This window comes from Leptinotarsa decemlineata, unplaced genomic scaffold, assembly GCF_025532065.1.
Source record: "Leptinotarsa decemlineata unplaced genomic scaffold, Ldec_3_MD MMD2_tig00078422_RagTag_RagTag, whole genome shotgun sequence".
NCBI lineage: Eukaryota > Metazoa > Arthropoda > Insecta > Coleoptera > Chrysomelidae > Leptinotarsa > Leptinotarsa decemlineata.
This window is the reverse complement of record NW_027412747.1, coordinates 21,007,523-21,295,880: the sequence shown is the minus strand read 5'-3', so window position 1 is coordinate 21,295,880 and position 288,358 is coordinate 21,007,523. Positions and strand designations below refer to the sequence as shown.

General features: G+C 35.8%; 10 protein-coding genes and 1 long non-coding RNA gene across 23 annotated transcripts; 6 read left to right on the top strand and 5 right to left on the bottom strand.

Annotated features, from left to right (window-relative positions):
• The first annotated feature begins 153,940 nt into the window (after positions 1-153,940).
• LOC141487386 (uncharacterized) lies at positions 153,941-154,270 on the top strand. Its single transcript, XM_074186348.1, has one exon. It carries the CDS (start codon positions 153,941-153,943, stop codon positions 154,268-154,270), a length of 330 nt encoding a protein of 109 aa, XP_074042449.1.
• A 6,333-nt stretch (positions 154,271-160,603) lies between these two features.
• LOC111509924 (alpha-1-inhibitor 3) lies at positions 160,604-207,983 on the top strand. Of its 2 annotated transcripts, XM_074186475.1 has the most exons (25): positions 160,681-160,889; positions 160,952-161,130; positions 163,818-164,065; positions 166,519-166,635; positions 166,742-166,975; positions 169,425-169,853; positions 171,057-171,254; positions 172,221-172,490; positions 175,924-176,164; positions 176,911-177,017; positions 177,074-177,131; positions 179,436-179,462; positions 179,513-179,615; positions 179,882-180,104; positions 182,449-182,660; positions 183,944-184,026; positions 185,401-185,516; positions 188,568-188,718; positions 189,141-189,373; positions 193,013-193,280; positions 195,624-195,778; positions 197,221-197,433; positions 199,399-199,636; positions 205,248-205,484; positions 207,829-207,983. In XM_074186475.1, exons 1-25 carry the CDS (start codon positions 160,801-160,803, stop codon positions 207,894-207,896), a joined length of 4,497 nt encoding a protein of 1,498 aa, XP_074042576.1. In that variant the 5' UTR covers positions 160,681-160,800; the 3' UTR covers positions 207,897-207,983. The 2 variants fall into 2 exon arrangements, with proteins under 2 accessions (XP_074042577.1, XP_074042576.1); XM_074186476.1 differs by lacking the exons at positions 205,248-205,484; positions 207,829-207,983 and having other exon boundaries at positions 160,604-160,889; positions 197,221-197,437; positions 199,399-199,567.
• A 4,941-nt stretch (positions 207,984-212,924) lies between these two features.
• Positions 212,925-214,681, bottom strand: LOC111509921 (uncharacterized). Its single transcript, XR_012468367.1, has 3 exons — positions 214,516-214,681; positions 213,756-213,813; positions 212,925-213,216 (listed from the first exon to the last, which is right to left on the bottom strand). It is a non-coding gene; the product is annotated as an uncharacterized lncRNA (long non-coding RNA).
• Positions 214,682-216,686: 2,005 nt separating this feature from the next.
• On the top strand, positions 216,687-225,661 carry LOC111509919 (uncharacterized). Of its 5 annotated transcripts, none has more exons than XM_074186469.1 (8): positions 216,687-216,842; positions 216,899-217,030; positions 218,872-219,187; positions 219,242-219,373; positions 221,764-223,081; positions 223,308-223,676; positions 223,765-224,010; positions 224,195-225,661. In XM_074186469.1, the coding sequence occupies exons 1-5, from the start codon at positions 216,737-216,739 to the stop codon at positions 221,861-221,863; spliced, it is 786 nt and encodes a 261-aa protein (XP_074042570.1). In that variant the 5' UTR covers positions 216,687-216,736; the 3' UTR covers positions 221,864-223,081; positions 223,308-223,676; positions 223,765-224,010; positions 224,195-225,661. The 5 variants fall into 5 exon arrangements, with proteins under 5 accessions (XP_074042570.1, XP_074042567.1, XP_074042569.1 ...); XM_074186466.1 differs by having other exon boundaries at positions 223,765-224,120; XM_074186468.1 differs by having other exon boundaries at positions 223,765-224,124.
• LOC111509920 (ATP synthase subunit s, mitochondrial) lies at positions 224,896-225,480 on the bottom strand. Its single transcript, XM_074186470.1, has one exon. The coding sequence runs from the start codon at positions 225,478-225,480 to the stop codon at positions 224,908-224,910; it is 573 nt and encodes a 190-aa protein (XP_074042571.1). The 3' UTR covers positions 224,896-224,907.
• HSPC300 (Haematopoietic stem/progenitor cell protein 300) lies at positions 225,379-225,998 on the bottom strand. Its single transcript, XM_023165782.2, has 3 exons — positions 225,717-225,998; positions 225,578-225,660; positions 225,379-225,520 (listed from the first exon to the last, which is right to left on the bottom strand). The coding sequence occupies exons 1-3, from the start codon at positions 225,838-225,840 to the stop codon at positions 225,494-225,496; spliced, it is 234 nt and encodes a 77-aa protein (XP_023021550.1). The 5' UTR covers positions 225,841-225,998; the 3' UTR covers positions 225,379-225,493.
• A 1,035-nt stretch (positions 225,999-227,033) lies between these two features.
• LOC111509927 (aprataxin and PNK-like factor) lies at positions 227,034-232,228 on the top strand. Its single transcript, XM_023165785.2, has 4 exons — positions 227,034-227,273; positions 228,053-228,124; positions 228,442-229,388; positions 231,785-232,228. The coding sequence occupies exons 1-4, from the start codon at positions 227,169-227,171 to the stop codon at positions 232,074-232,076; spliced, it is 1,416 nt and encodes a 471-aa protein (XP_023021553.2). The 5' UTR covers positions 227,034-227,168; the 3' UTR covers positions 232,077-232,228.
• A 3,104-nt stretch (positions 232,229-235,332) lies between these two features.
• l(1)G0007 (ATP-dependent RNA helicase l(1)G0007) lies at positions 235,333-248,005 on the bottom strand. 2 transcript variants are annotated; one of them, XM_074186353.1, is made up of 6 exons: positions 246,429-248,005; positions 245,466-245,744; positions 241,075-241,781; positions 240,430-240,733; positions 238,921-239,349; positions 235,333-235,798 (listed from the first exon to the last, which is right to left on the bottom strand). In XM_074186353.1, exons 1-6 carry the CDS (start codon positions 247,897-247,899, stop codon positions 235,395-235,397), a joined length of 3,594 nt encoding a protein of 1,197 aa, XP_074042454.1. In that variant the 5' UTR covers positions 247,900-248,005; the 3' UTR covers positions 235,333-235,394. The 2 variants fall into 2 exon arrangements, with proteins under 2 accessions (XP_074042454.1, XP_074042455.1); XM_074186354.1 differs by lacking the exon at positions 246,429-248,005 and having other exon boundaries at positions 245,494-245,634.
• An 849-nt stretch (positions 248,006-248,854) lies between these two features.
• Positions 248,855-250,515, top strand: mRpS18A (mitochondrial ribosomal protein S18A). Its single transcript, XM_023168551.2, has 3 exons — positions 248,855-249,063; positions 249,351-249,614; positions 250,352-250,515. Exons 1-3 carry the CDS (start codon positions 248,970-248,972, stop codon positions 250,459-250,461), a joined length of 468 nt encoding a protein of 155 aa, XP_023024319.1. The 5' UTR covers positions 248,855-248,969; the 3' UTR covers positions 250,462-250,515.
• Positions 250,516-251,440: 925 nt separating this feature from the next.
• On the bottom strand, positions 251,441-259,213 carry mtTFB2 (mitochondrial transcription factor B2). Of its 2 annotated transcripts, none has more exons than XM_074186355.1 (7): positions 258,657-259,213; positions 257,421-257,568; positions 253,863-254,002; positions 253,667-253,810; positions 252,316-252,464; positions 252,132-252,260; positions 251,441-251,716 (listed from the first exon to the last, which is right to left on the bottom strand). In XM_074186355.1, the coding sequence occupies exons 1-7, from the start codon at positions 259,029-259,031 to the stop codon at positions 251,563-251,565; spliced, it is 1,239 nt and encodes a 412-aa protein (XP_074042456.1). In that variant the 5' UTR covers positions 259,032-259,213; the 3' UTR covers positions 251,441-251,562. The 2 variants fall into 2 exon arrangements, with proteins under 2 accessions (XP_074042456.1, XP_074042457.1); XM_074186356.1 differs by lacking the exon at positions 258,657-259,213 and adding an exon at positions 257,919-258,591.
• A 1,425-nt stretch (positions 259,214-260,638) lies between these two features.
• Positions 260,639-287,900, top strand: Eps-15 (Epidermal growth factor receptor pathway substrate 15). Of its 6 annotated transcripts, XR_012468361.1 has the most exons (18): positions 260,639-260,793; positions 261,158-261,198; positions 263,235-263,468; positions 263,677-263,850; positions 268,696-268,806; positions 268,881-269,245; positions 269,327-269,492; positions 270,828-271,070; positions 273,356-273,418; positions 275,788-275,985; positions 276,270-276,455; positions 278,891-278,969; positions 279,056-279,102; positions 279,181-279,297; positions 280,077-280,337; positions 280,388-280,492; positions 284,173-286,305; positions 286,383-287,900. XR_012468361.1 is itself a non-coding variant. In XM_074186409.1 (17 exons), exons 1-17 carry the CDS (start codon positions 260,763-260,765, stop codon positions 284,599-284,601), a joined length of 2,850 nt encoding a protein of 949 aa, XP_074042510.1. In that variant the 5' UTR covers positions 260,639-260,762; the 3' UTR covers positions 284,602-287,900. The 6 variants fall into 6 exon arrangements, 5 of the variants coding, with proteins under 5 accessions (XP_074042510.1, XP_074042512.1, XP_074042515.1 ...); XM_074186409.1 differs by having other exon boundaries at positions 284,173-287,900; XM_074186411.1 differs by lacking the exon at positions 273,356-273,418 and having other exon boundaries at positions 284,173-287,900.
• The last annotated feature ends 458 nt before the right edge of the window (positions 287,901-288,358 follow it).

Genomic DNA, 288,358 nt, shown 5'->3' with positions numbered 1-288,358 from the left:
ACGTCTTGAGGATTTTCCTGTAGTTCTTTCTTCTGCCCTTGGAAAAAGAAATATTCATCTACAAATGAGATGATGTAGGTGCCTTCTCCAAAAGAATTTTCGGCTACAGCTGATTTGTCAGTTTTCCCGAATCGATCATTTCTCAGGGAGACGGTAACCTGAATTCCTTTTTGTGTTTTTAATTTAGATCGACCAGAATAGATGAAAAAGTTAATTCAATGCAAATAAGCAGAATTGACAGCAACACAATCGAATCAAACGATAAGAGGTGTGGACAGAACAGTGAACAAGAAAAACACCACTCCAATTGGACATTTACATTTTATAGCTAATTAGGAAAATCAAGTATATGCGACCTGACGAAGAGGTAGATTTGCCTTCGTAATTCCCATCCATACGAATTGCTCCTGAATCTTCAATGAACAATTACCCGTTTTCTCTATTGACTTCTCCAAATTCACTGACATGAAAGTTTCGTATACATTACCAATGAATTCCAAATCGATGAAGCCTATCCTGCTCTATCAATTCCGAGAACGGAACGAAGCGATCAATCAAACTTGCCTCACGTGGGTATGAATTTTTCACTGAACAAGCAATCATCGAATATGAGCTCGATAATTCATTCCATGGGAGGCCATGCAACAGGAAATCACCTTCCAATAATAAGACAGTTCTTATCGTTCCACATGCAAGAGTTTAGAACACGCATACTGTTTCAAACGGCTTCATTCGGAATATAATATCTTCAAAGATTGAGGGAAAGTTATATTCTGGTTGAGAGTTTGAGAAGAATTACTTCAAAATTTTCATGAATCTAGGTTAGGTTAGGTCAGGTTCAAAGTGAGTGGGTCTATTCGAAACTCCACCGCAACCCGCAAGGGTTCATTGTGGCTCACACCTATTCACACTCGGCCAAATAGACCCAGCTTTTCAACGAAGCCGATTGGTTTGTATGGTGAGTAGTCTTTTAGGTCAGATGGTAGGGCAGAGCCGTACTCTTAAAACCTGATTCGTTCCCCAGCGGGGCAGGCACAAAGTATATGCTCTACTGTTTCATCGTTCAGAGAGTCGAAATGGATATCGCAGTGATCACAGATTTTATTAAAGCTACTGCACATAAAATTCAATAGTGATCGTAGCATAATATTTGTGCGTGATGCTTCGCAATAGAATTTCTGATTGTGTCGACCTTCACTTCTTGGTACTAAGAAATTGATCTGGGGTAAAAGAACCGTTCTGTAAATATTGTTGTTGAGTAATTCATGCAGGAATTTTATACCAAGGATAACTCTCCTATTTTCCAAAGATGTCAAATCAAATCGTGTCAACAAAATGTTATGATCGATGCTTCTTGTGGGGTATTGACCATAAACTTTTAGACATAAGTATTTTAGGAACTTCCTTTGCACGCTCTCAATTGATGTTTTTTGGTAGTCGTAAGCCGGATTCCATAACAAAGATCCATAATCTAAGTTCGATCTGGCATACGCAAAATATAGCAATTTTAAGGTGGCAATACTTTTGAAGTTCTTGCCATTTCTGTAAATGAATCCAAGCATCCTATTGACATCAGCAGTCATATTCCTTATATGTGTTGTAAATGTTAATTTACTGTCGTATGTTATACCAAGATCTTTTATCTCATGTACGCGTTTGATTGTAGATTTGTTGATTGAATAATCGTACATTAAAGTTCGCTTTTTTGTTGTTAATGATATTATTTAACATTTGGATACATTCAGTTGTAGACAAATAGTAGGCTAGGAATATTCAAAGAGGTTGCCAAGTCATTAATAAAGATTAAAATTAAAAGAGGTCCAAGATTAGAACCTTGTGGTACGCCAGATGTAACTACGTACTGGGCTGATTTGAAAGATTCATATTCGATGAATTGTTTTCTGTTAACTGGATATGATTCAATTAGAGTAAGCAGTTGGTTAGAGAGTCCCAATTTTGTCCCAATCGTGAAGCATTGTCAACCACTTCCTTCATCTAGTATCTAGTAGAATGTTCCAAATCGATTCACATGTTTCCACAATGTTTGCTATTGATCTACTGGATCAGGACACTGACCATATCATTTATATGACATATCACATAGATTATCGACCAAAAATATCAGTGAACAAAAAGTACGTTATTGATAGGTGTCAATACGAACAAATTGTTGTCGTTTATGTCATCTACGGTTGCCTGGCGTTGACAAATTTTCTTTTCCATTTTTATGAGAAATGATTTGAACATTCATCGTGCTACATATATTTCTTATGAGAGGAATAATATCTTACAATAGAAATACATCTGATGCCTCGTGCTCCTCCATTCGTTTCCGTTTACAATTACAGCATGGATAACGATCGTTACTTGTACCACGCTAGAGAAGTTTCTTACTTACACCCGGGGAACTGTTCTTCTTGTTTTTGAAGGGCTTTAGGGATTTGACTCATTTCGTGGAAGATGATTCATGTTTTCATCAGATTCAGTAACAATACAAATCTATTATTCTGGTCCAAATTTTCACTCCCCATAATACAACCATTTCAAGGACAAACATCGAAATACTTGGGACAACTTAAATCACACAGGCAGACCAACTAATTAGTTTCGACGTGGAAAGCCTTTATACCAACGTTCCGGAAGAAGAAGCAGTCCAAATCATACAGAGGAAGCTATCCGAAGACGAGGACCTGAAAAATAGAACTAATTTACCTATAGAAGTGATTATGAAATTACTAGGATGCTGTTTACGAAACTGTTATTTCCAACTGAAGGACGAATTCTTTAGACGAGATGAGAGACTGCCAATGGGATCGCCACTTTCACCAGTCATAGCCAATAGATATATGGAGTGATTTGAAACTCTGGCCATTGAAGAAGCCCACCAGAAACCTCGTGAATGGTTGGGATACATTGATGACACCTTCATAATATGGAACCATGGAAATACTGAACTAGACGCCTTCCTGAAACACATCAAAAGCATGAGACCTTCCATCACTTTCACAATGGAAAAGGAAGTTCACAACGAATTGCCATTCTTGGACGTGTTGGTGAAGAGAATCGACACTTAGTGTGAAAGATCTGTAACCGAAAACCGATTCATACGGGACAGTATCTGAACCACGAATCCAATTACCATCAATCAACTAAAAGAGGATTGATCAAGACTCTATTAGACCGTGCTTTCGGGCTCTGTAACACGAAGGAATATCTCGAGAAATAACTAGACTCCATCAAAAATGATCTTCAACCAAATGGCTCCTCCAAATAGACTTCGGCACTTCCCTAGATCAGAGTACTATCAGAAAGGATAAACTACTGGTTTATTCCACAGCTGACCCAGTAAAACTCCAGTTACTACACTGTATGAAGGATGAAATTTGGAAAGGACCATTTCTGTACCTGGCTTCAGATTTCTACCTGGCAAAATAATCATAAGAAGGCAAAATCATCAGAATAGAAAGCTTACAAACAATAAAAGCATGCAAGCATAAAAACACAAAAATATCAAGGTATAAGAACCATTGATAGCATAAAAACTGGATTGAATTGGACATCTTAGACGTGTCTGGCTGAGAGTTATCAATGAATCATTATATCTGTAAAATACTTAATCAAATTAAAAACGAATTCAAACAATTTCGCCTTTAATGATTTTTCTTGACAGTTCTCATTTTTTCTCATCTGTCTAATTCTCAAACAACCTATGATATTTATCAAACAACTTATACATAGTGATGAACAATTAACTGATATAAAAAAATACAAATAAAATAAGTAACATTCTCCACCCCCAAGCAGACTTTGCAAGGTGAGTATATCAACTCTTGACTGGAAGAATACACACTTTGGTGACAGGTCTCACATATGTTCCATGCTTATTCCTAATTCGAACAACTCTGATGACTCCGTCTTTACCGGAAAACGTTTCTTCTATTTTTCCTATGGTCCACTGATTTCTAGGTGCCTTCTCGTCCACAATCAAAACTATGTCGCCAATTCTAATAGGATTAGTTTTGTCATGCCATTTTCGTCTCTGAAGAAGTGTTGGTCTATATTCAATTACCCATCGTTTCCAGTACGTATCTGCCAATGCTTGTGCAATTCTCCATTACTTTCTGCTAGAAAGCTCCACATTGCCGAATGATCTGACATCACCTGGTCGCAGTAGCAGAAAATGGTTCGGAGTGATAGCTTCTGGCTCGTTTGGATCGACTGATATGTGTGTCAAGGGCCTTGAATTAATAATATATTCAATTTCACTCATCAAGGTTACCAAAACCTCTTCTTTTGGATTGATGGACTTCAAACTGATCTTCAGAGCTGTTTCAATAGATCTTTTCATCCTTTCCCAGATTCCACCCATGTGTGGAGCTCCGGGAGGGTTAAATTTCCAAATTATATTTTTAGATGCGACTTCTTCTGAAAGCTTTTTCTGGTCTAAGGTTTGGAACCATTTCTTAAGTTCACGTTCTGCTCCGACAAAATTGGTCCCGTTATCTGTTACTATCTCCTTTGGTTGACCTCTTCTACACATAAAACGTCGGATAGCAAGTATAGCAGAACTTGTGTCCAAAGATGCCGCGAGTTCAATATGGATTGCATGGAGGGTGAGACAGGTAAAGAGTACGCCGTATCGTTTTTCTACTCTTCTTCCTAGAGTTATCAATGAATCATTATATCAATCAATTTATTCAATTCAGATATATATTCTTATTTATGATGGATGTAAGCATATCTTCAATAATAATTACAGTGAATAAAAACCAAGTAAATGAATAACAATAAATGAGTGGTGGTATTCAATTCTTGGAAAACGCCTTAGCAAAGCTTGTATTTTCCCAGATATGGACAAAACCGTAAATTTATGTGAGAAAAAAATACTGTTCATTTCTTCCAGTGAGAAATTATGATTCATAATCAAAACAAATTAATAGAAAGCAATGATCAATCCGCAGGAGGATTGGACCAGACTATCAGGCGAAAGGGAGACAGGTCCAAGTGAGATAAAAAATATTTCAGACATGATTCAGTGAGTTGATTCAAATTTTTCTTTTAAGAAATCAAAGTTATGATCAGAGAAGGATCTAATTGTTTTCTTGCATTCATTAATATTTTTTATATGTCTTAGTTCAATAGGAACTTGATTGACAAGTTTCGGTCCAAAGTAAGTAACAAACCTTTGGATATATACTTTTACAAGAAGGAGCACTAATTGTTCTCTCGGATCTGGCTCGGGTGTCATGTATATGTGTCAGATATGTGAGAGACGAGTTCAACGATCATAATATACAGTGATAGGTGTATTATTTTCCAATATTGAATTAACTAGCCTCCTTATACAATCTCTCAGTTAGATGTCTTCTATTTTTCTTCAGTACTATTTTGAGCAATTTGTTTTGTATTACTTGATATGCGATAATTCAGTATTTCAAGGTTGACGATTCCAAACCCTGTCAAGACTGCCAATAAACCGTTTCACTTGTACAGTACAGTATTTATAGAAATTTCTGTAGATGGTGTCCGAATAAGGGCTTTCAATTCGTTAACCCTCTCCAGGAAGTTCCGCGGGATCTTGAGGATGGCGCTTGCAGAGTCCCTGTGGATTCGAAGAACTTTGCTGACAAATAACGAGCTTTTCATAGACATCCTGTGAATATCCATGTGAAGCCCCTGCGGATTTGGAGAACTTTGCTTTCCGTGGACATCCTGTGGATTTGCTTTTGCATAAGGACTAAAATGTTACGTCTAATGGATGTCCAATGGATATCCTTTGTTTCATGGATTCAAAACAGAATTTATCCCCCACTTCGATCACTATTTTTTGAGGTATTACAGGCTAACTCAACCGTCACCCTTCCCTATCCTCATTGCAAGGCAGCAGCACATTTATTACTATCATCATAAGCAATTCAGTGGATCCGTTTGATTCCTGATTACAAATACAACACGTAACATCGAAACTGAAGGGCAAAAAAACAAATACGAATAGGTTCAGTTCAATTCTAATTCCCGAAAACGGGCCTGATACAAATGGGCACTGTTTATGTACCCGGCGGGTCGAAGCCGAATATAAATTGTTCATTGCTGTGTAAATTGGGAGGTTCTATTTCATCCCTTCCCTTGAATATCACACTTCATCCTGACCGCCGTTACCCCGAACAATCATCAATTTTTTATTTTGATTACACATTCGTTATCCGACGATACCGCATTTGTTTGCCGCGCCGGGTTTCAAATATTCAACGATTTATTTATTTACGAGACCTCTGTACCGATATTATGGCCATCGTGTCATTCGCCTCATTGTGAATGTCGATGTATCTGGCTTTTTGAAGATTTTCATTTTTTATGAAGCGATAGTCGTGTAGTTCAAAAAAACGGATCATAAATATTTACAAATGAATACATCTATAATTGGCTCCCAAATACATGAGTCTGCCATTTGTGATGTTGAATCAGTTGATAATTGAATGCATTTTCAATAACAAGCTTTTATTTACATGCTCTAGAAATGAAAAATAGTATATTATGCAACAATCATGTAATGATGGTTATTAAGACACGAACATTAACCGGGATATAAAACGAGCCGAAGGCGAGTTTTGTATAGTATATGCGAGTGTAATAATAACCATTACATGAGAGTTGTATACGCTATTTTTTCTAAATCCGATAAATAATGAAAAACTATAAATATTATATTTGTATTGAACACATTTACAGTAATTAACCCATATTTTAAAAAAAAAAACACAAACCTAATGGCATTATCATGGATATATGAAAACTATAAAGATTCTAATTATATTTATATTGAATATAACAACTGTAATTAATCTGATCTTTTAAAAATATTGGAGTGGATGGTATTCCTTCTATATCGCTGTTTTCAGACATTTTGATAATATAGGTAGGTAATATGAAAACTGATTTTGACAAATAAAGCAATCAGTTACTTAGATTAGAATCTAGGACAAACAAAGAAAAAGGATTCTTGATTGAAAAATTATGGGTTTCTATTGGTTGATAATCTGTATCGTTATGAAAAATCTGTATCATAATGGATATCATTATGAAATGGATTATGGTCATATAAGTGTATTGTTAGAGTATGGGTGTAGAAAAAGAACTTTTACCTGAATAAAACCCATCAATTAACTATAATAATTCATATGATATGAAAGTTGGTCACGAGATATGCCAATTCCAAATAAAAATCACTATTGAGTGAAATCAAATTACATATTCTTGTTTATCTATACGCAGAGTAATTCACTAATCTATACGGGGAATCCACAGGGGATCCACATGGACTATCACACATGGATCATTTCCACATGGATCCTACCCAGAGCAAATAAAACAATAAAACAACAAAACTATTTTTTCTTTTAAATAAGGATGTTCAATATATCACCTAACGAGATCCAGGTTATGAATTCCTTAAAATTGTGGAAAAATTATAACTAAAGAGATCAAAGTGGAGCCAATTCAATTCAGTGAATCATCCGTTACTAAATCTCTTTTCAAATGTGGAAACTGGTACATAAGATCAGGTAATTCATTTCATTACAAACTCAGGTACACATGAAACATCGAATGACCAGCTGAAACTCAGGTACTTGAACTGTAGGTACTTCAAATTGTGAAATTAGGTATATAAAGCATTGAATATGTAGAGTATAGTTAGTAAAGACACACCTGAAGAAGCCTTTGTGTGGCGAAACACGTGTTGTATTTTTTGAATACGTAAATAAATCATCATGGAGCAGCACCCTCTTCAACTGCTTCTGAGATTTCTGAATAATTCGAAAAACAAGTATGACGAATTTCAAAAGGTTTGTTTATAGGACTGATACCATTTTGTGAAAATCCGTGTAATTCCTGTGATTCCAGTTCAATTTTCACCACTCAATATTAAGGATGTAATAGTTTATCTCTTTTCTTGTGCTATTGCATTGTCATCATGAAATAAATAATGCCTTGGCCAAGAACTAGATGGCGCACCAAACCTCATCTGTTTAACTTCTGTTAAACCAACCTTCCAACCATCTGGACTCCAATGGCATCCCCGCGGAACATCCTTCCAGGGGTGAGTTAGCAAGATTAATAGAACCTGAAACAAATTTCCATTGCTGATCATGGGATCTTCCTATCAAGACGTCCAGAAATTCCTTCGATATCTTTCAGAAGGTTTACATGAGGATCTCAATGTCCTGTCTGAGATACTTGAACATGAACAACTCTAAGATTGTACACAATTTCGTTGGTAAATTAAAATCTACTATGAAGTGCATACACTGTGGATTATCATCAGTAACCTGTGATCCCTTCTGGGATTTTTCTCTCCCTGTACCACAAAGAACTGGCCAATTGAGTTTGTCACATTGCTTGCATTTCATCACAAAGGAGAAAACCCTGGATGGAGGTGAAAAACCAACCTGTTCGAGGTGCAAGGAAAGAAGGAAAAGTCCCTATCAATGCTTAAGTTTCCCCGTAGTTTAGTAATTGATTTGAAAAGATTCTCTCCAACAGAAAGATTCGGAGGCAAATTGAATATTGCCATTGAGTTTTCTCCAGAAGGATTGAATATGAGCAATTATGCAGCAGACAATGTGGCTCTTTGTAGTAACAATCTATATGCACTTTCGAATCACAGTGGGACTACTTACAACAAGCATTACGCATCATATTGCAGACACCCGTATCATGGCACGTGGACTCAATACAACGATTCACACGTGTCCACAATTTCACCAAAATCGCTTGGGAGTGAGGAGGCATATGCCCTCTTTAATGAACAGGAGGAAACAAAGCAGCACTTTTGAGGTGTTTTTTTCCTTCTCTTTTTTAATAAGCTGAATTCTGTTAATTCATTTATAGTCCATGATTCTTCGAGTCGAGCCACACTAAACCCTTGCGGATTTGACCTAGCCTAACCCAATCAACCCTTTTGAAATTGCCACTGAAGTGACAAATTGATGCCATTCCCAATCATTTTCAAATCTGTGGATATTTTACACCCAGTAAAATTTTCAGTGTATTGTTAGCGTAGTGTTTTTTCAATAATTTCTAAGGACACAGAATCTCTCATATCCGTTGTAAAATACATTATAGACTAATTCATCCAAGTTCGTTGGAGGCTTCATCCCATTCCATATTTGTTAACAGAACCGATTCAAGAAATACTCGCAAACCCATTTCCATTAGACCAATTTTCTTTAGGCAGTACAAGCGTAGCATATCAAACCGGAAGATCAAACGGTTTTGCTTTATTTTCCCAGAATCAAACATAAACAGAGAATTGATTGTTCTGAAAAGATAACCAATGCTTTGTTGTCAGTTGTGTATTCAATGGATAGGAAAGCCCCACAACGTTGAACAGTTGGTTAAATGAAGGATCAAAGGGAATATAGAAATTATTATTCCACCAAAATTATCAAATAGGCTGTTCGAGATATCACAAGAATGTTGAGAATTGTTTGAGTTCAATCATTCTACAGATACTTGTTTTACAGAAAGTTTCAAGGATGGCTGAATTTATTTTTCGTTTTGCCAGTTTGAGGAAGTGAGAAAATGAGTTGATTGTTGTTCATAAAATGATATCTATTGCTAGAAAATGATATTAATGAAAAGGATTTATTCTTTACTATAATATAAAATATTCTTCGGTAGATCAGACAACGAGTTTAAAAAATAAATTATGCTAGGTCTTAAAACCAATGGGCTTGTTCCATGATTTTTGGTTTATAGTCCACTTGATAGAAATTTCAAATTAAAAATAGTGCACTTTGTTTCATCTCTCTAAATGCCGTAGTTTTCGCGTGATTAATTATTAAAATTCGAATGTGATAGGTTGGTAACATCACGACCCTATTACCGCTTCTTGTTCGATTGACCAATAGGAACAATAGAAACAACCAACATTGCCAAATCGTAAAATTCACGAAGCCTATAATTATCAATTCAATTATGGAAGTGTATATGAACCCGTTAACGTTTCAATTAATGAAAAATTCCCACATGAAATAAAATGTACACGATCATGTTTGGGAATAAGTTCTATATCTAAAATCAATACACAAAGATTACAAAATATTTACCTAAACTATGATTTTATGCGTTATTTGATAACAAACAGTTATGAAAAGCAAAAAATATAGCAAACTGGATTAAAGAATCATTTCTAATATTCAATTTATTCTACAATCCTCAATCTGTACAAGTGCAATTCATTACAAAAAAAAACGATTCCTACATACATACCTCTTTCTAATATAGCTTCTAAATTCAAGCGTTATAGGCTTGCTTGGGTATTCTGTTGAATCTTCCAAAACTTGAGAGGAAGGTTGAATGAGGTGAAGTGTAGACAGAATTGATTGTACCAGAACTAATCCAACAAAAACTTCCGAGGTACCATTACTTATATGATAAAATTCAATGAAGTAAAGTGTATTATACTTTTAACGACAGGATTAACTGCAGATATAACTAAGATATTTCAATTCAAATTACTTATGTAAACGGACCAAATTTTTGAAACAATCGAATATTTCGATGACGCATTCGTTTCAAATGCTACTTGAACTTCTTCAAATAATCAAATAGCATTTGAACTTTCATAGTTGAAATAGATGAAAACTTCAAATTCTGGATTCTCATAGATTCTCTAACAGCAGAAATTTCTCATGTATTCGTCGTTTTACCGTCTCAATACAGTCAAGCAAAGATTCAACCTAATCAATTGAACAATACATTTCCAAAAATATCCCGGAACTCAAAGGAACACAACTTCCCGTAGTGAAAGATATTTACCCTGTGAGCGGAGAAACTTTTGAAACATCTGGAAATTGCCGAGCCAAAAATCAACAAGCTTGAATTGAAAATTATCGTTCATACATTGAAATCACAATTCTGCTGGAAATATTGATTAGTTTGATTGGAATACGATACTGTTTGGCAAACAAATGGTTATAACCTATGAAAAAAATATGAGAGGTACATTCATTCTGTGCCAATAGAAATTGAAATCGGTTCGATTTCCCTGTACTGGAAAAACCAAGATTTTATTTTGTTGTCTAGCCAGAAAGCAACGCGGCGCGAACAATTGAATATTCCCTTCGGTGGTGAATGCTTGGAATTGATTCCATATGCTCTCTCCGATTTTATCGTTTTGTCGGTTTAGGATTCTTGAATACGCCATCTATTCCTCATCTTGAGGCACTATTGAAATGATGTCGCGTAGCAAAAAGTTCAACTGATATTTGCGATGCGAATTGCAAACGTTACCGTTGGTTTGAATATTTGGTGGAAAATGATAAAAGGATGTAGCTCCGTCGGGAGAATTGATTTCAGAAACAGTGATTATACCAAGTGTATATCCCAGTGACATTTAAAAAATTTCATTTGGGTTCAAAAACATTTGTTCTACCAGCACTTACCTGGTACTCTGTAAGCTTGGTCTTCAGTTTTTGATTCTTTCCAGCAATATATTTTGTATTTTCCTATTTTTGATTCATAAGAAAATCGATTTTCTGAAGTACAAATCTACTAAATCAAAAATTCAACCGAAGCTAAATCAACTTACCAGCTTTTTGGTAGCAGAAGAACCTCAGACCTAATATATTACTTTCAGCCGAATCAACTAAACAGTTCTTTTTTTGTATTTCATCAGTTCGGACTTTCAGTGTCTAATATAATATGAATTGATTCGAAATCTCTGAAAAAAAATAAAAAGATTAACCGAAAATAACAATTTTATCAAAACAAAAAACTGGAATCACAAGGAAATAGCATACAAGCTACAACCAGCAAATAAAAAATTGAAATATCAATAAGAGCTGACAATTAAAAAATATTGTTAACAAAAATCAAGAATAAAAATCAAAATTAAAAGATTCCAAACCAAGTTACGTCACGACGTTTCGATTGTTAGTATCCACAATCGTCTTCGGGTGATAACTGGACTCATTCCCCCGAGATCTGACTATTTATAGGTCATTCAGGTGCTTTCACCTTCCACCTATCCCCTCATTCCTCTTTCCGTTCCATTGGTTTCAGCGGGAGATGACCGTTTGGCGGGAGTTGGTCGTTTTTCGCTTGATAAGAGGTTTCCATATGTTACGTATCTCTACGCTAGCTTGACTAAATGCCTTGTTGAACACCACCTTCAAAAAAGTTCTTTTTTTATTTTTTCAACAGCATAATAGTTATGAAATACATTAGACTTTTTGGAAAGAGGGATGACACAGATAAAGACAATGGTCACACTTTTTTTATACCTCTTTTTGGAAGTTATTCGATGGAGAATAGTTTCAGAAGAGAAAAACTTGAATGAAACTTTCTAATTCGTAGATTTCCTTCAACATATACAAATATGATTTTCACAATGACTTTTACACTTTCATCAAATTTCAAATAGAGATTTTGTGTCATCCAAAAGGTAGGGTTTTTTGAAATTTTGGACTCGACATACGAACAAACAGAGTAACAGAAAGATAAGAGTCAGGTGTAACAAAAAAAAATCAAAACATTGTGCCCAAAGTAAGTATTGGTCTATTTTATTAAAATCAGGATGATATGATAGCATAATTAGCATATTTACTATATTACTCTCTGTAATCATTATTACCATTCACCATATTATTACCTACATCACTTTCGGAAAGACTTACTATGAATAAGTCAGTTTTGAAGGTTACAACTCTGACTGCTGAAAAAAAAATGATACATATCATTCAAACAATCACTTCTCCCAAATTCTCATTCAATATTATTCATTTATAATAGTTCTTAGTGGAGGTTTCAGACTAACTATGAAAATGACTGAACTATATTAACTATATCATTACTATATCCACTTTATCATTCATTATGTAAGTGGAATATCACTTCTTCCATTCACTATTTTGTGTAGGAATTCTGTAAATGATATCTGATTCAATTCCGTAATGAATATTTGGAATACAAACTGAGTAGAGAAAACTGTTTTTTGTATAATTCAGTGTTCATATAAAAATATTTTTTTCGACAGATTTTTTTTCCTGTAATTCAATTTTACTTTCCATTCACGATAGTTTTCGATGGAGGTTGAGGACTATGTCGATTCAACTTTGTCAGGATCAGGTTTCCAATCATCCTCATCGAAATAATAAATTCGACAGCTCTTGCTGTCTTCTAGCTGAAACCTGTTCCACTATCACTTTGGAGTAACCATTCGGTTGAAGGTCATTTTTGATGATGCCCAGTTCCTTTTTGAGACCTTTCTTCATATTACTAGACCGTGCTTTCGGGCTCTGTAATACAAAGGAAGGTCTCGAAAAGGAACTAGGCATCATCAAAAATGACCTTCAACGGAATGGTTACTCGATAGTGATAGTGAAAGAGGCTTCAGTTAGAAGACAGCAAGAGCTCTAGAAGGAAGAGGAACCGTCACAACCAGTACTTGTACTTTCCTACATCAGAGGATTGTCTCAGAGAATAAGAAGGATTGGTCCTAGTATAACATCAAAAACTATTTCAGATCTGGGAACACTATCTGTAGTCTCACAAAAACCAGGTCACCAAACGCTGACTGCGATTCCAAGAATTGCATTAACCCTGCGAGTGCGGAGAATCATACATCGATGAAACTGAGAGGTCATTGAAAGTGCGCATTGCTGAGCACAAGAAACACACAGCGAAGAGAAACCAGCAAATCTACAATAGCAGAGCATTTTTGGACTCATCAACATTAAGTGTGCTCAAGCTGAATTCATCCACAAGGAGGAACACTGGTTCAGGAGAAAATGCAAAGAAGCCCGATATATGTTGTCCAACAACGCATTTAGCCAAGCTAGCGTAGAGATACGCAACATATGGAAACCTCTAATCAAGCGGAACACGACCAACTCCCGCCAAACGGTCAGCTTCCGCTGAAACAATGAAGCAGAGAGAGGGAAAAGGAGATAGATGAAAGCACTCGAATGACCTATAAATAGTCAGATCTCTGAGGAATAAGTTCAGTTAGCACCCGAAGACGATTGTGGATATTAACAATCGAAACGTCGTGAAGTAACTTGGTTTGGAATGTTTTTAATTTTCATTTCTTGTTGATAATTTTTGATTTTCAGCTCGTGATTATTATTATTATTTATTATTACATATAAATGAAGGCTTGTGACTTGTCTGTGCGAAGAAAAAGAGTGTTAATAGTTCTATCTTTTTATTTTTTGTTTGTTGCTTGTATATTATTTCATTGTAATTTCATTTTTTTGCTTAATAAAATTGTTATTTTTCAGCCAATCTTTTCAATTCTTCACCTATTCTTTTGGGGATTTCAAATCAATTCATATCATATTAGACAATGGAAGTCCGAACTGTCAAAACAGAGTTATTATATGAAGATGGTTGACAATGTTTCGTGGTGTATTTCATCAGTTCGGACTTCCATTGTCTAATATAATATAAATTGATTTGAAATCCCTGAAAAAAATACAGAGTTATTATAATTGACATAGTCATTCTTTTCAATAGTTAGTCTTAACCACCACTGAAGCTATAAGAAATAAAAAATAATGAAATAGTGAAAAAGCTCGTTATTTGAATGATAAATATCATTTTGTTCAGAGAGGAAAGTTTGAACTTCCAAAACGTATTAATCAAAATCCTTTTACGTTTGAGGAGCTGTGTCAACTTCCCTAATACGCCCCTGGTTCTACGCACTGTATGTCTTCCTTAATATCTTCACCAACTCAAATTACTTATTCAGGCAACCTCAAACGAAAATGACGTCTTGAGAATTTCCGTCTGAGGTTCAAGGGACGTCCAGTTTAATAACTAAGCAGAAACTTGGGGATGAGATGCATGCGCTGCGGCACTGAAGGGTGGGAAATGTGCTCCAGTCAATATGCATAAATGGACCCTTTAATACTGAATGTCTCAATAATTTATGAACGGATGATTTCACTCCACACTTAGAGTTGCAGGCTTTGAAGTAATTAACGACACGCGATGATGTGTATGAACAGGGCGGTAACACTGTTTTGACATTTCATCAGTTGGGACTTCAATTTTCTAATATAATATAAATTGATTTGAAATTCATGAAGAAATATTGAAAAGATTGACAGAAAATAACAATTTTATTTGAATAAAAAAACTGAAATTACAAAGAAATAACACAAAACCAAACAACAACCAAAAAAATAAAAATTGAAATATGAATAAAAGCAGAAAATTAAAAATTATCATTAACAGAAAATGTTTGGTCATCTTGTTTTCAGGCGAGTTTGGATATTGAATCCCTGACTCTTTCATCGTGATTTATTGTATTTGTTGTGTTTATTGTATATATACAGGGTGTCCCTGGACTTCCTCTTTTCCTCTCGGGAATGTATAGATGGGGTCAAAATATCACCAGTACTTCATATAACTTTTTTTCCTAAAAGTCTTCGTAACCAAGTTACGGGCCCTCGAAGTTACAAAATGAAAAATGTTTTTCTTTGATAACTTTTCAAGTGAATATTCAAAATCATCCAAATTTTGGTAATTGACTAAACAAATGAATTCCTTCGATGAGCTTTCATGCAGGAGTCAGTTGTTTTGCTACAAAGTCAGGAACGGACTACCCCCGATGGTCCACACCCCAAAACTTTGAAATGACAGATATTTTTCAATATTTTTCAACAAATTAAGGTTACTTGGACAATTTTATGAATAAAAGTACTCGTGTGGAAAGTCGATCGGAGCAACGAGTCTTGATAAAAATGTAGTTTCACTCGACGACATCAAACCCGCTCGTCCACCATTATTTGAAATGAATAATTATCAAAGCAGAAATAATAATGATAACGTTAATTCAACAACATTTATCCTGAGATGTCTACCATTATTCGAAAATATTAGTTTTTAAGGAAAATGTAAATGATAGGTAAAATGTTCATAACGAATTTTTATAATGCAAACACGTTTAACTAACGAAACTCAAGAGCCTCAAGAGCAAACAGAAATGAAAAATCCGCTACAGAAACTGCTCGATATGACCACCTTCTCTCTCTATACATTTTCTTAGTCTGCGAAGGCACCCTCTATGTACTTGAAATAGCATTCCAGGGTCGTTTCGTATGGCTTCACAATGTAATGTTATTCTATTCAACAATGCATCTCTTGTGTGAATAGGTGTAGCGTAAACAAGGCTTTTTAGATGCCCCCACAGAAAGAAATCCAATGGATTTAAATCCGGAGACCGCGATGGCCATGAATATTGCCCACCTCTACCAATCCATCTACTGTGGAAAATATGGTACAGATGGTCACGCACAATCAAACTAAAATGAGGAGGAGCGCCATCATGCATAAACCACATATCTCTTCGGGTTTGCAATGGAACATGTTCCGAAAGTCCATTCAAATCGTTCTGAATGAACTCCAAATAACGTTCTCCATTCAATCGGTCCTGTAGAACGAATGGTCCTATAAGATGGTTTCCTATGATACCAGCCCAAACATTCACGTTGAATTTCCCTTGGTGTTTGGTTTACAATATCCCATGGGGATTTTCTTCGGCCCATATATGGAGATTATGAGAGTTGATAACTCCATCTCTACTGAAATCTGCTTCATCAGTGAATAAAACTCGATTAATAAAAGTCATATCCTCTCTTTGCCTATCCATGAACCAATTGGCATATTCCAGTCGTGCTGGAAAATCTTGAGGTGTCATGGCATGTACCTTCTGGATGTGAAATGGGTGGAGCAGTTGTTCCCTAATTATTCTATGAATAGTGGACTTGGATGTATGGAACTGTTCTGATAGATTTCTGATGCTCATTGAAGGATCATCAGCGACGGCTTCCAAAATATTTTCCTCCAATACAACAGTACATACAGTCCTAGGAGCGCCCTCACCACCTCGTTTTGGCAAAACTGTACCTACAATAATATCGAAATAAAACAACGTGCTCAAATTAATTATCAATTATTACATACCTGTCTCCCTCAAGCTGCGATCGACACGCTCGAATGTTTCTCTTGACGGTACCGTTCGATTGGGAAAATGCTCGGAATACAGACGACGAGCTTCTGCAGCATTACAAAATGCTCGTCCATAAAATACATGCATATCTGCATATTCATTGAATGTAAACTGTTCGGCCATATCAAAAAAATTCAAAATATCCTATAGAATATTGACAATACAATGATAGTCATATGACAACGCACCACTCAACAAAACAAAATCGCATTCCAGTTTCTCATTTTTTATCAAAACTTTCTGAAAGGTTTTTTTGTCAACATCTGTGAAAGAAATATTATTCCCTGGATATTTTTCACCTGATCATGTGCAGCCGTCTTTGTAGTTCATTCGTTTGCTTTTTATTAGTATAGTAAATATTTTTTCCGATGTACGTTTTTTCAGCTAAATTTAGATTCGTGTTAAAAGAATTTCTCCCATAAAATTATAATTATCAGTGAAACTCCTCAACACTTTAGCTGTGAAGAAGAATTTGAAACATTCGAATGTTGAGTTTCATGAGATTCAGATAACTGATCAACACGAAACGTGATTATTCCACACGTATTATGTACATACAAAATATGGAATGAATTCGATATTTCATAGTAGAGTAGCTTGTTAGTTTAAAAACACCACGAATCTACAGAACTTGATATTTCTTTTGAAAAAATATCTGCTATCACAATTGTGACTTAAACTTCCATATAGGTACTGTACTTTTTGTTGACGATTTCATTTTAGCATACTTTGTATTATTCCTGTTATAAATGTTGTTGAATTAACGTTATCATTATTATTTCTGCTTTGATAATTATTCATTTCAAATAATGGTGGACGAGCGGGTTTGATGTCGTCGAGTAGAACTACATTTTTATCAAGACTCGTTGCTCCGATCGACTTTCCACACGAGTACTTTTATTCATAAAATTGTCCAAGTAACCTTATTTTGTTGAAAAATATTGAAAAATATCTGTCATTTCAAAGTTTTGGGGTGTGGACCATCGGGGGTAGTCCGTTCCTGACTTTGTAGCAAAACAACTGACTCCTGCATGAAAGCTCATCGACGGAATTCATTTGTTTAGTCAATTACCAAAATTTGGATGATTTTGAATATTCACTTGAAAAGTTATCAAAGAAAAACATTTTTCATTTTGTAACTTCGAGGGCCCGTAACTTGGTTACGAAGACTTTTAGGAAAAAAAATTATATGAAGTACTGGTGATATTTTGACCCCATCTATACATTCCCGAGAGGAAAAGAGGAAGTCCAGGGACACCCTGTATATATATATATATATATATATATATATATATATATATATATATATATATATATATATATATATATATATATATATATATTGATCTGTACGTTGTTTTTGGAGCGTGGCCGAGATTTCTCCTGCCGCCTGGGGTATCTCTCTTGACAGGATACTTTTCTTTGTGAATGGTATTCACGTGGCCTCGAGATTACTATAATCTCACCCCGTGGCGAGGCCTTTGAGGTGTTCAGCTTGTCTTGGCTGGGGTGTTGACCGTCAACATGGTTTGTAGAACGGGGAAACTCGTCAACAGGGCCCGTAGCTTGTCAAAGCTACAGCGGTAGCACTGCCCCACTGTTTTTCACGGTCTCTGAGGCTCGCACTTCACTCTAACATTCAGAATTTCCCTGACGTCGTATGAATGGTTCTGTTTTCTGGAGACTAGAACCAATACGAGCGAAGGTGGTTTTTTATTTTGTTTCTTTATCCTGGCTACCGATATACTGAACTCATTCCTCCGAAATACGACTATTAATAGGCCATTCAAGTGCTTTCACCTATCCCCTCTTCTCTCTCTGCTTCATTGGTTTTAGCGGGAGAAGACCGTTTGGCGGGAGTTGTTCGTTTTCCGGTTGATTGAAGGTTTCCATATGTTGCGTATCTCTACGCTAGCTTGGCTAAATGCGTTGTTGGACAACATATATGCGGCTTCTATGAATTTTCTCCTAAACCAGTGTTCCTTCTTGTAGATGATTTCAGCTTGAGACCATTTGATGTTATGTTGATGAGTCCAAACATGATCTGCTATTCCTGATTTGCTGGTTTCTCCTCGCTGTGTGCGTTTCTTGTGCCCAGCAATGCGAACTTTCAATAGCCTCTTAGTTTCACCGATGTGAGAGAGAAGAGGTGATAGGTGGTGGCACTCGAATGGCCTATTAATAATCGTATCTCAGTGGAATGAGTTCACCCGGAGACGATTGTGGATACTAACAATCGAAACGTCGTGACATAACTTGGTTTGGAATCTTTTCATTTTTTTTCATTTTCTGTTAATAATGATTTTTCAATTTTTATTTTTTTGGTTGTTGTTTGGTTTTATGTTATTTCTTCGCTATTTTAGTTTTTTTGTTCAAATAAAATTGTTATTTTCGGTTATTCTTTTTAATATTTTTTCAGGAATTTCAAATCAGTTTATATTATATTAGACAATGAAAGTCCGAACTGATGAGATACACTACGAAACATTGTCAACCACCTTCAAACAAACTGTTTGACATATGTTTTCACTCTGTTCTATGAATGCTCCCGCAGGGTCGAGTTCACGAACTGATGAAATAAGTATTGGTGATAATATCCACAACATACTGAAATAAATATTTAGGAAACAGTGTTGGTTCCTTAATGTTTGTTTTGTTCATATCAATGTTTCATTACTTTTGCCCTGAAAACCAAATGTTTCTATTGAGGAACAAACAATTTACAAAATTGAAGAGGAACCTGAAATCCGAAACCTTGTTCATAAATCGACACCAGTCATTTCTCAGAGTTTTCATCTACGACTGAGTTAGGTTAGGTCCAAAGTGAGTGGGTCTGTTCTACCCCCCACCGCAACCCTCGAAGGTTTATTGTGGCTCACACTTTTTCACACTCGAACAAATAAATTCAGCTTCCCAACGGAGCCGATTAGTTTGTATGGTGAGTGGTCTTTTAGATCAGTACCATCTGATCGAATGAAGCTGGTTCCGGTACCTTCCTTCGCAAGAAAGACAGCAGCCCCATTGCCTTCCAGGCCAGTATGGCCATGAATCCAGACTACATGCAATCCTTTCAGTCTTCCTGTCGAAGAGAGTCGTTTTTGGCAATTTGATACCAATTAATACATTGCTTGGTAGAAGGCAAGAGCTCCCAACGCCGCTTGACACTCCAAGAATATTTTGATCAACTTGTGTTTGCGGTTGGATTCTTCCAATCTCTTCCCACACAATTCAATAACGTAAATTTCCGCTTGAAATAAAGTCGCATAGGCTCTCAGGCAGGTTGATATATCTTTCCTGGGTCTGCGACTGGAAACACCTGCACCAAAACTGGAAGATATTTCAAATCCATCTGTGAACCAACAACTATCTGCTCTTAATATTTCCTTCTCCCGGAAGATCCAGTCCTCTCTACTCGGGAACAGTACTCAATAAGGCAGTTCGTAATTGACAGTTGTAAGCATAAACTCGGAGGTTATTTCCAGAGTACTGTAACTTCCAGTGTCAATCTGTTGCACTCTACATTAAATTGATTCGTGCAATTGGTAATGTGCACAAGTCTATAAACAGTTCATCTAGCCTCTCTCCCCAGAAAAATGTAGACAGAAGATAGATCTAGAAGGATCTCCATAGCCGCTGACGGTGTGGTACTGATGGCACCACTGATGGTCAGATAAGCCTGTGTCTGTAAGCCAGAGAGCTTTGGCTTCTGTACCAGTCAATTGCACTATAAGTGATCATTGGTGTGACAATCATCTAATGAATTCAATGGATTTGTTTGAGACCTAAACCCCAAGTTTTACCAGAAATCCTTCGACATGTTCATTGGGTTAGTCTGGATGTGTGTAAAACTTTTCCCAAGTGAGCATGTCAGCTGAGTTTTCCATCAAGGACAAGGCCAAGATATTTCACCTCCGTTCCAAATGGAATGACTTCACCATTGAGGAAAAGTGGCGTTAGATCGTCCAGTTTTCCCCTTCTGGTGAAGGGCATTATCACAGTTTTGCTGGGATTAACAGACATCTGCTCCCTCAGGCACCAACTGTGAACAACGTCCATCGTGCTTTCGAAGATATTACAAGCTATCCTTGCCGTTCCTTGACGTTGTCAAAATGACAAGGTCATCTGCATAATCTTGCAGATCTACTTTCCTTCTGTCAAGGGCATCAAGCAGACTATCCACCAGGAGCGACCACAGAAGGGGAGATAGTTCCACACCTTGAGAGCAGCCCCTGGTGATCCTGAACCTAATGGCCTTGCCTTGAAGAGTCGTAGTTGCAGTTTTGTTTACTAGCATGGCATAGATCCAGCCAGTTATGGTAGATTCTATACCTTTCCTAGCTAGAGACGATCCTATAGATTTAGGTAGTGCATTGTCAAATGCTCCCTCATTATCCAGAAATACAGCAACCGCAATGACTGGGACATCTGAAAATAGCAAAAAAGTGTATGTTATATAAAATGAATGATGAGATATTATGTTTTGAGACAACAAAGTTTCAAAAGCAAAAATAATTTCGAACAAATACATATACTCCAACAATAATTTTAGCACTTTCATGCTAAACTTTGAAATATTTATATTCATATAAACACAATATGGACATGATGATTATTGTATGTTATTGAAATAAGTGTGTAAAATGATTGTGTGGTGGTAAAACTCAGAAACCTCATCCATGAAGAAGCTTTCCATTTTCACTTGAAGAAAGTGCTTTTGAAGATATCAGGCTGGATGTTTCACCCTTTGGGAAGTTTAAGATGGGTTCAGAATTAGAGTATTCGATAGCATTATACAATATTTCAAAGCATCCAGGAATATTCCGGAATAATAATATTGATAATAATAATAATATGGTCTTTATTATTCTCAAAAATAGTTTTCAAGCAAATTATTCGGGTACAATTTGACTGTTATATGAAGACAAAAGGCGAAGTTCAATTTGCATGATGACAAGTCATCAGTCAATTGCTCTTCCACGTTCGGGAAGAATCTTCCTGAGCAAAATCTTCAGTCAGTGGAATGATAAAAGTTGATCAAACTACAATAATTTCTGAAAATATCCTCATTGGATTACTGACAAAGAAATCGTCCTATGGAGTATGCTCATGTCGCGGTTCACCCTATAAAGACAAAAAGTCGATAGACGTGAACAATTTGAATACAAATGTCCGCGGTAGTGAAATTTCAAGTATCTTCGCGTGCGTTTATGAGTTTCTGAAATGTTAACGAATCGTCAAATTGCTGACATTTCCAAAGGGTTTCAAACTGTTTTATTGTCTTTACGACTTGGGTTTGTTAACCGTTATATACGGGATGTTCAATGTTCGTGTTCAGCTTCGATTGTGAGTTTGATTCTGTTGAGTTGATGGTCTCGAATTGAAAATGCATCTATCTACAGATTGCATATCAAAAATCTTGATGGCCAGTCATTCTTGAGAGAAATTAGTTAACGAAAACGATAAAGTGTTTCCTCAGTGGGAAAAAAAGGAGTAGGTGGGAAAAGTTCAACGTAAACAGTATCGAATAATATAAACTGAAGAGTAACAAATGAATACGAAGACGGTCCCAGAAATATGCGGCCTAACATAGAGATGGCGGTAGTTGTTTAGAAAATATCACTGTATTAGGAAGCTTTTTTTATTACAAAAAACGTATCAAGCAAATTGGTTATTAGCGTGGTTATTAGCTCGTCAAAGAGGAGACAATCAGTAAAGAGATGCTTCAGAGTCAGATTCACGTGGCACGCTTTGCATGTTGGTTCATTCTAGTAATAGGGGAGCCCAAGCGGGGATTTCGGGATTTACTGAAGCGCGGCAGATTAATATACATGGGGATACCTTGTACCTCCATCAAATATGTGCCCCATTTATAGGCCGCCCGTCAAGGATGAAGGATCAGATTAGTAATAAAAAATTGATCATCAGAAATTCTAGAGCGCGTCAGATTAAGGTAGGGTGATTTAATTACATGCTGAAAAGTGTATATTCCAGTAATCTGACAATTTGAGAGTGACGTAAAGGAAGCAGAGGGCAGCAAAGTTGTAAAAAAAACGTCATCTTGATATTCTCGAGCGTAGCTATTTTTTTTTTCATTTCGAAGAAAATAATTCAAGGATATCGAAAAATATATAATCTGACGATTTCCGCAAGCCGAAATAGCAAAAATTCGTCGAGAAAGTTTAATGCGTGCAGCTGCGTAATGCCTATATTTTCCTCTCCGCGTTTCTATTCCTTTTTCTCTTTTTCTCTATCTGTTACCCTCTCACTCCGTCCCCACTCTGAATTCTGTTGCCATGACGCCATCACAACTGATCACAGAGACTCGTTCGTGATGAAGATGATAATTGATTAAATCAATTAATTGATGTATGTAGCCGTTACTACGTGGTGGGAAATCATAATGAAGAAATGAGAAATTAAACTTTCTATGTTTTTCACCACTTTTATTTGTAACTAACACCTTCTATGTTTTTTATCACTTTCATTTATAACTAACGTTACTGCAGTTTCGTCCTATAAGGACATATTAAAACTTTTATATTGTATAAGTAACTGCAGTAACGTTAGATACAAATAAAAGTGGTGAAAAATAAAGAAAGTTTCATTTCTCTTTTTTTCATCAATAAATCAATTGAACTTTTTTGAGCATTTTTTTCAAATTATTTTTTTATAAATACAAGTATTCTACTTAAAAAACATACACTCATTTATTTGTGTGCTATTTCCTGAGCTTTTCAATTAATTAAGTTCAATGATCGAAAAAAAAAATTAAAAAAATATTTTTTGTCAGATGAGGCAAATCCCTCTAGATAATCGTCAGATTATGAGCACGTCTAAAACATAAATATGAACCATATATATATACAGGGTGTCCCTGGACTTCCTCTTTTCCTCTCGGGAATGTATAGATGGGGTCAAAATATCACCAGTACTTCATATAACTTTTTTTCCTGAAAGTCTTCGTAACCAAGTTACGGGCCCTCGAAGTTACAAAATGAAAAATGTTTTTCTTTGATAACTTTTCAAGTGAATATTCAAAATCATCCAAATTTTGGTAATTGACTAAACAAATGAATTCCGTCGATGAGCTTTCATGCAGGAGTCAGTTGTTTTGCTACACAGTCAGGAACGGACTACCCCCGATGGTCCACACCCCAAAACTTTGAAATGACAGATATTTTTCAATATTTTTCAACAAAATAAGGTTACTTGGACAATTTTATGAATAAAAGTACTCGTGTGGAAAGTCGATCGGAGCAACGAGTCTTGATAAAAATGTAGTTCTACTCGACGACATCAAACCCGCTCGTCCACCATTATTTGAAATGAATAATTATCAAAGCAGAAATAATAATGATAACGTTAATTCAACAACATTTATAACAGGAATAATACAAAGTATGCTAAAATGAAGTCGTAAACAAAAAGTACAGTACCTATATGGAAGTTTAAGTCACAATTGTGATAGCAGATATTTTTTCAAAAGAAATATCAAGTTCTGTAGATTCGTGGTGTTTTTAAACTAACAAGCTACTCTACTATGAAATATCGAATTCATTCCATATTTTGTATGTACATAATACGTGTGGAATAATCACGTTTCGTGTTGATCAGTTATCTGAATCTCATGAAACTAAACATTCGAATGTTTCAAATTCTTCTTCACAGCTAAACTGTTGAGGAGTTTCACTGATAATTATAATTTCATGGGAGAAACTCTTCAACACGAATCTAAATTTAGCTGAAAAAACGCACATCGGAAAAAATATTTACTATACTAATAAAAAGCAAACGAATGAACTACAAAAACGGCTGCACATGATCAGGTGAAAAATATCCAGGGAATAATTATGTTCCATTTCTTTCACAGATGTTGACAAAAAAACCTTTTAGAAAGTTTTGATAAAAAATGAGAAACTGGAATGCGATTTTGTTTTGTTGAGTGGTGCGTTGTCATATGACTATCATTGTATTGTCAATATTCTATAGGATATTTTGAATTTTTTTGATATGGCCGAACAGTTTACATTCAATGAATATGCAGATATGCATGTATTTTATGGACAAGCATTTTGTAATGCTGCAGAAGCTCGTCGTCTGTATTCCGAGCATTTTCCCAATCGAACGGTACCGTCAAGAGAAACATTCGAGCGTGTCGATCGCAGCTTGAGGGAGACAGGTATGTAATAATTGATAATTAATTTGAGCACGTTGTTTTATTTTGATATTATTGTAGGTACAGTTTTGCCAAAACGAGGTGGTGAGGGCGCTCCTAGGACTGTACGTACCGTTGTATTGGAGGAAAATATTTTGGAAGCCGTCGCTGATGATTCTTCAATGAGCATCAGAAATCTATCAGAACAGTTCCATACATCCAAGTCCACTATTCATAGAATAATTAGGGAACAACTGTTCCACCCATTTCACATCCAGAAGGTACATGCTATGACACCTCAAGATTTTCCAGCACGACTGGAATATGCCAATCGGTTCATGGATAGGCAAAGAGAGGATATGACTTTTATTAATCGAGTTTTATTCACTGATGAAGCAGGTTTCAGTAGAGATGGAGTTATCAACTCTCATAATCTCCATATATGGGCCGAAGAAAATCCCCATGGGATATTGCAAACCAAACACCAACGGAAATTCAACGTGAATATTTGGGCTGGTATCATAGGAAACCATCTTATAGGACCATTCGTTCTACAGGACCGATTGAATGGAGAACGTTATTTGGAGTTCATTCAGAACGATTTGAATGGACTTTTGGAACATGTTCCATTGCGAACCCGAAGAGATATGTGGTTTATGCATGATGGCGCTCCTCCTCATTTTAGTTTGATTGTGCGTGACCATCTGAACCATATTTTCCACAATAGATGGATTGGTAGAGGTGGGCCATATTCATGGCCATCGCGGTCTCCGGATTTAAATCCATTGGATTTCTTTCTGTGGGGGCATCTAAAAGCCTTATTTACGCTACACCTATTCACACAAGAGATGCATTGTTGAATAGAATAACATTACATTGTGAAGCCATACGAAACGACCCTGGAATGCTATTTCAAGTACAGAGAGGGTGTCTTCGCAGACTAAGAAAATGTATAGAGAGAGAAGGTGGTCATATCGAGCAGTTTCTGTAGCGGATTTTTCATTTCTGTTTGCTCTTGAGGCTCTTGAGTTTCGTTAGTTAAACGTGTTTGCATTATAAAAATTCGTTATGAACATTTTACCTATCATTTCCATTTTTCTTAAAAACTAATATTTTTGAATAATGGTAGACATCTCAGGATAAATGTTGTTGAATTAACGTTATCATTATTATTTCTGCTTTGATAATTATTCATTTCAAATAATGGTGGACGAGCGGGTTTGATGTCGTCGAGTAGAACTACATTTTTATCAAGACTCGTTGCTCCGATCGACTTTCCACACGAGTACTTTTATTCATAAAATTGTCCAAGTAACCTCAATTTGTTGAAAAATATCTGTCATTTCAAAGTTTTGGGGTGTGGACCATCGGGGGTAGTCCGTTCCTGACTTTGTAGCAAAACAACTGACTCCTGCATGAAAGCTCATCGAAGGAATTTATTTGTTTAATCAATTACCAAAATTTGGATGATTTTGAATATTCACTTGAGAAGTTATCAAAGAAAAACATTTTTCATTTTGTAACTTTTCGAGGGCCCGTTACTTGGTAACGAAGGATTTTAGGAAAAAAAGTTATATGAAGTACTGGTGATATTTTGTCCCCATCTATACATTTCCGAGAGGAAAAGAGGAAGTCCAGGGACACCCTGTATATATATATATATATATATATATATATATATATATATATATATATATATAGATATATATATATATATATATATATATATATATATATATATATATATATATATATATATATATATATATATATATATATAGGACATTGAGGGTATGTCCATGCAACAGTTTTTTACATCTTTAATAATCTATTGCCGCTTTTCCCACCGATGAAAAGGTATACAGTGTGTCCACTTGTCATGGAAACACCCCCGTATCTTCCGTAATATTCGAGGTAGAACGATGAAACTCTCTCGACTGTTGGACACGCTCAAAATGCACCTACCACCTGAATGGGGTTGGCCAAAGTGATATACACTGTCCGCCACTGAGCTCTTTATATTCATTTTTAATGTGTTCAACTATTACCCTTTCGCGTAGCCAATCTATGTTGCGGAGGTTTTTTCTGTTTTGAGTCAGATTTTCTGAAAATTGATTTTTTTTATTAATCATTGATTTATTTTCTACTACATGCGTTTTTCCCACGAATGAACAGTAGAAATACCACAAGTAGTTTTCCAATAAGCTATCGAACATAATATCTATATCTTCTGAAAAGTCCATGTTGAAATCTGAGTGGGAGAGATGGAATTTGAATTCGTTCAGAGAATTTTCTGTGATTTTCATTTAGGTGTGTCGTATTAGTACAATTGGTTCCTCTTCACTTAAGGTGAGCTCACACACTGCTATTCGTTCGTAGTGATCTAAGAGACCACGGTCAAAATTTTTGATTTTTATAAGTTTAGGCACGTTTGAAACTCCATAGTCTATGGAATTATAGCTGGAATGTTTTTGTTGTAAATATACGGGTATAATCTGTAATTAACGAGGACATTCGTTATGGAGTTGACACAGATATCATTCGTAACAACGCTACACAACGAAATAATACTTTAGCGGCTTGGAAATAGTGATTTTTCTATTACGGCATTCAATTGTGGAACGATAAGTGTATTTTTTATTGTCGTTGCAATACTTTCCAAAAACCAAGTTGTCTTCTTCAAGTTATGAAGTAAACTCTCAATCTCAGATTCAAATGTCGATCAATTGCTGATAATTGAGTTTGTAAATATTGAACATTACGTTGACTGTCCAAAAATTGGTTTGTATGTAATTCCATACTGAAAAATAAAGTGTTTCTCAACGGCTTCAATATCAGAAAATAACGTGAACAGTTTCAATTCCCTGATAATAAGAGACGTGAACCTAGCCACAAGTTCACTATTGACTCTTTCAACAACACAGAGCCATATTCACATTTTGCTTCATGTCATTAATCATAGTTTTGCTTGGTTCATTGGTGGATGTTGGGATATCGATTACATTTTTTATATACCTCCCTTGAAATACTATTGTTTTCACACTGTTGCGAAATTTTTTTGGTGCTTTCATGATGTGGTAGAGTATCATTTTGCAGTGTTGTCGAAATCGATAACGTATTTTATATACATAAAAGAGGGAAATTTTGTGATATGTCAAATTGTAAAGGCGTGTTCTACAGAAGTATCAAAATGATCTGATATCAACTGAATGAGAAGAATCATTGTTACTGATGAGTTTATTGGAAATTCATTATTCAAATCATGTTGAAGTTCGTATAGAACTGAAAAACAATTTTATTTATTTCTATCAACAAGGGATTGTCTCTTGAAAATCACAGATTTTCATAGCTGAAATTCATATATTGATTATCAAAACAATCAGGAGAATTAAAACTTCAAAGTAGATGTATGATCAATATCAAATTGGTGAATAACAGAGTAAAATTCAATAAATTCATTTTCTGATGACAAATTTCAATTTTTCATGCAAAAACTTTTCAAATGAATCTCAATCCCAACCTTGTCAGTCCAAAAATCAGGTTGATTTTCATTTTTCTCAAAAAATATCCATTCATTCATCAATTTATGATTAGTTTTCTTGAAACTAGTGTCTTGGAAACAGAAAAATTTGCAGGGAGGCAAATCTGGTAATTACGTTGGCCGTGGCATGATTACGGTGTAGTTTTTTGCCAAAAGATTACGAACAAGCAATGACAGGTGAGCATAACCTCAAAATAATACTCCTTATTGACCATACGTCCGTGTGGCAAGAACTGGTGTTCTATACTACGGTAATCGAAAAAAGCAGTGAGCAAAACCTTCTCTTTATCAATCCTTCTTTATCAATCTTCATCAACTCCTGATCCAATAACTGAACCTAAAAAACAGGTTTGCTGGTGCAGCCAGCAGTGTTTCAATTAGAAAGGGAAATGTGCAAAATATCGACGGAATCGCAGGAAACCTTGAGTTATTTTAGTACTAGCAAGATTTTGAATTATATAAATGCTCTGAACTTATCTAACAAAATATAATGTTTCAATCAATATAGTTACTGCTTGTTAATATCTTTTCCGCCGCTAATAACCATAAGGTTGATGCTGTTATTTTCAAATAAAAAAAAATTAATTATATCCTCATTGGGAAAAAATCAATTTTTCCGTGAAAAAATTACCCATTATTCTTCAAATTGATAGATGTAGCCGTTGTTACTACGCGGTAGGAGATCATAAAAACACAGAAGTAAAACTTTGTATGTTTTTCAAACACCACTTGTATTTGCAACTAACTTTACTGCAGTTTCGTCCAACGAGAATATTTTTAAACGAATACAATGAGTTTATTGTATTTGTTTGAATTGTTTTTCGAACGAATTCAATAAGTTTATCGAGTAGTTTGGTGTAGTAATAAATAATACTGGAGTTTTTTTCCCAACAGCAAACCGTTATTCTCAACACCTCGACACGTGTTTTGATCACCAAGTGATCATCCTCATCTTCCTAAAAAGATACAGTTAAAAAATTCGTCTCAGACCTCAAAATTCTCAAAAAAATTGATGATTGAAACCCTTTGTTATGGGCACTGACTTCTGTTTATTTTTTTCCATTCTGGTTTAACAGATGTAGCATATTCAATCGCTGTAAAACGCTGTGCAAGTTTTCAAGCGTTCATCTTCTTCAACATTCCTTTTCATCCAAGGAATTTATCTCTTTGAATGTTTTCATGAATTGATCAAATAATAGCTCATAGAAGGTAACAAATGATCCCACCGAGTAAAACTTTCTTTCACAGAGTATATCAAACGTCCAAACATTCATTATCTGAAAAAAAGCTTTCATTGTATTCAATAGTCGACATTATCCAATCGATAAACCTCTTTCATGTTGGAACTTTCACACATTCAACCGTATCGTTCACATTTGTGAAATTGAAATCGGCGCCTTTGATTACTTCTGTTATGAGCTGTGAATGGAATTTGATAGGACAGCAATTGAAAATCGCAACATGACTAAATTCAGTCTTTACATTGACAATTGGTTTATGGTTTGATCAGTTGTGAAAAAATGGCCACTGTGTTGATCAAAAATTGGTTTTTGTGAACTTGCTGTTGAAAAAATGGAAGTTCATGTCTTGAGGAGAATAAATAAAATCTCAGATATTTATAATAGTCAGTTAGTTTGACGCATGTTTGGCAATACAGTCGATCATCACCTGTTAAAAGTTCAATTTTCAGAAGATTCAACAATAAGCTCTGCACGGACTGGGTATTAGTCATATTAGGAAACGCTAGTTGAAGTTCCAGAAATTCACATACGTTTTTGCTAGCTACCTCTTGAACATTCACTACAAAGTGAAGTAGAACAATTGAGCATTTTTACAGCAAAAGATTTACAAACACAAGACGAGATAGGCTCTGCAGAATCATTCAATCCAGAGTGATCAGGAGTATTGATTCTGCAATTGTTTCACTCACGAAGAGTATTCAACAAGAACCCCAAGAATTCAGAACAATCCTCTTGTTGTCCTAACGAGCATTTGGTGGATTTCAAAGACTCCAGGAAATTGGTTGGAGGGACAGACGACACATTCTTACGAAACTGCAGCTGCATGAACGGGTGTTTGAGTTTTTTGAATAGGTAGGAAACATTCTCGTTCTCATTCATCATTAAAACCTCGTTTTTGAATTTCTTCGTCATGAACAACACTTGTAAAATGCTATCCATGTAGCGAGTGTTTCCTAAATTATCTAATCCAATTTTCTTCTCAAGCTTTTCAGGACAACTCTCCACTGATTTGTAAAGAAGAACGTGTTTCACATAATCTGCATAAGAACCATTTCTCAAGCTGCAGTCCATCCTTCCAAATGATGAAGGGTTTCGTAGAGGGATCGATTCGGCTTTTACTTCATGAAGCTTTTCCACTGAAAAGGAACCGGAGCCACGAGGACTGCAACTCATATTTGGGGGACAAGAATGACCAAAGTCCATTGACCGCCCGGAAAAAGAAAAAGGTGGATCAATCACTTGCGAAGTAACCTTGATAGGAGACTGATAAATATCGACATATCTCGGCTTGTTTCGAAGAGATTTTAGTTCCGTACTGAAATGAGGGCAATGCATGATTTCATAAAAATTATGTGAAGGAGAAATTCCAACGACCGAAGAAGCATCATCACGTTGAATAGCAATACTGATTCTTTCTATCAAAAAAGATGTGGAATGGTGATATTTCGTTGCTTGACCTATTCTTCTTCCGAATTCATGAACGAATAACAGAGATCCAGGTCATAAACACCAAAAGTTTCAACCGCTACTGGATGAAACAAATAGTTGTACCGAATATATTTCGTATTCTTCATTTCATAGATGGCAAATATTTCAGATTAAAGTATTTGCTTCATATTTGTAGACTCATGAAATGTTATTTTTCATTTTATTTTACCTTAGTCAGCCGTTCCCCCTCTAGATGTGACAAAAATCCAATATGTTTTCACTGCTGAAGTCAGGTGGATGTTTGTGTGATACTATGTCAAGTATTATACACATTCACATCCCTGGGATGGGAGATAGATATTAAACATTCCCGGAGATGGTAGCCATAAAATGAACCTACTACAAGCGTAAAAGTCGTTACAACTTACTGCTACTACTGGAAAGTCGTTACCAATAACAGTAAAGAAAATAACCATTTTCACGTGTACTCTGTATTCAGTCACCTTGCGGAGAGATATGTTGAAATATTGCACATTATAGCGAATACGAAATGGAATTTACAAGCGAATGGAGTTGGCCTTCAATTAAATGATTAGGATCACAGACAGTTTATTTTCTGATCAGAATTTTGTGAGTGATTTCGATCCTTCAGTACTTAGATAGATAGTACCAAATGAAAGTTATGTTATACATTTTCTCTTTTGCTTTGCTTATTTTTGATGACAGCGGAAACACAAGGATAAGCCAATGCATGGGGTCTTCTTCAATAAAATTGGAGACATTGGCTTATCAAAGCGCCTGACCTTCGCTTTTCTCAGGTCGAGTGGGCTGAAGTCGGAAACTGAGGGGTTCATCATGGCTTGCCAGGATGGTGTCTTCAACACCTTAATCTACCGCAGTCGCGTGAAGGGTGTGGAGGTTCCTGACATAAGGTGCATGGCCTGCCGCAAGGCGCCCGAGACCCTAATGCACTTGCTATCTCGGCCTATATCCATCGACATAACGCGGCCCTGAGAGTGCTATATTACCATCTACGACACTCTTACGGTATTGACGAGACACCGGTATTGCCCTATGCTCCGGGGGATATTGAATCCGTTGTAGGGAACGAGGAGTGCCGAATTTATTGAAACTATTCCTTCTCCACCCTCATGTGGTCCTTCTCGACCACCAGAGCAAAACGATATTTGTCGTGGAGTTTTCAGCTCCTGGCGGAACGAATATCGTCAAAAAAGCATATTCAAATATTTTTAACTGGGACATAGAAAGTGTAATTGGTCTGTTATTAGACATTTCATTAATGTCTTTGTTTTTATAGAAAGGTATAACTTTACCAACCTTATTTTTCCTTTTGCTGCGTATCACTTTCGAAAATGACAGTAGGATAAAAAAGTCTTGCAAACAACAATGTTCTATGAACGAGATGACTTATTTTCTATTCTATTCATTCACCATACTGATAAACTTCAGAATTATGAGGTTTGATACGGGGTATGATACGACCTCCCAAAGTTTGAACTCGTGATCTAGTAGTTATAGAGTATCGGATGGTACTCGAATATTCCACCATCTCATAGGTCAGTATGTTTTGAAGATGTAAGTGCAGCGGAAAATAACAACAGAAATTTCCACAAATTTACAATCAACCTTCAGTTTATCTCCTCATATTCATCCATTTCACCTTCAGTTTCCAAATCATTCCACCTGTTAACAAAGGCTTACTTTCACACAAATAAACTCTCGAATGGTTCATTCTCAATTGTTCATCGGTTCATTTCCCAGGTAAAGTTTATATATACATAAATATATGTTTTCTTCCCATTACATTCTTCGAGATTATGTCTTCCACATTGAACATAACAAGATTCTCTGATCAGAAATATCAAAGACAACATAGTCCCTTGAAACATCAAACGAAACAGTTGCATCCAGAGTTCTGAATAGAGAATCTGCCGTGCTTTACGTAAAGCGCTTCAACGTCTGGAAAATATGCTCAGTTTCAAACAACACACATGCAAAACACAAAAGAGATTGTGAGGTATGATTCTACTCGTCAGACTCTCAAAGAAGAGTTTCTCCTCCGTTCATTTTCCAAGAATAGAATAAGATGATTGAGTGTATTTTTCTTCGGCTCAAGCTGCTTTTCATCCGTCTAGGAAAACACAAATAGTTTTTTTCCTCGGAAAATTTACACTGAAAAATTCTTAACGATTGCGCTTGGCATAAAATGCATTAGGTTGCGAGTTACTCTCAGAAGTTTGAGGCGAAGGAAAATGTTTAGTGTAAGATTTTAGATACCTACCGATGCATTAAGTTTCGAAATTTTGCACCAACATATAGGGTGAGGAATTAGTGGCATGGAAGTGATATTTCCACCAAACAATTTTGAACTCATTCGAAAGTTTTTGGGATTATAATTACAAGAACAACATGGGTATATCAGAAACGGTAAGTGATATGGGATCGATTGAATTAGAGAAAAGCAGCGCATTTATGTGCCTAATAATACGCCATATGGGAAGTTTCAATATTGCGAGCAGTTTCGGAGATATCCGAGGAAAACTGAAATTAGAGAATTTTGTTTTTATTTTCTCCTAGCTTTGTTTTTTAAGGTCGCTTTCCAGGTCAGTGGATTGGTACTCATCCTGGCCTGCAAGGTCTTCCGACCTAGCACCTCTAGTTTTTTTCTTTGGGGATGTATGAAGAATCAAGTGCACTATCATAATTTTTTAAAATTTGTTACTACATCCTATAACAATATTGTTCTGAATATGTCAACTCAAGTTTTAAATTCGTCTGTGAGACGCACGGTTTATTCGAACACTTTATTTGAAGAGTAAAGTTAAATAAGAAAGTTCTAGTTGAAGCCAGATACCGCCATACAGGGTGAGCATAGGATTATATCACCAAAAATGATTTCTACCTTAAGATAAAGAGCTTGAACATCAACCATAGATGCCGGCACTTAAGAAGACAGAAGGACGGGGATAGAAAACTCTTTGTTTCTTTCAATTTTTTGTATTCTCATTCTCTGTTGAAAGATTTTTGAATAATTGTTTGCCAAACTCATCAGTACCTGTATAACTTTCTGAAAATATATAGAGTATTAGATAGTTCCTACATGAGTTAATTCATTTTGCTCGTTTGCTTGGTTCATTTCGAAAACTTACTACTTCAAGATAATTCGCCATCCAAACCCCAATCACATTGATGTAAACCATCCTTTATAGACTGAAATCGATGAAACTGCAGTTCTCTTTGAGTTATACGTATATAATTGAATTCCAGTTCAAAAACTATTCCACAAAGTGATACATTATTACATAAATGAAATACTATAATCAAAGAGATGCAAACAGAACAGCGAAATTCCAGTTAACGATGCGGGCCTCAAAGCGTAATGCCGGGCTATTATTATAATGAAACTACTAGTACCTATATGATTCTGTAACATCAGTTTGATTGTCACATTCTGTGAAGGCTTTTACTGAATTGATATGGAGAACGGAAATACTTTCCTGAAGTTTTTTCTGAATCAATTGAGGGAACAATGAACAGATGCGGTGAAGACGGTTGGAATTCTGATTCGGTATCTTCTTCTACTTCTGTGATTTCCAGGAATATAAAGAACAGTAATCAAAAGTGAAAACTATCGAGGAGAATTATATACGTATAAGGTAATAAATATTCATAGATTATGTAATGATAACACTTCCAAAATACAAATCATGAAATTATAAAACAACAACAAAAATTAATTTGCCCTCCGGGCGACTTCATTGATTCCAGTGGCGCATTTGCTTTTTCAGCTGCAGGAAAACCCGGAAAAATCTGCAGCACCACATTATCTGAAGATCTTGATCTGCCAATGACCTTTCTCTCATAAAACAAGATGTAGGGTGCTCCAGAGGCTCCAATAAATTCGATACATCGCCAGAACACTTAATGACATGACTATCGTCAAACTTCAACCAGTCCGTTTCGTCTTTGACCAATGCGTTGTAATGACCAGATTCAACGCCAGGACCATAGAGAACAATGACTGTATGAAGAATATAATAGTGGTCTGCTAGATTCAAGTGTTCATCTATTTCGAAACTTCGTAAGAGTTTAGTGCTTCCGTCAGAGGTCGGGCCATGTTTGAAGATCATCAGTGCTATTATTAGATTGACTGGTGCCTCAGCTATACATGTTTTTTTATAACAGTCAGTTAGTTTGGCACATGTTTGGCAATACAGTCGATCATCACCTGTTGAGAATTCCATTTAAATGAGCTTTGCACTGGTTATTAGGAAACGCTAGTTGAAGTTCCATAAATTCGCTACCTCTTGAACATTTACTACAAAGTAAACAAGTGAAGATTTTTCCAGCAGAAAAATGTACAAACATAAGTCGAGATAAACTGTACGGAATCATTCAATCTAGACCGGTCAGGAGTATTGATTCTGCTATTGTTTTGCTCAAGAAGTATTCAACAACAATTCTCTTGTTGTTCTAACGAGTATCTAGTGGACTTCAAACACTCCAGGAAATTGGTTGGAGGGAAAAATGATACATTTTTACGAAACTACAGCTGCATGAACAGGTGTTTGAGTTTGGAGAATGGGTAGGAAACGTTTTTGTTCTCGTTCGTCATTAAAACTTGAAATTCATCATCATGAACAACACTTGTAAAATGATATTCATGTAACAAATTTTCAGGACAACTCTCCACTGATTCCTTAAGAAGAACATGTTTTACAGAATCTGCATCAGAACCATTTCTCAAGCTGCAGTCGATCTTTTCAAATGATGAAGGGTTTCGTAGACGGGTCGATTCGGCTCTTACTTCATGAAGCTCTTTCACTGAAAGGGAACCAGAACCACGAGGACTGCAACTCATATTTGGAGGGGCAAGAATGACCTTAGTCCATTGACCGCACTGAAAAAGAAGAAGGTGAATCAATCACTTGAGAATTAACCTTGATAGGAGACTCATGAATATCCACATATTTCGGCTCGTTTCGAAGAGATTTCAGTTCCGTACTGAAATAAGGACAATGCATGATCTCATCAAAATTATGTGAAGTAGGAATAGTTCCAAGGACCGAAGCAGCATTATCACGTTGAATAGCAATACTAATTCTTTCTATCAAAAAAAAGAGGTAGAACGGTAATCTTTCGTTGCCTGGCCTAATCTCCTTCTGAGTTTACGAAGGAATATCGGAGACTCCGGGCCATAACACCAAAAGTTTCAACCGCTACTAGATGGAACAGAAAGTTGTTACCAAGATTTTTGTATTTTTTTCGTTTCAATTTTTCGCCAGACAATGTTGCGGTTACAGCAGACTTCGACCTTTCGGCTAGATGGAAAGCCGCGACCGTATCAACGCAAGTGAAGCCTCATACCACATGTTTACCGTATTTCCATGGTATAAGAGGTATACCAGAAACCATACGTTAACCAGAAATATTATTCTCTCCCACCTATCTACACAGTAGGGTGTGATAAACGTCTGTCGAAAAACAACTACTTCTCCGGCTAATACCACGCTGGATATTGAATTATATCCGACAGATATTATGCAAGATTCCTCATAGAGGCTAGTCTCGCACATGTTTCTTGTTCAACTAGCAGCAGGATCATGCTGAAATTATTCAAGTAGATCACCTGCAGACCGCGGTTTCCACGTATTACCCCTCGTCACTACAGGACGATTAATTTCAACCCGGCTTCGATACATAAATGAAACTTTTGTCTGCAAAGTAACCACGATATTGTTTGCAGTAAACTATATGCAATGGGTTTCAGAGGTATCTTTCTACAGTGGCTCAGGTCATACTTGTCTCAAAGGAAAATACATGTTGAAATTGATAACTATTACTCTCAATCGTATAGCATAAACCTAGAAGTTCCTCAAGGCTCTATTTTGGGACCACTAATTTTTTTACTCTATATCAATGATATGCCGAATTATATAAGCACAAATTGTATTGTCTTATATGCGGATGATACAACTTCAGCAATTGATGCTGATACCTCCGAGGAACGTCAAGAAAAGCTCAACGTATTGTCGTTTGAACTCACAACCTGGTGCAGAAAAAATTCATTAGTTGTGAATTCAAGCAAAACTGTGGTATTGCAATTTTAATATAGAACTATTAAAAAATTAGACCACTTGTGGTCGGGGTTGGAAAAGAGATTATTGCATCATCAGACAAAACCAAATTTTTTGGTACGGTCATAGATAGCAACATGTCGTGGGAGTCAAGTATAGCTCCAAGTGAATAAAAAAGTCAATTCGGGGTACTATGCTATTAGACAATTGAGATCGGTATTCAACAGAAAACAACTCCTAAATGTTTATTTTGCCCTCATTTACTGTCACATCTCATATAATATCGCTGTGTGGGGTTGCTCCTCCAAGCTTCATAGAATTTTTGTGTCCCAGAAAAGGGTTATACGACTAATATTCAAATTAGAGTGCAGAGAGTCTTGCAAAAAACTTTTGTTGAAAATGGAATTATGTGTGTACCATGTATATATATTTACAAGTGCATATTAATATTCAAGAATTATTCACGAGACATGGTAATTTGATAAGCCTTCAAAAACACTCTACATCGTTTTTTGAAAAGTGTCCATCTTTCATAGGTGCAAAATGTTTCAATAATCTTCCTGTGAATATAAGAAATGAAAAAAAAATTAATATTTTCAAAGTCAAACTGAAAGAGTTCTTGATTAACGGATGCTTTTACGGTACAGCAGAATATTTGAGTCAATATTAGGACTGATAATATAAGAGTTGATAATGAAATATGCTTTGTGAAATATTCTATCTGTATGTTTGTAAGTCATATATATGTAAATGTGGGTTTGTGCATATATGTATGTATTTTATTTTCCATGTGACGTATCCTATATCGTTTTGAGATCTTGAAAGATTTAATAAACATTATTATTATTGTTTGAAGGTGATTGACAATGTTTTATGATGAATTTCACTAGTTCGGACTTCCATTGTCTACTATATAAAATGATTTGAAATCCCTGAAACAACTAAAAAAGAAGAATTAAAAATGAATAGCTGAAAATAAGAATTATATTAACCAAAATAAACCTGAAATGAAATAATAGTAAAATAAAATACAAGTAAAAATAGAACAATTGAATAAATAAAAATTAAGAAAAGAAAATAAAAATAAAAAGTGGAGAGATTCCAAGTCACGTTAGTTCGCGACGTTTCGACTGTTAGTATCTACAATCGTCTTCGGATGATGACTGACACCATTTAAAAATTGGGGGATGTACCTGTCATTCGAAGGGGTATTGAAGGGAGGGGAGGGGTGTTTCGGTTTTTTTTTTAATATATACAGTAACCGAAATAGTGAACTCATTCCATTTGGCATTCACACTCTGTATAACCACATAAAACCCCGAAATATTCCTTTTCAGCTTCTTCGACCAAAAATTCGAAATATCTGGTATGCAGCAAAACCCCCAATATATCGCAGGCCCGAAAACACTTCAATGGCTTCTCACGTCTTTTACATCTTTGAGAATCCTTATTTCACGAGTATGATGAGATAGGAAATTCTTTACGAGGCTTTAAAATTTTAATGGAAGTTTTATCGATTCTCCGTTCTGCCAACTTTATTTTTGTTTTCGTTTTATACGACATGGAGTTGAAATAAAGTGCCCGTTGAAAAATTTATTTCTAATATCGAGAGTGAAAATTTGATTTTTTTTTAATTCAGATGAGAATTAGGTTCATTCGAGGAAAGCTTTTAAATGCACGCAATTTGTTAAGGAATTTCAAAAACTGTGAAGCAGTGTGTTATTTCAGGAGCAGTTGAAGAAATAATGATAGTGTGGTGTGTTGAAAAATGGGGTAAACATCCATTTTAATCAGAAAATAATCATGGGTTCATCAATTTTTATTTTGTTTCCTTCAAAGTAGTCCCTTTAGATATGATACATTTATGCCAGAGATTTATCTCTTCAATCGTCCCAAAACATCGTTTTTTTCCAATTCGAAGAGAAGAAGATAAAAGTTTGAATTGAAGGGGTTATATTTTTAGGATTGATTGATTTTTGGGAAAGAATTTTTTGATTTTCTACTACTCCATCTTGATTCAAAAAAAGGGATGAGGGAATCTTACAAAGAAAGGAAGGAAGTAATCAATTTAAAAATAAGTAACTCTATACATGGATGTGTATAGAGTTATACCCTGCCTCTCCCAAGTTTTCTGGAAAGTAATCAAGATGACTGTTCAAGAAGTGGACTTTCAGGCTCATCAAACATCCTAGTTTCTTAAAATTCTTCAACATGTTAGCTACGATGGTACGGCATTATGGGTTTTTCGCATTTCCTAAGAATTTTGTAACAACTTGCTTGAATGATGCCCATGTTTCTTCCTCATGTATTGTCATAGTGGTTTCAAAGTTTACGTCGAACATCATTTTTCGAATTTCGGGTCCTACAATGACGCCTACAAGGTCCTACAAGGTTCAGCCTTTGAAAGGTATGGAAATTTCTGACAGAAATACTTGAAACAAGGTCCATCTTTAGGCAGTGCCTTTACGAACTGTTTCATGAGGCCTAATTTAATATGTAGAGGTGGTGAGAGAATGTTTCTATGATCTACAAGGTTTTTGCGGAAAATGTTCTTCTCGCCGGGTTTTAAAGACTCCTTCACAGGCCAGTTCTTTCTGCACCAATGTTGATCCATTGCTATACTGTCCCATTTACACAAAAAACATGGAAATTTGGTGAAATCGCCTTGCTGACCAAGAAGCATGCATGTTACTTTCAAATCACCACATATCATCCAACCATGAGCTGAATAGCCAATTTTATTCAACACTATTTCTAGGTTTTCATAGGTCTGTTTCATATGGACAGAATGGCCAACAGGTATTACTATTATGTGAAAATACAGCTTCTCAACTAGTTTTGGAAGAATCAACAAACAACCTCCAGTCTTCTTTTTGTATTCAACACCAAACTCTTTGATCAGATCTGGAATGTCTGAGCGGTACACTAAATCACCTTCTTCAAAAATTTTCGAAAACTGCTGCTCTCTCTTCTCATACACATATATGCTAGTTCCAACTGCCAATAAATTCTCTTCTTTCAGTCTAGAACCAAGCAATTCAGCTTTTTCTTTTGTTAACCCAAGATCCCTAAGTCGTTAAGCCCAATCTGAGTAAACAGTTTAGGCTTTATATTTGCTGCAGCACATTGGCACTCTTCATCATCTTGCTCATCTATATCTGACAGTACATCAGAAAGCATTTCAGTTTTAACAGAATTCGAATCATCTTGAGGTTGTAGGACCGGCAAATCTACACGGATGGCAAAAATTAGGTTAGGGTAGCTTATTACCTTCTTGTTTTTCGAGTTGTGGCCAGTAATATCAACACTACAAAAGTAGCAATCATCAGTGTGGTTTCTAGGTTCCTTCCATACCATAGGAACAGCGTATTCAAAGGCTTTTTTCTTCTTTTTTGACCATTTTCTAAGATCTTCAACACAAACATAACACACCTTATGCGGGGCCAAAGATTTATCCTGATCACCAAGTTTAATTCCAAAATATGAAAAATAAACCTCTTTCACGAAGTCTGTAATGTTTCATTGATGTTTTTCAATAACAAACTCACCACAAATATAACAAAAATTGTCAGCAGAGTTCTTACAACGGCGATTAAACATTTTAATGAGCACATGTACTGGAAACCAGAAAGTAAGGTTGGGTTAACAGTAAACAAAACATAAGCTGTGAACAGAACAATATAACTCCCCTTTTTCTGGACAGTGAATGTGTTTTGGCAGTGCTGCTAACTCTTCTACATCCAGCAAAAATTATTTTACAATTTTATTTGTAGTATATGAAAGCTGTCAAATTCTGTAATGAATCAAAAAATTCAATAAATTGATGTGCAAATATGAAAATATGGTAGGTGATACGGCATAATAAGTGTCATATTTGGATTTAGCACCCTAAAAAACAGAATAATAAGGTGTTTTAACTAAAAAAGTTCTTTCATCGTTAGCCTGTGTAATCAGTATATAGATCTCTTATCAAATTATTGTGAAAACAACCTCCATTGTAAACAGGCCAGTAGAATATTTTCGTGCAACTCAACTCTCAATAAATCTCAACTTATGATTTTTCTTTTCACAGTATTCATGTAAATATTATCGTGACGAAGAATATTTTCTGAACTATCAACACGAGATGCAAATTGAAAATCATTAACAAGAAATGGAAAATAAAAATTAAAAGATTCCAGCCAAGTTACTCCACTTCGATTCGATTTTTATTAACCACAATAGTCTTCGGGTGATAACTGGACTCATTCCTCCGAGATCTGACTGTTTATAGGTCATCGGTTTTTGCGGGAGCTGACCGTTTGGCGGAAGTTGGTCGTTTTCCGCTTGAATGAAGGTTTCCTTATGTTGCGTATCTCTACACTAGCTTGGCTAAATGCGTTGTTGAACAACATATATGCGGCTTCTATGAATTTTCTCCTAAGCCAGTGGATGATTTCAGCTTGAGACCATTTGATGTTATGTTGCTGGTTTATCCTCGCTGTGTGCGTTTCTTGTGCTCGGTAATGCGAACTTTCAATGACCTCTTAGTCTAATATACTTTTTTTTGTAACATTGAAAAAAAATTTTTAAAAATAATTTGTTTAAAACAGTTTTTTTTAAATAAACAATTAAAAAAAGAATAAAAAAAGTTTCTCCAAAACCTTAAAGAATAATAGAATTTATGATTAAAAAAAGTGGTTTCTAAATTTTGATATTTAGTTGCAAAAAACGAGTGTTAATTAACAAACGCATTTTTCAGCAACAAAGAATTTTTTTTTTAAATAATTTTTTTACTAAAAATCATGATTTTTTTCAATTAACATAATGAAAAAAAAAATTCGAATTGCTTATAAACAATGTATTTGTTTATAATAAATTTATTATTATTAATTGGTTTTTAGCCATGAGACATTGGAACAATAAAAAATAAAAAAAATTGTAATGTATTTTTCATAAAATTACAATTTTCAATTGTCAATTAAAAAATATAAAATGACAATTTTTTTTTATTTTGGCAACGGTCATCTTTATTTTTGCCTATTGAAGATAACTTCACTGAAGGAAAAAATGCCAGGGTTTTAGTTTAATAATCATAGGGAAATTTTATATTAACTTTCAATTCAGAAAAAGTTATTTATTAACAAATTTATAATTAACGTTAAAATTGGGATAAAAATTTTTTCACTGTGGATTATTGTTTATTGATGTATCCCAACATAACATGAATTTTTTCATTCCTTAATATTCACAGTTGATATGTTTGAATATTTTTTTTTTGTTTTTATGTCAGACTGACGAAAGGCGCGCGGAAGCCAGACTACCCGTTTTTGGCTCCATTTTCAGGTCTCTGTAAAAATTATAAATAATCGAGATACAGTTTCGGGAGTCGAGACTTTTTTTACGCAAATTCATTGATCTTTTCAAATCTTCTTTGAAATTTCCAAAATTTTGAGAATTTTCCGAGATATTAAAAAAAACTAAAGCCCAATTTTTTTCACTTAATTGTTTATAACTTTTGTAATTTTCATTTTTTTTTTCTAGACAAAAATACGAATCGAATGACATCTTGGTCGTAATTTTTGGATAGGGCTGAAAAATGTCACCAAAAAGAGCTAAATCGAGTACATGTGAACCAGACCAATGTATGATTCTCCGCAGTCGCAGGGTATCCGGTAAATGCAATTCTTGGATTCGCAGTTCGCGTTTGGTGGTCTGGTTTTTGTTCCCAGTGTTCCCAGATCGGAAGCAGGCTCTGTTGTTATACTTAGACCCAATTCTCCTTATCCTTTTTGACAATTCCCTGAGGTAGGGAAGTACAAGTACTGATTGTTGCGGCTTCTCTTCTTTGTGAGGCTCTAGCTGTCTTCTAGACAAAGTCTGTTTCACCATCATTTTGGAGTAACCATTCCGTTGAAGGTCATTTTTGATGATGCCTGGTCCCTTTTCGAGACTTTCCTCCGTACTACAAAGCCTGAAAGCACGTTCTACTAGAGTCTTGATGAATCCTCTTAGTGATTGAAGGACTTACGTTGTTGATGTGCTTCAGGAAAGTGTCTAGTTATGTATCCCCATGGTTCCATATTATGAAGATGTCGTCCACGTATCGCAAACAGACTCGGGGCTTCTTGTGGGCTTCTTCAATGGCCAGCGTTTTGAACCACTCTATTTATGTGTTGGCTATAAAGGGTGAAAGTGGCGATTCCATTGACAGTCCCTAATCTTGCGTAAAGAATTCGTCCTAGACACTCTCCACGTCGAAACTGATCAGTTGATCCTGCTCTCTGACTTCGATTGCCCCTAGCGGTTCGATAAAATGCATTGAATTCTCCACAAAAGATGATGTTTTTCCTTGCAGTGGTTTTATGATTGGTAGTAGAAATCTGGACAAGTTTCTTTTCAGCTAATCTTTTCATTTCTTCAAAGATACTTTCAGGGATTTCAAATCAATTTACATTGTAGGAGACAATGGAAGTCAAAACAAATGAAGTACATCACGAAACATTGTCAACCACCTCGAAACAAATAGCCTCTATTACTTTCTACAACTTTCGGGACACCTTGTATATCAGCATCATCAATATATCTGATTGATTTGCATCGAAGGAACGCCCGGGATATATTTTTATTCATGAATATTTATTATCAGGTTGAATCTTTTTTAATTATCGAATATCATTTTGTCATCTTGATGATTGCATAAATCAAAAAATTCGAGACAATTCGAAGCAAGACAAATTCCTAACGAGATTCAAGACTTTTCCGTGTCAAACATTTCCAACTGTTCACAAATCAAATTAAATTTCCCAAAATGAGGAGTCCGCAACGAACGCCATCGGATTAGAACTCGGCAATTCAGTTTAACAAGTTATTGCAGAAGTTAACGAAACAAAAAAGAGCAAATTATTGTTCAGAAACAATATTTAAACTTTACGCTCGGCGTTTATTAATGTTCACTTCGGAAATTTCCAGCAAGGCTTCTTCAGTGCATTGCGTAACCATTCGATGGAAAATAGGAGTGAGTTCTAAGTATGAAGAGGTACACAAAGGCCCTGAACGAAAGTATATAAGCAAGCACTTTGAAATTTGATCAATTCGCAATTATGAGACCAAGGCTGTATGAACTTTCGATTGAAATTAATGTCCAGCTTCATTACGGGATTCCATATCTATATTGAAATGACACCATTTCATTGGGTCCTTATTACATCATACGAAACACCGAATATTACTGGAGATTTTTCCTACACTTAACCATTATTTTAACACCTCGACACGTGTTTCGATCACTTACATAGTTATCGCTATTTATGAAATAGATACCTGTTCTAGGTATCTGCTTCTTCAGTGTCTTGAATCAATTTCACAGAATTGTCTTATCTACTCGTCTTAAATCTATTTTACAATATGCCATACACAAAAAAGATCTGACATGCCACAGCATCGAAATTTATCCAGCCACGATCAGAGGCCTTAGAAATATCAAGCGCAACAGCTCTTGACTCTCCATGTTTCTCGATTGCGTTATTTCAAATATGAGGAAACAGGAGAACTCTGAAAATAGTAACACTGCTCATAAAATAGCCAAGAGGAGTGTTGAAGATTAAATACGTCAGAAAAAATGAATCATTTCATGAAAAAAGTTCAGGATTCTACCAGTGAAACCAAAACTCTCTGGAATATTATAAAACAACCACATGAAAATAATGAAAACAAATGTAAAGTACTAAGTCATAATGATGAAGTAATCAGTAGCGGAGAAGAAATAGTAACATTCGGAGAGTATTTCTCGACAATAATTGACGAGAAAATTAGGACACATTTTCCAGGGAAAAATTCAGAAAATTATACCACAATGCCAAATGTTTATGCAACCATGTTTTTTGAACTAGTCACTACGGATGAAGTAAAAAAGTTAGACAATAAGAAAAGAACAGGACATAATCAAAGAATGCGTGGATATATTATCTAAAACTATAGAATATATTTTAAACTTATGTATTTCCTTTGGAGAATATCCTGACCTGATCAAAATTGAGGTCCTTATCCATATACTTAAAAATGGCTCGATAGAAACTGCAACATTCAACTTTGTACAAGAAGTACATGATTTAATGGATAAAAAACATTGTGATAGGTTTATTTTCTTATTTGATTGAATTCGTATCAGATAAACTATTTAAGATTGATATTCGAGGAAACATAAATCAGCTTGAAATGTCTTTCCTAACAAATAGATATTTCCAGGTGAAACATAATGCTACAATATCCGATAAATTCCTTGCAACAAATGGGACACCTCAAGGCAGTGTACTCGGTCCACTAATTTTTTGTTATATATGAATGACCTACCTAATAATGTAAGGTATATAAGGCGATATACCTTTACGGAGACAACACTTCCATTATTCTTTCAAGTAAAACAACGAAAGAAATGCATAACCTTGTAAACTCAGTCCTACACGAATTTGATGACTGGTGTTACAGGAATAAACTTATAGTTAACCTGAGAAAAACTGTCTGAATGGAATTTGCAGATTCATCTTGAAGCCTACATGATTTCAATACCATTTTCTGGAAAGAATCCTTGACATTAACAAGCTCAACAAGGTTCTTAGGAACAATAATGGATTCACATTTCACTTAGCGAGACTTCACATCCAAGAAATGCAATGAATCGTATTATCTCATTAAATCCCTCAAGAATGAATTGGATACTGCCAATCATTCAGCCCATCATTCACAACAACAAGGCTGTCTCGGGTTCAGCAACTGAGGTGGACAGAAGTTTCATAAAACAGAAATCATTACTGAGACTAATTTCCAATCTAGATTACAGAACATGTAGAGAGATTTTTCGTCAAAATAATATACTAACTGTTGTCTGTTCATTCTATAAACATTGACGTATATCCATGAAAATATAGAACCTCCATAATTATCATAATAGGAATAACCATATGCCCATCACCCAAAAACACCATCACGCAAAGTATAAAAAGTCTCCTGTGCCATGTGTGAAGTTTTCTACATAATAGATGAATTTATACTTGAAGTTGGTATAGTCAGATCACTGTCATTGTGACGTAAATATCGTAACATGTTGTTTATTTATCTATTTTTATCTTCTACTTATATATTAATATGTATGTGTTTGTTTTACAATGTGTTTCACATTATTTTTTCATTCAGATGACATCTTAAAATGTTACACATTTTCATTATACATGAGAAATATGACATCTCCCATTTACATAAACGTCATGAAACTAATGAAAAACTATTCATAGTTGTTTTATATAGATCACCGGGAAGTGATGAAATAGTGTTCATAGAAAAATTGCAACAATTGCTTTACAGAATCTATGTAAATGATGCTTTCTATTTTTTCTGTGGAGACATAAATGTAAATATGTTATCTGACAGTAATATTTCCAAGCAGGTTAACAACTTTCAAAAAGAATTTAATATGGTTAATGAAGAATGGAAACAAGAATACAGGGCACATCACAAACACTAATAGATGTTCTGTTCACAGATGTAAATACAGAGAAAGTATGGGTGAAAGATTCTTATATGTCTGATCATACATTTCAGGTATGTAGCATCCTAGTTGGTAATGCTAAGCAAAATACAACAGACAGTCCAATATTCAAACGAATCATCAATGATAATAACATTCATTCATTCATTACCGCGCTATGGAAAGAAACATGGGTGGATATGAAAACAGCCTCAGGTCTCGATAATAAGTTTCAGGAATTCTATGACACTCTCATGTTTCACTTCAATAGTGCATTTCCCCATGAAACAATAAAAACAAAAACTGAAAAGAAGTCTTGGTACACAAAGGAACTAGGAGAATTACATAACACCTTATGTGAAATATCTCGGCTGGCAAAATCCACTGATAATGTTATAATCAAAAAAAGATATAAGAGTCAAAAAATTATATATAATCAATTTGAAAATGAAACGAAATACACATACAATAATATCAGCTTAGCCACTAGCACAAACATTGTGAAGGAAAGTTGGAAGATAGTGAAATGAAACATGGAAATAAGACACAGGGAAAATAAATGTTCCTGATACCATCATCTACAATGGACAGGAGATATCAGTTATATCAAATATTGTAAATGCATTCAACAAGTCTCTCACTAATTTTCCACATAACAAACCAAATTATACTAACATCAAACTTCCACCTCGTAAATACAAAACTTTCTTTTTTTCTCCCAGTCACTACTGATGAAATTGAATTACTATTAAAAAAAGCTTCGCTGAAACCCTGCCCTGGAATTGATGAAATTTGTGGAAAAGTGCAGAGTGCATCTGCTCATGCTCTCAATGAACCACTGACTTATCTCGTCAATGAATCTTTCTTATGTGGACAATACCCCAGCATACTGAAGTTGTCGAAATCAATACCGATCTATAAAAATAAAGGAACAAAAAATGACACTAAGAACTATAGAAACATCTATCTGCAAAGTCAACTAGCCAAAGTATTTGATATTTGCTGCTATTTCAGACTGGTAGATTTTCTTGAGTCAAATTTTCTGATACAGAACTTCCAACACGGGTTCAGGAGGAAAAAATCTACAACTACTGCTATAGCTCAACTTACTTCTTTTATCTATGACACATGGAATGAAAAAGAAACTCCTATTGCACTCTATTTTGATTAAAGTAGGGCGTTCGACATGTTAGATCATAAACTACTCTTTGATAAACTGGAGTATCTGGAAATTAGAGGAATAGGCAACGACTGGCTGCGCTCCTATCTTGACGGAAGAAGACAAACTGTAGTACTGAATAATAACGTATCTGATAAACAATTTGTCACACCGGGGGTATCACAGGGTTCAGTACTTGGCCCACTGTTGTTCATAGTGTTTATGAATGACCTGACTCACTCAGTCAGACAAGCAGTTTTAGAAATTGTATATGTAGACGACACAAACTTCTGCTTGAGGAACTCAACAGCTCAAGAGTGTTCTGCCAGAGCTGATGTAAGTGCACAGGCATTTTATAATTACTGTCACAATAACGGATTATCTGTTAATGCAGAAAAAATTCACTTTATGATATTCTTACCCAAGAATGGCAGCTTTGATGATACTCTAACAATAACAATGAACCACCAAACAATCCAACAAGCTGAATCGATAAAATTCCTAGGAGTTACATTGGAACATAAGATGACCTGGAAAGAACATATTGATAATGTGGTAGCCAAACTGAGCAGTATCTGCTTCTTAATGAGGCAATTACGTAACACAGTCAGTTTTGATGTCTTGAAAATGATATATTTTGCACATGCAGAAAGCATACTGTCATATGGTCTCATTTTTTTGGGGTCATCTAGTAATCTGAATGATGCATTTATTATACAGAAACAAATAATGAGATGCATGATGGGAACGTCACCTGCTGCATTCTGTGAAGAATTGTTCAGGAAAACAAGAATCTTAACCCTACCCATATTCAAACTAATTATAGATTTCACACAACAAAAACAGAATATTCCCAAGAATCGAGACATCCACGACTATTATACAAGAAATATGAACAAAATCTATCAACCACTTTCTAGATTGACTATTGGACAGAAATATCATAAATACCAACAAATAAAATGCTTCAACAAATACTTGGAGTTGTGCTCGGAACCAAACAAGACGGGTAAATTTAAGACTGAGCTACATTCATTTCTCTGTAACGGCGCATTCTTTTCTCTGAATGAATACCTGGCGGCATGATTATTGTAACCTATACATTATATGTGTGTATAAGTGTATATATATCGTAGAGTTTTCTTCTTTTATAATGTTTTATATTTATAATTGGGATTCGTCTGAATTTTTAACCTTAGTTTTAAGATTTTTACTAGTCTAATAAGTATATATATATATATATATATATATATATATATATATATATATATATATATATATATATATATATATATATATATATATATATATATATATATATATGTTCACCAGCAGGCTGAATTGTGTATATGTTTTAATGATGAATAAAGCTACTAACTTACTTACTTACTTACATAATGTAGCACAAAGGACTGATAAATATATCTATCTATCTATAAAAGGATAGAAGATCGCTTGTTGATCTTTGTTTCTGAAAGTCATATTGATGATGGCTCAAGATGTTAGAGCCTTCCAAATATTCAAAGATATGGTGGTTTATGGCTTTCTCCATGATTTTTGATATCACTGATAGCAAAGTGACTGGTCTGTAGTTATCCTTTGAACAAGACAGGTTGAATACAGGTTGAAAAGTCTGCAAAATACTGGAACGAGTTCATTTGTGCATTTTTTAAGTACGATGAAGTATGGAGCTACGAAAACATTTAATAGTCAAATAGTAACCAATTCTAAAATAGTATTTTGAAAAATACTAAAACTAGAGAATGGGGCAATATTTCTGAAAATTAAGTGTTCCCTGTTGATTATTGCGACAGTTTTCAGAAAACTTTCTGGCAGACTTGCCCGGTGACTTGCATTCACAATATCTCATAATTATTGGCTGACTCTTGGAGTATTATTCAGAATATTTTGCATTCGTTCAATTCCATATTTCCATAATAACATGTTTATATCAAAACAAAGCAACCATGAATAATTCATCTACACTAATGGATGGAAAAGAGAATTCGAGTTCTTGAAGGGACGGACCGAATTTCATTTTCTCTGATTATGACAAGAATGCTCTGCTAGGTAGGCACAAACGTTAAGCATAATTCCCGTGTGGTATTCGACAATCATCTTGCGAATTATCTCGGCAATCAAGTCAGCTACGTGACTTTCATCCCGAAAAAAACATCCTGCCATCCGTTTTACAAACAGCACACGTTTTATCCCAGGAGAGATTATTTTACAACCTAATTAGGTGTTACTGAAAAATTGTCAGAAAGGTAATTCTGGTGTAATCAAATGGTAATCAGTCGAATGAGGACCGTGGCAGATTATTTCAAACAACTTTTGAAGTCCATATCAAAATGGGAATACCGTCCTATTCTGAATGAAACATTTTTTTGTTATAATAGTTTTTTTTCGTTTATTTGTCATCAAAATATATATAAAATAATAATAACAATTATTCAATCTAATTCAGCAAATAGATCAGTTTGTTGCTCATAAAAGGTATAACCTTGTGCATAAGCAAACTAACTAATCAATCAACGTTGTGGAGTTGGAGATATAAAATGTGAAATCTAAACATGAAAATTTGTGAAGATGTGAAATCTAAAATGTATAAACGTGAAATAGTAATTTTGAAAGTGATCGTCTTCGGGTTTCTAGATTTCATATCATTTCTAGAAACATATGGATTCGATTTCCGATGGCATTTCAGGTTAGCTTCCCAAATTTCTACTACCGCAGTTGTCGGTTGATTGGTCAAACCACCAACACTGACATAAAAACTTGGCAAGTTGACTTGGGTGTCACACCAATAGGTGGTTCCACTTATGTCTCGCTTGCGTTTACACAGTTACTTTTATTAGGTACTTTTCTTGGTTATTCACATATATTGTGGTTCTTGAATTGAAATCAATATGGGAATGATCAGAATGGTAATTAATTATTCATCTGACTGACACTGACATAAAAACTTGGCAAGTTGACTTGGGTGTCACACCAATAGATGGTTCCACTTATGTTTCGCTTGCGTTTACGCAGCTATTTTTATCAAGTACTTTCTTGGTTTTTCTCATTTTGTCTTCAATCGAGGACTGCCTGCCCGGTACTGACGATGCCCAATAGGCTGAAACAGCTGTCTACCAGTGGCTCTTAAATTGAAATCAATATGAGAATGATCAAAAAAGGACTTATCTATTTATTTTTTTTATTTTCATGGAATTATTTTCCAGCAGCTTGACTGCATTAACCTTTTTAGATTATATATACAGTGTGCCTCACTTCTCATGAAAACACCCCCGTATCTTCCGTAATATTCGAGATAGAACGATGAAACTCTCTGGACTGATGGAAATGCTCAAAATGCACCTACCACCTGAATGGAGTTGGCCAAAGTGATATACACTGTCCGCCACTCGCGATGGAACACCCCATTTTTACGGTAAAACATATATCTGTCAATGGTATATAGACCAAAGCGTTTTTATTCATTTCATCAAAGCTGAATTATACAAAAAACACTTTTCTCTATTCTGTTTGTGTTCCAAACATTCGTAATGGAATCGACTCAGATACTATTTACAGGATTCCTACACAATATTATGAATGAAAGAAGTAAAACTCCATGCACTTACATGGAACATTGTCGTCCTCACTGAAAGACATCCGATATTTTACTGTAAGACACTGAAGAACTGAAGAGCCTTATCGGCACTTCAGTTCCAAATACCAATATGCATATTATGCATATTGTTCAAATAACGTAAGTAATTCTGTCCTCGCTTCGAAAGTGTATTTTTCTGAATAAGATAAAAAAACTAAATTGAAAAAATCATAACTGTCTTTAGGGACAAAGGTTGCTTGTTTTAATACGGTTTTAAAACCTATCGAGAAAATGGGGTGATATGCAATCCGTGTCAGAGAGCTTTTCATCACCATGCCGTTTCAGTTTTGTTTATAAATACTGCACTATGGTGATTGCAACATTGTACGTTATTTCATGCGGCTGGAAATACGTCTAATTCGTATCATTCGCCCAGCCAAACGTCGCATGCAAACATTCATCTGACGGGGTCATTATGAGCCAGATTGTGTCAGCACACACGCACGCATTGTACACCAAATTTATTTACACTACGAGGAGCCGTAAGGTGATTCTACAGAGCGTTAATTCCTGCTGCAGAACGTCAGTGTCCACTCTGCGTAGCAATAAAATCCCAATATCCGCACTAATTATTTCTCAAAAAAAAGTTGACATTAACGAAAGTGGATCAAAACAGACTGCTAGGCAATTGCTCGCAGCAGCGGCCAATCCGATTGATACAAATTTTTGGCATTTGTTTGAAAGTGAAAAAAGAATTATAAAACAGCTGGAAATAACAATTATATTAAGCAAAAAAACCTGGAATTAAATAACAGTGAAATGAAATACAAGGAAAAATAGAGCAATTGAAGAAAATATCGAAAATAAAAAAAGTTGAGAGATTCCAAACCAAGTTACTTCACGACGTTTCGATTCTTTGTATTCACAATCATCTTCGGGTGATGACTGGACTGATTCCTCCGAGAGTTGACAATTTTTTGGTTATTCGAGTACTTTTATTTATCTCCACACCAGTTTAGTGGGAGATGACCGTTTGACGGGAGTTGGCCATTTTTCACTCATTTATGGGTTTCCATATGATGCGTATCTCTACGCTAACTTGGCTGAATACATTGTTGTACAACATGTATGCGGCTTCTTTGAATTTCCTCCTAAACCAATGTTCCTTCTTGTATATGATCTCAGCTTGGGACCACTCGATGTTATGTTGATAGGTCCAAACATGCTCTGATATTTCTCATTTGCTGGTTTCCGCTCTCTGTGTGTGTTTCTTGTGCTCGGCAATGCGAACATTCAATGGCCTCTTTCTCAGTTTCACCGACATAGGATTTTCCGCACTCACAGGCTATCCGGTAAATGCAATTCTTGAAATCGCAGTCCGCGTTTTTTTGGCCTGGTTTTCTTGAGGCTGCTACAGATACACTATCCGTAGCAGCCTCAAGAAAACCTGAAGCAGGTTCCGATGTTGTACTTGGATTCAATTCTTCTTATCCTTTCTGATAATCCTCTGATGTAGGGAAGTGCAAGCACTGGTTGTGACGGCTTCTCTTCCTTGCGAGGCTCCTGCTGTGTGTTAGCCAAAGTCTGTTCCACCATCGCTTTGGCCATTCCGTTGAAGATAGTTTTTGATGATGTCTGGTTCCTTCTCGAACCCTTCCTTTGTATTACAGATCCCAGAAGCACCAAGCACCATTTAATAGATTCTTGACGATTCCTCTTTCAGTCGATTGATGATGATTGAATATGTGGTTCAGATACTGTCCCGTGTGAGTAGGTTTTCGAAATACAGGTGTTTCCCACTCAGTGTCGGTCCTCTTCACCAGTACCTCTAAGAAAGGCAATTCGTTGTGGAATTCCTTCTCCATTGTGAAAGTAATGGAAGGTCTTACGCTGTGGATGTGTTTCAGAACGGCGTCTAGTTCAGTATTCCTATGTTTCCATATCATAAAGATATCGTGGACGTATCTCAACCAGACACGCGGTTTCTTGTGGGATTCTTCAATGGCCAGAGTTTCAAGCCACTCCATATATATGTTGGAGTCCTTCAGTTGACAATAACAGATTCGTACACGGCATCCTAGTAATTCCATGATTACTTCTATAGGTAAATTTGTTCTATCTTCCAGGTCGCCGTCTTCGGATAGCTTTCTGTGGAGTGCTTCTTCGACTGGAACGTTGGTGTAAAGGCTCTCCACGTCGACATTCAACTAAAATACACTGAAAATGTACTTACCATATAGCTTCTCAGGCTCTGGACCAGAAACTCCTATCCATTAGGACCGAAGCTTCCAGTCTATCTGGTCTGGTCATCAACCAATGACTACTTTGTACAACCGTGGGATGAGTGTTCATTGGGTTCATGTGCCCTGAGAAGACGTAGCGTCCAATGATGATCTTCTGTATTTTTCCTGCCATGTGGCAAGCCGGAATGAAACCCTGAGCAAATGATTCACAATAAATGAAGAGCAAACATCGCCTGAATATCACATTGATTTTTCTGGCATCCAGTCAATTGTTTCTGTTTTTCACGCTTTTAGTGCCCGAAATTGGATGCTGGATATATTCTGAAAAGTCATTACGAGCCTCAACGGCTTTATATCTGCATATCTTCGAAACGACCCTTGCTTTCACGGAGCTGCAATTTTATGTGTATTTTATGTCCTATAAATTCCGAAATACAATACAGACGTATATTCTGCTCGTCTGTCGAAGAATTATATCGATTGAACTCAAATCCTTGCTCTTATTTTACGATTACCCAGACAATGGACCTTCTCAGAATTTTTATCAAACTTATGATACTGTAATGCAGATAATTGTGGACCGATATTTCTTACATTCTTCGGAGTGGTCCGAGAATTGTGCCTGAGCAGACGTAATGAGAATGATGAAATGGCAAGTCGCCAAACTATCACAGGCCAATTTAAATAATGTGTAATGTGCCTTGTAAAATTTGTTTCACCTGACGATCTTACCCAATCCCTTCAGAATAGTTATTATATACATCTTGGCAAATCTAACTGTGTCCCTGAATATTGGATGTGCAGTAGATAAGCCGGCGGAGTGGGGCGAAAGTTCAACATCGAGGAACTCGTGTAGTGACCTTCGTTTCAGTAGAGTAGGTGGAGAAATTATTCTGTGTAGTGGGTTATTTGTTGTCTTAGAGGAATGAATACAGGGTTCTCAGTAAACAAAGCAGAAAAATTGTGAACGAATTAAGGTTTATGCAATCGGAATCAACGGCAGATGGCATGAGAATTTCTCTTGCTGAGGTGAGAGGTGGTAGTAATAATGGAAACAGTTTTCACTGAAATTGTATTTTAACTGTGACGATTCGAAAACGAGTAGCTGAGGCTACAGGGTTTGCATAAGAACTATACGGAAATGACGAAAAAATAAAAAATGATGAAAAAAAACTTCAAACTCCATATGTTTTGGATATCATTAAATTGTGATGGATTGTGCTAATGTGGCAATTTTACGCAGATGCATGGTCAATTTCCATATCGAAAGTTTCTACGCTTGAAGAAATTAAAACTATCATCTGTTATATTAACAATTAGGATAGCAAGCAGTATCTGCTAAGAAAAGGTCTATTTAAAAAAAAACTGTTCAAAATCTGTTTTTCCATTAATCAACTGTCGCCCCCACACGAACGACAACTCTCAGAAGAAATTCATAAACTTCGATTTCAATGGGGAAAGGTGAAGAGTGAAAGGGAAATATTGATGAAAAACCAGATTTTTCGACTGCTCAGAATAAAATTCTTGAAGAAATTGCGGGCCTTCAAAAGAATTTTGACCTATTATCTATATGAATGGAACATATATACACGCTACACACACACACACACCAAAATGGTTGAAGTCATCATAGCATGGATAAAGATATTAGTCTATCTGGAATCGAAACGATTCCTGATAAGAACCAGAGATCAATGGTAGCCGACAAATCATAATATAACCTGTGGGCAACTAATCTTGGAAACCTTGTCAAAAATATGGGAAGTGAATAAAGGTTATTCATTGGTCAAACACAAAACACAACCTCAAAGTCACCTTGCCTGAGTCGTGTAACTTATGTCAAGGTCGTTCAAGGTCAAACTCAAAACACTTCCTCAAAGTCACCTTGTCTTCGTTGTGTGACGTATGAACAGGTTATTGTTCCGAAATCAGCTCAAACCAACTACTAACTACCAACATAAGTCTCCATTGAGATTTTCCGACCACAAACTCATTTCAAAGTGAATCACCGATAAATGTTGCTGCTGAGTGTGAGAATTTCCAAGACCATTTCTGAAATTCCCCCTGAGTAGATGCTTGTTTCAACTCTAATGATCCATCAACATCAATGATGTGAATAAAGGTTATTCATTGGTCAAACACAAATCACAACCTCAAAGTCACCTTACCTGAGTCGCGTAACTTAGGTCAAGGTCGTTCAAGGTCAACCTCAAAACACCTCCTCAAAGTCACCTTGTCTTCGTTGTGTGACGTATGAACAGGTTATTGTTCCGAAATCACCTCAAACCAACTACTAACTACCAACATAAGTCTTCATTGAGATTTTCTGATCACAAACTTATTTCAGTGTTATGTGAATTACCGATAAATGTTGCTGCTGAGTGTGAGAATTTCCAAGACCATTTCCGAAATTCCCCCTGAGTAGATGCTTGTTTCAACTCTAATGATCCATCAACATCAATAAATTCAATCTGCAGCGATTCGAATCCAATGTGAATCGATACTTTCGCACAGGTACCACTCTCTGAGCGCCGTAGTGCTTGCTTTTTTGTCCATATAAAAAAGCATTGAGGAAACTTTTACCGCATACTTTGTATGAACCAAAATTGAGAAACAATGCGAAGCAGTTTCAGAGATATGACTTAGGGGAGGAATGATTTGTTTGTAAAATTGCAACACCCGCTCATAAATGAAGCGGATGCATACCTATGTCAATATGAAGAGTTTCTTTTTTATGATTCACCCTCTACAAGGGATTCCATTGATTGAACCTCTTTGGTTCCAGGTATGACCTCTAGTATGATCTGTCAACAAATTCCTCTCTGAAGTTATTTCCAATTATAAAATATGGATTCACGCAGTGAAATACTACACACAATCGTAGCCCAACTCTAACAATTCACAAAATGAATCTAGTGGTTCAATCCATTTCAAAACATCGATATTTATATTTCATTGAGACGTTGATGCGATTTGATAGGCAATCCGTGCGGTGTTCCCGTTGCGTTCAATTTTCAGATGGATTGAATGTGCCAGAATTTGAAACTGACACAAAATTTGTTCGAATCGATAAAACTATGACAATCGAATTATCTCAGATTATAAGGATGATGGATAGAATGAGAAATGTAATGATGAAATAATTCAGCTTGGCAAATCTAGCTGTGTCTATGAGATGCGTGAATGATAAAGAGAGATGGTAATTATCCACTACCATCTTTTATCAGGAAGTACAATTGGGAATAGAACTAGACATGACAACTAGACATGAGAATAGTGAATAAATAAAAGAAGACCCACAAAAGTAAAACTTGTGCGTGGGCAGAATAGTGAAATGTAGAAAATATAACAATAATAATGATGTATATAAAGACACCCCTAAGTTGGACAATATAATATTAACAATGAAATAGTATTAGTTTACATATATGTTAAAATTACTATCCCTTTCATCTTCTCCATTCTTATCTCTCCCTTTCTGTTTTATTCTGTATTCGACTCAGTATCTGAAAAAAAAAGATATCAACTCATACAACCAACTTGGTTAATATGAGGTTCCCATGCATATGGTTTGTTATTCGATTAAACTATAGCTACCCGTTCCTTAATAAACATATTATTATTAGTAAGTGCAATAATGAATATCAGTTTCATATATTGTTGCCACTAATAAACAGGGAGACCCACAGAAACGTAGGTTGTGCATGGGTATTTTATCATATTTTCAATATTGTAGTTAACAGGGGGGTAACAACCCTGTCATTTTCATTGTTCTGTACTCATAGTATATCGTGAATTACTTTTCTGTATAGTTTTTATGTGTATGATTTTAGTCAAGGGACAGCACACTACCGATACACTTTTGAATCCATAATTAATAACAGTTATCACCAAATTTATGGAAAAGCTTCTAGTGTTCATATATGGTCTACTCGAATATGACGTCACAAGCGACACCATAACGATTTGAAATGTTTTCGTCCGATTTTTCAAACTCATAAATTATTGTAAATTCATTTTATATTAAACTTGCAGAAATGTTTATTTATTTATTTATTTATAAAATGGTTACCTCAATACAGTTAAGAAATAACATATATATTGCGACGTTTAACTCATGCACTAAATCACATGGAAATCACATCAGAATACAGAAATATAATAATATCTGAAATATATAAATATGAAATAATAATAAAATTTCAATTTCACAACATTATCACTAATCATAAAATCATAAATAGAAATGAATTGAACAACAATCTAGCTATTTGTTTTTTAAAAATCTTTGGATTTTCGCAGAAGAAATCAACATTATGACAATATGTATTTCCCAATCTTATCATATTTGAGATGGGTGTATAAAAACCATAGTTAGTTGAGTGATGTGGTACAACAAATAATTTTTTTTGTCTGGTTTGTCTATTTGGAACATTGAATGGTATAATAGAGAGAACTTCCGGACAATCGATTATGCCAGGATTATTTTGAAAAGATAAACCAACGATATCATAATCCTGCGATCACTTAGACTAGGTAGACTCATCAAGCTCATTACTTCATTGTAGTTATATTCACCAACAACTAGACCTAGTTTGTATGCTATGATTTTCAGAAATTTTCTTTGTACATTTTCTATTTGATGGATATACTTGTCATAGTAGGATTCCAAATTCAACAATGGATCTGACTAGAGAGCAGTATAAAACTTTTATAGTAGAAGGGGAAAAATTTGTTGATGACCTCGCAATAAAAGCAATCATTTTGAGACATTGTTCACATGGTTATTAAAACAAAGCTGGTTGTCTTATAATATTCCCAAATCTTTACATTCTTGTTTTTATCTAACATATTATCTTCTAATTGGTGATCAAATCGAATTGCTGATTGTGATCTACTAAACACCATTGAGGAACATTTCTTATTATTAAGATAAAGACAATTTGCGTAACACCATTCTGCTATATTATTGAGATCTATTTGGAGAAGATTAGCAGCATACATATTTTTCACTGCTCAGAAGATCTTCAGATCATCAGCGAAAAGGAGAAAATCAGAATACTGAATTTTAGTCTTAATGTCATTGATGAGAAGGCAAAACAGCAAGGGACCACAATGGGATCCCTGAGGTACTCCTGATTTTACTGCATAAGGTTCAGAGATTATACGATTCAACCTCACTGATTGAAAACGACCTATCAAATAACTGCTTATCCAATCCAACATCCTACCACCTAACCCAATGGTATACAGTTTTTTAATCAATGAATCATGAGAGACCCGATCGAAGGCTTTAGAAAAGTCTGTATAGATAACATTAACCTGTGCAGATCCCTCGAGTGTTTTTGTTATGTTGTGCTGGTAATAAATTAGGTTGGATACTGTCGATCTACCATTTGTGAACCCATGCTGCTCTGGTATAATTAATGATCTACAAATATTAGTTAACACTTTGCTGACTAATCCATCCAAAAGTTTAGGTATAGCTGATTGTATACATATTCCTCGATAGTTGGATACATCCTCTATGTTTCCATAAATCAGGAAATATACCACTAGCTAGGGATTTGTTGTATAAAAGAAAAAGAGGCTATGATGATGAGTAAACACATTGTTCCAACAAGCATGAAGAAACTCCGTCTGGGACACTAGATAATGTAGATTTCATCATACGAATGGCTTCAAAAACACTAGACAGAAAGCACAAATAGATATATGATATACTAGTTGTTGTCCTCGGCTTCACCAGCATAAAATTTGGTTTGTCACATTGAGGTTCGTACCAGACCATTCCAAACAAATAGTTACAATATTTTTTATCTACCCAAAACTTCAGGTTTCCATCTTCAAAACTGACGAAATTAAATACAATCTTCAAACTCCTATGTTTTCCCCTTGGGGGTGGAAATTCCTAATTTCCTTTCCGGATGTTCACTAACGAAATATAAAGAACCCACCTGCATATTTCCAAGATATAGCATCAGCAAAAAACTGAAAGAATCAGAATGAAATACATTGGTTATCCCACTAATCCTACACCTACTAATATTATAAATACGTAAAGTTTGTGGGGATAAATTAATGTAATGTATATATTCACGTTTCTTACTTTATCACTCCTGAACAGCTCAATAGATTCAAATGTCAGTTGGTATATAGATAGATAGATCATGATCTGGAATAACACTTAGGGTAGGTTCCCACCGTAACGCATGTACAACAGCAGGGAACAGCTATTATTGTATAAATAAGTACCCATTGATTGACTGACACTCTTATATTTAGAACAGCCAAAGTTACTGAACCTAGAATTGTTAAATATGCATGTAAGTTCTTTGTATAGCGTAAATAAGCATCAAGAAAGGAGAACAGGAATTTCCAGTCCAAGGAGAAAAAATAGAGATTCAAAAATTGTATGGAATTTCTTCAGTTTTGAAATTGAAAACCTGAAATTCAAGGTGGATAAAAAAATATTCCAACTATTTGAATAAATTCTGCAAAACTAACACAACCTTCAACGTCTGCCTCCACGCATCTGCCCGCGTTCTCGGCGATGGCGCTTCTTTGCTTAAACTACCCCTCTATCACCACGCATCGTCCCCCGTCATCTTACAGTAGACGCGATGCGTAATGGCTACGATTCGTCCAAATTACCTACTGTAAAAGGAGGTTAATTTATATTAAATACTCAAAACGCAAATTGAATCAATTTTCAAAAGAATTTGACAAATATTGTAAAATGTGCATTAAAAAAACAAACATACATACAGACATATTCAGAAACTTTCACATTTATAATATTATTGAAGATGTTGTATTTATAATATATTTTCCAACATCAAAGATTTGTAGGTATTTCAAAATGTGTTCCTGATCTCTCTGTAACTCTATGAATAATAGAATTGGTGATTCTCATAAAAAAGGAATCATTAGGTATAGAAGAGACAATTACAGTTGTTGATAATAGATACAATATTATTTTCGGCATAATTCTTAAGGAATATTCTTTTCCACGTCTCTAAGATTCATGTCTATTAATTTTTCTTCACTAATTGAACAAGTAGTGTTGTGAAGTTTTCATTTTTCTCCGTTGAACTCCTGTGGAACATATTTTCCATGTTTCTTTATAACGACTCATCATAAATTACTCTGTATTGTTTAATGAAATGATAACAATGAAAACAATCCATTTTAATGTTTCTCCCGAGAAATTTGGAATAAAAGATGTAAGTGCTTGGGAAAACTTCATGAAACGAACAGGTGAAGAAAGACGTGAAACGAAATTATTAATAATAGTAATGATGATGATAATGAGTAATGTTTTGGTTTTGCCTCGACGTGTAGGAGGGATTCGTGTGGTACACAAAATAGATCAAACTCATGAATGAGCGGTTCGAGAGATCTAATACTTTTGTTGAATGGGTTAACATTTCTCAGTATCAACAACATAACCTCACTAGTTACCAAACATTCCAGGTTATGTTAGGTCAGGTTAGGTCCAAAGGTTTATTCGACTCTCCACCGCAACCCACAAGGGTTTATTGTGGCTCACACCTCTTCACACTCGACCAAATAAACTCGGCTTCGTTAGGAAGCTGAGTTTACTACTGTAGTCCAACAATTGTTTGGAGTGAGCCAATCCTGGAAGATTCTGCCAGAAGTCTATGAATCTTTTTGCCATGCAGGTGTTCAATCTTTGTTTGACAAAGCCCAAAGCGATGCCAATGACAGGTTCTGATTCGAGTCAGCAGCCTGATTGCCTTCCAGGTCAATATGGCCAGGAATCCAGACTAGAAACAATCTGTCTAGTCTTCTTATCAAGTAGTGTCGTTTTTGGCAATTTGCTACCAATTTAGACGTTGCTCAGTAGGAGCCAAGAGCTTCCAACGTCGCTTAACTGTCCGAGAATATTTTTATTGACTTGTGTATGAGGTTGGATTATTCTAATCCGAACAATTAGATGCATAGAAAGAGAAGGTGGACATACAGAGAAACGAGAGTGCTGATATTTATGCCTGAGAAGCGATCGACAACCCAAATCAGGGAACAGCCCTCATTTTACCAAGCATCCAGCAATGAAATGAACATTTACCGTGTGATGTGATACTTTCTAGACCTTCATCCAATACCAATAATATCAGTGAGTATCCAGTTGCATTACAACGAGCAAAACCGTTCAGAGAATTGGATTTGACCTAATTATTTCAACCAAATTCGGAATCCTTCGAGAAATAAACTGGGAAGGATATACGGAATCCCTTGAGGCCGTGCAACAAGGGAAATGCAAGGAGTTTATCCGGCAAGGAAAGAGTTGAACAAGGCAATTATAAAATATATTTACCAGAAGCTGATCCCGAAGGGTAGAACTGGGCAGCTGTTACAAATCCTGATGTACAAACAATTCAGGGAGATTTTGGACTTCCGGAATGGATGGTTTAATTAGTATGAGAAATGATGAATTAAACGCTTTCTGTTTGAGCGAAATCTGAATTTGGAAAAGGCTCTTTGGAAGTCTTGATAGATTCGAAAGCTACAGGCTATGTGAGAGAGATGAAATGAAGTACAATTTGAGAGAAATCGTGGAAGAAAATAGAGTAAACACGTTAGAAATCTCTATTATGAGTACACTACTGAAGAAATGTATGATCCCAGTGAGTTCAGATAAATACTGATAATAATCTAATCTAATCAGAAATACACAACTACAATTCAGACACAGGCAACACAGAGTTGAATAACGTCGCCAAAACAACATATCGATGGCTCCTAAATTGATATCAATCGAATTTCGGATGGTATAAGTGCTCGTCTATCAATCTTTCACTTTTAATTCCGATACTTTTCTTTATTGTGTCATCTTTAACAACATATGTATATTCGGTTACTGGTGGCACTCTTAGAGAGCTTTCTATATTTTCCATTCCGTAGGTATGTCATATTTCCTCTTTCTGTCATGTTTCTTCATCCTGTCAAATTCAAATTTATTTTATCATATTCCTACATTCTGTCATATTCCTTCATGCTGCCATCCTTCTTCATTCTATTGTTCATTTTACAAATCCCACTTCTGACACCATTTGTAACAAATTGAAGAATTAACTGTCTTCGTATGACTTTCAAAATTTAAATCTACATCGATTATCAGGTCTGAATATTTATGTTGTTCAACTTGGGTGATTAATTTGTTCTCATGTTTGAGATTTAGTTTTACATTGTTTGTATTTTTTTTGCTCGAAAATCATCAAAACTGTCTTTTCTAAGTTGATTATTAAATTGAGGACATTTAATCATTTTTCTACCTTTCGTAACGAATTAATGACTTAACTGTCTTAAACAAATTTATTTCTAATAATATTTCACTAATCACAAACTAATTTATTTACAACACTAAGCAATTAACGCTAAAATTATTTTCACTATTCCTATTCCTTATTCCTTATTTAACCGCTCGATTCACTTTCTGAACTACCTGCTGAGCACAGACGATATCCAACAGGTTGAAACAGATGAATACTGCTCCTACATTAAAAACAAATTTCAGATGGTCACAAGCGCTCATCTATTTATTTTTCTATTTTCATTCTGGAATGCATTACCCTTTCTTCATTTTGTCATTTGGTTTCTGATAGTACTTCTATAGAACTTTCTATATTTCTCTTTTCGTTATGTGTTCATTGTGCTATATTTCTTCATTCCGGCATATGTATTTATTCTTTTCTATTTCTCTAATCTTTCATATTCCTACCTTCATTCTGCCATATTTCTTTATTTTATCATATTTCTCAATTGTGCCTTCCTTCTTCATTCTGTCATTTCATATTTATTCATTTTGTTTATTTCTAGAAACATGACTCGCTTGCGTTCAACAGTAATTTTAATGAATTAACAAAGTAATTTTTTTAATTCTTCGCAATTTGTCTTCAATTTGAGATTACCTTTAATCTAAGATCATCTGCTGAACGCAGACAATGTCCAACAGGATGAAACAGGTGCATACTGATGGCTCTCACATTGAGGAAACAAATTCGTATCATGCCACCAATGGACATTACCAGAACACACAGGGCACTCCACATAATTAGGCCTCTGGAACCACAAGAACTAGCTTGTATGGATTCAGAAGTTCATAGTGTTTTACAGAATAAGCTGATATCTGGCGAATTCAACACCTACTTGTACGTGTACAGCATCGTTCAGTCGTTTCCGAATCGGAAGAACGAAATCACGACCTTGCGATTCAGAAGATTGAATGTGTGATGAATTATAGGGCGGCCAAGAGGCCTTGCATACCCGCAGTGTGATGAATAGCCACCAGATTGCGACGTATCCATCATACTTTCAGACGAGGCGTGGTGCTGACCACCAAACAGCACTGTTTTGATAGGATCCGTCAAAGTACTTGGAAATTTGCTGCTCTAGGCCCAGATGAGCTGAACACTTATTAGCGGAGAAAACTACCAAGCATCTACCGCCACCTGGACAGAGTCTTCAACTAGTGGCTGGATGGAGGGCCGCCGATTCTTGATTGGTTTGTCGAGGGGCGAACCATTTTCATCCCCAGAAGCGAAGATTTGTCGATTCCTTGCATCTCATCCACACGAATACTCATCGCAGGGTCGAAAAAAAGAATCACTGGATGTGAACGCAGGACTCGATACAGTATAAGCGTTTTGTCAATTTAGTGATGAATCACAATGTTTTATAATGGAGATGAGCTACTGAAAGCAACAAAATATTCAATAGTCGAATCATGAACTTGTTTTTTTTTTCGTCCTTCCTTCAGAAGTTTACATTTTTTCCATAAAGATGGAGTAGTGAAAAGCCAAAAAGTTTTATATTAAATCAATCTCTCCTGGGAGATATAGCTGTTTGAATTCAAACCAAAAAAGTTATTTTCGAAAAAATCTTCCCAATATCTCCAAGAAGTTGACTCGTTTGTTTCAAAATAACATCTATAACCCGCTCTACATCGATGAGTGCTCTGAGACATGAAGTCTCTGAGGCAACATGACCCAGATATCATTCACCCTGGAGACGGTGGTATTATGTACTCTTGATGAATGTTACCATCCCGCCCTCTTGTATTAGCAGAGCACGGAGAATGGGATTGTTCTGCGAAACAGGCAGTGATGAATTGTATAAAACTCGCCAATCATGCAGGTTACATTAAGTGGTATTAAACAGAATACTGTATTCATTGAAGTGGTAACGTAAACGAGGAATTAGGTGCTGTTATTATACCTCCATTTAACGTAATGAATTACGTATTCAATAGTTGTGTATTTTGAATTCAAACAAAATGTGGAGTTCACTAATTACCCCGCAATTATTGGAAACAGAGAGGTGTATACATCGATGGTTCAATACGGGCAATATACAAATATCATCATACGGCATGTCCAAGATAAGGAAGACCAACATGGAAAAGTCGGTGAACATGAGAAATAAAAAATTGGTGGAATCAGAAAAAGTCGCCTACTTCAGAGCAGAGCGAGACCAATTTGGAAAACTTCCTTATATCAATATTTTTCTCAACATTCTATGATCTAAAGCTATACAAAGTAATTGACAATTATGAAGACTGTTTAATATTACAAAATGAAATCGATTTAGTATTCGACTGGTGTTCCAAGAACCATTTACGTTTGAACATATCGAAATGTTACATTTTATCATTTTCTAGAAAAAATAATTTTATAGAATTTTCTTATGTTATTGACAGCATTCCAGTTAGTCGAGTGGATGAGATGACAGATCTTGGAATCACTTTTGATTATAAATTCACTTTCACTCCCCACATAGACCAGGCCGTTTCATCAGCGAATCGAATGTTGGGCTTTATTATAAGGAATACCAGAGAATTCAAGAATATTAATACTATTATAACACTGTTTAATGCCTATGTGAGGTCTAAACTAGAATACGGCGTGTTAATATGGTATTCAATTCACAATCGCCACATACATCATATCGATGCTGTTCAAAAAAAAATTTTAAGATATCTGTCTTTCAAGGTCACAGGAATATATCCTCAGAGGGGAACCGACTATTGTATCCTTCTGAATCAATTTAATGTAATATCTCTGAATATGCGACGACTTTTTGTTACAATCTCCTTTCTTCACAAACTGCTAAACAATAAGATCTCGTGTGCCTCTCTTTTACAAATGATCAACTTCCGCACCCCACGCCTCAATTCCAGATACCAAACGACATTTCACTGTGATCTTGTCAGAACAAATAACAGTTTGAAGCACCAGTGTCAATACTTTATAACAACTATAATTCAATATGTGATATGTGCGATATTAATCACAGTTTAACTGTGATCACTTTTTCTTTTCGCTTCTTGTGATATATTTCTATTTCTACTTATTTTTCTTTTAGTTGTAGCAATCTTTTTTTTTAACTAATTATACTGTTTTGCATATATTTCCATCAACACCTTTGTACATTTCTTGTAATTGGGTGAATGCCTGTTGGAAATAAAGCGCTATCAATCAATCAATCAATGTACTTCTCAACATTGAATGAACACTCCATAACGTAGGACATTCAATAGTAAATGATAACACTCTTTTATTCTACAATAATAATAAATTGAACGCTCCTATGAACTTTTCCCTGACCGATATATGTCATGATGATATTTTGACTGCTATCAAAGAAATAAAATCTAATGCTTCAGGTATTGACAATGTAAATATCAAGATGTTTTCTTCAGATAAACCACACTGTATTGATGAAGTTCAACATATTTTCAACGAGTCCTTCAGACAGGGCATTCTTCCAGATGTTTGGAAGGTTGCTAATATAAATCCAATTCCGAAAAAGAATGCACCTACCACGTTCAGTGATAGGAACACAGACTGCCCTCTTGAAAGTAATCAATAATCTTGCGAGATTCAGAGATCAATCAAAAGTCACCATTTCAGTACTGCTTGATCAATGTTAAAGCTTCTGATTTAGTTATTTTGAATTTACTCATCAGCAAGCTCAAGTTCATAGGATTCAATGACATTTCTCTTGAATGAATGACCAGCTATCTCACATGCCGATCACAGAGGGTCAAACTGGTTTATTACTAATGGTCCTCCCAAAATAAACAATCTCAGGTGTACCGCAGGGAAGTATTTTAGGACCTTTGATGTTTTCAGTATTTATTTTCGATTACCCCACTTTCTTATCACATTGTCAAGTACATCTGTACGCGGATGATATATAGTTATATTTGTCTTCTCATAACACCGATACAGAAAGTTGCATGGCCAATATAAACACAGATTTGTACAAACCATTCCTATACTCGGAGAATCATGGCCTGAAAATCAATTCAAATAAAACTTTGGCCTTATGCATAGGGTCTCAAAGACAAATAGTAGAAACTCAGTGTAACTTTAGGCTCACTCTCGATAACGCAGACGTTGATCGGGTACATAGTTCTAAAACTTTTGGCGTAACCATAGATAGCTTTTTGTTTTTCCGTGAACATGTGACAAACATTTTCAAAGTATCATTCTTCAAACTCTAATCTAATATAATGAAAATGGATGTTTGTTGGTTGGTTGGTTGGTTGGTTGGTAAGTGATAATTTTCTACATCGCCCAACCGATCGTGATAAAACTTGACATGTATGAGTAATGTTTCATGAAGAAGGTTTTTAGGCTATCAATTTTTCTGTGAATCGCCACTAGGTGGCGCTATAGAACAATATTTTTGAAAGCACTGTTCTATAACGCTGCGCACGCCTAAGTTCGTTGATTCTGATTCTGTCAAAACATTAGAACAGCAGCGATACAGTAACACAGTACATAGTACATAGCAAATGTAATCTTATATATGGAAATGGATGTTTGTTGATTGGTTGGTTGGTTGGTAAGTGATAAACTTCTACATCGCTCCACCAATCGTGATGAAACTGGACATGTATAAGTAATTTTTCATAAAGAAGGTTTTTATACTATCAATTTTTCTGTAAATCGCCACTAGATGGCGCTATAGAACAATTTTTTTGAAAGCACCGTTCTATAACGCTGCGCACGCCTAAGTTCGTTGATTCTGATTCTGTTAAAACATTGGAACAGCAGCTATGTACATAGTACATAGCAAATGTTATTTTTTATATAACGTAGTCAATAAACATCTATCTATCTATCTATCTATCTATCTACCTATCTATCTATCTATCTGATCGAGCTTGCTAGAAATGTATCCTCAAAAGTTATAAATTCAGCAAATACTGTGCATGTCAAGTATTGAAAATCATGAAATTAGTTTGAATTGCAATGTTGAAAATATAATAATGTCTGTGGTGTCAGAGAAAGTCATCACAATCTGAATGAATTTAATCCAATAAAAAACAGGGATTTCCTCATGTAGGTTTTTAAGATTCAATCACAATATTTCCTTGAATAGTATTCTCATACCGTTTTGAATATTCAAATAACCGTCATCATATTATTATTTTCGAATGACCTGCAATACATATTTCTACTTCCTCGGTTAAATATCGGTCAGTGGTCCGGAATGGCTATTATGCCTTCGAACAATAAAATTTAAGAATTTCTGTTCTTTGCAGAAATATGTTTTGTCTGATTGATTTATCTGGCTCACAGATATCTAAGATATGATTCCCTCAACTCAGATTTCACAAACTCTAGGGGTTCGATATTGACAATAAAACAACTGTTTTACGTTTAGGGTACGTTTAGGGTAGGAGTTGATCTTAGTTGTTAAAAATGAAGAAGTTGGTGAGGTACAGAGTCCAATATTTGATAAAAAAATATTTTCTATAAGTTGCTTTAAACTAAAACACCTACATATTCATATAGTTTATTAAGCAGGCATTCTGACATACACATGGTGAATTTGAGAATTAACTCCTTCAACAAACCTAAGCACCGTAATTCCAAATTTCAAGGATGTTTTTTCTATATAGCCCCTTCTTATCTGAATGAAATTTTACCCCTTTTAAAATTCATCAATTTAAGAAAGAAATAAAATCACAGATGCTTACTGCTCAATGCTAGTTTAAAAAATTTCAAATCCAATGTATGGTAGTGCAATGAAATTGTTAAATTGACCAAAATAATGTTAAGAATATTAAAAGTGATTAGCAACTATATGATCTCTATTTTCTCTATCATTGTTATGATAGTAAATTAGTATTTTTATAATTATTTTTTTACACTCACTGTATAACTTTTGGATGGGGTGGAAGACAGGTCATATGTTTTCTCATATACTAATTTGGATTTGGCCGGTATCATATTAGATACTATTGCATTTGCTTTCTCAGATATATCTAATGGAGTTTCACTACTACTTTTATAATCAACATCCATCTTCTTGAAAATAACTTGAAATTCAAGCGACTACGAGCAAACAGTCAAACACGCGGCATGTCAACAAACCGTTTGTACAGTAACGACACAGAAAGACCACTGGATGCTATGAAATTGTATTAGAAGTAATAGTAAAATCAAAAATAACTGCGCAACCTCTGCTGCAGGCAACAAGTGATGCAATTGAACGCAAGTTCCTGTTTAATGAACCCTACAAAATACAAATTAAGCAGAACACAGAGTCAGATGCTACAAATGCAATACAGATTTATACAGACGACTCAAAAACCAAAGAAGGCTCGGGATGTGGAATATACTCCAGGTCACTAAGCCTAAGGATTAAGTGGGGAATGGGAAGAAATACCAGCGTGGTCCAAACAGAACTGACTGGTATCTCAATCGCCACAAAAGAAATAACCAAGAAAGGAATTTCTGGCAAAAACATAACAATCTGCACTGATAGCAGACAAGCACTATTAGCCTTGAACAGACAGCGTGTTACCTCAGGGCTAGTACTAGAGTGCCACCAAGATTCAGCCAAAGCCTCGGTAGATAATAACATTATCCTGAGGTGGGTTAAAGGGCACGACAGGAGTAAAGGTAATCGCATTGCCGACTCTTCAGCCAAGGAAGCGGCTGGACTAAGAATTTTAGGACCCAGTGGCACCCATGGCCTGATGACTTCGACAATTGCGGAACTAGTCAAATGTTACACCCATGCTCAATCCTTAAAAAGATGGGATGAAATCAAAGGATGTAATCTTACTAGGATCACCTTGGGCGACCCTGGGAAGCTGGCGCCGAAGAAATATCTGACGATGACCAGGAAAAATCTACGCCTTACGGTAGGATTTCTGACTGGCCACTGTCAACTAAGGAAACACCTCCATAATATGGGGCTAGTAGACACACCTCTATGCAGGATGTGTGAACAGGAAGATAAGACTGTCAGGCATGTCCTGTGCAAGTGCCCGGAGTTATCGTCAATGAGAGAGAGTGTGTGTTTGGCAAGTTTTGGCCTACACCTGCCGATATAAAGGAGATGTCTCCCAGCGACCTGTCCACCTTCCTGGAAAGGACCGGATCAACGATGACCTAGGAGGACAACTCCTCGGGAGAATGTACAATGGGTCACATGTGGCCTAAGTGCGTGGGCTTACACTCACCCTCCCTACTCTACAGACAGAACATCAAGGATAAAATGTATGAAGAACAGAAGAATCATTGAGTTATTTTGGACTTATTTTTTTCAGACAGGAACATTTTTTGAATACAATTCAACCAAAAACATTGAGTAGTATTTTCAAAATGACTGTTTTTTAAAAGCGATAACTTATCGGCATAAAAAACCACGTCAAGATGTATTGGTAGTAATAATCCTCAATATATTCCAGTCGGTGTGAATTCAAATTCACGGTTATACAAAAAATGTTGTTATAATTCGTGTATAAATTCGTGATTTCACGCACTCAATAACTATTTTCAAATATCTTTGCGATGCTGGAGGGAATGGAGATATGTTTGTTTTCAAACTTTCATTGATTAGATATCCCAAAATTGAATCTAAGGTGTCAGTGATATTTTTCAGGATAACTGAATTCAATTATTCTACTTTGCGATCTTTCTACTTCCAAACATTCTTTAAGTCATTTGACAGGGGGTTCTATTTTATGCAAAACTCGCATGAGTGGATATTCGTGTATTTGTTCCAAATCGCTGTAGTTTCACTAGATTGTCTCCGAAAGTTTCCTTTTCTTTTCTGAAAGGTGTACCTTTCCTTTAAATTGAAAGAGTTCCAGGCGACGATCGACCTTTTTTATACGCCAGGGAGCGATTTCGCAAAAACTTATGTTTAGCGCCCTAGGAAGAATAATGTTCCGTCTTTCAATTAGCTCTTGAGCTCGAATAGCCTGCAGACCCGCTGAAGTGGGTCGAAAACTATTTATAGTGGGTCCCTCTCTCATTGAAACACTCGATCTTAACAGAATTTTCACACTGAGTTCATTTGAATCTGAAATATTTCATAAAACAAATGATATCATTAGATTTAGAAAAAGTCAAACAATGGTGTAATTCTACTTTACTCTTCTTCAACGTAGATAAGACCAAAATTGTAAACTTCAAATTTAGCTATGACAACTCGCTATTAGATAGTAAGAAGATAAAAGAAACAACTTGCACTGAATTTCTTGGTCTGCATATTGACAATAAGTTGAAATTGAAATAACATATCACATCTTTATGCACAAAATTGGCTTCAGGATCATTTGCTGTCAGAATTGTCTCCAATGAACTTGATACATTCACTGCTAGATCGACTCACTTCGTCCTAGTAGAGTCTCATCTAAGGTATGGCATTGCATTTTGGGGATTCTGTAGTAAACCACAGAGATCTTTGCGGTTTTTATGTGAAGCAAACCATAGGGATAGCTGTAGACAACTTTCCGTTAAATACCGAATCCTCACTCTATTCGGCATCTTCATTCTCCAAATTGTTTGCCTGATTCATAAATTATACAACACTTATTCTCCAGATACACATAGAATCCACAACACAAGACAGAACAGGAGTATTAATATCCATCTGCCAATACCCAGATCAACTCTAACAAAACACTCTAATATGTGCGAAGGGAAAAAAATGTTCAACCATTCACCACAGGTAATGTCAGGGATATAATAGAGCAGAGACTGCTCATGAAAGCTTATTATAGCCTGCAGGAATATTATGATGTCCAATTGTAAATAGTCTCAGTGTTTTGCCAAGATAAGCTCAACAATACTATGTATTAACGATCATTTTTTATCATTATTATTATTATGCATATATACTTGTTTTATTCCACAATAATATGTGTACTCGTATGTGTTAATTGAATTGTGATACAATTGCATTCATAATGAACATGCAAGGTTTGTTTTTTTGACAAATATGTTTTACATACTCTTTAACTTATTGTTTTACTTATTTATATTCATATAACTTTTTTTCGTCAATTTATATGTTCAATTCATTATTTTTACTCATTTTTACTGCTCTGAAGAAGCTTTCCACTAGAAGCGAAAGCTTGGCAAAGTAAAGCAGAGTTTGAACATATGTAAAATCATCAATATAAAATGTCTAAAAATACTGTACCGTGCTTTGGTCAAAAGTCTTATCTCCTATGGAGTAATTACATGGGAAGGAGCCTTAAAAACACTTATCAATAATGTACAGAAAATTCAAAAGTGCATTCTCGAAATGATATATCAAAAACCGCGAGAATATCCGTCCTGTAGCCTGTATCGAGAAATGACGATAATGAATGAGGGTCAGATATTTGTTTTTGCGATCCTCTTGGGGCAGTATAGATATAAATCGTCGTTGGTACTACACATCTTTGTATAGAGTTATTACTTTTGAAATTGATTATAGAAATCGAAGTAGTAGAAAGCCAAGCACTTCCTGTTCAAAAAATGTATCTTTATATTCGCCCAAGCAACTGATCTAGTACACAGTATTTCATATTTCCACGATAACCAAATCTCACTTCAATATAAATCTATTAGCTGCATGTCAACCTGTTACATGGTCAATTTCAACACAAGAGCTGTTATTACAAACATTTTTGGTTGTAGCTGAGATAGAATCTGAATTTACATTGGATTAACATCGACATATTTGTTGGAGTCTTGTTTTATCCGCTCTGTTTGTTTATCCAGGCATAACATGGAATGATGGCATGAAATTCGCCCCCTGAAATCACTAATGAAAATAAATTCAGAACGTCGACAGGATGATAATATAAGCTTCATTTATCACAACGTTGAAATACTAATCCTGTTTTGTTTTAATGAAGGCAACTCACTTATTATCTATAAACCATTTTACTATCGAATTATTTTTTACTCAAATTACTAGTCAGTCAGAACTGTTTGTGATGTACTGTTTGGAACCTTTGGTGTAGTGATGAATATTACTGGAGTTTTTTCCCAACACCAAATCGTTATTCTTACACCTCGGCACGTGTTTCGATCACCAAGTGATCATCTTCAAGAGGAAGATAAAACTAAAAACTACTCAAAACTAAAGCTACTTATACTAATCATGTACATCATACAGGTAGGTAATCAGTAATACCACCCATACAAGTGTACTGCGATGCAAAATATTATGGACAGACAAAAAGATCTATCAAAGTGAGATATAAGGAACACATAGTACACTTAAAATATGGAAGACCTGAAAAATCAGCAGTCGCCCATCATATTTTGCAACAAAACCAAGTTAACAACAACAGGCAGCTAGATGCCTATGAGAGTGTAGAAATAAGTAAACATAATAATATTATAAATAACGATAACGGACCAATACCAAATAGCATACTATATAGCTTGTTGAAATAATATTGTTGGGTTTACTGATTACTACAAAAAGACACATTGTAAATATATTTAGATAGGCAATATTGTGAAACTAATTTTATATAGCTGAAAATTGTTCTATATATATCTGTAACATTTAAACATACATAAGGACATATTGTAAACTAATAGAAAAGCCAATTGTAAAATTAATTAGGGTGGTACACTCGTATAGGTGGTATTACTGATTACCTATCTGTATGATATACCTGATTAGCATAAGTAGCTTTAGTTTTGAATAGTTTTTAGTTTTATCTTCCTCTTGCAGATGATCACTTGGTGATCGAAACACGTGTCGAGGTGTAAAAATAACGATTTGGTGTTGGGAAAAAACTCCAGTAATATTCATTCAGAACTGTTACTATAACCGTCACCTTTTAAATGCTAGAAATCGCACGTTGATAGGCAAGACTTCGGTAATCCTCAGCCTGCTAAGTTTCGACTCCTGAGGGTTATCGTTTCTAGAGGGGCTACAGCTGGTTAACAATAATATAGGATTCCAAGTTATTTTCACCACAGTTCATTTTCTTGGACGAGTGTGAACGTCAAAAAAAGTAAATATGAATCCTATTTTTCACAGTTGAACCCGTTGATGTCCATTCAAATTCAAATTCAAATTTTATTGCATCCATTTCCTATTAACAAGAAATAGATCGGATTAGTCCAAGTTCACAAATTAAATTGTGTCTGATGAATATCTACAATTAAAATGACAAACATAAATAATGATTTAAAAAAAAAAGATTACATTCTTGAATGAAACATCGAGTCAAAAATCGAATTTGATTCGGGTATTTCAGTGATGCATACTTCACCGCCTGTGAAAAATCATAAGACCATCACAAAGATAAATCAAAATATGAAGAAGCATGAGAAGGTCAGTACTGAAAGTCACTAACGACAAAAAATTCGAATTCACGGAGGGAGTAAAAGCATCCTTCAGCCAGTACTTTCTTTGATTTGCGTTTGAAGATATCTGGACATCTGCTCTCTCTCAATTCGAGGGGCAGAATGTTGAATAGACAAGTTCTAGTATTCAGTGGAGCTTTTTTTTGCATGGAGTGACGAATTTTCTTCGGTGGAATATTTCTTTTGTTTGTTTAGGTTCTTGAAAATGTGAGTCAACAGTTTTAATAAATAAATACATGACACCGTGAGAATTTCATTGTTTTTGAAGGTGTCTCTGCATGATGTTCTATAATATAAGCAGAAAATACGTCTAATAATACGTTTTTGCAACACAAACACTCTTTGTAGTTCGGACGCTTGACCCCAGACAACGATACTATATGAAATAGCGGAGTACCCAGGGCATAGAAAACTTCAAGCAGACATTCTCGTTCCAGCATGTTTTGGAGTGTGGTGACCACATAAAATTATTTGTTCAGCTTGCCACAAACTTCATCGACATGCAAGTTCCATGATAGGTTGCAGTCGAATTGTGTTCCTAAGAACTTCACCATTATAGATGGCTCAATTGACACTCCTTCAAATGAGAGGTGTACTACGTTTGCTACAAAACTCTATATATTCCGTCTTATTCTAATTAATCATAAGTTTATTTTTAAAGCACCAGTCCTTGAACTCTCTTAGGATTGTGTTGACCTTTTCAGATAGTCTTACAAATGAAGTATCTTACACAGTAATGCAAGTATCATCTGCATACATAAGAACCTTTCCTTGAGATATGTGAATAGGAAGGTCATTAATGAAAATGAGGAAAATTAAAGGACCAAGTACGCTTCCCTGGGGTACCAATATCTGTTTTAAATTCTTCCGAGATGACATCATCAATTTCAACACTGAACTTTCTTCGTTCGAGAAAGGACACCATCCACTCATTGATTGGGCCGCGGACACCAAAGTTATTCAATTTATCAGATATGAAAGAATTATCGACCGAGTCGAAAGCTCTAGTAAGATCGAAGAAAATTGAGATCACAAATTCGCCAGAGTCCATTTTGTTGTTGACATATTGAACAAATTCAATCGTGCCTGTTTCAATTGATAAGCCATTACGGAACCCATGCTGTTCGTCACATAAAACCTAATATGTGTTTAGGAAAAATGCTTGGTGAAGCGATTGGTCTATAATTCTCGATATAACTGGGCTCGCCTTTTTTAAAAATAAGAATCAAAGAGGCTAATTTGAGGCTAGAGGGAAATTGGCCCTGCAATATGGACAGATTGATAATATGCTCGAAAACTGGTGCAATTATATCAGTGGTGTCTTTAATTAATGAAATAGGAATTTCGTCAGGACCTGTAAAATTGAATTAGAGATCAAGTCATGATTTTTTACCAATGCTTTTCATCTCCCACAGTTTCATGCAGATCACCTTGAGGAGACAACCTTGGGAAGAGAACCTGAGGAAAGAAAATATTACGCTTCCTTCAATTTATAGCTTGGTGACAAATATACAATGGTATATTGAAAATCCACTGTGGAATGAGGCAAAACATGTGGCGGTTTTTTTTTATTTTTTGTCACTTTTCACCATATTACTATATGATGTCGTTGAGCGATTTCCAGCCAATTCATCTGTACGAATTGAAATTGTGCTGCAGAAACAGCTCGAAAAATTAGCCAGTCACTTGACAATGGTAGTGTTAATAAACACAGTGTTCGACGTTGGTTTGCTAAATTTTGTTCCGGAGAATTCAGCTCCGAAAATGAGGCACGAAGTGGTCGACTTACAGTAATCCTGGACGAGGTAATATATCACTTTCGCTCTTCCAATTTTCATCGACTCTTTCACGGTTAATTTTAAAACCGGCAACGCTACATTGCCCTATAAACAAAGATTTATTTTACAACCGACAACACCTGCTGCGCTAGGAACGTAAAACCTCGATATCATCTTCATCTCTCTTTGCCTCGATTACGTCACACGCGTCTCTCGCTCTTACACACACAAACACACTTTCCCAAATTTAGGTATACTTTCCTCACTTACTTACTTTACTTACGCTATAAATACCCATCATTCGCAGTTAATTCCAATATCTTACGTTAGTTTAGAGGCAAAGGACAATGTCTACCACGTGGACGACTCGGGTTCGATTCTCATAACTAAAAACTTTTTTTAATTAGAATCACGTGACTGGAACGTGACAAGGGGGCCGAGGGTAGGCGGAGTCCCAAGGGGAGTCGACCGGTGATGCGGAGTACTAAGGGGGCCGAGGTGCAAGGGGGCCCACGCTTGAATCGCTACGATACTCATTCCATCCTGCGTCGATGACGTCACACGTTCTTCCCCACTCCTGTACGAACCAAAAATTGCAAAAAGTTCAGCGCCATAAGAAAATACATGGGATTTTGGGCCAGAATCAATGTTATTCATCTACTGGATTTGAATTTCCCGCTGTATGTGCGGTAGCTTCTGATTTGTCGACTGCATGACGGCAAAACTGGAGAAGTGGGGGTGATCTGAAGTGGGCTTTGAAGGCTAAGGCTCAGTTAACACATAATGGACGTCTGGCAGAGACAAGGCGCTGACCTTCGCCCCTTCCGTGTAAAGTGGGCCTGAGGTCCAAAAAGGTCCAGAATCTAGCTCCGTACTAAAATACGTGGGATTTTGGCTTAGAAAGGGTGCGTGTGTTGGCAAAAGAACTGGGCGGTAGCTCCTTTGCGGTTTTTGATGGTTCAAAACGTAAGCTACTCAAAAAGTGGAGCGCCAGCATTTTAAAGATCAACAGAAAGTGTCACGTTTCAAAGTCTGTTCCTTTTTACTCTTACATTTGCCCAACCTATTGGATCCGATCGTTACGTGTGATGAAGTGGATCCACTACTACAACAGGAGATGTCCAGAATCGTGGTTGGACATCCAGATACTCAAGAAAAAACTCGCCAAAAAAGTCCATGGTTTCTGTATGGTGGTCAGTGACTGGTGTGATTCACTATAACTTTCTGCAACCAGGTCAAAAACCGTGCCCACTAATACATGGTGAGCAAGGTGTCGTCTATGACGATCAAGAGGAAGCGGAGGCATTTGCTGACAATTTCGAAAGACGATGTTGGGAAAGTGGTGAATCCATTACAGCCGAGATGGAAAACGTGGCGCAACTAGTCGAACAAACCGTGCGCAGAATGGGACAACAGAAAAAAGACGACGCTCAACCGCTGAATCAAACATTCCCTGGGAAAGTAAAAGGCTTCATAAGAGGCCTCGCTGCATGTAAAGCTCCAGGCCCGGATCAAATCCCATACCAGCCGCAGAAAACCCTATCCAGTAAAGGTATAGTGGAAATGACGAACACCATTATCACTATACTAGGCCTACAACACTTTTTTCCCTGTTCAAAGAGGCAACGGTCACTATGATCCCGAAGCCCAACAATTGCAAGATGGCAAAACGCGTCACACTTAGAAGACTTGAGGATCAGACTGACGAACTAAGAATCCTACCTGATGAACAGTTCGGTTTTAGGTCAGAATACTCTAAGGAACTTCAAGTCCTGAGGGTGGTTGAGTACGAGATCGAAAGTTTCAACCTGGGCAAAGGTCACCACACCGGAGCGATATACTTTAACATCTCCAAGGCATTCGATCGAGTCTGGCACGACGGACTCATGGCGAGAATGATAAATTTCGGCTACTCGGAACCATTAGTAGGACCAATCGATAGCTGACTGACGATACCCAGGCAGAGAGGGACAAGAATTCTACACCAGATGACTTCTGGAAGCAGGAATCTCACAGTCCTCACAACTCACGTCGGTGTATACAGTAGACGTGCCTAAGCCAGAGAACAACTTCAACAAGTTGGTACTCCAGGCGGACAACAGAGTTCTACTAATCTCTAGCGTTAGTTACAGAATACCTGCAACAACAAGCGGGCAGACTAAAAGAGTGAGCCAACCTCTAGGAGATTAGTATCAACCGTGATAAGAATCAAGCGACACTCTTCACCTGAAGGAAGGTACATCCGGAAGAACACACTATCTTCAACGAACAGGAGATTTCGTGGACAAACCGAGCAAGATATCTGGGAGTCACCCTCTACAGGTAACTAACATTCAGGTCCCACATCCAAAAAAGGTTAGGGCTGACAATAGCCGTTCAACATAACATCTACCATATCATTGGACCTAACATGGATCTCCAGGTGAAACTGCTCCTAATCCCACTCCTCATGATTCTGTATGCCTCCACTGCCTTTGGCCAGTTCGCAGAAACTTACAGACGCCAAATCCAAACATTTATGAACACCTGCTTGCGGGCAGCCGTAAACGCTCTCAGATACATACCCAACCGATTCATCTACCGGGACCTGGATCTTTACACCGAGTACGTGGATACACTCATGAGAAACCACGCTGAAAGCGTATCCGGATACACCCAAACCCAATGTTGCGTGATCTTCACGACGCATTGAACAGATACGACTCCAGATACCGCGAGAGGAACAGCAATATGGGGCTGACAAAGCAAAACCAGAGACCATTTTCGAGAGCTGCAGTCCTAGACTCCGGTGAGTACATTTTTTTACAACTTTCACAAACATGTTCGGGTTCTGAAACACACACATCAGTCCGCGACACAAAACTCTCGTATCCAGTTAGGTACATGGGACCACCATGCGCACACTACACACAGTAGAATCAGGTTGAACAAATAATCATATGAGGGAGTGAACGCATTGAAGGCCGACTTCCGACCAAAAGAGGTCAGATTTTGAGTCTTGTTGAAGTACCAAGCGGCAGGTTGATGGTCACTCGAAAGTGAGTGGAGGTGGACTAATGAGATTTGAAGTTCTGGACAAAGAAACGTTGTGAGGAAGATTTCCTCTCAGGGCACTCAAACCCGGGGGCATGGTGGATGCAAGTATGGTTTAGCCTAACAGCACTGGCAGGTCGAAACAGTGCTGTCGGGTATAGTATCATAAATGTGTTGTGTTTGGGCTCTGGTTTCAAACAAGTTACCTTACAGTTAGAACTGAAGTGAATACCATTTCTGATGAAGTGTCAAAGAAAGGGTGATAGAATGATGTTTTGATATGTATTTCTGAAAACAAAAGTATATGTGGCTGAGTATTACTTTTTATTTCCACATGCAAAGTCGTAATCTTTACTGGACTGTTTTTGACATGCCATGCCATATAATTGGAACACAATTCTACATTTTTCCAGATACATTTTTATTCATGTATGCATTTCATACTGTTGCTCTACGCTCTTCGCCTAACCCGTGGTCAATACTACCCCTGAGAAGATTCTAATCACATTACACTCAGAGTTGTTGCAGTGGCGAGATAATCCAAAAATAAAAATTCGTTCCACAGTGTATTCCACAATATCATCAATTACAGATTCTGAATATATTATGAGTTGCGGAATAACCGACACGGATCGGAATTCTAAATTGACCCAGATACTTTTTCGGCTTCATGAACTTTTTCGCACTGTCCCTAGAATTCATTGCGGAAGAGTGTGAATTCGATTTTTATGGGTATAATGAGTGACAACGGAATTATCGTGAGCGACGGCCTCACAATTGATTCTGGGGTAAGAAATTTCATATCCAGAACGGAAGTATAGTTCATTGGAGAAGATATTTTCGAAGAAAAATCAATTGGAAAGCTATCTTATAAAACACGTAGTATCTTCGGTATTTTTTGTAGTACACAAGGTACATTTGAAGGATATAGTTGAATAAGCAAGTTGAATAAGAAAGTATCACTTTCAACTGAGATTTTGGAGGAGAGTGGAGTTCAAAAAGTAATTGAAAAAATTAATGGTGAAAATTTTAAATTTCTCAAATTTGTTTCAAACATAGAGCAAAAAGCATCTCTTGTGCCACAGTAGATTGAGAAACAACAGCCCAATGATTTTATTGCTGGCAGGTAAACTATTAAATGGAAGATATCATAAATTGATTATGAATAAAGTAAAGAATATTACTGGAGATTTTTATCGACACCAAACTGTTATTTCAACACCTCGACACGTGTTTCGTTCACCTAGTGATTATCTTCAAGAGAAAGATCAAACTAATCCTATTTACGAAGTTTTCCTCATTTATACCATAGGTACCTCTTCTAGGTACCGGGTCTAGAGTGTCCTAAATTGATTTCACAATATTGCCTTATCTACTAGTCTTAAATTGATTTTACAATGAGTCCTTATGTGATAGTCAGATGAATCTAATGAATGAAATATTATTTTGTCAAGCTATATAGTATACTACTAGGTATTGGTCCACCATTGTTATTCATAATATTATTATGTTCTCTTATTTCTACACTCTCATAGGCATCTAGATGACTGTTGTTCTCAATTGGTCTTACTAATCTAAATGAACTGAAGTCTATGGATTGGTTTTGTTACAAAATATGTTAGGCGACTGCTGATTTTTCAGATCTTCAATAGATGTATAGATGTTTTCCTTTCTGATGGTGTGTCGATTTTTTTTTTATTTGAGTGTTGTGATGAAACCGTTCAGGTATTTTGCCGTTCCGGAAGTAGAATCTTCATTGGTTGTGGAATGTACAGTTGCATTATTTACATTGTAGGTCATTTGATATTGATATAATTGGGCTCTTCCGCATCTTGTCTTGATTGTTCAGACCAACATTCCCCATATCACTGAAGGAGAACAAAAGGTAGCAGCTGATGGACTGTATAATCACCAGATTTGTCGTTCATTGATTTTTGAGGAGGTTTCTAGAATGGGAAATATATAAAATAAAAAATCCGTTGTCTTCAAAATGAATTATTTTGAATGTCCAAATTGTATGAATGCGAATCACAATAAGTTTGAACAATACAACCAAATAAGTTCATGGTGAATGAGCATATAAGCAATTTTCAATTCGAGAGAAAAGTGTTTTCCACAATACTATTTGGCGAGAAATTTACTAGTTTTTTATAGTTTCAATAGAAATTCAGAAATTCAAAATGACTTCCATTCCACCTTTATTTCTACAGTTTCTTGAGAGTCAGTACCATCTGAGTGGGTAGCTATAATGTAAATTTCTCTCCGTACTGTATATTCTAACTCCCACAGAATGTTCCATTTTTGACCAATCTGTATAGTAGTTGTGCATAAGTTATCAAAGGTTCAACCACCATGGTATGGAGCCTATAGAACATTCATGGTTTCAGCCCCCATGTTTATCTGCTTCTCACCAGCATCCGTGTTACCTCACCTTTTATCGTTACTATTTCTAGACATTGGTTCCAGGTCGGCCTGTAAACTAGTTTCAGTATCAGATATTCAACTTTGCTCGACAGGTGCCTCCAATTTTCAGAGGTTCTAGGCTTTTTGTCTTGGTCCTCTTAATGAATGCTACTTTGGTCGATTCCGTTGACTCTTTCTCCTCGTTTCATCTTGTTTTAATAATCAGGGCTTGGACTGGGCCTGACCTGGGCCTTGGACTACGCTGATTATGATGTCTGCATAGTCAGTATAGTTCATGAAATTTAGTGACTGGTCCATTACAAGTTTTCATAATAGTGAGGAAATCCCTCCCTCTACTGCCACCTTTGCCACTACTATTTCTCCAATATAGGTTGGCTTCAACAATGTTCCTCTAAGAATGACGATTATTCATTGGTAGCTAGTATCGTCGATTCATCTTCGCCACGATGCCTAGATGATTCTGGAGACGTCCTATATATCTTGTGAGTGTATTCTGCATTTTCTGTATTTCTTTTGACCTCCAGTTAAATAATTACTCTAATATTCTCGTTACGAATGACTCCACATTTGATGCCATTGAAATATTTTGAGCTAACTCCTAACCTGGCTTTAGGGTGAAAGTGTTGGAAAAAGTATCCCCGTTCTATTTTGTTTGTTCACCCTGTAGTTGGATCGTTCTTGGCATGCTTCTCCCCAACAAAAAATCACTTGACGTCAATCGCACGGCTGCTACATTTTTTTCACCCCCGAACTCTACTGTTTGTGAAATAAGAAAATCTAGTATCAGCATTTAGTTCCAAAAAATAAACAGAAGGATTAATAATATTGCCTTGCCAGTAGGATTTTTTCTCTCCAACGGAAAACAAACAGTCTGCCGAAGAACTGGTAACATGTGTCACTTATTTGACCCTTTGTCCGAGATAGAGTGAAAGATTGCCGAGCAGCGAACTACGATTATGCCGTTCATCCCCTTGAATAGCTTTGGGCGGAGATGGTCACAAAGGAATATTCGCGGAGAAATCTATGTAGAAGTGATTCAGCACTTTTGTGCCTTTTAAAATTGGAATTTCCTCAAAATAAATTGATATTTTGTTCCATTTTACAAAAAAGCAGAAAAACTTGCAATATATGTAGTACCGTCTTTGTGGGGGTTATTTGTAAATGAGTAAATGACAGGATTGACAAAATGGTTCAGACTTTCGCGGCTGAGGTTTTCAATGTCACTGTTTTTCGAGTTCGAAAGCCGTGGATTTTTGGAAATTCTTCCTGACGTTTCGCTGGCGCGAGTGGTTAGCTTCTTCAGAGGTTTAACCATCATAGCTTGCTGTCCGATGACTAACTTTTGGTTAGCCGACGGATATTCTGGTCAGCTTCGATGTGGTGTCCTTGTTAACCAATGTCCCACTGGAAGACTCTGTGAGGGGGTTAGCCCACGTGTTCCCGAAGGTCGAACTCTTTAGAGCATGTCTCACAGGAAGTTACTTTCAATGGAGGGGAAACTTCTATGAGCAACTAGATGGCGTTGCGATTAGATGGCGTTGTGATGGAGACTCCACTCAGCTCAGTGATAGCAAATTATTTCATGGAACGGTTTGAAGGAGAAGCGATAGACACTTTTGAATTGAAGCCGACCTTGTGGCTACGTTACGTGGATGACACCTTCGTCATCTGGAAACATGGAAGAGACGCCCTGAACCGTTTCCTAAACCACTTAAACGCCCAACACCCGAGCATAAAATTCACCATGAAGATTGAGCGGGACCAACGGATAGCTTCCCTGGATGTACTAGTAGAACGATGTGTCACGAGACTAACCCACAAAGTGTATCGAAAACCCACACACACAGATAGATACTTGCACGCACAATCAAACCACCATCCTAGCCAAAAGAGAGGAGTTATCTCCACTCTTACGGAACGGGCTCGGAGAATATATGAACCAGAACATATGGAGAGGGAACTAAAATACCTTGAAGTGACCTTGAGATCGAATGGTTACAGTGTCTCCGAAATCAGGAAAGCCATGAAACCGAAGAACGCCACGGTTCAAAAAGCGAAGAAGGATCGAATGGTTGCACGCGCATATCTACCATTTACCCCTAGGGTCACGGACAGAATTGGAAAACTATTGGATAAACACGACATCGAAACAGTCTTCAAACCCACGAGGAAGATACAACAAAGCCTCAGGTCAGCTAAAGACAAATAAGACCCATTATCAGCAGCAGGGGTCTATCGCAACCTGCCTATTGGATAAACACGACATCGAAACAGTCTTCAAACCCACGAGGAAGATACAACAAAGCCTCAGGTCAGCTAAAGACAAATAAGACCCATTATCAGCAGCAGGGGTCTATCGCATACCGTGCATTTGTGGAAAGGTATATATCGGAACCACCAAATGATCCATGGGAACAAGACTGAAGGAGCATAAAAGGAACTGCAGACTAAGCCAAGCAGACAAGTCAGCTGTGGCAGAACACGCACTTAGTGAAAGAGACCACATAATTTTGTTTGAGAACACAGAACTAATTGCCCCCAACCAAGGATACCATAGCCGACTGGTACGGGAGGCAATAGAGATCCACAAACACACGGATAATTTCAACAAAAAAGAAGAAGCGGTGAACCTCAATCGAATAGGGAACCCCATTTCAAGGAATTCAAGAATAACGAACAGAATGACAACAGGCAGCAAGATTGTTAATGTTCTAGGTTCAAGTACAGGTGAAATGGGGTTCCATATTTGATTGAGCTTCACCGCTTTTTCTTTTCTGTTGAAATTATCCGTGTGTTTGTGGATCTCTATTGCCTCCCGTACCAGTCGACTATGGTATCCCTGGTTGGGGGCAATAAGTTATGTGTACTCAAACAAAATTCTGTGGTCTACTTCACTCAGTGCGTGTTCTGCCACCGCTGACTTGTCTGTTTGACCTAGTCTGCAGTTTTTTTTATGCTCTTTTAGTCTTGTTCCCATGGATCGTTTAGTGGTTCCGATAGATACATTTCCACAAGTGCACGGAATGCGATAGACCCCTGCTGCTGATAACGGGTTTCTTTTGTCTTTAGCCGACCTGAGGCTTTGTTATATCTTTCTCGTGGGTTTGTAGACTGTTTCGATATCGTGTTTGCCCAATAGTTTTCCAATTCTTTCCGTGACCCTAGGGACAAACGGTAGATATGAACGTCTTATTTATTAGCAATTTGCCAAAAACGACTCTCTCGATAGGAAGACTTAACAGATTGTCCCTGGTCTGGATTCCTGGCCTCACTGGTCTGGAAGGCAATGAGGCTGCTGATTCTCTTGCAAAGGAGGGTGCTGCAAGCAGCTTCCAGAACCTGTCATTGGCATTGCTTCAAGCTTTGCCAAACAAAGGCAAGAAGATTTATGGACTTCTGGCAAAATCTTCCAGGATTGGCTCACTTCAAGGCGTTTATTCATCTTTCAAAGCTTGATACCAAACAGTTGCCGGACAACAGTAGGGATGAAATACGATGTCTAACAGGCCTTCCTAGAGATCACTGTCATTTGAAACATCATATGCAGAGATCGGACTGTCGGAAGACAATATTTGTCGCCTCTGTTTGGAAAATGATGAAACAACGCACATACTTTGTGCCTGCCCTGCTGGGGACCGAATCAGGTTTTTAGAGTTCGGCAGAGCCGTACTCTTAGCATTCGACCTGAAAGACCACCAGCTTCGTTAAGAAGCTGGGTTTATTTGGTCGAGTGTCAATAGATGTGAGCCACAATGAACCCTTGCGGGTTGCAGTGGAGGGTCGAATTAACCCACTCACTTTGGACCTAACCTAACTCAACCTGACAACATACCTCTACGGTGAATTTGATTTTATCGTGTGAACTAATGAGGAATTTCAAGTAATGAGTGATTTGTTTGTCTCGTTGAACCATCGAAGCTTACTACCACGCCTAATGAAAGACCCCTTATAACTTCCACTATAAATTTCCAATTATAATAGTTGTAACTATTCAAAACTTCTTTATTATTCTTTTGTCTTCTGTAGATTCAATAGATGCCTTATTAATTCATTTATTTATTCATTTTTTCATTTATTGATTTATTTATACATTTATGTATTCATTCATTTATTTATTTATTCGTTCATTTATTTATTTATTCATTATTTATTCATTCCATGCACTATTCTGCAGGATGAACCCAATTACAGAATAGGGAGTAACAGTGGCATTTACAAATATGTACCTCCATAATATAATTTGTGAATCTATATGAAAAAAAATAAAAACAGAACTGTCAGTTAGCTAAGAAATGTCTTTTGATTTGTATAATCTGGCAGTTGAATATATCTAGACGTGACTAACAGAATTAGAGGTATCGCACATTGTATAAAATGAAGATTTTTTCATTATATTTGTACGCGGAGTGTTGAGATAAAATGTAACACTATTCCTAGATGACCGTCTAGGAACCCAAAAATTCAACATATGTAACAGTTGAGAGCAGGTGATGATTTTGTTTATGACCTTGAATAAAAAAAGAAATGAATAATATTCACGCCTTACCTCGAGACTACAAAAATTTTGAGTTACAAGCAATTCATGATAAGGTATTCCTAAATGTAGGATACGTACCTTCAAGTTCAAAAGACGCATATTTCAGGAAGCGCCTTTGTAGGACTTCTAGTTGATTTATATGAACCTGATAATAGGGACTCCACCCGACAGATGCATATTCCAGCCTAGATCGACCAAAAGTGGAATAAAGTAATTTCAATGTTGAAGCTTTTTCGAAGTCTTTTGTATTTCTAACTAAGAATCCATACATGCGATAAGCTGCTGTTAGAGTAGTGTCAATATTTTTATTGAAAGAGAGGGATGAATCAAAAGTAACACCTAGATCAGTGAGTGTGTCAGGACGCTCCAGAACTTGATTGTTTATGACGTAGTTGTGTAAATTCAGGTTGGTTTTCAGTGAGTAAGACATTCCATTACATTTGGATATGTTGAAAGATAGATTATTCTTTCGACACCAAGTAGCAACGCGATTTAAATTCAGGGCGAGACGTTCGCAATCATTAGAAAATGACTTCTTTATAAGAGGAAACTACACTCGTACCACTTCAACTTTTATTGGACAGATTATGAATATAGTATAACGTGATAGCATGTCATCCATCCGTCTCGTTATTAAAGTTGATTTCTACTACGTATATAAATTTTCCCGGAATATCCCCCACACGTCCAAAAGCGTAAGAGAACACGGTCCGAAGAAATATACCCTGCGAAACATATTATGTCAAAACATTCTCCAAATGACGGAGTTATGTTCGTACAACTTATTCAATTTGAAGCGACGTGAAAAATCTCATTCCAAGTTCTCTTTTCTTGTTTGTCCGCCGTGACAGGAGAACATTTGCACATTTTTCTCCCTGTTGCATATCAAAATACAAAAACTCCGGGAACAAAATAGGTTTTCATCGCGTTTTCGCTTCGGTTCCTTGTTTTTCTAAATGTGGCTATTTTTAAAAGTCAAGTTATGCCATTTTTATTCAGAAAGTGGTTGATGTATCTCCTTTTTCCTGAAAACGTATTATGAATACGCCCCGTCTGTGAACATCGACCAAAGTGGAGCAATATATTTGCGAGAAATCCTGTCATTTTTTCGAGAAATATAAAGATAGATATGTTTCATATGTATGCCTGAATGGAATATTGGTCGGAGTGACAGAAATGATCTGTTGGAAGCGGTTTTGTTGAGACTGGCTTGGGTATTATATTTCGCGGAATTCAGTATTTTATATGTAAAGTTGGTAATGCGAAAAACCCATGAGAATAAAGTTATTGGGAGTTTGGAACGATACTTCAAATAATCTTCATTCAATATTTCAATCCTATCAATTTTTTCGATTCGATTCCATCGGATTTTAGTTAGAATTACACATTTTTTTAGATAAAAATACAAATTGTCATATTCTATACTACTTTTAGAAAATTTTGAAGTTATGAATGAAGCGTGGTCTGGTAAGTTTCCGACATCAACATGAAGATAGCCGCACTCGATAATAGAAACTAGTGAAATAACAGTGAAGTAGAATGCAAGTAGAAATAAAACAATTAAACAAAAAAAATTGGGAGATTCCAAGCCAAGTTACTTCACAACGTTTCGATTGTTAGTATCCACAATCGTCTTCTGATGATGACTGGACTAATTCCTCCGAGAGATGGCTATTTATGGGTCATTCGATTACTTTCACTTATCTCCTTTTTCCACTCACCGATTTAGAGGGAGATGACCGTTTGACGTAAATTGGCCATTTTTCGCTTGATTATGGGTTTCCATATGATATGATATGATACTATGTTTATTCATCAATAACATTGAGTTAGTACAGCTTATAACAGAAACCATAAGTGAAGGAATAAACACAAGAACAGCCATAAGGAAATATATCCGCCCATGGCTATAGTTCTGGCTATAACTCCTAGTGATGTATATTACAATCGCAGGACAAAGAAATATATAAAGGGCAATATATTTTTTTTTCATTTTCTTTTTTTTTTTAAATAAACGGTAAAAGTTTATTCATTCAAACATCCAACGGGTGTAATTCTCTGATTTTTAGAATGTAAGGGAAATAAAGTTTTGGTTCATAAACTAGTTAACTTATAGTACCTAGGTTGATATAAAGTGAGATTACTCTAGCAATATTGACCATGCTGTAGCAGTTATAAAGAAGGGAATTGGATTTCGTGTCCCTATGTTGCGTATCTCTACGCTATATGTTGCGTATCTCTACGCTAGCTTGGCTGAATACATTGTTGGACAAAATATGAATGCGGATTCTTTGAATTTTTTCTGATATTCCTGATTTGCTGGTTTTTCCTCGCTGTGTGTGTTGCTTGTGCTCAGCAATGCGAATTCTCAATGGCCTCTTAGTTTCACTGATATAGGATTTTCCGCAGTCACAGGGTATCTGGTGAATGCCATTCTTGGAATCGCAGTACGCGTTTGGTGGCTTGATTTTCGTGAAGCTGCTACGGATAGTGTTTCCGCATCTGAAGCAGGTTCTGATGTTCTACTTGGAACCAATTCTTTCCATCCTTTCCGATAATCCTCTGATGAAGGGAAGTGCAAGCACTGATTGTGAAGGCTTCCCTTCCTTCCGAGGCTTTTGCCTGCTGTTTTTTCAGCCAAAGTCTGTTCCACCATTGCTTTGGGGTAGCCATTCTGTTGAAAATCATTTTTAATGATGTCTAGTTCCTTCTCGAGACCTACCTTCGTATCACAGAGCCTTAAAGCACGGTCTAATAGAGTTTTGATGATTTTTCTTTCAGTCGATTGATGGTGGTTGGATTCGTGGTTCAGATACTTTCCCGTCTGAGTGAGTGTTTGGTATACAGATGTTTTCCACTTAGTGTCAGTCCTCTCCACCAATGCGTCTGAGAATGGAAATACGTTGTGGACTTCCTTCTTCATTGTGGAGGTGGTGGAAGGCCTTACGCTGTTGATGTGTATCAGGGAAGTGTCTAATTTAGTATCCCCATGGTTCCGTATCATGAAGGTATCATCAACCAGACTTGGGGTTCCTTGTGGGCTTCTTCAATGGCCAGAGTTTCAAACCACATCATGTATATGTTGGCTATGACTGGTGAAAATGGCGATTCCATTGGCAATCCCTCATCTTTTGTAAAGAATTTGTCCTTCAGTTGGAAATAACAGTTTCGTACACAGCATCATAATAATTCCATAATTACTTCTAGAGGTAAGTTCGTTTTATCTTCCAGGTCCTCGTCTTCGGATAGCTGAGATTTGGAGTCTTTCTTCGACCGGAACGTTGATGTGAAGGCTTTTCACGTCGAAACTGATTAGTTGATCTTGCTCTGTGACTTCGATTGCCCCTAATAGTTCTACAAAATGCCTTGAATTTTTCACAAAAGATTATGTTTTCCTGGTAATGGTTGTATTATTGAAAGTGAAAATCTAGTTTTTAGTAGCCGAATCTCTGGAGGTGATGATCGGTCTGAGCGGAACATCTTTTTTGTGGATTTTGAGTAGTCCATACAAGTGAGGGGGCTAACTGTGGTGCGGTGTTAGCGATGATATCTCCTTTTCCGAAAAATAGACTTGGTGTTTTTTAAAGTCTGGTACAACTTCCTTTCAATTGATGCAATTGGGCCGTACGATCTTCGTGTATTGTTCCTTCTAAAGAACCTCTTCGATTTATGTTCGTAGAGAACGGTATTCATCACCACAGTAGCGTTTTCTTCATCTGCAGGTAGGATCTTCATGGTGTTCTCTCTACGCAGGACACTCAGAGCTCTACGTTCTTCGTTGCGGATGTTATATGTTGGAACTGGTTCTTGATCCAGCTGTTCTCTGATATCCATCTGAATTCTTCCAACTCGGTCTGGCCAATAAGGGATTTGGTGGATTCCACTGCAGTTATTATCTCCAAAGTGGACACAAATGTTGACGCAATGGCGAAATTTAAATCTTTTCTCAGTTTAGGCCCAATTAATCCGAGTTTTGGTGTCGAATAATTTTTGTCGATGAAATTTGGGTACATCATGATATGCCCGAAATAATAATATACCCCAAACAATGGACTGCAAAGGGAAATCCGGTTCCAAAAAAACAAAAACTGTTTTTTTTCGACTGAGAAAGTGATGCCGACTGTTTTTTGTGATATGTATAGAGTTATTCCAATCGATAATCTGCAAAAAAAGAAAAACCATCACAGAAAAACCATCATTAATCGACAAGCTGAAGGCAAAACTCGCGGAAAAACTGCCACATTTGCAGAAAAAGAGAATCCTGTTTCACCAAGACAACGCACCGTTCCATATCTCAACAGTTGTCATGGCGGAAACCTACGAATTACGGTTTGAACTGCTTGACCAACCACCTCACTCACCAGACCTAGCCACAAGGGACTTTTTTTGTTCCCTCATCTGAAAATTGCTCTCAGAGGACAGATATTTTCGTCGAATCAAGACTTCAGACTAGAGTTGGCAGCGCTTAAATTTCTATAACAAATCAGCTTTGTTCATTGCATTATTTATATTTAAGATATTGTTAACTAATGTTGTTCAAGTTGTTTAGTCTTGCATTATTCTCAGGGGTTCCCTAATCTGGGTATTCCAGTTGGTCTCCTTGTATGTATGTATGGATGGGTCTTTTATAATCCACTTATCCTCATGAAAATCAATATCCACGAATATCTTCACGCAAGCAGCTCGTATATTTAGACCAATTCCCATGTAAATATTGTAAACTACAAACAGCTAAGTTTTCAGTTCCCTTATTGTTTCTCGTGTTCCTTACCCGCTATTATGACCTTTTCCCATCTATAGTTATTCTGTTCATATTTCCTCTCCCTATAATGACCAATCTGGCCGGCCCCCTCTCTAACTAGCTAGGCAGAATATTGTATTGTAAAATTATATTCAATACTTTTTTGGGAAAAAAAGTGTTTGGCTTTCTACTACTTCATCTGATACAAAAAAAATAAATGGATGAGAGAATCTTCCAAAGAAAGGAAGGAAGTAATCAATTTGAAAATAAGTAACTCTATACATGGATGTGTATGATATTTTCAAATTGATTACTTCCTTCCTATCTTTGGAAGTTTCTCTCATCCCTTTTTTTTGTATCAAGATGGAGTAGTAGAAAGCCAAAAACTTTCTTTCCCAAAAATCAATCACTCCTAAAAATATAACCCTCTCAATTCATATATTCAATACATTTTGAACGATACGATAATGAAATAGTAATTCTCAAATTGAATCAAATTCATTTCCTGAATAATTAGAAACTTCAAATAAGGTGATACTTCGGTTCATCATTGAAAAACTTCTCCAGATTGTTTTCACTCCTCTCTGCCAAATGATCCGTATTTGGAATTTGAATGAGGAATGAGTTTTTCCGTTCCAAAGACCTTTCATGTTGTTCCGCTATTACTGAATCCTTTTTTCGTTTTCTTCGCGACAAACGGAAATATTGGATATCGTCCTGCCGCTGACCCTTATTAAATGTCATCCTGGGGGCCCACAAACATACTGAGAATTTGAATATTGAGTCAGACCTGCAATGAAATCGAGAACGACTCTAAACAAATACACATATCGCCGAATGAAAATTCAAAATATTCATGATATTCATTGAATTCCGGTATTACGATTGATTTTCAAATGACAAAGTTAAAACGCGTAAACTGATATGTACATTCATTTATTCTAACTCACGCTCTGATTGCATGAAATTTTGTGATTCCACCACAGCTCATACCCATGTTAAAATTAGCTTCATGACAACTCACCAATGTTGATGTACGTTACGAATAATATAATTCCCTTTGTCACATACCTACTACGTGACTTTGATGTTGTATTCTGATTTATTTTCAACTAAAACATTTTTCCATAGAACGGAAGTGTAACACTTTTTTGGCTAGCGTTTCACACACCATTCATTGGAGGAATAATAATAATGAAAACGGTTTTTTGACATAGGCCTACACTTGTTGACAAAAGTTGAAGACGCGTATTTCATCAGTTCAGACTTCCATTGTCTAATATAACATAAATTGATTTGAAAACCCTGAAAAACAATTTAAAAAAAATTAATAAGATTAACCGAAAATAACAATTTTATTAAAACAAAAGCTGAAATTACAAAGAAATAACATACAAGCAACAACCAAAAAATTAAAATATTGAAATATTAATAAAAGCTGAAAAATAACAAAAAAATTAAAAAACATTATCAACAAAAAATTGAAAATAAAAATTATACGATTTCAGACCAAGTTACGTCACGACGTTTCGATTGTTAGTATCCACAATCGTCTTCGGGTGATAACTGGACTTATTCCTCCGAGATCTGACTATTTATAGGTCATTCGAGAGCTTCCACCTATCCCCTCTTCACTCTTTCCGTTTCATTGGTTTCAGCGGGAGATAATAATAATACATTTAATACCCATCAAAAAAAAACAGAAGAATATACAGTAGTGGTGGTGCTATTAAATGATATTCTGATGAATAAATGGCTGGACTTGGTTCAGATAACAGTTGAAAACCGTTTCTGTTCTTCCACCAATGCCAAAGAGATATTTACAGTTTTAACAGAGAGCAATACATTAACGAAACTAAATGAGTAAAGATAAGTAAATAAAGAGAAGGAGAGGAAAGGAAAGCATAAGAAGGTAAGGGTTAGAGAGAGAGAGCAGAGCAATTTTTGAGAACTTCACTGAGTACTAAGTAAGTAGTTTTTGAATTTGTATTTGAATACCAACGGCGATAGTTATAGGTATGATCCATCCAGTTTATGCAAATTATGATCGTTTGGATTTCTTCGCTTGATTAGAGGTTTCCATATGTTACGTATCCCTACGCTGGCTTGACTAAATGCGTTGTTGGAAAACATATACGCGGCTTCTTTGAATTTTCTCCTAAACCAGTGTTCCTCTTTGTGGATGATTTCAGCTTGAGCCCACTTGATGTTATGTTGATGAATCCAAACATGCTCTACTGTTCCGGATTTGATGGTTTCTCCTCGCTGTGTGTGTTTCTTATGCTCAGCAATACGAACTTTCAAAGGCCTCATAGTTTCACCGATGTATGATTCTCTGTACTCGCAGGGTATCCGGTAAATGCAATTCTTGGAATCGCAGTCCGTGTTTGGTGGCCTGGTTTTCGTGAGGCTGCTACGGATAGTGTTCCCAGATCTGAGGCAGATCCTGATGTTATACTTGGATCCAATCATTCTTATCCTTTCCGATAATCCTCTGATGTAGGGAAGTACAAGTACTGGTTGTGGCGGCTTCTCTTCCTTTTGAAGTTCTTGCTGTCTTCTAATTAAGGCCTGTTCTGCCATCACTCTGGAGGTACCATTCCGTTGTAGGTCATTTTTGATGATACCTAGACATGCAGAACTAGACATTCTTCCTTCATTAATTTTGAATTCCGATCTATCAACTTTGGCTTCTTTAATAACGATGAGATTGGAACCTTTGGTGTGAAAGTTGAATAACATTTTTCGAGATCAATTGTCCTAACACCAAACTGATATTTTTGCACTCGACGCGACAAAGTTAGCATCCTCTCCTAAGGATGCTAACTTTATTGGCGAAACGCGCGTCGAGTGCAAAAATATCAGGGCAATTGATCTCGAAAAAAGTTATTTGGCTTCTTTATCGAAGAAATTCTGTTTGACGATAAATCTAAAGCATTGCTTTTTGGTCGCAAAGGAGTGCGAGAAAGAAACACAATTCAACCCTATTTCTAGACAATTTGCCATTAATATTTTCCAGTTGTGAGAGAGAAACTTGAACGTTTAAAGTTCATTTCTTTAGATTTGTTTACTCCCAGTCTTCAAGCATAGCCCACTGACTAATAAGAAAGTTTTTCTACCTTATTTAGAGGAATTGGGCAAATTTAGGATATGCAGTTGGTTACTACCTCGTCCACTAGAAGGAGTGACATTCTGTTGTTCGCTCCAACTTAGGAAGAGGAATGGAATACTCTGAAAGGATTCCGATTTTCAATCATGGAATATCATTGACTTCAGGTCAATGATGGTCACTCTCTTGACGAGTGGCTAATGAGCCCGAAACCGGTCTGCAAGTGTGCCCGTTCCAAAATTGAAGGTCGACTCTTTCAGCTGTATTGCCAATTGCATATGCAGGAAATTTTCTGTGAAGATTCCTGCACTGACGCTTGTCGGATATAATCCAACGCCCTTCGTGCTATTAGCCAATGGAGTAGTTGTTTTTTGATAGGCGTCAGTCAATTCAACCTACTGTGTGGGTATATCCGAGACTGGCTCGAACGTTTAAAGTTTATTTCTTTAGATTTGTTTACTGCCAGTCTTGAAGCATATCCCACTGACTAATAAGAAAATCATGGATAGTATCAATGTGAATCAATTTTCATTAACGACGTTATTTTCAACTTACAGGTAATATGTTTTTATCAGGCAGCGGATAACGCAAACTGCCCTTCCCAGCATTTTACAGACAGTCATATTTCTCCAAAAACCACGTCAGAATTTTCAGCTACGTATGCTAAACAAAGTTCTCGACTTGACGTTTCCTATAAGAGACGCCATTATTTAGCGAAACTTTAGCCATTCCGAAATTCTGAAGCTTGTTCGGCACCTGACACCATCCTGTGATATTTATGAAAACATCCAGAATGGCTTTGAAAACTCTCCTGAATACTATGGCTGTTATTTACCGCACGACAATGGAAGGTGAGAGAATAGTGCATAGGGCGAACTTTTCTTTCTACTTCGACGAGGGAATTTCGTTAGCACGACAATAGATTCATCCTATGAAATTTTATCACAGGTTTCCGCTTGTGAGAGAAAATATAGTGAGCTGAAATTGATCAGCAGGAAATTATATTTCCGCTAGACAGGGTGCTAATATATTGTCGGAATTTTTGGGTTTTTACTAGATGGGCTGAAAAGTCTCGGGACTAACACATAGATGACGCTAGTGTTATTGCATTTACCGCATTAGTACTGACCTTCAACAGAGAGCTGTTGAAATTTCATAACAAACTCCTCATAAGTTTGTGGGTTATTGTGCTAAGAGTGACACCAATTTTATCATTTTTGAAACAATGGATCGAAAAAAAATCGTGTTTTAATTTTGCATTGCTTCTTAATGTGAAGAAATGCCGTTCAAGCGAAGCAATGGCTTGAAAAGTGTAATAAGGCTCCGCTCCATTAGAAACAACAATTAAACGTTGGTTTACTGACTTCAAACGTAGTCGTAGAGACACCGATGATGGATACAAATGAGGCAGTTACACCAGAAACGATTAAAAAAATCTACAAAATCATTTTGAATGATCGAAGAGTGAAGTTGTGTGAGTTAGCTGACATCGTGAAGATATTGTAACATATTAAAGAATTAACTGTCTTGGACAAATTTATTTGTAACAATATTTCACTATCACAAACTAATTTATATTTAACATTAAGTACTAACGCCTAATTTATTTCCACTATTGTTCAACCCTCGATTCACTTTCTGAACTCAACTGCCCTCTTTGGAGGAGAGCCGGCCTTATACAATGTGTCCAAGATAAGGATCCTAAGCATGGGAATCTCAGTGCCTGTTGGAGATACAGCTTAGGTTAAATTAGGAAAAAGTTGTGTTCTTTAAAGCTTATTTACATGCCGTTTAGAAACTTGAAGAATTTTCATGGCCTGCTGAGATATTTGGGAAAAACGAGAATTTGACAATATCAATTTTATTTTTTTCTGACTTTATTTGAAAAGATATCAAAAAACGAATAACACTTTTCCATTGGCACTTTTAAGGTACTACACGATGGTATTTTTAGATTTTATATCCGACGTTTCGTTTTCGAGAAACCATCATCAACTTTATTTTTTTATATGACCCGAAACAAAAGTACACCCTGTAACTCATTCCATTTTTTATTACAAATTCAACGATGTATCACATGCCATTGTTTTCTTTTTAGTTTAAAGGAAAATTACATTTTTTCTATTTTTAAAAAAATCTTTAAGTAGGCGTTGCAAACAAATGCTTTGACGTAAATACCTGTCACCGAGCCTGTCAAATATTATTTAATGGCACGATAAAATAGTAGTTGTCGTTGTTGTTAGCCTGTTTGTCGAGTTGTTGTTTTTAGAGTTATTGTTACTGTTGTCGTTATTATTGTTCATTGTTGAATAGATAATATTGTGTTATTATCGTCGAATATGCCGGGTGAGCATTATAGCTATGAAGAAAAGTTTGACATGCTAACGTGCTACATTTTGTGCCACAAAAATACTGTAAATACAGCAGCAATGTATCTTAATACATATCCAGAAAGAAAGCAGCCATGTAAGTCCATTTTCTTAGAGCTGGCTCGAAATTTAAAAGAATATGGTTCATTTAAAAAGCTGGTTTTATCTCGAAAAAAGGAATCTTCAGAAGAAGCCCAAAATAATGTTTTACAAGCAGTTGTTGAGAACCCTGAAATATCAACTAGGCAAATCGAAAATAATGTAGGAGTAGCCAAATCCACAGCTCAATTTATTTTGCGTAAAAATAGATATCACCCTTATAAATTTAGGATTTGCCAAGGACTTAAACCAGGGGATTTCGAACGGCGCCGAAATTTTTGCGAATGGTATACACGCGCGTGTGAAGAAGATTATAATTTCCCTTCAAAAATAATATGGTCCGACGAAAGTATGGTCACTAATAATGGTATCTTCAACCGCCGCAATACGCATTACTGGGCTCAGCAAAATCCGCGTGTTAAGAAAATATCAAGACATCAAGAACGTTTTGGATTTAATATGTGGTGTGCAATTTTAGGAACTAAAATACTAGGTCCATTTTCTTACTATAATTCTTTGACCGCCGAACGATACCATCATTTATTGCAAAACTATGTAGAAGACTGTTTAGATAATTTACCTCTGGCACAGGTCAATAACTGTTGGTTTCAACAAGACGGTGCTCCTGCACATAATTCTAGACAAGTTCGAGAGTATCTTTCGCAGCGATTTCCTGGAAGGTGGATTGGAACCTTTAGTGAAGTGTCTTGGCCAGCGCGATCCCCTGACTTAACTCCTCTGGACTTCTTCATATGGGGTTTTGTTAAAAACCGGGTTCACCAACATTCTTTTGAAACTGAACAGCAGTTACGAGAATGTGTAACTGTCGCATTTAACAGTATTACACCAGAGATGTTACGTGATGTTTTAAGTTCTACAGTTAAAAGATCATACTTATGTTTGGAAAATAACGGAAACCTGTTTGAACACCTCCTTTGAATCAAATAAAAAATGCGTTAATTTCTTTGTTGTTTTCATTACTTTAAAAAAATCATTATTAACCTACTTAAAAATACATTTTGAAAATAGAAAAAATGCAATTTTACCTTAAACTAAAAAGAAAACAATGGCATGTGTTACATCGTTGAATTCGTAATAAAAAATGGAATCAGATACAGGGTGTACTTTTTTTTCGGGCTATTTAAAAAAATAAAGTTGATAATGGTTTTTTGAAAACGAAACGTCGGATATAAAAACTAAAAATACCACCGTGTAGTACCTTGAAAGTGCCAATGAAAAAGTGTTATTCGTTTTTTGATATCTTTTCAAATAAAGTCAGAAAAAAATAAAATTGATATTGTCAAATTCTCGTTTTTCCCAAATATCTCAGCAGGCCATGAAAATTCTTCAAGTTTCTAAACGGCATGTAAACAAGCTTTAAAGAACACAACTTTTTCCTAATTGAACCTAAGCTGTATCTCCAACAGGTACTGAGATTCCCATGCTTAGGATCCTTATCTTGGACACACTGTATATCGGTAAAGGTCCATTGTAGAATTCTGTAGTCTGTTCGGTACTCGCCTAGAATTTTCCCGGCGGTTTCAGACTGCATTCTTTCGCGGTGAGTCATGTATTTATTCGAAGAATCAGCTGGTGTATAGGTCAGGGACTGCTTCAGATGCATTACAATATCAAAAGAACGTGTTGGCTTCATATTGCATGAGCATTTGGCTATGAGATAGCTCTGTTTAGAGTGGGTGCCGCGCGAGCACACTGTCGACCAAAAACAAGAACGTCTTGATGATTCTGAGCAGTATTTGGCCATGTTTAAACATATCAAACCGCATTAGTTTCGTCGTTTCAGAAAATTTTGATGAAATTATTTTTTCTTCTATTATAGAAAGCAGACGAAGTGTCGTATCCAGTGAATGCATGAGAGTAAAAAATATAATTTGTTGTAATATTAGAATACTTCAACATGGTTTTTATTAATAAAATCCTTGTAATTTTTGACTGGTTGGAATACAATTATTCATCATCAGGTGGCTACAACTATATCATGGAAGTTTTTATCTAAGGGTGATCGAACAACTGAATGATCATTTTCTGCTTGGCTCTAGAGATTATTATTATTATGGACCAGTATCTGCAGAGAAAACTCGTAAGCCTATTATCATTTTTGTCGTTTCCTAAAGATGATTCTTTGGTAGTATTCACATGGAAATTCGATCATATTTCAACTTATATAAACACGATTTTATAGCTCCATCACGAGGCCTTCAAAGGTTGTGTTCTGCCAGTACTATGTACCCAATTCTTTGTATGAATTCTGGAAAGCTTGCGAGTCTTTATGGTTTTCAAAAAACCAGGCATAGTATTGAAAATTTGCTAGAAACTCCAAAGAACGTTGTCCAATAGTTTTTCCTCCATTTGGTGCATTTATATGATTCCTTCTCGTTCTAGTGTCATGATTGTACTTGTGATGTAAAGTCACTTGATAAACTGGGAACTATTTTGACAAATTGAAATTTAGTATCTTGAATACATGTCAAATTTTTAGTTCAAAAAATACGAATGACTTTGTCCCCGCTCTCAAGTTTTATGAAAAGACAAAATTAAAAATAAAGGTCAATATCGAGGCTTCCGACAAAAGACTTCGTCGATTCGACTGTAACTAAAACGTTAATTCAGAAAATGAAAGCAGTTTTTCGTAGATGGATCAGGTTGAGGAGTAACCGCGTTTTCAATACCTTGTCGACTTATTTCGCATACACTAATCGATAACTCATGAGTAATCTTTCATTGCCCCAAATGTATCCATTTCAGAGAAGACTCCACGTCATCCCAAAATGAATATCCTACTGCAATAAATCGCTTGTTCCCGGCATATCAAATGTTGATTGCCTTTAAAATGTCTACCTCTCGAGAAGCTATTATCTTTATGATTTCTCGACGTGACAGATAAATAACTCGGCTTGACGTCTCTATAGCGAGTTCCGTGAATACGTTGCTGAGGCTGTCGTTAATGGTCGATATTACACCAATTCCATAAAATTCACAAAAGGCGTTCATTTTCACGGAGAGCGGAGTGAGAGGCAGACAAATTCAACTGCAGTTCATTTGCAGAATATAGTTATGGCGCTACACAGCGATGCCTTTCTTCTCCGACCGGAGACAAAAGATGATTAAATAAGATGGGAATGTTATTCGAGAGAGACTGCCATTTTGCTGTAGCACAAAATATTACTGAATTCCAACAAATGATGATGAATAATAGAGATTCTTCATTTTGTTGTCAATTATTTCTGACGTTATTTTTTTTTAGTTGAAAGAAGTTTTTAATCACGAGCTTGCATTCGTAGAGTAACAAACGGAAACGCTTCAGACTTCCCAGAGAATGAAATAGTCCCCAATTTATAGCTTCCTTATAAATTCTCCTATAAGTTTTAATGAACCCTTCTGGAAGACTGCGTTATTTATGTAGTAAAAATTCATAAATGTTCGCAAATATGTATAGTCCGTTCATAATTTGTTGATAGCTCACTGCAAGTTTGACCCTCATTAGAGAACTGAAATACAGAGAGGACAGCTAATATGATATAATAACAAAAACCAAACTAAAACTGGCAGTTTAAGATGTTTTCGACTAACCCACCTTGTATCTGAAGAAATACAATACAGCTATAAAACTTTTAATCCGATTATGTAGGTATTTTGAGTGGAAATGAGTGACCAGTTTCGTAGAGTATATGATTAAAACATTAGTTACTTTAAATAAATAAATATATTAATATTCCTAAACTGTAGGTACTGTAAACTGTATTTTCATTTTGAAAAAATTTCTTTATTTTATTCAAAAATAATAAGTTACTTGCAATTTGTAAAAGATACATTTATTTAATTAATACCTATTTTTAAATGATATAAACTACGATTACTTACAAAACTATTCAAATTCAAAATAAACAGGATCATCTTCGGAATCCGAGTCGTCTTGCAGGTTAATAATTAGCGGTTGTGTCTCTACAGTCGCATCAATTATATTGTCAAGATCCCACATTTTTTGTTCTTCTTCTATTGCATGTCTTACTGCATCTCGCCAATTTTGTTCTGTAATATGTTGTAAAGACGCATATAACAATTCACGTACAGCTTGTATTTTATATGACGTATTTTTTCTAGCCACATAGCTTTTCATTTGTGCCCAAATGAGTTCAATTGGATTTAATTCGCAGTGGTAGGGTGGAAGTCTAAGGACTGTGATGTTTCGTCTTTCCGCCATTTTGTCAACTACGTATTTCTTGAACTTAGATTTGTGTTGCCGGGCAATTTTTAAAAGTTCTGCTTTAACCATTCCATCTACGTAAGGCAGGGACTTATTCCGCAGCCAGTCAATGATATCCTGTTTCTTCCACGCAGTCGTTGGAAGTCTTTCAACTAGTCGTGAATGATAAGGTGCATTATGTAATACTATAATTGAGTTTGGTGGTATATGTTCAATCATCTGCTCAAAATACTCTTCGAAAACATCAGCTGTCATCTCCTCGTGATAGTCTTTTGTGCTTTTGGATTCAAATTCCAACAAACCATGCTTAGCAAATCTTTTTTCACTGCCAATGTGAGAAACTATTAATCTACTGCCTTTACCAGAGGGTGGGGAAATACCAGTAGACCAACCTTCCATAAAGGCTTGCCCGGAGCTTGATATATTTTTATCTGTCCAAATTTTTGTGAGAGTATGACCTGCGTTTACCCACGTTTCGTCCTGATAGTAAATTGGCCTTCCTTCAGCCCGAAATTTTCGTATAGATCTTAGATACTTTCTTCTCCAACATATTATCTCTTCCCGGTCAATCAAAAGTGATTTTCGGTCTGATTTCTCCCACCCGAAATTTAATTCTTTTAAAACTTGCCACAATTTGGTTCGTCCGACATGAGGCAAATCCGGATCGTCTCTAACTTCTTGTAAAATTTTGTTCAAGTTGGGTATTTCTTTTTTGTAAAAAAATTCGTGAATTTTCCTTCGAATACCATTTTTGGCCAATTCATCAATTTCAATAGGTTTTCTCCCCCTCTTTGAGTATTCGTTTGTATTCAGGTTAGCTATACCTTTTTTTTTCTTTCTGATAGGAACCTATATATTGTTGACTCCCCTAAGCCCGTCATGTTGGCACAACTCTTGATTATGTTCTGAACAGTGTTTGTGGGATTCTGAGAAACCAGAGCATCGTGAACGTTCAGAACAATAGTCTTCTCTCTTGGTGAATAGACAGACTTACTGACTGTACGCAACAGTACCGGTGTAAAACTTGATGATGTTGATGATGATGACGAAGCCATCGCAAGCAATCAAACAAAACAAGCAGGAACGAAAGGTACGTATATGTTTGTAGGAATATGAAAAAAAGTTATTCACGCACTGCACAAAATTCGCAAAATAAATATTAGAGACGTTAATTACTGCCGTAGACGCCGAAACACCAACGAGCCGTAAATTAAATGCGATTAAAAAATGTACTAAACCAAAAATTATTTTTGTTCGTAACAACTTCACCCTTTCAAGCCAAGTTTCGAATATAAACTGAAGCTTTATATTTAATGAATAAACACCTCAGGAACCTCCGCCTATGATTTTACGAGTTTTACGACCGTTTTATGACTTGGGCCCTCATTTTGTGCTATCGACAAATTATGAACGGACTATAGATATTATAATCTATATTATAGTTCAGAAGCTCAGTACTGAATCAGTTTCAATTGTCCGTTCCTTAGACGTACATGGTCGGTTAAAAAGTGAATAATGTATATACAGTACATTTCTTTAGTGTCCCTCCCGCCTTTTATTTTTTGAATGGGTCAACTCAAAAAATTAAAATTTGGGATAATGAAATTAATACGTGAATACTTTATTTTGAAGTGAAATTGACAGATAAAACTTTCAAGATGACGACTGGGCACCATTTGAGAAAAAAATAAAATGGAACGTGAATAATTTCGTGAAGACACTAACCCTTTGGAGTCTGATTAATTTTTCTTATACTTGTGATATATCTGAGGTCAAATTTTATGTAAATGTGGATACTATATCAAGAAATGTTAGTTTTATGAATGAAGGTTACGCCCTTTTTACGCTAAGGGCCGGGACATATGTGTCCCATTGGACATTTTAGGTGGGACATATTAAGCCCAGTAGTCTCGAAAAAAAAATTATTTCCATTCAAATTATATTGGACAACATATAGGACATTATTGCAGATGATAAGGGGTGAAGCAATTTTTGCACAGAGGTTTATTGCACATTTGACACAATGTTTTTGTTCTTACTTTTTTTGCATCTGTGCGCATCTGCAGCAGCGACGTCTTGTGGGGCCCTCAATAGGTAAATGGTCGCCCTAAAGATGTTGCTGATTTTCTCTTCACACTTGCCCCACTTCGTCCCAACGCAATCAAATCTTCTGCTATTGTAATTAGGAATGACAGGAATGAAGTTTTTGTGCGTCTTACATCATCGTAGAGAATATGAGCATTTCTTGCAGCTATCATAAGGAGTTTGAAAAAAACTTGTTTCCACCACTTATTTGATCTCCTGGCGAAGTCGTATAAGCCCGCATATTGATCGGTTAGATCTACTCCTCCCATATGGTCATTATAAAACTTCTGGAGAATTCTTTCTTGGTGCCATCTTTCATAGTTCGTGTTACTAGAGTAGTTTCATCAGAGAAGCAGTTACTGATCGCCAACACTTCTTTTGTGTATTGCCATCTGCAAACTATTGTACCGTTTTCATTGAACATAAATTGATTTTCTCCTCGATTCAAGTTTCCAGAAAATTTGGGAACATTTTTACGATTTCTCATCAGAGTTCCGACAGCAGGAAACTTGATAGTATCAAGTCAGTTCACAGAAGAGAAAAATCTATCAAATGTCAATACGACATTCGTAAATTTGATACTGCGTCAGATTAAGGTAGGGTGAGTTAATTACATTCTAAAAGGTGTATATTCTAGTAATCTGACAATTTGAGAGTTCAATGCGTGCAGCTGTGTGATACCTATATTTCCCTCTCCAAGTTTTTATTCCTCTTTCCCTTTTTCTCTATCTATTACTCTCTCGCTCCTCTCACAGCTGATCACAGAGACTCGTTCGTGATGAAGATGAAGATAGTGATCGATTGATCAATTGATTATCGAAATTAAATTTTTTTGAGCATTTTTTCTTATTATTTTCTTTTAAATACATGTATTCTACTTAAAAAACGTACACTTATTTATTTGCATGCTATTTCCTGAGCTATTCAATTAGGTTCAATGATCAAAATTAAAAAAAATATTTTTTTTTCGTCAGATTAGGCGAATCCCTTATAATAATCGTCAGATTATGAGGCAGCACCTCTAGAACATAAAGATGAACCATATATATCTTAATCTGACGCGCTTGTGTATTTGAAAATGACGAATTTTTTTTGCACATCATAATAATGGCCGCGAGTTTGTGTCAGATCGAAATCGTCAGATTATTGAATGAGAGTTTTTTTGTTGCACTCAACACCCCCTTAGAAAATCTGACGCGCTCGATTGATTTTTTTTTCTTTTCACTTTTAACCCTTACGTACAACCACCCCCATCATGCAAACTATCAAATTAACATACGAACGTTGTTAAAAATACGTAGGACGTTGATGCTATCAATATCTGACGCGCTCGAGTATGTCCATGCAACAGTATTTTTTTACATATTTAAAAATCTATAGCCGCTTTCCCCACCGATGAAAAGGAATATATCATATAACATTTTTTCCTTCTTATCATCTAAGCTTTGCAACCTAATATGTCTCTGTGACACTCGATTAAATCCTCATTTTGCATCGTGGGTTCCCCTATTATTAATTGTTGCCGTGTCACAACAACTTTCACATTTCTGAACATATAGTGGAGTGATGAAAGTTTGGGAATCAGGAGCTTGCAATGTTCTTTCCAATCTAAATGTGAGTCAACGAATAGTCCTAAAAATTTACAGCTGTTATTTATAAGTAGAGGTGTGTTATTTAAAATCATATCTATATCTACCAATTCCCTCTGATGACTATGGAATTTCACAAGGTTAGTTTCGTCTTCATTAAAGTAAAGAGTGATTCGATTGAACCAAGAAGTTAGTTGGCTTGGAGCAGTTTTACAGGTTTCTTTCAGTTCTACTTGATTTTTGTTGGAAATTGATAGAAAAGTGTCGTCTGCATGAATAGTCATCTCAATATTGGGAAAGTAATTTGCGATTTCATTCATGTATAAAATAAAATAAACTGGGCCCAACATAGATCCTTGTGGAACACCTATATTGATATCGGTATGGGCAGATGTAACATTACGAGTTATATCATTTTGATGATGTTTAAGACACATCAACACAAACACACAGTACCCATCTTCTACTCCAACAAGGGGAAAGGTCCAGATGAATAATCAGATTTTGCATCTCATCAATATATTTCGCTAGTTCAACTCGTGATTGAAAATGATGCGGTACTATTTCCAGAGCCCTCAACAGAAGTGGTGTGATTATTCCGAATATAATACCTAAGACATTGTAATACTTTATTGAAAGAGATAAGAACTTTCTAGGGTACGTAATGAAAAGTTTTATGTCTCAAGGCGAGTGTTCTTACGACGTAATAGAGGCCTGAAAGTTCACTTGAGTTATATTGAGGTCACAGGTGTGAGAATTCTCCTGTTCATGTTCCTTTCCGTGAAAACTCGTCAAAACTGATTTCATTTTCAATTATTTCTCAAAATGTCACCACCTTATTCAAGAAATGTCTTAAGTGTGAGTAAATAAAGTGGCTCTAATGATGCTGATGTCGACCTAGCTGACCTCGTTGTTAACGAAGGCAACAGAAATATTTGTGTCATGTTCAGTCACGTCCCCACTACATTACTATATTTCTTTATCTTGGCATTTCCTCGTTATGCTTTCTTCGTTGCATTATAGCTGCCATCCATTTCGTGGTAAATATTCAAGGTTTCGATATAGTTTACGTTAGGTTAGTTCCAAAAACCGAATCAGGTTTTTAGAGTTCGGCAGAGCCGTACTTTAATCATCTGACCTGAAAGACTACTCACCATACAAACTGATTGGCTTCGTTAAGATGCTAGGTTCATTTGGTCGAGTGTAATAGTTGTGAGCCACAATAAACCCTTGCGGGTTGCGGTGGAGGGTCGAATAGACCCACTCAAATGCTAATATTATTTTGCATTTTGTCTGTTAAAACTTTCAAAACCTACTTCAAACTCACATTTCAATGTAACCCTCTAGAGAAATCTCTTACGATATTCGAATCAATAGTAATTTTTGACAAAAATTATTCACATTCATTCATTCAAAAAATCATTTCAGGGACGTCAAAACCAAAGATTACAGAAAACAGCAACAGCGTTAATTCATGAATTTGTCAAATTATTCGGTTATAATTCTTATGAAAACTATTATACTTCACTTCTGCATTGAATCGAAAATCCCAATAGGTTCGTAGATGAAGCAGATGTCCGATGAATATCTCTTTTATATTTTTTATAGCATTATTTTAAAGAAAATAGATTCAGTTCATTGGGACCACTTACTTGCCTTACAGTTATTGTGTATGTACTTTCAATTTTAATTTCACTTTTCCTGAAAACCAAAGCTGCAAGAAAGTTTTCGCACTCCTGTTGATACATGTGATCATAATCTCATCAAAGAAAAGTGAAACTGATACACTATCTTAGAATTTCGAAAGCATATCAAGACAAACAACAACTTCTGAAACTTGGGCGCCTACTTTACAAGAAGAAACTTGCCAAAGTTCGAAACTATAGTTTGCTGGTGAAAAGTTATATTATGTGGTAATGCATTAACAACATAGACCAGTTCAGAAGCCTGTTGAGAAAGCAAAAAAGAAAAAGTAATAACAGCGTGAAAATTATTAGAAATAGTAGAAACTAGTGGGCTAAAAACAGGAAAAATCAGTGTTGGATTTGTTTCTCCCTCAGCCAGTTGTCGCCTTCTCACAAACGACCACCCGCAGAAGTAAAAACGTGTGCTAGCCTAGCAATGATGATGCAAAATAACTGCAGAAGGACCAACCTTAACAAAGCCGAACAATCAGTTGTAGGCGATATAAAGATCTAAACTTCTGCATGGACAATTTTTTCATTTAAAAATTTCAAAAAACCATTTTTTCCTTGTTGATTATTTTCTCCTAGACGATATCAAGTGGAAACTCACATTTTCTGTTTCTGAATATGTTTTTTTGATGTTGTATTTTGATGTAAAACCTAAAAATTCACCATCGCAAGAAAACAAAAGGATTTCCATTTTTTAAGAACTGTGTTCTGAATATAATGTAATTCTTTTGAATTACATTTCATTTCGATTTCAAACAAAAACTTTTATCCTCAACCTGAAATACTCACTGTCAGAAAATATTTCAAACAAAAGAATATACTTTCGTTGTGTTCTTCAGTAACTGTTGAACATTTCATTTGGATATTGAACCTGAACAGATATACCTTATTTTCAACCTGAAATACCCATTGCCAGAAAATGTTGGAAAAGAAAAAATTCACTTCAAAAATGAGTTTTTGAGTAACTTGGGTCACTAAGTATTGTTAATTTCCTTTCACATATCTGAAAGTAGAAATTTCAGCACAAAAATAGGACTGTCAATTCTGGAACAACTGTTCCCAGCACTATTACACTGTTACAGACTGAAAATGATGTATTTTTCAGAAATACAATCTTACATCAACTATTTCGATTGAAAAACTCAGAGCATATTCAGAAGAAGAAAACATTTTCCATCCAGTATCGTAAAAATTAAACTATATGAAAAATTAATAACAGAACAATCGGCATTCCCAATGTTTTTGGAAAAATTTCAAGGTATGTGAAAAAATAATTCATACAAAATTTGCAAACTTTCATATTCCCAACAACTTTCGTAATCAACTTATTGGCGTGAAATCATCTGCTGGGTTTATTTGGTCGAGTGGGAATAGATATGAGCCACAATAAACCTTTGCGGGTTGCGGTGGAGGGTCGAATAGACTCACTCACTTTGGATCTAACCCAACCTAACCACGGTCTTTGTCTGGTGGATTTTCGCCTTTGGGAAGTTGACTAAGTGTCTCATCGGTGTCCAACCACTGTCCTAAAAGTCTGCTGTCATCGTAGAAGATCTGCTTTTCATCACACGTGACGATTCGATCCAAAAAATTAACGTTCTGGTTGCGCAGAAGCGAAGAATAACAGTCTTCAGAAACTGACAATTTCTGTGGATCGGTCAAATTATGGAACACCAACTTCTCGAGCTATTTAAGCTTCCCAATACGTTTTGAACTATTAAAAACCGCCTGGGTGCCGACGCCCAGTTCATTATCACTATCATTACCAACTGCAAGCCAAATAATCTGAAGAAACAATTCATTCAGTTTTCTTCCTTATACAAGGAATTGGTCAAATTTCGGATATGCAGTCGGTTACCTCGTTCACAGGCAAATGGAGCGATGACAAATCGGTTGTTTGTTGTCCGCTTCAGCCTAGTTCGTGGAATGATACTCTGAAGGAATTCGATTTTCAAATTATCGTAAATCATCGACTTTATGTTGATGATATACACTACCTTGCACTGACGAGTGGTCAAACAGCACGAAACCGGTCTGTGAGTGTGTTGAGAATCTATTTCGGCAGTTGTATCGCCAACAGCATATGCAGAAATAGCTTCAGTGAAGAATCCTACATTGACATATGTCGGATATAATCCAACGCCTTTCGTGGTATTAGCCAGGGGAGTAGTTGTTTTCTGATAGGTGTCAGTCCATTAACCTACTGTATAGGAAGATGAGATTGGCCTGAACGAATTGTTCAAAATCAAAATCAAAAAATCTTTATTTCCGTAGACCTAGGGAAGGCATGGAAAAATTCACATAACTCAGTACAATTACAATGAGGTCACAATCATAAAACAACATATTTATAAGACATATTATATAACATTTAGACCATAAAAGGGATACAAAAATTAAAATTTAAAATTCCAAATCAGTCTGAAAAAATTCATCAAGCGAATAAAATACCTTTCCACATAATAGTTTCCGAACTTTTTGTTTAAAGAGCTTTACACTAGTTATTTTTTTAATGGATATTGGGAGCTTGTTGTAGGAATTAAAATGTTATATTTTTTTCTCAGGGTGAAGCCCAAAAGAAGACATGTATCATCTCTGTTCTGAAACTTGGAGCAATTTGATTTAACGTAGATTACGCAATTAAGAATATACATGCAAGTAAAAGTTAATATATTCAACTTTGCAAATAGTGGTTTACAGGAATCGAGTGGTTTTTTAAAACAAGTTGTTCTAATAATCTTTTTCTGGAAAATTAATAAGTCACTGATTCTATTGCAGTTGCCAAAACAAATAATACAGTAATTGAGGGCAGAGTGAACATATACATAATAGTGACTTTTAAGAATTTCAATAGACACAAAATTACGCAAATTCCATATAACGAAACAGTGTGTCGCTAATTTCTTCAGTATGAAATCAACATGATGATTCCAATTGAGTTGGAAATCAATAACAACTCCTAAAAATTTTTTATAGTTTACCTGTTCAATACTTTTAATCTCAGACCTAACCAATACACTACATACAGTTTCCTGAATTGTAAAGAGAATGATGTTGGTTTTAAGATTATTTAGAATCAAGTCATTCTTAGAACAATAATTTTGCATGTTGGATATAGCATCATTTGCTCTTACTGACAATGTTTCACATTCCGAACCACTGACAGTAAAAGATGTGTCATCAGCAAATTGTATAGAGCACTGTGGATGATTAATTTTTAAAAGGTCATCAACAAATAAAATAAATAGTGTAGGCCCCAAAACACTACCTTGGGGCACACGTGTAACAACGTTTCGAGATTCAGAGAAAAATGACCCAGTCTAAAGCCTAACTTCAACAACCTGTGTACGACCAGTTAAATAGGTTTCAATCCATTTCAGACTTGGACCACGGACGCCCATGTCAAACAGTTTATCAAGAAGAAGACCATGATGTATGGTATCAAACGCTCGTGTCAAGTCGAAAAGAACACTAAGTGATTTTTCACCGTTGTCGAAGTTTGATAATACATTATTATGTAGAGAAAGGATGGCATCCTGGGTTGACAAGCCCACTTGAAACCCATATTGGTTGTCAGATACGATATTGTATTTATTTAAAAAGGACACAAGTCTGTTTTGATAAATATGATTTTTCAAATATTTTCGACAAATGGAGATAGTAAAGCAATACCTCTGTAGTTCGACATTACATGCTTATCGCTTTTTTTATGGGTGGGACGACCATTGCTTGCTTAAGCCGGGAAGGATAAATACCTTCAGAGAAAGATAAATTGATAAGATAAATCAGAGGTTCCATTATTTTCGAAGCAGCCTTTCCAGTTCCTTTATATGATTTGATTTATAGCCAGTCTTCAAGTATACCCACTGAAAAATTACCAAGAACCTGGGTAATTTTTCGGGCTGTTTTTGCAGCGCTCTGGTTCAATTCGAATTCGTAGCGGAGAATTGGCCGAAAATCGCTTGGTGAAATCACATAGCTGCAAAAGGGTAAAAAAATAAAAATTTGATTTGGAAAAAAAAGTAGCATGGACTACAAAATTCTCTATATTTTCATGTTTTCATTCACTACTGTTTAAAAGTAATTTGCATTGGCCTAACACTCCATAACATCACGATGAATGGTGGAGTAGATAACTATTTTGAAGGATCGAATGTTCTCTGGCGAAAATGTTCAACTCCATTAGCATTGTCTGTCTGAATTCAACCATACCACTGCTTTTATGGGAACGGAATTTCTGTGAATGTAAAATGAGATTAACGCATAATGCTATTTCCGGACTACATTCGATGAGAGACACGCTCATTTTCAAATCGCGTTACTCTAACTCATGACCATTCAAATTTATGTTCACAGCACAGAATGCAACATCGTTATGTAAAAGGGAACTCTACTATCCCATTAACTGCAACTCATTCAATATCCAGTTGTATTCCATGAGAAGTAGGTCCTAAGTGAGTGGGTATATTCAACAGCTCAATGCAACCCGCGAGGATTTCTTATGGCTTGCACCTATTCAAATAAACCAGCTTTCTACGGAAGCCACTCTCAATAGACCAGGGCTGAAGACTTCAAAAATGGTAAAAAGTTGAAAAAAATAATAGTAGGATGAAACTCATCAGAAAGGGAGAGGAATATGATGAAAATGAGAAGAAAAATAAATTACGGGCGGTCTGTGATCGGGAAGTGGGAGGGGGTGGGTTTTTAAGGTTAAAAAATGGTTCAACTCGATTTCCGGCAAAACTACAAGTCCTATGGAAAAAAGTAAAAACAAAAAGTTGTAGGTAATAAAAAGATCTACAACTTTTGTTCCAACAGTTTTTTCACATAACCACAAAATTAATGTGAAAAATTCAAATAACCAAGTTTTTGGTTTTTCATTTTTATCTTTTTCAAAAAAAAATATTTTTCCACAAAAATAGGTGAAAACCTACCTTCCTATGTCCCAAATGCACTGTGATTTATTTGATTCGAAATATTTATTTTTTCACCTCACTTTCTCGCATCACTTTCTCGCATCCAAATATTAGCTTTCTTCAAAAAGTCAGTATGCTTTTTGTTTGTTGAAATCTCTACTTTCTGATGGTGTAAAAAAGTGTACATTACTATAGTAAATGAATTGAAGGGGTTAAATTTTTAGGAGTGATTAATTTTTGGGAAAGAAAGTTTTTGGCTTTCTACTACTCCATCTTGATACAAAAAAAAGAAATGAGGGAATCTGCCAAAGAAAGGAAGGAAGTAATCAATTTGAAAATAAGTAACTGGATGTACATGGATGTGTAGATCATGCAAAGAAGTTACTTTCAGATACAAACTGAAAGAAAGTCCTCCTGAAATAGCTACTTCCATATGAACATTGAATTACACGAAAGAAAAAAATTCTTTCGAAACAAATGCTTCTATATGAACACTGAATTATACAGAAGATACTTTTCTCTACTCAGTTTGTATTTCGAACATTCGTTGTTGAATAAAAATCAGATATCATTCACATGAGTTCTACTTTGTATAGAGTTACTTATTTTCAAATTGATTACTTCCTTCCTTTCTTTGGAAGATTCCCTCATCCCTTTTTTTTGTATCAAGATGGAGTAGTTGAAAACCAAAAACTTTCTTTCCCAAAAACTATAGTAAATGTTCTCAGAAAATGCAAAAAATCGACAACATGCACAATGCCGGCAGTCACACTCACAAATAATTTGTAGAGTTGAGATTTTAAATTTTTCCTGAGGTCATTTTCTGTAAAAGTGGCAGTGAAAAAGGTGCAAGCTCGTTTTGTAAATAAGTGTCCATATAAGTGTCGATCGTTAACGATATCCTTTGAAATAGCACAAATGCAGCAATAAAAAGGCATCTACAAATATTATTTAAAGAAGATTCTACAACCTTCTCAAAATATTGTTAATGTCTTATTAAATATTAACTTAATCAACTCATTTGTTTGTTAATTATAGTAAGTAGTATATTTCGATTTGCAATTTTTTCGTTTACAACGTAACATGGAATCTTGAATTTTTTGAGTAATTGAAGTGTGAATTTTAGTAAATAGATTAAAATTGTACATAATAATTTAAAGAAAAATTGGAACTTTTTCGATTTTTTGCATTTTCTGAGAACATTTACTATAGTAATGTATAATTTTTTTCAGAAAGTAGAGATTTCAACGAACAAAAAGCACACCAACTTTTTGAAAAAAGCTGATATTTTGATGGAAGAATTTTCGATTGAAAATTAGGGGGCTTTTTGATTTCAAGTCGGAATAAGGTATCCGAAATATATCACAGCAACGTGTGTACGGTTTGACCATGACCAATGTCCTGATTACAGAAGTAAACATGACATTGTATGAATGTGACACAAGTAATACGTTATTGAACGAAACAAAAATCCCTTTATAATTTTCTCATCAAAATCAATTTGATCTGGAAAAGGATTATCACAAGCATGGAGGTTGAGGCAATAAAAAGATCCCTCGCTAATGAAGTGGGACGGATCCAAGTAATCTCACCCAACGGCAGTGTTTTCTCCTTGTTACGGTATTGGAATATTTTATCAAATTCGTGATCTCTCAGAGCCTAGTGAGGCTAGGATATTTATAGACGAGAGCTTCCATCGAAATTAGAAATTGTCTTGATGGAAAACGGATTTCTCCTTTCCAGTTTCAACGAATAATGGAGATATAGTCTTTGACTTCAATTGGAAGCTTCTCCTCATTTTCAAATGATGAATGTGAAAATTATCAAATTATAGTTTGAACAAAAATTCACATTCTGATATTCTATTTCATTCATTCTTCATATTTCACATTGATCGTTACAGTATCGTATGGACATGTCGATGGATTTGTGGTAAAACTTGGAATATAGGTCACAAACAAACTCATTGAATTTATGTGAAATTTTTTGCCAAAAAAATTATCCTATCAAATTTGTCTATTTCTAGTCATGTGTGTCGAAATAACCAATGAAACCATCATCACACTGAAAATTTTTTGCTAAAAAAATTATCCTATCAAATTTGTCTATTTCTAGTCATGTGTGTCGAAATAACCAATGAAACCATCATTACACTGATAACTACCCATGGATAGTTTTCACGGGTAGTTATCACTTATGTCATGACATTGCTAAGCAACCAACACAATAAAGTTGTTTGACATTTCAGTAATTCAATTTATTTCGAAAATGTCACTTCCTCGCTTTGGTGTTCAAAATGATGCGGCAATTGACAAAATCATTGAAGAAAATACACCAAAAAATACTGTCAATAGTAAAAAATACACTTGGAAAATATTTATGGAGTTTTGTGACGCCAGAAAATATGAATTGGATGGAAATCGTACTCTCGAAGAGCTTGCATTAATACTCAAGGATTGGGCGATTAATATGAGAAAAAAGGATAGCACAGAGTTTAAGGAGGCTACTGTTAAAACCGTATGGAATGTAACAAGCAAATTATTACAAGAAAAGTATTACAAGGAGTATAATATCATGCTAGACCCCTTTAAAAGTGTTGCATTCAAACAAGCGCGGAATGCACGCGACGCAGCACGAAGAAATTTACAAACAGATCCCACTAAACGCAAAACAAGCTCAGTACCATTAACTTCAAATGAAATGAGTAAAATTATAAACTTTTGGGATGAAAATACCCCTATAGGACTCCTACGCAAATTTTATCACATAGCAGCGGTGGAATTGGCTTGGAGAGGTGGTGAAGGTGCTGCTTGCTTAGTTGATTATTTTCATATCGAAAAGGACAACAATGGATCTCCAACTAATAGGATAGAATATAATCCAATTTTCAGTAAAACCTGCCAAGGGGGTTCAAAGAACTGCGCCTCTAGCAAATGGTTAGTTCAAAATAGTGATAACAATGCTTGTCCTGTCAGATTATTCATTAAATTATTATCAAAACGAGGCACAAATATCAAGACAAATAGACTATTTTCAAGGCCAAATCGTCACTGGAAGAGAGGAAGCGATAACTGGTATGACACTATGCCTCTGGGTAGAAATATAATCAACGGATGGACGAAATCTTCTGCTGAAGCAATTGGCTTGGATACGAAACAGAGGAAAATAACCAATCACTCTAATAGAGCAACTGCAGTCAGTCAACTAGAGAGTGGAGTTCAAGAACAGCAATTGTTGAAAATTACTGGGCACAATAATGGAAATTCCATAAAACCTTATTTGAATATTGATCAAGAACATCATAACCAAATAATCAATAGTATGCGTGGAAACACCTATGCAGTAACCGAGGCAAATACAGCAAGATCAACGGAATATCATTATACGAATTGTTCTTTTAATAACTGTGTGTTCAATAAATAATTTTGTTCGAATTGCAAAAAATTTTCTCACCGAATATCCCTCGAACATTGATAAATAACTCATAATTTTATCACAACTTCCTCAAGCACGTTATTTTAGGTAACATCCTTCGGCGTCGGGATGTTACCAAATAACGTGCTTTCGAAAACTGTGATAAAATTATTTCATTAGTTATCAATGTCCTTGGGATATTATAGCTGATAATTGTCAGACCAATGATCAGTTATGGTGCAATTGCTTGGTGTCCGAAGGCTTTACAGAAAACGGAGACAGTCTTGTCTGGCTATCAGTGGTGCCATCAGCACCACACCGTCAGCGGCCACGGAGATCCTTCTAGATCTACCTCCCCTCCACATTTTTCTGAAGAGAAGCTAGATGGACTGCATATAGACTTCAATTCAGAGTGCATCAAGCTGTTGGTTGACACTAAAAGTCGCAGCATTCTGGAAATGACCTCTGAATTTATGCATCCAACTGTAGTAGAGTAGAAGTAGAGAGGACTAGATTCTCCGGGACAAGAAAATAGTTGGGAGATCCTACCGAGCAACGTCTAAGTTGGTAGCAAATTGCCAAAAAACGACTCTCCTTCGTAGGAAGACTCAACAGGCTGTCTCTGGTTTGGATTCCTAGCCATACGGGACTGGAAGGCAATGGGACTTGCAAGGGAGGGTGCTACAAGTGATTTCATCGGATACCTGTTATTAGCATCGCTTTAGGCTTTGCCAAACATAGATTGAACACCTGGTTCGCAGGAAGATTTATGGACTTCTGGCAGAATCTTCTAGGATTGGCTGGCTCCAAGGCGTTTATTACCCCTTCGAAGCTTGATGCCAAATAGTTGGACTACAGTAGGGATGAACTACGATGTTTAACAGGGCCTCTTACAGTCACTGTCGTTTGAATCATCATACGCAGTGATTCGGACTGTCGGAATAAAGTGTGTGTCGCCTCTGTTTGGAAAATGATGGAACAGCAGAGCACATACTTTGTGCCTACCCCGCTGGGGACCGAATCAGGTTCTTTGAGTTCGGCAGATCCGTACTCTCACCATCTGACCTGAAAGAGCACTCTCCATACAAACTAATCGGCTTCGTTAAGAAGCGGGGTTTATTTGGTCGATTCAGAACAGATGTGAGCCACAATAAACCCTCGCGGGTTGCGGTGGAGAGTCGAATAGACCCACTCACTTTGGACCTAACCTAACCTTACCTAACAATGTCGTAGAATTTTCTGTAATTTTCACCAAAAATGGGGTTAGTAGAAATAGATATTAAAAAAAAAGCTACACATTGTAACATATGAAAGAGTATTGGTATGAAATTTCATTTACATGAAAATCTATCATCCTCCTAGTATACTCCTCGAAATTTCTGATCTGAAGATTTTTTCCCATAGAAGTCTATAAGGAAAGTTCTCGATGACAGACTTTGAAAACCGAGATAGTAGGGTTGTCTCCAATATTTCATTTCAGTACATAAATTCAGGTAATTCAATTATTTTGTAACTTTTAAAGACGCTTTTATCAGCTTCATCCCATGCTCGTGATCTGTATTTGACAGAATTATCAGATTTAAAACTGGTGAGTGAACTAAATCGATTCGATTACTCAACAAATTACATTCGCAACGCTTATGCTTATAATTCCATATAATTGAGTTTCCAACCCTTGCTTGCATAGCGCAAAATCTCCGTATCGTTTAGATTCGGGATCTTGTGGTGGCATTCCAAGGAATGGTTTGAATCATTTTTACCTAGTCCTAAGGACCTTCTATGTTCAGCACACCATATCAATTATTCAAGTTTAATTCAGGTATTGCATGTACAAAAAATATTACAATTTTTTTGCAAAATGGGGTGCATTTACCGGATACCCTGTGAGTGCGGAAAATCCTATATTGGTGAAACTAAGAGGCCATTGAATGTTCACATTGCCGAGCACAAGAAGCACACACAGCGAGGGGAAACCGGCAAATCAGGAATAGCAGACCATGTTTGGACCCATCAACACAACATCGAGTGGTCCCAAGCTGAGATCTTGCACAAAGAGGAACATTGGTTTAGGAGAAAATTCAAGGAAGCCGCATACATGTTGTCCAACAACGTATTCAACCAGGCCAGCGTAGAAATACGCAATATATGGAAACCCATCATCAAGCGAAAAATGGCCAACTCCCGCCAAAACGGTCATCTCCCACGGAACCAGTGAAGCGGAAAAATGGAAAGCAGGGATAAGTGAAAGTATTTCAACGACCTATAAATAGTCACCTCGGAGGAATCAGTCCAGTCATCACCCGAAGACGATTGTAGATACTAACAATCGAAACACTTTTTATTATTTTCTTTTTTCATTCCTTTATTTTCATTTATTCAATTGTTGTATTTTTACTTGTAGTTTATTTCACCATTATTTCATTTCCGGTTTATTTTGCTCAATATAATTGTTATTTCAGGGATTTCAAATCATTTTATATAGTAGACAATGGAAGGAACCAGTGAAATATACTGTACATTTCACTCAAGATTTTCATCATATTTTGTATGTAATTTCTCAAGACGTAAATATGATTCAACGCCGAAAAATCTGACATCACCCCATAATGAACGACGTATCATGGAAACGTCATCATGATGCTGTCATGCAACACATTTTTTTTATCTATTCAGAAAAGATGGTTCACCAGGTCTTCAGTGTAATTTTTCTATTCTCGTTAACCGAAGACCATTTTTCACTTGTCTTGCGTGACCGACCAGACGGGATGTATGCAGGTGTACCTCAAACAACGCAAAAACGAAATCGTCGACATATCACGACGTTCAAGAATCGCCTCATCATTACTTTAATTCATGACGTTCATCATCCTTTGTTTTCTCGCTTTCATCTCCACTGGGAAATTTATAACTGTCGTAACCCGCAACACATTCAGAATCGAAACAACGATGTTTTGCCATTCAATTCAGTAAATGCCCGTCTGTCACATTGTATGAAATGACAAATCGCTCTAATTTTATTTCTCCGCTGGACATGCAATAAGCTAAATGGGACGTAATGATTCCGAATCCTGCAACCTGATGTTTCTTTTCTTGCAAAAGATGAAAAATATAAATCTCCAGAATTACTTTCTACGTCACCCCACGCAGGTTTTTTCATGAACCGCGCTCAAATGAGATTTCTTTGCTGTAGCGACGTTGTTCGAAATTGTATTTGTACTTTTTCTTAAAGTTTATATCCTTCAATGCATGAAACACGATGGAACAAATAGAGTTCACAGAGTAAGATGAGACGATGACATCTTCTTTTACAAGGACACCATCTATATAATAATAATGTTGTTTCTCAGCGTTAGTTACATACAAATATTTAGATAAATTAGAGAGCTAGTTGCTGATATAACAAAACACGAAGTTCAAGTCAGTTAGCAAAAGTGCTACTGAGTTGTTCTTCCATTCAACCTCAAAAAGATTCTACCTAAAGTAAGACAAAAAGGAAGTAATACATGAAAAAAAAATTGGGGTTGTTCAAATATCTATTAAGATGCTGGAGAAGACTGAGACTTATTCTGGTCTCATAATGATGAAAAATGTATAGGGTTGGGCAGTTTATACTTGAAGTTAGCTTTTGAACAGAAGGAGTTTGAATCTTATCCGTAAAACAGAACGTTCTGAATTTTGGTAACAGGTTGATCACTTGGCATATATTATAGCAAAACGATAACTTGAAAAATTCAGTTTTAAAACTAGGTGGGGTAAGAGTCCCCTCAAATCTGATGTTCAAATTATGAACATCAGTAGAGAAAGTGATTTTCCTGTACAGATAAGGCGGCGTTTTTGTTTGTATAATTTTGTTATATAAATTAATAGTATTTAATATCCATCTATTTTCCATTGTGATCCACCCGTATCCAGTAACTTATGGAATGTCATTTGATATTTCCTTATACCGTGAATGAGTCGTAGACACGAGTTTTGTTATTTTCTGTATTTTCTGAGCAAACTGTTTGGTTGAACATGGCCCATATTAAGTATCCGAGTAGTTGAAGCGCGATAAAACCAGTGCATCACAGAGAGTTGCTTTCGTCTGTTTCGTGAGTACATGTATGTGTCCATAAATAAGTTCACACTCAACGAAGAATATGCAAGTTGTATTTGTTTGTTTATATATTTCTCAAACCGCAAGTCAAATCGATTATAACTCCAAGATTTTTGCATTCATTAGTGGGTTGTAATGAAACATTTTCAATCGTGATTGTAAAAGATTCATTGGCGATTCTTTTTTGATCCGAAAAGAATGATATTAGATTAAGTGGCATTTAGTAGTAGACAGTGATCTTTTGCCAACTCAACAAATGACTCAAAATCATTGTTAATAAGATGCGTTTTCCACACCTTGAGGTGATACAGTTGAATGTCATCAGCATAAAGGTGAAATTTACAGTGTTTTAGACTACACAACATGTTTGATGAATAAATTGTAAACAATAGTGGACCCAATATTGGCACATCTGACTTAAATTTAGATAGTTCGAATAGATTGCACACATTTTGATCCCTGATTTTGATATAACATTCAAGAAACTTGGTAGCATTACACTAATCCCATATAGTTCAAAAGGGCCAGAAGTAGATCATAGTTCAGAGTGTCAAAAGCTCGACTAAAATCAAGAAGCACACGTTCGGAATAAAGACACCCATCTGTAGCCCTAAAAATGTCGTCCACGATGTGCAGCAGAGCACGGAAGTAGAGAAAACCGAGAGAGATCATTTCTCAGCTGTTCTTCTTCAACAGTTCGTTTGAAAATTTTTGTATATTCAGTTGAAATAGATTTTTTGGACAATACTCGTACCACTGCTCTCCCCCACATCGCTGAAAATACACTAAGGGTTAGACAAATATTCACTATGTGGGTGATATATTGCACAATATGGGATAATACATTTCAATTAATTCAAACTTATAGCACCTTCATCAAGTGGTTGGCAGAATCGAGAGATCATTGGACAACAAATAATCCACCCTGGGTATATTCATAGATATCGAGAAAGCGTTTGATAAAACAAGCTTTCCAACAATCACCCAGATACTCAAGATGCCATCTAGTAGAGCAATAAGTATTAATATAGAAGACATCACAGTGAAAGGACTGGTCTTGAGAGGATGTCTACAGGGAGGGGTCGTATCACCCGTTTTCTGGAACATAGTTCTGGATACCCTGATTGATCACCTTAATAAAAATGGATTCTACACAATTGCATACGCAGATGACATAGTTATCTTGCAGACCGGCAAATGTATAAACACACTATGCGGTAGAGCACAGGATAGGCTCAAATTAATAGAAACATGGTGTAAGGAACACTCAATGTCGATCAATCCCAACAAAACTGAGATTAAAAAAAAAATGTTAAAAATCTGTTTTTCTGTTAATCAGCTGTCGCCCCCATATGAACGACAGCTCTCCTGTTCACCAGGAAAAAAAGTTTAATGGGCTTAAAACCTCCCGAAATGTCAAAAGCAAACTAAACTTCTCTGAAGAGGTAAAATACTTTAGTACTATCCTCGACAGGAAGCTAACATGGAACATTCATCTACAGAGTAGATCAAAAAGAGCATACGTGGCTTATGAGCAATGTCGGAGGACAGTGGGACGCGCATGGGGTCTTTCACCCCGTGTGGTCACCTGGATCTACACTGCAATAATAAGACCTATGTTAACGTATGGAGCCATTGCATGGGGACCGAAAGTTCTACAAGCAACGGCCATCCAAAAATTATATCAAATACAGCGACTGGCTTGTTTAAATATCACAGGAGCCATGAGAACAACACCAACCGCGGCAATGGAATTAATCACGGGTCTGACCCCTCTGGATCTGTATGTTAAGGAGGTTGCGTTAATGACCATGGTACGATTGCGCACGGCTGGTGTAAACCTCGAAGTAGAAATGGGTCAATTGAGGCTGGGCCTATGGCGGAAAGCGCTTACTGCGCAACCTCTGCTGCAGGCAACATGTGATGCAATTGAATCCAGGTTTGTGTTTAATGAACCCTACAAAATACAAATTAAGCAGAACATAGAGTCAGGTGATACAAATGCAACACGGATTTATACAGATGGCTCAAAAACCAAAGAAGGCTCAGGGTGTGGAGTGTACTCCAGATCACTAAGCCTATGAATCAAGTATGGAATGGGAAGAAATACCAGCGTGGTTCAAACAGAATTGGCTGGTATCTCAATCGCCTCAAAAGAAATAACCAAGAAAAGAATTTCTGGCAAAAACATAACAATCTGACAAGTCCTATTAGCCTTGAACACCCAACGTATATTCTCAGGGCTAATACTAGAGTGTCACCAAGATTTAGCCAAAGCCTCGGTAGATAATAACATTATCCTGAGGTGGGCTAAAGGGCATAACAGGAGTAAAGGTAATTGCATTGCTGACTCTTTAGCCAAGGAAGCGGCTGGACTAAGAATTTTAGGACCTAGTGGCACCAACGGCCTGATGACTTCCACAATTGCGGAACTAGTCAAATGTTACACCCATGCTCAATCCTCAAAGAGATGGGATGGAATCAAAGAATTTAATCTTGCCAGGATCACCTTGAACGACCTTGGGAAGCTGGCGCCGAAGAAATATCCGGCGATGACCAGGAAAAATCTACGCCTAATAGTAGGATTTCTGACTGGCCACTGTCAACTGAGAAAACACCTCCATAATATAGGGCTAGTGGATGTGTGAACCGGAAGATGAGACTATCAGGCATGTCCTGTGCGAGTGTCCGAAGTTATCGTCAATAAGAGAGTGTGTGTTTGGCGAGTCTTGGCCTACACCTGCCGATATAAAGGAGATGTCTCCCAGTGACATGTCCACCTTCCTGGAAAGGACAGGATGGACGATGACCTAGGAGGATAACTCCTTGGGAGGATGTACAATGGATCACAAGTGGCCTAAGTGCTGTGGATCTACACTCAACCTCCCTACTCTACAGATACAGAAACCTATAGCATTCGATTTTATGTTACATATAATTTCATTTATGGATAATTCATCAATTTCCTGGGAAACCAAATCCGGTTCTACTCGATAGTTTTCCTAGTAAAAAGTTATTAGACCTTGAGGAGGCTGCATGTTAGGTATAGAATTAATGAAAAAGTTATTCGCATCATTTGTGTTTTGTATTTGATAAATGGACTGTAAAAAAATAGAAGTTCGCTATCTCAAAGAGTGTTTGACCGGTTTTATAAAGTTGCCTTCCAATGGCCAGAGAATAATGATGAGAATTTATTACACGAGACTGTGTTTTCCTACCTTGGAATCGTTCTGCATCCAGATCCAACGTTGATTGAATTCCTTTTCTTAGAGAGGAAACTGGGCATAAACACAAGTGTTTATATGAATAACTATTATAATCGAAATCTTGCGCTTGTAGAGCGAAATTATTAATATCGAGGTAGATCACTTATCGAGCCGTTGACAACCGATTCAAAAAGGTATCTGTTCACTTCTCTGCGAGCCAGCCTTCTCCCAACATGGAACGCACAGTCGAGAAAAAAAAATATGGGAAAAAATTATCAGACAAACACAATATCTCTTAATTATATGAACACAAAAAAAAATGGAGGTGAAGACGGAACAATTTGGTTCCGTCTTCATTGCATTTTTCAGATAAGATTTGATTTGAGTCCAATTTTTTCCACATTTCTCTATTAATTTCAGTGACCTCCAACTGATACATAAATATGATTTCTCTTCTTTCTGAAAAGGCTCATTCACATAGTTCCTGATGTCTTCCAATACTGCAGCCACCTCTTGGTTCTATTTCTTCTCAATGATCTCAGTGTTTCGTCCCTAGTAGACATCATCCGCCTCATGTTAAACGTTAGCCAGGGAGCTTTGGGTTTAGTGACTCTAGAAGTAGTAATGGGAGCATGTCGATCAAATAAATTATGAAGGATATTTACCAACAAAGAAATTCTTTCATCAATGTTTTCTTGATCGTAAATTTGAAAGAATGGCATATTGTATAAGTCTCTCTGAAAAAGTTCTTCATTAGTTAATTTCTTCTTCATTTTAAAATTCCTGTATGTATACAGTTTTCCAATCCGCCTCTTATCAACAACTATTATTTTACATTGAACTATGAAGTGATTATTATTGATGACACCCCCTTCTACCTGTTGTATCTATTCTAGTAGGTAAATCAATGATTTGAGTCAGACCAAAGTTTTTCAAAACTGATAAGAGATTGTCTACATGTGAATTTCCTTTCCTATTGACAAATATAGACAAATAAACATATCTCAAAAATAAAAATCCAGTCAAAGTTAAAATGTTTATTTTATTGAAAAGATCTCTGCAAGAGTATTATCTTGATTTTTCTGCTGAGCACCTTACGTTTAATGAAGAAAAGTGAATTGAAACTTTCTATGTTTTGACCACTTTTATTTGTATCATTCCGACATTTTATTTAGATAATCATTGCAGTTGTATCGAAATCGTTAATATAAAAATAAAAATAGATTCATCCACGAATACAAAACAATAAATATGTACACAAGTATACACATAAGATAAAACCATTCGAGATCATAGACTATAAAATTTAATAAAAGTTCATAGTTGATGTAAAAGGAAAGTATTTAAATTATCAAATCAGTAGAAAAGGATGTACAATTCTTATCTATCTCATTAGTATTACTTATATTGTTCTCGATTTGAAAGAATAATTTTTTTAGTATACAAAAATATGATTGGTGAATCAGCTTTTCAAAACAATTCAGTTTTGTGTATTTACTAGATTCTGTAATTTGGCGAATGAACTGGTGATATCAATTCAATGTTCTGGCGGAGGTGTCTTTCATTTTAGTGGCGCCTCAGTTTTATATTTTTGTCTATAACAGTGTCCGTAAATCACACAAACAAATCAAGTACTTTAAAGAATCATGTTTGCTACAAATTTTTCCAGATGAATCAATGAATATGAGTAATTATAAAAATGTGAACATAATTGGCGGATACTGAATAAAAATCCATTCTGAAACATACTAATTCAGATAATCTCAACATTTTCACTATTAAAGGTTCAACAAATACTTCTAAACGTGTTTCTCTATTCAATAACATTTCCAAGCAAAAATTATAAATTAATTTGTGTGATTGATGACTTGTTCATTTTGTGGTAATTCATGATCGCTTTAATGGCATGAATAAAACCGCTCTTGTCTAATTACCACTAGTTGTAATTAGACAAAAGTGTTTTTATTCATTTCAATAAAGTGTAGCATGTAATTTCCGCTACTTTATTTTGTAAATAAATAAAAAAGTGAAGTTCATGAAAATCCAGTGAATGATTTATTGCGTCGCGTTGCTGAATTTTCACCTCTTTCGAAACAATTTTTTAAAGGAAAGTTCATTTATTGGATCACCTTGAACATCACCGAACGCGTTATAGAGAATGACCGGAGAATACAGTAATAATCAGTTGACTGAGAGGTACAACAATGTAATCAATTAATTCTTATTAGGTGAAAAGCACGCGTAATCAATTGAATAGTCGCGGTGATATAAACCGATTGTTTCGAGCTATACGAAATTTTAACCGATTAAACTCGCAGTATAACGTCGTTATTTTGAAAATAATATGCAGTCGTGTAGCTGTTGACAAACTGAATGATCATTTGGAGTTGTAGGCATGTACGAGGTCTGTAATCTGGGTCAGAAGATCCGTTTTTGAAAAATTTCCAGAGCGGCTCGAAAAAATTGCAAAAGTTATAATCAATTCAGTAAAAGAAGAGAGCAAAATTGTAAAATTAATTTAGGTTAGTATACCTGTATGGGTGGTACACTTGGATGGTTTACCTGTATGGGATACCTTTATAGCATAAATAGCGTTAGCTTCGCGTTAGTTACTAGTTCAATCTTCCTCTTTGAAGATGATCACTTGGTGATCGAAACACGTGTCGAGGTGTTAAAAATAACGATTCGGTGTTGGGAAAAATTTCCAGTAATATTCATTACTACCACCAAAGATTCCAAACAGTGCATCATAAATATGCATCTATATCTCATACATTATACTTTACAGACTTTTCAATATTCGTCAAGTGAATATAGGGGATTTTCAGTCATATATTCCTTTAAAGTTCGTTTGAAGATACTCATGGTATTGATTTCTTTGAAATGTGCAGGCAGTGCACTATACAGGGTGATTCAAAAGTACTTTGACAAATTTCAGGAGGTGATTCCTCACAATATTCTAATATGAATTGTCCAAATAAATTAATGTCCGGAAACGTTTCCAAGATACAGGATGTTGAAGTTTTATTTTTATTTTCGTTTTTTTCAAATAACTTTTGAAATACTGAACTTAATTAAACGAAACTTGGTAATAGGAGGTTTTTGGGGTGTCGAATTCGAACCGGATGTTCTTATTGCTCTTACTCGTAGGGGGCGCCACCTACACGTCTTTCTCTTTTTTAAAGATTCATAACTTTTTTGGGCGTACTTCTAGCACATTTTTCAGTAAAAAAATCGATTCCTCTATCATATCTACGTAAATAAGCTACCCTTGTTACTAGTCGCTGTAAGCAACCGTTTTCTAAATATTTGGACTTTAAAACTTCAAGTCGATTATCTGATAATCGATGCATGTTGAAGTTATTACGAATATTTTGCATTTTTCACAAGAATGCTTTGGAAATAAATTTGACGTTTGTGAGTAGTTTTGGTAATTACATATTTTGTGACAGTTAGACGTTTTGTTGAAGTTTCCGTAAGTAGAAGTAGAAAACACTTATTTTGAAAAAATGGATTATTTAAACAATAATGCTCATTTAGCCGATATGCATTTCGTTTATGGCCTTGCGGATGGCAATGCGCGCGAAGCAAGACGTATTTACCAGGAGCGATTTCCTAATCGAGTACTGCCTTCAGCTTCAACATTTGCTAGTCTCCACCGTCGTTTGGCAGAAAAAGGTAGCTTCAAGAGGGCAGCTAATATTATTGAAAGACCACGAGCAGTCCGAACCCCAGAATTGGAAGAAGCTGTTTTGAACGCTCTCGAGGAGAATCCAGAAACAAGCACAAAAGAGTAATTGCTGAAGCTGTCAATTCTACTCAGTCCACAGTTTGGAGAATTATCCATGATCAATAGTTTTATCCATACCATATTCAAAGGATACAAGCTCTTTTTCCACGAGACTTTCCCCAACGCATTACTATGTGTCAATGGTTTTTGAGAAAATTGGCTAGAAATCCTCAATATTTAAGATATGCACTCTTCACGGACGAGGCAAACTTCTCCCGAAATGCTATCACAAACTTTCATAACAACCATATTTGGGCTCTCGAAAATCCGCACGCAGTTAGTGAATTTTCTGTAAATGTATGGGCGGCAATAATTGATAATTACTTGATAGGTCCTTTCTTTCTTCCGCTCCGACTGAATGGCGCAACTTACAGACACTTTTTAGAAAATAAATTGCCGGGACTACTTCAGAATGTACCATTAGAAATTCGTATCCGCATGTGGTTTATGCATGGGGTCCGGCCCATTTTAGCGTTGTAGCCAGGGAATTCCTTAACACAGTCTATCCAAATCGATGGATCGGTAGGGGCGTAGAAGAACCTAACCAGGCGTGGGCACCAAGATCCCCAGATCTAAACCCGATAGATTTTTATTTTTGGGGACATTTGAAGTCACTAGTTTATAAGACTCCAGTAGTGAATGAGGAAGATCTAAGAAACCGAATAGTAGACGCCTGTGAAACAATAAGAAACACACCAATAATTTTTGAGCGGGAACGAGATTCAATGACTAGACGACTAACTGCCTGTATTTTCGCTGAAGGTGGACACTTCCAACAATTTATTTGAATACAATTCAATTTGTTTATTTTAGTTTATTCTACATATTCAAAATTTCCTGAAATAAAATGTTGACATTTCTTGCAAATTTTATTAAAACAAATACTGATTATGCACCCTTGATACAAAAATAACTATTTCACTTAAGGATGTCATAAAGGAACGTACCCAACAGTAATGACCTTTTCAAACAAGTAAAACGTCAAATTCATTTCTAAAAAATTCTTGTGAAAAAAGCAAAATATTCGTAACTTCAACATGCATCGATTATCAAATAATCAACTTGAAGTTTTCAAGTCCAAATATTTAGAAAACGGTTGCTTACAGCGACTAGTAACAAGGGTAGCCTATTTACGTAGATATGATAGAGGAATCGATTTTTTACTGAAAAATGTGCTAGAAGTACGCCCAAAAAAGTTATGAATCTTTAAAAAAGAAAAAGACGTGTAGGTGGCGCCCCCCACGAATAAGAGCAATAAGAACATCCGGTTCGAATTCGACACCTCAAAAACCTCCTATTATCAAGTTTCGTTTAAGTTCAGTATATCAAAAGTTATTTGAAAAAAACGAAAATAAAAATAAAACTTCAACATCCTGTATCTTGGAAACGAAGCGTTTTCGGACAATTCATATTAGAATATTGTGAGGAATCACCTCCTGAAGTTTGTCAAAGTACTTTTGAATCACCCTGTATACATTTATACCGTTATAGTACCGACCTTTCTCGAATAGACTTGTTCTATGTAGTGGAATGTGTAAATGTTCACTTCCTCTTGTTACCATATTGCAAATGTATTCATTATTTGCAGGAAATTTGTACAGGTATTTTTTAGCGATTATTTCAATATTATATAAGTAGGCACAATGAACAGTCATAATTCCTGAATTAAAAAATAATTGTCTGCTAGAGGTTTCATTTTTCAGGTTGAGCATAGTTCTTATGATTTGTTTCTGATAGATGAATATATCATCGTTACTTTCTATCAAATCCACGGCCTCTGGTCCAGACAAAATTTCCTCAACGATGATCCTGTATTACTGTCCTCTGACTTTGCCATGCATCGTTCACATTTTTAACTTCTACCTAATTAATTGGTTTTTCCTTCTGTTTGGAAACGATCAAATATCATCCTATTTCCGAAAAAACATGACGTTACAAGCATAAATGATCTAAGGCCTATAAGCATACTCTGCACCTTGTCAAAAGCTCTTGAAAGAATAATTGACGAACAGATTCGTGAGCACGTCCTTATGCACAATGTTCTTCCACACCACCAGTCAGCTTTCCGTCCAAATCATAGCTGCGCCACTGCTCTCCTCAAAGTGACGGATGATATATTCTCATATATAGATGCGAACAAGCTTTGTGTTTTCGTACTTCTTGATTACTCAAAAGCTTTCGACAGGAAAAATCATGAATTGTTGTTAGCTATTATACATTATATCTCCATTTTTTCTCCATCATCGCAGCAACTTATTGCTGCTTATCTCAATAAACGTACACAAAGAGTTATACTGAACTCTACATCATCAGACTCAAACGAAACCTTGTGTGGTGTACCTCAGGGATCAATATTGGGACCGCTACTGTTCACTGTTTACACCTCTCAATTCTGTGAACATTTGACACAAGTGACATCACATTTCTATGCGGATGACACACAGCTATTTGATGAAAAAGATATTGTTGGTGCCTGCAATAGAGTTAACGAGGATCTCGCGAGACTTGTCGATATATCAGAAAAATTCTGTTTGTCCATCAACTCAACCAAATCCAAAAGTATACTTTTTGGTAGAAAATCGACCAAAATAGATCCCGACCCCTGATTTTCCTTCACATTTGCAATGAAACACTAGAATTGTCAAATTGCGAAAAAAATTTAGGCCAGTTTCTTGATGACTCCCTCACGTTTTCCACGCATATATTACATGTAATCAAAAAAGCTTTCGTAAACCTAAAACTGATCTATTTCAACAGAGAGATTCTGAATAAAGCTCGCAAAATCACCCTATGCGAGTCACTCGTCTTATGACTGCTAAATTACTGCGATGTTGTTCATTTGTTTATGGGCCAGCTATTAAAAAATCCGATAGAGGCGTTCTGAAGCGCACAATGTAAATGTCCGGTTTCAACAGAAAAATTATCTGTACCCATGCATCGCATGCATGGCATCGCTAAAATCTACAATTGTATCCCTGAATATTTCAAAAACTTATCAATCTTTAATTTCAAGAAGAAGGTTGAAGGTCTTCTGCTGCTAATCAGAATAGACTTCTGATTATATTGATGAACTTATGTGAAATTCATTGCACTTCGTGACATAATTATAATTTTTATTTATATCGATATGTAAATTCTTTTTCATTTGTACCATGTTTATGAGTAGGTTTTTTTTTTGTAGGGACCAGTTCTTGTCACTGGTCCCTTCACGTGGTTGCGTTCTCATAAGGTAGAAGAGCGAACGATGCCATTTGCTACTCATTAATAATTAACCTTGTTCCCTGTATTGCTATTTGTATAGCAATGAAAATATGTATCATTATTATTATTATTATATCACGAGGTGATCTGCCATGTCCAGCCTCATTCCAAGCGGTAGATTGGGGTGGACATTTCTGTTCATCCTCAGCCACCGCGATAGATTGAGGTGAGCACTTCTGTCCAGCCTCGGGATTGGTTTTTGTTTTTTCTGTGTCTGTTTTTGTATCTGTTTCATTCATGTGTGTTTCCACGAGTAGCAAGGGAAGAGTTGGTCACTCTGGCAAGATCATTCTCTAATGTCCAAGCAGTTGCCTCTCAAGCATCAGAATGATGCTGTTGAGGGTAAAAATAAACGTTCGTTAGAAAAAATTAGAAAATCATTCAGTTCAAGGAATTGCATCCTTTATGTATGCACAAACACGGAAACAGCAGATTACTCGGGAACCTCATTCTTCAGAATCCCACTCCGCGTTCTATTCCCTTTCACGGCCCAGACCCGAACGAACCCCGAAACAAAAGACGATCGCAGCGAGAATTAAACATGTAATTACCTGCATGAAATAGCGTGTGCCTGCTCAGCAACAACTCCATTCTTATCCCGAACGAGGTCTGCTAATCTACGATATTAGGTTGCAGACGCTGTGTTGCATTCTGATACATAACACAGAAACAATAGGTTGGAGGTAATTCCCAGACAAAGCGAGCTTTGCCCTGGCCCATGTTCTGGTTGACATAGAAGACAGAACGGAAATAAAAAGTTCTCCCTCTATTGTCCGTTTATAATGGAGAATCCGGGGAGTAACTAGAGGGATATTGGTGGAGAGTAACGGAAATTCCGGTAATTGGGTGAGCTCATCGCTTTTCAATTCAGTTCTAATGATTCTTCACTACCTTATGTAGAACAAAGTCTCTGGTCGCGTCTGTCTGTCTGTCTGAATGTGGTAACATCAAATATTCTCAAACGGGTTTCCATGAAGTTTTTACCCACAAACGAAGTGATCCAGAGGATTCAAAACAGAAGCATTTGGTATTATATAGGATCTTTCATTTAATGCTTCCTATCTTCAAAGTGTGCCACATAATGATATCCATAGCACAGTTGCCACAGCTACCCCGAACAGGGTAGTTCTACCCCTCTTGAACTCAATTTCACCCTCTCGCTCCCCTTGAGTAAATCTACCCCGTTCAGATCTAAAGCAAAGAATGTAAAATAAAAATTGAAAAAATGAACAAATATTTAGATTTGATTTTGAATCTACCGCGTTACACAAGCCGAGTACCTTTGGCAACGTTGGCGTAGACTGAGTGTCTGGCGTCGCTGGCGGCGGTTCCTTGGGTTGTGTCTTACTGCAAGACGACATATTAAGGTTATGTCGATGTCTTAAACCAATAGTTCCGATATTCTGTGACCGTGATCATGCTCTGTGCGTGTGAAATGTTATTTGATGTTTGTGACATGACTTTCGACATTATTAGTTGAAGTTGAGAACGCGAATGTGGAAATGTTTTTATTGTGTGCAATCTCAGTCTGTGATGTAAATTTAGTTATATGTATAGTCGAAGTAACCGATATTGTACACTATCAAAGTTGTCGGCACCCTCAAAAGTCGTAAAAACCAACACATAGAATGAATCGGCAGCGTTTATATGTGTGGACTGTATACTTGGCGTTTCGCATTGGATAATTTTTACCAACCGAGTTTTGTGATTGGTTGAAGAGTCATAAAATGAAATTTGATGTCATGTTACGTTGACGAATAGAAATCATGGAATGCAACCTTTCGTTATCGCCGTCGTGTTCAGTTCAGAAACTGATCGCGATTTGAGTGTTGAAAGTCGATATTAGTGCAGTTATATTTACTCAAAATTTTTGTTATCTACTTGAAACGTGGCGTCTTTGGACAAGTACTAATAATAATAACGAGTGTGATAACGCAGAATTTTTCCAGTGTAGTGATTCCAATAACGATGGTGAACAATGCGAAAAAGAGATACCAGTGAATAAGATTCGGCGCATTTGAATATTGAAGCACAGATATTATGTTTCAATGTATATAAGAATCTACATCTCAAGTTGGGTTTCGAGGAAAACAAACTATTACAAGCAACATCATAATTGACCGAAATTCCTTTCTCAACTGTACGTGAAATAGTCAAGAACAAACCTTATGGGCGCAAGACGCGATGTGCTACAGGAACATAAGGAATAAATTGAATACTTCCGGCCATAACGTGAGCTGCTGTGACAAAACTCTTCAGAATTGGATAAAGAAACTAGGATTTAGATTTAAAACAATAAACAGATGTCAATGGAAAGCAGAAGAATAGTGGAATTGCGTAACAAATACTAAGAGCAAATAACTAAATATGGACAAGAACAACGGCAAATTTTCTATTTGGATGAAACTCTGTATTTTTTTATTATTCATAAACGATCTACCTGGCCATATTAGTTAAATTCTATAACTGATTCAGATAGTCCTGAAAACTTGCAAAAACACTGAATAATTCTGCAGGAAAATCTTCGAATTGGTCTGGAAAAAAAATTATAGTGTGTGTAGAGGACACAGTTGATATGCATTTCCATTCTAGGTGGAGATCTGTGACTAGTATAGAAGTATTCAAAATAAAAGACACCACTTGAATGTTAGATTTCCACTCAAGAGGTTTCAAAACCGCGACACGTGTTTCGCTATGCAGTAGCATATTCAGGCGACACGATACTATTGAGAAGCCTTAGGATTGCATCAAATATTTTTAGTTTGGAGATTACATTGTTTCTCCACGTTGGTAAGATTCGTCACTTCTAATTAAAAAAGTAATGGTAATGAGTGATTGATTTTCTACATTCGATCCAAGTTACATCGGAAACTTCACAAACAGATAATTCAATCCACGACTGAAAAACTTCAGTGAGCTCTGAAGCCGAGTCCAGCCCCGCTGAGCACCAAAATTCCTAGAAAGTAATCATTCTGGATTAAAGTTCATCCTGTATGTGGAGCACATATCCTTTTTCATTTCTCCGCATGAGAAGAGTCGTTGCCGTTTTCAATTAAACTTTTCACAAGAGATCTTGACTTTCAGACTTCGCGAGTTGTTCCCGTTTTATATCGCAGAATCTAATTTATCGTTACGCCAATCATGCCCCGCGGATATATTTACTTCTATTTCTTGCTGGAATGAGTTCGATTACTTTTGAAGCTTTTCAATATATTTGAATATTGTTCATTTGCGTCTCCGGAGTACTGTTGAATGGGACGACGAAGTGTCCTGCCCATGATCGATGAAGAAATTATGAATTTGAGCTGCGTTTTGTGATACAATTTCGATACCCGATATATGCTCTTCGAATCCTTCTCCAGTGGTTACTTTTCAGTTACTCTCTATCTATTAATGAAGTCGACCATTGAACAGGGTGTTCCACGAGGCTCAATTCTTGGCCCCTTACTGTTTCTGATATATGCGAATGACTTGTTGCAGTTCATGAATAGTGTCACGGAAATACATGTGGTTGCTTATGCAGACGACACCAACTTCCCCATCAAAGAAAGCAATGCAATAGCACTTGCAGAGAAAACAGAGAATGTCTATGAGCGGGTAGTAACATGGGCAAAAAAAATCAACTATGGCTGAACATCACGAAAACATCATTAATGAAATTCTCGCTGAATTCTGCTCATGACAATTTTAGCATTCATGAGAACGAGGAGTTGTATATTGAATCTTGCTCAACAACAAAGATGCTTGGCCTAACACTTGACTACAAGCTCTCCTGGATCCCTCACATTGAAACTTTTTGGAACAAACTCCACAGAAATTGCTATGCGCTAGGATTTATGTCAAACCATTGCGGTAAACAAGTTTTGTTGAATCTGTACTATGGATCAATACACTGTCATATACTGAACTGAGGCACTGGATCGTCTGCAGTGAGGGTTTTTACACTACAGAAATATGCCATCAGAACTATTGCTCGTATAGGATGGATCCAATCGTGTAGAAACATTTTCAAAGAACTCAAAATACTCACTGTTGCGGGTATTTATATTTATGAATTATGCGTATACATGTACAAGAATGGTCATAATTTTGTATCTAATCAGCATAAATACCCGACCTGCTCTAAAAACTTATTAATACCCCATAAGCACCATACCATCATATACCAAAAAAGCCATCGTTTTCTTGGACCAAAATTTTACAATAAGCTTGATGATACGGTAAAGAATGCGCCAAATGTCAATATTTTTAAATCAAGACTGAAAGCTGCTCTCTTCTTCCTAATTATAACCACGACCCTCAATTTTACTTTTGTAGTATTCCGCTACTTTTATGTATCTACATATATTTTTCATCTTTCTATCTTAATTCTATTAAAATATTTAGATGAATACTTGTGTGTGAATATATATGAATATATGAAAAACACGTTCTCCTTGTTATTGTACTAATAGAAATATCCACTGTTATGTACTTTTTAACAAGCGAAATAAATGAATTATTCATTATTATTTTTTTTTTCGGGAGAGCGCGCCAGCATTATCAACCACTCCCCACACCGTGAGATGAGTGATTATTGGGTCGAAGAATCAAGTGCCCTGAGCAAGCGCAGTGAGCCAAGAATGACTCTCTTCTGCATATGTGCGGCTGAGATTTCTGCCTTAGTGCGGCAAGCCAGTATGATTTTAAGATTCGATATCGTTTTGCTCTGGTGGTCGAGAAGGACTACATCAGGCTCATTAGCATGTATGAGCCTGAGGGTAGGGAACGAATAGTTTCAATAAATTCGGCACTTCTCGTTCCCCATAATGGATTCAATATCCCCTGGAGCGTAGGGCAACACCGGTGTCTCGTCAATAACCGTAAGAGTGCTGTAGATGGTAATCTACGCGGCAGGCCCTGCACCTTGTGTCGGGAACCTCTAAACCCATCACGCGGCTGCGGTAGACAAAGGTGTTGAAGACACCATCCTGGCAAGCCATGATGAACCCCTCAATTTCCGACTTCAGCCCACTCGACCTGAGAAAAGCGAACGTCAGGCGCTTTGATAAGCCAAGGTCTCCAATGTTATTGAAGAAGACCCCATGCATTGGCTGATCCTTGTGTCTCCGCAGAAGTAAGGTGATCTCTGCGGCTTTTATCTGAGCTTTTTGCTGAACAGGTTCCAACTCGGTGACAAAGTTGTGGTCACCTCGTTCAGAGTCGAAAACAATACCGAGTTCATCAGCTGCTCGGGCAACTGTCCGAAAAAGAAATGCTCCAACTCCTGCTCCCTCATGGTCACGGACCATGCAGAGAAGGGTATCCGAACTCCTGACGACTTTACAGGCTGTATCCAGTACCATTCTGTCATGTAGACACTCCAAACTCAAAAGTTCACGGCCTCCCTGTTGTCGGGGGAAGTACAACCGTGGAACGGACGATTTGGGATGCAAACTCCTATAGAGATGCATCATTTTTCGGGTCTTTACGTCGAGTTGATACAGCTCCTCCCGAGTCCACTTCACTACTCCAAACGAGTAGAGTAAGATTGGAACGGCAAGGATATTTGTTGCAGAAGCTTTGTTCTTCCCCGACAGTTCCGATGACCAGATTTGTCGAAGTTTTTGCTGAAACTTGCCGCGAAGAGAGTTCTTCACTTCTGTTACTTCTTGTGAGTGGCGTTGTTCCACCCCGAGGTAAGTATACGTCTCTCCGGCATCCAGATGGTGTGGGATGCTTCCATCTACGAGCTGCACATCCTCTACGTAGTCCCCGCATCGTCCTTTTTTGAGATGGACCATTGCACTTTTGTCTATCCCAAATTTCATACCGATAGCATGCGTGTACTCTTCCACCACCCTCAAGAACTGTTGGAGATCCTTCTCTCCAGAGGCATACAGTTTAAGATCATCCATATAAAACAGATGGGTGACCTTGTGCCTCCGGTTTCCGGGGGTGCCACAGTTATACCGTCGAGTATTTTTGAGCGCAACGGATAATGGCAATGGTGAGATGCAGAAGAGAAGGGGACTGAAGGAATCATCCTGAAATACACCCCTTCTGAAAGTGACCCGCCCTGTTTGGACTCTTACTTGACCAGGTGTTACGGTGAAGCGAGTTCGCCAAAGTGGTATCAGTTGTTCAATGCATCTCACTATTTTGTCGGGTACCGCAAGGCATCTGAGCAAATGCAATATGAGACGTATTATTATTATTATTATTATAGGTGAAAGCGCTCGAATGATCTATAAATATTCGTCTCTCGGAGGCATATCCCAGTCATCACTTGAAGACGCTTGTGGATACTAACATTCGAAACGTCATGAAGTAACTTGATTTCGAATCGATTTGGAATCAAATTAGACAAAGGAAGTCCGAACCGGTAAAATCCACCATGAAACATTGACAACTATTTTCAAACTAATATCTCAGTCTTCACTTTCATTAATTCGAGCTTTCCCTCTTTCCTCCCAGTAAATCAATTTTCCCCAGCTGACTCAGAACCGGAGATGAAATCAACAAGCTCATTTCCTAGAGCGATACGAATCTGTTATAAACAAAAACTTATTGCTTCCCGAATTCAACTCATCCAAACATCCTCACCTTCCATTTCCCCGAGCCAAAGTTTAAATTCCTGCTGAAACCTGCACATATAATATATATCCATTTAAGATAACTGTATAAGACAGGAGTTGGAATTAACGTGCAAGGTTCATTTGCATTGCATTTTCCTCCGGATTTGCTTCGTGATGAGTTTTATTTTTTATGGGTCGCGAAAGTGGGGATAGGTGTGCTGCGTTCACCGCTAATCCTGGAGGTGTACGATGCTAGGAGGGCGATAAGACTGAAGAATCGCTTTTATATTACCGAGAGATCCTCTCACTATCCTTATAATTTCATTAGCACGGCTAATACTTAATCTTGCTGAAACATTGTTCCCTTCTGCGAAACTAGAAACTGTTTAAATACTCTCTTTGTATCTCAATTAGCGTGTGGCTGTGGTTGGGTTGGACTCAACTTAGAAAATTTTGAATAATTAAGAGAGCTGGTGGAACATTTGTTTGCTGGGAAATAGAGGCGCCTTTATAATTAGATAGAGCTACAATTGATTGACAACCGCGTGGAATGACGAATCAATATTGTATTTCTCTGTAGAATAAACATTTCAATCCTTATTTGAATGAAATATTCAAATTCGAACAGAAAATATGGTGTGACAAAAACATTCTGATTCTCTTATTTATATCAACATTTATATGGAAATTTGGTCAATTACCAATATTAGAGAGAATTAATTCATATGGAATGCTTGATATATTGTAATGTCTTTTGGTCAAGTCAAAAAAAAAGGTGGTTTCCATTTCTCATTCAAATCAAATCAAATCATAATAAGATCTGAACATCTCATTGGCAAAGTCTAGTTAAGTAAAAGGTGTATATGGGACATCAAATTAACAAATATAAACTATAAAATAATGCTTAGAGACAATAGCAGAGTATATGGAGAGAACAATATTGAGCCCAGCTAAACAGATACAAATATAAGTACATGAATATATGAATATGTTAGTAAATGTAAATAATTAATGCTACGTAATGATCATTGATAACCATTTCATGTTGATTTCAATAACTTATTTAAAATGACTGTTTTCATCTGAAAATTTTTGATTGGTTTCGGCAATTTCAATTCTATATATTCTTCAGTGACATTGGTAGACATCCAGCCTCCGTGTATCTTCAAATTTGTGATGTTTCCAGAGTTATCAACAATTAACGGCGCTGAAGTTTCTGTAACTCACGAATAATCTGTTATGTGGGGTATGAGATAGACGTAAAGACAAATATTGCCTATACAACAGCAGGTTGTACTGCCCAATTACAACGAATGGACTCTCAATATGTGTTGTGGACTTTGATATTTCCACAAGCAGCATGTCTTTCTTATGACTTCAGCAGCTAATTTTATACAGTGCGGTCCATATGTATGGATTAAATTCATTTTTAGCGTTATTATGTACTATGTGAAAAAAACTGAAACAGGTCGATTTTTATTCTTAAATTGAAAATTCACAGTTTGGAAATATTATCCCCCTCCAGCACCCCTTCTGAATTATAAGCACCCCCTCGAAAATTTGTAATAGCAAAGAGGGTCATGTGACACCTTGTTGGAAAGGGATTTTAGTCCTTTGTTCAGCAATATAAAGTTTTTTGAGTTTGGTGCAATCGTAACTGAGAAAATTAATTTTTACAATTAAATTAAATGTTCAAAATGACCACCATTATTCACTTCTTGACAATAACCTGATCTATCAAACAGGCCATTCCTGTAACACACTCCTTACTAATCTTGAATCCTGGCAAAAATCTTTGAAGATACTAAAATATTGAACAAAAAGCCAAACAAACAATTGATATGAATCTAGTAGGCTGCTGTCATTTAGGTATTTAAAGTTACTAAAAGACGTCAGTACAATATTTGAGGGCGTATTGTTCGAGACTCAAAGAATAGACATTCTAATTATGATTTTTTGTGATAATAAAACAGGAACTTTAAAGAAATTTTGTGAGATTTTTAATAATTAATACCCTGGTCAACACGTGTCGGAGTCTACACTTAGCAAAATTGGAAGTTTCGTGAAACTGGACATGTAAAAGATATTGGAAAACCAGGTAGAAATGTTCGATTCACTGATGAAAAGAGTCAGATGTACTTCTAGAGATTGAGGAAAATCCGCATAAGAAAACTCGAGAACTTGCCTCCGACAATGATGTAAGTAGATCATCTATTTTGGGATTTTTGCATAAAGAAAAATACCACCCTTACAAAGTTCAGTTGGTTCAGGAGTTAAATGACGATGATCCTGATAGAAGGCAAGATTTCTGTGAATTGATGATGGACAGAATGAACGCAGATTTGCAATTCACAAACAAAATAGTGTTTTCTGATAAAGCGACGTTTCATTCAAACGGAACAGTTAACAGACAGAACTGTAGATATTGTAGCAGAGAAAATCCTCACTGGATGTGTGCGACTCACACTCAATATCCTAAAAAAGTTAACGTTTGGGCTGGTATCATCAACAATAAAATCATTGGCCCTTATTTTTTGAGGGCACTGTTAATGTTGAGGTTTATTTAGATTTTTTTATTAACTTTTCAGTGCCTACATTACAAATACATTTTCCTTATGTTAATCATCCAAATGAGATAGATCGAACTATTCACTATACCAACAAGATGGAGCTCCACTGCATTTTGCACGTACAGTTAGAAATTATTCGAACGAGGTTGTTCCCAATAGGTGGATTGGATAACGTGGAACGATCGAATGGTCGGCTAGATCCCCCGATTTGACTCCTCACGATTACTTCTCATGGGATAATTTAAAATCTAAAGTATATTTCAATAGACCAAACAATATTGGTGATTTAAAAGTTAGGATATCGGAAGAAATTAACAAAATAACCCCCGAGGTCATACAAAATGTTGTACAAGAATTCCAAAATCGCCTGGTTTATTGTCAAGAAGTTGATGGTGGTCATTTTGAACATTCAATTAAATTGTGAAGTAGATTGAAAAGTACATTCTTAATATTATGTGGCATTATTATCTTCATTCTACCTAAACTTTTGTGATACCTAGAGACATTATCAAAATTTTACATCATTCACGAAGAAATGAAAAAGAAAATAAAAATAAATAGTGGAGAGATTCCAAGTCATGTTAGTTCACGACGTATCGATTGTTAGTATCTACAATCGTCTTCGGGTGATGACTGGACTGATTCCTCCGAGAGATGACTATTTATAGGTCGTTCGAGTACTTTCACTTATCCATGCTTTCCATTTTCATCTTCACTGGTTCCGTGGAAAATGACCGTTTTGGACGGAGTTGGCCATTTTTCGCTTGATGATTGGTTTCCATATGCTGCGTATTTCTACGCTGGCTTGGCTGCATACGTTGTTGGACAACATGTAAGCGGCTTCCTTGAATTTTCTCCTAAAACAATGTTCCTCTCTGTGCAAGATCTCAGCTTGAGACCACTCGATGTTGTATTGATGGGTCCAAACATGGTCTGCTATTCCTGATTTGCTGGTTTCCCCTCGCTGTGTGTGTTTCTTGTGCTCGGCAATGCGAACATTCAATGGCCTCTTAGTTTCACCAATATAGGATTTTCCGCACTCACAGGGTATCCGGTAAATGCAATTCTTGGAATCGCAGTCCGCTACGGATAGTGTTACCGGATCTGAAGCAGGCTCAGATGTTGTACTTGAAACCAATTCTTCTTATCCTCCCCGATAATCCTCTGATATAGGGAAGTGCAAGCACGGGTTGTGATGGCTTCTCTTCCTTGCGAGGCTCCTGCTGTCTTCTAGCCAAAGTCTTTTCTACCATCGCTTTGGAGTAGCCATTCCGTTGAAGATCATTTTTGATGATGTCTAGTTCCTTCTCGAGACCTTCTTTTGTATTACAGAGCCCAAAAGCACGGTCTAACAGAGTTTTGATGATTCCTCTTTTAGTCGATTGATGGTGATTGGATTCGTGGTTCAGATACTGTCCCGTATGAGTGGGTTCTCGGTATACAGATGTTTCCCACTTAGTGTCGGTCCTCTTCACCAAAACGTCTAAGAATGGCAATTCGTTGTGGATTTCCTTCCCCATTGTAAAATTGATGGAAGGTCTCACGCTGTTGATGTGTTTCAGGAAGGCGTCTAGTTCAGTATTCCCATGGTTCCATATTATGAGGGTGTCGTCAACATATCTCAACCAGACGACAGCAGAAGACAGCAGGAGCCTCGCAAGGAAGAGAAGCCGTCACAACCAGTGCTTGCACTTCCCTACATCAGTGGATTATCGGAGAGGATAAGAAGAATTGGTTCCAAGTACAACATCAGAACCTGCTTCAGATCCGTTAACACTATCCGTAGCAGCTTCACGAAAAACACGCCACCAAACGCGGACTGCGATTCCAAGAATTGCATTTACCGGATACCCTGTGAGTGCGGAAAATCCTATATTGGTGAAACTAAGAGGCCATTGAATGTTCGCATTGCCGAGCACAAGAAACTTACACAGCGAGGAGAAACCAGCAAATCAGGAATAGCAGACCATGTTTGGACATCGAGTGGTCCCAAGCTGAGATCTTGCACAGAGAGGAACATTGGTTTAGGAGAAAATTCAAGGAAGCCGCTTACATGTTGTCCAATAACGTATTTAGCCAAGCCAGCGTAGAAATACGCAACATATGGAAACCCATCTTCAAGCGAAAAATGGCCAACTCCTGCCAAAACGGTCATCTCCCACGGAACCAGTGAAGCGAAAAATGGATTCCTCTCGGAGGAATCAGTCCAGTCATCACCCGAAGACGATTGTAGATACTAACAATCGATACGTCGTGAACTAACGTGACTTGTAATATCTCCACTTTTTATTTTTATTTTCTTTTTCATTTCTTTATTTTAATTTATTCAATTGTTCTATTTTTACTTGTATTTTATTTAACTATTATTTCTTTTCAGGTTTATTTTGGTTAATATAATTGTTATTTTCAGCTATTCATTTTCAATTCTTCTTTTTTAGTTGTTTTACGGATTTCAAATCATTTTATATAGTAGACAATGGAAGTTCGAACTAGTGAAATTCATCATGAAACATTGTCAATTACCTTCAAACATATTAAACCCAATGTATCAAAATAATGAAATTGCGTCTTCAGAAAAACGCATGCAAGACCTACAAAATGTAACATTTCCATGGACTAACTCATAATTCAAGTTTTGGTGATGAATCAGTTGCATCGCGGAGTCTACCAAATTGTTTTTTCTTACACAATGCCCGTTTGTTCAGCTGAAAATAGTGAAAAAGTAATACTTATGTCCGCTCAAACGGACACTATATACTAATGGGTTGAAAGAATATGTAAATGAGTGTAATAAAAGTTAGCAACTCGAATATGCCAGAAAGGGAGATTCAGCTCCGAGCTTCAACTCACTCTGTATTTGATATTCCGCAATTAAGTTGTATTTCACAATTCGCTGAAGTAACTTGGAACCATTTAAACGAAATTAGCGCGAACATAATGAAGTGATGTATAATTACGCGCCATAACAGCCGTTTCTCTAATATACCACAAGGACAGCTGGTGCTGAACACCGAAAATGGATGCGTTTTCTGTTTCGCAAGGACTTCGTGCCTTACGAGTGAACGCTTCCATTGCAAACAGGAAAGAATTCCATCGCGAAACGTAATTAGCCGCGAAATCGGAAGACAAAGAGACCCTGTTAATTCAAAAAGGAATTTAATCACTCATTATAGCCGAGCTGAGAATTTTTGTTGTTTTTGCGCAAATAAGAACATCGTTCCACGGCTTAGATCTGGAGCAGGGATTTGTTCAATTAAATTCTGTGTCGGTACGAGAAATCTGTCTTTATAATTAATTGGGAACCACAGTGTGGGATTAATTAGGAATTCAGCTCCGGAGACTTCATAATCGACGATGGAAACACAGCAAAAACTGAACACTCGAGTGAAATTGGAATGTAGTCTCGTCAAGTGCATCGTTTCCTTACAGTCACATCATACTTGAGTTGATAACGATGAATGAGCTAATGCAGATTCATTGTTCTGGCGAAAATGGCTCTCTTCCAGTTGTGGTGGAACCGAAGACAAGGCTCGATTTCAAGAAAAGTGTTTTACAAAGTGTCAGTTTGAAAAACGTTTTCAGAAACACTTTATTGGGATACATTCGAAAAACACTTCATTGTGAGATTTCCAGTGAACAGTTTTACAAAAACGCAACACGTGTTTCGCCATACACTGGCTTCTTCTGTCATATCTTTATCAAATGTTAGTAGTGAAGTTAGTAAACACACCTCCGAAGAAGCCATTGTATTTTGAAATACGTATTGCGTTTTTGTAAAACTGTTTAGTGGAAATCACACAATAAAGTGTTTTTTGAATACGTTACGAATTTTCATCAAGTATCGGCCAATTCCAATATATATTTTATCGGAAGATTTTCGCAAAATAGCATACAAACTTGTTCCAACATACACGTGTTACATCTCTCATCGGTTTTGCAGCAAATCCAGCGACATGATCGTGCCAATACATATTGGTGTCGATTTCAACCCCCAACAAACTTAACAAAGCAGAAAGCTGTATTGTCTTTCCTGGCATTATTATATCCGGTTTTGAGACACTTATCTTTTTGAAGGGAACCGATGTTGAGGGATTTGATAAGGGAATGATTTAGCACTCTGGTACTACTAGATTTTTTGAAAGCTTTCGATACCATCAATGATGAGCTGATTTGCATGAGACTCAAATATTAGGGTTTTGATAGTGCTGCCCTATTTGTCATCTGGTCTTATTTACTTGTCACTTACTCGTCACCTCTTGATATTCTATCAGGAGTACCACAGGGTTCCATTTTGGTACCTTTATTGTTCATCATTTATACTACTGACATTATCTTGTCCATCAAGAAATGTAAAATACAGGCGTATGCTGATGACATACAATTAATTATACATGCACTTTAAAATCGATGAGTGTGCTGAGGCACAAAATCTCTCCAACACTGATCTTGATTTGATCAATGCGCTATCAAGTGGGCATGATTTGGAAATTAATCCTAATGAAACAATGATGATGCATTTTTGGATCGCAGAAGAATCGTAAATTTGCAGAAAACAATTTCCAGTTAGAACTAGGTCAAACTATCTTGACTCCTGTCAATACAGCTAAAAACTTAGGGGGATGCTTGACACTGATCTTAAATTCACTAGTAATGTTAAAAATTCAATTAAAAAAGCTTATATGTCATCGAAACTGTTATACTGTAATTGTTTCATTCTGAGCCAACCTCTAAAAAGAATGCTCTGTGATAGTTTGGTGCTAAGCGATTTCAACTACTGTGACTGCATATATGGGCCATACTTATATGATTCAGATAAAAAAAAAATAAAAAAATTGCAAGATTCTTATTGCCGCCTAATTTATGGACTTCGTAAGTATGATTCATTTTCTGAAGCCATTAAAAACTCCCGCTGGCTCAATATGAAAAAGCGTATGATTCATCATTTGGGTTGTTTTGTTCATAAATTTATTACCCTTCCCCATTCTCCCCTTTTGATACAAAAACCAATTCTGCGTGAAAATATCTACTCAAGAAACATCAGACATAAAAACAAATTAACTATGCCACAACATCGCACTGCACAGTTTCAGAGATCATTTCTTTTTGGTGCTGTAAAACACTATAATTCATTGCCCGAGCAATTGAAGAGATTCAATATAAGGAAATTCAAATACAAATATAAAAATTATATCTATGATGGTCAGTTATGTCAAGTTTTGCTTTTTGGACAACAGATCAATTAAATTGAATTATTTATCAACTCTCTTCAGAAAGGTAATCACAAATTATTATTTTATTTACGCTTCTCATTTCTCAACCTCTCAGGTGGATTCAGGCACAAACACAATTACTTACCAAACTTTGATTTTTCTAGTAGATTTCACCTGTGAAGAAATTTGAAAAAAGACACAATTGATCTCAGAAAATATAAAACAGTTTTAATTATAAGACTAAAAATATGTGTAATTCAAAAAATGTATGAATTTATGAATTTCCAAAAGTGAAAATTCCTTAAATCTAAGAATGTCCTAAATTTACAACGAACAACGAACCATTCAAAATGAATACACCGAACAAATTTGGTAAATGTCAGTTTATAATTGCAGATCACTGCAATTCGGCAGACTTAAATATTTGGTTCAAACTTCTATTTTTATGGTCATGTTGAGTTCTTGGGTATTTTCATTAATATATGCATATATTATTTAGAAATGGTATAGGTAAATACCTTACTTTCCTCCAACGCTGGTGTGTGTGGTGTGATATTTCTGCGAAGCTGGAACTCATGGACATCTTACTAGACTTGGCTGGACAGGTAGGTTTTTCACTGAATCTATTATCACAAATCAGTATTGACTACTGTTCTGTTTACTTCCGAATTAATATACTATATATTTCAAATTTTAAGGAGAGAAAAATTTAGCGTGACGTCTCTTTCATTGCCTCAAGAAGAATCTCTATTGTTGATAGAAAAATTGGAAGTATATTTCGTTCCCCTAGTTACCATCTATCAATTTTCACACATACAAATTTTTAACTTCTTTATCAGAAAAATTATCTATTTTACTAATTCAACATTGGCTCTCAAATTTAGATACATTTTCATCTTATAGTTTCGTACAAAAATAGTTAACCTCACTTTTATGTAAATATAAATATTTTCCAAAAGCATCACTTGATGTCAGTTTCTAAGGAAGTGATTCACAATAATGAATTTTGAATTTTACATCACGTATTTGGGTGTACACCTGTTGGAAATAAGTGCCATCTGTCTATCCTGCGGATTGATAATTATTGTTATGATTATTTCAGGAAAGCAACCTTTTATTTTTCCTATTCGTCAATTTTTCACAAGCTGCCAAACGAGTGCTAATTTCCAGATCACAAATCAAATTGAATAATATCGCAACAGAGCGGTTGCCTGTCCATTTCTAGGATCATGATATACATTCCGAAAACATCTAATCTGTTTCCAGGGCAGCGCAGCACTACTATTCGTATGTCCAATAAATCAAGTAGCCATGACTGACTGTAGCTCGCAACACAGAAAATGCGAAAAGTCTGGATTATTAATAACCAGTGAGAGCCGGTAGTGACGTGGACAAGCTGATGGAAAACATGTCGGAAATACTTGCCTACCCGAATGTGTCGACCTTTCTCAACTTCTTTGATGTAAAATCAGATTTGGAACGAAATTTCGTCACGTATATATTTCACCTTTCGCAGTTCAATAGAATCACTTCAGTAACAGTATAGAACTGTCACTGAGTTGGGCTGAAGAGTTAGTAGGCTAACAGAATGGAAATTTTATTGATAAAATTCGATTTTACTAATCAATATAGTTGTGAATTTAGGCTTTCACCTACCATCAGAGAAGCTATGGATTATACTGTAGATGATATAGAAGGCCCCGACACTGTCGAATGAGGCACCTTTGTCCTTCGTTAGAAGATGAACAATTTTTTCATCCATCCCACCCCAGCCAGGTAGGGGTACACCGTGAATGGCGGCACTGATGTCTGAGGACATTCATGTCGCCATCCCATCATCAGTCATGACCCGTTTGTCCCTCTGACAAACATCAGTCAAAAGAATATTACTGGAGTTTTTTCCCAACACCAAATCGTTATTTTTAACACCTCGACACTTGTTTCGATCACCAAGTGATCATCTTCAAAGAGGATGATCACTTGGTGATCGAAACACGTGTCGAAGTGTTAAAAATAACGATTTAGTATTGGAAAAAAACTCCATTAATATTCATTACTACACCAAAGGTTCCAAACAGTGCATCATAAGATCAGTCAAAAGGGTAAGAGAGTCAGGCTTCAACCTGTTCGAAACCAAGATGGCTATCGGTTCACCTACCATTACAATCTCTAAACGTTTCAACTGCATTTGCAGCAGTCATCATGAGTAGCGTGATCAACGTACTCTTCTTGACGTATCAACTTCTTATGTCGGCATTTTCAACCCTTGAAATTTTGCATTTTGGAGGTATGGATTTCCTCAGAATTATTGCAGGTTCGCTTCATAATTCTTCTTTCATATCAACAGGTAGTTTTTCAATTCGAGCTTCTATGTTCGCGATGATTTCTTCTGAGGGTAATGTCGATGGTCTTACGCTGAAATTTCCACCTTTAGCTAGTGTACTTGTTTCGTTACTGGTGAGAGGTGGATTGGATTTATTGATAAAAACCAGCTTAGTGTCTAGTTTTGGATTCTCTTGCTGTTTTTTCTGAATCTGGTTGAATTTCCTCTTCTGTCTCTCATTTGATGACTGTAAGGTTGAATCCACTGCTTTGAGGATTCCAGTCTCTCTGCTCCAGTAAGTTACTATGCTTCAGGTGATATTTCAAGAGTTGTTCATCATGTTTGCCAATTTTTTCCGTATCTTATGGATTCTCTCTCGTGTGTGGCATGAGGGTTTGCTAGCCAAACTTCGACGCTATGGCTTGTTGGATCATTTCTGTGTATGGCTATTCAGCATCCTGAAATGGATATCTCTCGAAAACTTCCACCATCAATGCTGGTGTTCCCCAGAGATCCATATTGTCTCCAATCCTTTTTTCATTGTATATCAAAGACTTATTGGAAAAAACAAGAATCCGACATATTGCTTTGCTGAAGACAGCACACTTGTCTCGTCATTCCATTTGGATTCCTGGACATCGGCTACGTAAGCACATCTTCACCGGTAGCAAGAGATTGTATATCTTAATGAGGATCTAGAAGTGATTTCGAATTGGGGTGAAAGTAACTAGATTCAATTCGAAGCAACAAAAACCCAGGCATCGGTTTTCTCCAAGAAGATAAATGTCTCCGAACCGGATATAATAATGTCAGGTCAGACAATTCCGCCTTCTGCTTTGATAAGTTTGTTGGGGGTTGAAATGGGCACCAATATATCTTAGCACAATCATGTCCCTGGAATGCAAAGGCTGCTTCTCAAAAGCTTAGAACACTGTTCCGAACTAGAAAACTGTGCACACCTCAACAACTTTTGACGTTTTACAAAGCTCAGATCAGACCTTTTTTGGAGTATTGTTCCCATGTATGGAGCTCTGCCTCCAAATATTCCCGGAAGTTGCTGGATTCCATCCAGAAAAGAGCCATCCGCCTGATTGGAGACGCGAACATCACGTGCAACCTTGATAGTCTGGAACAACGAAGAAAGGTTGGAGATTTGTCTCTCTTCTATAGATACCTTCACGGGAGGTATTCAAGTGACTTGGCAGATTTGATTCCACCAAGAGCGGTACTTATCAAGAATACGCGACGGACTGTTGCTGCTCATCGTATTGAGGTTCAACTCAGTACACCTCGAACTCCACTCTTTGAAAACTCCTTCTGGAGACTTGTGTTTATGTGGAATAAACTTCCAGAGAATGTTTCTCCAGAAGGATTTCATCTCCAGCGATTCATATCTAATGTGAATCGCTCCTTTGGCTCAGACACCGTTCTGGGAGCGCCTTAGGGATTTTCCTGTAGTGCTTGTATTTCAAGGCTCTCCATACTGTTATATGTTCGCTGAGCTTGTGGTGTATTAATAATCCTCTTCAAATGTATGAATTTTGGTACAGTTCCTGAATCTCTGCAACGTGAAAGAAATGTTAGAGAACTTAAAAATTAACCTTTTTTCTTGCGTGATGTTTCTAGTCTTCTGACAAACTAGTGGGTTTCCTCCTCGTAGAACCCACTGATATAGAAATGTAGGCTTTCACGGATGGCGTCAATGTTTTGACTGGTTTCCGGGTTTTGCCGTGGTCTTCTTTGGTTACAATCTCCTAACGTTTCAACTGCAACTGCGGCAGTTATCTTCAGTAGCGTGGTCGAAATATTTTCTTGACGTATCAACTGTTGATAGGCCCTTGATATTGAAAGTAGGGTGTTTACATATGAAAATTACATTTTCATCACTGTTTCTCCGCACGTCTGTATTTTCGGTGGATCAAATTTTGTATGTAGGTTCGTTTTATGTTGAAGATGTGCAATAAAATATAATTTCCAAATATTCTAATTGGGATGCCACCCCTGGAGATAAAAGGGACGCGTTCAGATATGAAAATTACACTTTATCGCTGTTTTTCCATTCCGCTATATTTTTGGAGACAGAAGTGTTGTATGTAGGTGCGTTTTATGTTGTAGATGTGCAATTATGAACGATTTTCAAACTTTTCAACTGGAGCGACCCCCCTAGGAATAAAAGGGGAGGATTCACTTATTAAAATTACTTTTTCATTATTGTTTCTCCGTATCGCTATATTTTCGGAGACTGAAATTTTGTATGTATGTTTGTTTTTAAGTCGAAGATGGTAATAAAAGTGGATTTTTTACTGTTTCAACTGGGGCGCTAGCAGCGGGGGAAAAGGGAGCGTTCATGAAATAAATTTACCAAACCGGTATATTTTCGGAGGCTTAAATTATATATGTATGTTCATTCCATGTTTTAAATAAGCAAAAAAAAAGGATTTTTTAATATTCCAACTGGGACTCTTCTACTGGGGTTAAAAATGAGGCTTTTACATATGAAAATTAACCTTTTATTATTGTTTCTCCATACCGCAATATTTTTTGGAGGCTGAAATTTTGTATGTAGGGTCATTCAATGTTATAGATGAACAATAAAAAAGGATTTTGGAAATTCCAACTGGGGGTCCCGCTGGGGATAAAAAGGGAGCGTTTACATATGAAAATTACCTTTTCATCACTGTTTTCCTGTACCGCTAAATTTTGTATGTAGATTATTTTTATGTTGTAGATGTGCAATAAGAAAGAATTTCTGAAAATTCTAACTGGGGAGCTAGCCGCAGGGAAAAAAGAGCGTTTATAAAATAACGTAACATTTTCATCATTGTTTGTCCATACCAGTACATTTTTGGAAGCTGAAATTTTGTATGTAGGTTCGTTTTATATTGTAGATGTGCAATGAGGAAGGATTTTCAAATATTCCAATAGGGGCGACAGCTGCAGAGAAAAAAGGCGCGTCCGTAAAACAAAATCATCTTCTTATTACTATTTCTTCATGCCTTTGAATTTCTGGTGGGTGAATTTATATTCAGTATCAGCATTGCACCCGTGCGCAGCCGGGGCGAACTACTAGCTTCATATGTAATAATCAGTCCGTTCTAGTCTCCATCCCAATCAATATTCTATCTACATGAACTGTCGGATATCAATTTTTTTCAATTTCTCTCTCTTCCTCAATTGTTCAGCTAGAACTACAGGGGAAAAAGTTATCGACAATACAAACCTCTTAGCTATAGAAAGGTGCTTGCACAATTTAATCCTGATGAGCGAGTTGAAGAACATTTTCTATGAATTAGAATCGAACAAAATCGCCTCAATCCCTACAAAACGTTGGCACAACATTAAGGAGGGAAGTTTATAAAGGAAACTTTAATCTTGTTTCAAGTTTGCGAAGTCCCAAACAGCTTTCAGATCGATATTGCCTCGATAATTTGTCGAAGAATCGCACTTCTGGTGCGCCGTGAAATTATGTCAACCTTAGAACAGTTTCTAACATCGGCGAAAGTTCTCGATTCACTTTGTTGTTTTTGAACGTCAAAATTAAGAGGTTCGCTGATAGACAAAATTGTGGGTTTTGTATCCAGTAATGAGGCAATTGCGTTCGTTAGAATTTATAAAAAAATATTTAAATTTATACCAGGTTTATGAGAAAAATTGTGCAGTAGGTAGTTTTGTTACGTCTCAAGGTTCCTAGATGCCTGTTAGATGAAATATATGCTGACTAGCCTCAGATGTTGCAACAAATTTCGAAATGAATGGTTATCTCTATGGACAGTCCATATTGAAAACAATATAAATTTTTGAATTTATCATTTTCATTTATTTAAAACATGTTATGTTGATCTGAGTAATATTCTGTTTGAAAGCTATCTTTTGGGTTTTTGGCCGTGATCTGCAGGTTTTTGTACCTGCTGTTTTGTGTACTACTGCGGTAGGCATTATCAAAGGCGATGTGCTAATATTCGCAGTGATCCAGTTGGTGCTCGAGATGTTGTTCCCTTCTTTCCGACTAGCTTAACCACGATACTCGTATTTGAGTATATAGTGTATATATTTGCTGCGCTTTTGATGTATCAATAAACCTCTTCAAATGTATGGTACTGCAATGGGTAGTCTATTGAGTCCGGCAGTGGTGCTCCCAAATGATTCAGCTTTTACCCTTTATTTTTTATGTGGAAAATTTCAAAATCTCCGTTGAAGATATGATTTTCTTCTAAAAGATGATTCGAATATGTTGAACTTGTTTTCTCATCAACAAAGTTCATACGATACATACCTAAATGTTCTGCCAGTTCGACCAATATATATCTTAGGGAACGTTTCACACTTTAATTTATATACTCCTGATTTTTCGAATTTGGGTTTTGTTATTTTCAACTAACTTTCCCAACGTATAAGCTGTGTGTATGCAATTTTGATATCTCATTTATTCAATAATGAAGCCACTTTTTTCTATCCCCTTGGTGAAACGCGTGTTGCGTTTTTGTAAAATCGTTTAGTGAAAAGCTCACAATAAAGTATTTGTCAATTTAATTAAAACAACGATAAAAATAAAAACAACAATAAAAATTAATTGGCGCTCCGGGGCGACTTCATTGATTCCAGTGGCGCATTTGCTTTTTCAGCTGCAGGAAAGCCAGAAAAAACCTGCAGCACCACATCATCTGAAGATCTAGATCTACCGCTGTCCTTTCTCTTATAAAATGTAGGGTGTCTCCAGAGGCTCCAATAGATTCAATGCATTGCCAGAACACTTCGTGACACGACTATCGTCAAACTCAAACCAGTCCGTTTCGTCTTTGACCAAGACGTAAACATGACTATATTCAACGCCAGAACCACAGTGAACAATGACAGCATGAATATTATAATAGGGTCTGCTAGATTGAAATGTTCATCTATTTCGAACCTTCCAAAGAGTTTCTTGCTTCCGTCAGAGGTTGAGTCTTGTTTATAGATCATCAGTGTTATTATTAGATTGACTGGTGCCTCAGCTGTACTTGTTTCCTTATAACAGACAGTTAGTTTGGCGCATGTTTGGCAATACAGTCGATCATCACAAGAACCCCAAGAATTCGGAACAATCCTCATGTTGTCCTAACAGTATCTATAGGACTTCAAAGACTCCATCAAATCGATTGGAGGGAAAGATGATACATTCTTACGAAACTGTAGCTGCATGAACAGGTGTTTGAGTTTGATGAATAGGTAGAAAACATTTCCGTTCTCGTTCATCATTAAAACCTCGTTCTTTAAATTCTTCGTCATGAACAACACTCGTAAATACTATTCATGTAGCAAGTGTTTCCTAAAATATCCAATCCAATTTTCTTCTCCAGATTTTCAGGACAACTCCCCACTGATTCGTAAGGAAGAACACGTTGCACAGAATCTACAAAAGAACCATTTCTCTAGCTGCGATCGATCCTTCCAAGTGAAGAAGGGTTTCGTAGAGGGATCGATTCGGCTCTTGCTTCATGAAGCTCTTTCACTGAAAGGGAACCAGAACTACGAGGACTGCAACTCATATTTGGGGGGCAAGAATGACCTGAGTCCACTGACTGCACTGAAGAAGAAGAAGGTGGATCAATCACTTGTGAATTAACCTTGATAGGAGACTGATGAATATCCACATATCTCGGCTTGTTTCGAAGAGATTTTAATTCCGTACTGAAATAAGGGCATTGCTTGATCTTATCAAAATTATGTGAAGGAGGAATAGTTCCAAGGACCGAAGCAGCATTGCCATGTTGAATAGCAATACTAATTTTTTTATCAAAAAAGAGGTAGAACGGTAATCTTTCGTTGCTTGGCCTATTCTCCTTCCGAGTTCATGAACATATAACAGAGACTCCGGGCCATAAACACCAAAAGTTTCAACCGCTACTGGATGGAACAGATAGTTGTTACCAAGATTTTGGTATTTTTTTCTTTTCAATTTCTCGCCAGACAATACTGCAGCTCCAGCAGACTTCGAACTTTCGGCTAGATGGGAAGTCGCGACCGTATCAACGCAAGTGAGGTCCCATACCACAGGTTTACCGTATTTCCATGGTATGAGAGACATACCATCTGGTCGTTTACCATTATGTCGTCTGGTATCTAAAGGTTCCTGAAACGCAGGAACATCCGCTGACAACATAGCCCATTTCATTAAAGTGTTTTTAAATACGTTGGTTATGGTTATATTAGTTGGTTATATTAGACAATGGAAGTCCGAACTGATGAAATACACCACGAAACATTGTCAACTATCTTCAAACAAACGTTGGTTATGGATTTTCATCAAGTATCGGCCAATTAAAAGTATGGAGACTTCTCCATACTTTGAGGTACAGCGAGTCTTTGCCTGTTCTATATTATTTTGGCTGCTCATCGCTTTGATATTCAACTCACGGCACCTCAAACTTCACTGTTTGAGAACTCTTCCATTTGGAGAACTGCGTTTATGTGGAATTAGGGATAAACGGCTTGCCAATCCCAACGGGTCGGTAGCTAAAGATGTTATTCAGAACTTCAGAAATCCACAATTCCACCACTAACACAAGCGGATGGTTCAACTGCAACAGCAGCCATAGAAAAAGCAAATCTACTAGCTGAACAATTTGCGTCCAAAAGTCGATTCTCTGGAAAAGTCATCACCCACCATTTCCACACTAGAAACCACAATGCCGAAAAACGCTTTTCGACAACGTCTAGTCAGGCAAATTTTGAAAAAGCTCGATATTACCAAGGCGTCTGGTCCTGGTCATTTGAAAAATGCGCAAATGAACTCGCACCAGTATGTTGCAGACTTTGCATCATGGAGAAAGCCGTAAACCACCGTATCCTTGAAAATTTGGAAGGCTTTAACATCTTGAGCGAAAGATGACCAAACAAAGAATCCCATATATTGCTTTGCTGATGACAGCACACTTGTCCCGTCATTCCAGTTGGATTCCAGGATATCGGATGCAGATGCACATCTTCACCTGCAGCAGGAGTTTGTATATTTCAATAAGGATCTCGAAGTGATTTCGAATTGGGGTGAAACTAATCAGATTCAATTCAATGCCACAGAAACCCAGGCATCTGTTTTGTCCAAAAAGATAAATGTCTCTGAACCAGATATAAAACTGTCAGGACAGACAATTCCGTGTTCTGCTTCGATAAGTTTGTTGGGGGTTAAAATGGACACCGAATGTGTCACTGGAATTGCAAAGGCTGCTTCTCAAAAGCTTGAAACACTGTTCGGAACCAGAAAACTGTACATACCTCAGCAACTTTTGATGCTTTATAAAGCTCATATCAGATCTTCTTTGGAATATTGTTCTCATGTATGGAGCTGCGCTCCTAACCATATCCTGAAGCTGCTGAATTCTATCCAAAAGAGAACCATCCGTCTAATTGGAGACGCAACCTTGATAATCTGGAACATAGAAGGAAGGTAGGGGATTTGTCTCTCTTCTATAGATACTTCCACAGGAAGTTTCCACTAAGAGCGGTACATATTAGAAATACGCGACCGACTGTGGCTACTCATCGTTTTGAGGTTCAAATCAGTACAACTTCACTACTTAAGAACTGTCTCATTTTGAGAACTGCGGTTATGTGGAATAAACTTTCTCAGAACGTTTTTCCAAATGGATTTAATCTCCAGCGCTTCAAATCCAATGTCAATCACTACTTTCGCACAGGCACCGCTTTTAAAGTGTCTTAAGGATATTTCTGTAGTGCTTGTGATTTGTTCTTGAAAAAAAAATCAAGAAATACTGCATTTCACCTTCATCATGGCAGCGTTTTCATTTTCCCATAGGAAGAATTAATAATGATGCATCCTGTACTCTAGTTGTTTTACATCAATATTATAATTCCAAATGTTGACAGTTTTATAGGATTTCTCTTGGGAAATATTTGTGGTTGCAACTAATCAAATTTCATAATTGTTTCGAAATGGTTCAGTTTGAATTATGAGAACGGTTATTTAATATTTCCATGCAAATGCAGTCAAATCGACTGTAATCCTTTCAGTTTAATCATATTTCCAATAACGGATTATGGATTATTATGAATTGTTGACCGAATATATTAACATAAGTGCAAAAAGGCTCCGACCAGCGAATTATCAATTATTTATATTCATGAGAAGCGAATTCAATAGTGGAAGATTAAAAATGTTTTTGTGTCGATTGTTGAATGATTAACAACATAGCCCGTCCTGTTCAGACTCCATGGTTAACTTGATACTGGGATGTTGAGCGTTCAAAAAGTCTAGGAGAAAGTTTGGAGAGTCCCTTCCATGTTTCCAGATGACGAAAGCGTGGCGTCAGATAGCGTGACAATGGGAAATCCACTCAGCACAGTGATAGCCAAATACTTCATGGAAGGTTTTGAAGAGAAAGCAATCGACACCTTTGAATTGAAACCAACATTGTGGCTTCGTTACATGGATGACATCTTTGTCATCTTGAGTCAATCAAGGGACGCTCTGAACCTTTTCGTAGACCACTCCAGCATCAAGTTCACCATGGAGACTGAACAGGAACAGCGGATAGCATTCCCAGATGTACTCATCGAACGATGTAGTGATAGACTAACCTACAAAGTGTACCGAAAACCCACGCAGTAGGTAACTGCGTCATCCTAGTCACCATCCTAGTCAAAAGAGAGGAATCATCTCTACTGTAACTGAACGGGTTCGAATATATAAACTAGAGCACCTAGAGGAAGAACTGGAAAATCTCCAAGTGACCTTGGAGTGTACTCAAGATCAACAAAGCCATGAAACTGAAGAATTCCACGGTTCAAATCGGTGGGGAGGCTCGGATGGTTGCACGTGCCTATCTATCATATATCCTCAGGGTACAGACAGAACTGGAAAACTTTTGGAGAACACAACATTTAAACTGTTTTTATACCCCCAAAGAAGATACTACGTATAATTTTAAAAAGAAATGAGAAGAGAAGCTGAAAAACTTTAACCTAACATAGAATCCCATTCTAAGAAGTTCAAACCAGCAAACAGAATGACGACACGTAAAAAAGGGGCGATAAATGTTATTGACAATTCACCTAATCCAGGTAAAGGTATTATCATACCAGACTGCCAGAGTCAACACAACCACGCTTTACCTAATTCAGGTATAGGTATTATCACACAAAACTACCTGCGTCAACATGAATACGATGTACGCAGGCGTAATATCCAGTCATCGGAGATGAACTCAAGATGTATGAACCTCTGAAAAAGCTAGTGCTAGAGAAAGGTCAGGAAGAAATTTCAAAAACTGAGAGCCATCGTTTTCTCATGGGGTTGGTGAAGCTTGTGTTGAGTCTTTACGTTTGTAGGAGAAAGGAAACCGAAACGTATTGAATTTTGCTACCCCTATAATCTGAATTGAGCCCAGGAATCATTTTAATAATTGCTACTTTTACGTAGTGGATACTGAAGATTTCGAACGAAATAAAACGTGGCACTATCCAAATTTACAGTCTTCAAGATGTCCTGTCTTACACAGGGAAGATCTTTCTCGACCTATTTACGCTTCGAAAGTAGTTTCTGATGTATCAAAAATGATCAACTTCAATCTTGGTCAGCAAAGTGGATACGCAGAACGAAGAAAGTTCACTGGGAACGAAAAATCCGGCCCTCTGAAGAATCCTTGATAGCTGGTAAAGCCAATATAATAAATATAACAGACTTTGGCCAAAAGATAGCAAGAGCCTCGCCATAAAGTGAAGACGTTACAAACAGTGCTTGAACTTCCCTACATCAGAGGAGTATCGAAAAGGATAAGAAGAATTGGATCTTAATACAATATCAGATCCGGAATCACTATCTGTTGCAGCTGAGATCATAGACAGGGAGGAACAATGGTTCACGAGGAAATGCAAAGAAGCCGCTTAAATGTTGTCCAACAATGTATTCAGCCAAGCTAGCGTAGAGATACGCAACATATGGAAACCCACAATCAAGAGAAAAATGGTCAACTCCCGAAAAAAAGGTCATCTCCCGCGAAACCAGTGAAGCCGAAAAAGCAAAGAGGAGATAAATGACTCATTAATAGTCATCTCTCGGAGGAATTAATTCAGTCATCATCCGAAGACGATTGTTGATACTAACTATCGAAGCGTCGTGAATTAACTTGGTTTGGAATCTCTTAATTTTGTTTTTTTTTTTGTTCAATTGTTCTATTTTTTACTTCACTGTGATTTCATTTCAGGGTTTTTCGCTCAATATACCTAATTGTTATTTTCATCTGTTCTTTTTCATTTGTATTGGTGCTTTTAGAGATTTCAAATCATTTCCAAACAAATAATAAATGAGCCATTGTTAAATAGAGAACATATCATACTTTCGCGACTACATATCAAATTGAGTATATGATGGAGCAATTCCTCAAAGCATACTGCATGAAAAACTGTATTCGTCAAATTCATAACAATGCTATCTGTTCGAAAAATTTCAAATACCAAGCCCTTTCAAATAGTCTTGCAAGGTAATCAGTGTCAATTACCTGGTGCTTAACCCCAACTTTGGAGTGGAAAGCATTATATATTGATTTCCCTCGTTCCTGTGGTATTTTGAATAGGAAACAAACCTTTTCTGCAAAAAACTTGACGTGGCATCCTTATTTTCCAAAGTATATCAAGTATCACTCTATTTTCAATTGAAGAATCTTCTATTAATTTTTCCAAAAATGTAATAGAATAAATGTTATTGGTGAATGTCCGCCATCTAGGATGAACGGAATGAAACTCATGCATCAAGAGTCCATCATAAATTTGGTAGAAAACTGATAAATTCATACCTAACTTGTGGCAGTTTGTGGCAGTTCTTCAAAGAGGGCTTGAATCATCAAAGTACTTCATTTTCGAAATGGAAAAGTCATAAAATAAAAAGAGATATGTTCAATTCAGATTCGTCACATGATATTTTCTGGAAAATACTCACGATTGCCGATTCATATATCGGGGTCTGTTTAGTTGATGATCAGACGCAAATAATACTGCAAGATATGTGATTAGGTTTTGAAAAGATTACGGTATGTTCCAATATTCATCAAATATCATAACACACCACTAGCTCACTACCGTTTGAATTTTCTGGCATAGTTATTGCTCCCAGATATCGTGGTTATCTGCGATTAGATGCAAAAGTAGGCTTTTTGATACTTCCCATTGCCTAAACAGGTATTCCTTTTGTAAATGAGCGTACTCGTCTAATTTGCAACATAACCTATACCTTCTCATTTCGCCAAACTTGTTTGAAACAATCGGTTATTATCAAAACAAGTTAATTTAGATTTATCAATTACCAATAGAACATATCATTTTGAATACTGTTTGTTTTTTTATCAAAAAATATCAGACAAATTATCACTTTTCCCACAAACTTAGAAAAATAAGGTGTATCTTGAGAAATATAAATATTTAGAAGAACACCAACATGACACTAATATTTTGAATATGATTAGATTCCTAACCTAACCTAACCTAACCTATCCTGACCTGACATAACCTAACCTAACCTAACCTAATTGGAATTGGAAGATAGAACTGGAACCCAGAACAAGCACTGTTCTCAACCACCAGAACTGCATTACTTTGTTCGACGCACGTTTTATCAACTAAGTTTACCTTTTCGGAAGATGAAGCAGACTAACTTCTAACTCTGAACTTGATTTATATGTTCAAGAGTACACTTTCATATTCATCTCCAGACACGCATCAATAATTTTTGGGGTACAAATTGACAGAGAATATTCTCGTGGAAGATCTCGCTGATTCTCAACAAAGTGATCCATTATAAGAAGAAGAATAGGCTTTTTGGATAACGGCCTATGTCACTGTTTGCAGTTCCTACAATTTCAGACAGTCTTAATTTATCATTCGGTCATTCTTGTTGTTCAGGCTTGTTGAACAACACTATATTTGTCTGGTCTTCGAAGCCAGATATCTGCTTTGTGTTCTTTGAAAAGAGTTTGTGTAGCTTTCTCAGTCTGACCAATATACTTTTTGTCACAGTCTTCACAGGTGAGTTCAACTTCATATGAATCGCTGTTGAAAATGAGTGGAATCTTTATCGAAAAAAAACGTCTGCCACTTTGTACCGAAAAAAATCATTGATGTGTGTCCAATAGTGGAAGTGAAAGTGTACTCTGTTAGATTAATAGAGGCCAGGTTTAAAATTAGCCTGCTGCATCTTGTCGACAATTTGGTTGGTGAAACTAAAACACTCGGTATGTAAGTAATGTATAGTGATATTCCTAGAATAGTTCCTCTCAGCAGGAGATAATGAACTGATAATAATTGCATTTCATTGAGATATTAAAAAAAAATCTAAAGATTAATGTTTATGTTGACCTCAAACTGTTTCAAACGATAAGCACAATTATGATATCTTTTTGCGTAGAACAGTCAAACCATGGACGTTTCATTTCAGAAAAGTGTCGCAATATCAAGAAAATACAAAATTCTTGTCAGAGCTCATTCCGTAACTACTGAGATATATTTTCATTGAAAACAGATTTTTTTAAAACTTGGGGACGCATTTGCTTTCGTCATTCCCAGCATATGCAGTATCTACATCGACATGCCGCGTGCCGCAATAAGACAGGAAACTTGACCGAAAAAGTGTTCAAAACTGTCATCCTTGGCTCATTGCATACGCTCAGGGCACATAATTCTCAGATCCAATGATCGTGGTGGGATGAATAATTGAGATTGGGTGTGCGATGGGTAGAATGACTAGTGGGGGAGACTTAGAACAACACTGCGCAACAGCGAGCGCCTGTAACAACAGTGGACGCTCAAACAACAACAGTGGAGCTCATAACAGAAGTGGACATTTGAAACACCACTGGATGTATGAAACAACAGTGGCACTCAGAATAGCAGCGCAGTGGTCAGTGGACACTGGATAGAACAACGGGGGGGCTCCGAAGAACAACAGCGTTATAGGCGCTTATGAATGGGTGTTCAGAACAACAGTGGGCAGTTAGAACAACAGTGGTTGCTTGAAACAACGATGGACGCTCAAAACAACACTAAGCGCTTAGAAAAACACTGGGAATTTAGAACGACAGAGGCCGCTTAGAACAACAATGAATGTTTAAAACAATAGTGACACTCAGAATAGCAGCGCAGTGGTCACTTAGAATAACAGTTGGTGCTCATAACAACAGTGGGAGCTCGGAAGAAAAACAGAACAAGGGGCGCTTTCATAACAACAGTAGTCGCCCTCAGCAACAGTGGATACTGTGAACAACAGTAGGCGCTTAGAAGAACAATAGAGCAGTGGGCGCCTATGAATGGGTTTTCGGAACAACAGTGGGTGCTTAAAACAACGGTGGGAACTCAGAACAACACTGGGCGTTCAGAACAACACTAAACATTAAGAACAGTTGCCGCTCGAAACAACAGTGGCACTAAGAATAACAGCGAAGTGGGCACCTAAAATAACAGTGGGTGCTCATAACAACAGTGAGTACTGGGAACAACAGTGGACACCTCCAACAACAGAGGATGTTCAAAAGGACAGTGGGCGCTCAGAAGAACAACAGCGCAGTGGGCGCTTATGAAGGGCGTTCAGAACAACAGTGGACAGTTAGGACAACAGTGGACTTTCAGAAGAATAACAGAGCAGTGGGTGCCCATGAGTGAGTGTTCAAAACAACAGTAGACAGTGGGCATTTAAAACAACAATGGCCGCCCAGAACAACAGTAAATATCCAAAACAACAGTGACACTCGGAATAGCAGCGCAGTGTGCACTTGGAATAACAATGGGTACTCATAACAGTGGGCAATTAGAACAACAGTGGATGCTCGGAAATACAGTGGGCGCTCAGAAGAACAATAGAGCAGTGGGCGCCTATGAATGGGTTTTCGGATTTCGGAACAACAGTGAGTGCTTATAACAACGGTGGGAACTCAGAACAACACTGAGCGTTTAAAACAACACCGGACATTAAGAACAGTTGCCGCTCAAAACAACAGTGGCACTAAGAATAACAGCGCAGTGGGTACTTAGAACAACAGTGTGTGCTCATAACAACAGTGAGTACTTGGAACAACAGTGGACACCTCCAACAACAGTGAATGTTCAAAACGACAGTGGGTGCTCAGAAGAACAACAGCGCAGTGGGCGCTTATGAGGGGCGTTCAGAACAACAGTGGACAGTTAGAACAACAGTGGACTCTCAGAAGAATAACAGGGCAGTGGGCGCTCATGAGTGGGTGTTCAAAACAACAGTGGACAGTTAGAACAACAGCGGGCATTTAAAACAACAATGACCGCTCAGAACAACAGTGAATATTCAAAGCAACAGTGACACTCAGAATAGCAGCGCAGGGGGCACTTGGAATAACAATGGGTACTCATAACAGTGGGCACTTAGAACAACAGTGGATTCTTAGAACAACAGTGGATGCTCAGAAAGACAGTGGGCGCTTAAAAGAACAACGGCGCAGTGGGCGCTAATGAGTGGACATTCAGAACAACAGAGGGTGGTTAGAACAACAGTGGACGCCTCTAACAACAGTGGATATTTAAAACAACAGTGGGCGCTCAGAAGAACACTGGGCGCTTAGAACAACACTGGGCATTCAGAACAATGGCGGCACAGAACAACAGTGGCACTCAGAATAGCAGTGTTGGCGGTGGGAACTCAGAACAACAATGGGTGCTCAGGATCAAAGTGGGCAGTCACAACAATAGTGGACGTCACTTAAAACAATGGATACTCGGAATTACAGCAGAATGGACGCTTATATCAATCATCCGTGAGAGAAGACAGTTATGAACAAATAATTATCGTCCGTTGAGTCTCCAGGAAAATCTATTTCGATAGAACTTTCAATAACCGCAACTGAACAAACGTCTGTATCGGGTTCTCCTAAGAAATGATGTGTTCTATTTTCGAAATCAAAGAGTGTTGGCTCTCTTAAAAGTCGCAATAGGCTGTATTTTTACAGCCTCACTCAGTATTTGCATCGACAGATAATGCATCCTAGAGGATGTTATTATCTCGGACACTTCCAGTCAGAGTTCATGATGTGAAAAGAATGTATAAATAAGAGATAGTGGCGCCAACACAAAATATATGAATAACAATATTCTCCATTATCTAGAAATTATGGTGCAAGCATCTCCTTCATGTCTAAGAATGAGATCAAAATGACGAATAATCTACATTCATTTGTGATTATTGTACTTCACTTATCTTGTACGATATTATGTGACAGGTACATCGCCAGATTGCTACCTCCATCAGTTGTAAGTGGATTCACGTTTGTTATTATTTCAGTGACAATCAGTATCGTATAAATGACGGCGGATTCCTGTTTTCAATATCGAGAACAATCGTTTCAGGTAAAAATGAAACGGTTTGCGTTTCTTTGCACGAAACACCCCTTCCCGCTAGAATTGTGATAGATTTCAAGTGGCGTGAAAAACATTCTTCCTCCACGAGGAATTTGGAAGCAGGTGAGTTTTGAAATAAATCTTTCATGTTTTGAAATCAGCCAGAAAACAATCTAGTAGGAAACGTAAAGAAAAAATCAAATGCAAGCGATTACTTGTGAAATTATCTCACTAGAAACAACATCAAAATACAATTTGCTACCGAGATTTCCCAAATTTCAACCAAGATGATTTTTTCAATGATCTATACCTCTTTGATTGAGATATAATCTTTCACTTCGAAACAATAGATGCAATGGTAGAGTTTTTCACCACAAACACATCAATTATTTTCAATGCACATGCCCTAGTTAGGACTATAAGAACAACAAAACCGCCCGCTCTATAGCATACCTTCAACATCAAGGAAATTGTTAAACTAAGAGATAAAGCTCTTGGAAAGTTCAAAGTAACCAAATCTCTTATTTAGAATTTGTTTCGAGAAACAAAAATTCCAGTTTGATCTGGGGTACTTTAAGAAAACTTGGAATTTTAAAAAATAAACACAGCCCTAACCTTCCCGCGGATTTATCAGATCTGAATCAAATAAACTCTCACAAATATTATTCATCCTGCAAAATCTGATCATCATGAAACACTCATTGATAGATATACTCAGACCTATAATGGACCTACTTTGAATTTTCGCAGAGTGATACCACTCCAGACTCCACAATACATCAGTGATATGAAAAGTAACTGTGCTGGATTTGACAGCATTTCTGTCATTATGTTGAAGTATAGTGAAAATCATCTCATCAACCACATAACACACATATTCAATTCTTCTATAGAAACAAATCATTTTTCTTCTGCATGGAAACATGCAATTTACTCCCTTTGCCAAAATGTGAAAATCCAACTGTATTATCTGATTTGACGCCATTTAGCAAACTGCCTATCCTATCTAAGGTATTCGAGTGGATTCTGTGAGGTCAAATTGATTCTTTTGTATACATTAATAATTTAATAACAAATGTTCAATCTGGATTTCGTACATTCTATAGCACCACCACTGCTCTTGTCAACATCACCCGAGATTTATTGAAAGCAGCTGATGATAATGAAGTAACTGACATGGTACTCTTGGACTACAGTAAAGCATTTGATGCATTAGACCACAATATTCTGTATAGGAAAATGTCATTTTTTGGATTTAGTGAAGGGACTGTAGATCTATTGATAAGTTACCTCATAAATCGGACTCAGTCAGTATGTCTGGAAGGAAAGTGTTCTAGTGCTCTACCTGTTGACCATGGAGTACCTTAGGGCTCTATCTTTGGCCCCATTCTGTTCTCTCTTCATATATCTGACTTCCATAAAATAATTGATCATTGCCCAGTTCATCATCATGCAGATGACACTCTGTTATATCATCGATTTCCTCCAAGTAACTGGCAGGTAGCAATGGAAAAAATTAACAGCGATCTACAAAAGTTACTGGATCTGTCTATAGCCCACAACCTGAAATCGAATTCTAAAAAATCTCAGCTGATACTTTTTGCCCCGAAACACAAAAGGTGGGAAATTAAAGAAAGAATTAAAATCAAACTTGGACAAGACTTACTACAAATAATTACAGAAAGCAAGAACTTGGGTTTGTGGCTAGATGCTGATCTGAGACTCCACAAACATATAAATTCACTTCGTCGTAACTCGTACAGTATCTTTCGTCAACTCTATCAAAGAGGAGATATTATGACTTCCAAATTGAAATTGAAACTTTGCGAAACCATTATATTGTCTAGATTAGCATATTGTGATATAATCTACGGGCCTGCTTTGATACAAATTGATGTGAATCGCTTACAAAAAAAAACAAAACAATTGCATTCTTCTTTCTTATGGTGTGAGAAAATTCGACCATATATCCCCCAAGTTCGAGGAGTCAGGTTGGTTACCGATTGCTAAAACCTGGCAGTTCTACCTACACGTCAATACACATCAATTCCTCATTGACAAAAAAAGCCAAATTATATTTATGAAAGATATAAAACTTTCAAATCTCAGTATAATTCGAGGACACGAAACCGTCACACTTTTATCATTCCAAAACACTCGACAGCCTGCTTTTCTCGTAGGTTTATTCACAACTTCATCAAACAATATAGTACTCTGCCCAATGAATTCAGACACTACTCCATATATAATCTCAAGAAAAGGTTAAAACATATCTGAAGTCTTCTGGATAGATAATATATTCATGTTATGCCTTGCTCATATGGTTTTCCCTTTGTTTTGCTATATATTTCACCTTATTCAAGCTGAATAGATTTTTAATATTCACTTTGAAATTTATAGCCTTTGTTTTTTTCTCAGTTTTACAAAGATTCATAAACTACTCACTCATCAATGTATACTAGGTATTTATTTTTATATTTCTATATAATAAAAAGTCTGACATATTTGAGTCCCAAACTATACCAATGTCTTCCAGCTGAAATTCAAAATATTTCAAGGCCAACTACATTCAAGTATCACCTGAAATTGTATATTTTCTCATTGCCCAGAACAACAATTCAGTCTTATTGACTAATCATGCCATACAAAAGAAAAACCTGATACTTACCTTATATTTTAATATACCTCATTAAATATATACACATTTTTTATATCGAGTCGAAAGGATTTTTCAACATGGAAGACGTTCTCTTAATTGCATAATTCTTACGACGATTCAATCGACGATAAACATTTTGTTTTCATTCCAGAACACAGTTGCTTTGAAGTATTCGTTCCCCGTTTGGAAATCAAGGATCCAATTTTTGTGAATTTGAGAATTCAAGTACATTCCAATGGAGCCGTACAGAATGCACACAATCAAAATCCTCTGGTTATGCTTCCAACTAAAGTTGTGAAAACTTTCATAGATACAGACAGAGGGGTATACAAACCTGGAGACAAAGTGAAATTTAGAATAATTGTTCTGGACCAAAAACTTCTTCCAGTCAGCACCAAGGTAGGAAAAATCATTTCACATGACTTGAAAAATAATATTTATAGGAGAAATTAGTTTTCTGGGAAAACAGCTTTCTGGTTTTCCTACTTCTTCATCATCAAACAAAAATGTGTCATAAAATTGTAAGAGAAATGGGTGCTCTCCATAACGGTGCTGACGGGTTGATAAGACAAGTGTTGTGTCTCGAAACTTCAAAGTAGGTACACCATTGAAGAAGAGAGTTTACCACATTTCTTGTTTGAAGATGGAGAAGTAGAAATGGAAACGCATGAGTTATTCCAAGGATAATATCGTGTTAACTAGTTTAGTAATCCAATAATTTTTCTTAAAAAAAAGGTTGATTAGGTAACAGTATTAATTTTTCTTAAAAAAAACATATGTTTTCTTGCCTACGTCTCGAACTCCATTAAATTTTTCTTCAGGGCTCGAAAAGTAGTTTCTTCGTGTTGATAATATTACCATTACCATCAGACATAGATACGTATTGAAAAAAAAATAAAAACATTGCAACAACCAAATTTGAGACAACATCAACACAAAACGACATGGAACAAACGAAATCAGAACACAAACGCCGTTCCCACATGAACTATGGCATATGAAAAATCAGAAATCAAACCTTTTGTGAAATTCCTGATAATTGAAAACAAAAACAATCAATTTTTCCATTCAACGACCAACAAGAAGGCATAGTCCAAACAAAGTCAATTCGAACGGCATGAAAACTAAGTAGTTATTTTTATGCGGAAGGTTTTATATGGTGTTAACCAATAAATTCATCAGACCCGTTACATTAGTTTTTCATTCAGCCGTTCGAATTGACTTCGTATAGACTATAATCAATCACATTTCTGAATCTCATTTTCATAAAATTTCGAGAATCAATCATTATCAATCAGTCATCATAATTTTTCAATTTGCCTTCTTAGATACCTACAATTTTTATTGCAATGTAACTATTTTCGTTATTCTACAGTGAGCATAATCTACAATATGAATTCAAAATCAAAACTAGATCTGTCTGTTTAAAATCTGTTAGATAACTTGAGAAACTAGAAAAAAAAAAGAACTAACTGAAACTGGAAATTGTGAGTCCAGGCTGAGCTACCTAAGCAATGCTTGTGTTGTAGTTATCAACGTGAATTACATTGATTATTTACATAATGAGTGATGAGTAGGAAGAAGGAAAAATACAAAGTCAAATTCTTTGTGAGAGAGAGAGAATATGGTTATTTATTGTATTTTGTATGTCTTATCATTATTCGAGTTCGTATATGATTTTCAGTTTGTTATAATTTTGGTTCACATATTCTTTCAGTTTTAATTTCATTTCATGTTAGGAATGACTCTAATTTCTATAGGGACTAGGTTTAACAGTTTTGGACCAAAGCATGATATAAATTTCTGTGTGTGTGTTAGTCTATGGAGGGGAACATTCGTTTTCTGCTCAGATTTAGTACGTGTGTTATAAGTATAACTCATCTGAGAGATGGAGGTATTTTGCATTCATATTAAGCATTGATAGTTATAGAATTTCCTTAGATCAAATAAGCCAGTTTTTTGTAAAGGTCTTCATTTGAGTACCTTCTATTTTTCTTAAAAATTATTTTCAATATGGTATTCTGCATAACCTCTAGAACGTGTAATAATGTTTTACTGAGACCACCCCTCATAATGATACAGTACCTCAATAAAAATTCAGCAAGTGATTTGGAAATCGTAAGTAAGAGCTTTATATTATTCAGATTTCTGAGTTGATAGAATTCATAAACTAACTTATTGAGCCTCTTAACTGTGCTGTCAATGTGTTCTTCCCATCTCAGGTGTTGGTCCACATATACACCCAAATACTTCGTGTTGTCCACGACAACACGAACACTACGTTGGGGTTCGGCATAGATTCTTATGAACAGCGAGAGTGTTAATTAAGGGTCGGTCTTTTTTTGTTGTGGTGAATGTAATGAACTTAGTTTTTCCAACATTCATACTCAAGAGGCTCACATTCAACCAAGTACATATTAGAGCCCTGTTTTAGCTTTCTCATAGACTTCATTCCAGGAATCGCCTCCAAATAAAAATGCTGTATCGTCTGCGTAAGATATTATTTTGCCATTGATATTATGAAGTTTATAAAAATTGTTAAAATAAAATAGGACTCGGCACTGTCCCCTGGGATACGCCCATGTTGACAGGTAGTGGATCGCTGAGGGTACTGTTTATTTCAACCTTTTGATTCCTATCAGATATGTAGTTTTTGAATAAGTCTAAAGTAATAACTCTAACTCCTACAGTTTCTAAGCGGTCCAGAAGAATTTGATGGTTGACAGTATCAAAGGCTTTAGCCAGATCCCTCAAAATCTACCCGTTCACCAAGAATTAATCATTGTTACCTAATGTAATTAATGTTGCATGGAATTCATAGATTAAAATAATAAACTTTTAACTCATTACAGATTTCAGAAATAAAAATTGTTAACCCTTTAGACGTTACGGTGGCCGTTTGGGAAGAAGTCGTTTTGGATAACGGTTTGGTCAGCCTAGAATATGGAATGGTTCAAGAATCTATGATTGTGAGTGTTTTTAAACACGTGCTGACGATGAGAAGTCGATCGGCATTTGTATTTTCATTAACACTGTTTCAAAGAGAAATAATCAAAACAATTTTTTTCATTTCAGGGAACATGGAAAATACAAATATCTGGAAAATCAAAGTCCTTTGAAGTATCAAAATATACTCTACCTCGATTCAAAATCAATTTAGTGTATCCTCAGATGATTTACCGCAATACAAAATCAATCAACATCCATGTATGCGCCCAATATTCCTATGGGAGAAATGTAGAAGGTCTGGCTTTCGTCAAAATATTCGATTCTCTGGGACACATGCGACCAATACATGTACTGAAAGAGGTGAGTAAATAAAGAAAATTCAACTGAAAACAAAGCTAACGATGATACTTTGGTGTCATTCGATTTCCGGCTCAAAGGAGTAATTTCTGTAGACAAGAAAAACCCCCAGAATAATATTGATCACAGGAAGCCTACTTTTCTTGAAATATCAATTTTTCAATTTCACATACATCAGGTTGTTTTTCAATAACATGTTAGTATTCGACAAGGGTATTTTTCAGTCCACTTTGAGAAAAATTCCTGAACATTTCAACAGTTGAACAACAGAGAGCTGAAATTTTTATGAAGCACTGAATATACCTTCCAAGAATCAAAAATAATTTTTTGCATTGTTTGCTGTTTTCATCAATTCTATCAGTGGTTTTTACACTTGCAAATAGCTTCCATGCGAAATTTGTGATACGACTCTGTTTTCTGTTATTAAAAAGATATTTCAGTAATTCTCATTTCTTCTTGGAGAAATCTAGTCCCTGATATATTGAATTCAGTAGTTACAATCGCGCAAAAAACAATAAAATACATATTAAATAGTAACCAATAATTCAAAAAAGGATTTTCAAACGGTGAATTGGGATTATCTCATTTAATTTTGTTATAGATACAGTTAGGCAGGCAACTATTCAAATTGTTCATGTTCACAAAACAAAATCTGCTTTTTACCTACTGTCGGTGGTTTCAAAAGTTTTGGCTGTTTTTATCAGTCTATTTTGAAGTGTAATAACCTTACATCATCTTTTCAAGCACTTCGATAACTTTTTCACTGATTGAACCAATCAGGGTCTGGCAGAAACACTCTACGTTGACTTCATCGAATCCCGAGCACTCAAGTTTTATGCTGACGGGATTAATCGACGTAGGTACGTTCGATTTATGTTGACAAAAGTGCACTGAGTCAAATGGTGCTCATATTGATTAAATTCAATGAGTATTCACTAAAAATACAGTTTAAATTAGACTAATGAAACGGATCAAACTTTTGAAACAACCTAACATTCTTTTCATTTTCCAATATTCATAACATGTAATGAAGTATTTCATTTCGGAAATGAAAACTTAGATCACAAAACATACATATGTTAGAGCTTTTTAGGAACAAAAGAATTGATTGATCATTTATAAGAAAACTGAGAACATACTTAAAACCGGTTTTATTTGAATACAGACTATTCCAAGATGTCCATGTTTTTATGAACGTTAGTGTTATCCACATTGAATTCCATTCATTATTGATTTTCCAATTCTCCAAATTGACTGACTCGCTTTACTTCCTAGGCAGAAATATACAGTGTATGCTATTTCAAACCGCAACACCCGATTTTGAAAAATAAAAAATTCAAATCATAGTACTCCGAGCTTCATTCAAATATGTTGAGAGATATGACCTGCTCAATGGGTCAAAATTTCAAGAAGGGTCATTAGGCATGGATAGTCCATTTATAAGTAACACCCTATATGAGATATTGGGGGGAAATTTGGAATCTATATGTTCGAACTATGTCCCTTCTTCGATAAAAAAAAATTCGTAATGGTCCTTCTCGAAATTTCGACCCATTCTGCAGACTGCATCATTACACAACTGTAATATGGTGTCAGGTGTGGGGTACTTGAGTAAAAAGTAAAATACCCAGTTAAAGTAATAAATAATCGAACAAATAATTGCTGAAAATGAAGGGAACTTTCAAGCCACCTGAGAGCTTGTTGTTCAACCAAGATGCCCATGTGAATCTGGATAATTGTTTAAGAAGCCTTGATATTTACATGAAAGTAAATATCAAGGCTTCTTCAAGTACGGTAACGAAACTTGAAAGTAAGGAAGATCCAACTGAAGTTGCTAACTCATTGAATTTGGCTGGTGAGGAAGCACAGAAGAAGTTTCAGACATTTCGCCTGACATGCAGAAAAAAGTGACTTTGATAGTGTAGTAAACGTCTTCAAGGACTACTGTAAACCCATGCGAAATGAAACTTATGATCGCTATAAGTTTTTTGCCAGAACTCAACAAGAAGGTGAATCATTGAGTAACTTTGTAACAGACATTGAAATGTTTGCATCCGTATGCAACTTTGCTACGTTAGAAGATTTTCTGATCCGAGATAGACTAGTGAGTCGTAATAATAATAATAATAATCTTTACTTTACGTATACTAGATTCGTCACTACAAGAGAGACTGCTACAGTAATTTCGACCCATTTTGCAGATCAAAGTAAGCCTTGAAAATGAGAATAATTCATATATGTCAACATATTTGGATTGAGCTCGTCAAGTACCATAATTTGAAATTGTCATTTTTGCAAAATTGGTTCATGGTTCCAAAATAACAGGGTGTTGCAGTTTGAAATCGCACACACTCATACGTAGCACTTATCGATGCCACATGTTTTTACTTACCGATTTACTCACTTACCTATCCTCTTGTTTACTCACTTTTTGTACTATTTTGTTTTATAGATGAAAGACGGATGTGGAAACTTCGAGTTCACATCTGAAGACCTCGTGTTGGCCCAAGTGAATGAAAAATTGATCACCCGTGATCAAAAAATGTTCGTTCAAATAACAGCAACAGTAAGCGAACGGGGAACAAACAGAATCGAGCTAGCAAACGCAAGATCGCAGGTGAAACTGCAAGCTTATTCCATGAAATTCACGAGCCATCCAGTTTTCAAACCGGGACTTCCTTATCATGGAAAACTAAAGTTCAGCGATATACATGCGGATCTTAGCAAGGAGTTGGTAGAAATATGTTACAATATAGCTATAAAGAAGAGCTGGAACTATGTTAATGATGAACAATGTTCTAATTTTACGGTTGATGGGAGAAACATAATACCTTTTAGTATTCTGCCGATGACGAGCAAAGTTATTCATATGAATTTGAACGTAAGTTGAAGGTATCAAACTTGAACTCTTTGCCTCAGCAAATTCAACAAAATCAGACCTGATGACCTTTTTAATAATCCTACAGACGCATAGCAAAATAGGCCACGTTACATTTTGCAGAAACACTGTCTATGCGGGAATCCCAAACGAGTCAATTGTTGAATTCAGCACAAAACATTTTACTTTTCCGGCCATGTTCAATGTGTGGTGTGGAGAAAAAAATGTTATAGTTTTTGATATTTTGAGTAGCAATTTCTCTACACGGTAGCTTCATCAGTTAATGGTATATCATACTATTCTATAATAATGTTCATATAGTGGTAAGTTACATCAAAACTTGTCAGATACGTGATTGAATCTGGTGAAACAGATGAATTTTGAATAAACAATTAGGTACAATACAATTTTACCTCTAGGGAACGGCTAAAATATTTGCATTTTATGTCAAAACTCAAGATCAACTATTAATTCTGAAAAAAGATATATTCGGGAAGCACAAATTATTAAAACATTAGTTCTAGAAGTAGGGAAACAAGGCCGGTGCGAGCCCACTTCAAGGTCGCGCGTCGTTGATAAGTGTTTCAGAGAGAGACTTTAGGGAGAGGGAGATAGAAACGTGTGACGTAATCGATGCAGAGAAGGATGGAATGACTATCAGAGAGATTCAAAGATAAGAGCATAGACTTGGGCTCCTTGGAACTCCGCCTCGCCGCTCAGGTCGTCTTAGGGCTTCACCCCTAAGCCTCTTGTCGCGTACCAGTCACGTGGTTCTAGTGGTCATCGGCAGCTGAGGGAAATTGAATTTAAAAAAACGATCGGTGTGGTAATTGAACCCAGGTCGTCGGCGTGGTGGACTTTATCCTCAGCCTTGACACCAACGTGAGATATTGTAAGTGATTGCGAATTGTTGATAGTGATGGCGATTATTAAAAAACTCCTCCATTTTGTATACTTATGTTGAGCGTTCTCGTTCAAAATTCAGTTTGATATTTCCTAAATTACTGAAAAAATTATTCTTATCTAAAACTCCTTTTCAGCAGAATTATTTGAAATCATCCAAATTTTCTCTTCTCATAATTCAGATTCTCAAAAGAAGACACAATATCTCAACTATAAAATATAAAAATTAATTTCTATTTGCACATTCAAGTTCTGAGCCAGAATGCCTTTTTTCTGCTCATTTCATTTTAACAAATGTTTCAGGCCAGATCGCTGAACCATTCCAATATTGGGGATAGTTTTTTAGCAGTCCGTTTGTTTTCACCTAGCAACAGCTATATTGATCTTCAACAAACTGTCGCGAAAAAAGAAGAAAATGAATGTAGACCTTCGCAGCAATTCAAAGTTATTTTCACTGCAGATGCTCTCAACGACAATGAAAATATCACCTTTTATTACATGGTAAGTGAACTGACTGTGGTTAGGTTATATACAAGGTGGATGAATCCAACACAATTTTTTCCAGGCAATGAAAGAAAATATAATTTGAATGATATATGAATGTGGGTTCAACAGACTCGAAATTTTTGATAACGGAGTTTTATCTCAGTCAGAATGCGTTATAAAAACTATTTTGTTGCCTCATTCAAAATTTGCAAAGAGTTGGTTCATAAAGAAGGTGTTTTTAGAAAATAATAATCATAACTGAACAAAAAATAACGCCTAGGAAATTTTTGAAGAAGTTATAAAGAATAAATATGGCAGTTACAATATCCAAACAATAGCCTACAAAATTTCAATCACACATTTTATGCCATTTGCTTTGTATACCAAACTGTCATTGGTAGAAAATAGATATTTTGATTAAAATTCGGGTTATCTACTCATCCACCTTTCTCAATCATTGTACAGAAAAAAATCAGGAAAATGCTACCGAAAAATGACTACGTCCCTGGCGATACTACGTCGGATATTAAATCACTACCATGTCAGAAGAGTACCAGGAATTGGTCAATGAAACGCAAAATATGTATCATTCATCCAAATTGATTACATCACCTCCGAAGTAGGCCCCTTCCAAAATAACACACCCATGCCAACTAACAACCCGATCATGAAAAAACATTTTAAACGAATTTTTGGAATCGATTTCAGTACTTGTGGCGAATATATGATGTTATATTCTACCCTGAGGACATAATTCATTATCTGTCGTGGTATCATCCAGGTAAGTAGTAGTTTCCCAGCAGACATATGCCAAATCCTACTGTGTAAGCACGTTGGGAGTGGGGAATGTTTCCAAGCATCAGAATTACTTTTAATATATAAACATGAAAGAATCAATTCACCAAAGTTACTCAAATGGATCATCCACCTCATTACCAGTGGTGAATATCATTGGTGTAAATCTGAAAACTATCATTTCAGATAAAAAGTTCATCACAAATTTTCAAACTGAGAAAAATTAGGCACCAAGTGAAGAAATTTTTTCCAGACTATCTGCATACCTTGAGAAATATCGTAGGTGGAAGGCATTCCTTCTCAAAACTCGGAACCAGCTTTGATAATTTCACGTTAAAGTTCAAATTAGACAAGAGAGTTATAACCAATTACCAATTATTGGTTTATTACGTGACAAGAACCGGTGAGACAGTTGCTGACACAAAAAACGTAAATGTTGAACCATGTTTGATGAAAGTAAGTACAATAAATTAATTTACATCTATATCAATTCATTTCTTGAACAATAAAGGATAATTATAGTATCGGAAAAAATACAGTAAATTATTGAATTTGGTTTTTGGTATACATGCTTCTCAATTTATCATAATGAGTTTTGTTTTTCATGAAAATTTTCACTAGCAAAACTAAATGCTTCAAACATAGTGAACTTCAACATACCTTCTATTTTTATTTCAATAAATTGATGGATATAGCCGTGGTAGAAAATCATAATGAAGAGAAGAGAACTGAAACTTTCTATGTTTTTACCACTTTTTATATTATATAAAAGTGGTAAAAAACAAAGAAAGTTTCAATTCTCTTTTCTTCATTATTTTTATTTTTTATTATCAATTTCCTACTTCTTGGAAAGAAAACACACATACACATATTCACACACATGTTAACAGAAGTTAACTAATCTGTATCTGTAGAGTAGGGAGGTTGAGTGTAAGCTCACAGCACTTAGGCAACATGTAACCCATTGTACATCCTCCCGAGGAGTTGTCCTCCTAAGCCATCGTCCATCCTGTCATTTCCAGGAAGGTGGACAGGTCACTAAGAGACATCTCCTTTATATCGGCAGGTGAAGGCCAAGACTCGCCGAACACACTCTCTTTGGCAAACTTGAGGTGTCTCACGGCGGCCTTCGTGAAGATTTTAGAAGATGCAGCGACATTACTGTCGTTGCGCGGCTTCTTCAACCTTCTTTGGGTTCCCTCCGTGAAGGTGATCAAGTAAGGGCACTTCCCTGTAGGGATAGCCGGTTCCTTGCTTTTATTCAAGGCGAGACTGTTTGCGCCCGCCGCAGGAAGTGCCCTTGTTGTTGGAGGTGGAGTGGGGAGGAGAAGGGTACACTTATAGTTGCTGCCACTCCTACCTCTATCGCTCTCTTCCTCCTTTTGGCCTCCTCGCCGCCGAAAATACTCTTAGGCCTTGGCCTTTGTATTACATCACGAGGTGATCTATGTCCAGCTTCATTCCAAGTGGTAGATTGGGGTGGACATTCCTGTTCATCCCCAGCCACCACCTTAGATTGAGGTGAGCACTTCTGTCCAGCCTAGGGATTGGTTTTTGTTGTTTCTGTTTTTGTTTTTGTTTCATTCATGTGTGTCCCCACGAGGAAGCAAGGGAAGAGTTGGTCACCTCTGGCAGAGCCCTGCATCACAAGCAAAAGGCTGATTACAATGAGGTTTCGCCTGGTCCCCAAGGGGATCGTTCGTAACCGCATATCACCCTGCGACCATTGAGCTATCGGCACGATTCCCTACACCTTAGCTTGGGTAGGCTGGTCCACGGTGGCATGTTTCGCAAAAGCTTTTGGAGAGTTTTGGTTCCCACTTATTTCTGCCACTGACCAGGAGTCCGGCGACCCCATCTGTAAGGCCACATTGGCTTTCCGGACAGGGTTCCCAGTCCCCTGGCCGTTCCCCTATCCGTCACTTGGGGACGCGCCCGATAAGTAGCCCAACCCGCGGGAAAAGTTAACATAACAAACATAATTGTATAAAAGTATGAAAAAAACAGGAAATTAAGTTCACAAACAAACATTTAAGTAACGTATATATTCAATTGCATCCTTAGTCGCTGTCCGGCAGTCAGAGGGGTCACCGGTGTAGGCTCTCAATGGACAGCCTTCAACGATGTGGCTGATTGTTTGCATATCACCTTCACAGTCGCACCAGGGCGAAAGCTTTTTACCCCATTTAAAAAGTGACTCAGCGCATCTACCGCATTTGATTCTAATACTATTTAGGGTTGACCATGTTTTGCGGGGTATCTCGAATCCATGTAGTTTGCTGGATATGCAAGGCATATTTTTTTTTTGTATCAAGACGGTGTAGAAGAAAGCCAAAAACTTTCTTTCCCAAAAATTAATCACTTCTAAAAATATAACCCCTTCAATTCAAATGAGATTCCTCTTGGCTGGGATGAAATCAAATAGGTGAATGAATGTCATTACGATGTCATCGATGACATAAGCAGATCAAGCTCATTCTGTGACATTCAAAATCATAATTCATGAATGAATTGTGTGTAATTTCTATAGTGGTATCCAATTTGGTACTGAAGAGCCTTAGGGCAAGTGTCTTAAGGCGAAACATCGATGTATACCAGTGAGGATGACAGTGTTCCATGTAAGTGCAATTTGTTACCATTCATTTAAAGTAGAACTCATGTGAATGATATCTGATTTTTATTCCACAACGAATGTTTGAAATACAAACTGAGTAGAGAAAAGTATCTTCTGTATAATTCAGTGTTGATATAGAAGTATTTGTTTCGAAAGAATTTTTTTCTTTCGTGTAATTCAATGTTTATATGAACGTAGCTATTTCAGGAGGACTTTCAGTTTGTGTCTGAAAGTTATTTCTTTGTATGATCTACACATCCATGTATAGAGTTACTTATTTTCAAATTGATTACTCCCTTCCTTTCTTTGGAAGATTTCCCCATCTTTTTTTTGTATCAAGATGGAGTAGAAGAAAGCCAAAAACTTCCTTTCCCAAAAATGCAAGGCATGTTGTGGTAGGCTAGTGGAGCATTGACCTTCCATTTTTCTCGCCAGCGAGTAGTTATCTCAAAAACTGCATCATGCAGAGGCTTTCCATTTCTGAGAGGGGGTGGCTGGAGCGGAGTCGGTTTCTTTTTATAGAAGTGGATCGGTAGTCGAGCATTATTAATGATCTTCTTGAATTCCCTAACAAGAGCGTGCTCTCTACGATGGTGAGGAGGAGCTATGTGGCTAAGCGTGTGAAACCAGAAAGTAGGTGTTGGTTTGATCGTACCTGTAATAAGCCGTATTGTGTGTTTGAGCTGGACATCAACCAGACCAGCCCTAGCGCCGTTAAGCCACACAAGGGTACAGTATTCAGCTGCTGAATATACCAAGCTGCTGAAGGCTGAAGATCTCAGTGTGGAGACTGATGCTCCCCAAGTAGTGCCGCATAGTTTTTGGAGGATATTATAACGAGTTTTGATCTTAGCTGCTGTTTTCGACAGATGTTCTTTGAAATTCAACGTTCTGTCTAGCGTAACCCCTAGGTTTTAGGTTGTCTCCACTTGCGAAAGTATTATCTGATAGCGAGCAGGTCGTTTGTCAGGATATCGTCGGTGACTTCAATATCTTTGTGTCTAGCAACTTATGTCCAGTCGTCAGCGTATCCGAACTTTCTCGAACTCATTTCAGGCATGTCAGCAATATATGAGCTGAACAGTAGGCAAGTACTGATCCCTGTGGTGAGTCGTTGTTGAACTTCTTCTGAGCACTCATGTCATTACCCAGAAGTACTTGGAATTTTCTATTGGAAAGCATAGCATCTATCAGGTCTACTGTCTTCTTGCACACAAAAAATACTATACTACTCTATTCAAAACAAAGGTGAATATTGTTGCAAAACAATTGCAGGTTAAAGTAAAGTGGAGTCAAAAACTCATGGTTCCTGGAGCAACAGCAAACTTGAGGATTGACACCGGGGCACACTCATGGTGTTCTGTTTCTGCGATAGACAAGTCAACGAAGTTTTTGTCGACGAATCACCGTACTTTGAGTCTCGCAGCTTTGATTGAATCTTTTGCTTTGAACGAAAAGAGCGAATTTCATTCGGAGAGACAAAATTGCGTTATGCCTGAAAGGAAGAAAGTTAAAGGTGAGTTGTTTGTACAATTAATTTTCACTAAACAATGACGTGCTACAACTGTTTTATGACATATGTGTTCCCGTATTCGCCTTTCTCAAAATCTCTACTTCATTACCAATTTCATCGTTAGAGGACCAATTCTACAAAGGGAAATTATTCAATTGTATTTGGTAATAGAGCAAATTTTCCAATGCCTCAATCATAGAATTAGCTTGATGGGGTCTCAAATCTTTATTAGTTTTATGTTCTTTCTTTCTTTTGGAAAAAGTCCCATATGTTTGACCAGTATAAGGACTGGAGCAAGAATCACAAATCAACTTACACACTGATCCACTGATCACCCTGCACTAATATTTTGTTTTTATTATTTTTGATAAATCCACTCAAACTGTCTCTTGTTCTATAAGCTACGTACAAGACTTTTTCTTTCAAAACACGGATAGTATAATTGGTGGTTGCACCAAAGTAATTCAATATCCTATGATGCTAAACCTTGTATATGGAATCATTGGTAATTGAATTCAGTTTTGTACCAACTACGAAACAAGTGGAATCTCACAAATACGTTTTGTTTTTATGCATGAAGATTCATAAATTTTCCGAAGAAACGATGTGTTGTACACACGGTTGCAAACTCATGTTGTACACAAGATCTTTCACATATATCAATAAAAATATTCTACTGAGTTAAGACCTAGAGATCTTGGAGGCCATTTTTTGTTATGAAAAATATATTTTTTGATATTTCATTTCAGTTGCTACGTTATCTTATGAACCTGTCATCGCAAATGAAACTGTCAAAAGGACAAAACGTCATGTCTATTCATTCTCTGAAGATTTTGATGCCTATGACATTATAAATGTGAGAATTTAATAATTATTGAAACTGCATAACGTACTATTTTTTTTTCGTTTCAGAATTTCGGTAGTTTAATTATCACCAATTTGAAATTAGTAACAAAAACATGTTACAATGGTAAGTGTCTGAAAGTATCATTTTTTTTTCACTGATATTTCATGATATTCATGATATTTATGATATTTTCCACAAAATATAATATACTTGACGAAAACAAAGACTCAAATTTACACTAAATAAAACGGAAACCAACGTAACCTAACCTAAAACCTAAAACAAAACACAGAATATCTGTCATTGAGCTTCCATCAAAACTTTGACTCGAGAGAGTAAAATTATCGAGAAGTATAATCAAATGTTTAGAAATAAATAATTCCTGGCAAACATGTTTTATATGTGTTTTTCGTTTTGGAAACGATAAAGAGAATCATAATGAGGTTTTCATCATACGTTTTTTCAGAAGCGATTTGCGGAGTTGTGTAATCATAACACAACCTGAATCATGTTTATTTGTCATAAATTACACACAAAAAGTGATGGAAGTTTTGAGTATACTGAACTGAACTAACATACTAACATTTTATTTATATAACCTTATTTTGCCTACATTGGGAGAACATATATTTTCAATAAATTCAAAACCAATGCATATTCATCAGCATGAAAAAAAATTATATATAGCTTGTCAAAACAAATGTCTTTGAGACAACAATCATAACTCATTCCATATGAATCGTAAATAATCGTTTATTTTTTGCATGGAATGGTGTCTTTGGTATGTATTTGAAACAGCATTATTATGTATGACTCACTGAATCGGAATACATATTTTTTTTAATTGAATGGATACGTATCATCTTGATGAAAATGGTTTGATATGAGATATATTATACGGAATATTCCAATATAAAAAATATATATATTAACGACCCCAAAAAAAACGTCATCAATCATTTCTCGGATCATCTCATTACTAACGAAATTTTTTAGAACTATTCTGGTCTGTTCGCAGAGGTCTTGCGAAAAACATCATATTTTGCAAATGCAATGCTTATCGAATACTATTTTTGAATGAATTGAAAAAACTGAAATCACACTTTTTTTCAATTTGATTAATTGGTTTCGAAATCTGAATGAATTTCATTTTTGAAAAAACAATTGATTCAAAATGAAAATATGTCTTGTTGCCCACTTGTTGATAATCAATTAATGACAACAATATCACAAAATAGAGTGTGTAAAAATGTGAAACAATATTGTATGTAGAATAATATACAACGAAGCTTTCTTCATCACAAATCGTTTGATAAGAAGTTAATTTTCAAAATATCTTATCATATATTTTTGTGAAGACCTGTTTGAAAACGTTTGAATACATTGAATACGTTTTCATTCATCTACTGGATGAATAAAAATGAACATCCGGAGATAAGACAATATAGCGAAACAAACACCCTAAGTGATTTTATTTTCAACCTCATATTTTCAGAAAGAAAGCAATATGGAAAGCTATAATTATTTTTCATTCAACAACAAAATATAACTTAGACAGGATACACTAACATTTGATATCCCGGACATTTGCGAATGATTCCAAAAGGTTGAATGATTTGATGTCTACAACTTTCATATGAATCATTTTACACGGGTCCAATAGGAAGCACCCTGTATGTCTTGTATTATTATAAAAAATTCCAATATCAACTGGCTAAAACAATCCCATCCTTTCCTTGAATATCGATACAAGGATCAGTTTTTGGGCCCTTATTATTTCTTCTTCATGTAAGTGCTATTCCTGAACGTTCTCAACAACAACTTCAGCTAGATTATGATTAGTTAGCTCCATATTATTTTACTTAGAGAAAAAATAATGATTCCAAACACGTGGGATTCAAAGAGAGCAATTGATAAGTAAAGGATACTTTACTTATCAATTTTTTTTGATAGTGTTCTATGTAAGTGCAATTTGTTACCATTCATTCAAAGTAGAACTCATGTGAATGATATCTGATTCTTATTCCACAACGAATGTTTGAAATACAAACTGAGTAGAGAAAATTATCTTCTGTATAATTCAGTGTTCATAAAGAAGTATTTGTTTCGAAAGATTTTTTTTTTCTTTCGTATAATTCAATGTTTATATGGAAGTAGCTGTTTCAGGAGGACTTTCTTTCAGTTTGTGTCTGAAAGTTACTTCTTTGCATGATCTACACATCCATGTATAGAGTTACTTATTTTCAAATTTGATTACTTCCTTCCTTTCTTTGGAAGATTCCCTCATCTTTTTTTTGTATCAAGATGGAGTAGAAGAGAGCCAAAAACTTTCTTTCCCAATAAAGGATACCGTTGTTCACTGTCGTATAAAAAATACTAAATCATAGTTAATTTTCTGAAACTCAACTGAATGGTTGGTTTTTTCAGGTCCCCTACTGAAACACACTAAACAAGGTTTGTATGAACTTGCTTTTACACTCTTTATCTCCTCCTAAAATTTTCAGTTCAGTTTCTAACAGATCAATATGAAAATCAAGATGAAGACCAACTGGTTTCGATTAGATCAAATTTTCCGGAAACTTGGATATGGGAGTTAGTACCAGTACGGTGAGTCGAAATAACATTAAGTTCGCTCTACAGTTAACGAATAAAAATTTTGCGACATGATACTGTTGAGTCATATTCTTTGAAATATTTTTGAAACAGTTTGTATGTACATTTCTCATTTAACTTCTAAGTTAGCATTCGAATTGCACTGTTCATTTCGAAAAATAGAAGAGCGATAGTCACCAAAAGAAATCAAGATAGCTCTTTTGATTTTTTCCGTTAAAACAACTGAACAGTATATTTAATATTCTGATTTACATTACTAGGGGATCCGTTCAACTGAAAAGACACCTACCTCATTCAATCTCAAGCTGGACCACAAATGTGTTGTGTATTTCAGATGTAGAAGGAATCGGTTTCAGCGAAGAGACTGAAATAACTAGTTTTCAGTCGTTTTTTGTTGATATTCTCGCTCCACACACTGTTAAGAGAGAAGAAGTCTTTTATTTATATGCCCACGTATCCAATTATTGGAATCATAAATTTCCAGTAAGTTCCAAAATGACTTTTGGGAAAGATTCAAAGTATCACAAGTAGGTAAATTATAGATAACACAGGCCAACTATCAAAAAACTTTTTTACTTGAAACACCTTATTATTCGGTTTTTTTAGGGTGCTAAATCCAAATATGATACTTTTTAAGCCGTATCACCCACCTTTTTTTCACATTTGCACATCAATATATTAAATGTTTTGATTTATTACAGAATTTAACAGCTTTTATATACTATAAATAAAATTTTAAAATCATTTGTACTGGATGTAGAAGAGTTGACAGCACTGCTGAAACACATTTACTTTCCAGAAAAAGGGGAATTTTACTGTTGTGTTCACAGCTGATGTTTTGTTCACTGTCAACCTAACCTTACTTTCTGCTTTCCAGTACCTACATGTGCTCATTAAAATGTCTAATCGCGGTTGTAAGAACTCTGCTGACAGTTTTTGTTGAATTTGTGGTGAGTTAGTTATTGTAAAATATCAAAAAAACATTGCCGACTTTGTGAAAAAGGTTTATTTCTCATATTTTAGAATTAAACTTGGTGATCAGGATAAATCTTGGGCCCCGCATAAGGTATGTTATGTTTGTGTTGAAGATCTTAGAAAATGGTCAAAAAAGAAAAAAGCCCTTCAAGTTCGCTGTTCATAGAAACCACACTGATGATTGCTACTTTTGTAGTGTTGATATTACTGGCCATAACTCGAAAAACAAGAAGGTAATAAGCTACCCTAACCTAAATTCCGTCATTCGACCAGTAGGGCACGATGTAGATTTGCCGGTCTCAGAACCTCCAGATGATTTGAATTCTGTTCAAGCTGAAATGTTTTCTGATGTACTGTCAGATATAGATGAGCAAGATGATGAAGAGTTCCAGTGTGCTACAGCAAGTATAAAGCCTAAACTGTTTACTCAGATTGACCTTAACGACTTAGCTAGGAATCTGGGGTTAACAAAAGAAAAAGCTGAATTGCTTGGTTCTAGACTAAAAGAAAAGAACCTTTTGGCAGTTGGAACTAGCATATATGTGTATAGGATGAGAGAGCAACAGTTTTCGAAAATTTTTGAACAATACAACAGTAACACTTATGCATCTATACCTGTTGGCCATTCTGTACATATGAAAAAGACCTATGGAAACCTAGAAATAGTGTTGAATAAAATTGGCTATTTGACCCATGGTTGGATGATATGTGGTGACTTGAAAATAACATGCATGTTTCTTGGTCAGCAAGGCGGTTTTACCAAATTTCCATGTTTTTTGTGTGAATGGGACAGTAGAGCAAGGGATCAACATTGGTGCAGAAGGAACTGGCCTGTGAGGAAGTCTTCAAAACCCGGCGAGAAGAACATTCTCCGCAAAAACCTTGTAGATCCTAGAAACATCCTCTTATCATCTCTACATATAAAGTTAGGCCTCATGAAACAGTTTGTGAAGGCATTGCCTAAAGATGGACCTTGTTTCAAGTATTTCTGTCAGACATTTCCAAACCTTCCAGAGGTTAAACTTGAAGAAGGTGTCCCTGTAGGACCCGACATTCGATAAATGTAACCATGACCATGACCATGACCATTCATAAGAAAGAAGCATGGGTATCATTCAAGCAAGTTGTTACAAAATTCTTAGGAAATACTGAAAACCAGAATATCGTACCATTCTAGCTAACATGTTAAAGAATTTTAAGAAACTAGGATGTTTGATGAGCCTGAAAGTACACTTCTTGAACAGTCATCTTGATTACTTCCCGAAAAATTTGGGAGATGTTTGTGAGGAACAGGGTGAGCGTTTTCACCAACATATTAAATTGATGAAAAAACGTTACCAGAGCCTCTGGAACATCAACATGATGGGAGACTACTGTTGGTCACTTCATCGTGAAGCTCAACAAGCGACTCATCGCAGGAAAAGCTACACAAGAAAGTTCAAAGAAAACAGAGAAAGGAAGTATGAACCAATTCCATCTGACTAGTGAAACCTACATTACAATACTGTATCATTATTTCAAGTAACCTACTGTATATAAAAACCATGATAGTGATTTAACATAGTGTTTCAATAATTTTACCATATACCGTACAGATTTTAAATTATATAAAAAAAGTCAGTTTCTCAAAAACTATACAAAAAACTATGGCCAGATTTGGATTTAGCACACAAAAATCTATAAAAATCAACTATTAAAGTAAACAAAGTTTGAAACATTTTTTGTTGGCGTGTGTAATTAGCTAATAAGAATAACTATAGTGATTACTGAAAGATTGCAAGTTAGAATATTCAAAGTTATGTATTTGCAGGAGATCGAATGGTATTTAAGAAACCTTTTTTTTTGTTGATAGATCAGGATCACTCTGCAAATGTCCACAGGTTTGGAGCTTCGCGATGAAGACGAAAAACTGTCTGTGTCTTTCTGCTTATCGGAAAATTATACAATCAGTCATAAATTTCCACTAAAAGCAACTGAATTAGGTACCGTCAATGTTAGTGTCACTGCCAAAACAGACCATCAATTTCCATATGACTGTGGACCAGAAACTATTCTCTCGAAGAAGTGAGTTACCATAGATGGTCCAAGAAGTACCCGGCCCAACAGAAAAACACAGAAATTTTGGGAAAAATGTATTCATTTTTCAGCATATTCTTCTTTCAGTCCGATAACCGTTTTAATAATAAGAACTATCTTTCTCCTCAAAATAGCCATCAACTAACGACATCTCTACTTAATCGTTGGAAAATCTTTGACCACTGAGTTGACCACTGCGATACTCGTCATGGCAACTCGTGCGGCCTCGTGTAGAAAAGAAAAGAAAGAAAAAGAAAATAAAAAATGCATTGCCCAACAGATGAATCTATTTACAATATACAGGGTGTAACATAAGTACGTTACAATATATAAAAGTGACGTATTCCTGAGACAATTTCAAGAAAAAAAGTCTATATGAACTTGTGTCCGAAAATGCTTCGTTTCGGAGATACGGGGTGTTAGAATTGAATTTTTTTGTTCGCTTTTTGAAAATAACTCTTGCAAAAAATAAGTTATTTCCACGAAATTCGGTGCCTGGGGTTTTTTTGACGTGGGAAATCATAATTTCGTATTAATTTTCATGTAACATCTAGAGGGCGCTGTGTATGCTATCATTATTTATTTCAAATTGCCCTAACTTTTTTGACAGTAAACTTTTGGTACTTTTCATTAAAAACCTAATTTCCACACCTTTTCCAAGTAAAGAAAGGTACACCTCCTCAACAACGCTGGCGGGGATCGTTTTCGAGATACTTACAATTTTCTATATCGATGCATATTACTTTATAGCCAAATTTGATTTCAATAATTTCTGTAACTCTCCGCTTGCAAATTAAGTTAATTAAAGCGAGTAGGCTATGAAAGTTTGTTTATAAAAATAGAAGTTCGCTGTCACATTTTCAACTATTATTTGACAAATTCACAGTTCGAAGTTTATTAAGTAATTTTTGATACCATGCCCGACTTTACGAATGCTGAAATGGCTGATATGGTTTTTGCATACGGCTTGGCTGACGGAAATTCAAGCGAAGCCAGACGCATCTATCAGGAAAGGTAGCCCCAAAAATAACGCAGCGTCTTCAAACTTGTGACACGTACTTCGTAGATAGTGTGCTTTTCGATACAATGATATTTTAAACAACTATCGCCATCTCTAGGTCAGGTCGGGTACTTCTGGAACCACTGTAGTCCTAAATAAACATAGTGATGAAATTTTGTTCCCTGTCTATAATGTGAGAAATTAGATTATTATTTGAAATAGTTCTAGTCTGATTCGTATGCTCTGAATATTTGTTGTTTCTATTTTTCAGAGACAGTGTACTTAAGAAAATTCTAGTAGAGCCAGAGGGATATCCAATGAAAGAAACAAAGTCGGCGTTGCTATGTTCAGAAGGTAAAAAACTCTTCACTACATAAATAATTTACCCAGAATTTTGAATATTTCAGAAAGTTATGATGATACATGTTAGATAAATGATTCATAAAGCATTATGAAATAATAGATGGCTTTGCGGTACCAGTTAAACAATGAACACTTCATAATCAAAGATACAAATCAATTTACTGAAGATTTTGTATGAAGGAATAATTTTGAATGAAAATTTGAAATAGTCACCTATCCCAAGATGTCTTACATAGAACCATCTGGCTAGGGCTTACCGGAGACATACTACTTTCCTCAAACCCAAAAAACAAAAAAATCAAAATGATGAAGATAGTCAAAGTCAAACTCAAAGTCAAAATATGCTTTATTGTCTGAAGATTCATATCTTATTGACAAAGCTTGTTTAAAATAATCAAATGAAAGAAAAACAAACAAACAAAATTACACATCATATTAGCTAGGGCTACTTAGTTTATGAACTATAAAATAATATACAATTTCAAGTAGATACTGAATATATATATATATATATATATATATATATATATATATATATATATATATTTGATTGATGCAACTAATTTTCCTTTATTTTGAGTATTTCAATATTAAATTCTACAAAAAGGATTTGAAGCTTTATATCTTCTATTAATTATCTGCGAGCGCTTTCGACAGTTGGTAGTACTGTCATCTTCTGGCACTCCTCTTCGCAGCGCTCGCAGATAATAGAAGTGATTGACTTCGTTAGAAATAATTCGAACCGCATAGCAGCCAGGAGCTATTTTTTGCATAAATTCATTATATGCTCATCAAATTTTAATTTATCATCTATAAACACCCCTAAAAATTTTTTGTGAGTTTTGTTAACTATAGCGTGATTTTCTATAAGTTAGTCGTCGAAATTGAGTTTGAAGCAAACTATGTTTGTTTAGAGATCCAGAGTTATGATGTCTCTGAGATTATCTTCATTTGTGTCACGCCAAAGGATCGTGGTGTCATCCGCAAAAATTGTGAACTTTCCTTTGATGTCAATGGTTACCAGATCATTCTGATAAAGCAGAAAAAGGATAGAACCCAGAACCGAACCTTGTGGTACACCTGATGAATCATTGTACAGCCAGTTATATGACAATCCTCTAAAGCCATAGCACTGAAGTTTAAATAATAGTGTTTCATAGTTCACGCAGTCGAATGCTTTTGAGAAACCACAGAATACTGCCCCAATAGATTCTTCATTATGCAAACCAAATAATGACCTATCTATTGGGTTGTTTAACAAAATTTGACCTCCATATCTCCATATCTCAATAGATATTTATGACAATCATTTACATTTATCGAGCCAAAATTTATGCCATTTCAAACCAATCACTTTATTTTCAGATTCATCGCCTCCCACCAATGTTTCTTGGTATATTACAGTTCCTGCAAACATAATTTCAGAAACATTCAAATCTCACATAAGTTTGAATGGTGATTTACTGGGAAAAACTATCGAGGTAAGTGGTAACTCTATTAAATCAAAGCAGTGTTTTAAGATACACTGTTGATTTCTTCCATAAAAAGCCATGTCTCCAACACAGTACTCAGCTCTCAGCTCTAAAACCATTAGTAGTCTTTTTTGAACAACTATTCCATCAACGGTTGTTGCATTATGCTGAAAATACTTTTTGCTTAGTTTTTCATCAGATCATTCGGATTGAGATTCATTTCCAGCTCATATCTAGAAGAAACGACCGCAGATAATTCTATATTTCCACAGACCTTTCACCATCCTTCAGTTCTACGTAAAAATCAACCATGAGTAGACCTTATTTGAGTTAACGAATCAGACACATTCAAAAGTACTAGTATTTTTAGATTTTACGAATATGAGATTAAAAAATCGAGTTTCTTCCCAGCGACACTCCATCATGTTCGATTCCAAGCAAACAACTTCTTAACAACTTCTTCTTCCAATGGATTAATGGCCTCAGCTTCCTTTCGCCACTATTATTTCTCATTACGTGATTACATAATGAGAACTCCGTTCGGGAACTGCAGACATCTTGTTTTTCTCAATCCTTCACTTATCATTGATTCTTTATCCTTTTTTAGGTCTGCACAACTTTATTTATTGAATCTCCCGTATACTTTCTGTTTGTTACCAGCGTAAATGGTGATATATGATAATATGTTAGCACTCTCACATGAACAAAAATTCAGCAATATTTATTTATTTATTTATTCATTATCCACACAAGCTATTACAGCCTAATTACATGGATAAAAAAATTAAAGTTCATATAATCCTTGAAATACTTATGAATATATAAAAATAATAAAATATGTACCAGAATTGTAGAGGGAAATACTGCTTGAATAGGTAAATTTAACATATTTTCCAAAATTTTTTGCTTTTATCATTTTGCTATTAACTAACTTTAGTAAGGATATTAGTGGTGCTTTTGTTGTGGTACTTACGGTTGGAATATTGAACATGAGCGAAAATCGGGTGCGACGAGGAGGTACGTGAAATGGTAACATAATGAGAATTTCTGAAGAATCAATGTTGTTATTCAAGAGTTTATGCATGAGTATCATTGCTGATAATTGGCGTCGCTGTTCTAAAGATAATATTTCAAATTCATGTCGTAGGTCCAAAGACCTTGTTGAGTTATAGTTTGGCCACCTGTGATATCGCTTAAAAAATAGATACCTCAAGAATTTGAATTTCACTAGTTCGGACTTCCATTGTCTACTATATAAAATGATTTGAAATCCCTGAAACAAGTAAAAAAGAATAATTAAAAAAGAATAGTTTTTTACTTGTTTCAGGGATTTCAAATCATTTTATATAGTATACAATGAAAGTCCGAACTAGTGAAATTCATCACGAAACATTGTCAATCACCTTCAAACAAACACCTCAAGAATTTGTTCTGAATTTTCGGTACTCCGCAAACCAAATAATAGAAGCAAACTCCAATTTCGGTCTTACCAACGAAAAATAAAGTAATTTAATAATGTCTATATTAGAGAATGAAGAAGTTTGTCTGATTACAAAACCCAACATTCGACTACCAGATTTCATAATATCTCGTATATGAACAACAAATGAGAATTGTGTATTATACCTCAATCCAAGATCTTCAGTATCAGTTTTTCTTTCAAGAACCACACCATCAATCTCATAACTAAATATGATTGGCTCCTTTATGCGAGTTATTGAGATGACTGAACATTTATTAAGATTGAAGTATAATTTATCCTTCAAACTCCAATCTAAGATGTTATTTATATCCCTTTGCAGATATGTACAGTCTCGGACTGTTTGGACTTATTTAAAAAGTTTCAAATCATGAGCAAAAAGAAGACAGTCCGAATATTTCAGAGTTGATGGTAAATCATTGATGAAAATTATGAATGAAAGTGGACCTAGATTTGATCCTTGTGGTACACCTGACCTAGCTGGAAATTTATCCGAATTTTTTTCATTATGTTTGACAATGAAAAACCGATTTTGAAGATAATTTTTCGTTATTTCTAAAAAGTTTCTTGAAATTCCATATTTACTAAGCTTTTCTATCAGAATATCATGATGAACCTGATCGAAAGCTTTACGAAAATTAGTGAAAGCAACGTCTAATTGAGTTTTATTATCTAAAATTTCGAAGGCTTTATATATAGTTCTAGAAACTCTGAATATTTCATATTGATGTTTCCAGCAATCAAATTTTGATGACGGTCTTTCTAAAATTGATTACTTCCAAAACGTATGAGAATGGTTATAGATTTATTTGAAACAATATGTTCCTAGTGAACCAATCTTTTGTATCGTTGAAAATTTCCACAACTGTCTTCACCACTTCTGGTTACGCTGACTATTAATGAATCAGTATCATCAGCAAAAACTATAATGAATTCATCTGTGTTTGAATGACGAAATCAATCGTTCATATAGATATTAAATAGCAAAGGACCCGCAATGCTTCTTTGGGGTATCCCTACTTCTACTGCAGCATTCTCAGATTCATAACGAGTCATCCAATAGAAACTTACGAACTTTGACAATTGATGACGACCATCTTGTTGAAGGTACATCTTTTAAATGAGTTGTCATACATCCAGTCTGTTTTGCCAAATCACCATGAACGGATATAGCATACCCAGTGTTAAGTGTTTTCTTTGCAAAGTAAAATCAAAGATTGCACTGCGGGTTGATCTCTTTCGTAAGTTTTCTGTCAATCCCATTATTGACACGTCTGTTTGGTCTATCAAAACTGAAATTGTTTTCTCTGACTTAGAGTAACTCTTACGTACCAGAACTTCTGCACACCAAAACTGTAAGACTCTTCTCGATGCGCTTTTCACCAAGTTAGGAAATGACCTTCAGTATACTTTATATCATCTAACTTCAACATTGTAACGCGGATTTTTTTCATTCTCATTTTGAACTCTCTTCATTTCATGAATCCCCTCGCTGATTTTACTTCTGATCCAGGCCAAAGTGGAAAATAACCAACGCTCACTTTATTAGTTTATTGTCTAACTCACTATTATTTCTTTAGAATTTAGAAGACCTACTAGATGTTCCTATGGGTTGTGGTGAGCAAATAATGGCATCTGTGGCTCCAAATTTGTACGTTTTGCGGTACCTCAATGCAACCAACAAGTTGAAGAAATCTGTGAGGCAGAGGATTTTACGGAATTTGAAGATAGGTAAATATTTCGGAAACAGGGATAACTTGATGGTTAATTTTCATAAAGATTCTGAAGATGAAGCAGATAGCTTCTAGTTTGTCCGGATATCAAAAATTCGGCCAACTTAGAAGCCGGATATCAGATATCTGTCCAAGGCAAAAAGCTGGACTCCACAATATGGTCTGAGTACTGATTTTCTTTCTTAGATACTCATAAATGTTACACAGTTTTCAAATGGATATTTAGTGGTTTCATTTCTGCTGAAATCCATATGTTCAAATAATATAAATTTGAAATCTTTAATAATATTTGAGTACGGAATCTGCCGAATATCTGCCTTCATTCTACATCCGGCTTGATAGACCGAATTCCAAATAGTGACTAGTATCTGTTTCATCTCTAATACCTACATTTCGAATGATCTACTTTCTTCTTTCTAGGATATCAAAGAATACTCAATTACGTTCACAAAGATGGATCATTTTCTGCCTTCGGTTACCACGATCCTATGGGTTCCATGTTTCTGACGACCTTCGTTGTTAAAATTCTTCAAGAGGCCAAAGAGTACATATACGTCAACCAGCGAATAATTGACAAGGCTGTTGCTTGGATCTTTGAAAATCAACTCGAAAATGGTTGCTTCAATACGATGTTGCATGTTTTTCAGGACATGGTATGTACTTTAAAAACCATATTCTTCACCTAGCCATCTAATACTATTTGCTAGTTTTGTTACATTGTGTCTAGTGTTACTTGCCTGTAAGAATTATATTAGTTCATATTGTATTACATTTTAATTTTTCTTAAATAATCTACTTGCTATCATGCTTCGAAATTGTATTATTCATATAATTTACTTTTATCCCACTGTATTGCATCAATTACTAGTTAGCGCTGTACTACTTATATCTGAGTTGGGCTTGCCCGTGTAAATCGAGAACACATTTTTTCAAATGAAGTGAATAAAATCGAAAATAAAATTTGACTACACTATGATTTGGATCATATAGACCAGGGGTCTCCAAACTTTGAAGCCTTCGGGCCATAATGATTTTTTCAGTTTGTTCCAAAGGCCAATTTCTGCCCTTAACTATATTTCGCACGCACGCAACGTGCGTGACCTAGGCAAACTTACGCTTTTTTTGCATTTCAATTATTATTGTGTATTGTGGCACTTAACGACATCTAGTGGCGAGTAGTGCTACTATGTACTATCTTTTTCAGCTACCTGCTAGGTGGCATTAGGCGTAATTAAATATTTGGAATTACCGCGTTGGTTCGAGAAAGTTCTGGTTCTAGCTAGTGCATTCCGATCACCTCGAGATGGCAGTAATAATTGCATATAAAAAGGCTAGCGGCGCAACTGCGAGTTAGTCTGCGTAGAAAAGGCGAAGGAAGCGAAACTGTCTATTGTGAAATAAAGTAACACCCGTCAATAAAAGTATTTTGATTTGACTTATTGTTTTTATGTGTGATTTGTTAGTATGGAAAAGAAGAGAAAAATCGACAGTGAATGCAGAACGTTCCAAGAAAGATGGATCTTTCAGTATTTTGTGATTGAGTCCAGTAATAAGGCGCTATGTTCAATTTGTAATGAAACCATAGCTGTTCTCAAAGACTAACATTAAACAACACTATGAATCGAAACATCTTCAAAGTTACTCCAAGTATTGAGGAAGTTTGCGGAAGGAAAAATTTGAAGCTTTGAAACGCGGACTCAAATCGCAGCAATCTTTGTTTACCAAAGCAAATACTGAACAAGAGTCTGCAACTCGCGCCAGCTTTCATGTGGCTCTTGAATTCGGAAAACGTGGCAACCCATTCACCGATGGAGAAATGATAAAAAAATGCTTGATTGCAGTAACCGAAGAAATATGCCCCGAAAAGGTGAATTTATTTAAAAGTGTCAGTTTGTCAGCAAAGACCGTGGCTCGGAGGGTGCAAGACATCGTAGAAAATATATTATCTCAACTGTCTGACAAAAATGGACGTCATGAGTGGTTTTCTCTAGCATTGGATGAGTCAACGGATGTGTCAGATACTGCTCAGGTGTTGATTTTTATTCGCGGAGTAGATAAAAGCTATGAAGTGTATGAAGAACTTCTTGATATTGATAGTATTCACGGCACGACAACTGGGGCAGATATTTTTAAGGGAGTTGAAAATGCCATTAATAAAAAGAACCTTCGATGGAGAAATTTGAAATCTATAACAACTGATGGAGGCAAAAATATGTATGGTAAAAATAAAGGAGTGGTTGCACTTGTGTCAAAGGTTGTAGAAAATGATGGTGGTTCAAAACCATTGGTCTTACATTATATCATTCATCAACAGTCCTTGTGCGGAAAATGGTTGGATATGTCTGAAGTTCAAAAACCAGTCATATCAGTTGTTAACTTCATCAGATCCACTGGGCTGAATCACCGACAATTCCGCGAGTTTTTTCAATAGATTGGAGATTTACCATATCATACTGCCGTACGCTGGCTTAGTTGTGGAAAAGTCCTTAAGCGCTTTTTTGAACTTCGAGCAGAGATCGATTTTTTTTTTAAATGAGAAGCAGCGCCCTTTTGCCGATTTAGAAAATAGTGAATGGATGTGGAAGTTAGCCTTCTATGTCGATTTGACAAATCATATGAACGAACTGAATTTGAGATTGCAAGGAGAAAATCAGCTTCTCCCTGATTCATATACCAATATCAAATCCTTCAGGCAGAAAATAATACACTATTCCAATCACAATTAAGTAAAAAATGTTTCGCACATTTTGAAACATGTGAAATATTCAGCCACACTACAGAGACTGAATTTTCCGTCAATTTTGCAATCGAAACTTTGAGTGCTTTGAAGATAAATTTTGATACTCGTTTTTCAGATGTTGATGTCATTACGAATGAAATTAAGCTTTTTCAAAATCCTTTTGATTCTGCCATTGAAATCCTGGCTCCGGAAGTCCAAATGGAAATTATTGATTTACGGTGCAGTGATACGCTTAAGAACAAATATCAAAATTCATCTCTATTGGAATTTTGTAAGAGTCTTCCACTGGAACAATTTGATAATTTGCATAAATTTGCTCGTGGGTTGTTTTCTGTTTTTGGTACTACTTACTTGTGTGAGAAAACGTTTTCCAAAATGAAGTACACAAAGAATGTTTACAGATCTCAATTAACCGATGAGCATCTTAAATCTCTTTTGATAATTGGTACAAATAAAATTGATCCACAACTACAAAGTATTGTCGGTGGAAAATCACAATTACATAAATCTCATTAGTGTATTTGTTTTACTGTGATTCATTTCAATTATTTGTTAGTTATTAATATGCTTGAACTTAGATACTTAAGTTAAGTTTTCTTTGTCATCATGTCTGTCGTTGAGTTTTACCTTGCAAGTAAATAAAACCGAGTAATTATCATTCTGTGTTTTCTTCTTCAACTTATCACAGCAATAGTAACAACAATTAGGTAATCATCGGCTGTCGCGGGCCAGATCGATGACAGTAAATCATTGGCTGTCGCGGACCGGATTGATAACACTGGCGGGCCGGATTTGGCCCGCGGGCCGTAGTTTGGAGACCCCTGATATAGACGCTTAATAAAGGAGTGTAGAAGCGCAAATTCGTCATCTTCTTCTGTATGACGCAAACTTCTCAACTCTATTCCTTTATTCAAGTCTCAAATTGAAAAATAGATATTATCAATTCCTAGAATGAAAATTCATTAGTTGATTGGTTTAAAAAATAATTGATAATCATAACTTATCTCAACATTCATCCAGGTGATTGTATTCGTAATTTGTGTTTTTTATTTACTTGTTTTTATTCATGAATATTACTCTTAATATATTTTTATTCATATTCAATCATTTACTAGTGATATAATAATTTTTCTGGGTAACAGGATCAAATTTGTTTGAAAAAACAGTTGTTTTGTTGCCGACGCTTTGAATTTAATTAAATTCTTGTCCAGGGACTGTAACAATGAATTTTCATAAACATACCTCCCACAAAACTTAAAAAATTATTATTGTTTCAATTTTACAAGTTAAATCACTCACCGAAAAATAGTTTCTTCGAAACATTTTTCAAGACAAAAATTCATCCTGTTACCCAACCAATCTTTGTTTCTATTATTATTATTCATTTATTTTTTGTTATTCCCATTATAAAAACTTGGTAATTTTGTTTACAAAAAGTGGTCATTATTACTGAAAATATTGATGGATCCTGTAAAAAAGTTGTAGAGAAAATACTCGAATTAGTTAAATATGATTATACCTGAATTTATCAAAGATCTGTATCTGAATCCAGGGAGGAACAAGCAGAGAAAATAGTACCGCCGGCTTGACTGCATACGTGATTCTAAGTCTTCTGGAAGCCAACATTGAAGTCCCCAAGCTAGTTCAAACCGATGCCAAATATTGTATTCGCAGTCAGCATAATCCTGATAAATATAGTTTGGCACTGTCATGTTACGCAATGTTCAAATTGAGGTGGTACCACGAAGCAGATAAAACACTGAAAAAGCTTTTGGCGGTTTCTGATCAACACCAAAATATGATGTGGTGGAGCCATAAAGGTATGTAGATTTTTAGATAAATTGGGACTGTTTAGAAATTCATGCAGAACAATTACAGCTTGGCAAATCTAGATATTCCTCTGAGATGCGCGTACAATAAAGAGAGATGGTAACTGTTTCTTTATGACAGTCAAAAATTGTTAGAAAGATTGAAGAATATTGCGCCTCAAACAAGGAAAAAGATTCAATGTTTTTTGCGATTCTCAATGTAAATATCTCTCCTATGGATGGAAGTTGGATGAAGACATTGGTCTTTTATTTCGTATTAACTTATTCAAGTATTCACTTGAGATAGTATTGGAGAAAAGTAAAGAGAATTTGTCAGAAAATGGGACTAACTGACAAAAACTGTTTTAGTCAATTTTTCAATGAAAATGTTACTCTTTCTATGATATCTGAGAGTTGCAACAAAAAAATCATCTTTTGAATCAGAAAATCTCCCATCACTGAAGGGACAGTAAAATAACAGTAACTTGAAACTTAGCTCAAAAAAATCTAACAGCTAAGCATTTTAGATGAAAACAATATCCATATGGATTCATGTTCCAATTGACAGAAGAGAAATTAATTCCAGAAATATAACGCAAAACTATTTGTTGTATTGGTTGTTTCAAAAATTTTGTACGTTTTTATGAGCCTAATTTAAACTGTAGCTCAGTGAATACTTATTCAATTTGGTCGATATGAGTGTCATTTGAATCAGTGTACTTTTGACAACTCAACACAAGCATAAACACTGGGTGCTCGGGATTCGATGAAGTTTACGAAGACCTTTTTGCCTGACTGGCGATGGTTGTATCGATGAGAAGGTTTTCGAAGTTCTTGAAAAGATGGTAATCAGTTGGCGACAGGTCTGGAGAGTATGGTGTGTGAAGCAGAACTTCATCTTGGGTTCAGAATCAAAATATAGAAGTAAAAATTTTGGTCGGGTCCACTACTGCTACATGAATAGCATTTTACAAGTGTTGTTCATGACGAAGAATTTCAAGAACGAGGTTTAAATGATGAACGAGAACGGGAATGTTTCTTACTTATTCATCAAACTCAAACACCTGTTCATGCAGTTGCAGTTTCGTAAGAATGTATCATCTTTCCCTCCAACCGATTTCCTGGAGTCTTTGAAGTCCACTAGATACTCGTTAGGACAACAAGAGGATTGTTCCGAATTCTTGGGGTTTTTGTTGAATACTCTTCGTGAGCAAAACAATAGCAAAATCAATGCTCTTGACCGCTCTGGATTGAATGATTCCGTACAGTCCATCTCGTCTTGTGTTTGTAAATCTTTTGCTGGAAAAATCCACACTTGTTTACTCTGTAGTAAATGTTCAAGAGGTAGCGAAAACGTATGTGAGTTTCTGGAACTTCATCTAACTTTTCTTAATATGACTAATAACCAGTCCGTGCAAAGCTTATTGTTAAATCATCTGAAAATGGAATTTTTAACAGGTTATGATCGACTCTATTGCCAAACATGCGCCAACCCAACTGACTGTTATAAGGAAACAAGTATAGCTGAGGCACCAGTCAATCTAATAATAACACTGATGATCTTCAAACAAGACTCAACCTCTGAAGGAAGCAAGAAACTCTTTGGAAGATTCGAAATAGATGAACATTTCAATCTAGCAGACCACTAATTTAATATTCATGCAGTCATTGTTCATTGTGGTTCTGGCGTTGAATTTGGTCATTATCACGCCTTGGTTGAAGACGAACCGGACTGGTTTAAGTTTGACAATAGTCGTGTCACGGAGTGTTCTGGCGATATATTGAATCTATTAGAGCCTCTGGAGACACCCTACATTTTGTTTATGATGGAGAGGACATTGGTAGATCCAGATCTTCAGATGATGTGGTGCTGCAGGTTTTTCCGGGTTTTCCTGCAGCTGAAAAAGCAAATGCGCCACTGGAATCAATGAAGTCGCCCCGGAGCGCCAATCAATTCTTATTGTTGTTTATATTTTTATCGTTGTTTTATAATTTCACAAATAAACTACTGAAATATATATTGCAAAGATATGTGAGGCTGCAATTATTGTTTAGACAGATCTAACGAAAGGTTCTGCAGATATAATGATAGATGTAATTACAGTTTGCTGGAAGCTCAACATCCTGATGATATTTTTAGAAACATAACTTTTTCAATTCTGAAAATTAACTTTGTTTTCAAAAAAGTTTATTAACCAGGAAAATTGTTGTCATTTTGGCACTTGTTTTGGTGTCATTTGGCGTAAATATTATTCAATAAATGTATTTTTCGAAGTATGTAGATGGTCATTTGAATTTTTCTAAATAAAACATCTATAGCATTTATATAATCGTAACCAATTCTGAATTCATCAGGAAATTCAACATCAGCATCAGATATTGAGACAACAAGCTATGCGCTATTATCGCTGCTACATCAGAATACATCGGAGAATATGGCAAATGCACTCGCAGTGGTACGCTGGCTATCTTCCAAATTTGAATCTAAAGGTAGCTTCAAATCGACTCAGGTGAGGTTTATTTCTAGTAAAGTTAGATCGAAAACCCTCGTAAATACCTTCGACGTGGGTGGTTTGCTTCGCTCACTCAATCCACCGAGGTGTAAACCGGCGGTTCGAACCGCAAGGTCGGACGATCGATTTGACTTCCTATCGTCCAACCCGTGTTATTAATCACATGTTAAAAGATAAGACCGCGTTATTCCTTAGCTCGCACAAGTTTCGACTTTTGAGAGTTTTCGTTTGGTTAACGGAAAAACAGATTTGTTTCAACAGATTTTATTTTTAACATGGCACAAGATGTGTTATTTTTGAAATACAAATCAATTAACAGAATTTCGTTTATGAAAAGAGATTATATTATATTGTATGTCTTTTCTTGTCTTTTCGTGTCGCTTCATGTCGTGTCGTGTAATGCCATGCCGTATCGTGTCATGATGTGTCATGTCATTTCATGTCATGTCGTGTCATGATGTGTCATGTCGTTTCATGGCATGTTGTGTTATGTCGTGTCGAGTCGTGTCAGCATATCGTGTCCCAACTTGACGTGACATTTCATGTCGTGCCGCGTCATGTCATATCGTGTCGTGTTGTGACATGTCGTATCATGTCTTGTTATGATGTCGTGTAATTACATGTCATGTCATGTATCATTTCGTGTCGAGTCATCGTGTCAGGTCATATCGCGTGGTGTCATGTTGTGACATTTTGTGTTACCTCGTGTCACGTCATGTCGCGTCATTTCGTGTCGTGCCATACCGTGTCGTGTTATGTCTTGTCACGTAATGTCGTGCCGTGTCATGTCGTGTCATATCATTTCGTGTCGTTTTGCCACGAGGTCGTATCATGTCATGTCGTGTCATATCATATCGTGTCATATCATGTCATGATACATCGTGACGTGCCGTGTCGTGTCATATCGTTTCATGTCGTGTCATGTCATGTCGAGTCGTCTTGTCATGGCATATCGTGTCGTGTCATGTGGTGGCATATCGTATCTTATTTTGTTATGTAGTGTTGTGCCATGTCACCATATATCGTGTCATGTGGTGTCGTGGTATGTCGTGAAATGTCTTGTTTTGTAATGCCATGTCGTGTCTTTTTGTGTCGTTCCATGTCATGTCGCGACGTGTCGTGTCGTATCATGTCATGTCCAAACCATATCATTTCATATTAAAGTATGCGTGATCTACATGTTTTTGTATTGAGGTAATTTCTTTAATGAATTATTTTCTTCCTTCCTTCGGAAGATTTTCACATTTTTTGTATTAAGATGAAGAAGTAGAAAGCCAAAATTTGTCTTTCTCAAAAATAATCTGTCCTAAAAATATCTCCATTTCAGTTGAATATGTGATTATTGTTTACTTCTATGGACTGAACATCAATTGTTTAAATTATCTTCAAAAGCATCGAAATCCTTATCCTCGTAAAAAAACATTTGTTTTCACTTTCAGGATACAGTTGTAGCCTTGGATGCATTAACAAGATACTTGGGAATGGTAAAGTCGGAGTATTTGAATCTAAATCTGGATGTTGAAACAACTTATGGCAAGCAGAACTTGATGATCTCTGATAGCGATGTACTAAAATCCAGAAGGATCAATTTGAAGCAAAACAGTGGACAAGTTACTATAAAAATACGTGGCAACGGATGTGTTCTGGCACAAGTAGGTGAATAAGAAGCATTTTCAAATCATTTATTGAAGTTTCAAAAGGTCGCTACATTAGATCTATAAAAAATCATTAGTTCCTTTACAGTTTTGGCTTGAATTCAAAGTGTATACCAGTCTAATCCTCCCACTAATACAAGTACAACTTTATAGGCAGAACTAGAACTACATTGTATAAGAGGAAACTCACTGTAATGGATTGAATCCATATCACCAAAAATAGTAACTATTAACAAACATGGTCGAACATACGAGTCTGAGAATGCGGCAGTGAAAGTAGGAATTTCCCAAGGAAGCATTGCGGGTCCCTTGTTATTTATTATCTTCATAAACGATTTATGTTATCATCCAAACCCACATAATTCAATTACAGTCTTTGCTGGTGACACTAATTTATTAATAGACTGTGAAACATACCCTGAAGTAGTAAAACTAGGTAAAGAAATGTTCAATGATACAAAAGAATGGTTCACTAGGAATAGTTTAATTTTGAATGAATCTAAAACTGATCAATTATAGATAGAACGACTTTGAAATTTGGATATTGAAAACATTACTATAAAATATTCAGAAGACACCAAATTTCTAGGACTTCATATTGATGAATTCTTGAAATGGAACAAACAGATTGATTATACAGTTAACAAATTGACAAAATTTCGTATGGACTAAGGGTGGTTCACTGATATGTCAAAAAAGAATCGGTAAAAATTGTATATTTTTCCAATTTTGAGTCTGTAGCTAGATATGGAATTATATTTTGGGAAAGCAATAGTAATATAAATAAAACATTCGAATGAGTGAATAATTCGAAGTATAATCAATCGTGTCAAGAATAATGGGATGATGACGATATATCCTCTTTATATTTATGAATGCTCAATGTTTGTATTAAAAAATTGGCATCTGTTCTTTAACAATATTAATCAACATTCCTATGGAACAAGAAGAGATGATTTCGTGCTCCCTAAACATAGGTTAACGATAATAGAAAAAACTCCTCATTATATGTACAATAATTTATTGTACAGCCTAATCGAATCAAAGATTCGAGGAGCATAAAAAAATCTAAGAAAGAAATAAAAAAATGTTTAATAGATTTAGAACCATATATATATATATGGTTAATATATATAACTATATATATATATATATATATATATATATATATATATATAGTCTTTTTCTTTTTTTGTTAACATTATTTCATTCTATGTTGTCTGTGTACAAGCTGTAATAGTCGGCACTATATTATTATTATTATTATTATTGGAGCGTTTGAAGGATAAAATCGCGAAAAAACGGCTCCATTTGAAAAAAAATTTAAGTTTTGTTCCATCAGACAAAACACTGTATCACAAATCAATGAAAACGATAGCAAAATGGCATGAATTGGTTTTGGAATTGTTTCCTCATCCACCGTATTATCCAGTTTCAACACCCAGCGACTTTTTCTTGTTCTCAGACCTTGAGAAAATGCTCGCTGAACATTAATTCAGCTCCGAGAAAGAATAATCGTAAAAACTGAGGAATATTTTGAGGATAAAGACAAATCGTAGTAAAAAAATAATTTTAGATCATGGTTTACCATTCTTGCTTACAAGGGGTGTGTTTTGTTAAATAAAACCAGTGGAATGAACACTTCAATCTCAAAACAGTGATAAAGAGAGTAGAAAGCCTAAAAAAAGATATTGATCAGATTGGAGGTTATATTTTTGTTTATATATATATATATATATATATATATATATATATATATATATATATATATATATATATATATATATATATAATTGTCTTTGTATTTTGTTCCTATCAATAAAAGCAATTATTATTATTATTATTATCATTCAAAAGTCGTATATAACAGAATATACAATTCACAAGAAGAAAGAGTTGATGTTGCTGACTAGAGAGTCCCATTTTGAAAAGACATTCATTTATTTCATTTTCTTTTTTCAGGTGACACAATCCTATTACCTCAAAAACATACCTAGAAGCGAAGCGTTTAAACTAGCCTTGGATGTATCGCCTGTTTCTACTATTGATCAGTGTTCGATTACAAGTTTATCCCCCTGTTTAGCTTATTCGGGACCTGATGGAATTTCGAATATGGCTGTCATGGAAGTCTCTTTACCTACAGGGTATCAAGCGGATCGAGCTTCTCTATACAAATTAGTGGAATCGACGGATTCGTCAGGTAATGGGCTCCCTTTCAACTCTACAATTCGCCTGAACGTGAACGCAAACTAATTAATATGACTGATATTCAAGTTGCAACGGCGAAAGAGAACAAAATGGGTGGAAGAGTAGTTTTTAGCTTTTTGAAAGCGTAGATTACTTTCATAAATACTTATACGTCTTCCTTGTGCCGATCTGTCATTTTGTTAACACAATAAGATTCTAGCCGCCTGAACTGAAAAGTTTAAATCGATGTCCAACACATGCACAGCCCGAGAGCCGCATGTCGTGCCACATATATCAGTTTTGTAATAAACACGTTGTGCGTGCAAATGTAACAGTTTTACATCGCATTGTATGGGAGCATATGATGCACTGTTTGGAACCTTTGGTGTAGTAATGGATATTACTGGAGTTTTTTTCCAACACCAAATCGTTATTTTCAACACCTCGACACGTGTTTCGATCACCAAGTGATCATCTTCAAAGAGGAAGATCAAAACCAGAAACTAATGCGAGCTAACCCTATCTATGTTATATACGTATCCCATACAGGTAAACCATCCAGGCGTACCACCCATAGAGGTATACCAACCTAAATTAATTTTACAATTTTGCCTTATCTATTATTTCACAATATATTTTTTTATGAAACAATTTTCAGCTATATAAAAATCAATTTCACAATATTGCCAATCCAAATTTATATTTTTGCAATGTGTCCTTATGTAGTAATCAGTAAACCCAACAACATTATTTTATTTTAACAAGCTATACATATAGTATGCTCTTTGGTATAGGTCCGTCATCGTTATTCAGAATATTATTGTGTTTACTTATTTCTACACTCTCATATGCATCTAGTTGCCTGTTGTTGTTAACTTGTCTAACTAATCTTAATGAACTGAAGTCTTTGGAATGGTTTTGTTGCAAAATATGATAGGCGACTGCTGATTTTTCAGGTCTTCCATATTTTAAGTATGCTATATGTTCCTTATATCTTACTTTAATAGATCTTTTTGTCTGTCTATAATATTTTCCATCGCAGTTACATTGAATTTCGTAAATTCCAGACTTTTCCGAATTCTCGACTTTGTCTTTTGGACTTCCCAAAAGGCTCTGTAGTGTATGACTTATTTTAAAAACCACCTCCATACCTAGTTCCTTGAAAATCTTTCCAAAGTTCCTCGTATATTGGTGGTATGGAACTGAGATGTATTTATCTTGGTTTTTGTCCTTTCTGAACGAAATTTCGACTTTCATCGACAATCTTGAAAAGAAAAAAACCATCAACAGCGACTATCACATAGCGTTATATTCTTAGATCTGCCAAAGGACTTTGACCGCTTGGATCACGAGATACTTTTAAAAAAAACTAGAACTATATTGTATAAGAGAAAACTCACTGAAATGGATTGAATCCAGATCGCCAAAAATAGTAACTATTAACGAACATGGTCGAACATACAAATCTGAGAATGCAGCAGTGAAAGTAGGAATACCCCAAGGAAGCATTGCGGGTCCCTTGTTATTTATTATCTACATAAACGATTTATGTTATCATCCAAACACAGATAATTCAATTACAGTCTTTGCTGATAACACTAATTCATTAATAGGCCGTGAAACATGCCCTGAAGTAATAAAACTAGGTAAAGAAATGTTTAATGATACAAAAGAATGGTTCACTAGAAATAGATTAATTTTGAATGAATCTGAAACTAATCAATTACAGATAGAACGACCTTAAAATTTGAAAATTGAAAACATTACTATAAAATATTCAGAAGACACCAAATTTCTAGGACTTCATATTGATGAATTCTTGAAATGGAAACAACAGATTGATAATACAGTTAACAAATCGAGCAAAATTCCGTATGGACTAAGGGTGGTTCACTAATATGTCAAAAAAGAATCGGTAAAAATTTTATATTTTTCCAATTTTTCTAGTTTCTTGAAAATATTTCCCAAAGTTCTGAACGAAATTTCGACTTTCAGAAAGGACAAAAACCAAGATAAATACATCTCAGTTCCATACCACCATATACGAGGAACTTTGGAAAGATTTTCAAGGAACTAGGTACGAAGGTGGTTTTCAAAACAAGTCATACACTAGAGCCTTTTGGGAAGTCCAAAAGACAAAGTCGAGAATTCGGAAAAATCTGGAATTTACGAAATTGAATGTAAGGACTCTGATGCAAAATATTATGGACAGACAAAAAGATCTATCAAAGTAAGATATAAGGAACAGATAGCACGCTTAAAATATGGAAGACCTGAAAAATCAGCAGTCGCCCATCATATTTTGCAACAAAACCATTCCATAGACTTCAGTTCATTAAGATTAGTTAGACAAGTTAACAACAACAGGCAACTAGATGCCTATAAGAAATAAGTAAACACAATAATATTATGGATAACGATGACGGACCTATACCAAACAGCATACTATATAGCTTGTTAAAATAAAATAATATTGTTGGGTTTACTGATTACTACATAAGGACACATTGCAAAAAAATAAATTTAGATAGGCAATATTTTGATATTAATTTTTATATAGCTGAAAATTGTTTTTTTAAAACATATATTGTAAAATAATAGATAAGGCAAAATTAATTTAGGTTGGTATACCTACCTGTATGGGTGGTACGCCTGGATGGTTTACCTGTATGGGATACCTATATAGCATAAATAGGGTTAGCTCGCATTAGTTTCTAGTTTCAATCTTCCTATTTGAAGATGATCACTTGGTGATCGAAACACGTATCGAGGTGTTGAAAATAACGATTTGGTGTTGGGAAAAAACTCCAGTAATATTCATTGTATGGGCTCGCCTATGATATGAGGCGTAGGTTTTCAAAACCAGATGAGATTTTTTGTCTCAATTTCATGTGTATATAATATCGATATTTCATTAGCATAGCACCTTAATTGAAAAAAAGTCGTTTTTCGTGGCAGGGGATGCATTTCAAATTGAATATATGTGAATGGATTTTTTTTTCTTGATAATGCCCAAAAGACATGATATTTCAATAAAATGATTGTTCATTATGAGTCTGAATTTATACTACAAAATGTTGTAAAAAAAGGAAATGGCATTCGTCATTATATCACTTGAATATTATATTATCTAGATGTTTAATATGTAGGTACTCGTGTGTTTTCGAACATTAGTTTTCATATTCTGTTCTGAAAGAAGGGGTTGACAATGTTTCGTGGTGCATACTACCAATAATAGTGTTTTTGAACATTAGTTTTCATATTCTGTTATGAAAAAAGGGGTTGACAATGTTTCGTGGTGCATATTACCAATAATAAAACCCCTGCAAGGAAAAACATCATCTTTTGTGACTAATTCAAGGCATTTTGTCGAACTACTAGGGGCAATCGGAGTCACAAAGCAGGATCAACTAATCAGTTTCGTGGAAAGCCTCTACACCAACGTTCCTTTCGAAGAAGCAATTCAAATCTTACAGAGAAAGCTATTCGAAGATGGGGACCTGAAAGATAGAACAGACTTACCGATACCAAGTGGTTTGAAACTTTAGCCATTGAAGAAGCCCCGAGTCTGGTTGATAGAACCTTCATAATATGGAACCATGAGAATGCAGAACTAGTCACCTTCCTGAAGCTCATCAACAACGGAAGTCCTTCCATCACTTTCACAACAATGGAGGAGGAATTCTACAACGAATTGCCATTTTTAAACGTATTGGTGAGGAGGAACGACACGAAATGGGAAACATCTGTATACCGAAAACTCACACAGAACAGTATCTTAATCAGGAATCCAACCACCATCGATCGACTAAGAGAGGAATCATCGAGACTCTATTAGACCGTGCTTCCGGGCTCTGTAATACAAAGAAAGATCTCGAAAAGGAATTAGGCATCATCAAAAATGACCTTCAACAAAATGGTTACTTCAAAGGGATTACCAGTACTTGTACTTCCCTACATCAGAGGATTATCAGAAAGGATAAGAAGAATGTGGACCAAGTATAACATCAGAACCTGCTTCAGATCTGGGAACACTATCCGTAGCAGCGTCACGAAAACCAGATCACCAAACGCGGACTGCGATTCCAAGAATTGAATATACTGAATACCCTGTGAGTGCGGAGAATCATACATCGGTGAAACTAAGAGGCCATTGGTAGTTCGCATTGCCGAAGAAACACACACAGCGAGGAGAAACCAGCAAATCAGTAGTCTCAAGCTGAAATCTTCCACAAGGAGGAACACTGGTTTAGGAGAAAATTCAAAGAAGTCACTTATATATTGTCCAACAATGCATTTAGCCAAGTAGCGTAGATATACGCAACATATGGAAACCTATAATCTTATATGTTTATACCTAAAGAATCGTCTGTTGAATTTATGCTACGTACTTAATTAACACCCTGTATATGGACCGAAGAAAGGCCTTCGTTTTTGCCTCTTACTTTGACCTACGTTCTGAAATGATTTTCTTATCGATGTATCGTTTAGATTACCTTCCAGCAAAAAATTTGAGGTATTTTTGCTCTTCTTATAGATATTATGGGGCGCAGATTCTTTCCACTTGTTTTATCAACCATTCCCGGCTTCTATATACTCTGTGATCTAATTGGTCTCCGTTTACTGTATCCAGAACATCCAAAAATGTTAATTGTCCTTCAACTGGAAGGAAGAAACAATTAAGAACAACAAAATTCAGACACCAGCTTTAAAAACACCAGTACGGAGAAAATTCCTGAACCGTCTGAGCAGAGCGTGATCAGTCAGGATCAGCTCTAACCGAGTCTAACCCCTCTCCAGCCACTAATGAATTTAGCCTGCGTTCACTGGCGTTACTTTAGTAACAAAATGCTACTTTTTGACGTTCAAAAAGTTACGATTTCACCAATTTTGTTACATTTTGAGAAGTGTCGCATTAAAACTGATAGTTGACGTATCATAACTGAGAGTTAACATACCGAAACCGACGATCGGAGAGCATTCTCACAAGTCTTCTGACGTGTGAAAATAGACATATTAAAACTGAGCCAGGCGATAAAACAAAAACTGTCCATTGTTTTCAAATATTGTTGTGGTTTCTTTTCGTGAGCGAAAGTAATCTATTCTGCTCAATATTTAGTTTACCATGGCCGTAATAAACGCACCAAAGAACATTACTCTTACAAATTCACAATCAAATAACTCAAAAAATACCGATGACAATAAACATAACCTTTGTTTCACATTCAGTCATTCCGACCAGCTGTTTATCATTTGAGTAGCACCATCATCGGTAGAAATTCTTCCCTATGACTTTTGAAGCTAGTGTTGCCAACATCTCTGCATGAAATGCTGTGCTTTTATGCGATTCATTCAGAAGTTACAATTTTCTGTCAAACGCAACTTTTTTTGAATAATCTACTACAAATGTTGACGAGCACGCCAACGTACCTCCGAACTTGGGAACGATAAGAGAGTCCTTTGAAGTAGCCAGCCACTCGCACCGACGAAACGTCAGGAAGAACCAACAGACGACGGTCTAAAAACCCAAAATAACGAACAGTTTCAAATAGTGATCTCTATATCTCTACACTTATTCGTTTGATATAAGTTTGGCAGAAGCCTAACATTTATTTTATTTACAGGAATCAAAATGTTCGAAGAGAAGACAGATAAAGTTAATTTGTATTTTACAAAACTGGATAAGAAACTCTTCTGTTTCACATTCAATATAAATGAGCACTTCATAGTGGAAGAAAGGAAAAATTCATACGTGAAACTTTATGACTACTACAGACCCGAAAATGAAGTTCAACAAGTTTACGCGATGTTGACAAACTGTAGTAATCATTTCAACGCATCGGATACTCCTGACATATTTGGTAAGTTTGATGGCAGATTTGAATATCTTCTTGAATTTGAGCTGAATTTCAGCATTTTTCATCGTTTATACGTATTGATTTCAGGTCACAATCACAAATAATCGTGATTTACACATCTTTGCAGAGAGTTTATTCTAAAATACATTGCATTCTTTATTCCTTTGCAAAATTTCCACATTTTTTTGTATCAAGATGGAGAAGTAGAAAGCCAGAAGGTTTATTTCCCAAAAATTGATCTCTACTAAAAATATACACCTTTCAATTAAAGCGTTCTTTTTTCACATACTTACGGAAGCGTAGAAAGTGCACACAATTTTTTGTTTGTTTCTTGGAAACTCCGACTTTTGACGATACAAAATGTATAAACATGCAAAAGTTCCATTTGAATCAAATTTATTTAGTCAAAAAATTTTAGTCAGTGTATGATGTATCTAAAAAAGTTATCTATTCAATTATGCTTGAAGAAGCTATTGTATAGCCAAACACGTGTCGTGGTTTTTGTAAAACCCTTATAGTGAAAATCATACAATGAACTGTATTGATTAGTTTTTTAATATGGATTTTCATCAAGTATCGGCCAATTCTATTCAATTAAAAAAGTGTGATATATTTTAGTTTTTTAACATTTTCTACTATATATTTATTTTTTTAAGCTCCTTGTGTGATTTTTGACAGTCCATATTTCCTGAAGTGTATGTAGATTTAAGATTTTGTATTTTGTTGACGTACTTTTACAGACAACGTATTCTGCCACTGTGTTCATGTAGGACTACAAATACTCTGTTAAGTAAATTAAGATATGTATCTATCTATCTATCTATTTTTTTACTATATTTATTTTTCATATTTTTAGTTTCATATGCTATAAAAGCGTGTTTTTTAGACTTTTCAAGCTATATTTATTTTATCTAAACTTTGGGATCAATCAGCCGTATATTGTTTAGAAAAATGACCATTGGTATTTCCCAATTCCGGAGAAGGAGCCTGAAAATCAGCTACCAAGCCCTAGGCAGCAGGCGCGCAAAGAAGGGTTACAAATAAGGCAGCAGGCGCGCGTGTTAAAATAAAAAAAAATTTTTGCAAATGAAGAAATACATGTAAAGTGAGTTCGAATTATATCAAGGTTACATACAGCGCCATCTGCCCGCGAATAGATCAAGCAATAATGTCGATAATTCTGTCAAATACAGATCCCGATATGAAATGAAAAGGAGAGTTACTTTACAACTTCAAGATATTACGATCTGTCACAATCTGAAATACTTGTGGAATATCATAACATGAGTTTTATAGTGTCGTTGCTTTTCGAGTTTGAAAGCCGTGGATTTTTGGAATTTCTTCCTACGTTTCGCTGGCGCGAGTGGCTAGCTTCAGAGGGTTAACCATCATGGCTTGCTGTCCGATGACTACCTTTTAGGCTTCGTAACGCGTATTTATGCCTTGTCAGGTAATCAGTTGTATTTGTACCTGTATTTGTACCTGAATTCGTACCTATATTCGTACCTGCACTTGAACCTGGAACATTAACAATCTTGCTGCCTGTTTTCCTGTTCGTTATTCTCGATTTCTTCAGAATAGGGTTCCATATTTGATTAAGGTTCACCGCTTCTTCTTTTCTGTTAAAATTATTCGTGTGTTTGTGGATCTCTATTGCCTCCCGTACCAGTCGGCTATGGTATCCCTGGTTGGGGGCAATTAGTTCTGTGTTCTCAAACAAAATTCTGTGGTCTCCTTCACTCAATGCGTGTGCTGCCACAGCTAACTTGTCTGTTTGGCCTAGTCTGCAGTTCCTTTTATGCTCTTTCAGTCTTGTTCCCATGGATCGTTTGGTGGTTCCGATATATATCTTTCCACAAGTGCACGGAATGCGATAGACCCCTGCTGCTGATAATGGGTCTCTTTCGTCTTTAGCCGACCTGAGGCTTTGTTGATACAACAATCAAATATGGAACCCCATTTTAAGGAATTCGAGAATAACGAACAGGACAACAGGCAGCAAGATTGTTAATGTTCCAGGTTCAAGTGCAGGTACGAATACAGGTACAAATTCAGGTACAAGTACAGTTACAAATACAACTGATTGCCTGACAAGGCATAACTACGCTTTACGAAGCCTAAAAGGTAGTCATCGGACAGCAAGCCATGATAGTTAAACCTCTGAAGAAGCTAGCAACTCGCGCCAGCGAAACGTCAGAAAGAAATTCCAAAAATACACGGCTTCCAAACACGAAAAGCAACGACACTGAAAACCTCAGCCGTGAAAGTCTAAACTATTTTGTCATGAGTTTTATAAATAATTTTTCAAAATTCAAGGTTTGACCCAAGTACTTTTTTTTATTTCCAGAATTGGATTCCATGCAGGACCTGGGTTCGAATGCAACAGTTTTGGAAACTGACACATCCCTCGTTTAATGGAATCTCTCATCACGTGGAAGTCCAATTCCGGATAATAGAATAATATATGAAAAATGTATTTGAATAAAATAGTTTTAATTTCTATTTTCTTCATTTTTATCTGTTTCTTCTTTCGACTCGTTTTTTGTGTGAGAAAATATTCGTTGGTAAAACTACCATTTCTACATCACATCCATCAATATCAATATGAAGTCATCCAACATGTAATTAGAAACGGAGAAAATGGAGACTTTACGGTTCTAACATTGTGGGATCTGAGCAAAGCTTTTGACTGTGTAAACCATCATTTACTAATAGAGAAACTTGAATTTTATGGCATCAGAGATTAAGCTTCAAAATTCTTCCAGTCTTATATCTCATTTCGAAAGCAGGCAGTATGCATAAATGGTAATTTATCAGATGAAAAGTCTATGGATTATGGAATACCTCAAGGATCCATCTTGGGTCCATCCCTTTTTGTAATCTATTTAAATGATTTATTCTATTACCTTTTACCCTGTACAGTGATCTGCTTTACCGACGACACCACTATGTTACAATCAAATTCTGATATCTCAAATTTACTTGTAAATGCCAAAGAAACCGAAGACAAAGCAGAATACTGATTTATTGAAAGGAAACACTCAAAAACACATTAAAAATATTACCAAAAAGCACTGCTATAATATAATACTGCATGTTTTATACACAAATAACAAATATTATCAAGAAACACCAAAACGATTTACCGGAATATTTTTAGTCCCGGTCCGTCACGGTATCCCGTCCGAATAATTAAATAAAAAACAAACGCATTCATACACTAACGGAGACCAACTGGAGGCAAGCCTCCTCTGACGTTATAATTTCTGCGACTGAAATTACAAATCGGGACGTATGTCGCTGGTTGGATCGGTCTCGTGGAGCCTGTGTTTTTTAAAGCGGTCGGAGGCTTCGCTCCCTTGCAACGTATGGCATTTATTATTTCGGGTTAATTGTTTATTCGTTCATGAGCGGTGCGTTGGAGTTTTGTTGATACAGGATACACTGTGGTACCTACTACGTAGTGAGTGAGTGTTTTTTCGGGCAAATTATGTATTTATATTAAAAACTAATGGTAAAGTAATGATACCCAAGCATTTTTAGAAAAAAATAATATTTATTATTTGTCGATATCTTTTAATTTATTGCGATGAATAGCCTCAAATTTTATGGGGAGGCTAAGCCTCCCTTGCCTTCAAATGACAGTGACCAGTAGGAAGGCTGTTAGACATTGTAGTTCATCCCTACTGTAGTCCAACAACTGTTTGGAATCAAGCTTCGAAGGGTGAATAAACGCCTTGGAGTGAGCCAATCCTGGAAGATTCTGCCAGAAGTCAATAAATCTTCTTGCCATCCAGGTGTTCAATCTTTGTTTAGCAAAGCCTGAAGCGATTCCAATGACAGGATCTGGTCCGATGAAGCTGCTTACAGCAAGCACCCTCTTTTGCAAGGGAATCAGCAGCCTCGTTGCCTTCCAGACCAGTATACCCAGGAATCCATACCCAGAGGAGAGTCGTAGTAATCTACTACCAATTTAGACGTTGATCGGTAGGAGCCAAGAGCTTCCAACGCCGTTTGACTGTCCGAGAATATTTTTATTGACTTGTGTATGAAGTTGAATTCTTCCAATTCCTCCGCACACAATTCAATAGCGTGAATTTCCGCTTGAAATATAGTCGCATGAGCTCCTGGCCAGGTTGATATCTCTGTCCTGGGTCTGCGACTGAAAACAGCTGCACCAGAACCGGAAGGTGTTTTTGATCCATCTGTGAACCAATAACTATCTGCTCTTCCTTCTCACGGAGAATCCAGTCCTCTCGAATCTCTACTCAGTTCGTAGTTGACAGTTGTAGGTCATTTCCAGAATGCTGAGACTTCCAGTGTACGACTTAGTGATTATACACTTTTGATAGCAAACGAAAGCAAAAATCTAGAAGTGTGGTTAGACTCCGACCTCAGGTTCCACAAGCATGTTACTGTAATTTGTCAGAACTGCTATAATATCTAACGGCAGCTGTACCAAAATAGGGACTTGATAACATCTAGGCTCAAAAGCTTTGAGAAGCACTGATGTTATCCAGAGTCCATTACTGTGAGTTCATCTATGCGTTGGCCGTAATACAATCAAACATCAAGCGCCTCCAGAAAATTCAAAACAACTGTATACGGTTCTTATGGTGTAGGAAAGTTTGATCACATCTTGGCTAAATTTGAGGAGTCTAGCTGGCACAGACTGATCAAAATTAGGCAAAATTGGGATCAGTTTAATCTACCTCTTGAAGATGATCACTTGGTGATCGAAACACGTGTCGAGGTGTTAAAAATAACGATTTGGTGTTGGAAAAAACTCTAGTGATATTCATTACTACACCAAAGGTTCCAAACGGTGCATCATAAGTAAAAAAACCTCATTGTTACAACCCACATATTCATCTGTCAAAGGAAACTTCACTATTTATCTGAGAGATACGTAATATTTGAAACATAGAGTCACTCTCAAAACCTGAAATCGTGGTAAATTTATCAACCCCAAACACTCCACAGCTTGTTTCACTCGAAGTTTCATATATAATTCAGTTGTCTTCTATAATGCACTTCCCAGTGAGTTCAGGCGCTACACGTTATATAACTTCAAAAAGAAACTCACACTGCACTTGAAATTAGCTGGATACCTTCAATTGGATACCGTAAGGCTCTCTTTCATGACATGTTATTGCAGTTTTTCTCTTATTTTCCTGTTTACTATTTTATTTTTCATATTTTAATTTTTTGCAACTGTCAAATATTCTTTTATGAGTTTAACTTTTTCAATGTCTGTGTATATTTGTGTCCTTTTAACTAGGTTTATTTGAAAAACAGCTCAAGCTGAACTTCGCCTTTCATCGTTATTCTTGTTTTTGGCTTGTCGATTAATAAAGCCGATTATTATTATTATTATTTCAACAAAAATAAAGTAACTATTTTGTTACCAATAACTTACTAATTAAAATGAATTTCGTCTTCTTTACCTGGGCAATGAATCAAATTGAGCTTACCAAATGATTAATTAGTCGTTATTTTCAACGGTGATAAAAATTGCTGATAACAAGCTAATAATGAGAATGGAAATAAGTTGCATTATCTGTGCAGGCGTGAAATGAATGTGACACTTCCCGACAAATGTGATAATTGTACTAACTCAAAGGTCATACATCAATGCTACTGAATTGTTAAGGTTTCAACCAGTTTCAATTTCAAGATGATTCAACAGACTGAATATATATTTCGTTTGCGCTTTGAAAGAATACAATGATGAAAGTTCATTCTGAATAGTCATGTTCTGAATTTAAAATAAAATAAATTAAAAAATACATTCATTTGCCCAAGAGACTGGCAATAATCAGCATAGGAGTCGTCCTTCATTACAATAGAAATGTAAACCTAAAAGTATTCACTAAGTGAATACAGACATATATCTAACAGGAAGTCCTTCAATTTTTTTTTGAAAATATTTACAGTCACTAACGTGTATCAGAAGAGCATTAAATAATCTCAAACCTAAACAGCTTGACGTACAAGACGTTACTTTAGTTTTTGCAAATGGTATGTAATAATTTTTACTTTGTCTTGTATTCAAAGAGTAATATTCACTAACACGGAAGAATTTATTTCTGTTTTTGAAAACATACATGCACATTTCATAAACATACAACGACACAACAGTTAAAATTTTATATGTTTTAAAATTTTCGCGGCAAGATATCTTTTTTGGGAGACCAGTAATACATATCATTACTCTTTTTTGCGATTTTAATATTTCCGGAGTGGAAGTAGAATTTCTCCATACACAAATACCATATCGTAGCCTTGAGTCGACCTGAGCAAAGTATAAATTTATCTTCTGACCTACATTCAAAATCGATTTCAGATTATAAAACAAATATGTTATGGTGTTCAACTTAGAGACAATTCCAGAGCAATGGAGTTTCCAATAGAGATGCTTATCAACCTCAATACCTAAAAATTTAACATTATTTTTTTGTTCTATCTGAGCATTTTCAAGATAAACGTTGATTATCTTTTCTCCTTTTTGTTTGTTATGAAAACATATAATGTTGGTATTGGTTGGATTAAGAAGTAGTAAGTTTTGAGAAAACCAGTTATTCATTGTAGAAACTACCCTATTACATTTGTTTTCCAAGTCGATTGCCAGTCTGTCGGATATAATTGCAGATGTGTCATCGGCATATTGTGTAATGAGAGCGTCAGATGAACCTATTTCGTTCACATACAGAGAGAATAATACAGGACCCAAAATAGAACCCTGTGGAACTCCAATATCAAATGAAACTTGATGTGATTTTACTGTTTTCAATTTGGTTGAATTATTAAAATACATACGTCTCACACTTACATTCAAAGGTAGGTAGTGAAAATATTTCCTTAGATTTTAGACACTGTCTAAATGAAAGTTTCAGCTATCATATGTTCTTGAATGATGAAGGAAAGAGAATTGAAACTTTCTATGTTTTTCACCACTTTTATTGCTAACTAACGTTACTGCAGTTTCGTCCTATAGACATTTTCAAACTCACACATTAAACTAAAAGTGGTTCATTACATTAACCATTACATAGCAACCCTGTTGGTAATAATAGAGGTACTTGGCTTGATTGAGTACCTGAATTCACAATTTACAACGCGGATGTGCCAATTTGAAAACCGGTGAGTAAGCTAAATCGATTTGATCATTTAACAGGTTGCACCTGCAATGTTTATGCTTATGAATTTCCAAGGATTCCAAATAATTGCACAAGGAAACAAAAGAACCCATAAAAAGGAAACAAAGACCTCAATATTCGATTTTTTGTTATCGAATATCGCGAAAATATCATCTACATACGTTAGCCTCTTGAAGATGATCACTTGGTAATCAAAACACGTGTCGAGGTGTTAAAATAAAGGTTTGGTATTGGAAAAAAACTCCAGTAATAATTATCTCATACTGAAATAAAACGAACAGTGTTGAAGTAGGACAGAATATTATTTCACAAACAATAACTTATAAAAATATATAAAACCTCTATGAATACAACAGTTTTTGCGTTAGGAAGTACTTTTCTTGCCATATTTTCTACTAAACGATATATCTGCTGAGTCGTATACTTTTCAGGTGCTAGAGGTATTGAAACAGTTCGACATTCTCTTGTTGGACCGCAGCCACCACAATCTTTTGCTTGATAAACATAGCACTCATCTCCTGGAGGACAATAAAAATTTGTACACGGGTCTCCTCCCAGTCGACAATCTGCATAAGCTACAAAAATTCGGAAACTTTTAATTAAACGCTACTCATGAAAAGATCACTGTGAGAGACTTCAATATACAGGCTGATTCACGGTGGATGGCACATTAGACGTTTCTGGTGAACCAGACAACGGATCACTTTGAAAATTCAATGGAGGGCATATGCGGACATTCTCTAGCCAACTAAAATATTTTCGACAATGCGGTGTTGCCGCTTCTATTAGAAAGCAGTAGCAACTTTGATTTTTCAAATGGAACACTCTGTATATAATATTATTTTTGGAATCTCCAACAATTGCCCGACAACTTTTCTTGATATTTCCCTATACCTATCTGTTACCGTTTTCGAAATAAAAATTAATTTCAATTTTTTTCTTCGAAAATCATGACTTCTAAAAATGCCGATATCTTTTAGTTAAGAAGTACTATGATATCGAAATTTGGTTTGGAGTTAGGTGATACTTGGACACTTGGATACTTTCCAATTTTTCATCACAGCCCAAAACTACTTTCTTGCTTGCATTAAAACTTAAATATCATTTTACTTACTGTCCCTACAAATTCCTTGCAAACAGCAACCTCCACAACATGCAGCAGAATCAGCACACTGAAAAACAAAAACCCAAAACAATGTAACAATTTAATTTTTGTTTTCACAGAGCTCTTTGCTGAAACTGAAATTGTTTCATAAGAAAGTGTCTACGGGAGATTCATTCTGTATCGACATTCGGTATTTTTTGACGTTGATATTATATTGACAGTGATATCGAAAATTATTTTGAAAGTGATATTGATATTGATATTGATATTGATATTGATATGGTAAATTATCAAACTATTGGAATAGAAATTATTAATCACAAAAAATTCACGGAGCTTTGTGTCTAACTAAAACCGTTGAGGCACAAAACAGACTTTTGAACAATAAAAAACCTTCAGAATGGCATTCGTATCATGATTTTGATCGTTGTCCAACTGAATGGTTCTATAATCAAAATTGATTATGTACAGTAAATTCACGCAAACGAAGTCGCAGGCAAAAGCTTTCTAGACAGGGCATAAAGTATACAAAACTTATAATTGCAATACTAGTACAATTCGAAACGTATCTCCGAGCTTGATGAAAATGAAATTATACTTGAATTTGAACAATACAAGATCTATCGTTATTATCTCAATACAGTACTTTCCACACAAAATTGTTGACGAGGGCTTCATTCGTCTTTATCGTTACCCCACTATGAAAAAATTCTGTTGTGTTTTCAATACTGAAGGTGCCATCATTTCGACTTTCTAATAGGTTACTTACGGTTTGTGAATATTCTCTACAACTTTGTGAAACAAAACCAACAATTAAAGTTACAAAAATAGCAGCAGATAATGTTACACCCAGCATTGAACTATATAATGTTGAGAAAGCCACTTTCAGCACGTTATTCAATTCACCGTATCGTATTCCTGCTACGGTGCGATACTAATTATCTGCTACTTAACAATTCTAATTCTCAATTCGTTTTCAGAGACGAACACATTCCTTAAAATATTATTATCACAATTTACAGGGTCGACCATGAACTGTTCAACTGCTAATGTATGAAAACCTTACGACTCATTTATTTATAAAATAGCCAAATGGAACTTAATGTTATGAAAATGATATCTGACTTTGGCATTCCTCTAGATAAGCACGAAAACTCCCGAAAACTCTTCAGCAAAGATATCGTGTGTTTGCAGACATAGTATCAAGTCAGAATTCTTCAAATATCCTAATAAAAGGAAATATGTTGGTGACAAATCAGGACTCTTGAGTGGCCACTGGATGTCGTCTCTCCTAGAAATTAGCTTTTTTGGGAACATCTCTTAAGCCACTTATAGTGGTCAATAAGGGGTCAATCCCATACTCCACATAACAGATTAGTCATGAATTACAAATAGAGAAAAATGTTCGATTCACCCTGTTGGTATTCACAGTTTTGAGAATCTCGGATTAAGAATCGCAAAATTTTTAAATTTACCCAATTCCAAAAAATACACAGGCTTTTGTCAAAATTCAGCGACGTTATTTGTTGATTATGGTGGAAACATCACAAATTTAAAAAGGATATGCAAACAATTGACTTCCAAACAAAATTAAAATTGCCAATACGAATCAAAAATTATCAGATGAAAACAATCAATAAATTTCCGAGAACCTGGGAAGCGGCCGTATCACTTGTGTTTGCATTGGAAATTGTTTTTTAATGTACACTAATCCATTGCCCACCCTGTATCATTACCAAAGCTTGTTATCGGGTAACTCATATTCAATTCATGAATTTATTCATCACGCTTCATGGGCAGTTTGTTGCAAAGTGGCGGGACTTTTTCATTAAAATAAATGGAAATTTTCACATGATTTCAGTACAAGGAAAATCCACTGGGGATCAATTTCAATCATATGAATCCAGAACTAATGATTTCTGATCAAATTTGCATCTGAATTTCAAAGCAGTATTCAGCCAAGGTCGAACATCAAGGTCACGTACCGGAGACAGTCCCGAAAAGGTCAAACTACATGTTCAAGGTCATATGGCATTCATATATCTCAAGGTCGTGAGGTGTCCTTCAATATCAAACCTCAAATCACGTGCCAGGGGTGGTCTCGAATCTCAAAGTCAAATTCCACGTTCGAAGTCATACAGCATGAACCTAGCGCAAGGTCGTAAAACGTCCTTCAAGGTCAAACCTTAAAGTCACGTACCTGGCTACGTGATATTTAACATATCTCAATTTCATTGAAATATTTTCCAGTTGTTCAAAATGAAGTAATAAAGTGTTGCAAACTTCTACTATGTAAAAATTGAAAGTCTTTGAAAAACAACATTTCGTTGGTTTTTCAAGATATTATTCTTTTTACAAAAAATACTCTTTTCATAAGCATATATTATTGCGCTAAAATTCATTGTGAGATATTTCACATATCTCCATTTCAATGAAATATTTCTCATGCGTTTAAAATAAAGTGTTGCAAACTTTTATTGTAAATAAAATCAAAGTCTTTAGAATATATACAAACTTGACTAGAAAACGGAATGAGCTTGTCATTAAAGCTATCTCTGTAGAATTTCCTGTTCTATCTGTTTCGATAGAATCTGTTACAAAGAGGTCTCTCTTTTTAATGTTAGATTCGAAGGAATGAAGGTCCTCTTTTCTGAAAAATGTTTGTACAAGAGGTATCTTCGTAATTAATTTTTTTACTCTTGATTCTATCAATTTCAAATGAATCTTTCGTTAATAAGAAAAAGCGTGAAAACATCAATTCCCAAGAAAACTGATTTGAGAAATCATCACAAATGTTTGGATTAATCATTAACCTGGTTCCGAATTCAGTTTTCACTGACGACAAAAATGAAACTAAAAGTCCCACAAGAGGTGATAATCAACAAATCAATAGACAACCGTTCGCTTTTCTTTGCTACTCCTAACGAGGTATATAAGTAAGATATGAAAATTAATCAACTTCAGTTTGAATCGTTACAGCATTAACTACCATGTTATCGTTCAGAACATCGATTGTGTTTTTTTGTTTGATAGCACTTTGCTACTGTGACACATCAACTGAAAGGAAAAAGAAATACCATCATAAACATCTATTCTGTGAGTGAAAACGGAAAAAAAATTTGTAGCGGTTTTGAAAAATAACTTTATTTCAGTTCACGAGTTTCATTATTTACTATTCTTGGCGTTGAAGGTAAAGTTTTTCCTTGTACTTGGAACCATTTGGGCGTTCTCGATATTTTTTGGAAAAGTGTTCGCTGCCATCAAACTAGCTGAATATATGAAAAGTAAGTTTTACTTCATATAGTGAACTATCACAAATGTTTTTCTATGTACCAAAGTATCATTATTATTGGGGAAAGAACTTTTTCTGTTCCTATTTCTCCGTCACTCAACAAACAATGTGGGAAACCTCCAAAGAAACGAAGAAAGAAAATAACTATAGCGGAAATTTCTTTCAGTAACAAACTAAAACAACTACTTTGACACTAACATTGAATAAAACCACTTTTCCATTGAGTTTGTACTACAAACATTCATTATGTAATTGAAACAGATATCATTCATATACTAGGTTGTTTCAAAAGTTTTCTGCCGTTTCTATGAGTCTCCTTCAACCTGTAATATCATAGTAAATACTTATTCAATTCAATCGAAGTCTTTCAACTCGGTCAGCATATAAATTATGTACTCAGGATTCGATGAAGTCAACAAAAGTCGATTTCGTCTTGTCCTGATTGGCCAAGGTTCCACCGGTGAGAAAGTTATCGAACTGCTTGAAAATATGGTATTCGGTTAGCATGAGGTCTGGGTAGTATGGTGGATGGGTCAAAACGACGCACAATTCAATCAACTTTTGGACGGTGATTTGTTAAACGTGCGGATGGGCGTTGTCATGCTGACGCAATTTTTGGTACATTCCATCGATTTTCCCTCAAGGGATAATAGGACCCTGCTGTGATAGTTTGGCCCGATTGCAGAAAATTATATTGAATCACTGACAACCATACAATAACCATGTTCTTTTTGGTGGGTTTCTGCCTTGAGAAGTGCCTATGTGGCTCTTTTCATCACACAGGTGACGATCCGATTCAAAAAAGGATCGTTTTGGTTGCGCAAAAGCAATAAAGAACATCCTTTAAACGTGAAAATTTCTGTCAATTGTTCAAATCATGAGGCACCCGCTTTTCAAGCTTTTCGACCTTTCCAATATGGTTTAAAACCACATGAGACCCGACGAATTTCTCACGAATCCCGTTAAATATACAGGATTGCTGCTTTCTTTTAGTTGAGTATGGAGCGGATTTGTTGAGTGTCAGGAAAAACGGTGGTTGGAAATCATCCACCGTAGCGGAAGGTTACATTGAGAACTCTATTCAAAATACACGCTTCAAGTATTCAGTCTCCATCCAATATTACACATCAAATTGATTGGTTGATAATCATCACAGAAAATGAATGTTTAAAATTGTAATGAAAGCGCCCATTTTTTATTACCATTCCAAAGTCATAGAAAAAGTATAGAGTTCAACACATGCACTGGTTCGGCTTAACTTTATGCATTCTTTGAATAAAATTAAGCGTCGGTCGACGCTTTACTGTTACACATTATGCTATTTTAACCGTCTGAATTATCATTCAGGATTCAACACGAATAGCAAATATAACCTACAATTCCAAAATCTATCTTCAATTCCACACAGGTTCTCGGAAAGCTTTAAATGTTTTTCTTATCGGTATTGTACTCCTGTATGAATAATCATAATATTATTGTAACAAATCAAAGAATTAACTGTCGTAAACAAATTTATTTCCAACAATATTTCACTATCGCAAACTAATTTATTTACAACACTGAGCAACAACGCTTAATTTATTTCCACTGTTTGAATTCTTTGTTCAAACACTCGATTCACTTTCTGAACTCCACTGCCCTCTTGGGACGAGAAGCCGGCCTTATATATCGGTAACGATCGTTTTAGAATTCTATAGTCGTTTCGGTACTCAACTAGAGTTTAATCGGCGGTTGCTGACTGCATTCCTTTTGCGGTGTTTGTTCGCTGACCGATATATATTCGTTAGATTATATACATAAAGCACAGTAATAGATGATTATTCTTCATTTCAGAAAATTACTATCACGACGATCACCATGAAAAAATAGTATACGCACCTTCCCATCACGAGTCATTCGAATACTCAGGACCGTATGGTAAATCTTACTCCAGTGGTTTTTTCCCGGAATTTTCGATTGACCACCATCCTGGAAGTGATTTCACGCAGGATTTTTCACCTCCGGACTCCTATCCAGCAGAAAATTATGGAGCTAGTGCTCCAGGTGACGGTTATGACCCCTCCCGTACTGGAAACACCGGCAGAAGCGATGACGGAAATGGTGGGGGTATTTTCGAAAGTCTAAGCACCTTTTCACGTATTGTCAGAAAGTATATAGCTCCCCAATATTCTGAGTTCATGAAGTAATACAATATTTTTTCAAGGTTGAACACAACTGACGTGATATTTAGAGACATGCACTTGAGCAGTGACGAATGTAAGAGAAAATTTGTTTGCGAGGCGGAGTTTAATGTCAGGCAAAGCTACATACTCAAAGCTGCCTATGATTTATTGAGGTAAGTAGGTATCTGTTTTCGAAATAATAACGAACACAACTAAATTTTTCAGTAGGTGAAATGTTTTCTTTAGAATAGATTTTCATCGTTCAAAAATACACCTGCAAATGTCTCGGTTGTTTTCCACAGTTTTCCTATGGATGTCCTCTTTCCTTCAATAATGAGCTCATCCTAAAAACCATCTGCTCGAAACTATTGACTTTCCTCCAGTGTTGCTGCAAAGGAAACCGACATCCCACTCAACCTCTCCTCTGACACATATGTGTCACAAACTTAAATGTCATTGCAGTTTTCAGTACAGCTTTTATCATTAGCTACTGCAGCCCATGTGTTCTTAAAACGTCGAAAATTTCTTTCGAATCTCAAAAATAAGACATCTTGGATAATATTACGATGTCGGTAAAGTTTCTTGTAGTTACTGCTTTCTGCCAAATATTTTTGTTCATATTGAATTTTCAGAGCTTTCACAATCATTTTCATTCATTGCGACTGATTCTGGAATGTTCTGTACTTCCTCTTTCATGAAGCCATTGACGTTGACTGCCATTCTAAGTTATCCATGAAATATGATCCATTATGATTTTCCAACAATAATAAGATACTTCAGGATTTTGACTCTCGTTTATCCAGTTAAGTCTGTTCTATATGAATTTGAACACTATGCCCAAGAGGTATCTAGTGGCTGACCATGTGGGTATATTTGAATTAATCACCTCTTCGTTAATTCGCTCCTTATGAACACTTCAAACCAAGTTTCGCCTTCCTCTTTTCGAATCCTTCGATTCTTTCGCACAAAAAAATTAGTTTAATCATTGGTAAGTTATTCTTACGGCATTTCTAATTGTTCATCTTCCTTTTTATTTTTCGTCTTCTTTACTTTTCCTATTGATGTTGATTCTGTTCTTCTTCTTTTTTCTTTTCAATCTAGTACTCGCTCTGTTGTTTTGTCGTAGTGATTTCAAGACTTCATGCATACCGTCATAATTGAATGCATCACCCACAGTGAACCCCAGTGAAAAAACTATGAGGCTCCATATTTTGTCAGAATTGGAATTTCGGTGGCATATGTAGGCTAGTACCATAAATATCAACACGTCCAAAGGTTCGGGAGAAAATCAATTAGTTTCACGTTTGAAAATACCTTACACAGCTGGAGAACCATGAGACTAAAAAGAACATTGAGGTTTCCTCTTCTCTCTCCAGCGCAGCGTTTCAGAGTTTAAAGTTTTCTCCTGTTCACTGTCTTTTGTGATTATCGCAATATTATTCTTATCACTTTATAACACGAATTGAATACTGTTTTGTTCACAGAAAGAACGCCAGAGATTCAGTTTTATCAGAGTCTGTTGAAATAGAACCTCATCTTTTGCCATTGCACTCTTCACCTATTGCTTACACAGTGCTGAGAAGTCTTACATCTTCAACATGTCCATCCGTTATATTATTACAGCAAGCAAGATAGAATAAATCAGAGTGATTTTGAAGTATAAATCAGCAATATGGTTATCAACCAATTATTTATAGTTTCAAATCATCACTGATCCACAATTGGAGCATATTTACCAAATCATTTCACTTCTATTATTTCAAAGTACACATTTTCCTTTATTCATTACTGTGCCTATCTGTGAAGTAGGGAGGGTGAGCGTAGGCTCACAGCACTTAGGCCACATGTAACCCATTGTACATCCTCCCAAGGAGTTGTCCTCCTAGGTCATCGTCCATCCTGTCCTTTCCAGGAAGGTGAACAGGTATCTGGGAGACAGAGATTTTATATCGGCAGGTGAAGGCTAAGACTCGCCGAACACACACTCTCTTATTGACTATAACTCCGGACATTCACCTAGAACATGCCTGACAGTTTCATCTTTCTGTTCACACATCCTGCATAGTGGTATGTCCATTAGCCTCATATTGTGGAGGTGTTTCCTTATTTGGCAGTGGCCAGTCAGAAATCCTACTGTTAAGCGTAGATTTTTCCTGGTCATCGCCAGATATTTCTTCGGCGCCAGCTTCCCAGGGTCGCCCAGGGTGATCCTAGCAAGATTTCATCCCATATCTTTAAGGATTAAGAATGGGTGTGACGTTTGGTTAGTTCCGCATACGGCCGTAAGTGCCACTGGGTCTTAAAATTCTTAGTCCAGCCGCTTTCGTGCTTAAAGAGTCGGCAATGCGATTACCTTTACTCATGTCGTGCCCTTTAACCCACCTCAGGATGTTATTATCTACCTAGGCTTTGGCTGAATCTTGGCGGCACTCTAGTGCCACATTACTGTATCTGGATAAGTAAATTTCCACTTGTTTTTGAAACCAACCTTTGCTTTCCTATACGTTATAATTTACTCACCTCTGAATGTGTATATAAAAATAAGTGTCCAATGTGTTTCCAGTGATGACTCCTACCAAAAATACAAGCAAAATGAAACGATCACGACGATAGATGACTGCGGAAAGCTAAATCCAACATGCCATGAAGATACGACAAGGTAGTCAGTCGTACTTTGTCACTATGAAAATTCCTATAAAAACAGATGCCGGGTATGATGGAATCAGAACAGCGTAAGATACAAAACTGTCTTGGAGCCAACTAGATTCCATTAGGACTATCTATTATTTTATTATTATTTATATATTATTTATTTCAACAGTGTTCACAAAATACATTTTGGGAACTATACATTAAGTAGAACACTCTTGCAAAATCCAACACATGAGACTTCTTTTTTCAATAGTTTGATATCTCACCAATGACGGAACATAGAAACATTCTCATCTACATACACAGACCATCTGACTGTTATATACCAGACGAAGAATCCACCAAAAGAAGAAAAACTTTCGACAAACTGAACTTAAACTAATACTTGAAATCAGACGCATAGTTGAATATCAATAGACTGACTACTTACAACTTCAAAGTCTGTCAACTTTCTACTGCATAAGCTTCCTTTTAATTAACATTTACGTTTGGAAACATTGCCGATATCCTCATTTAATGATTCTTGCGAATGTATCTTTCTATCAACTGCTTAGTTTTTCCGTTTCTATATAACTGACAGCTTAAGTGGAGAATATAAATGAGTCATAATAAAATAGCAATATTTACTTACTATGAGAAATTAATTTTCAAATATTTATATTATGATGGAATACGGCTTGTTAAAAACATTCTATTTATTGAAAACTAACATAACCTATTACCTAACTTTAACCTAACCTAACCTATCCTAACCTAACCTAACCTAACCTAACCTAACCTAACCTAACCTAACCTAACCTGACCTAACGGAAACTAACCTAACTTCTAATCTGTCCATTCCTTGAGACCGACGGTCAAAAAATGTGCAAAGAATCACATTATATGGCAGAATAGAAAGACGGTTACAACAATGACAGATTGACAGAACAAATAATTGAAAAGTTTGACGGGCATAGAATCACATGACAAGACTAAGGGAAACACAAAGTTATAGACGTGTTGAATATATAAAAAATTGCGATTGGAAAGAGACTAATGAAGTTGACATAAATGTTTTGACAGTAACTAGTTCGAGGAGAAATTGACGAACAAACATAAGAAAATTAAAATGAAATTTTTCAACTAGATGAAAAAATGTAATGTGTAAATGCAATTTGAATATTGTTAAAAATGGTTTTTGTATTTCTTCAATAAAGTTTATCAGAAAAAAATTGTTTCGATTTTTTCAGGTGGGTATCTCTGCTAGTTGATTTCCTATTATGATAAAGACAATATTACGATTCGATAAATTGATAGGGTGAACCAAAGGATAATTTTTTAATATACCTACCTAAAAATAGTGGTATCAAGTATGTGTTTGTATATGTAGGAAATTACCTTTTTTGTTTGTTCTGTACAATGTCGACGTTTTCTCCTAAAAGTTTTCAAAGCGGATTGTGTTACACTTTTTTCTAGGGCATCATTGAAAAATTTTGTGAAAGGTTTTTTGCTGTCAACTTTGTTAACCACGGGAAAATGACCATCGCAGTAATCAGTGATCCTGTCGAACAGCTGTAATTCCTCTTGAAAATATTCAATGCTGCTGTTTGCGTCTCAGAACCTTCTTGGGCATTTTGAGTCTTTCCCAAGAACGTTTTTGAATTGTCGCATATGCTCTGACATGCCTGTCTAAACTCCAAATGCAATACCAATCTGCAATACCAAAAAATGTTTTTTTACCAGCTGTCGCCCCTTACGAACGATAACTCGCTCAGAAGTAGAAACTTGTGCGTGCTATGGATTAGCGAGGTCTTGCTTTTCAACATGCGATTCCTAACAATACTCGTAAGTATATTGGCAATAGGTACATGTATTTTTTCGTTCTTGGATCATATCTGGTATAATCACTCAGTACATTATTTTTTGAGATCAGAAGAGTTGATGAGCTGTGACATATCCATCAGATCAAGCATTTCCAATGGAGTAATTATTGAAATTCCCATCAAGAACTACAAAAAGTTATTGGTGCTGTTAAACTTCGAGTTTTACACAAGTCAAGAACATGAATAAAATAAAGTAAAAAAGCTAAAATACCTACATTTAGAAACTTTACCATTCAAAATGATGTTATATAATAAAACAGAATGTCATTTATGTCAATCATGAAGTTGCTGCCGAGGTAAACATCATAAGTATAAAACGCATTACTGGTCAAATATTTTTTCATAGAAAATGTTATCCTGTCAGTTATATTAACAACATTCAAATTATGTTTTTCAGCTGTAGCCAGTAGGTTGTTGCATCAGACATTGCTTTACTAATTTCGGATTCTAAATTATTCATGTTATCATTACTGTTTGTAGAAGTGGTATCATCAGCATAGAGTTGTAGAAGAGAGCAATGTGGTAGAGCTGTTTTCATGTCATATATATGTATTAAAAATAGTAGCAGTACCAAAATGGAACTTTTTGGGACTTCATGTTTATTTATTTATTCTGAATATTCAACAGTGTAGAATGTGATCTGTCTACGATTATCTGGATAACTCGGCATTATAATCAAGCTTATATGATCAAGACCATAGTATTCAAGTTTTTGTAACAAGATTTCATGAGCTATACAATGAGCTATTTGGATCACAGAAGATTGATTCCACAAACTGATCATTTTCAAAGATCTCAATTGTATGTTTGTATAACTAGTCGATTGCTGAAGTTATGGATTTACCATTTTTCAATCCAAATTGTTCGGTCATTAATATATTGATATATTCGGTAAAAAGTCTGTAGCAGTTTATTTAATAGCAGCTGAAATATTCAAGAAGACAGCTTGGATACTATAGGTCTATATCTCTGAATTTCAGCTTTGTCTCGTTTCTTGACTACTTCCAAATCATGGAGAAAATTATTCAAGTCACTATATTTAGATGAACAGTAGCGACGGAAACACATTCCATACGTTCATTACCAAAAAATTATTAAAATTTTTTATTTTTTCAAAAATTTTTTCATTGTATTTATATGCTGAAGGATGATTCCTAAATTATAGTTAATAAAAAAATACGTGTTTTTCTAAATCATTTATATTCTTCAGTCCTTACATTACATCTAGGTAAATCACTTTTCAATGCTCCAACGACTTTTTCCAAATCTTTTACAGACTGCAAATCATACAAAACTAAGTCTTTCAGATTTTTCAAAACACTCAAACCAATAAGCCCTTTGTCCGTCACATTCGGACAACTGCTTACTTGCAAAAACAGCAAAGAATTTTTCAAATGATGAAGCTCCGCTAAAGCCTTATCTTCCACATAATAACATCTATTCAACACTAGTTTGGTTAAATTATCGCATCCCCTGAAATGTTCGAAACCGTTAGCCATGATGTTGGTATTGGTTGCGTCCACTTCTTGCAAACGGCGCACCGAACCCTCCTTAGGCAATTCATTGTAATCCGTTAATACATCACTAGAATTCACCCACTTAATTGTTCCTCCGTTACGTAAGATCCATTCAGCACAGGTTCGGTCCGAGCCAAGCTTTTTTTGGCGCTGTTCATCTAAAGCATTGAACTGCAAATTTATCCAATAGAAAAGGCTTCGCTGACATTGTAAGGACAAAGGCTTCGAAAAAATACCTTTGAGTAACATTTCAAGAACTTTATTAGGGCAGCGTTTCACCTTTGGTCACCTTGAAAGTTAATATAACATTATACCTTGAAGTTTGAAACGTTTCAGAATTACTCACACAAGCTTCCAAGTAATCGATTTTTCTCTCTAGAATTGTTAGTTTCTCATTCAATCCAGCAAGTTTTGATCGGCAAGACAAGTCTGCAAATACAAAATATAATTAGAGAAGTCATTCATCATAGTGGGATGGAGCTTACCAAAAGAATTCAAAAAGTCAGTTATTTTCTTTATGCTTATTGTGATTATCTCTATGTATTCCCTGTTGACCCAATCTTGTTGGATTTGTTTTTGAACAGCCTCTCCTCTATTTGGGGCAGCCATTTCGTATTGAAAAACACATAAAAACAACAAGGAATATATCAATAACAATCATGAACACAAAACTGAAATCGCAGATCACAGAATTTCAATACTCTGTGAATAAAATCTAAAAAATTACCAACACGTAGGGTTCATATATAGGAGGGGTTACGAAATAGAGCCGAATTTTGACAAGAGCGTACCTGACGTAAGAAGAAATCCTTCCAATGACGTCACGTATTTGTTCAGGTGAGTTCTGAATCCAACAAAATAATTCTGATATATTGCTTCAACCAATAGAAATGCGCTAACGGTTCGAATGGACCAATAGAAGAATCCATCTGATCCATTGGAGGTCTCCTCATTAGTGAATTCAAGAAATATTCTTCAGTGTTAATTGTTTTATGGTGTTTTTTCTATTACGTTTATTGAGAGTTAGCATGAGAATTCCGATGTATAATAATAATGACCTAAGTTCATACCACAGGAAATAAATATAATAATAATAGGTTTTATCATTCTACATAAATTGCTATAACAAATATTCTTCAGTAATTACATCTAAATAAACGACTTAGTTGAACTCTTATTACATTGACACTACAATATTTGCTTTCAGGCTAAACCCTAATAAATTCTCCATGCACATTACATAACATGGATTCAATATATCACCCATGTAGAAGTTCATTGAGGGAAAAAAAAACAATTCTGAATTCAAGATTTCAATATTATCTTATCATAGTTATTCTGAACGTCTTGAAGTTATTACTTCTCTTATTCTGAGGTATCTGTGGGTATGGAGATGGCAAATTTATATTGAATCTGCATAGTTGTAGCCAACTCAGAAAAATTACATGTGCTCCAAATGAAATCCTTTTCTGTTTAAAAATCTGTTAAAATCAGTTTTTCCGTTAATCAGATGTCGCCCCCATACGAACGACAACTCTCAGAAGTTGAGAAACTTGTGCGAGCTAAGGAATAACGAGGTCTTACCTTTCGACGTGTGATTCCTAACACAGTACGATACATTGTCACATTGTCTTTAATGCTCACTTCTTGTCACTCGATCATTTTTACTTACATTCAAATCGTAATTAATAATTCCATAGAAACTATAAACACAATACTGGAAAGGGTGCGGGTATACTTTTTCATTCGCCCTCTAATACTTTTTCCAAATGGTCGCTTCAAGCAACTGAGGCCAGTAAGTTCAAAAAAGAAGTAGAAGTCAACCTCAATCCTCAATTTAAATATAGATAAGAAATTAAAAAAATAATCGAATCAACAGGTCAAATTTCTGTTTTCATAGCCATTGAAATTAATAGTGGGTTTGTCTTTTATATAATATGACCATTTTGAAAATATATAAACCTGAAGATTCTGAGGAGGCCAATGCTGTAAGCACCCTATATGAAGGAGAACATTTTGTTGGAAGAGATAAACTTTCAGATGTAAGTACACCATTATGTCAGTGTTTTACTAACATAATAATTGACTAACATCAGCAGAAAACTTTACACCGTTTACTGTTACTTACATATGATTTATATTTAATGTCAAAACAATCTGTATGTTGTTACCAAGCAGTCGTCAGTTTGATGGGTAAAAGCTTAAGCATCACGAAAGTTTCAATTCTATAAGAAACTGTTTATTTTCATTCTTCTTCGATCCCAAGCTTAGGCTACCTACCATATAAACCATAAGTAGATGAACCACTCATTCAGTTGACCACTGTGTGAAACGGTGGTTCAAGCCCTACGACCGGACGATCAATTTTCACTGCTTATTGTCCAACCTTTAATAGCACGTTAACCTCGTTAATCCTTGTCTTGCACAAAGTTTGACTTCTGCGGGTTGCCGTTCAGACGATTTATTGTTTTTATTCACTTGAATCATTTTAGGTTATTGTCCCAAACTATCCGAATATTTGATTTTCCGAACTACGGTTGGTCCCTACTGATTCAACTGATTGGTGATCCAATGTATTTTATATTGAATGATAGTAGGTTATAGTCACACTGTGACTTGATTTTGGTGAGTCTCAAGCTATTTTATTTAAATCATCCTCAATCTAAATCTGACACAATATTGAGGCAGAGTGTGGCACACCATGTGTATAATCGACAAATCTTTTAATTATTGAATTATATGCATTATTAAATAAGATTTTTTCTAAAGCTAATATGAGTTGGACAAATATATTTTATGTTCTTCTAATTATGTATTTCAGTGCCATGATAAGAGGGTATCTAGGAAACATGCTCTAATCCAAGTTAGGGCGGATGGAGTCACTCTCACAGCGGTAAGCAAGATGTACAGTAAATATTTCAGCTCATATACCAAAAATATATCGCATTATTCTCAGAACTTCTCAAATGTTGTCTCCTTATTCTGATACATATTTCACTCATTTTCATATTATGCAAAGAATTAGTTATGATGAAATAAAAGTTTCTCACTCAATGAAAATGTACGAGATTGGTGAATTGGCTTCTCCAATACCCAGTCATTTATTATCCATCAATACACAAATTACTATTGACAATAAAGTAGTGATTATGGGCAATATCTACTAAAAATTGAAGACAATTCATAAAGAGACCTTCTCTCATTTTGCAGGTTCATGTAAATCCATGCTACTTCAAGTCATCAAATGAGAACTTGATTCAAGTTGTAAGAAAAGATTGCACTGTCACTTTGCAAAATGCTGATCAATTTTCCCTCCTCATGGATTTGTGTTGGTACAAAGTGAAAGTAATTTCAAGTAATGATATCACTCCGCAGGATACTACATCGGTAAATCCTTTCAAGGAACTCAAAAGAGGTTTAGACCATAACGAGGGTAATGATACATGTAAACGGTTGAAAACTTGTAACGTCAGTGATCAAACTGTTTCGGTAACCCCAGCAAAGGTTTCGAACATTGACGCAAATGGCCTAATCAAAAGTTTGAATATTATAATAAACGAAGATTATGGCAGAGCAAGTACTTCTACTAGTCTCTTACAAAATGGCGAAAAAAATAGACATGTACCCTCCAACTCTGAAGTTAGTAAAGAATGTCCACAGAACAATAATGAACCTGATCGTTCTTTGTCCGGCGATAATATACAAAGTAATGAGCAACCATCAAAAACAACTGCTGAAAAACCTGCACCTTCAGTACCTTCAAATGAGTTGGTAAACGAAGATATTAACATCCAGCAAGAAATTTCTCCTCATGCTAGTGTACCATACGACGTAGTTCATGTAAAAGTGAAAGAAGAGGTTGTGGAAACTGAATCTGACTCATTCGTGGAACAAATTGGTGACAATTTGAATGTGACTTGTAACCCCTCAGAATCAATCAATTTAGCGTGCCCTGATGATACTGAAACTAATGTGAATTTTAATTCTTCGACGCATGCTGTACCCAATACTTTGTTGTCAGTGGATAATATAAAAAAAGAAGCACCAGATAAGGAGGATAATAATTCGCAGAATGGCGATACCACAGGTCCCAGCAGCAGCAGTGGCAAGAATAAAACTTGGAGGGATCGGTGCTGGTATGGTCATAGTTGTTACAGGTAAGAACTACTTCTGTACAGGTTATTCCTCGATTTGGGATTATTTTTGGGTTCTTTTTGAGGTGAAACTTTTTTCGTGGTAACTTGTCATGACCCTAGATATTGTAAGCAACTTCTACGTATCTAAACTTTAACTTTCAACTTTTTAAATGAACTGTATGTTGGCCTAAACGATGGAAGAGCTATTGGAGCAGTATTCTGCGATTTTTCAAAAGCATTCGACTGTGTTAATCACAGAGTACTGCTCAAAAAATTATATTGCTATGGATTCAGAGGAGTGACACTCGACTGGTTTGCAAGCTATCTTTCGAACCGAAATCAGATTGTCAAATTGCCGAATTGTTCCTCTGATATCTCAAAAATAAACTGGGGGGTTCCCCATAGATCCGTTCTTGGTCCAATTCTTTTCCTTATTTACATTAATGACCTCAGTAGGATTGATATACATGGAACCTTTACTATGTTTGCAGACGATACCACCATACTATGGCATGGAAGTGATATAGAAATTCTGAAAGAGCGTATCTTTCTAGACTTACAGAAAGTTAAAACCTGCTGTGACTCAAACTATCTTTGCTTCAATGGAAATAAAACCAAAATCCTGGCCTTCAAGTTCAATTATGAAAATCTTACGTTGAATGAACAAATCATAAATAACAATACCAGCATAAAATTTTTAGGTATATACATTGATGATAAATTACGATTTGATGATCATGTAAGGACCATAAACAAAAACCTAGCATCGGGCTGCTATGCAATCAGAGTTATCACTACGGAACTCGGAACAAAGGCAGGCAGAATGGCTTACTTTTCTCTCATTGAATCACACTTAATGGATGGCATTTCGTTCTGGGGTTTTTGCTGTTATCAGCTAATGAGTTCAGTATTTGTCTTACAAAAAAGAGCTCTCAGATATTTATCAAAAGCTAAGTCCAGGGATCATTGTAATAAAACATGGAATTCTGACCCTATACAGTATTTTTATCCTTGAGACAGTGTGCTTGATGCATAAGAAAAAATCCAATATGACAATTGTAAGACCATATAATACTCGTCAAAAAGACGACTTACCCCTACCACTACCAAAAACGACATTAACCAAACACTCTCTCATATTTGAGAGTAAAAAACTCTTCAATCATCTGCCGAGACAAGGAAAAAATATATCATGCCCAAGAATCTTTCGGAAAACCATCAAAAGCATATTTTTAACTAAAGGATACTACAGCCTGCAGGAGTATTATAGTGACAGTATCTTGGGCTAACTGTAGCTTTTTGCATTTTATCTATAAGATAAAATTATCTGTATTCTATATTTATGTGTGATTTCATCGAGAGATGAAAAAAATTTTATATATTTTTATTTTTATGTTTTGTTCTTTTTACAACTAGACCAAAGATATAGGTGTTATCTATTGTTTATATCTGAAAATTTTAACCATTTTATATAAATCACTGACAAATTAATAGGCATATACTATTGTATTGTACATGTAATCAATCAATCAATCACTGTACTTTATTGTCTAAGAAAAAAATCTTATTGACAAAGCATATGAAAACAATACTATTACACAAAATAACATACACATATATATATATATACATACACATATATAACACATATATGCACATATATACACACACATATATATATATGAAATACAAGTTATCAAGTAATTATAAAGAAAAATAAAAATAACAGGTGCAGACAAAATAAAAATATAATAAAATATAATAGTCTAGGTAATGTAAAATTTCCAGAACTGTAAAAAGTTCAAAACCATGCTTTGTCAACAAGAGTCTTTCCTCTTAGACAATAAAGTACATTGATTGATTGATTGAAAGGTAATTTTTGTTCTACAACATACGTTTTTATTTTACTTTTGATTCCACAATCTGAAATTAATAAAGCTAAATCGATAGAGATACTGCTAAAGAGTAATAAGTTACTGCGTAATGTAAACCACTAAAGAGTCCAATTACTAGGGTAACTTTCGTATTCAAAAAACGCTTTTTTGTGAGATTTTCACAATAAACAGTTTCACAAAAACGCAACACTAATTTCGCCATACAATGGCTTCTTCAAGTATCGACCAATTTCATCATATAACTGAGTAACTTGACATATTCATAAATTTTGCCTACGAATTGAGAAAATAAAATTTCTATACACTGTTTTCTTTAGATAGTTGAGGTTTCGGAAAACAATTCTTCTCCTTTTTCATTAGGAAACATGAACACCTCCACAAAGATATGTCTTTCAAAGAATATATTTTAAATATTCCCAACTTTGTTGGTTCCATCTTTACATTACTTTTCCCAACGACTCTAGGATATAAGTTATCAAACGAGGTATATTTGATTTCCTGAAATTAAAATTAATCTTTCAGAAAAAATCCAACGCATCGTTCAAACTTGAGTCATCCCGGCGATGAAGACTATGACAGTGACTCTGCTGACGATCGACCTGCGTGTCCTTTTGGTGCTACTTGCTACAGAGTTAATATGGAGCACCGGCGCAAGTTCAAACATCTTGGTAGACCGGCTCCAAAACCGGCCAATGTTAATGTGCAAATAAATGTGAATAGAAACTGTCCATTCTGTTCTCACTGCGGTAATAATAATTACCGTAAGCCTGGGTATGAAAGTGATCATGATTCTGATGGTGCTAATGAACTTTGAGAGTTATTTTAAGTTTTATAAAATGACTCAATTTTTACATTTTCTTGGTTTTTCTTGAAATGTATTTCATTATTTATGGTCCTTTACCTGTTTATTTCTGTTACCTGCATATTTTATGCTGACTTTATCAATTAAAATGCAGAAAACCAAACAAAACCTTATAGTACTTTGACCTACTTTATATGTACAGTATTGTGCTTTCTACTCAACTTTAATAACCATCTTTTTTGTTCCTCACCTTCTCTAGAATGATTCATCGTTTCTTATAGTTCAACTTCAGACCTATCAGGATTCTGTCGACACTGTCAAAAATAATTGAGAAATTGATAAATTTTTTGGAGAAACACTGTTAGTGATTCCTGACCTATCCATGGGTTTTGAGGTATAGCACTTATTGGTTCAAGTCATACCTAATTGACAGAAACCAGAGAGTTGCAGTGGGTAGAAGTGTACCTGGAAGTGAAGTGATTGTGCGGGGTGTCCTCCAGGGGTCAGTTCTGGGTCCTTTATTCGTTAATGATTTATCAGTATCCATATTTCTGAACAATTCACATTGTTTGCAGATTGTGCTACAATTTAAAGATCCTGTTGCCCCATTCAAGTGACTCAGTTTTGATATAGAAAAAATAAAAATTTGGTATGAGCCAAACATACTGATGCTGAATACATCCAAAACAAACTTGGAAACTTTTGAGCTGAATTTATATCGGATATGATTAGGTAGTAACAAAATTCCTTGGACTACACATTGACAATAACCTGCAACTTTTTGTATTGTGATTATGCAATTTAGATTTCTTCAATATTACTTTTTAGGAGATGTTTCGACAGTCATATTATTATTCATTTTGTATAATTCCAAAGATGGAGTACCCCATAGTTTATTATTAAATATTATCTTTATTCGTTGGGGGATAACTTATATGTTTTGCTTTTTAGTGCAAGATATATCTGATTCATGAGAGAATATGAACATCATAACGTAGAATTTGTATAGGACTACTTGGAAAATGTATTCTTCTGATTGCGATCACCAGTGGTACTATCAATTCTTTACTTTTATTCATATGACTTTCAAAATTTAAATCTTCATCAATTATCAGGCCTAAATATTTATATTTTTCAACTTGGGTGATTGATTTGTTCTCATTTTTAAGATTTAGTTTTATATTGTTCGTATTTTTTTTACTCGAAAATCATCAAAACTGTCTTTTCTAAGTTGATTATTAAATTGAGGACATTTAACCATTTTTTCAACCTTTCGTAACAAATTAACGACTTAACTGTCTTAAACAAATTTATTTCCATCACAAACTAATTTATTTAAAACACTTAGCAACTAACGCTTAATTTATTTCCACTATTTGAATTTCTTGTTTAGCCGCTTGATTCACTTTCTGAACTGCCCTCTTGGGTCGGGAAGCCGTGCTTATACCGGTAACAGTCCTTTCTAGCAATCTGTAGTCGGTTCAGTTCTAGAGTTTTACCGACGATTCCCGACTGCATTCTTTCGCGGTGATGCCATGTGTTTGTTCGCTGAGTTGGCCAGCATATCGGTCAGGGGCGGCTTTAGATTCGTTACACTTTTTTATGTCATTATTTATATTCATTTTTAATGAATTCTCATTTTTATTCTCAATAAAACAGTGCAAAATCATCTGCAAATGAGAAGTGATCACTCATCAAATCAGTAGAAATTCTCAACACAAAACCCAACATTTTGAGACTTTTTGCCACAATTTCTTATACTTGAAGTTTAAAATTAATTTCGCTATCCAATTTAACTCCCAGATCGCGAATAAATGTTTCTCTTTTAAGAGCTATATTATTCAATTTATATTCACAGAATATTGGACTTATAATTTTAGCGAACCTAATGATTTGACACTTATCAATGTTTACCTCTAACAAATTATTTCTACACCACATGGTAAAGGCTTCGAGATCTTTTTAAGGCTTGAGATCATCAGCAAACATAAGAAATTCTGAATATTTGAAAACAAACTCTATGTCCGATACAAACAAATTGAACAGCAGTGGGCCCATATGGGATCCCTGCGGTACCCCTGATGGAACCTGAATGGGCGTAGATGTTGTATCTCCATATTTTACAGAGTTCTACCAGTTAAGAAGAATATTAATTCCAATAATGGTCAGCAGATTATGAACCCGCCATGAAAATTGCAAAAAATGCAAACTGAAGAACTAGATCTCACAAGTATTTATATTTATTGAATATAGTAGTAAAAATGTATGGTATATATATATGTATGTATATATATATATATATATATATATATATATATATATATATATATATATATATATATATATATGTATATATATATATATATATATATATATATATATATATATATATATATATATATATATATATATATATATGTATATATATATATATATATATATATATCAAAAATTAAACAACTTGTGGACACAACACTCCAAAAAGGGGGGCAAACCGCGGACACGTGCTTCTGGCTATTGACCTCATCAGCGCGGTGCAGCCAAGTGTAAAGATGGGCAACACTTGTTTGCCAAAATCAGGAAACAATACAAACGCACGGAGTCAACATAGCTGCCTCCGTGGTCATGTTAGATGTAGCCTAGGAATTCTAGGTCTTCTAACTGGAACCACAAATGTGCGGTTGGCTCCTGTTGTTGGCTCCGTGCGTTTGTATTGTTTCCTGATTTTGGCAAACAAGTGTTGCCCATCTTTACACTTGGCTGCACCGCGCTGATGAGGTCAATAGCCAGAAGCACGTGTCCGCGGTTTGCCCCCCTTTTTGGAGTGTTGTGTCCACAAGTTGTTTAATTTTTGATTAATATCATGCACACTCGATGAAATCTCTATTTGTATATATATATATATATATATATATATATATATATATATATATATATATATATATATATATATATATATATATATATATATATATATATATATATATATATATATATATATATATATATATATATATATGTATATGTGTGTGTGTATATATATCATATCATATTTATTGTATTGTTATCATTTTCAATTGTATAAAAATTGTATATTGATTTTGAGAATCCTATTGTTACAGTGCTTTTGTATAATATGATTATATTAAATTAAATTAAATAGTTTCAACTGGCAGATGAGTATATTCTCATGTGGTAGGGTTCTGTCAGACCTGGAATGTTTTCAGTGTACCAAGCCTTTTAAGAGGAAAACAGTAAAAAAACTCAATGAAAAATCGTATAATTTAATTAAAAAAATATTATGTACAATATCCTTCCAACAACTGACTTCTACAGCCCGAATCTTGCAGGCGTCCTTCTTGGAGTAGCCCCCGCGCTAACAATTTCCTGTCCCTTGTGAAGAGCAGCTTCTTTCTTTTCGGCAGCCTCCTTCCGAGCTTTCATCTCCTCCTGGGCCAACTGCATCTGATTCTCCATCTCCAGTAGATGCTCTGCAGCTTGTTTCTTCTTAGCCCTTCCAGACTTACCCGTTTCCTTCACAGAGAAGAACATCGGCCCCAGTTCAGCCAGCCAATGTCCGTCCACCGAAGTTACGCACTGCATGTATTCGCGAGCTGTCATGACGAGTTCGTGATACACCACGTAATCGGGGGTGCTTCCAAGACCGAAGAGAGCTGAGGTGGGGTGCAAGTGGCAGGGCATTCCGGTTCGGCAGTTTACGTATTCACCAATACCTGAAACGAAGATAGACAGATTCTCTTAAAGTTTCAACCATAGTCAAGTTTTGTGGCACAGTGAGTCTCAGTATCACTGCATTTGAATGTGGAATTTGGAACACTCCTCTCCGTTTATCTCAACTCTCCCCCCTCTTTCTCTGTCCCTCTTGAAATGATATTTCACACATATATGATGGAAGTGACTGATACTTGATGGAAATCCATTTCAATGTATTAAAAAAAAACATACTTCAATGTGAGATTTCCGCTTGAAATTTTACAAAACCACGACATGTGTTTCGCTATATGATCATCCTTGGGCATCACATCAAAAAAACCACAGCCTTCAAACCCGGAAAATAGTAACATTGAAAACCTTGACGGCGAAAGCCTTAACCATTTTGTACTAAATCTTTGATTGTATTTGTTGTTTCCAGTTCCGATTGCTTTATTTTATATGGACCATTTATGGTATATTTGTTTTGGAAAAAAGTAAATTTATCATATTTGTCTATATGCAATTGCAATAAGTTTATATCATACTAGCTTACAAAGTTAGATAAATCGCACTGTCATAATTCAGTATCACATGAGTCATGAATACCAATCTTGTAACAATCACTCAATCACAGAGGGTATTGATTGTCAGTCTCAGACTGATGTCATCTACACTGATTTTCCTAAAACAGCCTGGGGTGGATCAGCATATGCACAAAATATTTTTCTGGCTCAAAAGCGCATTATTAGATGTATTGCTAGAGTCTCATTTAACCATAGTTGTCGTGACCTCTTCAAAAACATGAGGATTTTAACAGTTAGTGGTATTTTCATTTGAGAACTTTTGAAGAATATACACAAAGCTTGTGACGACCATATGCGTGTAGATGAACTACACAATTATGATACTAGACAGAAAGGCAAATATTGCATTCCCTTCAGACGCTCAAATATTAGCTTAAATTCACCTACTGTACTTGGCTTGAGACTATAATCGACTTCCACAAAGATATAGATCCCTTTCAAACCGGAAATTTCCTATTGAAGTGAAAAAGATACTAATTGATCTGTGTCCCTACTCCCTAGAAGATTATTATGAATTAGTTTTTTAAAGAACAACCTGTAACATGTATTATTTATTTCACTATCCTATGTTAATTGTATTTTGTCTGCAATCTTTGTTATGCATGTACATAATTTATTTTATTTTATCATTTCACTCACTGTACTTTTTTGTATGTCTATATGTTTTTTGACTTGTCCTATAGCTGTATTTGCTTGAATGGATAAATAAAGAATTGAATTGAAATTGAATTAAAGCGTTCGACAGACTTGACCGTAGTATCCTGCTCAACAAGCTTTCGACTTTTGGGTTATCCAATGAATTAATTACCCTCTTGAAATCTTATTTTTACAACCGTAAGCAGTACGTCCAACTTAATGGCCTCAAGTCTATCGAATATATAGCCACATCTGGTGTACCACAAGGATCAAATCTAGAACCCCTACTGTTCAATATGTTCATTAATGATATCGGAGCTGAGATTGATTTTAATTTCCTTTTATACGCAGATGACTTGAAACTCTATCATAATATAACATTTTCTAATGATTGCAAACGTCTCGCCCTGAATTTAAATTACGTTGCTACATGGTGTCGAAAGAATAATCTATCTATCAACATATCCAAATGTAATGTAATGTCTTACTCACTAAAAACGAACTTGAATTTACACAACTACATCATAAACAATCAAGTTCTGGAGCGTCCTGACACACTCACTGATCTAGGTGTTACTTTTGATTCATCCCTCTCTTTCAATAAACATATTGACACTACACCAGCTTATCGCATGCATAGAATGTTAGTTGGAAATACAAAAGACTTAAAGCTTCAACATTGAAATTACTTTATTTCACTTTTGTTAGATCTAAGCTGGAATATGCATCTGTCGTGTGGAGTCCCTACTATCAGGTTCATATAAATCAACTAGAAGCCCTACAGAGGCGCTTCCCAAAATATATGTCTTTTAAACTTGAAGGCACGTATCCCACTGTAGGAATACCCTATTATGAATTGCTTGTAACTCACAATTTTTGTAGTCTCGAGGTAAGGCGTAAATATTATTCATTTCTTTTTTTATTCAAGGTCATAAACAATATCATCACCTGCTCTCAACTGTTACATATGTTTAAGTTTTGGGTTCCTAGACGGTCATCTAGAAATAGTGTCATATTTTATCTCAACACTCCGCATACAAATATAATGAAAAAATCTCCAATTTATATAATGTATGATACCTCTAATTCTGTTAGTCATGTCCTAGATATATTCAACTGCCAGATTATACAAATCACAAGCCATTTCTTAGCTGACAGTTTTGTTTTTATTTTTTTTTTATATAGATTCACAAATTATATTATGTAAGTTCATATTTGTAAATGCCACTGTTACTCCCTATTCTGTAATTGGGTTCATCCTGTAGAAATAGTGTATGAAATAAATAAATAAACTTTGAATGTCTTCTGATTGTAAGCAAACAGAAGAAATTCACTAGAGAGAATAACATCATTCAAGTTATTTAGAAACAGGTTGAAAAGTAATGGTCCTAAATGAGATTCCTACACCACACCAGATGGAACTGTTAACAAGGAAATACTGGAAATTTAGGCAGTATAAACTGTCCATGAAACAAAAAGTGTCAGTTTACAATGACAGTTGACATGGAACACAAAAACAACCAGGTGTTCTGGGTGGTACATTAACTGTCAGTTAAATAAGTGAGAATTCATTTAATTAATGAAGTATTATATTTATTTCGAAAATTGTGAAATAAATATCTTACCTGAGAACTCCAAAAAAAAGTTCAAGAATGACTTACTTTAACCTTTAAGGTTTGGGATGAGTGTGAACACAAGAAAAATCAAATGATTGAAATCGCTTGTTTTTCATAGATTCTCAAACGGTTTGATGGAGGTAGTTCAACAGTTAATAATGAAAAATGACATTAGTACTTCTTGAACAACATTTTTCTTTAATTTTTTCACTCCTCAAAATGCCGGTATGCTCTTTCACTTCAAAATAGTGTAGTTGAAATTATTCAACCCCTCATAATATTGAAAATAATATAGTTGCAACTCACCTTTGAGTCTTGCAGCTTGATGAAAATAAGCTGAACAAATACATTTCCTCACGACATCCCAATCGGAACCGCAAGATTTAATTTCCAGTTTCTGCTGAATCACAATATCCTTCAACTGTTGGCGCACTTCTCGAACCTTCCGCATAGCTTTGATGTGTATGAAGTGATCGTTGCACCAATGAGAAGAATAGTTGTTTTGCTTCCACTGGTTGTAGACGTTGAGAAACGTCAAGTGATCGCTTTCGGGAACCTGAAACTTTTCTCTGACGCCGTCGGCTTCTTCTTCTCTGCCTTTTGGCCTATAAAAAATCGACGGGACGGACAACATGGAGACTACAATCAAAATTTCGGCGGTACAACCCATCTGTGAGGACACGATCAGCATCTGACATTGAGGAGGGTCGAGAGGAAATTCAGCCATCTGACGTCCTGAAACATACCAAGTTCAGTTGAGCAAATAAATGATAGTATAGAGTGCAAACGTAAATGGGCCCCTCCCTCTCAACTTTTGAACAAAACAAGATATCAAGGTTTATGAAAAAATGTACTGAAATTCACTTCAGTTAATTCCAGTAAATCTATTGGTTCTCTGTTGATCCCATAGATGGCGCCTTCGTAAAGAGAGATGTCGTCGAACTCAGCTACTCAGGCTTGTCTTTTAAGGACAATTGAGTCCAGCAACGGATTGAGTTCTCTGTTTATCCCATAGATGGCGTCTTCGTAAAGGGAGATGTCGTCGAACTCAGGTACACAGACTTGTCTTTTAAGGACAATTAGAGTCCAGGAACGCCATCTATGGAATAAACAGAGAACTCAATACGTTACTGGACTCTTAATTGTCCTTAAAAGACAAGCATGAGTAGCTGAGTTCGACGACAACCCCCTTTACGAAGACGCCATCTATGGGATAAACAGAGACCTCAATGCGTTATTGGACTTAACTGTCCTTAAAAGACAAGCTTGAGCAAGTGGGGTCGATGACATATCCCCTCAAGAAGACGCCATCTATGGTATAAACAGAGAAGGCAATGTGTTGCTGGACTCAACTGTCCTCAAAAGACAAGCTTGAGTAAGTGGGGTCAATGACGTCTCCCCTCAAGAAGACGCCATCTATGGGATAAACAGAGAACTAACTCGATATGTTCCAACATAAAACATTGGTGCGAGAATAACTTCTTGTTGGTCATTCAATAGGAAATTGTTGAAACATGTTGAGTATGCTGATGATACCAATCATCAGTGCAAAACTCTGGTCAAGTTGAGGTCATCAAATCAGACACCTTCAAAAGTGCTCAGGATTATTTCATGTATACAAGATTGTGTCCTAATAATAATAAAGCACAAACGGTACTCTGTACTCTGAATGCTTAATTCTGGAGAAAAATTCACAGGTGAAATGTTTGGGAGTATCATCGGATTTTAAGCTGACATAGACATTCTTGGAAATAAATTAGCTACCAGCGTGTATCTCATCAGAGAGAAAGAAAGAGAAAAATTGAAGAAAATTACCTAATTTTGTTAGGACCCCTGTATGGTCGAGGGCTCCAAGAATCCACAGCTGATAAAGAGAATTCAGGATATTGTCTTGGGGAGGGGGGTCCATGAAGTGAAACTGTAACAGATCCTGCACCCCTAAGGATTTCAGTAACAGAACCGTATTCGCTAAATTAGTCCTCTGGATTTCAGGAACAGTAGTAATAAGAAGTTCCTCTTTATATTGCCTTTCTGTATACAATCTGAATGCCTGGCCTGGCCCTGTTCTTCCGGCTCTACCGGATCTTTGGTTTGCGTTCGCTTGACTGATTGGGTATATCTGAAACAAAAATAAAAAAATATTCCAGCATACTAGACCATCAAATAGTTTTGTACAGAGAAAGAGAGAGATAGAAATACGTGGACTGTTAAAAAAAATTAAGTTATTGTTGAAAATTCGCAGGTTACATACATTCAATTAACTCTATTTATTTGGCTGAACTTAGTAATGTGTACGCCTTATTTTACTATTTGTTTAACTATTTTATTAAATTTTTATGCTTCACCGACTTCATCAATGCGAATTGTAAGTCTTTGGACAATAAAGAACTTTCGACTGAAGCTGATTTATCTAATGAACCTTCAATTCAATACTGGTAATCAACCAAAACGTGGTCTTACCTGTAGAGCATCCATACCGATCCTAGGATTGTAAACCTTCAACTTACAGTAACCAGCGTCGATTACGAAAATAATCCCGTCCACCGTGAGAGACGTCTCGGCGATATTCGTGGCAACCACACACTTCCTAATTCCTTCCGGTGCTTTCTGGAATATCTTCGCTTGCAAGTCAGACGGCAGCTGTGAGTAGATCGGCAAAATGGACAACTCAGGCGCGTTATCGATCTCGCCTAACCTCTCTGACAAAACTTCGCAGGTCACCTCGATATCCTCCTGTCCGGGCATGAAAATCAGAATATCCCCCGAAGGAGGTTGAAGGTGGATCTGCAGGGCTTGCTTAACCGCAGCGTCAACGTAGTCTTCAACTGGATTTTTGCTGAACAATACCTCGACGGGGAATGTCCTTCCGGGTATGGTGAACGTAGGAACATTGCCGAAGAACATGGAGAACTTGGTGCTGTCCATCGTGGCCGAGGTGACGATTAATTTGAGGTCGTGGCGTCTTGCTACGATTTCCCTCAACAGTCCGAACAGTACGTCAGTGCTCAAAGAACGTTCGTGAGCTTCGTCCATTATTACAGCGCTGTAGTGGTCCAGGTCTGGTTCGCGCAGGCTTTCACGAAGCAGAATACCGTCTGTCATGTACTTGATGACCGTGTTTTCGGAGGTGCAATCTTCGAATCGTATCGCGTAGCCAACTTCGTCCCCTGGAAGCAAAAGTTTTTATGGGGTTATGTTAGTTGAGTTTGCTTCATGGTTGAATACTTTTACTTTATATGTATATGTATTTATACAGTGTGTAAAAGACAAATGGAATAAATTCATTATTTTGATTACTGTACATTTATCTGCCCCACATGACCAAGCTCGAGAAACTGCTCCTCTATTTTGCTTATTGTTCCTTGAGATATGGGCGATAAATTAGGAATAGGCGAGCGGGTTTTATCTCCGTAACTAAGCATTTGTAAAACTGTTATTTTATGCATTTCCGTTAATCTAACCATTTGTCAGACTTGAAGTTAACGAACTTTAAACTTAAATTAAAATACTGACAACTAATGTTGTAACATACAAAACAAGTTGACAAGACGTTTTTACCTAACGTTGCCACAGAAATTATCTACAGTTTTTTAAAAGATACCATCTAAAAAGAGCATTACTATGCTTTTTGCTTACTTTCTTATTATCAATACCTCAAAATGAAAAATGTTTTGAGTATATTGCAATAAGTTTTGAGTGTATTTTATCGAATTTCGGTAACCACATGATTTTAATTTATTTTATCTCAATTGTAGCGATAACATTTTTGAATAGAGAATGAAGAGACATTTTAAACCATATATCACAAGCCTATTTACTTCCCATTAAAAAAATTGGGGGTTGTACCTGTCATTCGAGGGGGGTTGAAGGTAGGGGTAGCATTTTTCCGTTGAAGGATGTTAAATTATAATTTAAATTTGACGTGTTTCGGGATTTTGTTAAAATATGTACCGTAACCGAAATAATGTATGTATAATCCTTTTTATAACATAATCCTTCGTCAAAAAATACTAATGCCTAGACGTAAACAATTGAAAATTGTGCCCCACAAAGATCCTTGCTGCGGCTTTTTTTATGTTACAATATTTAGGAAAGATGCTAACGTTTTCATTTGAAGAGATAGAGTCCTATGCTTCGAAGAAAATAATCAGTGTGAAAGCTCTTTTCCGGGTTTTTTAGCTGTGGTCTGCAGATTCTTATACATGCCGTTTCGTCTACTATTGCGGTAGATATTATCAAATGTGATGTGGTAACGGGCGCAGTACCCGAGTTGATGCTCGAGTTGTTTGTTATTCCCAACCCAGAAACTATAACGCTGGTATTTGACTCCAGTTTTATATTATTATTGAAGTCAAACATAGTAGTTTCTCCGTTGGGAACAACGGGAACAACAACGCGAGGACCAACTTGGTTACTGCGACCGTTTCCACATCGCTTTTGATATCTACCGCAGCGGTAGACGAAAATCTACAGACCACAGCAAAAAAAAAACGGAAAATAGCTTTCAGTCATCTCTGGCCGTGAAAGTTCACATTCTTTGAAAATAGCGCCAAATAATAAAATTTGTGGGTTTGTATGTCTGTCTCTCCTGAAAACTTGTGTCAATGATATGTGCCAAACGAATTGAAATATGCAACTGAAAGTATCCCAAGACAAAAACGGAAAAGGTGTTTCTTCGGCGATTTTTCGAAATAGTTTTCAAACAATTTCGAGTGGAAATAGGACCATTTTGTTCCTCTGATGAAAGTATACCAAAAAGTTAGTAACAATTGGTTTCAATCTAATTTCATTCGTAACTCCAAATTTAACAAAGAACAAATTTTGTTTGACATAACGGATTCTACAAAAGTATTGGATTTTTTTCTTAACTATAATAATTATGGAATTGCTTAAAAAAGGGAATTAATTTGAAAGGTTGAGAATACCATAAATTTCTCATTAAGTCAATTTTGGTCATCTCATCGAGCATTATAAAATACTTCAATAAGTTTTTCCATACAGCCAATAGCTTACAGATTATTTATGAAAAATAATAATGGACATAAAATTTCATCAAAGGAAGACAGATTGCTTCTAAAAACTGAAAATTTCGAAAAGTCATTGAACCTTTCTTTGTTAACTCTCAACTCGCACAAACCTCGACTTCTGAGGGTTGCCGTTCCAAGGGAGGGACAAGAACTGGTTAACGGAAAAACATGTTTTAACATATATATATACATTTTCTTTAATCAAGATTAGGAATGTTTGTGTGTTAAGATGTTTTTCTGTTAACTATCTGTCGCAGCCTTATGAAGAACCCTCAGAGTCAAAATTTGTGTGTGATTACCTAGGTATTGCCTTTTAACATACAATTCTCAGCATGGAAAGTTATAAAAACTCTCAGAGCAGGGAGTTGCACAGGGTTCACTGCTCTCACCATTGTTACATAACTTATACAGCTCTGATATTTATCATCACCAACAAGAGAATATCAACCACTTCAGGAATGAAGCATATATTCTCCAATATGCAGATGACACCGCCCTAATTGCGCACGATTAAACGCTAGACAAAGTTATTAACAATTTGGAACATCTTGTAACAATAACAAATAACTGGTTCAATAAATGAGGCTCCAGCCAAACCCAACTAAGTCTCAGTTCATCATATTTAATCATCGGCATTCCGCAACTTCTCCAACAATCAACGTTTACCAGCATATCTTACATGCAAAATCAACAGTTAATTACCTAGGTGTTGCGCTTGATTTCAGACTAAATTTCAACAGCCACGTCAATAACAAAAAAAAAAGAAAGTGATTGCAAGAGCCGCATATTTCACAAGTTTGACAAACCCGGGAGCATGTGCAAACATATCAACAGCAAGCCGAATATATAAACTAATCTGTCGTCCACTTATTGAATACTCGCACCCACTGTTTCTCAATATCAAACAAAGGGCCTTGAAAACAATGAATGTATCTGAAACAACGGCTATCAGGAAAATAACAAGATTAAGGCACCCCAATAATCCCAAACACAACCCTCGAAACTCTCTGCTGTACCAACTCAATGGTATTATCCCTGTTGAGGAAAGACTACCGTCACTTACTCAGAAGTTTGCTGAAAAAAACGACAATGTAGAAATCATTAGAAAGTATGCTGTGACAAGAAACCCCCATACAAGAGTACGACATCAACACCTAACAGAAACACTGTTAGAAAAATTAACAAAACTTTATCAATGAAATTGTTTTCATTGTTCATTTTTATATTCATATAATTCAATTTTTTTGTAATATTGTAAAATAAGCTATGTAATTTCAAAGCAATTTTGTTTAACGGGCAGAATTACTTCGGTCGATAGCCAGTTGAGCAAAATTGAAATTTTGTACAATAAATTACAATTATTATTAGTATGCACATGTTGTTTCACTAAAGTCTTTGTAGTGATTATTTTATACATTATTTGAATTTGATTTTACTCAATATGTGTACAGGTTTGCAACAATCCTGAAATTATTTTTCTGCAACAAATTCACAGAGTAAAACTTTTAATGAGTATCAAGTATGGCGTTCAAACAGTACCAGTAATTGAAGAATGTAAACTTTCACGGCCGGAGATAACTGTATGAAGGCTATTTCTGGGGTATTCTATCCGTTTTTATGCCTATCTGCAGTTTTTTATGTCTGACGTCTATTGCAGTAGTAGACGAAAAGTCAGGCCAGAAAATTCAGAAAATAGCCTTCATACTGTACCAGTAATTGTCTTCCCAACTTACTTAGAGTGAAATTGAAGATTCCCTCTCAAAGTTTCAAACAAAAAAAATCATTCATTCTTTCAGCATAGTTTGTTAAGTAATAAATGCTAACCTAATTGTGTTCCCATTTCGTCACTTACTCGCTTTGCAACAGACATTGCTGCTACCCTACGAGGTTGGGTACATCCTATCATACCGTACTTGCTATAACCATCTTCGTGTAAATACTGTGTCAACTGTGTTGTTTTTCCGCTTCCAGTTTCACCAACAATAATGACGACTGAATTTTCCCGAATAATATTTAGAAGTTCCTGCCTCACGGCGAATGCTGGTAGGTACCTTCGTTGTTCTGTGATCGATTTCTTTCTTGCAAAATCACTGCTCGCACCTCCTGAAAATGGAGAATACGATATAATGAAGCAAATTATATTAATCATAGAAGAATGTAGAGGGTCATGTGAAAAATAAAGCAGGAATATTCAATCCATTATCGATGCTCTTGCACTATATAGGTGTTTACTGAAATCAAAGCTGAGATACCCGAGTAGTTAAATGTCAATATTAAAATTTGAATTACACATACAATAAAATAAGAACATCACAAGCATGTCTGAAATATTAGAAAATATGCTTTCGTGGCTGTTGTCACGAAAAGAGACGACAAAATCTAGGCTGGTAGAAAATTTCATCACTAGTATGGCAAACATGTTCAGTGGTGTATGCATATTATCTTTGTGAAAGATAATATCTCAGCAGATCGGGGAAGACTATTTTGATCAATTATGATTGCTATATCTAATATATAAAAATGGATGTTTGTTGGTTGGTTGGTAAGTGATAAACTTCTACATTGCTCAACCAATCGTAATGAAATTTGACATGTATAACTAATTTTTCATTGAGGTTTTTAGGCTATCAATTTTTCTGTAACTCACCACTAGATGGCGCTGTAGAACAATTTTTTGAAAGCACTGTTTTATAACGCTGCGCACCCCTAAGTTCATTGATTCTGATTCTGTCAAAACGATACAGCAACATAGTACTAGTATCTAATAAAAGAAAATTCAAAAATTACCTGTTTCTTTCATATGCTCCGCAAACTTATGATCGGCTTTATAATCTGTAGTGTCGTTGTCCTTATCAAATTTCTTGTCCTCCTCATCAACTTTTTTCTTTATACCCATTATATTACCAATTTTTGTACCGCCTAACTCCCAATGTTTTTTCTGTGCTTTGCGCCTTTCTTTTTGTTCTCTAAAGACCCTAACCAAATGGGAACCCTTTCTCGCTACTAAAGCCATATCCGAAGTCGGGTCTCGCACGGGAATAACAGGTTCCGGTTGTTTAGTGAACACTATTCGACCATCAAGAAAAGGTGGTACTATATTATGAACAAGTAGGTGTACCCTGTCTATGGACTCCTCATCAAAGTCTTCGTTCACGTCAACGGAGTGTACGACACCTGACGTCAACATCCTGTTTCTCTCCCATAGTTCATTATCTTTGTTAATCTGCCTCTGTTGAGCAGACATCCTTTTTTTCTTCCTTTGTTCGAGCTGTTCCTCTTTTTTTTTCGTGTATTCCTCGCTAACACCCGCAAACGGATTCTGTTCATTGTCATAACCCTCATCCAAATTGTACCATTCCCTATCCAAACGCTTCTGCTCTTCTTCCCAGTGTTCTCTTTCGACTGTGGCATCCCATTTCAGGCCTTTGTCGCGAGTGCTTGGTGTCGCGCCTGTTTTCTTTCTCTCTTTCATCCACTCGTTGAATTTATGAGCAGGTGTAGGTCTTGGTGTATCATCTTCTAAGAGATTCCCAGACCTTTTATAATTGGAAGACACAGACCTATAACTTCTCTCTGATGACCAATCATTGCTTCTTTGTTTATATACAGATGGTGTTGGGTAATCCCATGTAGACTTTTTTGATGGAGCAGGCTCGTCTTCGTCCCAAGGACTTCTAGAAGGATTGTCTTTAAGATGAATGTTTGGTGTTTTGGGCTCATCTCCAAACCTAGGAGTTCTTTCTCTTCTTGAATCACTACGCTCACTTCTCTTGTAATCTTTATCTCTGTGCCTGTCTCGAATGTGTTCTCTCCTCCTTTTGTGAGATGTGTAGTCATCATGTTTGTGTGATCTGCGCTCATGCTCTTTGTCTTTAGTGGTGGCATATACACCTTTCTCTTTGGACTTACTGGAACTTAGTCTCTCTTTATACCGTTCCTTAGCTTCTCTGGTGATACCTCCTGTATATGTAGGAGTTTCCTCCTGAGGGTTTCGATATTTTCGTTTTTCTCTTTCAACTGGAGTGACTTTGTCGGTTGTCAGAGTTTCACTCGTTTCAGTATCGGCGGTATCATTTTCTTCGATTTCAAATGACACCCTTGACAATTCTCTTTCCTTTCTTTTTTGAGCGGCCAACTTATCCAAGCCAAATAGGGAGGGCAGAGGAACCTTGAAAGAACTAGTCTGTTTTTTTTTGATAACCAAACCACCTTTAGTAGTCGAACTGCCTTCCAATCGATGAATTCCTTCGTCGTCCATATTTATTATGAAAAGAGAGATTTATAGATAAAAAATATCTCAGACCAATGTAATAGGTACCTAAAATAACAAATGTTACCTCTGAAAATATTCATACCAATAATAATATTTCACGATTACCAACTGTTGAATGGATCCTAACCATTTCAATGAAATGTGGTACGCAAGATAGTAAAATGGTAGTTTGTTTCATGATGTAACTTTTATTAAATACTTATTCCATATGCTGGAAAATATGCTATATGCTAAACAACAAATAAAAATTCTAAACAATATAAAATTATGCTAAATCTAGCATAAAATATGTTAAATTGGCATCACTGGAAAAGACCCAAAAAAAGTCAGTTGGTATTAAATCACAGACCGCATGATTATTGAGTCAGAGCGCAGAGCGGTTTGTTTTTAGTTTTTTAGATGCGCCATGAATTGCCTCGATAATCGGCAACGTTTGCATATCTAAATTTGTTTATGTAATTTACCGCATTTGGCCTATCAAACTGACGACGTCTTACTTGTGAAATCATGATGAAAATAAGTTTTATTATGGCTAATATTACCACTTCGCGGTTGAAGAAGTTTCACTTCAAAAATCCTTGTGCAATGTTCCTCAGAAAACAGGAATCAAGTTACAAAGGCATCCTAACTAAAACCAACTAGCAGAATTTTGAATTTTGTTTCGATACACTGCAGTCAAATCTGATATCTATTTGTGCAATGTTCTTCAAGGAGAACACTGGCAGCGGTACTTGTGGAACAATCCTGTTATTTAGGCCAGTAACTAGTCCAGACAGGCCGGATGTTTATGTAATATGGTAGTTAAATTTCTCTCTCTCTTTCTCTGTTTTTAGCTTTTGCTTCCATTCAGGGGCATTAAGCCAAAATGGTAGTTAGATCAATACACCAAAAGGAAGCAAGTATTAAAAAAAAACGTGAAGAAGAAGAAAATAGTGAAGAAGAAATATTTGTCTAAGTTTGAGGTTTAGTTTTCTAAATGTTCTAAATGTTGATTATGCTAATTAGTTGGTTAATGAGAAATCAATAATTTTTTTAGTGTCAACTTAGAATTGAAAATGATCCCGTTATTAAGACTTACTAGGAATGTAGTCTCTACCGTCTCCCAAACAAGGCAAATTTCTATTTTTCCGAAGTTGCAGCTAAAAGAAAGTAAGAATTATGACTGGCTAATGAATGATTACTGATACATGTATCGAACTATAATTCTCGAAATTGCACATGAATTTCAATAAAGCCTGTCAGCCGTGGCAACTCCAGATGAAGTGCCAATTCCGTCACATGAAAAATGTGAGAGAATTTAGTATTATGTAAAAAATAATGAAAAATTCAAACTAATGTCACTGGGAAATGGGAGGCTTCCAACTTGTATGAATGCGAGTCCCACAAGTACTTTATTCGACTTTCTTCAGTTAAAATATATTTGCATTGATTTTCAGTTCGAGAAGTTCAGAAAAATGACAAGGAGTTAGTGATCTACGGTGAAATTGTTTCCTCAGAAAGAGAACCATTTTTATTGAAGAACAAACATCCTACTGCATGTCCCATATGTGCCAGTGGCATTCAAATAAAACATACAGATGTACTAATCATCAGCCAGTTTGTGCGGTCCGATGGTTGCATGTTACCCAGAAGGATAACAGGATTGTGCAGGACACAACAGAAACGCATGTCTTCTTTAGTTACAATGGCTCAAAAAGCTGGTGGGTATTTTTTTAATGAGGATTGAATGCTAGTAATGTTTTTTTGTTGGATGTAGAGGGGAAAATGTTCTTTATCTAAACATAAAAAGTATAATTATCATCCAGCAGGATTCACTCATTTGCATGACATAAATAAAATAATCAGTACCTACAGTGAATTAATAAAATGTTACACTAATAACGTTAACAATATTACAACACATCCAAGGGCTTATAAAAAGGATTACCGAGAGGAAGAAAATTGATGCAATAATAAATGAATATTAACAGCAATAATCAGTTGTATTAGATGCGCCTAATAGTTCGTGGGGTAACAAACAGATGGCGCTACATATATTAAATCCATATGATTTTTAGTTAACCCTAACCTTCAAAAGATATGTGTACAAATTTCACAGCTGTCGATTAGTTTGTGAAATGGAACTTTTTCAGTGAAGCAACTTTTGTTAGTTTGAAGAAAATGGATAAAAAGTAATTTTGTGTGTTGAAGCATTTCTTCTTGACAAAAAATAATACCGTTGAGTATTGAACCAACTTATTTCCTTTAAATACCTGTTCTAGTTTTGAATGAAATTAATGGCAACAATTATATAATAACTTTAAATTGATAGGGTTATATTGATATCGCCCTGTAAATTACTTCAAGATATTGATTTGGAATCATTTTTACAAAGTATTATGTTTTGAATGAACTTTTTTTTATCGAAATCATGTTGCTTTAAATGCCACTTTTTCAGGTTTGATGCCTAATCTCACACCTGCCAATAGCAATAAAGATCCCAAAAGAAGATATGGTTGGAAGAAGTTCAACAAATATTTTGATGAATCCACTATAAAATTTAAATAATCAAATCTTGTAAAAAACACGCTGAATTGTTGTCATTAAAACCGTATATAAGAAGTGTTGTTTTGTTTACCTCTATTTGAAGTACTCTAGTTTCAGCAAAAATTTCAGATGTTTGCATGAAACTGGAAAGTAATTTATGTTCTCATAAGTAGTTTACTCAATAAAAAACGGTCAAATTTATTTTCCACCGATAAGGATGTTATGAAAAACCCCTGCAAAAATAGTTTCACATTTATATGTGGAAAGGACATAGTGGCTCCATCTTCCGCAGAAAGGGTCGACTTATTATTACTCATTCAAATGAAAATAAACAAAACTTTAAGTAGTAAGCTTCGTCTATGAGACAGAGGGAGAAACATGTTTTGTTTCAACCTCTTTCAGTGAAAAATATTTTCTACAATGAACATCAACGATTGACGAATGCCTCTTCAATATTATTTCGATTCTATTCAAACTCAACTTTACATTATCTCACAGCGTCACTGGCTTATAGTATCGACCGCCGAAGAGATTCGTCGTTTATATATCTCTGCAGCTTTCACTGCAAGACAACCAATCAGAACCATAGAACAAATACAACACATTTATGATCAATACGAATTCCTCTGATTCGATCTTCAACAGGTCTCATCAGTAGTGCTAGGCTGAACCGCAAATTAATTCCTTATACCTTCCCCCCGTCGGGGTTTAGTGCCAGGAGATAAAATCTTCACCGCCCCGTTACTGTATGGTCCTCAACCTACTGCTTGGCACTTCAGCAATATTGAAATCTGACCTTTCGTGGTTGGAAGGCGACCTCTTGTGATTAGGATTAGGACTCAACAATTCTTAAAGGACGAGCCTGAGTAAAGGCGATGACATCTACCCTCACGTAGGGGATCGAGAGATTTTGAGTTCTCTGTTAATCCAATAGATGGCGCTTCTTCAAGAGAAGATATCGCTCTCACTTCCTTAGTAAACAATCAATTAAAAACTACCCTGTACTTGATTTTTTATTATACTTAAATGATAAATCATCACAGTTTCATTGGCTATCGTTCTCATTTTTCAATGCTTATATTCTCATTTCCCATGAAGAGGATGTACAGCTTATATTGGAAATTAAAATTTTTCTTCCATCTCCATTTTTTCATTTATAATATTTTCTTCCATATCATCTACGCTGTATGGATCATATAATTCAGTCTTCAAAAACGAAGCTTCAATCATTGCCATTAATGGACTGCTTTTGTAATTAGGATGCATGATTGTTTCCCTGAAAAAAATACTGTATATTATATTGGCCAGATTAGATTTATTAAAAATGTGTGGACAATGAGTATCAGTAGATATGAGCAGTAAAGTAAGGGAGACGAATTTATTAGAAGCATCGGCAATAAATGAATTGAATAAAAACCCCAATTTCAAAACCCCCAAGGACAACTAGAACTATGCAGCTTGAATTTGTGAATTTTGACAACTAGTTTAGGATCTATTAATAGTTTTTTTGAATCAATACTCAATAATTTTGATGTTATGAGAGTTAAATAATTATTGTTTTGGTTCTCAACCAGCTAAATCAGCTTTAACAAGTGGTACAACAAAGTTCCAGCATCACTAAATAACACTTTGGCTGATTTGAAGAGCATTTTGTATACATAGCTTAGTTTGAATATCAGTATGGTACTCACTTAAAAAGCGTTGATATTTCTTCAGGTGTCAATTCATTGAATTTAGTGAAAATATTAACCTCTTTTGGAAAATGCTTGTGATTCATAGATGGAACAATAGCATTGAAGCCAGAGCCAGGTACAAATTTCCTGTAATACGTATAACAACTGAACATTATAATAACAATTTACAAAAACTACTCACTCCATCAGTGGAATAACACATTTATTTCCTCTCCCATATAACTGTTGAATGAAATGATACAGTCCTATAAAATGTTCTGCAGGGACAGGGAAATCTTTCTTGAAGTTAATTTTTACCAGGTACATCTTACCAACATCAAAATCTTGCATCTAAAATATTTTCAAGATAAGAATTAAAAAAAATGCTATACATAGGAAAAATAAAAACGAACTTTCTGAGGAATGAATGTACACTTCCAACAAACACTATGTACTGAATAAATAATAATATTGTCCCTAAAGAAATAATGATTCAAAATTTATACAAAGGGGGTACCCTTTCCTCTCATGCAGACCTACGACTTTCTAGGTACGTGTGGCAGATACCCAACTGAAAAACAACAACCCACCCAGCTAATGCCGCACAGAGAGTTGAAGTAAAACCATCAAGCACCTGTGCAACGTCTTCGACTTGGAAGATTCGTCGCATTAACTTCGTTTGGTCGATCCGACCAACCAATAGACCGGTTTCGGGATGATTGCCCCATCATCAGTACCGAGCATGGTCTCTTCAGAACGGTGTGAACCGTCTGAGTATCACGACCAAATGAAAATAATTCCAGCTAGTCATAGAATCTCCCTGCAGTTGATTCAGTGGGATGTCTACTGTGCCACCTGCCACACATACCTACAATATATATATATATATATATATATATATATATATATATATATATATATATATATATATGGCAATTTTTTTTCAATATGAGGTAATTTTTTAATATCATTTTGATACACGCCATCGGTTCGATCAACAGATGACTCAAACCATAAATAGCAGTAATAAACGAGGCTTTCCTAGGTGGTCTCTTGCAAAGTCAAGCTTCAACACGTAGAAAATGGAAATCAATGGCAATTTCTTGAAATTCATTAGAAATTTACTCAGAAAACAATATTTTCCGAACAAGCAAAAGATTCCTGGGCAATTTGACAATAAGCTTACATGGAAACCATATATCCAATCACTCTGATTAACTTACTTGACAATAAACTCACATCGAAACAATGACATGACTACTGATAACGGAACTCTATTACGAAAACGGTAGATGCGTTATTGTTACAGCACAGTTGTTCAATAGCCAAGATCTGGATAAGCATTTTAGCCGGAAATACGTCACAATTCGTAGAGAATTTCAGAAATAGTATTTTTGACAAGGAAAATGTCCATGTTTACTTATGTTTGAATTTTGGTTATATATGGGCTATAAGAAAACTTTAGATAATGATTTATGGAAGTGTACATTTCGAAAATTGCAAACATTTTTAAACTTTCACTTCTATCCTATGTATTTCCAAATTTTTCTCACAGAATGTTTATATCTGCCAAATTTCTCCCATGGTAAAAACATATCCCTGTTGAATGTTTCAAGAAGCTCATGGTCAAACAACAGATTAAACATTACTGACAAATTCCGGTAGAACTTTCCATCTCCTTTGTTAGCTGACAAAATCTACGAAAAAATATTTTAAATTGAGTGGATAAAACTGTAGAAAAGAACTTACTTTATAATGTTTTGGCTTCAAAATAGCAAATATTTGTATTCGCCCGAAGCTCACGGGAGTAGATTGAAAAAAAAAACACCTAATCAAGTGTTTGAAAAACTCCACTGTCGTTAACGTTCCCACAACAGTCAATACTGGATCTGAAAATATCAAAGGAATTCAATATTACTTCTTCATTCATTTCTTAGAAAATTACAGTATTGAAAAATGTATTGTTACGTCCTTGGTACAGCTAACCGGGCGATCAAGCTAAAGTACCGCCACTGGCACGATTTTGACAATGAAGCGTGATGGCACATAGGCGCGCAACGATGTTGTGATTTGGAATAACATGTGAATAAATAACGTGGTATCTTGCCTTGCAAAGACGTGATTAACGATAGTGAATCATAAATGTGCTGTATTTGGGCTCTGGTTTTCAACTAGTTGCCTTGCAGTGTGCGCTGCAGTGGGGAACAAAGGACAGACGGCACTAGTCAACAGAAAAGGCCCGATTCTACTCCACGACAACGCCTGTCCGCACGTTTTACAAATCACCGTCCGAAAATTAAACGAAATAAGCGTCGAGGTTCTGCCTCGCCCACCATTTTTCCCAGACTTCTCGCCAACCGACTATTTTCTTTTGAAGAACTTCGATAACTTTCTCACCGGTAAAACCTTCGCTAATCAGGACCAGACAAAAACGGCCTTCGTTGTCTTCATCAAATCCAGAGCACGCAGTTTCTACGCTGACGGAATCAATCGACTTGTGTTATGTTATCGAAAGTGCACTGCAAATTGCGCTTATTTCGATTAAAATATTCACCGAGATATTACAGTTTTGCTACACAGCATCTTCATCAGTTGAACTAGTACATCAAACTCTTCTACGTCTTTTATACAGGGTGTAACTGAATAAGTGTAAAACATTTGAGGAGGTGATTCCTCATCAAAAAAAAGATAGGATCTTTCATATAAAGAAACTTCATTGGAGCATCCCTTGTTAAGATTCAGCCCCTCAAAGGGGGTACATAAAATTTGTATAACAATTTTTTTCACAAGCACTGAAAAAGTTACAATATTGAAATTAACCTGACGTTTTGTACTACCAAAAAGACACTTAGCCAGTAATTTATTTGGGTTACCCCATGGTTGTAAGGGGTGGAAAACGCAACCCCTAAAATTTATTTCCAATGTAACTTTTTGTCTTATTATTTGTTTACGATTTGAAAATTTATTTCCGATAGCCTGTTTCATTCTAAACAAAAAATGTCTCTTGGGTTTTTTGCCCAAAATATACCAGTTCACAGCAAAAAATGATTTTAGGAACAACTACAGAGATACATCGTCATAAATGCGAACTAGATTTATTGTTATTTTGTAGTTAGGGTAAAGGGTAATAAATAAAACTAATTTATTAATAAAAAAACACACAACATGTAGAAATCATAGTAAATGTTCAATATGTCTACCTTCAGACATTACGCATGCGTCTAGACGTCGGCGCATTGAGCCACGTATTTGCTCAAATATTCCTGGAGTCTCTCTGATTATCCTGCACGCATCGATGATGCGGTTTCTTGAGTCCTCTACATCGAGAACAGGAGTACGATAAACTAAATGCTGTAAATGACCCCAAATAGAGAAATCGAGAGGATTGAGATCCGGGGATCGAGCGGGCCAGTTCTGTGGTCCTCCTAGACCTATCCACTGATTTGCATATGTTTCAGTTAAATGCTGACGTGCTATTTGACTAAAATGGGCGGGGGCCCCATCATGCATCAAAAACATATCCCTTCTGACGCCCAAAGGAACTTCCTCCAGCAGTACTGGATGCACTTCTCTTAAAAATTGAACGTATGCCTCACCATTTAATCGAGGAGGTAGAAAATGCGGCACAATTAAATCATCCCCAATAACTCCGAGCCACACGTTAAGAGAAAACTGTTCTTGATGGTTAGTTTCGACAATAGCGAGGGATTTTCATCAGCCCATATGTGGTAATTATGAAAATTAATAATCTTGTCCCGAGAAAAACTACATTTGTCTGTGAATTCTATCGTCTTCAGAGAGTCACAATTTCTTCTAATCATTTCCAGCATCCAATTGAAAAAATCAAGACGGCTCGTAAAGTCTCGCGGTAACAGTGCCTGTACTCGTTGCAAATGGTAAGGGTATAAGAATTATTCCTTTAAAATTCGAAATACCGTCATATGATCAACATTTAGCTGGCAATCTTTCTAGTACTGGTAGTAGGTTGTTCTTCAATCAAATTAAGTTCTGCTTCCTCAAGCTGTGGTGTTCGTACTTCTCGATGGCGACCACAATCCTGGGTTCTTTTGTCGAACGAACCAAATTCTCGAAATCGTTGATGAAGTCGAGCAAATATTCTATGTGAAGGATGCTGCCATTGAGGATACATTTCAACATACCTTCTAGAGGCTTCTAACCCATTCCCCTGCGACAGACTGTAAACGTAATGAATATCAACCATTTCCTCATTTGTGTATGCCATTTTAATAACAAGTGAATTATTAAAGTAACAAATTGAGAACAGAACAACAACACACAATTAGTAATAATTCAATTTCGAAAATTCACAAACTGACACCGTCATACCAATTTTAATTGTCACTATCGCTAATAGCTACCTACTAGATAGATTAGTTTCGTATTTTCGCATTTATGACGATGTATCTCTGTAGTAATCCTTAAATAATTTTAGGGCTGCGAACTGGTTTATTTTGAGAAAAAACCCAAAAGACATTTTTTGTTTAGAATGAAACAGGCTATCGGAAATAAATTTTTAAATGGTAAACAAATAATAAGGCAAAAAGTTACAATGGAAATAAATTTTAAGGGTTGCGGTGCTTGTGAAAAAAATTGTTATACAAATTTTACAGCCCCTTTAAGGGGCTTTATCTCAACAAGGGATGCTCCAATGAAATTTCTTTATATGAAATATCCTATCTTTTTTCCGATGAGGAATCACCTCCTTAAATGTTTTACACTTATTTAGTTACACCCTGTATAACAATAAGTACCTAATTAAAAAACTTAATTAAATGAATGATGGATTCTGGTAAAACAGGTGTGTTTTGAAAAGAAAATTAAAATGCAATATTACTTTCTAGAAGTACCTAATTATATAATTATCACCATGGACAGAATTATATTTGAATATCAAATAACACACTATATTGCATTTCTTACTACAGATGTTGATAGGTCAACCTTCAGTATCATAAAAACCAACATCAACGAGACAATTTCAGAGGTGAAAGAAATCAAGTTGTTGTGAGTAATAGTTGTTCATAACTTGAAATGGTGCAAGCATATTGCCTCTGTAACAAATAAACTGAGGAAGCTCGAATATGAATTTCATCACTTAAGAGAGATTTCTGAATGAAATTAATTCACACAAATCACTTGCTGAATCACAATTACTTAATGCCATTTTGTATACGTGCCTACAGAAATACGCAATATCAATACCATTTTTCACCGGAAGTACTACAAAACAACGCGTAAGAATTCCTGATTGTTTGAAAATAAGCTCAAATAAATATATTTTCTCACCATCAGTCCAAGCCCGTTTGGGAATATCTTTGAAAAAGATATGGACTCTACCTTGGTTTTCATGCCGATCTTTCAGGTCCAATATATTTAAATCGAAAAAGCTTTCACAGATAATCTCAACTCGTTCTGGGTAAGTTATGTTGAAGTTCTGCAATAATAAATAATTCCTTAAAAGCACTCTTTTGGATAAAAGTGACAATCCAAAAATATTTATACCAATAAAATGTTATTACCTAGTATATATTATATAATGTTAAATAATGCAGATATCTCAACAAAAAAAATTGACTAGGATAAAAACCAATCTGATCATGTATGAGTGAAAATGAACTTCTTTTGGCTTAATAGTACTAAAATAGAAACACTTTTTGAAAATGTTGATTTTATAAATTATCATGTGGATCACGTTTTACATAGGTCAAACTGGAAAAATATTTACTACACGCTTGAAAGAACATAGAAACAGAATGATGAAATAAATGAACATATGCCACTTACCTCCTCATAGAGGAACATAAGATGGACCATAAGTAGTAGCAAATACAGTTGGAGTAGACATTATTGAAAATCAGGAGTAATTTGCGTCGCGGTTTTGTGAATTTTCAAAGTGAAAATCTTATGATAAACTGTACTAGTAAGTTTAAAAAAAAAGTTTTGTTAAAGAAAACAGTTACTTGTGAAAAATTCAATTAGTATTTTATGAAAAATACAGCCCTGACCATTGAGATTATTGAGACTTAGGAAGCATAGTCTAATGTTAATTGTAATCTAAGGAAGAAAAGTTTAGTCTACCCTCTTTGATTAATTCTTAGCAAATAATGCCGACTCAAAACTCTCAATAAACAAATTACTCACTGCCAAGAAATCTTTGAGACAATTGATCATGTCATTGTATCACATAGAGGGACAACTTTGAATTTGGCACAACATTTTTTAGAAGGATAACTTTGAATTCGGCACAAATTAATTCGATCTGAGTAGGATCAGTGGTCTCATATCTAAAATAGATGACCACCGCATAGACCTGTTCATGGCATCAGAAAAACCATAGATCAGAAAGGTAGTTACAAAAAATTACAGAAACACAAAAATGCAAAAATAGCTGATAAAACTCCAACCAGTATTTCTGAAAATTTCGTTTGCTTTCTTCTAAACATTAGTTTTTTTTTTTATTCAAAGATCTATCTATCTATCTATTTATCTGTGTACCTATCAATCTACATTACATATGTATACCTGCAGTATTGACAAACATTTGTCGCATTTTTCATATATCCTCACTCGATTTACACCTCTTTCGAGCAACTCGGTCGATACAAGACCTAATCCGGCATTCGCCTCTGCGATGACTTGTTTTTTATCCAAATTCACCGAGGCCAATACATGATTGGCAATATTTCTGGCAATCTCTGGACATACTAAATATAGGTAGTCAATAGAGTCTCTTGCTGCAATTTTTTTATAAATTGCAGGTATGCGATGGGCCACTTTAAGATGAGGATGAAAATTAATAAAATTTTTTATCTGTCTCGATCCTGCTTTTCGAATACTATTAGTGAAAACAAATCGAGGCTTTAGTAATAGCAAGTTGGCAAAGTTTATTTTTAACATAATGTATAATTCCAAACACTATTCATGAAAAATAAAGACATAGTTGATAACAGTTTTCTTTGCAAGTTTTTTAGAATAGAAATAATACAATAATCCACTACTCTTAGGTTTCAAATCCTATTTTTTGAGGTTAATTGATAACTTTCATAATGTTTTTGACAAGCAGTCAGCAATGACTGAAGTGTGCAGTGTTGTCATATTGTCACACAGAGATTTTCTGGACAGGGAACGTCAAATATTGCAAAAATATAAACTTTTCCTTGGTCGTATCCAGAAATACAAATTGAGTAAGATGTTGAATAATGCGGAAGCTCTGCGCACGCTTTGATATGAATCGATTTATTTCGTGAGATTGCATATTGCAATCAGATTCGTAAAGCTGTTATAATAAGATTCAGTACTTGTCAAGATTTCGGTAAATTTTTTACCTTCATCTGGACAACTAAAATAGTAGATTACATGATGTTATTTATAAAGATATAAATATGGAAGACTCACTAACGAGAGAATAAAAAAAAACCTACACAAAACGAACATATAAAAACATTGAAAAAATTGAATTAGGTCAAATTTTGACAGAGTGTCATGTGGAAAAAATCTGAATACCAAGTGATTTTCTCCTATCTTTCACTTATTTAATTGGGAATGTATGAATCTGGCTCAAATTGGCTCATCTGGCAGTAAATGAATTAAGCCGCGGAGAGCTGCTGGACGCGAGTATTGTCATTAAAAAGCGTTGCAACCATGCAATACCAAATGTTTTTTGTTCAGTGAAATGAAGAAAGTTCATTATCCAGATAGCACGTCAATCGAAAATACGAGAATAAAGTTAAATAGCAAACAAAAAAATATTGGCTATCTTGTACATATCATTTTGGATTATTGTGCTTCACGTTTGCGAAAGTATTCCATTTCATCTATGGAAACGCATTTCTAACTTCTACAAAAATCGCACCAAACAAAAAATAAGTCTAATACGCTTTCAGTAATGAATTCACTCATTCGTCAATTCGAAACATATTTGATAACTGATGTGCATTTAACATTGCTGAATAGCCTCACTCAGCTAAATACTTCTCTCAAAGATTCATAACAACTCAAAGCACAACAAACATGAACATGTTTTCCTCATGTTACCGTTTTATGTCACCATTTGTTGAGCTTAAAGTCACCCTTATCCATACAAATTTTGCCCTTTTATAGTGTGTAATTTTGAATGAAGTTAATATATATGTCTCCTTTTTCATAGGGCTTGACAAAGATGCATAGAAACCCTGGTGTTTCAACCAATTCACTTTCGTTCTGTCAAAAACTATCGGCACGAGAAATGAGATTGACCCAACTTTGTACACATGTTGATAGATGGTGCAAGAATCGAAATCTGTCGTGCGTATTTTGTTGAGAAATTCAATTTAAGGACCATAACGTAAAAATATTTTCTATATGATTTTTTTCAAAATGTAAAAAACATTGAAAATTGATGTGGCAACTTGACATTGTCAAGCTGCGTCACTTGTACTCAGTTGAACTCAGCACCTCTGTTATGAAAATGATGAACCAGGAATATTCTATGCGTGTCCTGGGCATGTACTTCAAAATCTGACAAGTATTCTCATTGGTTAATATCATTAAATGTCAGAACGAGGTTTACTTGAATTGTCAATATTGATTGTTGTTTGGATTGGTAGTTGTTTCCACGAATCCGACAATTTTTAGTTATTATTGAAAAAGATGGCTGCGCTGCCGTCTCCTACCCAGGTAGGTGGAATACAAATAGATTACAGAATCAAATACTCCTTAATTTATGTAACTAAATGCTTGGATGCAATTAGACTCTTCCTGTATTATGTTGAAAATTAATTTTGAATGTACTCCATTCACCACATTTTTGACAGTTCAGTGGGCGGTATTGAAATAATTTAAATAAATGTTTTCCAGGCTGGCTCTAAGATAATAAGCACTAATTACATCCAGGATTGTTGGTTGAAGTAAAATAGTTCTCTTTATATCGTGTTTGGAAAAGTTTAACTTTGACCATTCATTATATTTTATATTTTTACAATATCAATAAAATGCCCCAACCCTTTGGTTCTGGATGATATATTTTGCAAATCATTTTTAGGTAGCAGGCAGTTCTAGTGCCATATATGAAGCTTATTACAATGTGGTAAGTCTATCAAATTTTTGTTTCCCGTAAGTGATATCCAGGAAATAACTGTATTTAAAATGAATCTACTGCCCAGAAACAGTTTCCTGTCATGTGAATGAACAGCATAATTCACTGAACTGTTTCAGTAGTGCAAATTGTGTAATGTTCATAGAGGAAATTTTGCCAATTGAATCATTTGAATGTTTTAGAAACTTCCTTGGTACCACAAAACATAAAATTTGTTTAGATGTAGGAAAATTGTTGAAAGTTTAAGGACCAAAAAGAGAGAATATTACAAAAACAAAATGGACTGAAATGTAAATAATGCTAAAAGGATGTTGCAAACTCTTGAATCTATTTTAAAACCTATGAATAGTATTGAAATAGTTCATTTGCAATTTATGATAAGTGGAAAGGTAACATTTGCAAAAAATGATATTGACAAGGTCAAAAATTTCAACAACTACTTTATCGATATAACAACATAAATATTTCTATATATAATGAAAAAATTGAAATAGAAGAAGACATCAAATATCTCCAGTTCATAGTTGACAATACATTAGACTCATAAATTCGCTTCAAATACAAATACGAAAAAATCCCAAATATATTATTCTTGGCAAGATATCGCTCGCAGTTATAAAACTTCAGTTACAGTCTGTAACACAATTATTCAGCCATACCTCCGATTACAGTGTGAGTCCTCACAGGAAAACTGTTTTGTTATGACTGACTGATTATTTATCACAAAGCAAACAGGTAACCAAAATAAAAGATTCAGTGTCATCATCTCGCGATGTCGTTTTCGGGGTACCTTAGCGGAGTGTTTTGGGACCTATATTATTTTTAATCTACCTGAATGATATAGATACCATCCATGGTTGTGAGTTCATGAACCTTTTTGCAGATGACACTTTATTATCAATTTCAGGAGATAATATAGAAACAGTAGCTGATCAAATGAATAATGAACTAAGAAATGTTTTCAAGTACATGAATCACATTAAACTAAAACTCAACAGCTCCAAAACAAAATATATGATCTTATCAACTGGTTATAAGATATCACTCAACAAACGTAACTTGAGATTACAAATTGCAGGTGATGTTCGTAAGTGAATTCAAATACTTAGGTTTCATGGTGGATAATCGTTTATCTCTTCATGTTCAGGAAAATTACTGAAAAAATATATTTTTTCTCAAGAATTTCATCTCAGCTTTCAATGTATTCAAAAATTACATTATGTAATTGTATAATCCAACCCCATTTTGATTATTGTGCTAGTGTTTTATACTCATTTGACTAAAATAAGGTATCGGCTTTACAAAAGTTACAGAATCGTGGAATGAGGATTATTTTACAAGTGAATAGGTATTCCAGTATATCAAACATGTTAAGTACATTGCAGTGGTTGTCTGTTTCCCAGATACTGTAGCAATGATATTCATTTTCAAACTACCACAATTTGTAAAAGAATCTAATTCAATAAACCAATTTAAGTTATCATTAAAGAAGTATATTAGTGACAGCTCATTATGATATTTGTAATTTTTTTATTTTTTAATATCTATAGATATGTATGTATATTTGGTTTTCCTTGAAAGGTACTTTAAAATGTTACTATATTTACATAGTTAATGTCGTGAGATATTTATGAATTTGTAATTTTTCTTTTTTTGTATATTAGGCTTGCCTACTTAATAAATAAATACAATACAAATAAATACAATACTAACACATAACTTGCTTCCCCAAACTAATTTGACTAGTACTATTGACATACATCATAGTATGTCAATGTCCGATGAAGTGGGATAGACCTTATAAATGGCTTGTGTCCGCAGTTTTTTGGAAAGAATGGAGTCGATAATATCCACCTTTAATAATAATTGGACAATAGATTTGATAAAATCTATTTTCCAATGAGAAAATTGGTAGTTAGTTCGTTATATGTTCATTCAATGAGTTGGTGAAATTTTCTTTTATGATGTTAACATTTTTAATTAGTTTTTTCCTAAACATACAGATATATTTGAACTGTTTCCTTCAGGTTGATCCAAAGGGCATTGGAACTGTTGGTGGAATGGAAGCAGCTCGTTTTCTCAAAAAATCCGGGTTGAGTGATGTAATTCTTTCCAAAATATGGGATTTGTCCGATCCTGGTGGAAGGGGCTGTTTAGACAAAGCAGGCATGTTTGTGGCTTTGAAGTTAGTCGCTCTCGTTCAAAATGGAAAAGATTTGAAGGTATCCGATGTTGGTATAGATGTTCCTCCACCAAAAATGGTAATTATAAATCAGTAAATTATTATAGGAGTTAATTCGAATAAAAATCGGATTTTCTAAACATTAGAGTGTGTTTAAATCTGTTTTTCGTCACCCTCCTACGAACGACAACACTCATTAAGATGAGTTGCTTAAGTGTAGCTGTTAGGTGTAACATTTCTGAATAACAAAAGCTGTCTTTATATTTCTTGTGAATTGTTATTTCTAGGGAGACATTCCTTTGCCAAAACCTACAAAACCACCTCCACCACGAAACAATACTTTGATCACGTCAATTCCACCATCAGCCGTCGATTGGACAATTAAACCAATTGAAAGGGAAAAGTATGATAAACTTTTCGATTCTTTGCAACCCACCAACGGTCTGATTCCTGGTAATAAGGTATGTTTCAGATTTTATTGACTCCTTTTTCACGAATAAACCCTTCATATTTTGCTTGTAATTCCAAGTAACAAATGAGAATGGGATATACACAGCATTAAACTTGTACAAACGCAACAATACTTTGATAATGTTGTGGTTGTACGAATTTCAAGATTGTTTCAGTGTTTTTCTGCATCTATTTTGTTTGTAAAATGTACAGTATCTCAACTCAAAAAGTATATGGAAAACTGAAGCTTATAACATGAAGATTGACGTAATGAAATTGAAAACATCTTCAACCACTGAATTATTCAGAACAGAAACATAAAAAATGAATGATTTAATATACTTTGAGAGTCGGAAAAATGATTATCAAAATCGTGCATGCCTGCGTGCGTGCGTGCATGCGTGCGCACGCGTGTATGCGTGCGAGTGGGTGTGCGTGCGTGTGTGTGCGCGGGTGCGTGCGTGCGTGCGTGCGTGTGTGTGTTTGGGTTAGGAAAGGTTTCTGCAGTCAGCAATCTGATAATTTAAAGTCCAGCTTGAACGGCGTCTTGCGTTATTAGTTTTTCGACGTTTCGCTTTCGACTTAAAACCATTTTCAAAAACCTTTCATTACACTGAGGTCTCAATCTGTCTACTCCTCAGGTAGTGACACGCTGCAAGAGCTTTGCGACTTGAGGCCGGGGCCTCAATCTGCCTACTCCCCAGGTCTCGTCGCTGGTCTCAGTCTGCCTACTCCCAAGTCGCAGTTTGGGAGTAGGCAGATTGAGCATTTGATAGTACATTGTGAAATTTGACACCTTTGTAATGAATTGACTTTTGTCCAATATTTGTTTTCATTCATTTTCATCACTTTCAGATTGCCTGAATAATTAGCGGAATAGTTGAGTTTGTTACTATTAATTGTGAAAGTCAGAACTGTAGATTAACTTGAATATACACTTTATGATTTTTTTCAAAGTTTTTTAATCGGTTTGAATGACGAATTTTTTGCTACTTCCCATACTGATATCAGATATTGTATATTTGAATAAACTAATTAAAAAAAACCCATTTAAGATATTTCAATGGTACAAAATTTCTTATTTTGAAAAAAATTCCGATTCTGGAAGCTATTTTCGGTTTTATTGTTTTAATATGTTGTCTCATGATGAATTTTCGTCTAGAATGAGACCAATAAATTTTGCACTTGGAGAGAATTTAATATTTTCATTATGGAATTCAATTCTATCTTTCAAATCAATTGATATAGACCTTTTCGGTATAAACATATACTAAGATTTCTGAAAATTTTGAAGCCATAATGACATTTGACAAGGTCTTTTGAAATATTAGTTTCAATTTTGGTGCACTATTTTCATTGTGGATGAAAGTGGTGTCGTCAGCAAGCATTTTCAATTTACCAAATAAATTTACTGTAGCCAATTAATCGAAATATAAAAGAAGCAAAACGGGCCCCAGTATTGATCCTTCAAGATATTCAAACAATCTGGAATGTGCTGATTTCTCAATAATTTTAGATGAAACTGGTAATTTCGAAATTGGTCTATAATTTGTCAATTGTTCTTCAATACCTGCTTTAAATAATGGATTTACGTCGTCAATTGAATGATTTGAAAATCTTTCGGCCCATTACATCACAAGAGGACTACTTAATCTCACAAAAAGACCTTGACTTTTTGTAAATTTGGTGTACCGAAAATAATCTTCCCCTCAATACAAACAAATGTAAATACTCAAAATACACCCTTAAACATAATGTTATTTCTCATGATTACTTCATAAATAACACACCTCTTCAAATAAGCACTCATCGAATGGATCTTGGTGTACATTTGACCCTAAACTGAGTTTCTCCATCCACTATGATACAATAACATGCTCAGCCAAACGGATGCTAGGGCTCATTTATCGTAACTGTAAGAACTTTTGTAGCAGAGACAGTTTTTGAACTCTTTTCTATGCATACGTCAAATCTCGGCTGGAATATGCCTCCCTTATATGGTCACCCATATACAATGTCCACATAAACAAAATCGAGTCTATACAAAGAGGCTTCATGAAATATATTACTTACAAGCTAGAAGGAGTTTACCCTGAACAAGGCATCGACAACAGAATACTACTGAATAAATTTAATCTATTATCCCTGCAAAACCGAAGAACCTTCTACTCTATAATTTTCATTTATAAACTAGTGAATAATCTGATTGACTGTCCCGAACTACTCTCCCACTTCAACTCTTATGTTCCACGAATCAATTCTAGAAATGAACTGACTTTTTATCTACCAAATTCTAGAACAAACATAATACTTAAGTCACCAGTTGTTGCAATGAGCAAACTTTACAATCAACTCTGTGAAAATCTCAGCATTTATTATGAACCTATTGGTCAAGTTAAGAACCATGTTAAGAAACTTTTACACTCTAGTCAAAATACATGAGCCCAAATTGAAAGTTATTCTACCATGTGAGCTTATTACTACTACTGTATTACTGCTGAATTATGTTTTTTTTTGTAATACACCTGAACTATGTTTTCACTTGTTAGCTCTATATCTGACTTGAAGTTTTTTTTTCAATTACTCTCCTAGCTTGCTGCACACAAGTGTTCCACCTAATTTTTTGCTTAACTCCTAAATGTTTACTTTATTTTATTTTTTGTTTACTCGCTTCAGGTGTTTCTAGTTGATAAATTAGTATTGTATTCATGTATATGTGTATGTATGTATGTATGTATGTATATAGAGTGGTCCAATGAAAAGTATGCACCTTGCCTTTCTCCTTTTTTTGTAACTTAACGCAAAAATGCTCGGACAGGTCAATTTTGCTTTTGAGGGGGACACATTTTAGATGTATGTTTCTACCTGTGCCTTCAACCCCCTAGCGAGGGTGAGTAATAACCCTAAAATTTTAAATGGAAAGTGGGGTCCAGTGATATATCATTTGAAAGGGCACAAAATTCTCTTTCCAATAATACCTAATTTGTTGTATTTATTCGAATAGTTATAAAAGAAGCAAGAACATTTACTCGATATTTTTGGTGTTAATGAAAATGCGGAAAAACGGCTTTTTTATCACTACTACATTTCTCAATTTCTCTCGTGCGTTTTTTGGTTCAAATAACAACAGCAGATAAGTGTACAAAAAGAATTTAGGCAAACGTTTATTGATTCAGTTCGGTTGCTTTTGAAATTATTTCAACTTTACTGTAAAAATTGTTTATTCCATTCCTGAACGAGTTGAAATTGTTAAACTTTATTATCAACATAATAGTTGTGCTAGACTTATTGCTCGCCTCTTTAATAACAGTCATCCCGGGAAAAATGTGAATGATTCGTACGTTGCCAAGTTAGTCCAAAAGTTTGTCGATACCGGATCTGTCTGTAATGTGAAACACCAGCCACGGAAACCGATCAGAAATGAAGCAGTGGAAGTCGCTGTTTTGGGACATGTTGAATTGGATCATACTCAAAGTACCCGTCAGCTTGCTGCAGCCTCAGGTGTCTCCCGTTCGTCCATAATACGGATATTAAAAGCCTATAAATTTCATCCGTACAAAATTAAATTAGTACAGGAAATCAATGAAGATGATCCTGATAGAAGGCTGCAATTTTGTGAACAACTGAGCCAGCTACTAATTGATATCCGCACCTATCATTCAACACGCGCTTTTCCGATAAGAATACTTTTTTTTTAATGGAGCTGTGAATAGACATAATTGCCGTTACTGGGATGACAGTAACCCACACTTATTCAGAGAGGTCCATACCCAGTACCCTCAAAAAATCAATGTTTGGTGTGGCATATTAGGTAGTCATATCGTAGGGCCACTTTTTATTCCTGGGAATTTAACTGGTGAGGTCTACCTGAACATGCTTGAAGATACAGTTGATCCTCTCATAACAGAAATAATTGAAAATGACAAAAATCATAATGATGATCGGCTTCATTTCCAGCAAGATGGAGCACCTCCTCACATGTTGCTCCGGTAAGAGAGTTTTTAGATGACCGGTTTCCTGGACGGTGGATTGGAAGGAGAGGCCATCGAATGGCCTGCCAAGTCACCTGATTTATCGCCTTTAGACTTTTTCCTTTGGGGACACTTGAAAAATAAATGTTTTGCTACGCAGCCCGAGTCCATAGAAGATCTTCGCTAACGAATTACAGCAGAGTGCAGAAGTATAACACCTGATATGCTACAGAATGTTAGGAATAGATTTGAACAAAATCTGTATTATTGTATGGAAACAAATGGGTCACATTTTCAGCACTTGCTGAAGTAGGATTCTACTAAGTCAATTAAACATTTCAAAGTACTGGGTTGTAGTTGTTTTTCTTCATAATACCTACATGTTTGAGTGAAATACAACAAATTAGGTATCATTGGAAGGATAATTTTGTGCCCTCTCAAATCACTTGACCTCACTTTCCATTTAAAATTTTAGGGTTGTTACTCACCCTCGCTAGGGGATTGAAGGCACAGGTAGAAAAATACATCTAAAATGTGTCCCCCTCAAAAGCGAAATTGACCTGTCCGAGCATTTTTGCGTTAAGTTACAAAAAAAGGAGAAAAGCAAGGTGCATACTTTTCGTTGGACCACTCTGTATATGTATGTGTATTGTGTGTTTATAGGCAGATATAAACTGTAACATGCTTGTTAATAATATTAACATGTCTTTATTGGGATTTATTCGTGTTAAGACATTGAACAATTTTTTTTTATTTTCGATACCAGATACCAAACTTGTTGACAAAAAAAAGAATAATTAATTTACTTATCAGTGGCAATTGTGAACACTAGTTTTGGTACATCAATTTTATTTTTCATCAATGACCGATCTTTGATTTTCCAAGGTGAAAAACGTCCTCATGGAATCCAAGTTGCCATTCGAAACGCTAGGCAAAATTTGGGATTTAGCCGATCAAGATAAAGACGGAATGTTGAATAGGCATGAGTTCGTAGTGGTAAGTAATTGAATAGCCCGGAAAAGATGTCTATGTACGAATAAAGTATCATTTGTTACCGGAGGTTTTTTTAGGCTATGCATCTAGTTTACAAAGCTTTAGAGAAATACGCGATACCGAATACGTTACCGGCGGAACTCGTCGAACAAGTCAAGAGGAAAAGTTCAACTTTGATTAAAGGAATAGACGGTATCAATATAAAACCCGAAGTTCCACCTCTTCCGGTATCTATTCCGACTGCTTCTCCAGTTCCAGTTGTCAAAAAACCCACTTCCATTCAGCCCGTCGTTAGTTGGGTAGTATCGCCAGAGGAAAAGGAGAAATCTGATGTTCTATTTGTGAAGAGTGATATTGACAAAGACGGTTTCGTTTCCGGTCAAGAAATTAAGGATGTCTTTTTACAGTCCGGCGTACCGCAGCCGGTGTTAGCCCACATATGGTATGTGGATCTTTGAAAGTGAATCAGAAACTATTGGTTGCTTTTGATCAATATTCTCAACATAGAATTTTTTTTTTTCAGGGCTTTGTGTGACATCAAGCAAAGCGGTAAATTGAATGACGAACAGTTTGCGTTAGCCATGTGGTTTGTGGCAAGATGCTTAAAAGGTATAGAACCTCCAGGCGTACTTTCGGCTGATATGGTGCCCCCCAGTTTCCGGACTATGAAACCTTTAGATGGCCTTGTGGTGAGTACCGATAATACACTTGAACATACGTAAAGTCTGAGGTAGTTTGAGATCAGATTCGGCTGTTGAAAAAAGATTCCTGTAAAAATTGTATAGAACTGACCGATACCTGATGAAAATCCATTATAATGTATTGAAAAAACTTTAATGAGACTTCCACTCGAAAGCTTACAAAACCGTGACATGTGTTTCGTTAAACAATAGCGTATTTCACCTACTTTTAAGATCTATCCTAATTACCAATTTCCTCATTGCTAACTAAATTCAATAAAGAGAGCAATTCAAATCTATTTGATCACTGAGCAATAATCCCGAATATTTTTAATCCATTGATTTCCAAACATTCCAAAAAGTTGAGTTTTGATCCTTTCTCTTCCAAATGCAATATGTCATCGTTATTGAACTCATGCCCCACTATCAGAAGATGATTCGCAAATGTTGAATTGGTCTTCCCATTCAAAATACAACTTCTATGTTCCTTTAATCTTGTGGAACAAATTCTTCCGGTTTTTCCTATATAAAATTTTGGACAAGAACCACAAGTCAACTTGTAAACTCCTGATCTATTAGACACTGGAGTTTAATCTTTAATGTTTTTAATGAATCTACTCGAAATTATTTGTTCTGTAGGCTAAATCTAATTCTTTGTTTTTTTTTAAGCTTGAAAAAAAACAAGCGATATTGAAAATTTGAAAATACCATGGTACATTGAGTCTATTACAATATGTTTTGTAAAATATAAAATTCAATTTGAAAGAAATATGTCTAATGTAAATTAATATATGTAAATATGTTAATAATAATATATAACAATAATATAATATGTAATATAATAATTCTCTGATTACTTTAATGAAGGAATAATAGAGTATTAGAGCTTTGTTAGTAGGATCACTGAAGTAAGTTCAGAGTTCCATAATGTACAGTATTATTTTTTGAAAGTAGATAGGCTTGGTTCAGAGCTTGTTTCTGCAATTTTTTAGAAATTATTGATTCAATATTATCCACCTCGTAACCGTTGTTCACCGCAATTTGTTTGATGAAAATCAGTTCTTTAGTATAAACACACAAGGATGTTAGACGACCTTGTAATAAATTTGCACCACATTTAAACTCCTTCATATTAATCAATAAATCACCAAGAAATCTAATGACAGAAACTAATATATTCTTGTTGGCTTTCTACTAAAACTATCTACTACTACTGTAACTAGTAGGAATTACTTTTATACTACTTTGACATAGTTCATAATCGTTTGTCAACAAGAACTCTTTCTTAGGACAATAAACGTATTTCTCTCTCTCTTTCTCTCTATCAGTTACGTTTTTTTATAGGAGAATAATAATACCAGGTATTCAAACCCCGAACTGGATATGATCACTAAAGACATAGAAGAATTGTCTAGAGAAAAGTTAGCCCTGGAAACAGATATTGCGCAAAAAGAAGCCGACTTGAAGATAAAGAGTGGCGAGATTAAAAATTTACAGAGCGAACTTGATACATTAGCTGCTACTTTAAAACAGCTTGAAAACCAAAAAGGAGAGGCCCAGAAAAGGCTCAATGATCTCAAAGCACAAGTAAGAGAAAAACAAGTTTATGCTTTCGTTTGCTAATAATAGGTATGTTGTTTCGTTTGCTTGTTCATTACAGTTACATCTCTAATCGTGTCTGAAAACTGTATAGGTGAGAGATTTATACATATGAGAAAATGAACATTTTGAAATAAAATCTCGAAATATTTATCTCTCCCAACTAACAGGTGATTTTTCAAGAGGTATAGGATTTGATTTTCAAAACATTTGAAAAAATTGATGAAATCTATTGGAATCGATAGAACGATCAATATAATTTAATGTTTGAAGAAGATTTCATGCAAATGTTGTCCGCGGCTCCGCTTTAGATGGCCCATGCACAAGGTCCAATTTTGGCACACTCTCTCTAACATATCGACCGATATTTCAGGTATAAATGCTTTAATATTAGCTTCCAGAGCGTCAGTCGTTGCTGGTTTATCCCTGTAGACATGAGCCTTAACATGACCCCACAAGAAATAATCCAAAGGCGTTAAATCACACGATCTAGGCGGCCAATTGACGGGCCCCAAACGTGAGACAAACTGTTCACCGAAGGCGGCTCTTAATTGGGCCATTGTTTCGCGTGCCGTGTGGCATGTGGCACCGTCTTGTTGAAACCACATGTCAGGCATGTCCATTTCTTTCATTTTGGGCACACGGTAGCGCTCGCCTTTCACAGAAACGTTCCGGCCATTGTCGTCTTTGAAGAAGTACGGCCCGATGATGCCACCGACCCATAATCCACACCAAACAGTGACTTTGTGGCTGGTCTTTACTCCAGATGCGGCAATTTTGCTTGTTAACGTATCCATTCAACCAGAAATGAGCCTCGTCGCTGAACACAATTTCTCTTCCTCCAACTGTGCCAGCGCCCATTCAACAAATGTTAGACGTTGTGGGAGGTCGTGTGGCTTCAATTCTTGCACCAGCTGTATTTTATAAGGTTTTATACCCAAATCCTTTTGCAAAATTTTCCACGTAGTGGAGTAACAGAGTCCCAATTGCTGCGAACGGCGGCGAATCGACATTTCACGGTCATCACGAACACTGGCGGATACAGCCGCAATATTTTCTTCGGTCCTCACTCTACGTATGCGTGTTGGTTGTTTAATGTCCAGTAATGTAAACTGGGTTCGAAATTTAGTCACAAGCTTCAGAATAGCTCCCTCAGTAGGCCGACGAAACTGCCCATAAATTGGAAGAAGTGCACGATGCACTTTCTTTACCGAGCATTAATTTTGATAATAAATTTCAATCATTTGCAAGCGTTGTTCATTCGTAAGTCGATTCATGGTTAAATTATAGACCAAACTGAAGAAGTTTGACAATGACACAAGACACGATTCATGCGTGATCTGTCAAAAATAGTGTTGCCAAAAAGATACCAGCAAAAAAATCACTCATTACCTACACCGTAGGTTTGGGTTGGATCTTTCCTGCACTGGTGAGAGGTAATACCTTAAAACCGGTCTGTAAGTGATCTATTCGAGTAGGCTCAGCATGGTCCTTTTGCTGGAAGAACGAGAAACATCTGCGGGACCAACCTCTGTTAGATATCTTGCACAACTGTCTGTCGGATATAGTTCAATATCCAGAGTGGTATTAGCCGGGGAAGTAGTTATTTTCCGGCAGGCATTTACCAGGACCTACGGTGCAGGTAGTTGGGAAAGATGAATATTTCAAGATTTCATTTCGAGATATTTATTTTCTCATACATCTCTAATCTGTAATTTGTAAATTTAGTGTCCTATACTCTAATACTGTAATATGTTTACAATTGATTGAAATTGTTCGGCAGTAAAATAAACTGAAAACTGTCTCAATAAAAACCTTTCTTGTCCGTTGGTGCAGTATTGTTAAGTCATCTTCTGATGACTACAATCATTTTTTTGAAATGGATGTTCTGATTTGGTGATCATTGCCTTGGAATTTTGATAGTTTTCACAGGCTACATTTATCTATTCAAATCTGTTGAACAATTTGAGTCAAAAGAGTATGTGAATCAATTTGAGACCAGTTAATTTTTTTTATAAATCTATTTTACTTCCAAACATAAGTTTACTTCTGGTAAAATATATACAATATAAAAAGTTTTTCTGCGTTTTTCGTGAAATGTTTAACCAGTTTTAACTTGTCTCATGATTTGATTTTCTCAAAGCACAGGCTTAAACATATGACTTGTTGGTTAACCTGAATGTTGCACTGTATTTTTGAAGCTTTTGTTTATATGCACCTCATCTCTTGCAAGTTTTTAGTTAGGACAGCATGTTGCATTATTTTTTTGATAGAAATCGGTGGTGGATGAGCAATTAGAAACTGTCACTAAGCAACTGGAGGAAAAATGTGAACAGGTGAGCTTGGAAATACATTTTTTGAACGGTTCATTACGTTATTGTAATTACTTTCTGAATACTTGTGAGCTTCATATAATGAATTGGAAGAAAAACTTGGAAGCGGGAAAATTGTTTCTAATAAAGATTCAGCTCATACTGTGCATTTCTTCAATGCCCCCCTCCTTCTATTTTTTGAACGGATCAACTCAAAAAATTGAAATTTGGGGTAATGAAATTAATGCATGAATACTTCATTTTGAACTGAAATTGACAGATGAAACTTTCAAGATGGCGACTGGGTGCCATCTGGGAAAAAAAATTAAACAGAAAGGGGGGGTCTTTCACCAATTTTTTGAGTTGACCTGTTCAATAACATTGAAGAAATGCAATGTATACAGGTCTGTTCAAAAAATAAGGTGAATTTTCATTTTTCTCAATAAATATGCATTCATTAATTTCTATTTTGTCTCATTCAAAGTAGTCCCCCTCATAATACACTTCTGCCAGCGTTTCTTACTCGAAGCAGTTCCTATGTGCACCTTCTGGTATGTCCTTCAGTTCTCTGATTCGGTTTTTATCTCACCAATCGTGGCAACACGCCGTCTTTTCATGGGTACCTTCAATCTTGGAAACAGAAAAAAGTCGTAGGGGGCCAAATGTGGCCCCCAAGCATTGACGAGTTGAGCAGGTGCATTATCGTGATTGAATTGTTTTTCCACAATACCGGCGTGCTTTTTGTGGTCTTGGCTCTCATGAGCTTTTCCATTGGGATGATTGGTATTTTGTCTCAAATACCTGATCTTTTTATGCATGTATTTTCACTCAGTGTAAATTGTTCCAGAGTCAAGAGTTTTGTCTATACGAGAAAATGGAATATTTTTTCATTGTTGTGAACGATATAGTCATAAATTTTCCATTTAACTTTTTGTGAGACTAGACATTTGATATTTGGAATTATGATCATCGTTGCTGATATTTTCTACAACACTTATATATCTTTGAATCAGAAGTGGACCTACATAATTAAACTCCTGCCCCTCTTCTTAAAGATAGTTTGTTATGTTGAAATGCCCATCTCGTTCAAAAACCTACTTATATGTTCTTTTATTCTTTTGGAGAAAGTTATCCCCGTTTGCCCAATATAAACAAGTTTTGGGAAAAGAGTGACAAGTCAACTTATATACTCCTGATCTATGCGGCATTGAAGTTTTTTCTTGATTATTCTCAATTAATATTCTCAAATTATTATTTGTTGTATAAACTATGTCCAACTCTTTCTTTCGATAATTGAGCGATTTCATTGGTGTGTTCACCAAAGTAGGTATAACGTTTTTTAAAAATTGAGTAGATCTTGTTCATAGCTTGTTTTCGTGTCTTTTTAGAAATACTGATATATCTTGTAACCATTATTGACTGCAATTTATTTAATCAACCCTGTATATTTTCGTAAATCATTCGATAGCATGTGAAATTCTCTTTTCAATAACAGTGAACAATTGTATTAGCCTTTTTTCGACAGATTCAATATGACTGCATTATGACATCATTAATAAAACACTTCGAATAACTGAGAAACGAATGATAACATTTCGGATATTTAATTTTTTACCAATTCACATATATTTGGTTTTTTCAAATGCCCATTTTTATTTAAATATTCTCAATAGAAAGTGGTACTTTTGTAAATTCCAAAGTATACTTTCGTGATATAATGCAGTTTATTTTTCTGTTTCATTAAAGAATCGTTTCAATTTTATTTAATGGACAGAAAACACAGCATTTACGATACGAAAAAAACAGTAGTTCAATTTCAAACCTTAAGAATACCACATCTTTTCAAACTTTTCGAGCGAAATTAAGTGAAAAGGAAACATCAAAATGTGTGTGAATTGGTGGAAATTTAAATTTTCGAAATTCTCGTCAAAAATTGGATTCACTTCTGGTTAAACTGGAAGTGATATTCAATTGATTTATAGTCGAGAATATCAGCTTCAATGAACTATACCTTTAGTCCAAATTTTAATGTCAAATTTTGATTTTGTTCAAGAATCACAAGCCCAGTCTCTGCATTTCCTAGTATTAAGAATGATTAAATGATTGTCAGTTTATGATTGCCAGTTTTATTAGACCCACATTATTCATAGCTTTGTTTGATCGACACAAATAACAATTGTATATATTATGTGAATATTTTTTGGCTTCAAGGATAACTTGCTCTTGTATATGTATACTATTAACTTGTGATGGCATGTAGGGTTCATAATGGGGGATATTTACTCATTAAACCATTCAGAGACATTCTCATCTAACTATTTGATTATTCCTAATATTATTTGCCACTATTTTTGTATTTTAAATAACTCAAACTTACGGATAAACAATTGTAGGTTGATAAACTGAGAGCTCAGGCTGCAGAACAAGCAGAAATGGTGAAAGCACAAGAAACGGAATTGAATAGCAAAAAGGAACAATTGGAGGGACTCCGCATCGAAGAAGAGCGATTAGAAAAGCTGAAAGCTGAGAACACGAAGAAATTGTCAAATTTGAATTCAAATTTACAAGATACGCAGTTGAGCATTAGCCAGGTACAAATATTGTATACCAGATGTGATATTTTGGGCATATGAAATTGTTTGTGATTCTGGACCAGTGAATAACTCATACGTGATTGGGCAGGATAGCCGCCCCCCCTCTCGGCCACTGATAAACATAACCTGAATTCACGAGTGCTCCATTTTATCTCTAACCTTGCAAGCAATAACACAGACATCCAAAGATGTCTAAAAACCCGAAACCGCAAACAGTTTCAATAGATGACCGCGAAAGCCTAAATTTCTACATTGACGTTTTCACTTAATGTTTCTTACAGGCCAAAGCTTTAATAACTCAGCTACAGGAGCAAACGCGTCAAATGAATGACGCAATAGCAACGTGCGACTCAGCAATGGAATCCGGCGATGTTTCTCAAATACCCGAAGCGGTTCTGAGAATCAAACCGGAATTCAAGGATCCCGAATATAATAAATTAACCATGAATAGTGATACCAGAAAACAGGTAAGTTATGATTTTTCGTGAGTTGATTTAGCTTAGTTTTACTCGCTTTGGTATTGTTTACTTTTTTATAGTCCAGGTATGTATAAAGATTTCTATTAATATGTATTAATTGTGAGCTGATAATAACAATAATAACTTTATTCGTCCGTTTGATAATTTTACATGATATCAGACATGTCATAAATGAAAAATATATAAACAATAATGAAGGTTCACAGAATAAACATAGATAGGACACTTAACACAGGTACTTAACTATACTGAAACTATTGAAATCTTACCTAACAGACAGATATATATGCGTCTCAGATAGCACGAGACGTTCCCAAGTGGTAAAAATTAATCATGGCGTTCCGCAAGGGTCGGTTGTAGGGCCCCTTCTTTTTATCATCTATATAAATGATCTTTTCTATCAATTTTTGCCTAATAAAATAGTTATGTATGCTGATTACGCTACCATACTTAACACAGACCGTGTTCTACACAATCTCACAAATATAGAGGATGAGGTAGTAGACTCAGCTGAACACTGGTATTCTGATAACCTGCTGACTCTGAATATAGATAAAACGCAGAAATTAAACTTCTTCAGCAATCATAAGTCGAGTAAAGGTATACTGTTAACCTTCTGGGAATAACACTGGATGACAATCTAGCCTGGGGTCCACATATTGACATTCTGTGTAAGAAAATCTCCACCTATATCCTTGTTCTCCGCAAACTTAAAACATTTACAAATCGAGAAACTGTACTCAGTACTTTTCAAGCCTTCATTCAATCACATCTGAATTACGGTGTCATGTTGTGGGGAAATTCAACGTACGCCAGTAAAGTGTTCATTATACGGAAAAGAGCGCTGAGAGTTATGGCTAATGCTGAATACAGAGATCATTGCCGTCCGCTATTTGTCAGGTATGGTATCATGACAGTGCCTTCATTATATATCTATCATACTCTTCTTCACATTCATAAACATAAAGACATATTCATAACCAGTTCGGATTTCCATACGTACAATACAAGAACAAAAGACATTTTACTTGAGCCTCGATATCGGGTAGGAATTCTCCCAATATTAAACTTTATAATAAATTGATTGAGAAGACAAGAGATCTTGACATGATAAAATTTAAATCTGCGATAAAAAAAACTCTTTTGCAATACGGTTTTTACTCTGTTAATGAATATTTGATTAATGATTACTCTATCTAGCTAACTAGTCTAGACATTGAGGTCAAACCCTCTCATTTATTTATATATAATGTATATGTGTAAATTTTGTGTGTTGTTATAGAAATAGCTGAATTTATGTCGGAAGTATACTTGTTTTTCTAATCTGAATCTTAGATTTGACTTGCTATAAATGTATCTTTGTACATAATGTAGTAAAATAAACATCTATTTGTCTATCTATCTATACATTGGAAATAAAAACATATACATATACAGTGTCATCCTCAAAGTATGCACCATATGGGAAACTTCTTCATTAAGGATTTTTCGACAAAAAGTTATTCTTGATAAAAGTTTGTGCATCCCCTAAAACTAAACATGTACCAACAAAATACAGTAAAACACACTTAATATACGAGGAGTCTTCAAATATTTGATTTTGAGACAAGAGTAAAGTACTCTTATTTTGAAAAATCTCGGGAAATGTTATTTAGAAAAATTGTTCAGCATTGGAAAACACATCTAGATTTGAAGTCATAACCATCTAAGTGAAGTTTTATTTTTTGTACCCATTTTTTTAATGGGGACTACGAAAAGAAAAATTTGCTAAAACGATAAATCGACGGTTTATTTTAAAAGCCTGCAATATTACAAATTACACAACTATGGTGTTAACCGCGGTCAATTTTTTCGAAGGGTAAAATAATTTTCAAAGTTTTTGCTGCAAAGTTATTTTATATTTAATGATATCAAATCACAAAACATCAAACTAAAATGAGTATTTTGGAATAAACTCATTGATTTTCTGGAGATTATTTTGGACAAGAAAATCTCCAGAAAATCAACGAATTTGGAATAACTATGTGTTCTGAATGACACAAAATTCATGGAAGTAAATAAATCTTTAACTGAGGTAAAAAAAGTAGTGAATCCCTTTCTAAACATTCTTCTATGCTATAATATTCCTTATCAGTTAATAGCTCCTTTATTCGTTTTTAAATGGTATGATATGTAACTCTCTAATATCTTTAGGCAACGTATCGAAAAATATTTTGACACTAAATGCTAATGTCGCTTCACCATCTTTATATAAAAAATGTGAGAAGTTGCCCCCTTTTTTTGTATAAATTTGGAGAAGTAGAAAGCCAAAACCTGTTTTTATCAAAACCGATTTGATTAAATGTCAATAAGAAATGAAAACTTGTTTATTCTGATATTACCTGAAATAAAAAATTTAACATTTTTCATTGTTGATTTTTTAGAATGGGTTCGACGTTGATCCTTTCAGCAATCCATCTGATCGCAAGTCGTCTGGATTTAATGATGATCCCTTTCAAAGTGGTATGCTCTATAAATAATAATATATTTTCAGTTATATTCCTTTCTTCTTTTTTCATTAACTGCATTTTTTTATTTTATGATTTCAGGTTCATTTTCTAGTGAACCATTTGTTGCCGCTTTTCCAGACACTAACGTGAGTAAAAAGAGCTCGCTTACTCTATTGAGAAACTGAACTCAAGTTTGTAGCTTTACTAATATTGCATTATTTCAGAATGGCTTTTCGCCAGATCCATTTGGAGGATCATTTTCTTCCACCACGGCACAGAATGATCCCTTCAATGCCTTTGGTGACACACACAAAGACTCTGACACTGCATCAACGAACCAAGTGAGTTGAGAATATGTATATGATGAAATACGTAACTTCCTGGAGAGATTAGTGATTTAAAAATAATACTGCCGTTTGGTTTTCTGCTTTTCCTTTACCAAATGAATAATGGAAAACATTCCAAAGGAGGAAAAAAATTCAACAAATACCCATGCATAGCAATTAGATTTTTCTTAATATAAGTACCTTGAATAATTTCAAGTATTTTTGAGCACCTAATTTAATTTTCTTTACACAACATTTGATGCAAATTCTTTGATTAATTTTTTTCTACACTTCTAACTTTTATGCCTCTCATCAACAAACTGATCATAACTAAATGGCTGAAACCGTGGACATATATTCGAGACAGGTTTACCACCATAATAAAAAATAAAAATTCGCTAATCGAATGTTTTTAGCCCGCGAAATTTGAACTTTCATCTTATTTTTCGAATAGTATTTTGAGGCATGTATATTTGTGTACTTTTTACTATTTCTCAAGCATCTTGTTCGCCTCTAAGGCTTTTTTATTGGTGTAGACCTGATTTATTTCAACGAATGATAACACTTTTGATTATATCACATGAGAAGATCAATACTGTTGAGACCTTTAGAGAAGTCATTATAAATAGACTCGACTCGGGGTTTTCTTTCTAGCTTATTCAAAAGAAAATTTTGTGGAAATTGTTATGGACATGAACAAGGAGAGGAGATTGAAATTAAAATACTGTTTTTCAGCTATTGACTTAAGACCGGCTGTTTTTGACTGAAAAATATTTCTTTTTCTGTTTCCCCAGCAAGATAAAGATCCTTTCGGTTGTGATCCCTTCGCCATCCTCCACGCGCCGACGAGAGATGGATCAGCGCCTCCTCGACCCACGAGCCCTAGCCCCGCTCTACCTCCGAAGAAAAACAAACAGCCTCCTCCCAGGCCAGCCCCTCCGAGGCCGACGATGCCGCCGGCGATGAAGAAGAATTCTCAGCAGAACTCTTTCGAATCGGATCCTTTCGGTTCGAACGTTGGCGAGTTTGCTGATTTTTCCAATTTCGATGCTAAGGTAGGAGTTTTTTCGTTTGGTTTCCGATGCTCATTCACTTTTGTTTGTAGTGTTTGCATCGCAGTTTCCTGATCAATTACACCGAGCTTGCCTTTCCTTCCCTTGCCGATCCCATATTCACCCAGTTCATATCCGGTTTTCCTGCTTATTGTGCGGTATGCTACTATGAAACACTGTGTGTTTTTGATATTGAAACTTCTTATTGTATGGAAATTGTTGACCATTTCAATATCAAGCTCTTTCATATTTTCTCAGCGTTTCACAGGCCGGATGTTGAAATGGAAAACAATTCGCCAAAATCCTTTTTTTTTTGAGACAGTCATAGATCTATGATTAGGTGATATTTTTGAAAATATTAACAATTTTCACAAAGCAATGTGGAAAATTATTTATTATCGATATGTTGCAGTAACAATACATTAAAAAAATAACTTAAATAGTTGTAAAATACTTTTCAAAAGTCGTTAGACAGAGAAAAAGAAATATACTTCAATTTCAAGACAAAACAGTCACAATTATAAAAAACACAACATGTTTATAAAAAAGTATAGTTTGAGAACAATGGATACTACAGATGAATAAATAGAAACAGTTGAAAAATGTTTAATAATAATAATAATAATGGTAATAATAATAAATGCAGGGAGGCCGAGGGTATAACTGTGGCACCCCCGGAAACCGGAGGCACAAGGTCAACCATCTGTTTTATATGGATGATCTAAAACTTTATGCCTCTGGAGAGAAGGATCTCCATCAGTCCTTGAGGGTGGTGGAAGAGTACACGCATGCTATCGGTATGAAATTCGGGATAGACAAATTTGCAATGGTTCATCTCAAAAGAGGACGATGCGGGGACTACGGAGAGGATGTGCAGCTCGTAGATGGAAGCATCCTACTCCATCTGGATGCCGGAGAGACGTATACTTACCTCGGGGTTGAACAATGCCACTCACAAGAGGTAACAGCAGTGAAAAACTCTCTCCGCGGCAAATATCAGCACAAACTTCGACAGATCTGGTCATCGGAACTGTCGGGGAAGAACAAAGTTGCTGCAACAAATATGCTTGCCGTTCCAATCTTATTCTACTCGTTTGGAGTAGTGAAGTGGACTCGGGAGGAGCTGTATCAACTCGACGTAAAGACCCGAAAAATGATGCATCTCTATAGGAGTTTGCATCCCAAATCGTCCGTTCCACGGTTGTACTTCCCCCGACAACAGGGAGGCCGTGGACTTTTGAGTTTAGAGTGTCTACATGACAGAATGGTACTGGATACAGTCTGTAAAATCGTCAGGAGTTCGGATCCCCTTCTCTGCATGGTCTGTGACCATGAGAGAGCAAGAATTGGAGCATTTCTCTTTAGGGCAGCTGCCCGAGCAGCTGATGAACTCGGTATAGTTTTCGACACTGATCGAGGTGACCACAACTCTGTCACCGAGTTGGAACCTGTTCAGCAAAAAGCTCAGATAAAAGCCACAGAGATCACCTTACTTCTGCGGAGACACAAGGATAAGCCAATGCATGGGGTCTTCTTCAATAACATTGGAGACCTTGGCTTATCAAAGCGCCTGACGTTCGCTTTTCTCAGGTCGAGTGGGCTGAAGTCGGAAACTGAAGGGTTCATCATGGCTTGTCAGGATGGTGTCTTCAACACCTTAGTCTACCGCAGTCGCGTGATGGGTATAGACGTTCCTGACACAAGGGGCAGGGCCTGCCGCGAGGCGCCCGAGACCCTAATGCACTTGCTATCAGCATGTCCAGCATATGCGGTCTCGGCCTATATCCATTGACATAACGCGGCCCTAAGAGTGCTATATCACCATCTAAGGCACTCTTACGGTATTGACGAGACACCGGTGTTGCCCTACGCTCCGGCTGATATTGAATCCGTTGTGGGGAACGAGAAGTGCCGAATTTTTTGGAACTATTCGTTCCCCACTCTCAAGCTCATACAAGCTAATAAGCCTGATGTAGTCCTTCTCGACCACCAGACCAAAACGATATTTGTCGTGGAGTTTTCAGCTCCTGGCGAGACGAATATCGTCCGAAAAGAGGTGGAAAAACGGACAAAATATCGAGATTTTCTCTTCGAACTCCACAGACTCTATCCAGATCACTCTGTCAAGATGGTTGTTCTGATTATTGGAGTCCTTGGAGGAATGATGCCCTCTCTAATCTTAAAATCATACCGGCTTGCCGCACTAAGGCAGAAATCTTAGCCGGACAGATGCATAAGGCTGTCATTCTTGGCTCACTGCGCTTGCTCAGTGCACATGTTGTGGAATTGGCCGCGGTGGTAGTGCGTCCGACTCACGATCGGAAGGTCGTGTGTTCGATTCCCGCTTCGACCAGATATTTTTCTCGAGAGAATTTATCTGGTTGAAGCTGAAATGATTCTGCAACCGTGTTAGGAATCACACGTTAAAAGGTAAGACCTCGTTAGTCCTTATCTCGCACAAGTTTCTCAACTTATGAGAGTTGACGTTCGTATGGGGGCGACAGCTGATTAACGGTAAAGCAGATTTTTTTTTTTTAACATGATTCTCGGAGCCAATGATCACTTACCTCACGGTGTGGAGAGTGGTCGTTGGTTGACAATGCTGACACGCCCTCCCGAATGTATCGGGACTTCGGAGGATAGGGTCTGAGCAGCGCATACTTTGGTGGAAAAAAAATGCTTTTATTGAAAGATTACTCTGTACAAGAAATACTAAACTAACCTAACAAATGGCAGAATTCAACATCTGCATATGATAAATCAAGGCAGATATTGCTCTTCCATCAAACCGTCAAAAAAACAAGCAACCACCAAAAAAACAAAAAATTCTTTGAATTATAGTTCAAAAATTCATAAGTCAAACTGAGCGACATAATAAATTGTTCAATCAATCATTATTAAACTCTTCCAGACTATAGTGAGGTCTCTCTTGAGCCTCGTACAGCCTCGTGAAAAGCACAAGGCTATACAATTTTCATTTCAGCACAAGACCAGCTGTTTTTGACTGAAAATATTTCTTTTTCTGTTTCCTCAGCACAAGTGCTTTGCACAGGGCTGTTGTTTGCAACTCCCCAAGCACAAGTGCTTTGCACAAGGCTGTTGTTTGCAACTCCCCAAGCTGTTGTTGGTACTTCCAACTACAACAGAGGACCCAAGTTGATGAGATACCAACCTGAAAGCTTGGTATCCAAGCTTCTAGTAGCCAACTTTTTATTCATGTTGCATGTATGGTTTTCAAATTGCAGTTCATCGTTTACAGATACCTATTAATTCATATTTATCCGATAATCTGAAGTCCGGGTTGAACCGCTTCTGATATTTTTAGTTGCTTGACGTTTCGGCTTCGACTTTGTAGCCATTTTCAAGAAGCTATGACTACACTGAGGTCTCAATCTACCTACTCCTCAGGTAGCGACACGCTGTAAGGGTTTTGTGACTTGACACAGGGGTCTCAATCTGCCTACTCTCCAGGTCTCGTCGCTCTGCCAACTCTAAGCGTCGACTGTGGGTCCACAGGCTCTGGTCTCGTATTTATGTCCCTGGACGAATGGAGGGGTGGGCCAGTAGAGGGAGCAATGGTGGAGTTGGTAGTGGGATCGGGGTTATGATTACTTACTTAAATATTGTTATAAATTGTATTTATTCACCTGATTTATTTTGTTTTTAGCAGTTCATTTTCATTTATTCCAATCGAATGGCACCTGCATGTGCAAGTTGATGTAGTTGCAAGTATATCTGAATTTGCCTAACAATTTACAGGCGCTGCTCAAAGTTACCCCATACTAACACATATTCAATAATCATTCCAGCCTTAATAATCTACATGTATCCTCTTCAGTTCACCGATAAGCCGACTCCTAAGGTCCAAGCACAATCTTCTAAAGGTCTCGATTTCACCGACGATCCTTTTCGAGATTACCGGTACGAAGATCCGTTTAACTTTACCTTTGACGACGAACCACCATCGAACTCGTCCAAGGACTCGAAAGACCCCGCCAGCAGTGATTTCGATAAAAATAAATTCGACCCTTTCGGACTGGGAGGGAGGCAGTCGGTACCTTTACCTAGTTCGGACCCTTTTGTTAGTACGTGTGGTAGAGCCTCCGCCCCCCTCACTTCGCAAGGGTTCAGCGAAGTCCAACAACTGGAGTGGGCCGCCCTAGAGAGCTTGAGGCTCGAAGAGGATCGTAAAAGGAGACAAATGCAAGAGCAGGCCGATTTAGATTTAGCGATAAGTTTAAGTAAAGCTGAAAGCAAACAAATTTAGCTTTGACGTACGTCAGTGTCTTTAATAACCATCACGAGAAGAGCTTGGACTGCGTTGAACGTTATTTTATAAGTTGATATTTTAGTTTTTAATGTTCACATATCAGTTTCGTTCGAGAAGTACTCATTCACCGTTTGCAATACTCTTTTACTAAAATAGATGTACACAGTAATTCAGGTGAGTTGTCAGGGTAGTGTATTGTAACTCTGATTAGCTCTGAAGATTTTAGGAGTCGAGTTTCTTTGAACTTTTCGAAACTAATTCTGGAATATAAGTCATAATCGAACCAAGCTCTTTGACTGGAATGCAGATACGTTTGGTGGCGTCAGAAATACAGCGGCGATAACAGCGCCACTATTAGAGGTTATGAAGGAAGACTTGTGGTTGGAATCGTTCACTTGTCGTTTATCTGACCACTGGATTCATTGATTATGCTTCATAAATATGACGTTCATTTTGAAAAATTTCGTGATCTCTCTACAAAACCTGATTTTGTGTACAACTTATTTGCATTATACAGAGTTGTGTCATTCCTTTTTAATGTGTATAATATGACTGGCTGTTTATTTAGTTAATGCTATGATTATTTTGGTTTTATGATAATTATTAGTTTCTCACTTGAAGGGAGTTACACATTATTTTTGCCTTTTATGAGATGTATTCATTTTCAACATGAAACTATTTGTAATTTCTCATTCGAATAAAAACGGAATCTACATGTGTCGAAAAACTACAAGGTTCTTGTGTACGAGACTATTTTTCACTTTTGAATCTGCTCAAACAACAGATGGTAGTTTATTGAAAATTTTCTAATTTTTCGTCTTGAAAGATAAATGACGTGGTTGATTCAGTATTTTCATGGTCCTGTAGTTCAATTATTGATGTTATCAAGTCAAAATGATTTTGAGACCAGAAGATACGGCACTATTTGAGAAATTCTGTTAGGACCTGAAAAACTACTTTTTTGAAGCTTTATCAGTTTTGATTATGTCCTAATAATTTATTACTTAATGTTAATTGTTATTAAATTATGTAGATACCACTAAAATATAACTGGTCCCGGAACAGACTCTTGAGGAATCTCACAATTTACCTCAAAAATATCATCTTAATTGATATGCTTTATTGTCCAAAGAACCAGAGGTCTCACTGACAAAGCTAATGATGTTCATATTCCATAAAACTAGTACACAATGATAAATGTGGTTATCCAAATAGATATATGAAGGACTGATAACATAATGAAAATAGCTTATATACAGAATAAAAGACATATTTGCATACAATTTTATCTAAATATATACATTTGTAGACAACATGATACAATACAAGAAAAATTAAAAACCCAGAAACATACTTTGACAATATATTGGAAAATACTCTAAAATAATTTAGAAAAAGTATCCCTTCAAAACTGTTCTAAACTGTAATAGGGTTTAATTGTGATTATTCTGACCTTTTACTTGATGAAAATCAAGAACACTATTGACAATAATTATTCAATTTTCACACCATAAATTTTAGTCAAGACGTGTTTCTCTACAGAGTAGTTTCAACGGTTAGATTGGTACATCAAACTATTCTAAAATATTTTTTATACATCAGTAGGTAATAACAACTTGATTAGATAAAGGACTGATTCTCGTAAAACAGGTTGTTAAAAAACAATTACATTACAGTACAATATTGATTCTGGAAAAACAGGTAATTTATAAATATGTTAATATTTGGCATTTCATGCCAAAACTTCATTAGATAAAATATTCATTCTGGTAAAACAGGTAGTTTTTGAAAAAACAATTACAATACAATATTGGTTCTAGGAAAACAGGTAGTTTATAAAAATGTTGATTACTGGCATTTTTTGTCAAAACTTGATTGGATTGATTCTGGAAAAATGGGTAGATTTTGTAAAACAATTACAATATTATGTTACTTCTAGGAAAATAGGTAATTTATAAATTATGTTAATTATTGGCATTAATGAAAACAAGTTAAATAATGGCGAGTGAATAAGTTAAACAACTAACAAGAGATTATTTACTGCCCACTGTTGAACTTGTTTTCATAAAATGCCAATAATCAACATATTTATGAATTACCTGTTTCTTAGAATTAATATTGTATTGTAATTGTTTTATTGAGAATTTACCTGTTTTAACAGAATTAATCATTTGTCTAATCAAAGTGTAATTACCTACTGCTGTATAAAAGACATTGTAGAATACTTTGATTTATCAGTCCCACTGATGAAACTATCATGTAGTAAAAATTGTATAATTATTATCAAGACTAGGCAAACAGGATAATGATTGAAAATGTTGAGTTTTTTTAAATATATAAAGTCTTTGACTAGAGTAGATGCTGATGTGGATAGTCTTAAGTCGTCAGTTGCCGTTAAATATCATTTTATGTTTGTTCAACAAACACATTTTCTAAAATAAAAACTCCAGTGACTCAAAATTCCGTGTGGTTCGAACAGAATTATGCAGGAGTCTCGACTTTTAGCAGTACACAGAAATCTTATTGTCTTTTTCTGTGTTATGAAAACAGTCTGTAATTTAGTTTGCAACATATACTCCACCTTGAATACAATTTCATGATATAAGTGAGAAAATGAGCTGATTTTGTGGCAGCATACCTATTTGCTCATAAGTTATTCTCACTTCTTATTGGGAGCTACAATGTGGTCGTAGAATTTCAGCTCATTGTCATTTTTTAGTACCAGGAATTCACAACTCGCCCTATTTTCATGTATCCCATTAACACCCTTTTTTGATGAGTATGGTGTCGCTAGAGAAGCACAACGATATTGAGTTTGTTGGTAACATCATCCTTTAATTTTTTTATATTTGAATCTATATTCTTGTGGATATTACATGAAGTTTTGATACGCCACATTGTTGGAATCATCGGCAAATAGTTTAAATTTCTCTTCTATATTGATAGATGTTTAATCGTCTTAGCTTTCCTTCAATTTTTATTGGCTCAGCTGTTCTTCTGATACCATCACATGTGTTCGTTTTCCATTCAACAATTCTTATATTCATTGGTGTATTTTTTTTGACACTGTTCAGCTCGCTCCTTCAACCTTTAGTTGTTTTAATTTTTACCGACTGTTTTAATTTGGTGAGATAACCGCCATAATTTGTATTTTGTCTCAAGTAACTAGAATGTTTACACAATCTATTCTAGATATTGACCATTTAGATATGTGTAAAAGTTTGTTCATTTGTTGTATTATATCAGTTATGTAAATATTTTGTAAACTTGAATATATTTGTTATCGTTTTGTGTTATACTCATTTGTTATTTCAGAACAAAGAAATCTTCCAATTGATGTATCCAGTTGTTATTCAAATAAAGTTATTCATTGATACCTAAATTTGATGATTGTGATCTGAATATTTTTTTTTAATTTTTGGTTCAAGTTTAGTGCTAGAGGTTCTATGTCCAGTATCACAAATCTATGGTTTATTGTCATGGACAATCTTTTAACACTTCCAAAAATGGACATATGTTTTCACATTTTCAGATGGGAATGAAAAAAAAAAAGTTAGTCATCGGACAGCAAGCCATGATGGTTAAACCTCTGAAGAAGCTAGCCACTCGCGCCAGCGAAACTTCAGGAAGACATTCCAAAAATCCACGGCTTTCAAACTCGAAAAATAATGACACTGAAAGCCCTCAGCCGCGAAAGTCTAAATCATTTTGTCATTGACGTTATGACTTTAAAAACAGTCTATTTTCGAACTTA

Bases quoted from the DNA above. Each gene is read 5' to 3' on its own strand.
- LOC141487386 (XM_074186348.1), top strand. From the start codon at position 153,941: ATGTTTCCAGATGACGAAAGCGTGGCGTCAGATAGCGTGACAATGGGA.
- LOC111509924 (XM_074186475.1), top strand. From the start codon at position 160,801: ATGTCTAAGAATGAGATCAAAATGACGAATAATCTACATTCATTTGTG. The intron at 179,463-179,512 runs GTTTGTATGAAC...TAAAATTTTCAG, and splicing joins ACTGAAACACACTAAACAAG to TTCAGTTTCTAACAGATCAA. The intron at 179,616-179,881 runs GTGAGTCGAAAT...TTACATTACTAG, and splicing joins TGGGAGTTAGTACCAGTACG to GGGATCCGTTCAACTGAAAA.
- LOC111509919 (XM_074186469.1), top strand. From the start codon at position 216,737: ATGTTATCGTTCAGAACATCGATTGTGTTTTTTTGTTTGATAGCACTT. The intron at 219,188-219,241 runs GTATATAGCTCC...TATTTTTTCAAG, and splicing joins TTTTCACGTATTGTCAGAAA to GTTGAACACAACTGACGTGA. The intron at 219,374-221,763 runs GTAAGTAGGTAT...ATGTGTTTCCAG, and splicing joins GCTGCCTATGATTTATTGAG to TGATGACTCCTACCAAAAAT.
- LOC111509920 (XM_074186470.1), bottom strand. From the start codon at position 225,480: ATGTTACTCAAAGGTATTTTTTCGAAGCCTTTGTCCTTACAATGTCAG.
- HSPC300 (XM_023165782.2), bottom strand. From the start codon at position 225,840: ATGGCTGCCCCAAATAGAGGAGAGGCTGTTCAAAAACAAATCCAACAA. The intron at 225,661-225,716 runs GTAAGCTCCATC...TTGTATTTGCAG, and splicing joins TGACTTTTTGAATTCTTTTG to ACTTGTCTTGCCGATCAAAA. The intron at 225,521-225,577 runs GTGAGTAATTCT...TTAACTTTCAAG, and splicing joins TCGATTACTTGGAAGCTTGT to GTGACCAAAGGTGAAACGCT.
- LOC111509927 (XM_023165785.2), top strand. From the start codon at position 227,169: ATGACCATTTTGAAAATATATAAACCTGAAGATTCTGAGGAGGCCAAT. The intron at 227,274-228,052 runs GTAAGTACACCA...TATGTATTTCAG, and splicing joins GAAGAGATAAACTTTCAGAT to TGCCATGATAAGAGGGTATC. The intron at 228,125-228,441 runs GTAAGCAAGATG...CTCATTTTGCAG, and splicing joins ATGGAGTCACTCTCACAGCG to GTTCATGTAAATCCATGCTA.
- mRpS18A (XM_023168551.2), top strand. From the start codon at position 248,970: ATGATCCCGTTATTAAGACTTACTAGGAATGTAGTCTCTACCGTCTCC. The intron at 249,064-249,350 runs GTAAGAATTATG...ATTGATTTTCAG, and splicing joins GAAGTTGCAGCTAAAAGAAA to TTCGAGAAGTTCAGAAAAAT. The intron at 249,615-250,351 runs GTGGGTATTTTT...CCACTTTTTCAG, and splicing joins TACAATGGCTCAAAAAGCTG to GTTTGATGCCTAATCTCACA.
- mtTFB2 (XM_074186355.1), bottom strand. From the start codon at position 259,031: ATGTTAAAAATAAACTTTGCCAACTTGCTATTACTAAAGCCTCGATTT. The intron at 254,003-257,420 runs GTGAGAAAATAT...TGATATTTTCAG, and splicing joins CAAACGGGCTTGGACTGATG to ATCCAGTATTGACTGTTGTG. The intron at 252,465-253,666 runs GTGAGAAAAATT...AAAATATTTTAG, and splicing joins TTGGCAGATATAAACATTCT to ATGCAAGATTTTGATGTTGG.
- Eps-15 (XM_074186409.1), top strand. From the start codon at position 260,763: ATGGCTGCGCTGCCGTCTCCTACCCAGGTAG. The intron at 269,246-269,326 runs GTATGTGGATCT...TTTTTTTTTCAG, and splicing joins CCGGTGTTAGCCCACATATG to GGCTTTGTGTGACATCAAGC. The intron at 271,071-273,355 runs GTAAGAGAAAAA...TTTTTTTGATAG, and splicing joins TCAATGATCTCAAAGCACAA to AAATCGGTGGTGGATGAGCA.